This window comes from Mugil cephalus, chromosome 13, assembly GCF_022458985.1.
Source record: "Mugil cephalus isolate CIBA_MC_2020 chromosome 13, CIBA_Mcephalus_1.1, whole genome shotgun sequence".
In the NCBI taxonomy this organism is placed as follows: domain Eukaryota; kingdom Metazoa; phylum Chordata; class Actinopteri; order Mugiliformes; family Mugilidae; genus Mugil; species Mugil cephalus.
In genome coordinates, this window is record NC_061782.1 from 8,797,170 (window position 1) to 9,082,391 (window position 285,222).

Genomic DNA, 285,222 nt, shown 5'->3' on the forward strand with positions numbered 1-285,222 from the left:
ATAAGCTGGGAGAAATTAAGTTCTGATTTCATCTGGCTACGCCGCTGAAGTTACTCTCTGAGAAAGAAAACAAATCTTTCTTTGTTTCATTCCTCGCAGTCTCATTTGGAATCTGGGCGAGCTGTTCTGCGTTGCCTGCTACAAAGGCCGTCCCTAAAGAAGACCTCCATGTGAACCAGATGGACTCTTTGTGGGTCGATTATCTTCCTGGCCATGAAATAAGGTGCAAATAGGAGCCATCTTTGGCCCTGACCTTGGAGGAAGCTTAGATTTAATATCTGATCTGAAACCCCTCAAGAGAGGTCGTCTCCTACTGCTCGCCGCTTTTTCATCTAGATCTGCGCCACAAATGAGAAAAAGAGGCTGTTGAACATCCAACATCTTGTCTGAATTAGACTCTAACCCTTGGGCAGGAACAGGAGGTGGTGGTGGTCGTGGTGATGGGGGGTGAGGGGGGTTCTCCATGTTTCTCTTTAGTTTCTCACAGAGGGAGCAAAGGGTGTGGGGTCCCACTTCCAGCTGATTCTCATGCTGCAAATATTCTGCTGGGCTGGCACTTCTGATCTAGTCATGGTGAACTCACAGGCCTGATGAAATCATTCAGAGTGTTTCTCCCCACGTGGCCAACCAGTCATCGTGCATCACCGTGTAATGACCAGGTTTGTAAAGTGACATTATTACTGTCTGACTGTGGGAAGTTGAGTTAATCAACATCTGAGCCTGATTCAGACAAACGTATGACTAGTTCGTCCACAGGAGGCATGTGGTTCCAATCTTATTAATTTCTCTTGAAAAAAAGATGATCTTTGAACAGTTTTCTCGTGCTAGTCCTCCAGGCAGTAGCTCTGGAGGGAACTCGATTTCCTTTTTCTGAGTAAGATGACAAGACTGTTGCTGTTCTCCTGCCTGTGCACGAAATAGAGAGTTAGCTAGCATGACTCAGAGGTCAGGAACCAGACTGGGGATTAACCTAGCTTAGCTTGAAGATAGCAAACAAAGGGATTCTCCTCCAAAACATCCCTACCCTGCACGTCTTTTGTTCAGTCTGTATATAAACAGAATTGGTAATTATGTGCTGGAGTAATTTCCTCACAAACACCTTTACTGGTTTACAGCATTAGCATCTCTTGCAGGAGATACGTCGTCTTACAGTAAGTCCCTCTGAAATCACAGTCTTTATTTACACATTTTCTAAGAATACAAAACACTGAGTATTTATTGAATACTAGCTAAAATAAATGAATAAAAACAAATAAAAGAAACTTCAACTTGCATGGGCTAAGCTAAGATAAAAGTGGCAAAAATCCTCCAAATTCCAAAAGCCTTTTTTTCCTGCCTGCATCAGCTCAACTAACACTCCTCCTCTTTGCCCATTTGTACATCAACAAATGCATGGGATCCGATACTAAGCATTTGTTGTTGCTACGCAGTGACAGACCCCCGAGGAATGTTGGATGGCCACGTCTGGCCCCATGTACCTGTAACATAAGAAATCACAAACATGCACCTCCCCAGACATATAACTCATTTATAGTACTGCGAGACATAGGTGGCCGGTGGGAGCCATTTATAGCTGCGTCCTCATCAATCTGGCTCGCTCTGTACAAACACCACGGGTTAATTTTTGTTGCTTGCTTCACTTTCAACAATGGCGACTAAAACGTTCTCCGAAATTTCACCAAGGACGAGTCATGTAGATGTTTGTATCTCTGAACCTCCTCAGTTAACCTTTCCTCGATGTGTTCTACCTTTATTGATCTAAAACAATCTATTCAGGAATTGATGGAGAAATGGCGAAGCAGCTGTAAATACTAAAGCGGAAACACGCTACTAGCAAGCGGACCAATCCACGGCAACTACGGTACTAGGGTTTGCGTATGCTGTAAGATATTAGTGTAGCTATGGTATCAAATTGAAGCCTTAATAATGAATGAAAAGCATTTCCTGGTTCGCTTGTTAAACACAGAAATGTCTCCCTTGGCGTCAGGCATTACCAAAATGGCGACCGCTAGAGCCTCGACACTGAGCTTCACTTTCTGGCGTTTTGCACATGAAACAGCTACCAACCTTACAATACTGTAGTGGTTTGCCATTAACAGTTCTCCCCAGTATTCATGTTCACATGTCTCTCCGTGATTCGAGTCATTGGAAACTTCATACAGACAACCAGGGGACCATGTCAGTTAATTAGACGGGGGCGGTGACGGCTCCATCCATCACGTTATGTTTTCACCGAGCCCAGTCGGAACGTTTCCCTCGTCTGTCAAACCGGGGGTAACATTTCCAACCTGAAAGACCGCAAACAAGCGGAGGGCTGGAATTAAAATCTTTCGAGCGGCACGCTGACATGAGCTCGACCTCCCTGAAAAGGTCACGCGGCGTTACCATGGCAACGGGGAACACCACCGGTATGTTAAAAAGGTAGACGAGGAGCGGGGGGTGGGTGGGTGGATGGTGGTGTCAAAGCCGAATCCGCGGCTGAGGAATGTCGGTGGGTGAGTGCGGACGCATGTTGAATATTAAAAATGTTCTCTCTAAATGGAGTCGCTGCGCCTCTATTCATTACAACACTCTGATGTTCCATAACCATTAACATCTGTTAAAGCCCAATGCGCACCACGACACATCCAGCTCTCTGGACAAGGAGGGTATTTTTAGACGTGTACTCATTAGTGCTGAGAGATCATTTGTAACGAAGGACGGGAGGGGATAAGGAGGCCAATAACACTGTGAAAGATGGTATCCATATTCAAATACCTGAGGAGCAACTGGATTTAACTCGTGGTGAAAAGAGTGGAGGTGAGATGTGAGGGGAGGGCCAATCAAATATTCTGTGGAGGGCAATGCTATAAAATAGTCAGGGAAAGGTCAAGAAAATTATGCAGCATTTGAATGCTTCTAGCTCTGCCTCTAAAATATAGACAGCACATGTAACCTCTAACTAATTACATATGCTACGTTCCCTGGACCGAATCTATTGTTCTCGTCTCGATCAACAGTCCTCCAGAGAGTTTCTCTCTCCAATTTCGTTGTATGCTGATGTACAATGACAATAAAGCCCATTCTATTCTGTTCAGTAATTCAGCCATAATTCAGATGAGCTCGTCAGTTCTATTAGCAGAGCGGCTATCATTCAGAATCAGACGTGGTATCGATTAGCGGACTCTCCCCATTGAGAGCCGTTACATTATTTCTCTCTGAAATGATATATATCCTGCAGCCAACATGCACCATATTTCCTGTTTTGGTCAAACAATGGTGGTATTGAATTGCAGATGGGTTATCTGTTTTTCTGTAATGGCGCTCTGATTTAATTTGCAGCACGAGGGAAAGTGCAGTGCAATCAGTCTCTCTCAGGTAGAGGTTAGATTGGATAAGAATATAGCGCCATTGTCTCACAAAGTGAGGACACAAACACAGATATGTTGGTAGACGGCCCTGCCACTTCCCTCCAGCTCCAGCTCTTTTAGCGGGATGTAGCCTGGTGCAACAGTGCCCCCTGGTGGAAAAGCTCATTACTTCAAATTAATTTGAAGCATTGGGGGGGCAAATCCAGGTGTTTTTACTTTACAGGCTGAGAATATTCTTTACTTAATATGATTAGCAGGACACCCTTAACTGAGCATGTGACTAAATGTCAGATGCTCCACTCATCGCTCATTGTTAAATGTGTCTCAGACACATAAATTAAAGGGTGTTTGCATACGCTAGCCTTGCCCTGCCACGTTGGCGCTGTCACTGGCAAACACAATGAAGTGATGGAAGGATTCATTTGCCAGAATGGCCTTTTGCTACCGCACAATTAGCAGCAGAACAATGAGCACACTGAATATCCGAGTGCCACTTCACAGGAAGGCCAAGTTGGTCTGCCACTCCGAAAGGAGTCGGCCAGTTTGGCCGGCGACTTCACTGGCACTCCAGGCGAGTCATTGTCCTTCACAAGCAGCCGACAGATGGGAGAGCAAAGCAGCCAGGTGATGAGAAGCCACTGATGTGATGAGTAATATACAGTATATATATTATAATAACATTTATTCGTAATGGGAGATGACAGCATCTGACTAAATCCATAGATCTATCTATTGTATCCACTTAGCTTAGCATCAAACAGTTTCTTGCTAGCACCTTTAAATAAAAACCCACTTCCCAAAATGTTGACTGGGGTTTAATATGTATGCCTGCTTTCACAAATTTGTACCTTCTTTGGCACTGACATTTGAACAGATGTAAAACCGTGAAAGGACTCAAGCTGTGCAACTATCTACAGAAGTGAAGCAGCTGCTTTCCACAGCCAGAGCCAACTGATCGTTCATAATCCACCTACATCTTGAGAGCCTTGAGGTTTTTTTTTTCCCACACACAGAGCTGTCATGAAAAGGACTCCTGGCTTACGTGTTATAAAAAGGTACAGATGCACCGGTCCTTGAAATATTAACAAGAAATGGGTGTGATGTCAGTAATCAATAGGCCGCCATTGATTTCAACATCCCCCGACCATGAAACAAGGTACCACTCATGTTGCTGTATGTCATTTACTGGAGATAATGTACAGCACAAAGAAGGCTCTTAGGGACGGCATTATCTGTAATGCTCTTTACAGAATGACGCGCACGTAATGATCGAGCACAGCATGCACTCATAGAAAAAAAAAAAGCATTTGACAGTGCTCACAGACCTTGATGGGGAAAAAAAGAGAAATAAATGCAGACGACAGGATGGCGAGTGTGATTCAGACCACAGGGTGTTGATTTCTGGGAAAGTGGCTCTGGAGGCTGGAAGTACGAAGACAGATGGCAACACGGTGCACCGATTCCCCTATGAGGCTTCACACACAACAAGAAATCCATTTATGAGATGGCTCTCTGAGTGTAATGCCACTAATTTGGGTCTGATGAAGAACACAGGAGCCGAGCGCCAGCGATGGCGACTTTCAACCGTCTCTAAAAGGATTTTTGAGAGGCCAGATGTGCCGCTGATGAATTTGATTGCAGGGGGGCTTTAAAGGGACATCTTATCAGGTTACACAGTGTATAGACAGTTTTATAGGGAGTGATTGCACTGTGACAAATGCTGAGATGTTCATTACATCAGCCACAAAATTAAAAAATTGTAAATAAGAACAGTGTTGAGTACATTTTAAAGAGGTGACCAATGAGCACCCACCAGTGTACAGTATGAAATATTAAAAGGAACGAATTAATAATTTTTAGCTAATAATACAAAGTACTTTTAAATAGCCCATTCTGCATTGTGAGTATTTTGATGCTATGGAGAAATTTATTTATTTATTTGTTTTTTGGGAAATCACACAGATCAGGCTTCTTTCCAATAAAGATGACTGTTTGTGAATGGACCCAGTCCTTTAAGGTAATTAATTAATTATTATGCATTTTTAGTCATGCAGAAAAGTATCTCAACCACCGTCAAATCAACTTCCATGAAGTTTTCTACAACATTTTCAGATCCTCATGGGAGGAGTCCTAGTGACTTTGACGATCCTCTGACTTTCTTTCTTACACCGACATCTATTTATAAGAACTGCAATCTGGTTCATAGTGTCACAGTCCCTCTGGATGCATTGTGACAACCGCATTTCATCTTGCACCACACCTGCAACTATCATCACCGTGTTTAGCCCTGAAAAAATGTTATAAAATACTAAAATGCTAAAATGCGATGGTTAAAGATTCAATGCAGACAGTTTGTCTCCTCCTTCTGGCAGGGAAAGGAACTACACAAACACTGTCGTCGCTTACATTTTACGTAGGCTAGGCCTTAGACTATTTTTCCCAGAAATATAAATAAATATAAAACTTTTGCTAGACACTTCCTAGATCTTATTTTATTCAACCTAACTTAGGGCGATGGTGAACTCCCTCTACTGTACTCCTAGTTCATAAAGGCTAATCTGTCTCTTTCACGTCAAATCAAATAAGATAAGAAAAAAAAAATAAAGTAAAACTGTGAGAGGTATAAACAACAAGGTAGCTATGATAAGGGAATGAAAAATACATACTGTAGTGTATAAGGTGCAATATTATTACCAGATAATTAAATAAGATAAAAAATAAATAGTTGCACGTGGGTAATTCTGATAAAGAATTCAATAGATAAATAAAATAATAAAGTGTGGTTCTCAGCTCGCAGGTACAGCTACTGTGAAATACACAGAGATTTACCTGGTGGTGATGTGGTTAATCAGCCTTATGTTTTGTAAGTATAATTTTAATGTATTATTAAATATATTTAGCATCTGCATGCATGCAGATTCAAGTGCAATCAAATGACTTTTGCAACTTCCGATTCTTATTAAAGGATTAAAAAAAGGGCTTCATGTTTGAAAAAGAAAAGAAAAAGGTGTTTGAGTATGTGAGTGAGTAACAGAGATGTCTGGTGTGGAGGATGTGCAAGTATGAGCGCATTTATTTTGATGTAAGACCATTGTTAAAAAGAGAAGATGAAAATGAAAAAAAAAATATTTATATAAATTAAATTCATCTTTAAAACGTACAACCTGGAGGAACCTTTCGCTTAAGTGTGAACAAGCCCACTCAGGCAGAAAAGAGGTTTAACAGCTCTCAAACACAAGACAAGGCGAGCTGATTGCGGAGACGGAGGCAGAGTGTGTCTGCTTTTAGAGGCTGTGTTGGCTCAAGAGAAGCCAAACTGGACACAAATCATGTGGAGCACCATCCAGAGGGGTGGGCGTGTGGGTGGGTGGGAAGGCAGAGCAGATAAAACGAATCCTAAAAAGCTCCTGGCAGCTGAATAAAACAGCCCCAAAGGCTGTCTGTCATGGCACGGCGTTCAAGCGCTGGCCCCCTCTTTCTGTCGCTGGCTTTGTTCGTGTCCTGGTTTCACACCGCTTTCATCTCCCTGCCTGCCTCTCCTGTAGGTGCCTGCGTAATTACTACCGACACAAAGAGAAGGAAGCAAACATGAATCCGCAAACATTACAGAAGTAATTAATTCCTGTCCATTCGGCGTATCTTTCAACTCATCTGCCAGTTTGATGAGCTTGCCTTTTTTTTTTTTTTTTTGCATCTTATTTCCTTGCGACCTTGTGAAAGGAGAGGAAAAAGTGTTTTGGACTCAGTTAATCACCACTGCCATTCCTCTACCTGAATTTACTGTCACTTGTCGTTTAAATTGCGCAGGGAAGTCACTTTGTTTGATCCTTCCAGCTCGGAATATCCTCCTTTGTACCATAAACACCTCACTTTAGATTCTTTAATAGCATGTGGGGCATGAATCCTATCTCAGAGCTTCAGTGCGCTGGTGCAGAAGTAGACACTTCCCTCAAAAAAAGCAAATGAAATAGTAACTTCACAGCAGTTTTAGAGAAGTGCCTGTTGGCGAGTATTCACCACAGTTGTGATGTATTTACCACAGCGATAGGGAGGATGTTCAGATGTCCTTGGTTTGGATGCATCCATCTAGCGGTAAACAACATTAGCGTTGGTGGTTTCGCTTCATCTCAGACACAGTCACAGATGAAGACACAAACTCTGCAGTTTATATACCTCACATCTTTAAATAAAAGCTTTTCTCTGTCTCCCTTCTTTGTATTCCCCTCTTGAGAGATTCACAGTAACATCATGATTGCATCATCTCACACACGTCTTTCCTGCAGGCTTCAAATCGGCTCAACAGCTGGTCTGTCAGAAGGTGTCGTTTTTCCGAAAGAAAGCAGGGGAATAGCTGGCTGCACATGCTTTCAAGGATCCTCCTGACACGCTGCAGCCTCCCCTGCTGCTCTGAAAATGAACTGCTGAACTCCAGATGGGGCTGACTCTTTCATTTTTTTTGTTTTTTTTTAAGGCTTTAACAGGTAAGTCTGCTCATCGCGTCCCCGACCTTCAAAGCTGCGAGGTGAGGCCGCGCCTCCGCCGAGTATTTGGGGATTGGAGGGGGACGGGAAGTTGACAAATGACTTTGCCGGGCTTTGCCAGTTGACAACGTTGGCAGGCTGTCAGCGGAGAGAAGGCAATATCATTTGTAGCAAATTATCAGCCCACACAAAGTGACACGAGGCGAGTCTTGGTTGCTCTGACAGCTCCTTCAGCTGCCACGGAGCACACACCTGCCAAGAAAAGAAAGAGCACACACGCCCACAAGTACCTCGCTTCCACTCACACGTGCCAGCAAAACTAACAACAAAAACCAACAGGGCGAGATCAATTTTACATAACCTTCCCAAGCCAGAAAATAAATCTACTATTGTCTTTGGAGAAAACAGAGGGTTTCTGGAGTAACAGTTAAAATAAATTGAGAGTTATTTTACAGGCAAGTTTACCTCCTCGGATGTGAAGTTTTAGGTTTTTGGTTTAAACCCATTGTCCTCATAAGTAGATGATATACTCTGCCATCTAGTGGTAGCAAAGGTTAAAACGTATTTAGTTTTATCGCAACGAGCCACAACGTCGCTTATTAGCAAGTACTTGTTTGAGGACGTTGGGACTTCATTGTTCTGTCTTTGCTCAGTCACGTTCAACTTTTAAAAAATAAATAAATAATGGAAATAATACCAGAGTCCACAACTACTAATACTACAACTACTTCCTGTTCAAAGATGATGCTTAGTTTTTTTTTTTTTTTTACATCCTACTAATCCCAAATACTGTGGGGAAATTACAAATGCATACCAAATAAAAGCTCGGGCCTGAGGAGGTTAAGATACTGTGTATTAGAGTAAACTGTACAGAACTACTTTTTTTATTATGTTGACAAGATGAAGCAGGAAACCAGAATACAAGACACAGAAACTGCTGTGGTCACACTAGAAATGAATAGCAAACTATAAAATAAATAAATATAAAAAAAAAAATCCTGGGATGTGTGATATTACTTCTGACAGCTCTGCTCTCGGGAGACAACGGGTCGGGATATTAGAGGGGTGCATATAATATAAAAAGTGAGAACGGATGAATATGGAGCTGACGTGGAGCAAAGTTAGTCGAGTCATATGTCCCCGAGTTAAAGTGCATTTAATATAGATCTGTTGGGTGTTCTCATGTGAAATGAGTTTTATGTAACAGGTGCAGAAGAGGAGCTCGGGGGATGGATGAGCTGGAGGCTGGCGGTGTCCGCCTCTGCTGAGCCGGAGCCGCGTGAACAAGGTGTTCTCCATTAAATGAGAGCTGAGACATACAATCTTAACAGCCTGAACAGAAAAGCGACCTATTAAGCTTTTTTTTTTGTTTTGCCATTTATGTAGAAAAAAAAAATACTTTCACACGGCAACAACATCCAGTGATAATGATTCAAACAGGGTGCTTCGCGAGCTCTAATGAGGGCGACCTCAAAAGCGGGAAAATATCTAGGGTAAATGTAAATCTGGCAACAACGAGGATTTTAGAAATCTGGCAACAGATTGATCATTAAAATATGTTGATCATCAGACACTGCCATATTTTAATACTTAATCTTATAATATGTTTTAGGAATCAGATTTTGAGTCTAAAACTGCAATTACCCTAAAAGAGGCTTCCTGTGTGTTGGAAAAGTCCAAGAAGTTGCGTAGACAACAAGACGTACAGTAGCTGAACGGGTTATACTGTAGGTTTGGAGTTTGGCCTTTTACTGCAATTAATTCATTTATAACCATGAGTGTTAAGTTTGGTGGAGTAAAGTTCAGACGGGGCCCTTTTCATATGTGATCCTGAGACAAAGTCTTGACCTCATTGGACTTTCATTGCCGTAGCCATTTTCATCCTCTGAAATACTCACTATATATATATTTACACATTGCAATTATACCAATAAAATATTTTTGGATGCATCCTCATTTGTCATGTTTTCATAGTTTGGTGGCGTTGAATAGCGAGTTTGGAACCAAATGCAGAAAACAAAATAACTCTAACAAAAACCCTAACCTAAACATCAGTGAGAAAAAATTCAGCAGTTGTGAAGTAGGTAAAAAATCCAAAAACACAGTGAACAAAGGAAGAGGTGAAACCAGAAACAGGTGAAACCAATGAGGGCGGAGCACAAAGGAGAAACCAATCCAACAATTAGGAAGGGCAGAAACACAGGAAGTAAAGCAAGTAAAGAAAGCAAAATAGAAGGTTACAGGGAAAATATATTTTAAAACTGAAAACCAGCAGACATCAGTGCCGTTAAAAGAAATCTTGCCCACATACAGGTAAGAAGCAACACTCATGAACAGATCCTCTAGCTAGCTGTGAATTCTCCAGATAATTACCTTCTCCACTCACACACTGGTTCAGCTGGACATTGCAAAGATTTTGCACTGCAGAGCTGGCAGGATAGAGTCCGTTAAGATGTCCGGTCCAGCTGGTTTGTGTTCTCAAATCTCATCTCATCCAGTTAATATCCAAGAAAATACTGGGGTTGCCATGTACGATGAAAGGGGCTTGTATCTTGTTGGAAAACAGACTGAAGTAAGCAATAAACCTGATCTCTGTTATCTGTGAAAGAAGATTGTAGATTCAAACTGTATTTCAACATGATCATGTTGAAGCTACGCAGTTCCAACGAGTCTCCTAAATCATTTTAAAGCTGTGCAGAAATAAATGGAAAACTCTCACTATGGCCCTTTAACCCACACTGGCAGTGTTCCTCGTGCGGAGTGGACAGTGGCAGGATGTGGTTCTGGAGAGGTGGAAAGTCCAGAGCAAAAGCCAAGTGGGGCCTCCGGCGAGGCAAAGCATGTGGTCATGCTCCAGTTAGCTGCAGTTCACCAGAGGTTAAGAGGGCTAACTTAACAGAAACTTCTGAAATACATGCACATTCACTGGAGATCTATGCTACCCGGAAGCTCGAATGCATCCTAAACCGTCATTTTGATTTTTTTGACGTCCGCTGGTGGCGAAATAGTTTTGTCTTTGCAGCACGGCTGACTCCAAAAAGCACGCAGGGCAAAACAAACTCCAGTTGCCGCTTTTGAAACGAGGATACGCACAGAGTAATCATTTTCCCCGACCCCTGGGACCGCGGGAAGGCACTCTGACTTGCGAGTCCATTTTACCCCTGGCTACATGGTTCAGGCCACCGACCGGGCGCCGCTTCAGTGCCCACATTGCTCTCAGAGGAAGCGACCTCAATACATCCAATAACCCTGCTTGCAGAAGCACGACAGCTGCGGAAGATTGGAAAGTCACCAGGTTTCTTATCTTAGATGCTGCTAAAATGAGGGAGCACATTGTTTTGGTGGAGTAAATGTCAGGAGAGGGCTGGCTTCGGGTTCTCTCGTGCAGCTGATATCTAAATAACATCTTCAGCTAGAAAAGAAACATTCAGCTGGTAACCTGTTGATGGAAAACGATTGGAAAAATATATTTTGAATAATAATGAATTGAATATGGACAGTTTTTATCTATATACCCAAATTGTTAGTCAAATATCTCCTATACAGTCATCAAATTGACCAAACCATAAGATGTTTCTCCATAAAGATCTATCTGTTGTGCTGTCAGTTGGCTCTGGTGCCTCAAAGTGGCTAAAGAAATCTATTAATGTCGACTGTAAAGTTATTCCCAGTCAACAAGGGAATCAGGGTGTTTATTTCAGCATCTTTCCCTTTCTTTCCCACAGCAGCCGATGAGATAGAAACCAGCCAGGTCAGTCAGGCTACATGTAGCCAGTCTTTGCACCTATGGCCTCTCTGCACTTGCACCGAGCACCGCGGTGATTGTTGAGGTAACACACCGAGCCGCAGGAGCCAATTTGTGCTGATTACCGTGGCCTCTGTGACTGTGTGCGCCGCGTCCAGGTGATTGTGTGGGATCCTGCGTTTGGCACTTGTTACTGTTGTTTTCCACAGAGATGCTAATCATCCAGCATGCGCCGGAGGCATGATTAAATGTCACACAGCTCCCTCAGCTTTGGCCCTCTCACTGTGAATAAACCTTTCTCACCCACAGGCTGAGGAGGCCTGGCGTCTGCAGCCTTGCTCTGAACAGGCTGGGCTACAAAGAGCCACAGCTCCCCCTACAGGTCAAACGACGACAGGCAATCAGGTCAAACAAGAATATTACAAAGTTGATCATTTCTTGTTTAATTAATCCCTAAGTAAACAAGTACTTTCTTTTAAATATGATAATTTCCTCAATATATATATATATAATATATATATATATATATATATATATATATATATATATATATATATATATATTTGATTAAAAAACATCATTACATGTAATTAGCATAATCAATGCTAATATATTATTAATCATAATATTTACTTCTTAAAGAAATAAACATAAATAACTAGTATATTGTAAATTTTAATTTCAAAATCCTATATGCAATACATAATAGAATGAAACCATCTATGAATTTATAATTATATTTATATATGTAAAAAATTCACTGTATTACATAATCAATGAACGATTTTGATCCTAGCAGGACACATGTAAGAAGCTAACCTTTGTACCTAGCATTAATTGTAACTTTTAATTTAAATATATATAAAGAAATATAAATATATATAAATTATATATTATTATTATAAAATTATGTCGCTTTATAGGACATGATGGCAGGAAATGGTGAAAGCAGGTGAAATGACATAAAAGGGCTATGTATTCAACCAATAATGATATTGGCATAGCTAAACACAAATACATAAATTTAATATAAAATACATTTTATTTTGTAATTCAGTAAGTTCTGGAATTTCTTAAGTGTTGAGTCTGCTAGCGCATTCATCCAGGTTGGTCTTGATCTCAGTCGCTTCGGGTCGGTCGTCTGGCTCTGCACTCAGCATCGAGTTGATAATGGCGTACTGTAACATAAAAATATAATTAGTCAACAGTTAAAAAAATCTAATACAAAGGATTTTCTCAAGGATTAAACCATTCAAATTGAACCGTTTACTCACAAAGGTAAATTATTAAAATTTTTGATTAATGGTTAAGACGGACAAACATATGTCTCCTACCTCCCCTGCTGATAAAACTAACCATTAAACCACTCATATTTGCCAACACGTTGACAACATATTGACGTACCTCTTCAGTAAAATAGTTTGCAAACCCTTTAGGAAGTATTTGTCTTCTGATGTCATCCCACATCTGAAAATTCATGCAAGTGATAAAAGGAGAACACATAATTCCATTGAAAAGTTGCTCTGTTGAATGACTGATGTGGAAATAAAAGCATTATTAGGAGTTGTTCATAAAGCACTTTAGAGCAACTTACTAAAGCTCTTTCATGATTGGTGGGGATTTTCCAAAGAAGCTCAAAGTAGATCAGCCCCAAAGGAAATATATCAACCTTTCTGTTGTAAGTCCTCTTGCTCTTCTGTTATAAAATACAAACACAGCATATAAAAACCAACATAAACACACAACATTTCTGTTTCACTTGTTTTATTGGGTTGTCTTTTGGGTTGTCGCTCAGTCTGTGGACTCACCTGCTCAGGTGCCATGTAATATGGAGTTCCTCTGTACGCTGTTCTCTCAATCTCTTTCTCATCCTCATCATTCTCGGAAGTCACCAGACCAAAGTCTCCGATCTTCACTTTAACACCCCCAATAAACATGATGTTGGTTGGCTAACCAGTTGAAACAAACATACATGAACTGGAGTTAATGCAGCCACCAACCAGTTAGGATTTAGTTCACATCCATATCCCATAGACTGAAATATGTATAGTTTTCTTGGAATGAGGAATTTAATTAGATTGCTTTTTCAGAAGATTATGTGCTTGCAACGACCCTTTTGGATATCAAATGGCATTACTCAATAATTGTTTTATTCTAGTTGTGTGACATTTTGTCAAAATTAGCATAGAATATTTGTTTTGTTAGGGCCACCAGATTTTTTTAATGTGCACTTGAATGGGTCTGGGCCTAATTAATCCCTTTTAAACTGTCATGTTCGCTAGAATGGGTCTGACGGACAACCCTAAAATGTCAGAACTGATAACATGCATATAGAAGACACTAGCAAATTAGGCCACATCCCCATTTGGGTGACAGCAACCAGTGGTTATTTTGTGTTGCAAGCACTTTTAACTTGTTGGAAAGCAAGTGAAATGGCCAACGTTAGTCAGGTAGGCACACGTACAATGTTGCTGCCTAGCAACGATCGGTGACGTTACATAGAAAAACGTGAAAAAATAGTATGTCATAGCCTACCGACCGAGAAATGAGTCAACGACCACACTCAGTGGCCGGAGGTGTCATACATTTACATTTACCCTTACCTCATCGAATCACCCGGTAATGTGTGACATCCGTCATCAACTCATAATCATTCATATTGCAACAATCAGTGCGTTTACATGCAGAGCTTAATTGAGCTATGCTCAAAATTCGACTATCTGACTACAGTCCTTGTCCCAGTTTACATGCAGCGCAAGAAAATGAATAACTGTTCTCCTCCTCCACACTAGGTGGCGATATGTGTCTTTTCAGCGGGTTAATACCACGTCAATATGGCCCGATTTACGGTTGACCTATTACGCGATATAATGAACAAGAGTCGTTTATGCGGCAGACCGGCATTTCAAACAACAACCAGACGGATAATAGTACATTTTTTAATCATGTACGTAATGTTTGCACTACTGCTGGTGCAGGTAAGACAAAAATAGAATATTCCATGTGGCCTAAAACCAACTCGAATGCCCAAATCTTGTCACTGAGTCAAAGTGAAGGTTTGTGCCTAATTTGAAAACAATTCTTCAAGTCTTCAAGTCTACAAGTGTTTGAGCATTAGCTGCTAACAGATTTGGAGTGATGAAAAATACCAATGCATTCTCATTATTCTTATCAGTGAATGGTCCACATAGTTGGTTACTCTGTTTCTGTTATCCAGAGGGTCACATCCACATGTGACTCTAATAATATAACTTTACAGTGATTCTAACAGACAACATTTGTCCTACTATCTATCTCACCTTCAGGTCCCTGTGGATGAACTTCTTGGAGTGAATGTATTCAACTCCGCTGACAACTTGCTGGATAATGTTCAGGCTTCCTTCTCTTCTCTTGGAGTCTTTCAGAGTTTCTTCCTCATTCTTCTCTTCTATCCACTCTCTAAGAGTTTTGCTGTCACATAACTCCATCTGAATATAGAGGAACTGTCCAGATGCACCACTGGAGGACCTAGAAGATGGACAAACGGAAGAATGTGAACCACCACTAACTAAGGTGTTTAAGAAGTGGATGAGACTTACTGGGAAGAGCCAGAGCTGTCATCTGTACTGTCCGACTGGACCCCTGAATCCCCTATCCACCACCAGTAGTATCGAACGATGCTGCTGTGGTTAAGGTCTGACAAGGCCTTCACCTCTCGTAGAGCTTTTCTGGGCAAGAAAATAGATCAGTGGAAACTTTCAGCTTGTTGTTTTTGTATGTAACTAAGAAACTAAATTATGACATGCTTGTTGAGAATATATGAACAACCTACTCTTTGAAAGGGACGACCTTGATAGCGTAACACATCTTCAGCCTTTTATCTATCGCCTTGAAAACTCGACCAAAAGCTCCTTTGCCGAGGGATTCTTTCCAGTCAAATCGTGATTTGTTACTGATGAAAAAAATGTATTTTTCTTTTTTTTTGAAAACTGAATTTTAATATTCAAATTCCAAATAATAAAAAAAAAACATAAGAAATACTGTAACATCATTAAATTGCAGATATTTTTTATTTCAATACCTTTCTGAAGTGGCCTCCTCGCAGGGACCATTTCCTGGTTCAATTTCTTTAGGACGCTTTATATCCTTAGTGGAAAAAATGACTTAAATTAATTAAAATATGTTTTTCAAGAATCACATAACATGTATAGTTTAGATTTTGAGAGAATTTCATGAAAGGTGAATGTGCAGAACATTAAGACGTTAATGCTTTTTGTTCATAAAATGACTTGACTTCATGACTTAATTTTTTTTTTAAGGTCCCAGTGACTTTGACCATCACTTCTTGAGCCAAATCTACAGAGATTCCTTTGGATTGTTGACAAAAATGGGTGGAATGGCTGCATTGATGACCCGCTAACACAATACCTCCAGCCTACACCTGAAGCCTATAGAACATAAAATATAAAAATGCATACAATGTCTTTTCAGTCTGAATATTTGTGAATATCTCCTGAATACATCATACCGTCTTTTGGTCTTCTCATGAGGATTTTGTTAGTTTTTAATCAGAATTAATATATAATATAAAAGAATAAAGACATATATTAAATTGTCTGAATCTTGTGGAGGTAAATAAAAGGTGAATAGATCGTAGATGGTCAAATGTATTATTTTCCATTGTTCTAAAGAATTGCTTACAATATTTCTGTAACATATGACGCTAACATATGAGTCTTTTCATACAGAGGTGAATACTTTGAATCATACAAATGTGACATGCTCTTGTTGCAGACCCTCACACTTAAAGATTAAGGGGCTTTCCCTCAGGTTCCCAGTAGTTACTTCACTCATATCTCAAGTTCACAGTTTTTGAAGGGTTAAATTCTATGTTGTGACTTGGATTTGACCTGATCACAACACGCAATTCAACCTCATTTGAGGCCTGATTTCATTTAATTATCCAGAGTCTTTAAAGCCAGAACAGTTTCATTTGTATAACACATGTATAACACAGCACCTCTAAGTGCTTGACACAAAATAGGTTTTAGAAAGCACAGAGCAAATAAAATCGTAATAACTGACCTGAAATTTGGGTTTTCTCTGTGAATCAGAAGTCACTACCGTGTGGTTAAATTTGTCATTACAGGTGGCCCTGAGAAAATACAAAGAAAGAAATGAGTTAAACTATTTTACAACTCAAACTCTACTAAATGTCACTTTTGTTTTCTTACAATGCGGTTCGTGGTTTGGAAGGCCTGGCTGATTCACCATGGTCAGAAGGCACCATAACCTGTAACACACATGAAGATGTTAGGTGATATTCTTAAAAACATGAATAACAATTCATGAATGAATTTATGGCCACAGTTACACCACAAAGGAGACAAGTCTTACCGCTTGTCTCGGATTTTCCTTGCCATCCAAACAACTCAAGGCAAGTTTAGCTGCATTCTGCTTTGCTTCCTGCATGTTCTCACCCGCACCATCAGAATATTCCTGACCATTGATCACGGCCCTCACCATTACTCTGATGAAGAAATGTAAAACTTTAAGTAACATATGATTTTTTTTGACAGCCTCTCGGCTAGTGATAGCTGGGATAGGCTCCAGGTCCATACCACCCTCTAGAGCATGGTTGTCAGACATACCTGAAAACCGGCCCGCCAGAAGGTCTAATGCAACCACTGCATGAATTTGCAAAGTATGTAAAATAGAAGGATCATTAAAAAGAACTACTGTTCTGAAACTGGCAAAAAGACACGATGCTGAAGTTAGTTTTGGATTCAGCATTTAACATGCAGTGTGACGTGAAAACATTTTTGACATTTTAGGAAAGAAATAACTTTGTCTGACATCCACTATTGTATTTGTGAAACTTTTATTTCATTTGTGAAAATGCGGGGGATTTCACCGACTTTGTTTGATATATCCAGACTTCATTAGACCAGGTCAAGATTAAAAACCACTGTACCTAGACTTCTCAAATCTGGACTGGATTATCCTACAGAGGCTTAACATTCATTATAACACAAGTCTCTGATTTGTGAAACCTTTATTCTATTTATGAAAATGTAATACAGGCACATCTCACAGTTATTTCAGCATCTAGACTTCATTAGACCAGGTCCAGATTAAAAACCACTGTACCTAGACTTCTCAAATCTGGACTGAATTATCCTACAGAGGTTTAACATTCATTATAACACAAGTCTCTGATTTGTGAAAACCCTCGAACAGAATAAATAGCAGCCTAATCTGCTTCCGATTTCCAGACACGAAACATGTTTGCTGCGGCGACACAGACTTCGTGTGGAATACACTTTTCTACATGCGATAACTTGTTTGTTTAGATTTTGCACATGCAAAGGACCGATCAAAAGCAAGCGACCATATATGGTGGATTAAACTCACCTTTGGCCGTCGGGTCCCTGCGGGACAACCTCAAATGTCAGCTTCGAGCCGGTTCTCCGTGCATACTCATTTAGTCTTGCTATATACTTTTTCCTTCCCATCTCTGATTGCTCTTGTTGCCTCTATAGTGCGCAGATATTTTTGAGTGTAGCAGTGCGGAGTTTGTACAGTCAAAGATTTAAAATTCCCCCACGCTGAACAGACCAATCGCGCACTACAAGGAAGGAAGCTGTTTACTTTCCGGAAACTCAGGCTCAACACGACTCCTGTTGGAATAAAACTGCGATAATCTCGCAGATCTTCTTTTCTTTTCTTTGAACTTTTTTGTTTTCAAAGTAAAAAAGACAAAACATAACAGTCAGTGCGAGTTGAATCGAGCTATGCTCAATATTGGACTTTCGGACGACAGTCCTCGTCCTAATTTACATGCAATGGAGGAAATGGAATAACTTACGTCAACATGTCCTCCTCCTCTACACTAGGTGGCAATGTGTGTCTTTTCAGCGAGTTAATACCACATTAATACAGTCCGTTTACGGTTGACCTATTACATCATATAATAAACAACAGTGGTTCCTGCAGCAGACCGGTTTTTAAAACAACAACCATAGGGACAATAGCGTGTTTTTAATCTCATACGTAATGTTTGCGCTACTTCTGGTGCAGATAAGATGCGAGCTATCCCTCAGGTGGTTCTTCTACCGGCTTTGTTTACCTTCTTCTTCTTCTGCGACCACGTTCTTGGATGTTTTTGTTTCTGGGGTCACACACCAGTGCAGTGGTTGTGGAGCATGCGCACACACATTATCCGATTGAAAACTGTGTTCACCATATACATGCTGTCTGGGTGTCTTAATCGGATAATGAACTACGGAGTAACGTGTTTACATGCACTTAAGTTCTCCTGTTATAGTTCGATTAAGGTTCTTTTGGTCATCTACTTATACTCTTATTTTATGTTTTAAAAATTATATAACAACAAATATTTAACTAGAAATTAGTCACTGAGGGTCCTCTCCATACTGTGATTAAACTGGTTGGCTTTCCCTGTCATTTTAAATTGGATTTTCTCCTTATATAAAGTGCTTGAGAGTCTCCTCATCCCAAACCGTAAGAATAGTTTTCTCGATCCAGTATGTAATGGCCTTTGCGAAGAGTTTGTAACTGCCATGGCCAGCCTAGAATGGACGTTTCTCGATTAAGGGAGAGGCCACGTCCATAAACATCTGAGTAGTAGACAAAAACATCTGACCAGAACTTGTTGAGTCTGGTGCAGATCCAGGACATATGAGCCAATGTGCAGAATGTTTGCATTTACCACAGAATGGTGAAGAAGATGGGTAAAAAGAGCGTAACTTGACAGGTGATTAATGGAATCTATGTATGACTTTAATCACAGAATTAACTAATGAGCAAGAGTGTATGCTTTTTAGACGTTTAGCCCATGGCTCTTCTGATATTTCTACACTCAGTTCTCTTTCTCAGGATGTCCTCAAGTGTTGCGTGGATGGAGCAGTCTAACCTGTGAACACATGGAGACCAGCTTTTTGTTAGCTTATCAGGAGAATTACAAGTTTCAAAATTTGAAAGATTTTCTCTGGCATAGCTCCTGACTTGCAGGTACATGAAAAAATAAAATGGCTGCAGTGAAAATTTTGCTCTAAGTTCATAGATGTTATTCTAACGAGATTGGAAACAAACTTCACTGGACACAAGATGCGGTTTACGAATATCCTGCCCAATAGCTAATGCAAAAGACTGATTATTTCTCCATGGTTGAACCATTCTCTCTTTGCATGTTTTCCCACTGTGGCATGGACATCCATATGAAACTGCCAAATACAATGCGTCATAGCTTCAAGAACCACAAGAGCCTTGCACATGTTAAAAGTTTCAGGGCCTGTAAACATACTGATAATTTGTTGTGGCATCTATGTCAACCACAGGTGTCAAACATGCCACAGGATCTTATTTGCAAGTTGCAATCTTTTTAAACTTTGCTTATAATTTCCTTTGCTAGTGTTTTGCTAAATGACGTTTCCACATCATCTTCCTGATTGAGTGCAAGTGTTTCATTGCCATTAATTTCCCTTTGAGCCGGAACTCTTATGACTCACATGGTTGTGAGACATTTTGCATTCATTCCTGTTTGCTCTGAATGAACATAGTCACAGTAATTCTGATGATTTTTAATCTACAGGACAGTTATTATTTAAGATATCACAATAAACATGTGCAAATGTCTTTCAAACCAGTTTTTACAAGGTTCAAAATACATTTATCCACTCTTTGTTAAACATTCAAATACATTGCAGGGACAGCAGCATAGTCTGACTACTGTGTCAATAAGCCTCTTCCATTATTGTGTATGATTTATACTGTAGTTCATAGGATGAAAAGGGTTAAACAGCATGGGAAAAAGTTAAAACCATTAGGAAAGTGTCTTTCCTTTGCCAAATCTGTCTCATGACCCAAATGTATGCACCACAGAAATACAGATATTTGACATCAGGACACCAACAGACTGACAATAGTTAGAGATACACAGCATAATCTAGGAAACCGATATAACAGTTAATAGTGAAAATCATGATTTTCCGATTGGTTTCCATTTCTGGACCAGTGGGAATGTACCTTAATTACAGGGTTCCATAAGCGCAGTTCACTGACAATTTTCATACAAGCCATCTTTGATGTCAACTCTTATTGTCATAGATTTACTGTGACACTGTGACATTTCACAAGCTCTCTCTTGTAATACTCAGACTGTTGCACGTTCTTGGCGCATGTCTTCTTGCACGTTGAATTTCAGAGTTAACCTCTCCAGCTTCTGTTTCACTTTGCTTGCTTCAGGCCGGTCTTCTGGCTTCTCACACAGCAGAGATGTGATTATTTTGGTCTGCAAAAAAAAAAGGATCAAGATGCATACGAAAGTCTGGAGAATAGTTTTGTATGTGCACTTCATCAATCACTGATAATGTGGTTAATATATTATTATACCTCTTTGGGAAAGGCCAGTGAAAACTCCTCAGGGAACTTCTGCTTTCTGACGTCATTCCAAATCTAGTATTTAATGAGACACATAAGAGAAGAAAAGCATGTTATCTTCATTGTAATAAACTAGGATTTCTAGCTATGTTTTAATGAATACAGGCAAGATCAAATATGGCCATAGTTCATATGTAGTTAGTTTACTCCTAATTGTATATAATAAGTTTAAGCTTATGTAAGACTGATTTTATCATTTGTTCACAAGACTCTCACCTTCTTTCTTTCATGGTAAGTGGACATTTTCCAAAGGAGTTCAAAGTAGATCAACCCCAAAGCAAACATGTCCACTTTGTGACCGTAGTTGCCACTCTCCTGCAAAAACGTGAGGTAAATTAAGTTTATTGTGTGTCTCTACACACACACACACACACACACACACACACACACACACACACACACACACACACACACACACACACACATATATACCCACGGGCCACTTTATTAGGTTCACCTGTTCAATTGCTTGTTAACACAAATAGCCAATCAGCCAGTCACATGGCTGCAGTTCAGTGCATTTAGTCATGTAGCGGTGATCAAGACAACGGGGAAGAAAGGGACTTTAAGTGACTATAAGCATGGTATGGTTGCTGGTGCCAGACAGGCTGGTGTGAGTATTTCATAAACTGCTGATCCACTGGGATTTCTATGCACAACCATTTCTACGGTTTACAGAGAATGGTCCGAAAAAGAGAAAATATCAGACTGGTTGGAGATGATTTGCATCATAGATGTGCAGCCGACAAATCTGCAGCAACTACATGGTGCTATCATGTCAATATGGACCAACATGCATGTTAGCAAGTTGTACCTAATAAAGCGGCCGGTGAGTGTATATGTAGCTTTAAAAAATGCCCCACTGCTCTAAAAGCTGTAAACAAAGCAGCTGCCACTGAAACAATCAGGGAATCAGGACGTATGGTGGACATACACCGAGCAGGCATAACATTATGACCGACTGACAGAATAAGTAAATAACATAGGCCTTTATGTGAAAACACAACGGAATGCTGAGAAACCTTTGGACATGGAATTCGCCTGGATATTGCTTAGACGTGTACTCATTCTCTGATGAGTCACAACTGTTTTGGAGGCACACGGGAGACCTACACAATATTAAGAAGGAGGTCATAATGTTATGCTTGATCAGTGTATAGTAAATAGTGGCAAACCGATCCATTTTAGAGCAATAATGTCATAGATAAAACTGAAGCGCCACCATAAATAATATCACCTGTTCAGGAGCCATGTAGGGTTTGGTTCCTGTTTTCGTTCTCTCATTCGCTCCATCTTCGTCGTCAGTCTCAGTAGTGACCAGACCGAAGTCCCCAATCTTCACTTCTTCATCCTGTCCAAACATGATGTTGGCCGGCTAACCGCGGAGAAACAAGAACAGCAATTAAGGCTTATTAACACCAGTCTACCTGAATGACGTACAAGAAGGTATAGTACATCAGTATCACACTGATTTTCTATGATCATACTGACATCTGAATACATAGAGCTTCAGTGTAAATATATTATTTTGAAATCCAAACATTAACATGTAGGCAATATTCTAGCTATGCACACTATGATGTTGTCAAAGAACTGTTTAGGTACATTAGCCCACATAAATCAGTTAACACCAAAGACAGACAACTGAAGTTAATCTATAAAAAAGGCAGCTGACAATTCCACTTAAACATCACCAGCAAATTGTAATTACCTTTGGCCTGTCTTCCCTTGGTGTTTCTCAGCAAGGAATTTTGCAAGCTCCCCCTTTTATGCTGTGATTTTCCCACATTAACAGTACGTAGTGGAGCAATAATTAAAGAGTTAATAATCCCTAAAAGCCCCAGACTCACCTTAAGGTCCCTGTGGATTAACTTTTTGGAGTGAATGTACTCAACTCCATTCACTATTTGCTGAGCGATGGGCAGACTTTCCTCTCTTCTCTTGGAGATTTGAACAGCATTGTCGTTCTTCTTGTTTATCCAGTCTCGAAGTGTATCCTTACATAATTCCATCTTGATAAAGAGGTACTGTGAAGAGGAGCTACTGGTGGATCTAAGAAAGAAAAATAACAGCGAAATGACACAGCCGCATTGTAAATAAATGAAAAAATACAGTAATATCTTAATGGGGATGTTCACTCACAGCGAAAACTCGTCATAGTCCTCCATCCAACAGTTGTAGTATCTAACAATGTTTCTGTGATGCAGTTCTGATAACGTCCTCACCTCTCGCAGAGCTTTCCTGATCAAAGAATGAAACTATCAGACTATCAGACTGTCCTGAAATGTTACTGTGCTACATTGACATTGACATTGACAGCACACTTGACTTACGGTTTACCGCGGACAACCTTCACGGCATAAAACGTGTCCACCAGTTTTTCTCTTGCACGGAAAACGCGACCAAAGCCTCCTTCACCAAGAAGTGTTAGGGAATCGAAGTCGGCTTTAAATCTGCAATTAATAAAATGACTTAGGCATGAATGTTAGATGGGGCGCATGCTAGCATTGTAACTGAATAACTTATCATACCTTGACGGCATCGATGCATCACTTGTTGAGTTATTGCTTGTTGCGTTCTGAGAAAATAAATACAAAATGAGGATTTGATAAATGTCAAATGAACAGGAGGCTTAAATCCTGATCTAACTATAAAATCCGATACAAATCCAGTGTTTCACAGCAATATCTCTGCACGGATGGGATGGTATTTACAGCAATTACATTATTAGACACAGAAAAAACAGGAATGAATCCTCAATATTTGTACAATTTGGAGTGGAATACCTCACCTGATCTCTGGGAGAGTCACTTGTATCCGATGTTCTTGAAAAAAAAAAAAGGAAATATTAGTTGTCCACTTGGTTTTTACTAAAGTTCTGTGATCTATTTTGAACATTTATTTAATGAAAGAGACTTACGCTGAAGATGATGTGTTATTTTCAGACTCTGCTGATTTGACCTAAACAAGTGTAAAAAAAAAAAAAAAAAAAAAGAAGCACCAATTATGTTGATTTCAGACATTAATCAGAATGTGTGTTTAACTTCTTGTATATTTTTTTCAGGTGCTCCAGCTTCAGGTGGTTTTACATTGGCCATAGCTGTGTACTGTCTCATTAGTTATTTATCTCCTGGTGCTGGTGGTCTGTGTTAGCCTTGTGTGTGCCCTGGGTGTACCCTGCCTGTGTGCCCTACCATTTCAATTTTGATCAAGTATCGTAAACCACAACACAGAAGACTTAAAGATAGCTTCGCAAGATGATGCAATGACAATCACCTGTAACACAATATCAGAAAATAAAATGTTGAACTTGTGGCGGACTTCTAGAGTAACAGGAAGTGTCACGGTTTCATCGGTGTGAAAACGGTGGACTCCTATTTAACGTTAATGTGATAAGTTGGTGTATTAATTTATGAGTTATCACTTATAATATATCATCATTGAGTCCAAGTGGACGTTATTCCATTTTTAATTGCTGTGGATGTATAATATAATAAAAGGAGTTGCATTTTGTGGTGACTCCGCTCAGACACTACCAGCCCAGAACATCTGCTCTGGGCAGCACAGACCCAAACACGACTCTTTCGGTCTTAGAACCTGAATAATGTGTAGAAAACCATTGCTTTGCCTACTACAGACCTGGGCCTTGGAAGCGTTTGATGAATAAGCGAATATTACTGATTCACTTTCGCTCTCTGGCCTGTTTTGTGACGATGCCTCCTTGGAATCCCTAGAAAAAGTCAACAAAAGATATAAGTAAAGCTTCTCCAATATGCAGTAGATCTTATATAGTTTCCCAGCAATAATATTGAACTCTTCTCTAATGCCAAGTGCCTTACCGTGCAGATGATGATGATGCTGACACTGACGACGATTCGTCATCCTCAGATGCTGTTGACCCAAACGACACCTAATGTGCACAAAAAAGGAGTTTAAGATGAAGTAATTTCATCTCAGCAAAAGCGTCTAATTAGAAAGTGTGCATTTAAGATGTGGTACCAGCAAGAGATAAACCAGAGATTAACTAACTAATTACAACTTGGTGTTTAGAATTAATCCTTTATTCTTCTAACTCTTCTAGTCTATGTTTGACAATGGAAAGTGTTAGAACATATTATAATACCTCACTGTCCAAGCTGGACTGTTTCTGAAGAGCAGACCAGGCCAGCTCAGCTGCATGTTGTTCGGCTTCCTTCACAGTCTTACCTTGACCCATGGGGTAATCTTCGTTGTTGATTACTAATTTGCGGAAAAATCTGCATGAGAGAAGGAGGAACTCAGTGGGAAGTGGTGTTTTTTTTAGAATCTGTTCAGATTACAGACATTCAGTCAGACTCACTGAGGATTATGAGCCGGGCCACATCTCTTCGCTTCCAAATACGTATGAGAGAGGGCTTTTTTCTGACAGTAGTGGTTGATGATTCCTTTGAAATCTGTCTGTGTGAAGCTGTTCTCTTTGAAGTTCACACTCAGTCTTTTGTTCTTGTCACTGTAATAAACAACCAAGGTTTCACGACAAAGACTCTAAAATGAAATAAATTGTGATTGTGATTCACTCACCAGAGATTAGAAACATTGAGATTTACTTCCTCATTTTGCTGACCCGATGCATGGGTGTTTTTTTCATCTTCAGTCTTGAAAGTGGAGAAAGTGCAACTCTGAGATGATGACAGAAGGGCATCTGGCCTGCTGAGTACATTGTAAGCCTATGGCAGAGTTGATTATGTGCTTCACAACTTACCTCCGCCGTATTATTGCCATGTATCTCATCATACACCAGCTTGGCTGCTTTCTCCTTAGCTTCTCTCTTCGTCGCTCCTGTGGCCTCGGGATAGTTTTTGTCGCCAACAATAAAGCTGCAGCTTCTAGTATCATAGAAACACTTATTAAGTGCCTGTTTTGAAAATGGCAAAGAATAAGGATGTGGTCAAGCCTCTTACGGGATGGCATTGTATAGTCCAGGTCTTGTTGAATCCACCGGCTTTATTGTCAAACTGTTCCTCTGACCATATTCATTGAGCCAGCATATGTAGTTGATACTCAGTTGAACTGCAGCCGGAGCTTCTGCAACAGTTCCTGGCTGTTAAGACATTAGATAAATACACAACAATTAGACATATGCCACTGGTTTGGGATTATTTTTTTCTTTAACATGCATTGAGTTGAGTTAAGCAGATAGGGACAGTTATCTTACTAAGGCATCTGAGGCTTGAAGTTCATTCTCAGACAAGCCTTTCAGGGCATTTTTGGCTGCATTGGTCTTGGCATCCTTCTTGGTCTTCCCATAACCTATGGGATAGGCTTTACCATCTAGGACAGCCCTTTGTTTGAATCTGTAGAGTAATTGTCATAAGTTTGTTAAACACATGATGCAGTTCACCTGAAATGAGGAAATAAAGTTGTAGGTGTTGCCTTACAAAAAAAACAAAAAATCAAAACCATAAATGTGTAGCTACAGTACCATTTTCAACCTGGGTGTGGCAGGACTGAACTCATCCTCCATTGTGTTGTGGCCACTTTTAGAAAGAATGATTTTCCATGCATGTTGTTTTTAAAGCCTCATTCAGCTGTGCTTACATTCACTAGATTAAACTGTCCAGCTTGGCTCAAACGATGTGTTTTATGGTCATTCTTACTTCATTTGGGAGTTTAATCCTCACTGTGCAGGACAATGCGTTTAACCTTATTGAAATGACTCTGATGAAAGTGAAAGGTTTCAGTCTGAGCTCGGGTGTAGGCCTTAAATTTAAAACCATCAACATGTAACAGATTTGTGACATCAAAACTAAAGCCAATCCATCCTAGTCCATCAGGATACAGTATTTACATATATGAAAACTCTTTGTACATTCACTGAAAATTGACTTTCATATAGATTTTAGGAGATAATTTGTTTCCAGTAATTGATCTGTACAACAAAGCAGCTATATGTTCAATATATACATTTTTGTTCATTTAGTGCAAATATTTTCTATTATAGGCTATTCTTAAAATAACTGCATCACAATCAAGAAATCCTATCTCTTACATAACTAGCTGAGAGTTTCAGCAGGTTATTCCAGTGATGCCATCTAGCCTACTGCTGTTGAAAGACATGCCTAGAGTGATTTACACCAGGACATATCATTTAATTATGTACACATTTCATCAAAAGTCCACAATAACCACAGGTAAAAGATACCGACTCACAGTTTGTTATGATCAAGGCCCTCAGACCCCAGGTCCTTGTACTCCAGCTCAAGTCGGCGTTTCTGTTTATATTCATTTAATCTTGCGACGTAGTTTCCAGCTTCCATCGCCAGTGGCTCAGTGACAGTGCAAATATCGCAGCAGTTCTCTCTTTATGCTTTCACCTTATTCATACGCTGCACGGTCCGTGAGTGCTCGCGATCTCATTCGCTTCAGCTGTCTTCAAGTACCCATAAGTTTCGATTCCTTCGCGTCATAGATCGAGGTTTTCTGGGACCGGATAAACGAAACTGGAAGTGCGCCGACAAATAAATAAATAAATAAATAATGCAGATACCGGGAAACTAAACGTGCTATAACTCGTGGTGTGTGTTTTTGTCAAAAGGGACCATGTTGTGCGTACTGAACCTCGCTTTAAAAGCAGTAACTTTCCCCAGGGACTAGGAACTTTAGGAGGTACACAGCGTGTTTCCATCTCAGTGCATAGTTAGAGACATCTCTGTGTAAGTGTGCACATGGCAGAATGCTTTGATCGGAATTCAAGGGGCATCGACGTCACTGCCGCCCGAGGCCACGCCCACTGAGTGGCAAAAACATGGTAACAGTGAATACAGCGAGACAGGGATATTTAAAATATGGATTATCAGACAACTGGACTCGAAAATGATCCATACGAACTGGTACAGATTTGAAAACGTGGATTAGCCTCAGTATTTGTTAGTTTTAGTTCATTTCAGTTATGATAAGTGTAGCTAAATAAAAGATGCTAATGCTAAGTGCTTTAAGAAGTAACTTAGGGTATGTCTACATACATAATTCAATTAATATTACCTGACACAGACATTACCTGTAAGCTAGTGTTAGGACCCCGGAACAAAAACATCCAAGAAAGCTGGTGGCAGAAGAAGGTAAACAGACCGGTAGAAGAACCCATGGACATACACTGTACTATTATCCATCAAATTTTGAATTTCCCCAATAGGGATCATTAAAGCATTATCTTCTTTATATATAACACACTTTACATTTGAAGGACAAAACAACACCTGAACCTATGCTTGGTTCTTCTTATGTAGCTACGACTTAGACCCATAACTTACTTTAGCAGTTAATGTTATATATATGTTTGACAGTGATAAATAATTTAGGAATAACATGGCCTACTTAGTACAATTACATACAGTGGCTGATATCTAAATGTCACTTTCATCATCTTACTGATGTCTTACTAACAAAAACATATTTTGGTAATACTAAGCTAGTTTAATAGCTTTACATCAACATCATACATCAAATTCGACACATTCATAACAGTTAAATAACATAAAACATATTCTTCTCACTTGTGAAAAGGTCTGTATATGTTGTTGTTGTTGTTTATTATATGATACAATACGTCAACCAGAAAGGGGGCCGTATTGTCCACTGACAAGACACATAGCTCTGCCTAGTGTGTAGGAGGACATAACATGTAAACTGTTAAAAGGACCGCGGTCAGAAGGTCTATAAAAACTTTACAGATTCATTATTTTGTTAATACTTGTTTCTGCATAAAACCCTTAAATAACTTCAGCCTCTTCAAAACTATCAAACATTCAATCATGATGAGGATTTTTACCGGCATTTTGAAATGCCAGCTTGATTACTTGATGTCTCGTTGTTATTTATGAACAAAAAGTTACAGTAAAAGGTTTTTTGGAGGTCGATATTTTTATCCATAGCTCGTCACACACTGAATGTGCTCACAAACTTTCTGCTCTTGCATCACATGGTTTCTCATTTTGATATTGTCTAGTCTTAGCAGGTTGCTGCATGTCACAACCAACACTCTTCAGGAAACTTTTATTAACAGAGTGGAATAGTTTCAGTTGAAAGTCCTCACACAGATGTTGCTACCACACCGAAGTTTTGATTTTAACCTCTTCCTGGCTCCTGACATTCATTAGATCTGCATTTGACCTTTTCTGTGAATTTTGACCTGGCAGGTATATAGATTCACTCAAAGGTGTATGTGCATGCATTAATCAGACGTTCAAAGGTCGTGTAACCTGTAGCTAAATATGAATTCCCGAATAACTACCTTGTGAATCAATACCAATATCATCCAGAACAAACATTTGGTAAGTTTCTTGAACTAGGACAGAAGTTGTTTATTTATTACCAACTTCCGTTCATCTTTACTTAAACACGGTTGGCATACAATAAATTATTTAACCCAGTAATAAACAAGACCATGATTATTTATTATAGTGAATAATGTCATGATGTATTCACCGATTCAAAAATTAAATAAGTTTTTTTTTCCATCCCAGCACATACTAAATAATCCAGATACAGGATGTCAGTTCATGAAAGCAGCCATTAAAAAAGTAACTTCAAGGTATTATGGTGGTTAAGACAGAATTAATGCTAACCATTTTTGCATTTCCTTGTAGCAATCACACAGTACTCCTATTTTTAAGCACTGTAAGTATATGTTTGCACTCTTCCAGGTCCGCCTTTAGTTTGCTTGCTTCCGGTCGGTCCTCTGGTTTCACATGCAGCATTGACCTTATCATTTGGTTCTGCAACAAGACAAAGAACAGCTAGCATGATCTCAATAATCTCCTGAAGTCCAAGCAGCACAAGAACTGTATTTCCCACAAAATTACCTTTTTTCCCAAAAGGTCACATGTCCTGCTTAATACTTGATATTTTCTTTCAGACATCCATGTCTAATACTCTTTTTGTGACCATTACTAGTGGTTGTCAGCCAGTGAAATAATAAATTAAATAAATACTAATTTACCTCTTCATGGAAATGTTGTGAAAATGCTTTAGGAAGTGTCTGCTTTCTGGCATCCTCCCAAATCTGATAAAAGAAAAGAGAAAAGAGCCTTTAACACAACCAATAGACTCTCCAGTATTCATGCTTTGTTTTGTTCTCACAGCATAGTATTACAAAGTTAAACCAAGTTCTAGGTGTTTTGGGGGGTCTAACAGGCTGATGGCAAACCAGCCAACAGATGCATTTGTACAACCTGACATGTGCGTTTAATACCCCCTCATCTGGCACGATACTGTAAGTAATGTCCTGTAACATGTGTTGGGCTATGATTTTTAAAGCCAGTAGTTTGTGCAAGTTTCTCCTTAAATGTGTGACGCACTTGTCAAGAATGAAGACATTAACCATGGCTCAATGAGGCCATTTGAGAAACTACAGCTGTTGCCATTTGCCTGTTGGCTTGATTTTTCAGACCTGGGGATTGGTTGCCACATGGTATTCAGTCATCAGTCATCATGACTGAACCAACCTGGGGTGTGTTTATACTTGAATGACACTGTAAAGAGCTACAAACCTGAATGGCTCATTCAGACACGTTTTAAAAGCAATGAAAAAGCAGGTTTTGCATGATATGATTTGCTGTCTGCCAAGTAAAAATCATAGCCGGAGCGACCCAAAAGATATTAAAACCGTATGGACGTTAGAGCTGCATGAAAAAATCTTGACCTCGATTCACACATACACGTGACCTCATTTCGAGACACAATGATTCTTACGCATTTTATTTCACGAGCGGCATCACAAACAAATGCCCCCATTTCTTCACGGATTTTTTCAAAGTAGCACTGACGCTGACTCCTCCCTCAACCTATGGGAAAGCGTCTTATTCCGTCAGTTCAGTCTGCAGTTCAATGTGTGGAAACAGTGAGGAGAAGAGAGAAGTCAGTGGTAAAGAGAGTTAAATGGATGGAGAAGAAACCCAGGTGGTAGTGGAGGGAGTCCCCCACAGAGTTAAAGTTCATCAGTGCAATAAACATTTTGTAAAAAAGAATCGTGTCAAATAATCGTGATCTCAATTCTAAACAAAAAAATCGTGATTCACATTTTTTCGTGCAGCCCTAATGGACGTGATCTTAAATGAGTTCCAAAATGGAGGCTGAGATAGTCATAAAGTCAGTCAGTGGACTAATAAACTTGCCACAACTTTACTGTGCAGGTACATGAGTCATAGGTATGCTTAGTGTTAAAACTAACAGAACTCCACCCTTGCTGACTGTGACGCATCATGTTTTGAGGAAATGCAAACCTATTGGCATATGATATATTTTTCTGCTACTTAAACAAATACTTGTAACACCAAGGATGATTTTGGAACGTGTTTTTGAACCACTCACTACTTCACTCTCAGGGCCTACGAGATTCCAAAGGAGTTCAAAATAAATCAGCCCCATAGCGTAGATGTCCACTTTTTGGTCGTAAGTCTTCTTGCTCTTCTGTCATAAAAGAACACAATACAGCGACACTAGTGACTAAAATGTCCACAGATACCTTTCATTTAATATTTAGTTAATAGGTAATGTCTGCATCGCTGCTCTCACCTGCTCAGGAGCCATGTAAGACGGGGTTCCTTTGTACGCAGTCCTCTCAATCAAGTTCTCGGCATCGTCATCATTTTCTGCAGTGACCAGCCCAAAGTCTCCGATCTTCACTTTTCCATCTTGACCAAATAATATGTTGGCCGGCTAAACATGGAAAAACAATAAATAAACACTTCATGGCTTATTAACAATAGTGTATTTAAAAAATATATTTTTAACATAATTTGTCTCACTTTCAGGTCTCTGTGGATGAACTTCTTAGAATGAATGTACTCTACGCCACTTAACAATTGCTGGGCAATGTCCAAGCTTTCCTCTCTCCTCTTGAAGTTTCGCAGGGATTTCTTTTCATTCTGAGTATTCTTCTCGTCTATCCACACTCTTAGAGTTTTGGTGTCACACAGCTCCATCTGAATGTAAAGGTACTTTACAGATGCATCACTGTAAGAACAGCAAGAGAAAGGCAAATGGTGATATAACTCTTGTCTTTATAAAATAAGTAGCTCAATAGAAAGGATGAGGCTTACTTGAAGTACTCCAACTGTTCATTGAAATGTCGCACTGGTACCCTTTATCATCCATCCAACAGGTGTGGTATCGAACAATGTTGCAGTGGGTGAGGTCTGACAAGGCCAACACCTCTCGAACAGCTTTTCTAATCCACAAGAGTAACAGAAAATGACGAGTTAATAAAACCTTAGTTTTATTTCATAAAAACACTGTGAAGTAATGGGAAGAAATTAAATGTTTTTTAATACTTGGCTTACTTTTTGTCGAGGACAATCTTTACAGCATAAAACCTCTGCGCGAGATTATGTCGTGCCTTGAAAACTTTACCGAAGGTTCCTTTTCCGAGGAGCTCTATGCAGTCAAAGTCTAATTCAAACCTATAGAAGTATATTTTTGGCAAAAAAATCAAAATATGACAAAGCTTTTTAATTCAAATATTATATACACAGGCATAAGATTATGACCGCCTTCCTAATATTGTGTAGATCTCTCTTGTGCCTCCAAAACTGTTGTGACTCATCAGAGAATGGACATGGACACTCAGGGTGTCCTGTGGTGTCCTATGGGTTGAGGGGAGATCCTTTGTGAATCAGACTTGTTCCAGCGCATCCCACAGATACTTGATCAGTTTGGTATCTAGTGAATTTAGAGGTTTGTGTGGGTTTTTGTGGCTGCTGCCATGAGTGTCATTGCTATGTGGTGGGGGTGTCTGGGATATGTCAGGTCCAAACGTTTCCTAGCAGAACACTACATTGTCACAAGATGGTGACAAAGTCAATAAATTGACCTGTCAGTGGATTTAATGTTATGGCTGATTCTGATCGGTGTATATATACAGCATACGTAAATAAATTACCAATGACTGAACTAATGATTTAATTTAATTTTCTTACCTTGTGAGGACTGGTTGGGTTGTCGTTTTCTTGCTTTGACTAACTGCTGGACTCTTGGTACTGAAATTGACTGTATCCTTAATGAAAGTGATAATATAGAAGTTAATATGCAGTATTAGGCATGACCCATCAAAATGAACTTGCATGGTCTGGTCTTAATTTACCTCTTTGCTTTGGTGAGCATTTTTGAAATTTGCTGCAAGTCTAACAAACAAAACAAAGAAAAGTATAATTGATAATAACATCTACTAAAATATTATGTAGTGGGTGTGAAAAGACGGCTTACTTTATTTTGGGCTTTCCGTCAGGACTTTGAACCTTTATAATGGAAAGTAGAGAAAAAAATTCATTACAAGCCGAAAAAGTTCTATTTTACTTCCTGGTCATCGAAAGAATCTCGGGACAATCTCCGGTCAACAAGTGCAGCTGCCACTAAGTCTCAGTGCTAGTGATGATCCAGTGACCAATTTCCTATGCTCTTATCTCTTGTTAAGAAACTCAAAAAAAATTGCTGTTGTTCACATGAAACCAGGAACTCCTACGTTTTCTAGACCAAGATTTCACAGGAGGAATTGATAAGCAGAATCAGTAATGGCATCAGCATCAGTAAAATCTTATCAGTGCCCATCCCCATCTATGACGGTGTTAAAGGTGCTTATGTTTTACAGTGTTTTCTAGTTAGGAAGTTGGATCTTGTGAGTTTATGTAAATTAAAACCAATTGGTATCATTTCTACAATAATGTGGACATTACAACCTGAAGAGTTGTGGCAGCGTTAGGTGCATACATTACAAATAACACACCTGATTCTGTAGAGGTCTTTGGGTGAATTGGTTAAAACAACAGAGTCGCTTGTAGATACTGGAATGCTTGATCCTCGACCGGAGTCCCTTGGAGAATATGATAATGCACATTAGGAGAATACTCTCAACATTAAACCATCTGTCATATGGCTCAGTCAGCGCCTTACGGTGTGCTTGACAGTGCTGACTTCTTGGGTGTTGCACCATTATCAGCTGACCGGACACTAACCTGAAAACACAAAGGATAGGCTTGGTCACTACCATAGTTTGTAGTGACTGATGCTGTTTGGTAACGGGGTGCAACATTAGCCTAACAAGCATTTATTTTCATTTTTGCAGTTTGATGTTTAAAATGACCTCTCCTGTTTCCAATAAGTGGCTCTTTAATAAGGTCACGGTAACATCAAATTCAAATGTATAAGGCAGTTGTTACAAGATGTTTTAAAGCTGCGGCACCTTATTTTTTCCCTCAGAGTCAAATTTAAATTGTTTCATTTCTGAGAGTTATATCAGCAAATGACAACAATGGGGTATTTACTTCCTGATTCCATTTGGAAGAAGTATGAAAACTAGACGTACCAAAATACAGGTTTTGAGGCTATAAGACCAACATGCTGAACATTATGCATGCAGGTCTCAATATTCACACCTTCGAATGACTAAAGCAACACCTATGAAGCTGGCCCATAATTGCTGTAGGAACTCTAAAAGTTTGTGTGGATGATTAAGTAGTAGTTTTCAGGCACTGTGCATTTATGTGATAAGAATGTCGGTTCGGTCAGTGCTGCTTCACACAAGAGGAGCCAATGTGGGAGTCACTCTAATTTTTGATATCAGAAGAATAGAAATTCTTAAATACCTTGCTGTCCCAGTCAGACTGTTCCTGAAGCGCAGACCAGGCCAGCTGAGCTGCATTTTGCTTGGCTTCCTTCACAGTCTTACCTTCACCTACGGGGTATTCTTTGTCGTCAATTACTAATTTGTAGAAAAATCTGCAAGACGCAAGAATGAATTGTGTAAAGATTACACTCTCGTAACAGGTAAGTATTTATTTTTTTTAGGTTTTTTAGTTCAGTCAAACTCACTGAGGATTATGCGGCGGGCCACATCTCCTGTCTTCAAGAAATTTAGGCAAGCGACTTGTTTTCTGACAGTAGTGGTTGACAAGTCCTATGAAATTTGCGTCTGTACAACCACTGTCCTTCACAGCCAAGCTGCTTATCTGATCACTGCAGCAAGAAAGACATAAACTTATTAAAACTTTTAATAATCAATCAGAGCTAAAGTTAAACAGTAGTTTACATACAGTGTCATAGTGAAGAAGAATATTGCTCGGCCTGTATTTTTGCTCACCAGAGATTGGACACATTCAAGTCTTGTTTTTGTTGTTCTGATGTGTCCTTGCATGTCTCGTCTCCAGTCTGAGAACACAACAATATGGGAGTAGAATCAGTGACAGTAGAGATGTCTTTGTGTGCTGAGCTGGTGCAGTAGTAGAAGCTTCATGTGCATTTTCTGTCTCTCAATAAAACAACAAATGGTGCATCAACACAAATTTTCACACATATAGAGAGTAAAATTTGAAACAAAATCATCTTACAGATTCAGATGGTTCCTCCAACAAGCTTGTCAAAGCATTTTTAGCCGCATTCTGCCTGGCTTCCTTCTTGTTCTTCCCCACACCAACTTTATAGACCTTATCATTCAGAACGACTCTTATGGAGAATCTGTAAGTGAAATGCGCTTTGTTATACAGACGAGACAATTAATCTGTTTCATTTTGTTTTGGGACCGTACAAAAATTTTAATGACAGTCTGGAAAAGTCAAAAAGATAAGATTATACTTTGATGATCCTCTCTCGGTACAATTGACAGCACTGGGACTAAGAAGAGTAAATTAAAACACATCAGTAACTTAGCGTACTGAAAAAGAAGAAGACTTGAATAGCAGAAACTAAAATAATTAGTTTTAATTTGTATAGTTGGGATACAGTTTGTTCACTGAGTTGTGAAAACAACATGCTACAAAAAGAACTGCATGCAGCCTGGGGACACCGGATAGCAAAAGTGCAAGTAATATTAATAATACTTTTTTGTTTTTACTTTTTTTTCTGCATTTATATGACAGCAGCAGGTACTTCTTATATACTAGAGAGTGGGACTTAAAAAAACCTATCATGATATGATAGGATACAACATGTATGCATGTTTGCATACCGGTATTAATTCATCAGTAATAATAATTCAGAAGTATAGCATGGACACTAACCGAGCCTATTTTGGTGTGTAACTGATATTTTTTCATTATTGCTACTTTTACTTTAACTAAAATACCTGGGCACTTCTTACACCTTTGACTGGTGTCTCCAAACGTATGTGACATAGTAGATAATCACGTTTAACTCCTACAGGCTATTTTCCAAGTCAAAACAAGACCCCACACGTCTCCATTTCCTAAGTTTTGGAGCATGACTTTGCAAAAATTAGTCCAACTTACGTTTTAATGTGATCGGGGCCAACAGATCCAACCTCCTCAAATTTCAAATCTAGTCGTTCTTTCTGTGCATGCTCGTTCAGTTTAGCAACGAAGTTTTCCGATTCCATCCTATACCCCAAAGTCTCAATACATAGTTAAGTTATATTAAATATTACAGAGCAAAGTGCAAATCTGAAATTTATACACATTTTTCTCGAATGGTTCCACATCCGCCTAAGTTTCGTTTTCGCTGTGTTTGCGTGAAGGTCAGACGTCATGACGCTCACGACACCTCGTGATGTTCAATAAAGTTTATTGAAAAAATGTCTGAAGAATTAAAACCGGTTCAAGTGTGTGTGTTTTTTTTGTTTTTTTTTAAAAAGCTCATATGTGGTTTAATATTTTTGGGGGGCTTCAGAAGAACAGTACCTGTTCTTCACCTTGACAAACCGTTAAACAACTATAGTTCCCGAGAGGTTTCAGTACCGTAGTCGTAGCTAAGACTCATGGGAAATGTAGTTGATAATAAAACAAAAATAGTTTGTTAAGGAACTAGCCACAGGGTTTCTGCAGATTTGAACAAGTAAAATTTAAGACTTTTTAAAGACCTTTTTGAGACCGTTATAGGTTAAATTTAAGACCAACACTAAGTATTAAAAATAAGGAAACCCAGGAGCCCCAGAATTACTTTCAAAATAACAAAATTTATTGTCATTCAACTATGAACTCAGGACATCCCTGGGGTGGGCTCCACTAATGAGTAACAGAAACATAATAGGCTATGGACAAGAGCAGGCCAGACTGCAAATGAAGCGGTATCAAACGGACATAAGGATTTAAGACCTACAATTCAAAATATGCTTGCATTAAAAAAATTTGAAGGTCTTAAATTAGGATTATTGTTGAATTTTAGACTTTTTTCGTCGATATTGATACAGAATCCTTCATCTAATATTTATGAGCCTACCATTGTTCAGCATTAAGAATATATATATATATTTTTTCTGGTGCACTGTATGACCGATATTAATGCACAGCTAAGCACATATACTATTGCTATAAAAATAGCAATAGTAAGTGTAATGACTGTTAACAAATAACTCAAAGAAAGTCATTCTCTCTGACGTTACTAAATTTAAAATAAAACAAAGTAAGTGTAATGTTTTCTAAAAAAAATCTTTAATGAAAATGCTAGGATGCAGTTTTTCTTGAAACAGCAAGATGGTTGTAAATATTTTCAAAATATAAGCATCAAAATGTATCACATTTCAATTTGTTAAGAACGATATCAGATTTTACTTGTTATCCCCTCACAAATATAAACAGCAACATCCTTCTGAAAATGGACAGCAGAGTCCGACAGAACGATAAATAATGATGAACTGTTTTTTTTTTTTTTTACAAAGTCTGTTTATAGGATTATAAGTTAAATGAAATACATAAATGCCTTGTTTTTATGTTTCACTCACACATGCAATACCCCCACTATCTAACAATTGTATCTGCTTTTTCACTGGGAACTACAGCACATTATTATTTTATTTTTTTTATTAGGTTCAGTCATGGTCTGCTGCTGTATCTCCGGGACAGTTTGAGCACAAGTCCTCTTCATCTGTAAAAACAGAAAAAATATATACAGTATATCAGAAAATGCAACCATAAATAACCTGAACCATGTTGTTAAGTCTTACCGTTATAAGTCGTCCCACACCATATGCAGTAAAAATGGACTCCTCTCAAATAGGACGTGAGAATTTGCAGTTTATCAAAAGACTGCAACACAGAAAAATAACAATAATATTAGCCTGGATTACTCACCACAGACATCTTTTATATGCATTTATTGCACCATATGCCAATACATTAACTTTGTCATTAAAGTCTTCCCACCAACATGAAAGCATACACCATGTATAAACATACATATGTCTATACATGATACTGTAAAATAAACTGAAACCTAACAGTTAGTTCAACAATCTCCTCTTCTTTGTCCTCTTCCTCCTCTTCCTCCTCCTCCTCCTCTTTGAGATCATCTTCCTCGTTATCACCGTCTGCTTTGGGCCAGTACCAGTCTTCTCTAGGGATAGTTATGCCCTGAATTTGGGACAATAGATACCACAGTTGAAAGACTCACCAACAAATAAACTCTTATTACCATTTTTTTTTTTTACTGATGCAAAATTCTTAATTTGATTTTATATTCATAATTCTTCCAACCTTCTGACTGTCAAGCTGTTCACAAGATCGCTGACTCCTCCTGAGGTCTCCCTCAATCTTTCTCTCCTCTCGTTCTGTCCTTACTCTTGACCTGAAATGAAAAACATCACATCCAAGGGCAATGAAACTGTGTATCTTCTGAAGAGGCAATACTTGGAGGCATCGTGCATCTTGAAGGCAGCGCCGAACTTCACCTAAAATCTTCCAGAGATTTGGTCTCATTCTGTTGTTTGGCTCGTACTTTCCGTCGATAGTGTTCAAGTTCCTCCTCAGCTTTTCTTTTCTTCGCCTCTTCCATACCAATGCCCCCTCTGTCTTGATTGATTAAAGACAGAAAAGTGGATAAACACTGCAACCAATCAGTTGAACTGCGCAACATATTACTGGAAATACTTTAGATAAAAGTAAATGTATTGCATACCAGTTTTGATATTAAGTGGAATTGGATCAACCCTCCCCACACCTGAAAAGGTGACAGAGAGTAAAATAAGTACTAAAAACAACACAACTTAAAAATAGTCTCATTTAATAAAGAAGAAACTTGCCTGCCTTCCCAAGGCCTTGACCGGCTTTATAACCCATTTTCTGTAGAAGTGCAAATCCCCTGTTCTCGTTAGTAATGGAGCTCTGCAAAGCTGTTTCTCTGCTTTCCCTCTCCTGCTCCTTGTAGGTCTTCTGACGGTTCTTAATGTTCTTCTCCTTTTGCTTTAACTCCTTTTTCATTGCTTCCTTTTCCCGCCTCACCATGCTGACACCTGGTTTCACATCTTGACTGTCAGAAGGAAGAAAATAAAGAAAACGGTTTTATTATTTTAAATGTGAAATTTGTTCTAACTACATTTAACATTTTTACAGACTGCACTTCAGTGAACATCTACTACACGACAGTAAACGACATCGTAGTTAAATGTGACGTCTTCGGATATGAATACAAAAAGAAAATCCACAAAAAGCTTACATTTTGCTTAAAAATGCATCAGACATATAGTCCTCTTCTTCATCAGACATAATGGTAGGTGTAGGTGAAAATAAATATGGAAAAGAAAAGCTACACTGCTCTTATATTTATCCGGTTATGGGTCGTATTTACTTCTCCGGTGTTTGGTTCGTTCAATCATGTATTCCGATGAGCATCAAGGTACTCATTGAATCTAACGTTCCGGGGAGTTTGACAGATAATATATTTTGTATTTATGTTGAGTTAATTAATCAAACAACATACATATAAAATCAATTATGAGCCTTTAACGTATTATATTAATTCTAGTAATTATGTTACGTTGTTTGTTTAGTTTCGACCCGGACAAGCTTTGAAGCGGCACCGCCGAGAGTCGTCGTCATTCATCCTGGGTCATCGAAACAGGTAGGATGAACAATTTGCCTATGTATGTTCGCTATATCAGGAAGATATTGTTGCAGTCTTGTTTTTTGAAGAGCTTACTCATTTAAAAAAAGGACCGAAGTCATGTTTGGACGTGAATGGTTAGCGATAGTATAGCTTTTTCCTCGTAGGAAGTAGCTAGCTTAGGTTGCTAACCAGCTCGCCTATCAACAGCTGGAGACTGGCACCTGTCAACACAGAAAACCATAATGTCAATGTAATACAGCTGTGCCATTTCAGTCTGCAACACGTTATACAGCATACACATCTGTGACTTTATGTTTATAGCACATATATGCCTATTTAAAGTCTATAAATGCATTGTAAGGTCAGTAAATGACAATAGTAATATAGGAGCTGTCTAGATGTTAGCCAGTCTAGCTGGAGGAAAAGGGAAATGTGACAGAAGCGACATTTAATGTCATGGTTCTTCCTTTTAATGTAACAGAGACAAGGGTGTACAGCTCTGTGTTCAAAGGTCCTCACCATGGAGCTGGCTCACAGTCTGCTGCTCAATGAAGATGCTTTGGCACAGATCACTGAAGCAAAGAGGCCCGTCTTCATCTTCGAATGGCTTCGCTTCTTGGATAAAGTTCTCGTGGCAGCGAATAGGGTGACTGTTCAGATTCTGGCATAACTTATCTGATAGGATGTCTTCAGAAGCAGCCCCTGTGACTTATATTTTGTGTTCAAATGTTAGGTGGATGTGAAGGAGAAGCAGAAGAAGCTGGTGGAACAGCTGACAGGACTGATCAGCAGCGCCCCTGGACCGCCAACAAGGAAGCTCCTGGCTAAAAATCTCGCTACCCTCTACAGCATTGGCGACACCTTCACTGTTTTCCAGACTCTGGATAAATGCAATGACATAATCAAAAGCAAGGATGACACACCTGCATACCTGCCAACGAAACTGTAAGCCCCCGTTTAGTTATTTAAAGATGTATACAGTAACGCTGCATATTATTGAACATTTGTATACAAGCGCTTCAGCTTTGCTGAAAATTCAAATTTTCATACACATACAATAGGTCCAGTTTCTAGGGTATTAGCAGTTAAGCCAGACATTAATCTGCAGAATGACATTTCATGGTTAAAAGGGTGGATTAAGTGTTCACGAGCAGATCTAATGCTCTGATTCTTGCCGACATTAATGTGTCCTAATAGTGGATGAAGCTGCATCAGAGGTGCATGTCATCATTCATTCATACCTGCTTGTTGATTTAGAGGGGATGTTTGGATATGTAAGGAGGGCAAGACCTCACTGCTACCCACTAGTCACCGTTCTAACCTTGTGATGTTTCTGAGTAGATGATGATGCAGTGGGAGATGGTTAAATGTAACTCACGATGCAGATTATTATGGTAGTATCAGCAGCTGTCAGTAAAGTATAAGCCAGTCTTAAAGTTCTCAAGAGGAGACTAATGAATGTCAGAATAAAAAAAAGCATGGTATAGTTAATTCTATATTTTTTATATAATTTCCAAGTTTATTTTGTTTGCCACATAATTTTAGATGATTTTCAGTTCAAATCTTTTGCTCTCACTTTTCTTGCAGTGCTGCAGTGGCATGTGTTGGAGCTTTTTATGAGAAGATGGGCAGGATGTTGGGAAGCTCCTTTCCAGACACCATTAATAATCTTTTGAAGGCATTAAAGAGTGCAGAGGTATGGCTTTTAAGAGGGTTATTATTATTATTATTGTTCAGAATCTGGTGCAAAATATATTTTAATTCCGTTATTCCCACCTTCACTTTGTTGGTCTAGTCCCAGGGGAGAGGAGAGATCCTTCTCAGCTTGCAGAAGGTGCTCTGTGGACTGGGTGGAGCTGCAGCTTCGTGTCACAGAGACATCTACAAGAATGCCCGCTCTCTGCTCACAGACAGGTCCATGGCTGTACGCTGTGCGGTGGCAAAGGTTGGTCTCAGAAAAACAATTAACGCAGCCACAAGAAATTAACCAAAGCTCATTTACAGTAGAAACTGAAGTCAGAATTTTTATTGTGTCTTCTTCTTTGTCAGGATTCCTTTTCAGGTGGAGGAATTTTACAAATGATCGAATTAGCCCCAGATATGAAAAGTACCTGTACTTGATTCACTAAGGCATATGTGGAGATTCTGAGTGCCTATTATAAAAATAAAATCACCAGCTGATTTCTTGTGATCTCTATTGAGGCTGCAATCTATTTTTTGCCTTTAGAAGATGACACGAAGGCATATTTTGACTACACTGAACTAGTGTTGCTGTGTCATCTTGATCAAGCGGATATGTTGCGCAAATCTCTTACCTTTCGTCATTTTGAAAGATGATTTCCTGTTCATAAAGCAGTCATCACTTATACTATCTATGGTGCATGTTCTTTTCATTGTATGTTGCAACATTGTGTGTCTTATTGTCATCTGTCTGTCACCTTAGAATCCATAAAATTATTAGTTACCAATATGTCTGTGATAAATAATGACAGTGCTTCCTCTTTGTTCTCCTTATCAGTGTCTCTTAGAGCTTCAGAATGAGGCAGTATTCATGTGGACCACAGAACTGGAGAACGTGGCCACTCTGTGTTTCAAAGCCTTGGAAGGGTCTAACTATGGTGTTCGGGTAGCGGTGGCCAAACTACTGGGGACTGTCATGGCCACCGCCCTGATGCCTAAACAAGCAGCTGGTAGGCTAAAAAATTAATTTGTGCACTTTTTTTGTTAAAAAAAAAGCCGGGCTCGCATATTTTGTTGTTTATGATTGCAAAACAGTTTTCTTCTCCCCAACAGTGATGCGTCAGAATGTGAAGCGCGCCACTCTGGAGGAGGTGCTGGAGCTGATGGCCACAGGCTTTCTGCGTGGTGGATCTGGCTTCCTGAAGAGTGGTGGAGAGATGTTGAAGGGTGGAGGCTCTGTCAGCAGGGAGGTCCGGGTGGGCGTCACACAGGTGAAGTGACTTCCCAGACGCACAGTAACAAGAATCCTGGCCTGCTTTGCCTAAATTCATCGACTTCACGCATAACTCTCCTTCATTCTCCTCAGGCTTACGTTGTGTTTGTGACAACACTTGGTGGTCAGTGGCTGGAGCGCAACTTTGCCACGTTCCTGTCCCACGTCCTGGACCTAGTGTCGCACCCCCGCGCCACCCAGACGCACGTTGAGGCTGTGTACTCACGGCGCTGTGTCTCCTTCATGCTCCGTGCCACTCTGGGGGGCTTACTGGGGGAGAAAGCGCAAATCGCAGCCGGCAAAGAAATCTGCCAAGCCATCAGCAAGCAAATGAGGGCTGTGGGTAAGGAGGATGGGGGGGAAATATCACGGTTCAGAGCATTACAGAGTAAGTACTCATCCATTATTATCACCTTTAATTCACACTCCATTCAGCTTCATAAACGTTTGCATGTGCTTGTGTCGTGTAACGGGGATGGCTTTTCTTTTCTTTCTTGTGTTGCATGTTTTTTTTTTATGCTTTTGCTTTCTGCCTTTTGAATCACTCTCCTCTTTGGCTTATCATTTACTTATGCCTGTATTATTGCGTAGCCTTTAGGGCTTCTTGCCTGTGAATTCACCTTCTGTTAATCCCTAAGGAGCCGATAACAAAACATTTTCTGACTGCTGACATCTGGCTTACACCAGCAGAAAAACTGCATGTGCCACTCAATTCAAACAAATAGGTTGAAGCGATCTCACCCCACACGTCAAGGCATAATATTTGCATGTGCGCTACACCACATTTCCATTTTTTTTTCTGCTTTACGTCATCACATCAATCATTTTTAAGAAAAAAAAAATCACCTTTATCCCATCAAAAAAGGATGATTCTTACTCTGATTTGCTTTGCAACCCTTAAACTGATGTAAACCGTGTCAAAACGACACTCTGTGGCAGAATTTGAAAATGATGTTGAATGTTGGTGTCTCCTAAAACGTGATCCAGGGCTCCTCATTGTCCGCTGTAGCCATGTTGCTGTAGATTTTCCGACCAGTTTGGTGAGACCGTGACAAACGCTAAACGTAAAAATGACACCCGTTGCCGTGATGAAAGCGGGGCCCTCCGTAGAGTACGTCCCCTGCAGTCGATTCTGTGTGTATGCAACGAAACATCAAGAAGCAGCTTTAAATCTCTTCCTTAAGTCATATTGACTTTTTTCCTAATGTGGGATCTGTGTCGATTGCTGCTTGTTTAGAGCTCAGAGGATTTCCATTCTTGATAAATGACCAGGAAATGCATCTATCAGTTTGTAACAGTTTATTATTATTTGATACCACACTTCCAACAATTCTTTCTTGCTTAGAATTGACTGTGTGAAAGAAATCCTCAGAACTCTCGAGTTGTTGGTCGAATAGAAGTGTGCTCCTTTATTGTTGCAGAACTTTACAGATTAACGTGTGACAGCAGTGCATGGCATAAAGTGGACAATTATGTTGTTATGCCACATTATTTTTAATTATTAGTGCCACAAAATTAAAATGAACTTAATTTTTATTTTAAAAATTGCTATTGATTTTGAGCCACTTTATCCGTGAGTGCTGCACACGTTCTGAACTTGTAACTTCTACGTTTTAAATGTGTGAGATTTTAATTAGTAAGTGCTAAATATTGCCATATGTTTAATGTGTGCACAGAAAATGTGTTTTTTTTTTTTTTTTTAAATCCTTCTCTCTTGTTTTTCTTTCTTTCTATTATGTTTTTCCAGAGGCGGTAGTGAACGATATCAGTGGCGAGAACAAGGGAGGGGCAGCTGATGTCTCTGCCAGTCAACATGTCATGGTGTGCGCCCTGAAAGAGCTGGGCAGTTTAGTTCAGAGCTTGAGTGCCACAGCCTCACCGCTCATCCAGGAGCCTTCTGTAGGTAAGACTAGAAATTACACAGAAAGAGGAGATTCATATTGTCGCCTTTAGGCTTCTATAAACACATGCTGCTTGGTCAGTATATTCTGCAACTTCATTTGAACATTCAATGAAAATCTTGCTGCTTTTAAATTTATCCTGTGCCTTCGTGTGCAGGACTCCTCGAAACCGTGTCCTCTGTGCTGCTGCACCCGAGCATGGCAGCACGCTTGGCGGCTGCATGGTGCCTGCGCTGTGTTGCCGTGGCGCTGCCCTATCAGTTGACCCCGCTGCTGGACCGCTGTGCAGAGAGAATCAACAACCTGAAGAGTTCACCCGAGGCTGTGAGCGGCTACAGCTTCGCCATGGCTGCCCTGCTGGGAGGAGTGCACCAGTGTCCTCTGGGTATCCCCCACTCCAAGGGCAAGGTGTGTAGGCTCGGAAAGTGACGTCTTTCATTCAGGTTTTTCTATCCACTGTATGTTTGTCTCGACTGATCTTCTGCACCAGCCTCGCTGAGTGCCTGATTTAAAGTATTGTCTGTTCCCTGTAGTTGGTCGTGAGTATAGCGGAAGACCTCCTTCGAACAGCTGCTCAGAATAGTCGGCTGTCCCTTCAGCGTACGCAGGCTGGATGGCTGCTGCTGGGGGCCCTCATGACTTTGGGTGAGTCTCCCAGATATTCCTTGTTGCTTGGTACTTGGTCTGTGATATTGCTCACCGCCAGCACACTTAGTACATTTACATGCACGTGAAAAAAACGTATTATTGCTTTAATCCGACTTTAAATGGGTAACTTAAGTGCATGTAAACACATTACTCCAACCAAAATCGGAGTTCTCATTATCCGACTAATACTCCCAGATAATGAAAATCGTTTTTCACCAGCATGTATATGCTTAATGGGACTTTGAACTGGACCGTGCATGTGGATAAGGAGGTAAACAGAGCTGGTAAAAAAACCACCTGAGGCATAGCGCACATCTTATCTGCACCAGAAGTAGCATGCACATTACGTATGAGATTAAAAAAGCTAAACTATTATCCATCTTATCGTTGTTTGAAATGCCGGTCTGCCACATAAACGACTCTTGTTTACTTCATGACGTTATGGGTGAACCAGAAGGGGGCTGTATTAACATGGTATTAACCCGGTGAAAAGACACATATCACCACCTATACTGTGGAGGAGGAGGACATGTTCCCGGCAGTTGTTCAATTTTCTCCACTGCATGTAAATGTATGTGAGACAAGGGCTGCATTAAGCTGTGCATGTAACCGCACTGATTGTCCCGATGTGTGCTCCCAGGTCCGTCCCTTGTGCGCTATCACCTCCCCAAAATGCTGCTGCTGTGGAGGAACGTGTTTCCTCGCTCCCAGAAGGAGCTGGAGGCCGAGAAGGCCAGAGGAGACTCTTTCACCTGGCAGGTCACCCTGGAAGGCCGAGCTGGAGCACTGTGTGGTAAAGAGTCACAACTGTCCCGTGTACCTGCACATCCTCTGTAATGTCAGCAGATACAGTTCTGACCAACACTGTTCCTTCTTTGTCTGTAGCCATGCGCAGCTTTGTGGCCCACTGCCCCGAGCTCCTTACAGAAGACGTCATCCGTAGACTGATGACTCCCATTGAATGCGCCATGACCATGATGTCTCAGTGAGTGGGATTCATTGAAATACAGGCACAGATGCATTTTTTTATGTACTGTATCTAATGATTGAAATATTTCTACCTTTTCTCAGAGTCCCTGCCATCATTAAGGTCCATGGTGCTCACCTGAAAGCAAGTGCAGCGATGGTGAGACTCCGGTTATACGATATCCTGGCTCTCTTGCCTCCTAAAACCTACGAAGGTAACACAACTCAATCTTTGCAAAATTAAAAAAACAATTATATAAGGCATTTATTAAAATCAGTAATCTTCTATTATAGGCAGCTTCAACGCCCTCCTGAGGGAGCTGGTGGCAGAGTTTACTTTGACTGACAACTCGGCCAACACCACCACGTCTTTGCTGCGCTCTCTGTGTCACTACGATGACAGCGTCCTCATGGGATCCTGGCTACAGGAGACGGACCACAAGTCCATTGAGGATCAGGTTCGTTAAAATCATGTATGATACGAAGAATCCCCAAACATCAGGAATAAATAACGTGTGTAGTCCTGTTTCTGTAACAGATATTTGGACAGAAATCTGCTTTGTCTTAAAAGCTGTAACAGCAACCCTCTGCTGTGTTATTACACGATTTCTAGAGCATTGTGTTAGGTTCGAACCAGGCTACTTGCGTTAATGGTATTGTATGATATTTACGAAACAGTTGCAGCCCAACAGCGCATCTGGCAGCGGAGCTCTGGAGCACGACCCCTCCTCGATCTACCTGCGTGTCCCCGTAGGCGAGGCCATCCCAGGACCTCTTCCTTTGGGCGTGTCGGTCATCGACGCATCGGTGGCTCTGTTCGGTGTGGTTTTCCCCCACGTCTCCTTCAAACACAGGTTAGTAGTTTAGTCGTCAGCATAGAAGTTTGGAAAAATGGTTTGAATTCTTGAACCGTGTCAACTTTTTGCATCATTTTACATTTTTTTTATAGACATAAGGATGACTTATAGATCTCTGGTGCTTTTTTTTTTTTACGTGTTTTTATTTCTCAATGTCTCTGTGGTTTCTACTTATACATTCTACCCAACTCTGTGTGTGATTCAGGCTGCAGATGTTAGACCACTTTGCAGAGTGTATAAAGCAGGCTAAAGGAGTTCGACAGCAGGCGGTCCAGCTGAACATCTTTACTGCAGTGCTTAGTGCTCTCAAGGTGAGAAAACATTGTATTTTATATATTTTCTTAAGACAGGAAGTATCGTGTTTAATTGTTCAGATAAGACATGCGATGAAAACTCATGCATCTCTGAATTGATGAAGGGTTTGGCTGAGAACAAGAGTACTCTGGGTCCTGAGGAGGTGCGTAAGTCGGCCCTGGCCCTGGTGATGGGAGCCCTGGACAATCCCAACCCCATCCTGCGCTGTGCCGCCGGAGAGGCTCTGGGCAGGATGGCTCAGGTGGTAGGAGAGGCTACCTTCATCGCCAGAATGGCACAGACCAGCTTTGACAAGTACGCATCATACTGTTTATTTCATCTTTGAAAATGAAGTGAGACTGGCCATATATACATATATGTGTTTTAAAGTCTTGTATTTCTATCTCAAACTAAATGTTGAGATCCCTACACTTCCTCTTGTTAAACTCAATATCAGGCTGACTTTGTGTATTTAATGTGGTTTCCATTAGAGATTGAACAATATGGATTTTTAGGGCCGATACCAGTACCGAATTGTTTTACATCAGCCTTGGCCGTTGGCCGATACATGCTGCAGATATTTGGAGCTGATACTGCTTTTTTTCTCTCCTCCATTTACATAATAAAAATGACACGACTTTCCATGATTTATGCAGGATTGGTTGTATAAAACTTGTTGTTTTTAAATCTCTTTTAAATCAAATGGACGTGACTTTAATCATGTGATCCACATCTCTATTTTTCCTCTTTGTACAGACTGAAGTCTGCCCGTGATGTGGTTTCAAGGACGGGCCACTCACTGGCTCTTGGCTGTCTGCATCGTTACGTTGGAGGAATTGGTTCTGGCCAGCACTTAAAGACCAGCGTCAGCATCCTGTTGGCGCTGGCTCAGGATGGGTCATCGCATGAGGTCCAGGTACAGTAAATTACTTAGAAGGAATGGATTTTTTCATTTACTTTCAGTGTGTAATTCTGTATATAATTTAAATAGAAAAATAACTTTCATAACTATTTTTATTTTAAATCTAATTTTATCGTCTTGTTTTTAGACCTGGGCTCTGCACTCTCTGGCTCTGATTGTGGACTCTAGTGGTCCCATGTACAGAGGCTATGTTGAGCCTACACTCTCCCTGGTACTCACTCTGCTGCTCACCGTGCCCCCGTCGCACACGGAGGTACATCAGTGTTTGGGCCGCTGTCTGGGAGCTCTCATCACCACTGTGGGACCAGAATTACAGGGTAATTGTGGAAGAAACCAAATCTTTTTATTTGAGTCTCATATCCCTAAATGCATTACCTAACCAGCAGGTGGCAGTGCAATCTATTTTTAAGCCTCCGAAGGCCACTGAAACACACTGGAAGGGCATACAGCGTGTCCTCTGACTGCTGACTGTCTGTCTTTCTAATTAGTGTCATTGGGTTTTGCTAGGAAATGGAGCCACGATTTCCACCATCCGCTCGTCCTGCCTGGTTGGTTGTGCCATAATGCAGGACCACTCTGACTCCCTTGTGCAGGCAGCTGCCATCTCATGTCTGCAGCAGCTGCACATGTTCGCTCCGCGACACGTCAACCTGTCCAGCCTGGTGCCCTGTCTCTGTGTAAGATATGAGCGTGTCAGACTGCAGGTATGACAGCCACTGTTTGTGTTCGGCACAATCATGATTTTCCGCTGTGCTATGGGATTCCCGCAGGTGCACCTTTGCAGCTCTCACCTGTTGCTGCGTCGAGCTGCCGTGGCCTGCCTGAGGCAGCTCGCGCAGAGAGAAGCTGCGGAGGTCTGTGAGTACGCCATGAGCCTGGCGAAGAGAGCGGGAGACAACACGACAATCAGTGAGTGCAAACTGTGAACTTGATGAGAGCGCTCTGTTGGATTAATACGACCCAGTGAGACACTGCATTGTCTGTGTTCAGATTTAAACATCACAGAGACGGGCCTGGAGGGCGTTCTGTTTGGCATGCTGGACCGAGAGACGGACAGGAAGCTGTGTTCTGACATACATGATACACTGGGGCACATGCTGTCATCTCTCGCTGTGGAAAAGCTTTCTCATTGGCTGAAACTCTGCAAGGATGTCCTTGCAGCAACTACAGGTAAATCTTCAAAACAACAACAACAAAAAAAAAGCAAAAAGTGTCTTTTAAAACATTCTGTCATGAACGTGTCCACCTCTCAGATGTAGGTGGAGCCGTTGTATTCGAGGTGGAAAAGGACGAGGACTCTGAGAAGAAAGACGAGATGGACGATGACACCATGTTCACGGGCCTGGGCGAAGACGACAAGTCCAAGCCCTCCGTGGCTCCGCGATGGGTGACGCGGGTGTTTGCAGCAGACTGCTTGTGCCGTATTATCCTGCTATGTGAGAACGTAGATAAAACGCACTTTGACCTGGCAGCTGCCCGCTCGACCAAGGCCAAGAATCCTAAAGGTACCATTCATCATCTCCGAGTTCATGTATTTTGTTTGTCTTCAAACTCTATATGTTCTTTACCAGCTCCAGGTAGTGCTTGTATCAGCTCTTGGAAAAAAAATTATCTGATTCACATGGTTTTTATGTGAAGATGGAGCAAAGCTAGAGACGATTAACAAAGTGTAGGAGACCTTTTTTCCTCTGCGACAGATAGAGGAGCAACTATTCATACGTAATCTTTCTCCAGGCTATATCACAACTGCGCAGTCTATAGTGGCTTTTTGCAGCAGCTGGGATTGAGTTGATGACTGGTCTGCTTGTCGGTGTGTCCAGCTAATCCATTAAAAGATGCTCATCGGCTCAAACTCAATTTCAGCCTCCATATCTGGTTTCTGATGCAGCCGCAGCAAGTGCACGCTGGAACTGCAAAAACGGAGCTGTTGTGTCCATTTGTATTTAATCTTCGTGAGGAAGGCATTAAAAAAGGAGAAAATGTGCAGATATGTGTGCCAACACATCAACAGAGGATTAGTAAATCAGATAACAGTCACTGGAAATGTCGAAATTGTGTTTTCTCATTGATTATTGCAGCTTATACCGTATATAAAAAAAAGAAAACGTATTTCTCACTAAATCCTTGTTGTCTGCCCCGTCCTCCGATCTCGGCCCATTCAGGAGATCTCCTCGTGCTCCATTTGTCTGACCTCATCCGCATGGCTTTCATGGCGGCCACAGACCACAGTAATCAGCTGAGGATGGCTGGCCTGCAGGCCCTGGAGGACATCATTAAAAAGTTTGCATCCGTACCAGAGCCCGAGTTCCCAGGGCACGTCATCCTAGAACAGTACCAGGCCAATGTGAGTTAAAACCGCATTACAGGTTTTTTTTATGTCGCTGACATCCAACATTAATGACGACCTCTGCGTCCCTTGTGTGCATTTAGGTCGGAGCTGCCCTCAGACCGGCCTTTTCGCCCGATACACCCTCCGACATAACCGCTAAGGCGTGCCAGGTGAGACGCCTGCTTTGTTAATGAATGTTTAGTGCGGACGTTTTACTAGCTCAGCTGGTTACCATTTTCTTTTTTTTCTGTGTTTGAGTTGTGCACTGCAAACATACATGCTGCAGCCTTTCCCTTCACTGTCACAATATTGTCATGACATTATGACCCTTTATTGCGGTGTGACCATAATAAGGGTTAATTATAACTGAAGTGAGTCATTTTCCCCTTTGCGGACAGCAGTGTCACATTTTCTGGCTTCGTGCTCTTTGACTTATATTCAGCTGATGTGGAGAATGAGTGACAGGGGTGAATAACAAACGTGCCCGTCAGCAGAATTATCGAAAAAATGTTCTCTCTTTGACATTCCTCTTTGTGTCTGTGGTTGGGAGTTTTTCCACAAACAAGTAATGGTGAAGTTTTATTACATTAATATGTAATATTTTACCTGTGGAACTACAGGTCACAAGTCATGACGTAAAGAGACTCTAACTTGACTTAAGTTTAAATAAGAAAACAGGTAACACAATCAAGTACTTTTGCATCATAACACCTATTTAGCTCCCTTTAAACACTTTGACTTCCACTCTAGGAAACACGATTAATCACGATTTGTGTTAATAGCGTGCACTGCAAACTGAGCATTTTGACAAATCATTAATTAAAATGTTCACACGATTGTACAGATTCATACAATATAAATGATGTATATTTTCAAGCTGTGTTCATATCTCAATAATAGTAAAAGCCACATCTTATGCCCATGTGTTCACACATGGGCAAATTTGTTTACCTTACTAATTGAATGACTAGCGATGGTTAGAAAGCGGGTACAAAATGAGAAATTAAGTATTTTATTGTCTCCTGCTACTACTACAAAAAAGGCCATGCAGTTACAATGCCAGTCAAAGGGTTAAAGAAACACTCTCACACTTGGCCACATGACACTATAATAGCTGTTCCCCTAAGAGAAATGTAATCTTAAAAATGTGTGCTCCACTTTTACAGCCCTAACACGTCATTCCTATTTATTAATAACTGTTCTTTGACTTGCCCACCCCCTCCCCTTTAATGGCATGGCTAATCAACCCTGACCGTTCTGTTATGTCGTGCACATTTTTGAATTGTTCACATAATGGAGGAGAAGTGTGAGATTAAAAAGACCTTAACCCCTCTGTGCGTCCGCAGGTGTGCAGCACGTGGATCGGTAGTGGCGTAGTGAGTGACCTCAACGACCTGCGGCGAGTCCACAACCTTCTCGTGTCCTCGCTCGACAAGGTGCAGGCCGGGAAAGGCTCATCCAGTCAGCTGTACAGCGAGAGCGCCACCACCATGGAGAAGCTGGCTGTGTTAAAGGCGTGGGCTGAGGTGGGACTGTGTTTCTTGTGTTGCTGCTGTTGTTGACAAATGATGTACGCAACAAATCTGAGCATGCACGCTGGCTCTCTCGATCAGGTGTATGTGGTGGCGATGAAGATCAAGAAGGAGGCCGAGTCTAAGCCTGCCAAACCGGTCAGGATCGGAGACGACGATGAAGATGAGGAGGATCTGGGGTCCGACGTGCTTCCGCCGGACAGCCTCATCACTTTGGTGCAGCCGGAGCTGCCGTCGCTGAGCCGGCTGTGGCTCGCCATGCTGCGAGACTACGCCCTGCTCACTCTGCCTGCAGAGTTCTCCAGTCAGCTGCCCCCTGACGGTACAAGGCCGATTCCCGCCAATTAATATAACGTAGAAATGGGTCTTTTGTCTCAAATGTGTCTCAAATTATGAATATAATAATAAAGTAATATAGCATGATATATACACTAATATAAAGCTACAATTAATAATTAATAAATGAAGAAATAACAAAACAGACATATGCAGAACAATTAATAATTGTGGTGATAATAATCAGAAGGACAATGGGGAAGGAGGAAAATCTCTTATGAGACTGAAACCTTTTTTTGGGGATGTCTCCAGCCCCTGCGAACCCATTTTAATTTCATTTAAATTTCAACCTTTTCAACTTGTCTCTGTTCTTACTGATATGGGGATTTAATCTGTTTTATAAATATATGAATAACATGTTTCAAATAGAGCATGTTGATTCACTTCACTTCAAACACTAATGTCTGGGTGCTTTGTTCTACTTTTAGTCCCATGAAGATGAACATTTATTGTAGAGACAACAACTCCAGACGTTTTTACTCTATTAGATAAAACGTCAAACAAAAACATTTTCTTGGAACTTTCTTGGAAAGATTTAAATTAGATGTTCCAGCGATGGCACATCGGATCTGTCTCGGAAGATTTGTGTTGTTTTCCAGCTGGTGGTGCAATGAAATGTGATTAAAATGTCAGATAACAAGAATAATCTTATGCAGGAAAAATGCATTTCTACAAAATGCAAATGAAACTGTAAAAAAAAAGCAATTTGTTTGTGTATGTTCAGGTGGAGCGTTTTATACACCGGAGACTATAGACACAGCGAGGCTCCACTACCGCAGCTCTTGGGCCCCTGTCCTGCATGCGGTGGCCCTGTGGCTGAACAGCACCGGGTTTGGAGCAGATGAGGATAAAGAGGAGGCCCCGTCAGCCCCCTCCAAGGTTCCTGGCCTCCCTCAGGGAGGCTCCTCCTCCACAACAAAGACCTTTGAAGAGTCGGTCAAAGACAGGATGCATCTGATGCTGGGTAAAGGAACACATTACTCTTATCTGTGCTGTAAAAATTTACTGACTTAAAGAACTGCTTTTTGTTTACTTTACGGCCATTGGTCGACATGCATCACATGTACCAGCTGTGAAAGAGTGGTAGTGGATGAAAAACAGAATAGATGAACACATCCTAAGTGCTTTTTGTGTTGTGTCTCTCAGGTGTCAGTATAGAGTTTCTTTGCTTCCCTCGGCCCGAGGAGCCCATTGAACACGTGATGTCCTGCCTGCGGGCTCTGTGCACTCTGCTAGAATCTCCATGCGCTAAGACCCACATCGCAGAGGACCAGGTAAAGACAGAGAGAAAGTTGTATCAGTCTACACCATATATGAAATATGCACTTTGAAATTAAATATTTATGAGATAAATATTTGTAGTATGCTGCAATTCATATTTTGTTTTGACCCACTTTTAAACATCAGCTTCAATTTTCAGTTTTCTCATGCAAAAACAGCATAGGAATTAAAGCTAAAAAGCCAATCTGCAGTGGGTGGCATTGTTGATTGCAGACATACCTTTTTTTTTATTTACACCTCTCAGAAGTTATTTCATTGGTCTAGTTCAAGTGACATATGTAAATATGTCAAATATCTGGTGTAGTACCTATAATAGTGCTTTGTGATATTTAATGACTAGTAGGTGATAACAATCCCTCAGGAAACCATGTGACTGCCACACAGTTGATGATGGGAAAGCTTCTACAGACAAATTATTTTTAATCGTACGTATTCATCAAAAGGAAGGTTGAATTTCTCGGCTGTGTTTGGTGAAATAGGTCAGGTCTCTGCCGGCCCGTATCAAAGACCCTGAATTGGGACACAGCATAAAGTGAACTCATTCTCACTTTAAGCATGTCTCATAATTTGAGACACCAGTTAAAATGAAGATGTAAGTCAGTGCGTTTGTTCTTCTGTTGCAGTTGCTGGCTGTGGAGCTCCTGAATGTTCTCCACAGGCTGCTGTTGACCCGGGATCCCCCCGCTGTGCAGCTCCAGGTCACTGCTGTGGTGCAGGAGACCATCAGGGCTGCACAGGACCATCTACAGCGACAGAGGACCAGCAAGGGTCAGAAACATTACATAACATCCAAGCAATGTTTTGGTTATATTACTGGTTTAATCGGAATAGTAGTAACTGAACAAGAGTGATATTATTCATATTATGTCAGTAAAGTCATCCGTATTATACGGTGGTTTGATTTAGGTCACTGTGTTGTTTTCGTTTAGGCAAAGAGGAGGATGGCGAGAAAGACTCCGGGCTCAGCCTAGGGGAAGGGGGAGACACAGGGGAGCTCGTCCCCGGCAAGTCGCTCGTGTTCGCAGCCATGGAGCTGCTCGTGTTCATCGTGGTCCGCCACTTACCGCAGCTCAACACACGTGTGAAGGAGTCGCCCAGCCATGTGCCGCTCAGGCCTCAGCGACTGCCCGAAGAAAGCGCACGCCTGGTGGCAAACACAGTTTCCATCCTGGCAGAACTTCCATCGCTCTGCTCGCCTGCTGGTGAGGCCCGAGGCAAACCGCGACAACACACACTGTGCAAATCACGAAAGGAAAAGTAAATCAGTACGATGACAGTACACTCTGATACCAAGGCTCTAAAGGGTGTAAAATTTAATCCTCGACAGGGTTGTGTACAGACTTTTTACTGAAGTGATGTGCTGAGGAAAAGAGAGTGTGTTGATGTTAAAGTGCTACTACTCAAACTAATGTAAAAACTAAACATTTCCAAAGAAAAAGTGAAACAAGTCTGCAAATCTGCTCTGTGAAACTAACCTAAACAAACTCAAAACAGAAACTAAAGGAAAATCCAAACCGTAATAACTCACCTTGAACATGAGGACCTTCTTTTGTCTTCACAGGAAGTATGACCATCCTGCCCACAGTGCTCTTCCTAATCACCGGGGTTCTGAGGGAAACTGCAGTCAAGACTGCTGACAACTCTGTGCCTCTCCTGGTGTCGGCCGCCCTGCAGGGCATCAAGACCATCATCACCTGCCCACTGGCCCGGATAGAGAGCATGCAGACGCAGTGGACCGGCCTGGTGAGGAGCAGCCTGGCATCTGTAATCGAGTACTCGCAGCCAGGTCAGCTGGTGCACCAACACACACCTCTGAGTGGTTTGGATCTAGAAATGACTGTTCGTTAAATGCATGCTTCTTCTTTGTTTGTGTGTGTCTTTCTTTAGATGAGTCCAGACCTGACATGGATGAGGTCAGCATGTTGACAGCCATCACGCTCTTCCTGCTGTCGGCCAGTAACGAACTTGTAGGAGTGACCGTCTTGCAGAACGGCTGCATGGACCGTTTCAGAAATGCCCTCAACTCTAGTGATCCCTGGGTAAGCATCTGTTCAAACAGTCACTCTCTTAACCTCCAGAGACCCTGCGTCCTCTCATGGGGACATTAAGTTTTAGGTTTGTGGCAACTTATTCTGCATCATTTAGACCTGTTGTCCTCACAAGTGGACGCTTTTGTCTTTAATCTAGTGGTAGCACATTAATGTTCAGGTATTGAAATAGTTTTATACAGTTGTTGCACATTGGTGACTTTATTGTATGACACAATTAAATGTAAATTCCTGTGTCCACATATGAGGACTTTTTTTCCTAAAAAAAAAAAAAAACTTCCCGTTCAAAGATGATGCTGAGTTTTTATACTTCTTTTGTTCTACTAATCCTATATATCTTGGGCAAATTAAAAATGGGTCTCAGGAGGTTAATGAATGCCTGGCATTTATATAATTAAATATCCCAGATGTGTGTGGCTCTACTGAGTAATTCTTGTTGTTACAGGTTCAGGCCCGATGTTACCAGCTGCTGTTGTCAGTGTTTCAACACTCCAGCCGGGCTCTTTCCACTCCATACATCCACGCTCTGGCTCCACCCCTGGTGGAGAGGCTGAAGGCGGTGGAGCGCAGTCGGCCAGGGACTGCCGCTGAGCTGCAGGCTGTGCAGGAAGGCATCAGGGTCCTGGAGAATCTGGTCGGCATGGGTGAAGAGCAAAACCGTAAGTGTGCCTCCGCCTAATGGACCGCTAATGTAGCATATTTGTTCCATTAAAGTATTTAACTCTGTGGAAGAAACCCATTTAAAGTATTTATCCCTGTGCTTTTGAATGTGCACTGTCAGAGATCAGAACAATAATGCATTAAATGCTAAATTTAGAATCTCTGCACTTGGTTTACTGTCAATAATAGTATCGATTTCAGTATTATGCTGTGTTAAGCAGTGTATTATCTGTTATTATTGTTGTATAAATGATGTGCATATATACACTACAGGCCTTTCTTAAAAAAACAGCATGAGTTATCTGTATTTTGGGACGTATTTACTGCATGATCAGACTTTGCTTTTACTGATATGCACCATTTTCCTCCGTTTACCTTTATGTCTACCTTAATGTTACCAGAACATTGCTGAATAAATATCAGCAAAAGAAAAAAGGGCTTAGTTTTGAAAGGTTGAAAAGATTTGCAAAAGTCACAACTTCAGCACAAATGTAAAAAAACAAAAAACAAAAAACAAATCACAGTTTGCATTATTCACTTTAACTCTTGGGCTTTTGAGAGTCTGCATACAAATATCTCTTGTGGAACAAATGCCTCGTGTATGCCATGCTGATGTTAAAGCAAGGTCTAAGCAAGAAAAACTCAAGTACCTGATAATTACAGTAAAAATGTCTTCTGATGAGTTACTCTTTATATAATAATCATCTTTATTTTGAAATAATGATGCAAAATATACCAATGAAACTATGATCTTTTGTGTACAAATTTGCTCTTGCTTCCAAACTTTTTGCTATACATGCTATAAAAAGTTTGGATGTTTTTGTATTTATATTACGTTTGTAATATTTACGTCTGTGGTGAATTGTAGCTCAATCCATTTTTGGTGTTTAAGAACTTTTGTAGTGTTTCAGTTTGTGTTATGCATCACATATGGGCGATATTAATTTATTTAAGACTCCAAATAATCATTAGGTTAATTAGAATAAGATCATTTTCTCGATACATCTATTAATTGCTTGGTCTAAAAGAAAGAATCTGTAACAGTTTTTTTAGTTGTTTAGGCAGTCTTCACTTTTATAATGGTGAAGAACTGTAGCGAACTGAAACCAAAAAGGTTGTTTTGCTTGCTTGAAAAATGTGTTAAATGTTTGTTTAACCATCAGAATAGGAGCCAGTTAATTTTCTGCCAAACAGATAATTTAGTCATTAAGTGCAATTTTATATTTTTTTATATATGACTGATGATTTAGCTCTCTTCTGCTTTGGAGACCCGCCATCCATTTTATAATCTGTGACTCATTATTATTATTATTTCTAATCTAACCACATCAACATTTCCCTGAAATGCATATGTGTCTATGTAATTATCAAAGCTGGCACATTTCTCGACCTATTTCTGGACACATTTATTCAAATATTCTTAGTGGCTTTATCTTTTCTTAACGCATTGTTGTTTGATGTGTTCAACAGGCGTGCAGTTGCTGGCTCTTCTTGTGCCAACGCTCGTCTCTTACCTTTTGGATGAAAACGCCATCTCCTCCGCACCGCAAGTCTCCAAAAGCCTCCACGACTTTGCCCTCCAGAACTTAATGCGGATTGGCCCCCTCTATCCAGCTGCCTTCAAGGTTGTAATTGGCGCCGCACCTGAGCTTAAAACCCGTCTGGAATCTGCCATACGGGCCAACCAGGCCAGCAGCAAAGCCAAAGCTGCAGCCAGACAAGCTCAGCCGACTGTGCAAGCCGCCCCGACCATCAAACTCAAGACGAGCTTCTTCTGAATCCACCGCACACGCCTCGCCGCCTCGGTTAATGTTTGTTCCGTCGACACTATACCACATGCCATGTCCGTATCGCAGTTTGTTAAATGTATTTATTTATTGTACACCTCATCTTTTCCTTGATGGATGAGGATTCTTCTTGAGAAAGCGACGATGTAAATACCATTAAAAAGCCTTTGAATGTTCACTTTTAAAAGCTTGCTGTAAAATCTGTATCAGCTTTGATCATCGTGTGAATGTATCATTTGCGGACCAGATGCACAACTTACAACTTTTTTTTCCCCCCCAGGTCGTCAAACAATTTTAGAGAAATTGATGTTTGCCATTCGCTCTGTGATTTTTGCAGCGCATTAGCATGGCTGTTATTTTGTTCCTTTACATTCCAATCATGTGTGTTTGTTTAATGAAAAGCTTTTACTTTGAAGGTTTCAGTTCTGTCCTTTGTTACTTGTGGATTTTTTCTATGCTTTTCTCTGTATTTTTTCCTTAAATTTTGCTGTTAACACTTCTGTTACATGCTTCGGTGCAAACTGGGAAATTAGCTTTGGTCACTTTTTAGCCAAGAATGAGATTTTATTAGAATCAATGGATTAAAAGAAAATGCACAATATTTTTTGGAAGGCTGTCAATTAGTTTTCTGATAAATGGAACAAAAATGTGCTTCATATCATGTTGATTGTTTTTCCATTAACTGTCTGTGTGTACATGAACACGTGAGCATCAGCTGTCATCGTAAATAGGCACATTTGTTGAAGTGTAATATTTTCCCTCTCATATTTTCAAAATGTGAATAAAGTTACTTTCACCTCGCTGTATTTTGATTGCACATGAATGTTAATGTTTCAACACGATTTAAAAAAGAAAAAGAAAAATGCTGTTGACAGATTACAAATACTGATGTGTTGCTGATACACACCGATCAGGCATAACATTATGACCACTCTCATATGTTGTGTAGGTCTCCCTTGTGCCTCCCAAACAGTTGTGCCTCCATCAGCGAGTGGACATGGGCCTTCTGATGGTGTCCTGTGGCTTCTGGAAACAGGATGTTGTCAGGGTCCTATGGGTTGGGGGAAGGGACCTCTGTGGATCAGGCCTGTTCCAGTGCATCCTACAGACACATGATCAGCTTAGGATGTTGTGAAGTTGGAGACCAGGTCAACGCCCTGTGCTGTTTTTCTGTTTTTTGTTGTTGTTGTTCCTAAACTATCTTTGTATGTGTACCTGTGTCAGGTTACATCCTGCTGGGCATGGCTGCTGCCATCAAGGAGTATAATTGGTTTTGGTGTGGTGGTGTCTAGTCTGGTCTGGTCCAGGTGGGTGCTACATGTCTAAGTAACATCCACATGAATGTCAAACGTTTCCCAGCACAACATTTAATTGTCACACATTTGTCAGTGATAATTACCGTACTTCTCCTGTCAGTGGTTATAATGTTGTGTCTGGTCAGTGTTAGACACAGATGTCAAACATACGGCCCATGGACTAAAAGTGGCCCACAGCATGAATTTGCAAAGTGTGAAAATTACATAGACAACTGCAATTTTTCAAAGACAATAACTGCTGTCCTTAATCCGTGCACTGTTTTAGAAAGAGAAGTGGACAGAACGGGAGACCCAGGACTAAACAGCAGACAGCAATGAGCCTAAATTACACTTATTTTTGAAGGATAGTTCTCCTTATTTACTTGTTCCTCTTTGCACTAAAACACATGAAAAATGTATGTGTGTTTGACCCCCAAACAAAAATGAGTTTGACCCCCCCTGGCGTAAGGGGTCAAATAAAGGAGGCCGATATTCCGGGAAGTCCGGGTGAACTAATCGAGCGCAGCCAAGATTTGTGTTGTGGGCGTGTCCGAGTCGCTGACGTCATCGGGTGACAGCTAGCTGTCAGAAAGTGAGTTCATTCCCCGAGAGGTGCCGAGGAGACGGAGCGCCGTCGATTAGGTTTAGCGCTTCCCCTGGTATCTAGCACATCGAGACTGCGAGACAACGGACCGACCTTTCCACCGAGCCCGGCCATGGACGAACAGGCGGGGCCCGGCGTGTTCTTTAACAACAATAACAACTCTGTTTTACCCGGCGGTGGGAAAGGACCGCTGCCCGATGGCGACGCTGGGGAGGCGGCTAGGGCGCAGTACAGTATCCCGGGGATCTTGCACTTCCTGCAGCACGAATGGGCCCGTTTCGAAGTAGAAAGAGCACAATGGGAGGTGGAGCGGGCCGAATTGCAGGTGAAAAAAAACACTACACTTTAATTGTACACGTCCACATATTAGTGGTAGTAGCCGGGCGCAAAGGGTGAGTAAGGCGTGTGTAGTTTGTGTGTTTGATTGTTCTGTACCGAGGCTGAAGCTTGTTAGCTTTAGCCAAGGAGCTAAGTGAGCTGCAGCGCCTCCTCTGACCCAACGGTACGACGAGTATTAGTGGCCAATTTAACGTGAGGGAAGCCAATAAACTCGTCTCTAACCGCTAAGAGCTCGGAGACTTTCTTTTGGTGATGGTTATATGAATATGTGTCAGATTTAAGCGTAAAATTATAGCCGTGTACCGCATATACGTTAAGTAGCAACACAGAACGGCTATCTGACTACTTTAGCTGAGTATGTAGCACCCCGCCTTGGTTTGTAGTGTTTCTTTTTCTTTTTTTTGTTTCTTCTTTCCTTTATCTCTGAACCCCAAAATTAAAAAAATTAAAAATAAAAAATATGGAGAGAAAAATGTGTTAAATCTGTAGTGCTTTGCATTGGCAGATAGCAAACAGCAGTCTGGTGTACCGTAAGTCTTGTTTATGAATCTCACGGCTAGCTAGCTGCCATGTCACTACCAACCCCTGAAGTAAAATACTCTAAATAAAGTCTCACTGCTTTTACTTATTAGTAATTGGGCCACTGCGTTGGCAATTCATGTAACAATGCTATTTATAAAATACAAAGAAATAAGTTAGGCTTTCATTGCATTAGCCAAAAATGTTCCTGATACAACCTGTTACAAGCCTGGATGTTCAGTGTTTAGTTTGCTTTAATTTGTGGTAAGTACATATGTAAAGTTCACTCTTAAATCTTTTTGTATGATTCCAGTCCTGCTAAATTTTTAACTTGATCATTTGTCTTTAAAGCCTCATATCTGGTATATTTGTATGTCTATGGACATTGTACACTATCTGCCAGACCATTTTTTTTTTTTTTTTTATCCAAGAGATGAGTAGATGGTATATTATAGTTTAACTTATGTTGCTATGTCAAATGTTAGGGGAAAAGAAAATCTTTCCATCATTTTGACCTAGTTGTTGAGCTGTGGCTGCTGGATCACATACAAGAGCCAAAACTGACTTTTGTGGTTTGGCGTCAGACGACTCCACGGATAAACTGACCTCGGCCAACAAAGGGACAGGAGAGAGACAATGCATTGTTTCTAGATTGGTGACGTATACCCCGATCGGTGTAGTACAGGTTTGACTCACTAGCCTCATGCAGCCTGTTCAGTGTGGCTGCTGTATAATGCTTCCTGTCTGCTGTCATGAAGCAAGCTTATCAGCGAAGAAGCTGCAGCAACTGTGGCGAGGCACAGCGAGGTTGCTACATGGTTTACTGGGTGGTTTGTTTGTGGCGGCAAAATGGTGCGCGCTCAATTTGAGTTCTGGTTTTTGTCGCATCTAACCCTTAGTGAAGCGAAGCTTGTTTTTGAGTTGAACATCACTTGACCCACGGCAGACGATTTCTGAGCTGCTGTGGATATGACTGTTGCCCTTCTTTTAATATTCATCCGTCCCAGTGTTGCATTGTAGGGAAGTAATACAACTTAAAAGCTTCCACATTGGATGTAACCTTGTTTTGTCCTTGGGTGATGCATCCATATTGTGATCTCATGATGTGTTTTTCTCCATAAATGGTGTTGATGGACTAACTTTCAGTGAAGGCACCAGGCAGTGAAGAAGAGAACAAGACATTAAAATGCCCTTAAATAGACATATGAATAATGAATAATGACTCTATTGGGCATAGAGCCTTAATGGAAGATGCCATGCAGCATCTGAAGTATGTAGTTGCACATTCACTTATTTCCTCTCCAACATACAACAAATATCTTTCATTTCAATGTCCACACACTCCGAGCAGCACAGTCACAACTGATACGTTATCTTCTTTTAAGAATATTATATGTCAGATAAAAGACTTTTGAAAACGCCATTTCCACACACAGTGACTGCACTCCTCCCCGTTTTTTTAATTTTTTATTACTGGTTGTATAACCATTGAGTGTCACACAGTTGAAGCTGTGTCTTATGCTGCTGGCTGATAGGGAGGCAAACCCCAGATCTTGTAGGAATGTTGTCCAGCCAGCCTGTTAGGTCATGCTCAGTGCCGCTCCTCTTTGCTCGAGCAGCACAGAAACTGTACATGCCCAACTCGTCCTGCTACTGTGCCATTTTCTCCGCGATGTATATAGGCTGCTGTCGTTCGCGATTAGGCTCCGGCTGAGTGGTCATTGATGATGAGTTGATTGACTCAATCAAGCGGAGCTGCTCGACTAGTCACAGGTTTCAGCTCCGCTTGGTCCTCGCGCTAATGAAAGTAATTCGGCCTTCATCATCAGCTGCTCAGTGAATTCTTTATGCTTTATAAATTTTAAACAGACATTAAAGTGAAAATTACCCTCACGTGTTTTCATGTGGCTCATTGTGTCTGACCGACAGTCAATAAATCCACTTCCACAATCAATCCAACTATTGTGCCCTAAAATAAAACTACTGTTTTAAAAAATAGTTAGATTGTAGTGATGTTAATGAACTATAGAGAATTAGTTTACTTTTGTTGTACCATATGATCAATCCGCTTGCTGTTTTATCTTCCATGTATTGATGGCTGTTGATTATTTTCTGGTGGACGCATCATCATTTTATTCTGGCATTGAAACTAGATGATGTATCTGCCAGTTTCTTTTGTGTTTATTTTGTATATGTTGAATTCTACTAATTTCGTTCTTAGTCTTACGTTTATTCCACTAAAACACCACGACAAACTCCTTCCATATGTGAACATATGTGGTAATAATTCTGATTTAGTGGCACACGCCAGTTAAGCGCTCCCGTTATTTGGTTTTAAACATGCAGAGACGAGGGGGCATCTCATTGCTCTGAAGCGAAGTTTGATTACAGGCGTTTTCTTTCACCCTGCTTCCCACATTATATTGTGTAGCCCTCCGAAATACATTTCTCATATCTCCGTGCTGCACTGATTAGAGCAGATCTTTTCCAGGCGTGGTGATTGAGGTTGAATCAAATTACACCCTCTGTAGGCCAGGCAGCGTGCTCCAGTGTGCTTCATCAGCTCCTCCAGTTATGGGGAAATCCCTGCTCCATAGGGGTATCTCCTTGCCAGAAGTATCTCTCGGCAGCCATAATTTGACACCGGGAGAAGGTTGAAGGTGACTCAGGGTGTAAGGTGGCTTTATGTGGGTACGCACCGAAACGTGGTCTCGCTTCACTAGACAGAATTGTCCCTTGTATTTCTAAAAGAAGGCATTTTTTTTGTTATGTGTGCCGCGCAATTTGATTACCTCTCTCTCTCCGAGTCGAATGCAGCTAAATGCGGAGCCACCAAGTATTCCCCAACCCCTGTTATTTGAGTTATTGCTGTGATCCCGTGTTTACTTTTTTTTCGAATGGCTAAGCCCAAGGCATATTCAGTTCAATGGTCTGGCAATAAGACGGGCTGAACCGTGCACAAACATACACATGCACATACCTTGGCATTCAGAAATGGGAGTCACCGTCATTCCTCAGTCTTTAGTATGTCCACCCCCAAGCTGCAGTTATTTTTGCCCTCTCAGCGTGCGCCCCAGAGTGGGAAAGTACTAAAAGCTCACGCTTCCTTACCAAGAATACGTTTATCCTTGCACTCGGATAATTTAGACTTTTATAAATGTTGCAACATGCCGCACAGGCATCCTCTCTCGTGTTCCTGTAAAATGTACAGCGTGTACAGATAATTTAAGGGTTTGTTTTTTTTTTTACTGTGAGAGAGCCTAAAGGGACCTGTGTTTATTAACTAAAAAGCCTGGTCCTCTGAGCTTTGCTCCACTGTCCCCGTTGGATCCACACACCACAGCCTTTTTCTCCGTGCCGTAGAGCCGCCTTGTCGGCCCGTTAATTCCCTTCTCCTTCCTCCATTCACACTTAACAGCCTTCATCTGTCTACGTGGGTGTGCGGGACAGCTGCCTTGTTGTGCCTCAAAGTCGCCTGCCTCCTCCAGTTTTACAGTAAATCTGAGGTCACCAGTCTGTCAGAGTTGTAAATTGATGTACTCACCAGATCAAATTGCTGTTGTCTCAGTGTGATGCGGTAACGTGTGTGTGTGATGTAATCCTGTCCACAAAAATCCTTTTATAATTTATATACAAATACAGTTACACTTTGCCGTGCAACAACTTAATTTTCAACCGGATGCACACCTTTTCACGGTTACATCGGTTTTCGGTTTGAAATACTGATATAACAAAGCAAACCTAAAGTGAAAACGCTAAGTCAGTGTTGTGTGTGTGTGTCAGGCCTTAAATGCGGGAGAGGTACTGAAAGTTGAGATGGCACAGAATGAGAACACACACAGCCAAAGGGCTTCAGCTGCCTCCTTGTTTCCTGTCTCACTTAGAAATGGAGCACTTCACCAGCCCCGTCTTAGATTGACCACTTGCAGATTCGTCATCTCTGCTAAATCATTCTTTTCACATGTCACATCTTCTTCTGTGTACTTTTACTCTCTTCCCTGTCGAGCTGCTGTTTCACCGCGGTCTCGTCAGGACCGCTCCTCACCGTCACACAACCTATTTGTCAGGGAAAGTGCTGATGTTGAAAAATTTAGCTCTTCGGCCGCACGCGTGCATGTGCGCCATGAGGCTTATGTAATATTAATGCAGCAACATGGGATGCAGCGCCCTCGTCGTCAAGAAGCCCAGCATAGCGCCTATGTGTGCGCCCGCTGTGCTGCAGTGCCGCGGTGTCAAGTGGATGTGAGCTTTTTGACAGTAGAGTGTAAAATGGAGCTCAAGAGGAAACTCGTGATGGGATGAAAAACAACAAATCTGTGTCTGGGAAAAGAGAGGAGATGTGTTTCTGACTGTGAGCGGTCTCGAGCAGTATCTCACTGTTTGATCAGCTCACTGTGTCAGCCTGTCCCTCAGAGCAATCCTGAATCTGTTCCTGTGGCTATGAGCATCGTGGATCCATATGAAGCGTCTGCATCTGACAGAATAATTCAAAGTCCTCTTTGTTTCTCAGTGTTACTAACAGTTTTTTATAATACTAACATCTGTTTCCAAAGAGGCGCTGACATGCTAGCCATTAGCAGCGCGATTGGTATCTGCTACCTTTCCATTACAGTTTTTTGCAAAATAAAAGCGATATTTCTGAAATTTTGATAAAATACAATCACTCTTTGTACGTGTTTCCGTTGAAAGGTGTTTTACAAATGAGCTGTAACTCTTGTATAGTCTCGTCTCACGATACTTTCCCCATAATTCTCCTAAATTCCTGTCACGCGAGACTTCACCCTTGAGGAAGATGGACTTCAGATGAACTGGTCACATGACGCCCTGTGTTTCCAATGCGCTTTCACAATAAGCTTTTATATCGATATTTTTGAAAAACCACCTCATGAGAGCGTAAAGATGTTTTGAGTTTTTTTTCTAAATGTAGCCGTTTCCATTTTTTTTTTGGGATATTTAGTTTTTGTGCGTTTGGAGTGGTAATGGAAATGCAGAAAATGGTGAGTTATGGCGTTTTTTAAAAAACAATTGATAAAGACACAACAACAACTCCCAGGATCTGACCAAAAAACAACCATCAGACTAAATGGTCCAAACATTCACCGCCTCATCTCCGTATCATTTTTCGCATATCTCGAGGAAACTTTTCTACTTTTAAAGTCATTATTTGTTTGTTGATGTGGTGGGCTTTGCTGGGGGTACTCATCAGATTCAACCATTTTAAAAAGTTTTGGAAACATCCCTGGATTTTGCCCTCCAAAAGTGCTTGAACTCAACATTAATTTCACAAATCATACCAGGGAATTGCACCAATGGTGTTTGAACTGGGACCCGGTATGACTTCATCAGAAACATTGCTTTACCCCTTGTAATGGGGTTGCCGTCCCCTTAATGTCTCAGGAGGAATGAGGCCATTGCGGCCAGTGTTGCAAGTCAGTGAGTCTTCTTTATGGCAGCATTACTTTTTATGGTCTTTACATCATTGCGCCAGTGAACTTTGGGTTCTCTGATGTTGTATATGCTGTATTTTCCCAGAAGCAAACGATAAAAACAGGTCTTGAAAAATATCTAATTAAGATTGGCCAAAATGTTTGAATTTATATAATTTACAAACGTTTTAGGACTTTCTGTTTGATCTATTACCAGACAACTAAACTACTGGCGAATGAAACTAACTAATGACTAGGTATTGGAGATACGGCCTAAAAAGTTTATATATATAAATACATTTTGCCATTCTGGTGATAACGATAAAAATCACAACAACAAAAAATATTGTAATTCCAATCCATGTTTTTGACTCAGTCTATAACTACATTCTGTCTTGAGAGCTCTAAGATGATGATTACCAGTTTGCACAGTCAAATAAGCTGCTTAACTACAGGTTTAAGTCGTAAGGTGTGGAGAAAACTGTAGTGACAAGTCAGACAAGTCTGATATGTGAAAACGGCAATCCCTTCGATTCTTTTCGGCTTTTTGTTTTTTTTGTTTTTCAAATTTACAATAAGGTGACCAGATTTTTTAGATTTCTGAAATGAAATCCAGGGACATTCACAGGTTGGAGATAAATAATTAAATGTCAAATCAAGATGAAATGAAGAAACAAGGGGGACAATTGCAGTTTAATTTATTTTGACATATTTAAACTGCTATATCTGTAATGTCAATAGCGTAACAACTGTTGTTGTGGTTGGGGACATTTTCAGGGACAGCTTTAGCCGTGGGACAGGTCATCCAAATCGGGGACTGTCCCCGGAAATCGGGCACGTCTGGTCACCCTAAATTACCGGAGGATGTGGCTGCTTTCTCCAGATTTGCTGGCTCACGTCGTGCTCCAGATTGTGGTTGTGTGATTGTGGTATGGATTTGTTGTGTTGCCATGTTTAGCCATTATCTTTTTTTTTTTGCAAACCTTGCACATGGGACAAGTTTGTCTACATAATCTATCTCATGATATCTGAACCAGTTCCATATTATTGATGGGGAGATGATTATTTTTGACGGTAAATCGCGTACAGTAAGTTGTCGCCCATTCCTACTCGAGACAAATGAAGCTGCCATCTACAATAGACAGGAAGCTAATTTTCCCAAAATTAGAATCTGTTTTAGTAGATTTTCATTTCCATATAATGGTAAACGGCCATAGGGTTATGGTTATTTATCACATCTACCAAATTAAATTGGACATGCGCAATTTGTCATTTTAGGGGCGTAAACTATGTGACAAGCAAAACCCAATGTTTATATTCAGATACTCGCTGCGAGATCAGGAGAATGACCAGAAAGTTGCTATCTCAGATAAAAGATGTCAGAGTAAATACATTCTTTATTTGCGGTTGGGGTTTGTGGACACAAATTCTCAAGATCTAACCTATCTGAGGCATCTTGTCTTAAGCATACAATGTTTGTGTTGATATGAAGGACTGTTTTCCGAGGACAAATAGGAAAGAAGCGGCGCAGCTACATTACTGAATTCCCCAACACCTTCTCACTTACTTCTGTTGTTTTGCTACTTTTTCTGCTGCTGCTCCTAGTGTAATGGCATGCAAGGAATGTACTTGGCTAGTTATCAGATCTGCCATCATGGTGCTCATTGGTTTGCAGTAACAGAGAGTAAACGCGGTGTTCGCTGACAAAAAAGCTTGTTTGCGTTGTAAACGTGGGATTTACACCAGCCTCTTCCCCCTTCTTGAAACTCGGACCGTGGCCGACAGGCCAGAATGTGTGACCATTTTGTTTGTGCGTGAGCTCCGAGCTGCGCGAGCATCCGCTGAGTTTCTTTCGTCTGCAAACGCAATGAGCTCAGTCGTGCCGCATGGATTTTTCAGTGTTGACTCCGTCTAGATTAAATGGACTCATTGTGGTGGGGATGTCTTTGGCAAATGACGCAGAACAAGTCTGGAAGAAAACATGTCTGGCATTCGCAAATCTCAGACTTTAAGGTCTTTTCTTGTTATAAATGGGGAGGATGTGGTTTACAGTCACTGTGTATTCATTGTCAGAAAGAAAAGTTTGAAAGGAGACATAACATTTGGCAGAATAGATTTCATCTCGCTTCGGTTGTCTGTAATTCACTGTAAACAATGGGTGGTTGAATTACCTACTTGTTTGTAAGAAGCGGAAGGAAACAAACTAGTTGAACAACCAAATTTGACTCACTGACATCAGAATAAATGTCTGTTTTTGAAGCAGCAGGATTACATGTTTCGAAATGTAGGATTTACTCTCTGCGCCAAAGCAGGAGATATTGTGTCCAGCTTTCTCACCAAGTTCGCTTACCAGATTTTAGTAGTTAGCGGCTGTTTATTGTCCTCCGCAGCCATTAGTCTATCTCTTCTGCCTCCTTTTCCTGTCTCTGAAAAGCCCAGCGCTCGAGATGGATGCCCCGTTCTACATGTCTCTCACTCAGACAGACTAAGGAGCCCTTATCCAGCAGCGCAATAATGCAGTCAGTGTGAGGCCGGGAATTAAATGCTTCCTGTGTCTCTTTATGGCCTGAGTTGACTCATTGCATTCCTCCCAAGGTTAATGTTTGATGGAAGAGAGATGGCGAGCCAGAGATTCACAGAGCCGCACTCTTCTCCGTCTCTGGCACGGCAGGACGCCCGGGTTCCCTGGGCCAGCGCTTCATGTGTATAAGGAAGCGAACGGTGACTCGTTATCTCAGCCGGCGCAGATGTACAGTTTCGTCTACAGTGAATCGCGGGTCGGTGGACGTAACGCAGACCTCGACTTTACGGGACTGTCTTCAGCTGCGCGCCGAGAGACGTTTATTGGGAAATAAATCTGCGGGCAGCTTAATGAGCTTGTAGATGCACCCCCGTTATTTGTGATACTGCCTCAGTCTACGGAGGCAGTTGTCCCCACTGATACCTGGATTAGAGCCACTTTAGCCTGAGTTGGTTATTTAGAGAGCTGCGCAATTGGGCCCAATCCAAACAGCAATAACTTTCCGTATGTAATATTTTCCTCATTCTTTATTTGTGCCCCTCTTTGTGCCTCCCATCCAAACAATGTCTGCTTTACTGAATATCAGCAGGTTATTCATTACTTGTCACCAGTGCTGCTTTTTCTTCCTCCCCTCTTCTCATATCGGGGAAAACCCTTTTTTCCACAAATCACTATTTTTTATTTGGTAAATGAATGATTGACTCATTCTTCTGTGACCGCTCAGACTTTGCTTCTATGATACTAACTGATACTGGGTCAAGCATTATTAACTGTTATCCAACTACATTAGTCCAGATCCGGCTGATGCATAAGGAACTGCGCAAATGCTTTTTGGCGGAGGAGTGTTTGAAACGATGTGCCCGCTAACCTTTCAAAACCATCAATTACTGGCATCGGTGCGGACTGTGAACATGCGACTGTTTACACTGTCAGACCGAAGACCTGTACTCTAAATCCTAATTGCACTGGAGCTTTGGTTTGTTATGAGTTCCTCTGCGGAGTAATGTGACGACGGCAAGAAAATGCCTCATATTAATACGGGGCAGATTGAAGCGCTTGTCATGACTCATTGTTGCAGGCAGCAGCAGCGGCGGCGGCGGCAGCAGCAGCGTTACTTGCTATCCGTGTTAAATTGTCATCCAGCCCACTCAAACTCGCACCATCCACTGTGTGCTGAGGGAAAAGCTGCGAATCAAGTCAGTATTTAATCCTTAAAAAAAAAAAAAAAATGCAGTTTAAGGGGGGGAAAAATAGGAATTGTATGATCTGTTCTTTTTGTCTCTAGAATGGCATAAAGGTTGATTCAAAATCTAATTTAAACGTGCCTATTCTGTCGTCTTCCCACATTCAGAGTGGCTCTCAAATCCGCCTCTTGTTCTCATTGTTTACTGGGGATATTCTCAGATGGGTTCAAAAGGACGGTGTAATTTGACGTGCTGCAGTGGAACCAACAGCACACTTAAATCCTCCACTCTGTAAACAAAATAGGTCTTTGGAGACTTTAGCTGCTTCTACAGTCATTTGGCAGGCTTTCGGTAAGCCACATAATACCCCATGGACCGTGTCTGCTTTTTTTTTTTTGTTTGTTTTTTATTTATTTTTTTTGTTCTTCTTCCTCGATTATATCTTTAGTAATTTAAAAACAACTGCACCTCTCATCCAAAAGGCTTCTTCAGTTCTTCTCAAATTATATGCGGTTAAAAGTGTAATTTTAAAAAATCATGCCGAGTTTGTAAGGAAAGAAGAAGTCACAGCCTCGCCACAGATACAGCACTCGGGCTAGCTGTAGCTAATAGAAAGTGAACTGGAGCTACAGCTACCTGTAATTAAAACAAATGTATTGACTTTCCCTACCATTTGATGCTACACCCTCGTAGTACTTGTTTTTTTTTTTTTTAAAACCACATAAACAAGAAAGTGACTAAACAAAGTCCTCCATAAACCCAGTTATCTCTTGTAGTTTCTCTTTCGTTGTAAATCATTTTTACATCATTTGCATTTATATCTTGTCTATTTTGCACTTTTTGCAAGGGAGTATATTTTATATTGCATTATAATATGGTGATTGCAGCCACACAGGGTCTATTCGTGTTGTTAAATAACTTTGTTTAGTGTGGTGGCTTCTGTGATTGATTCATCTGCTGCAGCTTGTGTGCTACACTGTCAGCGTGTGTGTGCGCGCGCTCGCTACCCAGCAGTGTAATATAATGTAATGCTGACTCAGACTGAGTGCGTCAGCAGCTGCTGCCTGTTACTGGAGAGAGACAGTGGTGTGCAGAGGAAGGGGGATGGTTTGTATGCGTGCGTGTGGGAGTGAGTGAGGAGGTTAGATTAAAATAGAATAATACAGATTGTCTTTTTAATTTTTCCGTCATGCCGCTCGTATTGATTTGACATCCTATTTTCAGTCTTGACCAAAGAAGTCGCTTTCAGATGTTTCCTCGTGGACGTTATCTTTTAAGTCTCGTATCTAAGATGCCAGAGCGACGGCGGAAACTCTATTTATAAAAGCAACTACTTGCACATGTCCTGGTGCTTTAAATAAGATGTGACAATAACTGTTTTTTTATGTTTTCAGGCCCAAATCGCCTTCCTACAAGGGGAGAGGAAAGGCCAGGAAAATCTAAAGAACGACCTTGTCAGGAGGATCAAAATGCTGGAGTTTGCCCTGAAGCAAGAGAGGTGAGCCCCCTATCGCCCACTGCTGCTCAAGACCTCCCACAACACACGAAAACCTCAGCCAGACTGCAACAACTTCAGCGTGTCCGCGTTCCTGAAATAAATTCCTGCGCAAAAGAGAAAATGATATTATGGCTGTATGAGATTTTCAGTGGTGGGGAACAAATTTGAACCGGAACCGAGTTAAAACACCTTAATATGTTTACAACAAGACTGTATTGATGATATGCAGTATTTTTAAAAAGAGGTTCCAGTTTCCTCTTGTGCTCTGCGTTCCAGTCTGGTGTCTCAGCTGGTGTCAGCAGAAGCAGAGTGCCAGAGAGATTCCCTCGAGTCCAGCTGGTGTTATGTCTCGAGCCGAGAGCATGCGTTGGCATGAAGGCTTTGTTTTACTGTCGGATGCTGACGACTCTGTGCCGTCCTTCAGTGGGAGAACAGGACGGGAAAGAGGAAACCCCTCTCCGCCCAAGAAGTCGTCTCAATGTCCCTTCGGTAGAATTAGATTGTCATAGTTCTCATTTGCACCGTCGCGATCAAACAAAAGACCCCCTGTGGCAGCGTAGGTGACAACACTTTGCATTCAACTTCCTCTTTGACACATGACTGCTCCCTGTAACAGACGTGTATTGGAGATTTAGAGGCATGTCTGTCTTAACTCCAGTCTGTCAAGCGTGTCATTCAAACAGAGTCTAAAGCACTCGCCCTAAACAAACAGTGCTCGTTGCTTCTTGTGTGTGATTTAATACTGGTTTTGTGTGGCCATGCGAGCGGCTCATTGTCTCTGCAGCGAAACAGGATGTACATAACTGCTCTGTGGTGAACAATAAAAGACTCTGATTCTGTCTGACAACTATGAGCCGAGACCATGTGGAATTCTGTGAATGAAAAGCGTTGCAGAAGTGAGAGTAAGCCAATTTCATTCTGCTCAAGTAAATGAAAACTGCCATAGGTAACAACTGAAACTGCCGACTCTTGTTAATTACATCAGGGAGTGTCTAGGTTAATGAGTACCTTTACACAACTAGAGCTAGACGAGGTATCAGACTGGGTTTAGCGCCCTGTCGTTCCTCCAGTCAGCCCAGGGGTTGGTTAAATCTCGCCAACCTGCGCTCCGAGAGGAGCGTCATCCGAGACTGGTTAAGCGTCGAGTCGTCCTTCAGCTGTTTGTAGTGTATATTTATCTACTTTGCTCCAGTGAGATCACCGCAGACCCTGCCTCTGGAGCAACACTTAGCCCAGAATTACTACCACTTTCCCCGGTTGCTAGGCAACAGGTCACGTCTCCGAGGGTATCTGAAAGCAATATCAGAAGTGGCTTTCCGAATGTGGGATGCACCCACATTTAAGGCGAATTTGATTTTGACGGGGGGGTGGTTGCTCGCTCCATGCGGGGGCCGTGGAGAAGTAAAAGGTGGGAGAGCTCAGCTCGTATGAATAGAGCGACTCTTTATCCTCTGTTGTGGATGAGTGTAAAGTCAGTGCAAGAAACATTATCTCAGTATTACGAGCGGACAGTGAGAACGGCCCCATTTGTATATTTACATTTTGTTTCCATGAAACCATGTTGTGATTGTAATCAAATAAATAAACATACCCAAACTGTCATGTGCTGAATAAAAATGCAGAAAAAAATGAGATAAAATGCATAATGAGGTTGTTAAAAATAACTGCTGCTCACACCCTTTTTCATCAAACCTGTTTTCCTCTGTCTTTTTACTTCCTCCAGAGCAAAATACCATAAGTTAAAGTATGGGACGGAGCTGAATCAAGGCGACATGAAGCCTCCGAGCTACGACTCCGGTAGGTGCATGGAGCCTCAGACAGGCAGCTCCACCTCTTCATAAGAAATGACTGTGATTGTTTCCTTCACATACTTCGAGTGACAGCGCATGTGAAAGCTGCAGTCGTGTTGTGTCTTGTTTGTCTTGATGGATTTCTTCACAGTAACCTGAATAGTGAAAGAGCACTCTTTGTTGCACATATCTGGTTGATTTATTTTTTTTTTTAAAGGGAAAGTTTAAAACATTTTCACTTTTGACATTATTTATAGTTTTCATTAGGCTTTTTTTTTTTTTGTCGAAAAACACTGGAGTGAATTTAGCTTGAAATGTTTGATTTAAGATTTTACAAAAGCATTAACACAAAAGGGAAAAAGGGATAAACAGAAAAGGGACTATTTCTTTGTACTACCACTGTGTTTTACGAATTGTTCTGAGTATAGTAAGGATAAATATTATTGATTCTTTTTCATGTAATTGGCGCTTAAACAAGTAAAAACAATGAATTTGTTCATCAACGGATAATGTTCACAACAGTATTCTCTAGTCTCAAACTCTCAGTTGTGACAATCTGCCCCCTTTTGTCAATTTAAGAAATTCATTTCTAATAGTTCATTGGTTTAATAAGAATAATAATAATAAATTCAGCCACATTTTCTGTCTTGTGAACCCTATGAAACAGGGCAAAGCAAAGCGTATAATATCTTCTAATGACTCTTTTAAAGCAACACAGTTTTTAAGAGCTTAGAAATATGGTGAAATGTAGCAGTTAACATAACGAGGCCAGGGAAAATCTGACAATGATCCATACGAATTATCAAATAACACATGTGGCCAGAAATCTGATATTTTTATGGACCTGATTTCACCGCCAGGAAATACTATACTTATAGTAAAGTATGAACTTTTGGTACTTTTTACAACATAACTACCTTTAAGTTGACGTTCATTTCAGTTATGATAAATGTAGCTAAATAAAAAAATGCTAATACTAAGAGCTTTACTGAGCAGTAACGTTAATACTGTAGCGTCTGGATGGACGTTAAAAGGACGACGAGGAGTGCTCACAAATGTTCCATTTATTGTTGGAACTGAAATAATTACTCGCTGCCGTAACTACGCCCAAAACAACAGCATCCACAAACTTGTCCGACAGCCCTCCAGACTGTAAAGTTAAGAAGTAGCTTAAGGTGTGACTTCATCAAAAAAAAAAAAAAAAAAAATACAGCATAAATGAATATTACCAGACACTAATTGTGAATCACAACACCAGGTTTCGGTGCCTGGATTCCGGTTGTTTCTTCATAATGCAACAATCCAATTTTACAGACGCTATTAAAGCCTATGATTCAAACTAATGCTGCTAATCTCCGTGCTCAACTGTCACGTTTTGCCACTCGGTGGCCGTAACCACGGAGACTTCCGCTTGCTGTGACATCATGAGCAAACCGTCTATACAGTGACAACTCCAGCTGATAAAAACTCATCTAAAAGACATGTTGTTATCTAGATATGTATAAACTCAGCCACATCACTCTGGATGATTAAACATCGCATGAGATAAATAGGGGAGAAAATACATAATTATTTTAACATAAACAGAGCTCGAACTACCTAATTCACATAAAAGATGTCTCTCTTCACAGTGTGACATGAATATCACTCTCATATCGGCCCACTGCCGGTTTCTTTGTATATCATTGTAGTTTAATTGGCCTCTCATGTTCAAGTCCTCTGCCATCATTAAGTCAGATTGCAATATTTCCTCTCCTCTCTCCTCATCTCTATTCATGAGGGCTGTTCAAAGCACCCGAGCCCCTTGAAGTGTTGATGAATGAGGGGAGGTGAAGGGGAGAGGTGTCGCGTGAAGGGGGTGGAAAAGAGAGGGGGGGAGGGGGCGGACGGGACGGGACGAGAACTGGGACGTGTTGCTGGTATGGTGGCGCACCTGCCCACTCATCACCCTCCTGAATTAGACATGACCCACTTTTTTTTTAGGCAGCCTCACCTCTCTGCTCCACCGAATCAATCCCTCCCTCCATCCCTCCCTCCCTCCACACGCACACACACACTCTCACTCCATCACAATCCTATTAACACGTCTCTTTCTCTGCTCCATGCAAAGTTCCCAGCTGACTCTTGAGTCGAGTGCTGACACCGTTAAATATCAAAGTGAGCTTCCTTATCAGAGCAGTAGGCTGCACATAAAGAGCGTGTGTTGTTCTGGATGCTGCAGGCACCGGCACACATCACTGCTCTTTTCTATCACGAGTTGAAGATTATAAAGGTGTCAGAATGCATCATTAAATTAAGTATTATATTAAAAAGCTTACTACACAGTATGTAAGATATTAATATTTGGATTTAGGCTCGTTATTCAATTTAAATGGGTGTTTCTTTTTAGCGTTGAGTGTTGAAGTGCTCACTACCACAATTTAAAGAGAAGCTATAGCGTCTCCTCTTTAACTCTATCTGCCTGTTTGCTTACTTGAAAGTGATTTTGTGTGTGTGTGTGTGTGTGTGTGTAATTGTCAGGGTGCTGTGATACAGGAATGTTCTGGTTGTGTTTACAGAGTGTAAATAATTCCAGAGTGCGGGTTATTTGTGAAGCCCTGATTTGTCTTCTCCTCTCCTCCTCCAGATGAGGCCAATGAGAACGAGACTTCTGGCTCACTCAACAATCAGCTGTCCTGGAAACAAGGCCGTCAGCTCCTCAGACAGTGAGTCCTTTTATCCGCTAACCCAGAAACCTACTAAATCCACTCACGTTACCTGCATTTAAAAAAAAAAAAAAAAAAAAAAAAAAAAAAACACAAGGGATTCCACAGGACTCTAGTTACAGTTTTCTGAAATATTCACTTGTGAGAGAACCGCGTGTTTATGAGGTGTGCTTATTTGACAGTGGTTTATTGGAGGGGGGGCAAATAATTGTGGAGAATAGCTCCCTCACATGGGCGACAGTGGTCATTACCTGCTGTGTGTGTGTGTGTGTTTTTTTTTAATGTTTTTTTGTACCCAGTGGCTCAGTACTATTTTTTTATCTTATCTGTCTCTCTAGTCACACTGTGTAAATAAACTGCCCCCCCCCCCCCCCCACACACACACACACACCTCCCGGGGCACTCTCACACATCATCTGTCCCAACATGCTGCCTGATGAAGCACCCAATTTATTCACGAGCCTGTGTCAAGGGACAGATCAATAATGTGCTATAACACCCCCTCCCTCTTACTGAGTTGCCCACTCGTATCGCTAGAGCGTCTGCATCCCCACTGGGTAGGTGCAATATTTGATGGGTATCACATCTCAGCGCTGACACTGTTAGCTGCCCGAGGACATGACACTTGCAGCAACAGTAACAACGAGTACTCTTTCGCATCACTGGCCGTAATAAGGTTGAGAAAATAAATTTAATACAGTAATTGAATTCTTTTTGTGACATTGTTGAACCTTTGGAGCTTTTAAACAGCACCACACAAATAACACTTTACGTTTTTATGTTTGAGATGAGATCAAACGCAACCATGTTTTAAGTTGATTTATCTCGATCCAGGTACCTGCAAGAGGTGGGCTACACAGACACCATCTTAGATGTGAAGTCCCAGCGAGTCCGGGCGCTGCTGGGACTAGCCGGGGACGGAAGTGGGAGGACAGCCGAGCGGATGAGCACTGAGCCTTTGGTCAACGGGACGGACACAACAAAAGTCACCAGAGGGTGAGTATGTCCCTGTAATAGTACCAGTAGACTGTGTGGTAACTGGGGTTGGAGCCAAACCAGAATACTAATACTCATTTCAAACTATTTTAAAATGATTTCTAACCTAGAACAAGACAAACATCCTACCAAAAAGTCATAATGCTGTCATAAATCATAATGCTAATTTTGTGCTATCTTTTGATTGCACTTATTTTTATTTTTATTTAATTTAATCTCATTTTATTTTAGTGTTTGAGTGTTTACTCTTACGTGCAACAAAGCTACGGTGACAAAGTAATTTCCCTAGTGCATCATTAAAGTCTAAGTCTAAAAACGGCCTTTCCTCATGTGACCACGGTGAATATTTTTGCGTCTGCCTGTGTGACGCTCAGGAGTCAGGGTTAAAAGTTTTTAACTCAATTGTGGAGGCAGCAAATAACTTTTGGGAAGCGAAGTTTGACCGTGAGATTATTAGCATTCCTCATAGTTAGCATTCGTTAGCTCGGTAATTCAGACTACTGTCTATTGGTAATGGTAAATGGTCTTGCTTTTATATGGCGCTTTTTAAACCTACTGATACTCAATAGTGCCGTATTACGGGAGTGACTGGAGGTTCAGTATCTTGCTCAAGGACACCGCACACTGCTGTGATTGAACTGAAAACCACTCTACGTACTGAGCCACAGTCGCCTAATGTCTCCCACAAGCACCAAATCATCCTCACAGTCATGTTCTGCTCCTTAAAGTCAGACTAAATCACCTCTATTAGCTGCATTTAACACAAAACATCAGCAAGTACTGCATATACATCCATAATTATTATAATAGCTAATTAAAGAACAATTATTTTTACACTTGAATATCCTAAATTAGAAGTGTAACTCAAAAAATTGGGTTTATTCCACTACAAATACTTTTTTCCCCCCTCAACGAATATGCATCAGCATCAAATTCCTGGTACTTTCTGCTGGGACTTTTAAGGGAAACACTTACACCCAACATGTGTCAGGTGTTTCACATTGATAGCGAAAACCGTGTTTTAATGCATTCTTCATTTTCCCCTCACCAGGAAAGCTGAGCTCTCTGACACCAGTGCCGTCCTGGAGGCTTTCAAGTTCATTGAGAACGTACCCGCCTTCATCAGCGATGAAGACGATGAAGACGATAGCGAGGGCAAGGACAGGACCAACGTGGAGTCCAGAACGGTAAGAGACCGGTCTGCTCTCGCCCTCGGGGATTCGCCCAAAGTTAAGTAGAAGTTGCTGCTGCTCTATAAATAACGGCCCCTTTAAAAAAAAAAAAAAAAAAATTTCCACCCAGATCCTGAGGAAGAAGCCTCCGTCGTCAACGTTGCCGGCCAGCATGGACACCAGCGAGGACCCCGACACAGAGGAGGCGCTGAAGGGCTTTGACTTCCTGTCCAGCCCAGACGAGATGGACACCACGCCGGAGTCCCGAGGCACTGGTGATGGCACAGACTGGGGTGAGTCATGAATCAGTCACGAACAGATCATGAAGTGCAGAGTTGGAACTGAATGAAAGTAGTAGTAGTAGAACCACCTACAGTATCAAATCAGTCATGAGGTTATTTCATTTTAAAGTATTTATCAGGAAAGATGTAACGTTCAGTTTTCTGCTTTTGTAATTTTCACATTTGTTCATAGATCGGTGACTGTTCATGGAGTAGCCGTCATTCATAATATCATCATGCTGTGGTCATAAGTCATGATGTTGGGAGTTTCTATGTTTAACCCATAGTTTGTGATCTCTTCCACTGTGTGTTCCCATAGCCAGCCCGTGACCACAATGTGTCTCCCACTCCCGTGTGTCGTCAAATCAACCCGATCCCCCTTTGAGTCTCGCTGATCTTTAGGCCAAACGGTGGTCCTGCTGAGGGGTTATCTTTGTCATAATAACTTAATTCTTCCAAAAATGTGTGTTGATTTTTATGATGTGTCTCCACAAGAGGAAAATTTACTCCCCCTACCACCAAAAGTAATGAGCTGCTTCCAATTATCTAATGTCACTGAGGCGTCGGTGACCTGCTTAAATTTTCGAGGATGCTTGTCTCAGATTTGAAAGACGTACGACTCTCCTCGAGGTTTTTCATACTTCCTGAGAGAGGTCTCTTCCTGCTAGGCCGCTCAGGCCTCGACCAGGGCAGTTCCTCAAAAGCCTCTCGGTCTGGTTTTATTCCCCTCCTGTGTAGACAAGGACGAGCAAGGTCCCATTTCTGAGTCCTGGGATGTGGACCCGAGCCTGATAACCAAACTCAAGGAGCAGTACAGAAAGGAGCGCAAGGGGAAAAAGGGGGTGAAGAGTAAGTCCTGTCAGGCGTTGCTGCCTCCGTCCCTCTCCTCTCTCTGTAGAGCCTGACTTTTCTGAGTTCAGCCTAAAAGCCTCGAATCAAAAAAAAAAAACAAAAAAAAAAAAACTACATCTTCCTTGTTTGTTTTTTTTCTCCCCTCCTCTCCCTTTCTGGCTGTTCCTTATTACGCCTCTTGTCTTTTCTGTCTTCTGGTGAATGGCTGCGCATACAAAGTCTGTCATTGTTATTTCCCCGTGATGCTTGATGCATGTTTGTCTCTCTCCCATTTAAGTGTTTTTTCCATCTTCGTATTCGTATTCACATCTTCATCCCGTCCACGCTGTTACATATCAGAGATTAATGTGTCCGTTGGACCATGAAGACGAGTCCATCTGTGTCCCATCTGGGTTAGCAGTAGTCTCCACAGTCAGTCTGTTTCTGTATTGTCTCCACTTATAATAACATAATCATCACCATCTTTATCCTCATCTGTCAGCCATGTTTAAACTACAGTAACTAGTAATTGTCTGTAAATTGATAGCAATTAAAAGCTTTTTCAGTGAAGCGGCTCGGCTGAACGCTACCGCTCTCGAGCTAACAGCCCACTTCAGACTCATTTAGCGACTGAGAGCCATTAGAGTTTTACATTTATAAGACCCGAGCTCTGCTTTCCTGCTGTTGTGATTGAATCATGAGATCAACCGCTCACTCTCTTCTTCACTCGACTGCACGTTTTACACTTCCCCCTCTGGTTTTAGCAGAAATCTATTTTTGTTCTTCGCACTGTGTTGATGCTTTTATCACTTCGCTGGGCGTGTGGAGGAGATAATCTGGAGGGATTTTAAAGGAATAGTTTGACATTCGGCAGAAATATATTTATTGTCTCGCACAGAGCGTCGGACTGAAAGACCAGTCCTCCTTACAGTGTGCTGTAGATAATAAACCCCACATACCTGCATCTCTTCAGATAAGCTATTAGCTTATTATTTTCGTGTTCCTTTAATCCATCCAAACCCACTGTTTTAAGTCTTTGTGATAACTTGCTTTCTTTTCTCCCATCATTCTAGCCTGTATATTATTCTATAACTTTAAACTAAATTTAGGCTATTAAAGTTACACAAATTTCTAAATCGAAGAAATAACTTGAACCAACACATGAGTTTTTTTACTAGAACTATTTACAGTGATGAAATTTACAAGATGACACCAGGCAGAAATTTATAAAAATATTTTTTAATTGTTAAATGTAAATGTAGAGAAAAATACACTATGAATCACAGTTTTTTTTGCCACAATGGTGTTTCACACCATTTCATTTTTACCAGGCTATTTTTAGCCGTTGTTAGCGCAACATGGACTTGTAGTTCCCATTGAACACGTTGAAAAACTTAAATTACACTGTAACAGCATGTCAACATATGTATGTGGGAAAATAGTGTCTGTACGAACAATTTAATGCAACAAGAACTAATTAGACCTGCTAATATACCGAATATTCTAGTTAGTGTTTATACTGGGGGCGGCCATCTTGGCAACTCAACTCAAGGGTAGTGAGGATTCTACGAATTCCTGTTGAAAATGGATCGTACCATTAGTCTGAGGTCGGCACTGCCAAGATGGTTAGGGCCTTAGCCACCAGTGTCAAACTATTTGTTAAATCATTATTCTTTTTTTTTTTTTTTCCCCAGACAAAAATACACACCTTTAATGGATTCAATTAACACTTTGTGAGACTTCAGCTCTGCCTTAAATTATTCTCTCCACGCGACCCACAGTTTCAGATAAATGTGCCTCAACACCTTTTCTACATCTTCTTTTAACAAGGACTCTGCTGGTGGCTTCTCTCCATTTCCTCTTCTTTTTCATTCTACAACTTATTAATTTATTTTCCTCCCTTTCAGTGTTTCCTTCCATAATCATCTTGTGTTCTCTCTTTGAGCTTACGCTCAGTTCTTTGCTATTTTATGTTTTTCTCCTCTTTTCTCCGTCGCCGTTTGTCGGTTTCGCTAACATTTGACCTGACTTGTTAAACAGGGCCCAACCGGTCCAAGCTGCAGGACATGCTGGCTAACCTGAGAGACGCCGAGGACCTGTCCCACATGCAGCCTCCATCCACGCCCCAGTCCCGACCCAGCGTCGGCCGGTTCAACGAGCACGAGGAGAACCGGACGGATGAAGGTGCCCTATTAAAAAGACAGCCATGATAAAATACAAACACTTTTCTCAGAGTAGACGAAACTCTCTTTTCTACTCTTTGTTGTTGTGTGTTTACTTAATTGTTTCTTCTCCCTCCAGTTGAGGCGATGACTTTCCCGCCCACCTCAGTTAAGTCGTTCATCATGAACACAGACGAGGCCATGGAGAGCGAGCTCGGCCTGGGGGAGCTGGCTGGATTAACCGTGGCCAACGAGGCCGACAGTCTGGCATATGACGTGAGTCTTGAATAAATTTTGGACAATTTCTCTGTTCATGTTATCAATGTGACATTATAAAAAAGGAAAAACACCCTCCCGCCTTACCACTCTAGTGCGCAACTCATTTTATTAGATAATTTAGCCAAATCTAATTTGAAAAATCAATGTCATTTTCATGTCACGTGCATGTTTTACTCTTTTATTACCTCTGCTCATAAACAGTAAATACTAAAGAAAACAAATAAGCATTATATTTTATGAACCAGCTAACGTGTTACGTCCATATTCTCTCCTCAGATTGGCAACAACAAGGATGCCATGAGAAAAACGTGGAACCCCAAGTTCACTCTGCGGAGTCATTTCGACGGGATCCGTGCTCTGACCTTCCACCCGGTGGAGCCCGTCCTCGTCACCGCTTCAGAGGACCACACTCTCAAAATGTGGAACCTGCAAAAGACTGCTCCTGCCAAAAAGTACGACCGCCTTCACACGACAGCACGGCCCGCTTAATCAAAAGGGACCGTTTTTAAAAATGAGTCTCCCTGTATCTGAAGCAGCAACGTGAGCGTCATTAAAGTAAATTAAAGTGTGTTATTAATTATTATTATTATTATTAAAGCCCCACGAGGAGTTTAACTTGTCTTTGTTGCTGCGCCGTCACATGATTCATAGACAGGAAACCGTTCCCATGTGACAAAGAACTGACAACACTCTGCTCCACAAGACTCCTGTACTAATGCTGTGCGCTTATTTTTAGACACTGACGTCATTATAAAATTAAGAGTTTTGTAAAGCAGACATTAAAACATCCTGGTGCCATTGATACTTATTAAGTACGGCAGCAGATTGTACGTCCATTTACTTCTTTTGTGCAGCTGAACAACAATAATTTCATTACGCTTCACCTGATCCGTCTGTGTCATGTTAATGCTAATGTTTTTCTCCAGGAGTACGTCCTTAGATGTGGAACCGATCTACACTTTCAGGGCTCACAGGTAAAAAAAAATATAAAAATTAAAAATAAAACCTCTGCAGTTGCTTTGGTTTGATAGTTTCTATAATTGACGGTTCTTTAAATCATAGGGGTGCGGTACTGAGTGTGGTGATGAGCACTACGGGGGAGCAGTGTTTCAGTGGAGGCGTTGATGGGACCATACAATGCTGGAACACCCCCAACCCCAACATCGACCCCTACGACTCCTACGGTAACACTGCTGTGTGCTTCGTTTGAATCTGAGGATTTTTTTTATTAATTAAATCACAGAAACTGATTTGAAGTTTTTTTTTTTTTTTACTGACAGACCCTTCGGTGCTGCGCGGGGCTTTGAGTGGACACACTGACTCGGTTTGGGGTTTGGTGTACAGCAGCGCACATCAGCGCCTCCTCTCTTGCTCTGCAGACGGGACCGTGAGACTGTGGGACGCCAACACCACCTCCCCAGCCCTCGCAGTATTCAATGAAAACAAAAGTACTGACTTTTGATTTATTATTTATTGTGAATTTAAAGTTTCAGACAACCGGATAGCTAAACCGCGTGTTTTTTGTATTTTCCTCGGGCCACAGAGATGGGCGTTCCCTCTTCAGTGGACCTGGTGTGCAGTGAACCAGCTCATCTGGTCACATCCTTCACAAACGGCCAGATTGGCCTCTTCAACATGGAGACCCGTCAGCTGGTCCTCAGTCTGGAGTCCAATTTGGAGCCAGGTGGGTTTGGAGGTCTGGACTGAACCGAACCTGAACTCAAGCAGACAGTGATAGAGATGAAAACAAAACGCCAATATTTTAATAGTAAGGTTTAACTAAAGTGTTCATTGGCAACTATAGCAGTACTAAAACCACAGAAGATTCTTCATTGACGTCCCTGCTTAGAACAGCATGTGTCTTAAGTCGACGTCCTGTTGGATTCAAATACAGCGTTGGAGGAAACATGGCTCTTTGCTGACCTCTACTGGAGCTAAAGGAATGAAAGACATTGGGATTTTCCTCCCTCTGTGCCTGTTAGACCTACATTAAATATCATGCGTGTGTAATTAATACAATATATCTAATATCATTGAATATTATACTGTTAAGTGCCAATATATGTATCAAGAGTAACTCGTGGGAGTAAAAACAGATCTTAACCTCTTATCATTCCAGCCTTTTTGCAGAAAAACACAGGTTTAGGACGTATGTATCCAAAGTAAACTGAATGCTGTTCGTGAACGTTTTGGAGCTCATACATGGTCTTGGTCTCTTTTGAAAGTCAAGACTCTGAAGTTTCCATCACAAAAGTCAGAATCACTTTAAGTGGTCTTGTTCTTGAGGAATCAAAGTTGGCACACGGTTAAAAAAATAAGAATTGTAGTTCGCCTGATTTTTTTTCATTTTGAAACAATGGGTTGGTTGAATCCTATAATAACTTTTATCAATGAAATCAGAAGAAAATGACACATTGCATCATGTAGCATTTTCTCAAACATAACTGGAGTACAAAGCTGTGATTAAACTTCCTGTTTAGTTAAATAATAGACTGATAACGCTGTTAAACCTGGTGGTTCGGACTTTTTCCCACTAACGATTCTAATGTGCTCATTTGTTTTTAACCAGGCACTCCCTGCCAGATCAATAAGGTCCTCAGCCACCCCACCCTGCCCATCACCATCACCGCACAGGAGGACAGACACATCAAGTTCTTTGACAACAACAGCGGGAAGCTGATCCACTCCATGGTGGCTCACCTGGACGCTGTCACCAGCTTAGCTGTGGACCCTAATGGACTTTATCTCATGTCGGGCAGTAAGTACCATCGTCTAAACTAACACAACTTTTATTCTGTGCACGTGAGCTCAGCGACGGCATCGATGTGGCAGTGGTGTAATATTCATTTGTTTAATATATAAAATCTTTGCCCATCAGTGAGTGTGTCTCCACATACTGTATCTTCTGCTATCGGAAAACTTTATGTTATAGTAAAATATTTCTGTAACATTAACATTGATACCGGACTCATCTGTAGCCAAAGTGAAGCTTTTACAGTTCAGCCTCTTCACCTGTTACTAAATATAATTTACAACTCTTTACATGAAAGCACCATCGTACTTCCCTTTTTAGATTCAAGTGTCAATAAGCTTCTACTTCCCTCCACAGTGAGTTCCGTACCTTCCGTAACTCTTCCGTCTTTGTCCTCAGGTCACGACTGCTCCATCCGCCTGTGGAACCTGGAGAGTAAAACCTGCATCCAGGAGTTCACGGCTCACAGAAAGAAGTTCGAGGAATCGATCCACGATGTGGCATTTCATCCGTCTAAGTGCTACATCGCCAGCGCCGGTGCAGACGCCCTCGCGAAGGTGTTTGTATGACGCGGAGCCGGGTCTCTCCCCACAGCCCCGCTCTCTGACTCAGCCTCCCATGATCAGGGACCAATAGAGTCACAGCAGGGGAAGGACCTTCAGACAGGGGTCCAGTCCCACCTCACACAGCCCACTGGTATCCTTTCAGACTGGCAGACTATGTAGCCGCTAGCCTCAAACCGGGGCTGTGACTCACCATAGAAAGGGCCGGCAGGGAGGCCAGTCAGGAGGAGAACTGCTCTCTGGTCCCCCCCCATCCACCATCCAGGCAGGCCTGGGTGTGACCGGCCGCAGCGCCCCTGCAGACAGACTAAAACTTAACCTCCGTAGCTAGGAGGCTCAGGACAAGTGTTAGTGTGGCGTGGAGAAATAAGGTCTCAAGCCCCTTCTTCTTCTGCCCCTGTGGCTTCACGCTCACCCCAGATCCCTCAGGCCCTCAACCTCCCCCCCCTCAGACGAACCAGGTCCAGGCCCTTTACTCCAAGTCAGGTTTCGCGTCGTGCTGTACCACAAAAACGCGGAGGTACTCATGGCTCGCCGGAGCCGTCGTGGAAGCCTCTCGCCTCCTCCTCTCTGCTTTCCAGACTGACTCTGCTTGCTGGCCTGTCTTTATTTTTCCTTTTTAAAAAAACATGTATTGACAAATGTGCCTTTGCTTTGAAAAGGTCTTGAAAATGTTATTTTAACAAGCTTGTTTTTGGGGAACAGGGAGGGAGGGGACTGCGGAGAATCGGAGCTGGTTGTCACAATGTTGTCGATTTTAACATTGGATGTAAAATTACAAATGCTTATAATAAACAAAATATATATTCAGTCTTAAACTTTACTGTGCAGCCTGGGTTTGAGTGCTCCTTTTTGATAAGTGTGGTTGGGGAATCAGTTTTGTGCATTTCAAGGCAAAGCTGGTAGAGTAATACAAACCATTAAGTATACTGCCTGTTTGTTAGATTCAAGTAATTGTACACTTCAGAAGTAAGATTGCAAACATATGTGTCCAAAGTAAACCATCTTGGTTATATAATTACAATTCAAACTTGGTTCTAGATGTCAATTTTAGGAATAACTAACAGATTTTGGCCAGTTTGCTCTTGTTTGAATTGAATGGCTTGTTCTGTATGTAGTTTTCCCCACTTGTGTGGACATGCTTGACTACAATGTGATGTATCATGTCCGGATATTTACAGTAGTCCGATGTTTAGCAGGAGATTAGTGCAGTGCTTTAGGACTATTTGGAATAATGCGTTTACCATCCAACACTGAGGGGAGAGAAAATGTCCTGCGAGTCCAGTTTACTGTAAACTGAAGAGGGCGGAAAGAAGAAGCAGAAGAAGAAAAAAAAAAGGAAAAATCAATCAAAGATGTTGTACGTGTTAAGAGTACAGCTTCAAAAATGAGCCATTTTCTCAGTCACTGGTTTGTATATGAAAGTATGTTCAAAATAAAAAAAAAAACCTGCTGTAATATGTTCAACTGGCTCTGATGTTGGTCATTTTTTAACAGAAAAACAAACTATGTAGCCATGCAACTGATCAGAAATATCACACATAGACATTTTATTATAAAATATATATAATGTGATGCATCTCCAAAAATTCTGGGCGTTTTTACCTACAGCTGTTTATTTGTGTAGATGGTCTGGAATCAAATCTGTGCTTTTTGACTTCAGATTTAACTAAATGTATATTTAAAAATTATGAATGAATTTATCTGAGTTTGGGCTTATTTATATGAGCTACATTACCTAGCTTAAATCTTCTGGAAATTATTTGGTAATATAACAGCATATATACTCAGAATAGTGAAAACTAATGATTAATTCCATAATTTATTTACATGAAACAACTATCACTTGAAATTAGGTTCTGGAATAAGTATCGAATTTTGAAATGCTAAATGTGTAGAAACCCTGTAAAACTCCTTCAGAAATCACCCACTTTAAGTTCTCTTCATTTTCTTTATTTTATTAAAAATTGGAAAAAAAAAATATTGATCAATTATCTGAACATTATTAGCAAAAGGCTTTTTAATATGCATATGTACAAACAGGTCATAAGAGGGATAAAATCATAAATACTCTGTCAACAAAACAAGAGAAAAATGCCTGCAGTGTTAGAAGCAACCGCTGTTAGGAAACAGAGAGCGATGCTTTCATTGAACTGCGTCCCACGTTCTGGTTGCGCTTCAGAAACACATCGACCCCATCGGCGATGTCAGCACCATAGTCTCTGAGAGGAACTCAAACAATGTCCCTACTATCGAAATCTCTCCTATTAGGAAGATCAAAACTCTTTAAGAAAAATATATCCTCTTCATCGTATGAAAGCACCTTGTTATTAAGTTTACCAAGTATGTTAAAGCCATAAGAGGAAGTGCTAGGCGTGTTTTTTTTGTTTTTTTTTTCAAATCTACGTCTCTCAGCAAGCACCATATCCCAGTAAGACTGTTTGTTGTACCCTTTTTTGGCACCACTCCTAAGGTATCTTAAGTGCCTTAATAAATGTGAATAAATCATTTACTAACACCTTATTGAAGAAACTCTTTGAGGTTCGTAAATGTGATAGAAATCCCTACGATTTCGTGCTTTTACTTGTAGTTAGACATAAAATGTTTCCAGTCTCTACAGATCAGTTTTACATAATAAGCAAACTGTTGTGTCGCCAGGTTGTGACATGCAAAGCATTAGTAAATTATTTGTTAACATTAATAAAGCAGAGGTTTTAAAAAGGGTGACTTATCAGCCCCACTAGTTTGAAACAGAGGGGCTCTTCACAACTGGTACCTCAGTCTGTGTGTGTAAATCCTTTACTGCTACCACTGTCTGTTTATTTGGGATTCAATGCTGATAGATTTTTTTTTCTTCCAAACCCCCAATCCTCACCTAAATTCAAACCCCTCCCTCCTCAAATATGGGGACCCACCATCTGTGTAAATTTACAGTCACTGTTCTGTAAGGACGGCCCAAGATTCAGGATGTTCGCCTATCTCCCCCCCTCCCTCAACCTCGTCCTCCGTCTTCAGTTTCTGGGCTGCGAGTTGAACTCCTGGCAGATGTTGTTGATGATCTTGGGCACAAACTTGTAGAGGTTGTCGAACTCGTCCACGAAGAACGAGTGCTCCTTGTCGGGGTCCGTGGCGATGTACTCCAGCTCGTCCTGGGCTGCCCAGGCGATGCCAATGGAGTAGGCGATCACACCTGGATCAGGGGAGAGGACACCGTGAAGAATGACATAGGCATGTTTGTCACATCAAACACATTCCCAGTGTCCGTTCACTCACTCCCTGACTCCTACTCCCTGTGTAAGGGTTGCACTATATAGTGAGCTCAATCCCAGCAGCTTTTGGACACTATACATCGTCACTACAAATCATCGTTTCACGCACAGTTAATGACGTCACTGCTGTCGCATCATTACGTGACAGACTGTTGCGGCTCCCCTGGTTATCCCATTATAATTTACACATTATGATGATGTGACGTGATGATTTTGTAAATAAATATGTGTGATGTTCATATAAAAAAATTATGTTTTGAGAAAAAGTTTCATATTTTCGTGACGGAACTTCAAAATGTGTCTCACTAACAGCCATTAACGGCTGTGCCGTTAGAGACGCAATGCATGATGGGATATCCACCACCCGTTGAGTGACCATCGCCACTACTTTTCGCAAGTAGTGGCTTCGGAAACCACTACAAAATGGCGTAACCCCCTATATAGGGCCCTATATGCAAACTTGTCACCTGCTTTTAGCTTCCTCCTTTAAAAAGCCAACATAAATTAGATTTCTTCATGCAATTTGCATTTTTCTTTCCATTTCATTAAACTTACACTTTTTTTTTAAAAAACTTCAACATTATTTTTCTCTCCATGCTTTTGTGTTGGTTGACTTCTGAACGCCCTGTATAAAGGTTAGCGGCGATTTCGGACACATTGTTATCGATGACCTCTGACCTTGGCTGTGGACAGCCAGCGCAGGCACCCTGACGTCATCGTAAGAGCGCCCGTCCGTGATGACGATCATGATCTTGCGTTTGTTGGGTTTGGATTTGCTGAAGAGCTGATCGGCGGCGTAGGTGATGGCAGCGCCGGTGCTGGTCCCGCCGCTCCAGTAGTTGATGCGCTTGATGGCGTTCAGAAGCTCGGCCTTGTTGTTGTACTGCCCGAAAGCGAACTCCAGCCTCTGCTCGTAGGTGTACTGCACGGCCCCGACCCGCGTGTCCGTGTCAGAGATCTCAAACTCCCGCGTGACGTTGGCCACAAACTGCAGCACCGTGCGGAAGTTGCCGGTACCCACGCTGCTGGAGCCGTCGATGACGAAGGCGATGTCGTTGGCGTTGAGGCAGGTTTTGCTGCACACCAGGCGGTCTGTGTCGCACACCCTCTTCACCAGGGGCTGCACGGCCTTCCTCAGGGCAAACCAGCTGTTCACAGGGAGGGAGAAGAACCCATTTGTCCGACACACGGCCTGTGGGAAAAAATCAGAACACCACGTGGTTCAATCTGTTTGAACACCTGTCACACATCTTTGTGATAACCACACTCCACCTTGTCAACAAAGTTGGCCTCTACTAGGTTTTGCTTCTCGCTGTCGTCGGGACCTTCAATGGTGACAAAGAATATGTTGATGCCCGACTCTCGGGCGAGACGAGACGCCTCTTCCACCTTGTCTGTGGGCCAGCCGTCCACCAGCACCACTGCCACGTTGGGGGCTCCTCCTCGGTTTCCATTGGCGTCACTGAAATACTGCTTGTTGATGTAGGAGAGGGCCTTTCCTGTCCGGGCACCAGGGGGCGACAGGGAGACAGTTACACTATGTCCACCTTGCACATAGCCATGTGGCTGAAAATGCACCAATGAGCAGAAGGTTGATGAAGAAAAAATAGGTGGTTATGATGCACAGCAGTGTACACCGATGACTTAATGTTGTGTAGTTTTCCCCTGTGCTTCCAGAACAGTTGCGACTGGACATGGACCCCATCCCACAGATACTTGATCAGTTTGGGATCTAGTGAATTTGGAGGCTCAGTTCAGTTTTTCAAGTTTTTTGAGTTGTTCCTAAACAGTTTTTGTGTGTGTGTGTCTGTGCATCCTCCATTATTATGGGATGGGGGGTGTCTGGTCTGGCTTAGAAAACCCAAAGGTCCAAAGATTTCCTGCAGAACATTGTATTGTAACAAGGTGGTTCATGAAGTTATGCCTGTTTAGTGGAGGCCTTTGCGTCATCAATACATTCAATAGCAAACTTAAAAACGTACGGTATGCCATATAAAAGCTTGACTGTGTATTTTCTCCCTGTATATTTAACTGCATATCACCCCCAAAAATAGTGACATCGTGTCATTTAGTCTGCCGCAGTGTTGTTGGTGGTCTTAACAATGCAGGAGAGGCTCTGTTGGGGACTTCAGACGCTTTTATGACCAATCACCCTGTTGTATGATTAGAGAGAAGTTCTGGGCAAACACAAACAGCACTATTTGTATCGGCCTGCAAAATTTAGCAAGTCATAAAGACGCATGTGGCACTGGATGCACGCTGAAGCGCCAACCAAAGCGGAAAAACACCACTCGCACTCTGAAAGCTGACCCCTGACGAGCTGGTAAAACCTAGAGCTTTCTGGTCAGAGCAAGAAGAAAAACAGGGCTTTCAGAAGCAGGACTGTAATTTAGCTAACAGTGTCTCGCTGCAAATTTAGATTTAATTCTATCCTTCCATGTGAAAATGTGCCTGGGTAGTAAACCATGCGATAATTGCACCCCTTTCCCTTTCACACTTGTGTTTGTAGGCATCTGCAGCAGCTGGCAGCTCGCGGAGGGTCACTCACCCACATTGGAGAGGCCTCCCTTCTGCACGATCTTATCTATGCCGGACTTCACGTCTCTGGAGCTGGAGTAAGACTTCAGGCTGATCTCTGTCACAGGGTCGTCTCTTCGGAGAAATCAACAAACAGCCGCATTATTATTATTATTTTTTCTCATTTAAAACTAATACACCATGCCGCAGCAGGAGAAACAGGGGTTACCCATATTGAATGATGCCCATCATGGGTCCAGCCACACCCACGTTGATGGTCTGAGCCACCTCAGTGAGGAAGTCCTTCTGGATCTTAAAGCGCCGCTTGCCAATGCTCCAGCTCCCATCCATGAGGAACACAAGGTCCACCTTACAATCTGCAAATGCAGCCAAACATTCACTAACCCAGACACTTTAATCTTGGGCTATGGTTTTTTTTTTTGCAAATCTCTACACAAAACGAGGGTGAAGAACCCTGAACTCTATGAGTAAGAGATGATTTGGAGAGATTTAGCATGCATTAGTGTTTAATGACGCTAATAAGATATGATGCAAGAGAAATAACGCACAATAATGCATGATTTATAAGGATCTGTCTAACCTGTGTAACTTTGTTAATGGGAATGACTTTAATGCACACCACAGATACTGATAGAAGCATAACGTGATCCTAACACAAGTTCAACTTCAGTTGAAGAATAGCTCTAAAGATGCTATAGACAGTGGTTTTAAAAGGAGTATGAGGTCAATACTTGGGTCTCCTTGTGACACGGGCTCAGGTACTCTGGGAACAGGGACCTCTTCTCTGGGGTTGAAACCTGAAAATCAAGAAAAATCCCATCAACTTATTCTAAAATATATAAACTACATTTATGTCCTTGGATAATCGGACATAAGCACCTTTTGTAAGAGGACGGTGGGAATGAATACAGTCATTAACTTTTCCCCTTTCAGCAAGTAATGAAAGTATAAGTTCTACCCTCTAACTACAGAACGAGAGAAAACATCAGCCTGCTTTATAAAAATCTGCGTCTCTCCACTTTCTAAAGAGCACAAACGTTAACCGGTATCTGTTGCGGCAAAACAATAAGCCAGACGGGAACTGATTTCATCCTCCAGCAACCCCTGCCATCTGACTCCAAATCCCTTCAATTACAGGCTGAGCAGAAACCCACATGCTTTTCCTCGGATGGCCTCGGTTTTCTTTGTACTTACAGTCAGAGCTGAGGGGTTTACTGGCAAAGGGACTCACAGCGTGAGGAGCAGCGGAAGCTATCTCACCTGATTCATAAACGTTTGGTTCTGGCTTCCAGGCATCCACTGGCTCCACTGCACAGACGATATTAGACAAGCTCGGCGTTAGCGCATTTCTACCACAAAGCAGCAAGTAACTACTTCACAATAAAAAATTAGCTTAGATTAGCTCAGCTATGAACGCCACACATCTAAATAAATTGCACAGCAAAGGCTCAAGCTGATGGCTTCCTGGATACGGACAGGTGTTAGTCACCATGGTAACCACTCCTCACCTTTAGTGTGGGTTGTATCCAGTGGCATCCTTTGGTTTCCGTTTGAGTCAGCGGATCGGGGGGCTAAAGGTAAAATGCATTATCAGTGACGATCGTAAACCCAGCATGGCACTACAGCGCGCTCCCGCTGGCTCCATGTCTCATCCGGCTGGATGCTTGGTGGTATTTTTGTGGCTGCAAATGGCTCGGGTTTACTTAGATGTGGAGGCTTGCCTGTGCCTTTAAAAGTGGCCTGTAATCTAAAAGTGAAAGATTTTCTCTTGATTTTGGAAAGAGTTTCTGCGTGACATGCTGTAAAGCGGTCGACGCGTTGTAGTGTAAACAGAAAACAAATCAAACGCGTTTTTGCTTCTGTGAATTTGAAGGAGCAGTTTGGGGAAAATGGCCTTTTTGCTTTATTGCTGAGAGATGATCAGATTGATGCCTGTGGGTTCAAGGGACTGTTTGGTTTCGGGGTTGTGTGAGGTACTTATCCACAGTGTATTACCTACGATAAATGGTGGTTAGAACGATTACCAACTGCTGTGAATGTGCAGCAAAATGCTTTCTAGACGCATAATCAGTTTGGGTTTAGGCTATATTTAGAATATTATCATCAGTTTACCTTTACTTTTTCAAACAACGGGGAAGGGGTAAATTAACCGTGATTGTTTCAATTACAGAATGCACTGATGAAAGAAAAAGTTTTACCTCACCCTATACAATACAGGAGTAGCAGGTCTGTTATTTTGTTTGTGTCATTACTTGACTCCTGAGGCCCTGTGTCCTCATATGGGGACACTATGCTTTAGGTTTTTGCAGCGTATTCTGCTTCATTTAGATCTGTTGTCCTCATAAGGAGGCACTTTTGGTCTTGGTAGTGAAGGGTCAATATGCCAGTCAGTGTAAAAACATGAAAGCAGGAATTTCAGCAGATTCATTCTACGTCCAGTTGTGGGACAAAAGTGGACAAGGTCCAAAACCTCATCAAATTTTGTTCTTAAGCCTACTAACATTTGAGGACATTCTGCTTTTGCATTAAAATAAAATAAACTACTTTAAGTTCAAAGATGATGCTTATTCTTTTTTTATATTTCTTGGGTCCTACTAATCACAAATACCTTTAATGTTAATGCTCGTGTTCCCGGACATGTCCTCTTTTTGAGACCTAAAAATGTGTCAGACTTTGAAACAAACTTCAAACTTGTCCAGGATTTCGTTCTTTTGAGCCTCAAACATGTTTACGTCAAATTTACAACTTTTTCTCAAACTCAAATGTGGTCACCCTGAATAATGTGACACTACAGCAGAGAAGCAACACCCACGTTGGGAGCTGGGTACAGGTCTCCAAACTGTGTCGACCACCACTTATTGTTGGTGAAAGTCTGGCTGTGGATAAGTGTAAGTACCTCAAATAACCCCACTTAAAAAAAAAGATGTAGGTATTCATTTAAGTGGAAGCTAGAGGTTATGATTAACCTAGCTTAGCATAAAGACTTGATGCAGGGGGGAGCATCTCGTAAGACTCGACATGAGAACACAAAAGAGCAGTCACGTCTGCAACGAAAAGCTTTTTGCATCCACAGAATCCCGACCCATACACATGACCGTCTAAAAACCAGAGGAAACTGGTTAGTTCCCATTAAATAGAAACAGAAGAAGAACAAAAACAACACTTACGGTATGGTCCAAAGTTATAAAACCAGCGCTCAAAGTCTGAGATATCAGGCCTGCGCTCCCGGGCTAGAGGAGGATGTTTTGAAACCCGTTAGTATGGAGAGAGATTCAGAGAGAAAAGCACACATTTCCATGGTTGGCGATTGGTCATATATGCTTCCTAACCAATCCCAGACCAGTGAAAACAATGGCAGAATTATCACCTTAAGTATCTCACTCTCACATGCGCAGTGAACCTGCCCTGTTCTCTCTCCTCCTTCACACTTCAAACATCCTCTCATATGGCAGGCAGATGGCATGTAAACACAATGTCCTGAGACGCGCATTGCATGTACTCGCACACGGAGCCAATTCGACATGTACGTGGTGAGCAGATACCAAACTGTATCTGTCACACGGCCATGCGGTGTTCTCACATGCAACACGAATGGATACGAGGTGCAGTAACCTGAAGTGCACACCAAAAATCCGTCATGTTGTCTTATAGAGGGAGGCTGACTTACCTGGAACGTCAGATGTGTCCGTCTCGGTCCACGTGTATCCTGAGTCTGGGACTGCATAACTAATATCTGAATGTACAGCAGAGAAGGCGGAGGCATCAGCAAAGGGTTACATTTATTAAGAACATTGACAGCATTTTGTGACTCATGGATATATTGAAAAAGGACGAGGCACTCCCAATACATCCATGTTGTCAGCATTAGTTCTTACTTCAAAGCACCACTATGGAGTCTTCACTTGTTTGACAGGTATTAAAGATCAGAACACGTAAACAGAGTCAAAGTGGTGAGAAGTCTTATTCTGATGAATTGACTGTCAACAAAGCTCCGGTTCACATTTATCACTGAAGATAAATGCTACTAAAAATGATTCCTGAGCTTAACTGAGAATGAAAATATATTATTTTTCCAAAGTTACCGTGTTTCACAATGGATTCGTATAGTAAAACGTACAGTTAGGTATATACACCGATCAGGCATAACATTATGACCACTTGTGTAATATTGTGTAGGTCCTTGAGGGGAGGTTGGGTTGAGGGGAGGGGCCTTTGTGTATCAGGCTTGTTTGTTCCACAGATACTTGAACAGTTTTCGATCTAGTGAATTTGGAGGCCAGGTCAACATCTTGTACTGTTTTTCATGTTTTTTTGAGTTGTTCCTAAATAGTTTTTGTGTGTGTCATACATCTGCATCTTGCTATGGTGGGGGCGCCAGGTCTGGTCTGGTTGGGTGGTACATCCACATGAACGCCAGGTCATGCCAAGTGTTTTCCAGCAGAACATTGTATTGTCACAAGATGATCAGTGTTATTCACTTGTCCTGTCAGAGGTCATAATGTTGTGACTGATCGGTGTATTTTGGACATATTTTTGGAAGGTGGCACAATTTTGGTTGTTTTATCTGTTTACCTGGAAACTAGATTTACAGTTACAAAATAAATATATGTGCTTAAAGTGCTCGGCTTTAATCCAAGGACCAACTCAAGTTTATACAGACTATCAAATAACAATTGTGTCACAGTTCAAAAATATGAAATGCATGGAACCATGGAGAACCATCGGTCCATACGTAGGCTCATCTGAGACAAACTTCTCTTACCTAACTTAGTTTTAACCTTAATCAAAACAAATGGCTTTTTGATTAGCTACTGAAGCGTGATCCATTCTGTGTTTCGGTACCTGCTGGTCGTCGAGCCGCAGGGAACCAGTCAGGGCGCGGAAAAGGTGGTGGAGGCCAATCCCTTCTGGGAAAAGCTGTGCAGGGAAAGATTAGAAAGCTGCGTTCAGGACAAGCATCAAGGTGGAGCATGCTTGTGACCTCCACTATACCTCACCGCGTTATTAGCGGAGAATGCACAAGATGTTCAGCCTTGAGTTGGACGCTAAACATACAGTAGTCACTCAGACAGACAGAGACTGAGCGTTTTAGTGGCGTTTAGCTTTTCTCTTTCTACCTGGAGGGTAGAAGGGAGACAGAGGATTGCTGAGAAAAAAAGTGTTTCCCATCTGTTGCTTCTGGCCTCGCAATGTCTTTACACTCGTAAACCACTCAAACAAAAAAAAAGGTTATTCAGCCATAATCTTGCATCGCCCAAGGTTAACTGACACGTGATTGAACATCAGAAGCCCAAACAGCTGAGAAAAACCATAACAGTGCGTCTCGTCCGTCTAAACTGACAGGCGTGACAACACACTTCAGTTAACCCCTCTCTGTGGTGGATGGTTAGCTTACACAAACACGCAGCCTGGGCTTTGAGGTTCCCATCCAGTGGCAGCTAATGAGCAGGGCCTTTGTTGACTGCGGGGGCCAGTCAGTCTTCCACTGAAGCGTGGGAGTATTATTCTAAAGTAGGTGTCAAACCAGGGACAGTGTAGATAGCGGGACGAAGAGATTAGGCTAATCTGCTGCTGGGTGAAGTCCCAGTGCTATACGGCAGACAGTACTGTTATTTCTTTCTAATGAAACAAGTGCTTTAACGGGATTGAATTCAACTCTCTCGATATTTGTCACTTCAGTGGTCACCGCGGCCAGAAGGTCAGAGCAGGATCAGACGTAGATTGGCGCTCATTCTGCAGTATAGGCCTTCAGCACTACTGCTTGACATCTCAAGTCATAAAGCAAAGTTGATTTAAGACCAGCACGGAGACCCAACGTACGCCACTTAAGCACCTATTAAGGATGATTTTTCATGAATCTTTCTGGCTGACATGTGGGCTTGTCTCATTACAAATGTGAGCCTAAACTGGATAATAACATTTCTAGTAATCGGAGCTATAAATTCAAACATCTGTTTGGGGTGCAGGCAGGTGGCAAAGCGACTTGGGAGAGAAAACCGTTGAGCTCATAAATCAGAGTTTAAAACGGCAACGTCGGCAAGCACCCGCCCCCGCTAATGCGTCCTTGAGAAAGACAGTGATGGCTCCGGGGGTGCTCCTGCGTGATCCTTACCTCTGACCTCTGACTTCCAGCTTAAAGAATTTCCCTAAGGGGGGAGGATCAATAAATTTAAAAAAATTACATTGTTATTACCGAGCCACCGATCCCGATAAATGACTTCTGCACTGACCTACATCTCGCCTGCAAGAGGTTAGTCAAACAGAGGAGGCACTGGTTTCAAAAAGCTCTCCCTGCAGTGCAGGAATCAAATCATACGATCAGGCACCGTTTAAACAGATATAGGCCTGTCTAATTTTAGGGATCCATGGTTTTGCATTCCACAGAAGTAAAAAAACATCCTTCGGTGAGCCAAACCTCGACTGGTTAGAACGGCGAGCTTTCTATTCCTGACAAGCCAGAGAGTGGACCCAGATCCTGCAACGCCGTGGACTGGGTCACACGTCTCTGTGGGAGCAGCACCGGGCCACTCGGTGCCGCTGCTTTCATCTCCCTCTCCCACGCCACAAGCATTTACAAGGGTGGGGAAGAAGCCTGACCAGATGGGATCTGTCAGAAGATGTTATTACAGTACTGACAGAGCGCGTTTCTCATCGTGGTCTTATCTTAAAGACGTCTCAGAGATAATGACGTGAATCCGGGAGAGTGATACGACGTCGCCTCACTTTCTCCTCGAGGCGCATCGTCATGTTTTTCTCTGCCGGGTGCAGTGAAAGTTGAGTTTCCGCTTGTATTTCTGCACGCCGTTTATAGAGGACTGGCCGTGCGCTGAACCACAGCATCCCACAGAGGATAAACGTTAGTGCTGCTTTATAAAACATTTCAACCAGGGTTTTATTGCCCTATTTATTCCCCCGTTTGATCAGACCTGTCTGCAATCTACGTCAGTGAGTGTGTCTGCAGGTTGCGGACTCCCGCTCGGGGTCTGGAGACACTTACCGGGGTTGGACTGGCTCATGGTTGGAGTCCGCTCGGGTGAAATAGGCTGAACCCTGTTATAAGCTGTTTGTAGCAATAAGAAACAGACAGATGGAATAAAAAGGGGAAAAGAAGGGAGAAAAAAGAGGGAGGGGGGAGAGAAGAGAGCTTCAGTACTGGGACTCCATCCGCAAATGCAGCCCAGCTGTTCCTGAGCAAAGTCATAGGCGTTTTTCTCCGCAGCATGATATCAAAAACAAAGGGATATATGCTGGGCTTATTTACAGGCTCTTTTCATCTCCGAAAATGAAAATACGAACGGGAGGATGTGCCTGACGACAGAAAAACAGCAGTTATCGTGAAAGGAATGTTAGCCGAGACGCTTGATGGAGCGGCTTAGCGGTGACCCCGGGGTGAAGATCACAAGAGGCTTATGGGCGCGAACAACAGGGTCAGACTTACAGCAGCCGACGCCTCCTGGATTCTTGTTGCGTGCCCTTGACCCTCATTCCCCTCCTGTCCGCCCCACCGGTGCCTGCCTACCTGTTTGTAGCTCTGTTTGTGTGTCTGTGCATGTGTGCGTTAACGAAGGGGGCTGACCTGGGCCGACTGGAGAAGACGGCTGCCTCCTGATCGCCGAGCCACCCTCTGGTCTGCGCAGGCCTGCGACCAAGATTGATATATGAACACGTTACAAGACAACCGATCGTTCAGTGAACTTTCAATCAGATCTGTGCAGCAAACGAACATTAGGCAGGACTAAAAAGCTCCATGAAGAACGACTGCTGATAGATTGGTGACTCTGCAGTTGGGTGGTTGCAGTTCAGTGAAGAAAAAATGCAATAAATCCTAAAACTTGCTGCCATCGCTGGTTTTAAACCGTTACTTATCCACGGATGTTTTGCTGAGAGCTGTGTTTTTTTTATTTTTTATTTCAGGAACAAACTATAATTATAGAGGCATTATGTGAAAATCATTATACACTCAGTTCATTAGGTAGACTGCTGAAAACAATTGCTAAATCTTAGCTTCATGAAAGTTATGATTTTCAGATTTTGTTTGGGATCATTCAGAAATCTTCAGTTTGGAGGTTTGTCACCTCATCTCATCTTCTTCTTCTACCAGTTATCCTCACTAGGGTCACGGGGAGTTGCTATGTTGGAGCCTATCCCAGCTATCTATCATAAGGCAAGAGGTGGGGTACACCCTGGCAACCACGCTCCAACAACCATTTGCACTCACGCTTGCACCGAGGGTCAATTTAGAATCACCAATTAGCCTAACGAGCCTGTCTTTGGACGGTGGGAGGAAACCCGAGTACCCCGGAGAGAACCCCCCCCTCGCTGGGAGGCGTCAGTGCTAACCACAGAGCCGCTGTGTCACGCCGTGGTTTGTAGTACTGTTAAATTCTATTGTGTTACACCAACACACGTTTCTATTGTTTTGAAAACCCCATTTTAGTCAGTGGGCCAGGCTAAAAAAAAAACAGACACACTTTAGTTTAACAGCACCACAAACTGCGCCCTCTAAAAATGATGGCTCGACATAAACTGAACATTTTTTACAGCCATTAAGCAGGATTTAGCTCAGGATTGGTCTATTAGGATGCATTCATTTTCACTAGCGTGCCTCATGGTTTGACAAGTGTGTGTATGTGCCAGTTTTATTAGCCGTAATCGTGTGGCTCTAGACATGTAGCTCAGTCAGAAGATAGATCCCCTGATTTTAACTTTAAGATTGATTGTCAGTACGTTTGCCTCAGAAGTTCCAGGTGTCCTGAAACTGTAGAAATAATTTGATCTTTGTGTTTTATACAAACCTAATCGAGATTGCCATTGGTCTCAGTGGATTAAGAATTGGCCCATCACAGGTCAATAAGGAAATAATGTGCTACTCCATATTCAATGGGTTGTTTTAACCCAGAACATTTGGGTGTTTTCCAATGAGTAAAATTAACCACCCACTGCTTTGTGTACTTGTGTAACAATACCTGCTAAACATCCATTCTCTTTAAAAAAAAATAAAAAAAAATAAATCATGCATGCAATTTAATACACTAAAGAATATAATTCAATCCTTAAGCGCTGTTTATACAACTGCAACTATGCAGGTCTATGCAGAGCCAGTGCTGTTGTAAGCATTTAAACTTATGCCCTCATGTGTTGGCATCGTTATGTAATTATTCATTTTAAACGCTAATCTGTGACTAATCAGCTGTGCTGCATTCCTCTGTGCTCTCCAAACAATGCTGACGTTGAGGTTATTAAATACCGAACAAGTTACAAGTGAACACGCCGCGAAAGAGAGAGGACGTCTGAGCAGGTGATGTGTAGGTTATGTCCACTGAGAGACGTGAATTGGTTTCACAGCTGTGTTGCAGAGCGTGTCGCCGTGACTTTTTCCTGAAGGTGCACGCCGGCTTAAGACGTAGGGCACGACGCAGAGAACGCAGAACCATAAGTCTGGCTTTGGTTTAAATACTTCAGAGCTTCAGTTTTTTTACTTGAAAGACAACAGAACAGAATCTGGTGCAGCTGTATGTTAGAAACTAGTTAAAGTCATTTAAAGCAGCTGTGTTCATACTGAAGGGAGATGCCATGCAGGGTCTATACGTATTAATATAGGGAAAAAGAAAGAACCAAACAAAGGAAGTCAGAAAAATGTGCAGACGGTTTATGACAATCCGTAAGGAAAACGAGAAAAGACACATCGAGATGAAAGCTTGGTTTACCTGCACTGGCACGTTGAGGGAATCTATTCGGATAGGAACTTCCTCTGAATACTTTGAAGAAATGCCAGGGTTCAGTTAAACTTGAATTGTGCCATAAAGGACTTTCCAAGAGCTGCAGAATGAGTTAGAGTATTGACATACCTTGGCTGGGACTCTTTCCATTCTGTGTCTGTCCTATACCAATAACACAACGTGGGCAAATTTAGACAAAAATCTTTGTTTACATGAAAACGATCTGGAAGAATATAGAGTTTGATTTTGTAACAGATCAATATTCCCGATCATGGCTCCATTGTTTTAAGTTTTTAGCTTAAAACTGAATAGATTTTCTTCTCATTAAAATACACAAGTTGTGCCACTGCCAGTGACAAACTTGCCCTGGAAACCAGCTGATACCTTTATCGTAGGATACAAGAGGAACCCAGATGTGCACCCAGCTCAGAGGCTTGACGTGAAGCAGATACCCCATGCTCGATGCAAACACCACCACCATGAGCCACTCACACCACCAAAAAAGGAAAGAAAATGCACGTTTCAACCCCTCTTTGCTTCGCTTCACTTACTTGAACTTGAGCCTGCCACATGGGCAAGGTACGGGTGACCGCTGCCTAGACGGAAGAAAGACAAACGGGGGTGCAGAAGAGGAGAGAAGAGAGATAACGTTACAGAAAATGAAGGGTGAGGAGAAAATGGTTGGGAGGCTGCCTGACATACCTTAAGCTACTGTAGCACTGTCTGCTCACTGTAGCGTCATTTCAGTCCAAAAACAACGGGGCAGATGACTCACGCTGATTACCCGCCTGATAACGCTTTCATTTAATGGGAGTGGTGAAAGGTCGGCTGATCAAATACACCAGCGCATTACCTTCATCACAGAGCAGCTGGTAATTGGTCGTAATCGCAGTCGTGACTTGCAATTACCAGCTGCAAACATCCATTACTCAAGTATCACACAAATGAAAGCTTGTTCGGGCAGACAGCAGGTCTAGTCAACAAGCTTCTACTGTTAGTTAGACGACAACTGGGTAGGAAGATGATTTAACTCTGAGCGTTCGAGTGTGCGTTTCTTTCGTTCACCTGCATCCCTGATTTTGTGGACAGCGGCTCTGGGCTTGGCAGTAGAGGGAGCTGGGGGAGGCGTTGTGGTTGTGGTGGTGGTTGTGGTTGGAGGCAGTGTGGTGGTGGCGGTGGTGGTGGTGGGTTCGGGAGTCGTCGTGGTGGGCTCAGGTGTGGTTGTTGTTGTCGCGGGCAGCGCCGTGGTGGCCGCAGGTTTGCCGTCCTTTTGACCTGAGAGGAGGAGACAACAGAGAGAGAGAGGAGGTCCCGGTGTGATGGACGGGGAGGAAGAGCGTCTACAGTAATCGCCGTGCCGTAATGCATTCTTGGCATTCTTCGCTAGACTGTAGCTCTCCGACTCCTCGTTCAACCTGAGCGAAGTTCAACATGCCAGAGTTGAGCAAAGGAACGTCTAGCAAACAACCTTTTGTCCCCAGAAGGCACTGATTACTGGTTATTTGTGGGTCAAACGTTGTCTCGATGTCAAGGTTAAATATGAGCTACACAGACAGAGGATACATTATACTTCTTATCAGCACCGATCAGTAACCATATTTAACTGTAAAGTCCTGTATGTACTCAGATCTAGTCAATTAAAACCTCAACTCATACACCAGCCAACACATTAAACTAATATATATATATCTGTTCTATATTAAACTGGGCCTAGTGCTGTTTATAAATATACATTATTATAAATTTGCATTCAACATTAAGCTATTAAAATAATACACAGGTTCGAACATGTGCAACAGTAAAAGACAGATAAAGAACATGTAACGTGCCGCCTCATGATTGGCTCAGCAGCGATAGGGGTGGGGCCTACAGTTTACAGGAGGCTTAGATTGACAGGTCCTAGCTAGTGTGGCGCTCTGTTGCTGAGACAGCTCCCGTTATCGCTGAATGAGCGAAGTGCTGACTGAAAGATGACGTCTTCTGCCTCCATTTATCCCTTTACTGAAATATGCTGGATTCATGTTAATGTGCATTTAAAGAAATTTAAATTTGTGACGTAAAATTAAAAATATATATGAAAAATGTCTAATCAACCAAAGATTTTGCAACACCCGCTGTTGAAGACCTATGATATAAGGGATGAATTATGCCACAGCAGCCGCGCTCTCACTTGTTTTCACATAGGTTGGTCTTGAAGGGACATAATCCAGCGTAGAAGGGTAGATGACTCCTTTCTTGGGCTTCCCCACTGAAACACAACAGAGTTTTGGTCTGAGGGCTAATTCTTGCAGAACTGACTTTAACAATGTTCACTCCACGACCAGCACCTGAGACGACGAACGATTCCCTCCACTTAGGAAGAGAAAGGGATCGCACCCCGTAGGAATTGCTGCCCTTGTAGGAATTCTGCCCGGCCATCTTGTTCACTATCACCTTCCCCCCTGAGTTTGTGATGATGCCACTGTGGACGCACAATTTATTATTATTATTGTTGAAAATTTATAAAAGACATGTATAATGAGGTCATTCTGCTGTCTCTTATGCTAACCTGTGGATGGCTGCATTGCAGATGCTGGAGATGGAGGCGAACACGCCCGTTCCGTAGACCTGTTGCTTGGTTTCCTTACAGTGCGCCGGACATTTCACTATGAACTCTGGGAGGTTGATCTTTCCTGCTCTGACGTCGCACTCTATTTCCGGAACAACTGTGGAGGGAAGGAGAGAGGAAATTATAGACTGATCAAGATATTTTTTTTATTATTGATAAGTTGTTATATTATGTTGTTATTATTATTATATTACTTATCGATAGTCAACTGTTGATTAATAGAAATAAAACTATGCTGATGAAGTGTTGATTTGCCAAATAGTGTGTTTGAAAATGCTTTTTTTTTTAGGAATTCATTTTGCTAATTTGCCAATTGATTAATACTGATTAAACAAGAAAAAAAATCATCTTGATTGTCTGGATTTGAACATTTGAATACGTTTGGGACCCAATTTAACACCAAGAAAAAATGGTTCTTTGGAACAATAATAAAAGAAAAAACTACAGCTCAGTTTCACCATTTTGGCCGGCTTATCCAAGCTAACCCGGGATCAATTTAGAAAGTGACTTTTCCAACACCTTCATGCTGTTATATCATGCGATTATTTTGGTTTTCAAGGCATCGCGGAGTGTTTTCTTTTTTTTTACGAATGAGTGAACTGGAAGACAGTGGGTGTAGACAATAACACGGAGATTACAGGCTTGCTTGTTGTTGATGTCTACCTTGCTTTGGTTTCTTGTTCTTTGATCCGTTGGGCTTGGCCCGGCAGGCACAGGACAGGAGGAGCGCTGTGGGTGGGGCAGAGGGAGTTTCACATCATGGCAGACAAACTAACATAATCATCAGTGTGTTTAATCTAAACGCGAGGTCTCTGTGGAGGAGGGTGCTGCTGTTTGAAGGTGTGAAAACACAGGAAACTCACGATGGATCTGAAACAAAGATGATATATTTATAGCGGAGAGACGGTATCTCACCGAGGCAGATGGCAGTGAGTGATGCTCTGATCATGGTGCTTCGGGTCAGCCAGGCGTCCTTGTTTAACCTCGCAGCCTTGCATGGACGAGAGAAGAAGAAGCAGATATTTGCCGTTATGCTCTGAAACTCATTTCCTACATCCTGTTTGTATTTTTAATACAAACAGGATGCACTGTGGCTGAGTGGCACGCAGCTGTATTAATGTCTTGTTTTTGAAAGTTACTGGCCAGTTGAACATCTTGAAAACATTTATTATAAGGTGCAACGTCAGACTTTAAAGACTGGTCAGGGGAGATAAGGACTTCAATTTAATGATTGTTTTTTGGCTCCGGTTACTTGGGTTTCGAGGGGGCTCGGGGTATTCGCCAATCGGAGGGTCTGCAGCAAACATCTGGAGACAAAACTGTCAGTAAAAGTCTTCCCACTGATACATGTGGAGTCAGACTCTATTAGAGAGCAACCACAGACATAGTCTAATGCTTAAAGATTAAGGACTTGCGCTTATTATTTGACAGCAATGACCACATCAAGCTTGAAATACTGTATGTTGTCATGGTTTTGAGTTCTGAAGGTTTTGTGCAACTTTGTTTTTTTTTTTTTTTCTTCTGTTTCCTGCGTTATTCAGTTTTCTTGTTGGATTTTATTTCCTCCCGTCTTTTATCTGTTTATCTGTTTATCTGCTTCTGCGATTGTGCCCACCTGCCTCGTCTTGTCCCTTTTGTCTCCCTCACTGGTTTCACCTGTCTCTCATTATTCCATCAACCCTTGTGCGTGAGTGTATACAGAGCTCTGCCTCTCCTTTTGTGAGGTTGTCTTTCAGGTTACCTCCGTTTGTCCCACACTCGTGCATCCTTGTGCATTCGTAGATACTTGCTTTTGGTCCATACATGTTTTTTTTTTAAAGTTGTGCTTTTGGATACCTTTTGTTCCCTAGCTTGTAAATACTTGTTAAAGTCAGCCCTTGTGTACCGCATTTGGGTCCTACCTCATCTGAAACCCAACATCATTTTTTTTTTCTTTCATTGTCTGTCATTCAGATTCAAAAATTATACCCATGTGTAAAAACACAAGTCCAACATTAAATTTAACAAGATCAGAAGCAGGTCATCAGGTCGTCCTTCCATTGATTGCAGGTTTGTTGTAAAGTAATGACTGTTGATAACCACAACAGCAAAGTTTGAATCCAGGTACGTGGCCAGAGAACGACTTATAATCTGGCCTGAAGGACAGACTGCGTACAGTTTTGAAAGCTACATCAGCCTCTGTAATGTGCCAGAGCTGTGACACAACGCTGCTCCCTGGGTAGGTGACGTCTGAGGCCTCCCTGTTAACAGAGGAATGCTGTACCTCCCACGTCTGTCACTGCCACCACGCACCAGCAGGTTCAGTCTGATCAAGTGGGTACATGGCATCATACAGTGACCTCAGATGTGCTGCAATTCAGTCCGACGCAGAGTTGATTAGCAATAACAGACATGCACAATTACGAGAAAACGCCATTAAAAAAAAAAAAATAGACCTAAATCTGTGTGGTGATGCCTCAGTGGAGGCAACATTTAGGGGCCCTTGAGCCAGGCCCATAGCCTCTGATTGCTCCAGCTGGCAACACGTCAGACTGTGGCTGCACTGAGCGGTTTGTCAGGTTTATAGAGCATTCCTGGATAAGAGGACGTTGCTCTCAGCAGAACTTCCAGGGATAGACGTTTAAAAGCAGAAAGGGTGGCGACTCGTCACTACGAAGTTTTATCCTCACTGACTGGAAGTGCTGGAGGTGAACATGTTGTACCCACATTTTAGTCATGACCGGAGGAACAGTTTGAGGTTAGTTCGAATAATTCATTTGACAAAACAGTAGCACTGGAACTGCAACACACAGCTGTACACCAGACCCAGTGCGTCATTTAATTTTGCTTGCACAATACAAATTTGCACAAACCAACCCACGAAGAGCTTAAGTGGACCAAGCATCATTTGTCGTCTGTGCAAAATCCAGAGCGTAAAAATAATCGCTGGACCAGTAACGTGCTGGATTCACTTCTGGTAACCTGGCAACCACAAGATGATAACAAAACTTTTTTTTCTACCAGTTTTAGGCGGATGTATTCATTTATAAATGATTTATTTAACTTGTGCACACAACCACGCTAGCCGTCTCCCCCTTATTTCAACTGTTTATGCAAAGCTACACCACCCTCTCCTTCCTCTGATTTCATATTTAGCCCACGGACACGGTGAGTCTTCACATTAATCTTTCAGCAAGTAAAATATTTTCCAGGAATGTCAAACTATTCCTGAAAAAACTCAACAGTGGATCACCAGCTGCCTCAGTGGCCGTCGTTCCAGGCTGGGAAACACGAGCGTGATGTGTTATTATACGTAACAGCAGAGATGGAGTTCAAAATGTTCACGTGCTTTCATGAGAATGCACACCATCAACATGTCATGTTAAGGTTAAAAAAAAAAAAAAATAAACAGCTGCAGTTGGCAGTGCCAGGACTTTCCCTAGTGCGGCATTCATGAGCACTGACATGGTTTTTCCACAGTGCCGTGCTTTGACAGGCAGGTAGATCGCTGCTGCTCAGTCAGAACTACAATTTGTCCTCGCGGGGGAAGAGAGTTCAAGCTGGGAACAAGCTGGAACAGATATATATACCTACAGTACGGGAAGCAGACAGGCAGCAGAGGAAAGGTGAGTCAGCTGCCTTCAGTGGATAAAACAACTGCTCAAGACACAGACGGATCAGGTGTACGGCAGGAAACCATAGCACTTCTCAAACGCAGAGCCACTTTCAGTAGGCAAACACTCCCAGAGAGGCTCCCATCTAGTGACTCTGGGCACAGACACGTCACAGTAGCAAAATGAAATGAAAATGGGAGATGACAATAATTTTAGGGCTCTTTATTTGTGTTGTCAAGTGTGAGCCTCCAAACGTCTACTTTTCAAAGCCATGAAATGCAGGGCAAATGATATCCTTTGACAAACAGTGTGGGGAGTTTCCTGTACAGCAACATAATAGATCCCGTGGGGGACTTGCAGAGACACAATCTCGCACACATACCTACAGACAAACACACACACACACACACAAACACCCATGTTCAGCTGAAGGATGAAAAAATAAACAGAGATCCGGGATAACTTATCGCGTGCTCAGATGGCTTTGGAGAATGCCAAGGTATTTGAGGGCTTTCAGACTTACCACTGCGATCAATCACAAACACACTGGGTTACTTGCTGTTTCCAAAGGTGTCATATGTCTCATACACACTTATGTCAAACTTTCGATAAGGCACTGCCTGTGACAGGAGGGCAACTTTAGCTTGAAAAAGTCCCCCCCATATCTCTAATTTCAGATGGGTGGGGATATAAATCAAACAAACCATCATAATTCTAACAACTATGCAGATTCTAACAACTATACACACACACACACACACACACACACAAAATAATAATCAAAGTGATTTTCCCAGCCACTACAAAAGATGAAAGATTTTGTGCATGGACCTTGGTGGAAAGTAGAGCAGCTCAGACAGATCACATAGTCACATGAGGAATTAAAGTACAGTTCAGCTTAGGAAAACGTCACCACAATGTGGATTATGTGCGTGAAACGGCCTTCACTGAAATTACACAAGCCCCAGAGTTTTTTTTTTTTTTTTTTTCTGCGAGGCCAAGAGACTGATCTGCTAGTTGCTGGAGAAATTAACATTTTCAGCTCCTGCGGGCAAATTTCCGGCGACTTGTGATGCATAAAGAGCGATAAATCTGATAAACCATAGATAAATATCTCACCTGGTGTGAGCATTACAGTTACACAATGGCTATAATACAAACAGGATGCACGGAGGCTGAGCGGCACACAAAGCATGTGCAGACCACACACACCTGTGACTGATGCAGCCAGAGCCTTGGTCTATTCATAACCACTAAAACACAATGAAAAGTTGTTTTTAATCCCAATCTATCTCGAAATAATGTGGTGTCGCCACCATCAAGTGTGAACTTTCCAGCCGTGCAGTTTCATGGCAAACACAAGGACTGTATTTCTGGCTTTCTTCATTCCAGCAGCAGCCACATTCCTGGAGTGGGGTGACCGGTGTAAATGCAACAAGGGTAAGCACCAAAGAGGACTGAGGCTTATTTGAGTATCATGGCCAGCTGAGAACTTGGTTTCACCCTGTTCCTGAGTGATGGCATGTCTAAAAGTGAGACAGTATTTACACACACCCATTGCCAGGCAGTGTTAAATCCCACTATTCACAGGTGTCAGAACTGTACTGTAAGCATGTTGGATGTGCCAAGTGTTGTAGCAACAAGCCAACCAGGGAACCATGGGAGAGAGATCAGACACTCGGGGAAGCCAACATGTCTCTACAAGGTCATTTCTGTAGCCTTTCGCTGCCTCTGCTGAGACACTTATTTGTTTATCAAGCCCGGCACAGCCTGAATTACTTTAATTCTTGGCACTGGCTTCAGTGCAAGCCAGAGCCTGTAGTCTGCTGCTGGACATATTGTGTGGAGACCACCTGTGCTTAATCAGCCTCTTTCATACCATGAAGAATTGTCAGAAAGAACAAAGAGGAAATGTCAAACACAATGAAAAAGAAATTAAGAAAGAAGCAGGAGAAAATCACCTAGAGACCCGCTGCTTGTTTTACTGACAGAATGAGTAATTTCAAAATAAAAGCTTAGGTAACCGCATTGAAAAATGATATTTTCCCACTGATTGTAATCAGTAACAAATGTTAACCTATATTGCATTTCATTGCACGGCTGAAGTAATTCTAATATAAACCTCATTTTAGGTACGAGGAGGAGTGTTTATTTAAAAAAAGAAAAAAAGGTCGTTGAATTTGCGCAGCTAGAACAAGGGACCTGTCAAATCTTAAACTCGTATGAAGTTAACCAGACTGAGTCTGCAGAGCGTAAAGAAAAAAAAAAACATACAAAAGCAAATAAACAAAAAAGCACTAACCTCGCGAACAGCTAATTGGACATTACAGCTAAAGCGCTTTGGATATTCCCCGTGCGCAATTACGCATCAATTGAAACGTGGATACTTCATTCATGCCACGCACAAGGCAAACACAAAGCTGCCACTTCAAACGTGGAGCTGCTTTTTAAACGTGTTTCGTTTTACCATCCTTGCAGGGCAGTGTGAATGTGAACTTACCTGAGATGATAGAAAATAATCCTGAAAACGTTGGGGGGCAAAAAAGAAAGAAATGTAATTCCCTGCGCGGTCGTCACTCTTTCATTGACTATCACTTCGGAGCGTGTGTGCAGGCGCTGTTTTCAACCTGGAGTTTTAGTCTTGCATGATCGCAGCGCTCATTAAAAGTGGAGAACAGGACGGGGCCAGAGTTTCCCCTATTTGCCCGTCCCACTTCAGGCTCTCAGCTCTGCACCCAGGCAGAAGAAGATCATAGATCATGAGGAGAGGATGCAACGGAGATGACACGCTGCAGCACAGCAGAGCCAGCATCTTTTTGTTTTTTGTTTTTTTGTATGTTTGAAAAATGTTTTTGTCTTCGGACCGAAACAGGCAACACGTTTTTTTGCTCCCTTTTTAAAATAACCAGCAGGAAGATGTCCTTTACACTTTAAGCTTTGAAGCAAACTATTATGTTCTGAAACTCATTTAACACAAACTTCTAACCAAATAAAACAACCAAGTAGTGTGGGAGCTCTCACCACAACAATCACTCCTCCTCCACCAAATAAACCAATCAACACCTGTTTGTGAAACAGACACTTTAAGTCACATCCACTGCCACCTTTAGGTTTCTGGCTTTTGTTCCTCCCTATCCCTACACAGTCCTATGTTAGCCTTCATTACTTAGACACTGAGAACCTTGGATCTGGCTGGTCCATGCAGATTGGCACACAAGCTGATGCTATTAAGCCCTACATGGATGATTATGCTGTGGCTGCCTGCCATTTAGATTTAAAGATCTCAAGGGCTTCTGTAAAAGAGTTCATTGTGTGTGTTAATACGTTCTTTGCAGAAACCACCTCAGGAACGTTTTTAAGATTTTGTGGCTCAAGCAGATAATTGCCCATTGATGTAAATGCTAGCAAAAAAAAAAAAAAAAAAGGGGGGATCAGAGGCTATATCTGGGTCCCTCATTTCTCCTTCAACGGTGCCATTAGTCTGACAGCTTGTCAACAGAGAAAAGTTTGGCCCAATTCACAGCCCCCATGGATTTTCCTCCTACCTGCGTTTGGCTGACACCGTGGCACTTAAAGGGAGATGGAAATTGACACGTTTGTACAGTGAAATGCTGTCGAACGCTGAGTGCAGTCTGCGGGATGTATGGAAGATCTGATGGCATGGGGGAGCCCCTTAGAGGGAGCGGGGGGAAAACGGCAGGATACTGTGCCATCGCATGCCTCGGCTGAGTTAAGGACAGTTCAGTGCTTCCAGATGTTGTTGTGCATCTCTTGTCTCTGCACTTTACTGACTGCAGCTGGAGACATTCTGAGACGATTCTGGCAAATCAGCTATGCAGTGCCCCACTGTCTATCTTTGGACTGAAGGGTCATGTTAAAAAAAAAAAAGAAAATGAAAAAGAAAAAGAAAAAGCTTTGTTGGATGTGGAAATAAAAACTCGTAGTCGGCAGGTGTGAAATCCTAGCTAGAGATTCTGAAAATGATTTATTAACATTGGGTACACATATTTTTTTAACATGGGCAAGACCAAAAAATACAAAAATACTCTTAATCTCCCCTTTTAATTCAAGTGTCGGTTCCAGTGAACTGGAAACAGTCTTCAGAGTCTGTCACACCAGTACTCTGATGTTTCAATGTGCGAGGGCACGTCGATGTGGAAGACCTCCTGGGTGTCCAGCGGAGGAGTCTGAGGAGGGCTGTTGACTCCCGAGTCGCTCTCATGGTTGGATTGCTTCAGCTCTCCCGCGGCGTACTTCATCTCCAGGTTCTGGACGGGAACGTACGCAGGTGGAGGCGCGGCCTCAGCTTTGGGTTTGAGGTTCTGAAAGTGCTGCAGACGCACCACCTCCTTGTGTTCCCGCGTGCACGGCAGCAGCACGGCGACATCCTGGCGAAACTTGGAGCTCATGCCGAAGTAGATGAGAGGGTTGTAGAAGCTGGCAGACTTGGCAAAGAGACGGGTGACGATGCTGGTCGTGCTTGGCACATGAAAGCCCCAGGCTGACCACATAGACACCACTGCATATGGTGACCAGGCCATGATGAAAGCAGTGCAGATTACAATGGAAATCTAGAAAAGGACACGAGGAAACAATTGTCACGACTGGAATAACGTGAGAGGAGGTTTATTACTGAGAGGGCACTTTCAAGCAGAGCTTTAACGAGCCGCATTTTACTTTTTCCAATCAAGTCTCTCCAATAAAAGAACAAAATAAACTGTTATTTTCACGTTGGCGTACCCTCGTGACGTCTCTCTCCACCTTCCTTTGGCGTGTCGTGAGAAAGCCGTCGGCCGACATGGCGTTGGTGCTTTTCACCGTGTTGATAATGGAGACGTAAGAGAAGAGCATGATCATCACCGGGATGAAAAAGCAGAAGATGAGAATGGAGACGATGTAGGATTTGTGAATGGTGGAGTAATTGGCTTTGGACCAGTCCACCTCGCACGTGCCATACCCTCGATCTAAGAGACACGAGACACAGAGGTCAGATCAAAGCTCCACGTTCACGCCGCTTCGGGCGTTGAGATTTAAATGTGGGACAGACCTGTGTAGCTTCCCCAGCCCAGCAGCGGAGCACCGGACCAAAACGTTGCTCCAGTCCAAATGCAGATAAGTGACACAGCAATTGTGTTGATGCTGATGCAGTTTGCTGGAAAAAGATGGAAAGATAACATGAGCACAGCGATTGTGGGGCGGTTTTAAAAAGGTTAAATGTTGTGACTGTGGCAAACACGGGACAGGAAAAATACATGACAGCCTCTGAAAGACGCAGAATTCTTGACATGTTATGAATGTGCGAATTGTGACATTTTGTCGAACAATGAGGTCTTTTATTTTATTTACAGCCTTTGCAAACATCTGCGGCTGAAAGGGACCTCTGTTAACAAAAGTACACACAGTTTTGTGTTCAGTGTGTCTGACTTCTAAGCGGCGCTGAAATATCTTGTGTCAATATTCCATAAGGTGCCGTACAGTTTCCAGGGGTCGGCAGCAGACAATGGCTTCGTTGCTACGGGTTACACTGCTTATCCGCAAAGGTACACACGTTTTATAAGTGTCTAGTGATTTCTGTATTTAGCGTTTGCAGTTGTACTCTGGCACACATGCATTAAAATGTCTGTGGTTCCGCACATTCACCACTAATGCTCATACCTAAACCACTAACGTACAACATACACACGTTTATATAGCTTGTGTTTTATGTACAACAACCACAAACACAATAAAATCTTGTGCCACACTGACAACAGAGGTATTTTCTCAACTTAATTTCCATATAATTAAAACATTCTTTTGCGTCAGTTATGCTCCAGAATAGAAAAAAATGTCACCTCGATTTAACTTAATAACATGTTGGAGAAATGTAATGAAAAGTGCTGGAGACGAGTGGTATTTTTTTTTTTCCACAGGAGAAGACGGTAATGAGGTTTCATTAGCTCCCAAACACACTTTTCTGTCAGATAAGAAGCGCTGGAATGGTTTGTAGCTTTATCCTCACTTTTATTCAGGAGGGTTAGACCTGACCTTTGTTCGGGTGGCATCCCTTGATGTAGCGGGTGACGCTGATAACGGTCAAGGTGTTGATGCTTGCGAGGCCGAAGAGCAACGTGAAGAAGCCGTCTACCTGAGGGAGGAGACGCACAGAGGTGAGTCGTGGCAGCTCGAAGTATCTCCGAGTGGCCACCGAAGCCTCGGGGCGCAGAGTCAGTGCCAGTCTATCCGTCTCAGCCATTTGTTGAGGTTGTTTTGCTTTGGATTTTATCAGACGGAGACGCTACAGCTGAGGACCTCTTCCTGCCTTTTGGCCAGTGAGTTCCACACCTGGAGGTTTTCCTCTTATCTGCAGACCTTTAAATGTGAATCAGCAATGGGAAATTAAATGTTTACTGCAGCTCTCACTAGACTATACATTGGTGTACTGCAGAAATGTTGAATCATTCAATTCAATTTTATTTAAATAGCGTCAATAACATAGGTTCTGAGTCATCCAGGTCATGGTAAACCAAAGGACTTGTAGAATTTCTTGGGGACGTTTCGACACTCATCCAAGTAGCTTCTTCAGTTCCGAGAAACTGGTGGGAAGTTTAAATATTAAACCCATCAGAAACTTGTTTGACTTATTTCTGAAACGTCTTCAAGAAATTCTGCAAGTCCAGTTGCCTTTCTTCAAACGCTCATATGGAGGGACCCCATCTGTCTAAGATCAACCAGGTAAAACAGAGAAGAGAAACAAACGAAGAGCAGGAGAAACAAGATAAACAAACGTCTATCATAGAAACATACATCGAACTGAAGGAAACACGTAGAATCTAATAATACAAGATACAGCTGATGATGTTGACAGTTTGAGAGTATAAGAGGAATTACTACTGCTAACTCATTTAGCAGACAGTCGATTGTTTTGAAAGACCATCTTCTAATCACAGTTCTTCTTAGAGGGAATTATGCTAGTGTGTTTCAGTCTGCCTCCAACTGTGTGACACCCAACTCCCCGCTGTGCCATTTCCCGTTGACATGGATCTCTTAAGGTCTCTCACTGATTACTTTCTTGAGCTTCCTTAGTCCTAATCCTATTACTGTCAGTCATCACGTTTTTGTCACCCTCAGGTTTTCTTTTTTCAGATTGCTGGACTACATTTAGACGAGGATGACTTTGTTTTTTTTTATTTATGTCTGATGTACAATTTTAGAATTCAAGACCAGGTGCGCAGGAGATCGGGGGCTTCTTAAAACCATCTTGTTTGATCCTCCCAGCTCGTTTTGCAGTTTGATGTTTCACCTCCTTCTAAAAAAAAAGATATATTTTGGATCATAGAACAAAACTTTTAAAAAAGGAACTCCTACCTCATGAGGCTTTATCATATTCAGTAATGTCCTGTCCCATAGGGAGCAAAAGACAGAGATCTGGCCCTGCTTCAAACCGTTCATGTCCCATCATGCTCCATGCAGTAATCTGCTAATGCTTCTCACATGCCTTCGTCCTTCATCTTTTCTGCGCCTTCCCTCCTCTATTTCTGTCATTCACTTATTTCCTTATTTCGATCCCTCTCTCTCCGCCCACCCCTCTCAAGGAACGGTGAAATGAGAGAGACATTTTGTCCTTCACCTGAGATTGGATGTCTGAGAGGTGAGATCATCTCAGACAGTGGACGTACTGAAGCCTAAGAGCAGCAGAGATTCGTTTTAATCTCTTCCACTCACATTTTGGGGTTTCTGAGACTGAAAACGTTCCGGTTTCGCCGGCTTGTTGTTGTAAGATTCCCAGGAGAGTTCACTTGCTGCAGCATGGATAACACAATTTCTACCACAACTAGCCTTGAGCAAGAAAAAACACCCTGGATGAATTCCAAGCTGAAGTATGACAGCTATTTAATTTCAGGCTAAGGGGGTTGAAGAAGGAAAACATAGAAGTGATTGCTTCACCCCAGAAATGTCACAAAACAGCTCTTAATTTAACGCAAATTACCCGTCATAATTAAGAGCATGTGACTGAATTACTTCATCATTCATAAAGTTATAAACGTAATGTTATAAATATCCTCCCAGCAGGTCTTATTAGTTCTCTGTTTGGTTGTTGACAGGTGCCACGCTGCGAGAAGAGTTTCCCCCCATTTAAAGGCCTCCATAATGGTAATCTCATTACAGATTTAACCTTCAGCACACATGGCTGCTAGAATTATCCCTTGCACATAGACACACATGCACACGCATACTCGCCTCACTGTAAGGCATCTACAGATTCCTTTAATGTACTTCATTAACTGGGACTGGCCAAAGGGAGTTGATGCATACAAGATCTCAAGATTTCTGACTCTTGTTGATGCTACTAATTGCAAGTTAAGGTTTTGTGGTGAATGGTGATAGAATGATTAGAAAGTTATTCACAAGTTGACAAGTGTTGTCTTGGTGTTGCATTTACCTGGCAGGTCCAAATCCAGGTGATCAAAAACCTGTCATCCTTGAAGATATTGAATATTTCTAGGATTCCTCTAGAATAGCCAAACACTGAGATGCTGGCATCAGAGATGGCAAGATTTAGAGTGAGGACATCTGTTGGTTGAAGTGAGGCCCGCTGCCTGTACAGGACAAACATCACTAAACTGTTTCCAAACCAGGACAGCCATCCTGCAGGGACAAAAACACAGCATGTTCAGCCCATATTTAAATATTTATATATAGTATAGTATAGTATAGCATAGTATAGTATAGTATAGTATAGTATAGTTCCACAAAATCCACAGTACAGTATATTACAGCATAGCATAGCATAGCATAGCATAGCATAGCATAGCAAAGCATAGCAATGTAGTATGGTGCAGTGTACTGTAGTATAGTATAGTATAGTATAGTATAGTTTAATTTGGTGTCCAGTAGCTTCATAGCATAGCATAGCATAGCATGATACAGCATTGTAGTGTAGTATAGTACTATATTGTAAAGTAAATAGTTCTATAGCAGCACATTGTTATTTAATTTGGGAGTCAGATCTGAAGTGGTGAAGCCAGGAGTCATCCTCGTCTTCTTATACCTCACTCTGTGTGTTCCACAAAATCCCTTGACTGCATTAGTCACGGACCAACAGACACAACTGTGCCAGCAACACAAACCAAACTGTCTGCCTCAGCGGCGGTCTGGCTTTGGAGACATGTCAAACAACTAGTTATGTTGTTGACACTTAAATAACATAACGTCTCTGTCTTGCTAATGTTGAGGGATCAGTGGGGATTTAAAACGCAAAACAATAAATTCAGAGTGAATTTTTGTGCACTACAGACTTATGAAAAGAATCCATCTTCAGTAGTATAATGTAAAACTGAGTTTAAAAAAAAAAAAACTCTGAATGGAAAGTAAACTGACTTACCCAACACTAACAGGTAGACTCCAATGATGGTCTCTCCTTGTTCGGACAGAGGAGGGTCTGTATTCAGATTACTGAGATTATTATTCCTCCATGGAATATTCACCACCTTCAGAGGGATACCCTTCAGCGTTATTTCCATGGTCTGAATGTTGATGCCTCGGCATGAATTCTTTGTGTCCTCCACTAAAGCTATGCTCTCCTCTGCTCTCTCTCAGTAGGTAGACAGTGCAGTGTTACACCAGTAGCGGCAAGCGGTCAGTTAATTTTAAATCCAGCTTAAACACAGTCACTAATACGTGACCACTCACTGTCCAAATGATTGCAGGTGTAATCCTATCTATTTCTTAACAAGTAAGCAGATAGATGGAGATTTTGGGTGGAAATCCTAGCTAATAGGGTCATTTTTGGCCCCCCACAGCGCTGATTACAGTAATTTCCATTTAATTTGTCTTAAATTAGGTAAAATAACCTCACAAAAGAAGACACCTACAGCAAAATTTATCAGTGTATGTTCTGAGGTTTACTTTGTCTAAATTCCTACTGCACCTTGTTATGAGCTAATGAAGTATTATGTTACTAAAATTATTTTAACATGAGGCTACGCTCTGCAGCCTGTTAGCTGACAGCCCTGGTGAACGACTTGTACTGTTTGTGGTCTGGCAACAATTTACATCATCCTGACCATTCAAAAGAAAAATCCCTTTGTACTTTTAGCATAAGTCCTGCGCCTCCTCTCCAGAGACATGTTCTAGTTGCACTAATCACTTCCATTTACAAAGAGTCATGCATGGGATGACTTTAGTCATAGCACCGCCGCTCGCTAAAACGTCGAGAACATTCATGTCGATCTACTTCGGGGCCACAAGCATCATGCGAAGTGTAATTGAGTTAATGTGTGCACAGACAAACTCATCGTGCTCTGATGTCAGCTTGAGAGCATCTGGCACTTCAAGAGTGTGTGGAGCATTTCCATATGACTTACAGTATCAACGTCAGAGGCCAGACATTTATCTGGGCAGAGCTTGGGGACTTCACATACAGATGTTGGTGCAGTGTTATTGATCGAAATCCTTTTGTTCTGCGCCAACGTACGAGTGCACCACGTCTCCCCTCCTCCAGCGCTCTCCCCTCCTCTTCACAGTGAGGTTCTCTGTGGCAACACATCCACCCAAAGGGTAACCTGAACCGCGCCCCTCTCAGTCTGTGTTTAGATCACAGTGTGCACCTTGTTTTGCTCCTCTGGCTGCCTCAGAGCAGCTATGCTGGCCCTCAGGATGTGGAGGGAAGGGCCGCTGCAGCCACTGCTGCTGTTGCTGCTGCTGCCAGATGCCTTAGTGCTTCTGCATCTTCCTCATCAACCCCCTTTTTTTTTCCAGTTTCTGAAAGCCCATCGAAAGGGGAAAGCAAACCCCTGACCCCAACTGTCACCCGTCCAGCAGCGAACACTGAGTCCAGTCTTCGTTCAAGACGCCACAAGACACAGTCCTGCAGTGATTCCTGAGCTCAGCCTGCAGCGACACTGAAGTTTTCTTCTGGTTAAAGCGGATGATGAGATAGTGGTTGTGGGACACATCAAACAGGAGCCATTAGTTCTATGCGTTAAGGTCTTTGCAAAGCCTTTGTTACTGCATGTGTACATAATTGTTAATGTATGAATGATCTTCTCCCAGTTGTCCAGGAATGCCGTCCTCTTAGCGTGAAAGTGAGGAGATTAGACTGTCTGGCAGCAAGAGAGCAGCTCATGTCATGCAGTCAGTGTTGAGGACAGCTGCTAGGGAGATTATGCTGCTGCTAAGCTAAGAGGTCAAAGGCCAAGGAAGACCCCGCATTCAGAAGGTGCTCAAGACAACAAAACATCAACGGCCGACACGAGACAAGTGTGCAGACATCTGTTCTCTATTGTGACGAAAATGTACACTGGTCCCAGTTTTTACATGTGAGCCTTGCAAAGCTAAGCACAAAGCACTGACATCCACTGTACACTGCACAAAGCTCGAGTGTTAGCGTGTTACAGGAAGACATCAAGATTAGCTTAACTCTCGCCTGTGTGCTTTGGCGCGTGTGTGTTTGTGTGTGTGTGAAGTTTGGCGATGGCAGCGCAGCCACAGTAGGGCACTGTATCATTACGCTTACGATGATTACTCTCGCTCCCGCTCTGTCCCGGGCAAAGCCTGGGATGTGAGGTTAAAAGCTCACAATTTTCCAAATGGAAAATCACAGACACAGATACTATTATGAAGGCGTGTGTTAAAGGCTGCGAGCTGTCTGAGGGCAACAAAGCCCCTCTTCACAGGGGACATACACCAGGTCAGGAGACCAATACAGGATCTGCTTCCAAAAAAAAAAAAAAAAGAGGTCCACACACTTTCTTCCTCCCCCTGTCACTACGTGAGAGACACAGGGACTGCTTGTATGAAGGGTCCACATATTATGGAGGAGGTAAATGGTTTGCCTGTCATTTTTTGAGTCAGTCTGCGCATGATATTGGGTTTGCAGGGCCCTTGCAGCGATACATTTTTCTATATTTCCTCGTAAAGCTGGCCCCTCCCCAAAAGAGCCGTGTCAGTGCTTCTAAACATTAGCAAATCAAATCAGCTCTACGTGGGATAGATACTGAAGCCACATGCAGCTGGTTTACAGGTGAATATGGGTGAGGTCCAGTAACAAAACCATATAAACCACAACTGCCTGCCCACAACTTGTTCACACCTACTTTTTAAAGTGTTGGAATATTTTAGGGTGGAAATCAGTAAACTAAAGTGGAGAATTCCTTGGTAATCACCAGAGCTTTAGTCATAAATCAATGCTTAACACACGCACATGCGACGCTACACATCAGTCTACAGGAGCCATGAATCCATGGGTCCACTGATACAATTTGGATCGTGAGGTAAGACAGAGATTCTTGGAGAGTTAAAGGCAGGCCGCAATTTATGCAGCGACTTTACCACAAGCACAAAGACCGGACTGTTTTACCCTTTTCCCCCCTGCACCAAAACAGTTCCACTGGCTCAACACTGCAAGCCTGCTGCAGCTGAGCTTGCTGCTTAAAATACAAATGCTTAAAAATAAATGCATGCTGTTACAATAGTTTTAGTCCTTTTAGTTCTGCTGTCCAGTTCAACTTTATGAAATTGCACAATAACACTCCATATTACTGGTCTTATCTGCAGCTTTTACATTCATTAGGAAAGAGCTGCACTTTAGAAGTTTCAAATACTCTTTGGATAATACCTTTTAATAAACCCCAGAGGAAAAGAAGAGAATGCTTCAGTATGCATTTAAACACAAGTGAACACAAGCTCTGTGTGTTGAGGCCAACGAGGGATGTGGATTGGTTTTGTGGCTCAGAATCTTTGGCTCTGAACCACATGCAAACATTTATTTGGGCAAGGAGTCCAGTTTGCAATTTCTCCTCGTGGGTCTGTTTGTTTAAGCAGGTAACTTATGTAAGCAGGTCTCCTTGAGGGTTGAATACATGCCTTTCCCAAAGGGGTCTGCACATCAGTTTTGACATATGGGGATATTTTGCTAAAATATGGATGCGGAAATGTAGATCCACAAATAAATCTCTACATCCTGTTGGGATATGGACACAACTGGATATAGATTCCAAAGTGGGACTAAAGTACGCGCTCATGCCTTCAGATTTCTAATTATCTTAACCTGACTGCTTCTGCTTCAGTTCCCATTGGATGTCTGACAAAATGTGGCTCCTGCTTCTATTGAGGCTTACCTGGACTAGCTGGCAGCCCTTTCCACTAGCCTACTTGGCTGGATTGTAAGGGTTGTGCTCTGACACTGGAGCTCTCCTCAGGCCTTCTGGGGATTGAGGAGATTAGTGACCTTGCTCCTCTGAAGAGCTGCAGCTGCAGATCTCTGTGGGCATCTTGAAGGGAATCCATCCTGCTGTCTTGTGCCACTTGGGCGCCTCTGTCAATGGTGGAAAAGCTTGAAACTGTCATTCAGGATCAAAGTCACTTCAAACAGGGATTTCAAATCTGCTTTAAAAGCCACAACCCCATCAGCGACGTATAGATTTTCACAGCTTTCTAACGACCTGCCAGGGTCGGTGAGTTGACCCGTGTGTGACAGGCAGTTAGTTGGGTGCACCATTATCCTCTCCCTCAGCAAAAACATGTTGTCTTTAAAGCCTCGCTATACCTGATGACCCATGACTCATGCCCATTTGGGCTTAATTATTAAGGAACAAGGCCACGTCCACACTGACCTGTTGACCAATGGGTGTATGTGGCCCCTAAAAAGGCCTCATTTAAGCTCCCATCTTAAATCCTACTGGATTTAAAAGTCCTACTGGATTTAAGATGTGCTGCAGGTTTAGATGTTTGGTTGTTGTTTTTACCCTATAGATGGCATAAATTAAACATAATTTGTTAATTACTGAACTCATGCTGATAGGGGGATATTATAAATTGCTTCAGAAAATGTCCATTTTTTATGCTAAGGTAAGCTAAGTGCATCCTCCCATCACCTTTGATTGCACCGTGTAATCACCACTGGTGTCAGTCTTCCAATCTAATGCTCAACATGAAGCAAATGAGGAAATTTCTCCAAACTATTCCCCACTTGCATGTTTCAGGAAACAAACTGAAACTAGAAGATTATTAGTGGTTGTAAACTGCAAGATCAATGTGGGGCATCATGGAAAGCCAATACACTGTGCAGACTGTTCATCGATTGATGCACTGATCCCTGTGAATAAATGAGGTCATTGCAGTAACGAGGGTAGATAAAAGCAGAGTAGATAGCAGTGTCAAATAATTCACCTATTATTTAAACAAATTTCTTATTATTTTAAGTGCACCAAATAAACAAGACCAAAAAGACAGATTCCTTGTATGTATACATAGTTTACAATGCAGTAAGTGGATTCCTACCTGATTCAGCAACTGCGAATTCAGACTGTGTAACTGGCAGTACAAAGACTATTTTGGTGCATTGTAAACTGGCTCATAGGGATACGGCACGCTCGTGCAGGTCAGGTGCATAGATATGGATCATAAACCTGAGACATACAGCACAGAGATGGACACATGCACAAAAGTGGATGCTGAACTCCTATTAGCTACAAATCCATGTGTGAAGGTGCAGCTTCTGAGGCCTGGTCTCACTTAAAAGGAAGCGCTTCCCTGGCCACCTGGACAACATACCAGACAGTCCCTATTGTGACTCACTTAAGTGCTCAGCACCCAGCTGTGGAACACCTGGCAAGATCTGGGCTTCCACTTAAAATAACAGGCAAGTGGTATTGTATGTTAACAGCTTGTATGTGTGTGTGTGTTTGATAGAACAGCTGAGTCAATAGATCAAGTAGAAACTGCTCTGATCTTTACTGTTACAATTACATCCACTCTATAAATGTTTCCTCGTTATAAACACACTTTTTTTTTTATTAATAAAGCAACACCATCCAAAAAAATCTGAACAGTCGTAAATCTGTGGCGCACGTCTCATAAATAATGGCTCCTGGCGTCACATCAGCCGAGTTATTATTCAGTTTGTAACCTAATCTCTTCCCAGAGTATTACACATGTGGGAATGGGCTAGAAAATAACTCTTTATTAGATTTGCAATAGTTGCTTTCTTGTAAAAAAAATAAAAATAAAATCATCAATCATCATATGTAGTAACTTTATGATTTATCTGGAGCTACGTTACAGACTACTTGGTTAATGCACTATATGTCCCCCATCGTTTAGCTCCATTTTTGGTCTCTACCAACTCTTTCCTGCTTATTATTGCTCTTATTGATCTAGATTTTTAGGTTTTACTGTAGCAGCGAACTTGTGTGACTTCTGGGCCAGGGTAAGCAGCCAGGATGCCAGTTATCAGGAGTGCCACTGGGCACACGCTGCAGAGCTTGATTCACAACTTACTCTTATTTTAATTATACAGTGACTTGCACAGGATGCCGCAGTGGTGCGCATTAAAGTTTATAACCTTCGTTGCCGCGCTACCCTGTCATACATCAAAATCTCAAACATCTAATAATTACTGCAGCCATTTATCCTCTCAGGTTTTTCTTCCGGTTCCATTCTCAAACACCAGCTTTGTAGGTGCAGATTACGTGACTCAGCTACCAGTTTTATTCGCACTATTTCCTTTCAGAAATTATCAGCAAACGCTGATGTTTCCAGATTTCCAAAATAGCATTCTCAGTGTGACCCCATTCCCTCTGGGTTTACCTCAGAGCAGATCCTGGGATTTGAACGATAGACCTCAGTTTTGCAGGTCAAGCGGCAGAGGTCAAAGTCCGCCTCTGGACGTAAGGCTCCTATACAACAAGTTCAGGCTCAGTGACAGAAATCTGGCTGCGTTGTTTGCTATCACTGCAGGAAGTCCTGGTAAAACTAAACTACAGAGGTCCTCAAACCAGAGAGCCAAACCTATAAATATGTTTGCATGAAAACAAATCTTTTTAAACACTTGTTCCAGAAGGCCACAGAGAGACACAACGCACCACAAAATAAAGATCTACGAAATACCACAAAATGTGTGATGTGCTGTGAGACACTGCAATGACACGAAGGGATGGAAGAGCTCCAGCCCTCTTCCTGCATGCATGGCCAAAACATTCTGGTTTGAAACTGATGAAATTAAATGTCACCAGAGGTTTTTAATGCCCTGCGTAAATGGATGCCAGTGTACGATCAAAATTTTAATACAGATGCCCCTATATTTTGTGTACATTAATTGAATTGGACTAAAAGTGGGTTGCGTGGCACATTTTACACCTGCAAACAACTTCCATTTGTGCTGTGGCTTTTAGTCAGAATGTTGATGGGGGTTCACAGCGTTAATGCCAGCGTGTTCAGATCTGCAAACACGTGGCCCAGAGTCAGTTCTTGTGGGTGCACTCCCAATGCCAAGGCAGGAATGTGCATTTTTTACCGCGTGCTCAACTCCCTCAATACCTGTCAAAGAAAATCACATCCTAAAAGCCCACATTTGATTGCTTTCCGCATCGCTTACAAAAGAACGTCTGGAACAGCTGTGTGTGTTTTGTGATCCTGATTTAATGGGCTTAGAAAACCATTAGCGAGTTGCTTTAGGTATTATTCATCAAGCAGAAGAGCAGATTTGCTGATTACTCCGTTTACGTGCATCAACTTGATCGTTTGGTCGGGCCACTTCTTCACTCCAGACTGAAATATTTCAAATGTCGTAGCTAGACGATCATGCTCCCCAGAGGACAAATCCTGCGGATTTAAATGATGCACATGCTTTTCTTCTTGCGCCATCATGTGGTTGACCTTTTTAATGAAATAGATTGATATATCTGAAGACAAAAATCTCTATGTCCAGTTGCCTTTCTTTCAAATTTTGGAGAAAATTCACAGACAACATAATTTGCTGTCCAGTGAATGGACAACCATAAGATTTTGTCAATGATAATAACTTTTGTGATGTTGAACTTGAGCATCATCACCAAGACAAAATTGCAACTTTTAATTTGTGAGTCTGTAAAAAGTATGATTTCTGTTTAGTGCTAATTAGCTCGTTGCTCGCCTGCAACTGTTTCCAAATGAATTATCAACATTCCCTTCTCCTGTACATGATAAACATAGTTATGTTAGCATGCCGATCTTAGCAATCGATTTACCACTGTATCACAGATTCTTGATTCTTGTTTATGACACAGCAGCTTCGCAATATAATTCAGATAATTTCGTCACCCAATCTGTCCCACAGCTGTTTGTAGAGAACTGTCCTCTCCCTTGAGTTCGTTTAAAGTGCAGCTGAAGTTCACCATGTCTGAGGCCTTTGTGTAGTGACTGTAACATGTCACTAAATTTGCAGTATGACAAAAAATTTGACCCTGATCGGACGTCTGGTGGTGCAGACGACCAGTTCAAACTAACCAGGTAGTGTGAGCTGGTTGTCTAACTGCTGCACAACAGTGAACCTGACCAAGGTCAGAGGTGGAGACAAACCACCACTCTTGTCCTCACACGAATGTCCTGAAGGAAGGGCAACGGAGAGATAAAACGGGGAGGACAAGGTCAGTGGGAGAGTCAGAGTGACAGGCAGAGCAATATTCTTGTGAAAATACTCAGTCCTCGGTGCACTTTCACTTTTCATCAACTGTTTTGGCTGCGCATGAGCTGAAGGAATGCACCGCGGGGCAGCGTGGAGCTCAGCCTGAAAGCTCACCGTCCCACCACTTCCCCTCCCCGCATCGAGCCCACGTCTTAACATGTCCACTTCAGTCCAACGCCGTATGAAACCAGGACACCCGAAGGAAGCACGTCGCTGTTCTCCGTCAGACGTGTGTAAGGGTCCCGTGTGATGTTTAGTCAAGATTTCCACCCGGATGTGAGACTGAAAACAGGACGTTTTAGGAACGTGTTGACAGCACAATGTCAAGTCCAATGCATGTGAACCATTTCTGTGAAGTCAAAAAGAAATGGGTTTGGCTCCTGAGTTAACTGAGATTAATGGCTTTTCGGGTCATGTGTGGGCACGACGGAGAGTTTGCTCTTCTCCGTCCACCGTGGTCTTTGTCAACTTTGTGGCTGCAGGCTGGAGTGGGAGAGAAAATATATGAGCTTAACCTTGGTTGCTTTAAGACCCGCAGACATGCATACATTCACCCTAAGTGTATATAAAAAAACCCACTGTTGTTTCCTTTCTACACTTGGCTTCCCAAATTAGATAGTGAGGTTATACGTCCAGGATAGTTAACCTCACAGCAGAAAAAGGTCATGGATCTGAACTTGCAGCAGTCCTGGTTCGAAGCTGGAGTTCACACACACACAGTTTGGCTTAATCGGCCATGTGAGAAGGTGTGAATGTGAGCATGAATAGTCGTCTGTCTCTGCGTGTCAGCGCTGTGACTGCCTGTTGACTGCCTCTGCACGATGTGAGCTGGAATGGATAACAGCCCCCCCGCTCCTCCGTCACACTAACGGATAAGCTAGCACAGTTACAGTAATGGATGGATGGGTCGCGAGGCTAGCCATTACCGGCCTCACCGCAGCTCTATCAGTCTACATGCTACAGTCATGTGGTTACTGTAAACTCTTTCCACAAATACAAATCGGGCAGCAAAAACACCAATGTCCTCCGGCCTCCCGATGAGTCAAAAGCGCCACTCTCTTTTTTGGTTTTTGCCACAACGACTTACTGAACTGAGAGTGCATGCCGTGCTTACACATTTTTGAATGATGATTTCCCACTGAAGTTTCCACTTCTTATGCTTAGATAAATCTACCCATCCATCTCTGTGCAACAATTTTTTATGTTCGTAAAGCGTGAAATTCACATCATCTAGATTCAGTTTTCCTCGCTGGCATAAATAGGCCCGCGTCTGTACATAAATATAAATGCGAACACCCCATTTTTTTTTTTTTTACACACCCACTGATACACGCACCGTAAATAAACAGTGAGCAAGGAAAATAAATTTGCTCATAAAAGACAGATGCTGCTATTGGATGGGAGATTAGTCTTGGCTTGGAGCCTCCCGTGAGAGAGAAGGATAACACTGCTGTGGTAAATGAAGTTATGTATTGGGTGTGTGGGGACCGGTGGAACAGTGGCAGCCAGTGCTGGAAAGTGGACACAGCTCAGCTCTTGAAGGCTTTGCACTGTGTTAGCCCTGAGCTATAGCTTTAGAGCGAGGGCGGCAGAAGGGACAAATCTCAAAATTTGCTGGACTTTCCCACCACTTTTCAAATATCCACAGCTGGTTCCCAGTAACGCATCTAATCTAATTATTGGCACAACTGCCAGTTTATGTATTAAAGTGGGACACGACACGCAATCGCTACAACAAAACTCTCCCATCCACATGCAGCTTTTTTTCATAATGGGCCACTTGAAGAAACACTCACCAACTGTTTGCTCAGTGGCTAAGAGGTTCCCACTGTGTTGACTATTATTCTACTCTCTACAGGGTGGGCCGTCTCACTGGAGGTATCAAATGATCACCTATTCTGTTTTCCCTCGAGTGGACGTATCGGCCGAAGCATCAATGAGCCACTGTGGAGGTGACGGCTCGTGACACGCAAACCGAGAGAAAAAGGGAAGCTGTCAATCACGCCCGAGGCTTAGGCCGCCTCAATAATGCTCTGTCTCCCGTAGGTTAGAAAATGTAGAGCACATGTGACAATTGCTTAAAAAATTTGTTTGTATAGATGCGGCAGTGGGGATTTTTTTCCTTCACCACCCGCAGGTTTTTATTTTCTTTTAAGTGGAAAGGTGGGAATATGACGTGACTAAGGAGTCTTGCAACTTGTCCGTCCATAAAGACCATTTGTTTAATGTGCAGGATGCTCTCAGGGAAATGTAAACAGCAAGAAAGGTGATGACTAAACCCTCACCCCTGAAAACTCTTCATTCCTGTCTGGCGTCATGAAAGAAGCTCTTCAGTCATGACATGTTAAAAAAAAAAAAAAAACACTCCATCCAACATCTCTCCCCTGAGGGAAAGAGAGTAGTCCTAGGTGTGGCTTCAGCTCTGGAGGCAAGAGTTTTTCATGTCTAGCTCCGTTTTAAAAAAAATAAATAAATTATTCTAATAACTTGAAGGCGTGCGGAAATAAAACTAAAAAAAAAAAAACATGATTAACTGCAGAAAATGTTTGCATTAGTAAACAGAGCTGTAGGAGCATGTGATGCAGCCTCTGGGCCACATAAACCACAAGCAGCACCTCTGGCTCACCATAGACGGGGCCTTTGGGAGAGAGGTGGAATTTGAATAAAATTTTCACTGCGCTGAAATAAAGATCTGTAACAAACGACAGGTTTCACTCAGGTTGAATAAGCACGGTCCCGACAGCTGGAGACCTCCCTCTGAGTCGAGTCTGCAGCCGTGTTATTAGATGGCGGCTGGTTATGAGGTCTTGACCACCGACTTTCACTACATTTAGAGATCTTTTCTCCAAAGCATGTATGTGCACGAACAGTGTAGCTGTCAGGGCAAAAACAAACTCGAGCGATTTATCACTCGGCCCGACAGTCGAACACAGCAGAACACGGCCTTTATTTTCATTAATAGCGTTTCGCTGCATTCCTCACATCTGTGGTTGCAGGCGAAATATCTGCCGGTCCTGACAGATGCAAAAGGAAACTGGAGAAATTAGTCTTGAAACGGGCAAAAACAGAACTGTAGCACCATCTACCTACAAGAGTGAACCGTGGAGAAGCTTTGCTCCTCAGTCTGTTCACCTGAAGAAAACTCAGGTCTATCAGAGATGGACAGCCAACAGTAAAAATGACTTGGAAGATAATTTAAGGTGGTATGTATCTCTTTATTGTTGCAATGTATTAATCTTTTCATCATTGTTACTCAGACATGGTTGAAACTAAAGCGACATGCCTTTGGGGAAAATGACTTTGAGAAGAGGAATTTGTCAAATAATAACAATAATAATAATAATAATAATAATAATAATAATAAAAGCAAAAGCAAATGAATACTTCATGAATAGATTTATTGATGACTGAGGAGAGTGCTATGTAGCTATGTACAGGTTTCATTAATGAAATACTTTTCATCTAAATTGTCAATCAAGGCTTTGTATCTATAACTACTCGTGCAAATGAAAAATCTTCTGTTAACCAGTCTAACAACGCAAAAACACACACTTTGGCTGAATTCTTTTCCCAATTATTATCACTCTTGCACGTGTGTGTAAGAACAGAGAGCACTTGGTGATTGGTACCATCACATGTCACTATAGATCTAAATAAACGGCAGAAGTTACAGAAACTTGCTTTTGTCTTCAAGCAATGATCACATGTCATTGCGCAGAACATTCTTGAGAATAAATAGAACAACAGTTTCAGGAGTGTAGAAATACAGATTTCCAGAAGCACCGTTTCACCAAATTCTTTCCGTACCACACAGAATTATTCCAGAATGCTTCAGATATCAAAATATTCACACATCTGAGCTTTACCTGCCTGTAGAAAGTGTGTCACAGGTTTTTATTCACATTATTAATTATATTTCCTTTTTTTTTTTTTTTTACAAGAGAAAACGAACAATCAAGTTCAAAAAGCGGTTGTATCACCAAAGTCTTTGTTCCATTTGGTATACATGTCAAGAGTCGACGTGCTAACGCTGTGCTTAATGCGCTTTAGGGAGTCCTCAAAGTCTTTTATCTTGATGTTTCGCATCTGTGAAGAACACACACAACAGTAAACATGTACGGTGCAGATGAGTACAGTTATAGTCAATTACTAGAAAGCAGACATGTGTAATAAATGCCTAAAGTAGTAGTCAGCACGGCTCCTATTTTAATAAGCAGACAGGAGTATCAGCAATGAGACCAAGTAACCAAGTATCACCTTTTCCAATAGAATACTGAAGCCGTTATATTTATATTTTCCAACCAAAACTGTCAACCTCTCAGATCCCAGGGGGTGTAATTGTAGTTCAGCACTAAATTGGTTTTTAAATCAGAGGTTACATCACAGTTTAATCAATGGAGTTTGATAAGTTTGAAGAGAGCATAGATAAGGGATTTAGAAAGAGAAGAGAAAGTGCTGATAATATTCTAAACGTGGTGTAGAATTAAACTGATTTTTATTTATTTATTTTTTAGGTGGGCTTTGTTTTAGGTTGCCAAAATACTGTCCACAGAATTTCATCGCTTGGTTTTTGTGGTGATACTCCTGTCTGGTTCTTTAAGGCGTGCCAACACCCATTTAAAGGAGGTAATGAATACACTGATAAGCACAAGAAGTGTATCGCCTCACCTCAGAAGCAGCCATACTCCGAACCTGGTCTGGTCCCAACTCTGTGTAAGACAAATTTCACCTTCAAATCACCCAGGACGTCACAAAGATTTAAGTAAGTGATCAGTGTGAGACAGGAGTCATACCTCTGATCGGCCCGAGCGCAGCATCTTTGGCTAATGACGTCAGGTCGCTTCCTGAATACCCTGCAGTCGATCTGTCAAGTAAATTAAACCCAAGAATTGAGGCAAAGTCCCAAAAAATGGCTCTGTGAGGGGTGTAGAAGCAAAACTCACTTCGCAAGCCAGGATAGCTCTTTCTGGCTCAGTGGACTCCCATGCTTTTCCAAGAGGTTTTTCAGTAGTGTCAATCTTGTCTGAGGAAACAAGAGTTACATGATATGACTTAATTAAGCTAAAAACTGCACCATTAACATGTAACAAAAGTCATACATTCACGTTTTCATTGTAAATACCTTCTCATCTGGCAATGTAACATAAATCCTTTTTGCAAAGCGCCTGCAAGATAAATTAAAAAAAAGAAAAAACAGTGTTGACCTGGTTCAAAAACGATATATGTGCAGCTATGGACCTGCATGTAATGTACCTTAATACTGCTTCATCGAGCTCCTGAGGCCTGTTAGTTGCTCCCATTACAAGAACCTTATCATCTCCCCCCGACTGCACCTGAAACCCAGTGAAATTGACACCAGTGCTCCGTGAGGTGACGGCAGCTAAAACCCTCTGAAGACGGTTCAAATTTCCGGTGCTGCTCTTACCCCGTCAAACTCAACGAGGAACTCGGTTTTTAACCGTCGCGAGGCATCGTGTTCCCCCTCCCTCCTTTCACATAGCAAACTGTCCACTTCATCTGTGGGGAAAATAGAAGACAATCAGAGGTTTATCCCTTCTCTTAAAAATTTGGAGGGCAAAACTAAAGAGTTACACGAACCAATAAAGATGACAGATGGCTGCAATTCTCTGGCAACAGCAAACAGCGCTCGTACGAGCTTCTCGCCTTCTCCCACCTGCGATGGTGATGACGGGCAAAGGTTTTAAAAAATTTGGCGCAGCCTGCAGGCTTAATGTGGGGAAAGTTAATTAAAAGTGTTTCTTACATATTTTGAGGTCAAACTGGCAGCAGAGATGTTGAAGAATGTGGCATTAGACTCAGCAGCAACTGCTTTGGCCTGGCAAGAGGAAGTGAAGGCAGTGATTCTGCTGATAATAGCAGCAAGACTATCAGCAGCTACACGCAAAGTACAAGTTCTAGTTCGACTTGGTTGAGTTGCTTTGTAAAGAAAATTTAACTTACCAGCATGGTTTTTCCATTACCAGGCGGGCCAAATAAAAGCAAACCGCGTGCAGGAGCTCTCAGGCCAGTAAAGAGCTGAATCACAAAACAATGCATTACATTTCAATCTGAAAAAGCACAGATACAGTAAACTGAGACAAAAACAAAGTTTAAATGAGATCACCTCGGGTCTTAAGGCAGGAAGGATGACGATTTCTTGGAGAGCTTGCTTGGCAATATCCTGTCCAGCAATATCATCAAAGGACACAGATGCTCCACTGCATACAACAGAGGAAATCACTTAAAATGTCTTTAATTTACTGATTTATTTATTTGCACGTCACCAACATAAAAAGGGTTGACATCTGTTTAAATTACCTGTCGACAATTTCGTTCAGAATCAAGCTGGCCAGTTTGCTGTCCACATTCTTGAAGTTTCTCATGTCCCTCTTTGAGGGCTGCTTCAGAGCTAATGGTTTTCCGTTTTGAACTTTTCCATAACGTGGAGTCACCTTCCAAGGAATTGAATAATCCAGTAAGTGTTACACGCTTCAGGCCCCGTGAAACTGCATACAAGCGGACTATTAACCAACCAAAGGAAAAAAAAAGAAGCACCTTAGCGTCAGTGGGTTTTGAAGGGGGTCTGACAGCAGTATATGGCCGTCCTCCAGCTACGCCAGGGTTGCTCTTGGGGACAGGTTTTGGTTGTGGAAGAGTGTGACTCGAGATGCTTTTGGAATCACTTTGCCTTCGTGATGCCAACGTTGTTTCTGTGAGGAAAGAAAAGAATTGATACTCAGCATCCCTCTGCACTTAACATTACAAGAAAGTGAAGATTTATACTTTAGGATTTAAATCTAAAAGCATGCTGCTTACCTAAAAGGGCAAGTCTGTCTCTTGCCATGGTGAGGTTTGTGACCATTTTATCCTGGAGTCTCTTAGCTCGGTCATATTGATCGCCTGCTACGAAAACAATGAGGGAGAAGCTAAAGTATGCCAAGAACACAGCATAGCATATGCAGGATTCAGGATTCAGGATATGCAGGTTTGTTAGTTTTACCTTGTCCCGTGATCTCCACCGCAATACCCTTTTCGAGAACAGCAATCCCTTTCTTGTACCACTGTACAGCCTCTCCCTTTTCAGCTATCATCACAGAGAGGAACGCGTGTTTACTACGAGCTGTCAAATACCACAATTCATCATTAAATAACTAGCAAACACACAAAAAACTAACCTTTATCGTCTTCGTCGATCCTCAACGCCTTCGATATGTACTCAAACGCCTGCTTGTGGTAGTTCTTAATAACTTCCCCGCTGTCTTTGCTTTTACTTGCCTCTAATTTGGCCGACATGACCCTCGCGTTACTGTCTCCCTGTTGTCCGTTATAACGCAGAGTTAGCCCCTTCAGGAAGGAAACGGTGAAAATTAGCTTTTAAGTCGCATTCAAATGTGGTTCAGTCCGCAGCCCGTGGCTTACTATTAAACTTTTGTTTGCCTCTGTAGATATATATCACATTAATTCAGCAGGGTATCATAACAACCAAAACATCCACAGACAACTTCCGCTTTCGCGTGTATACGAGCGATAGGCCCCGCCCCATTCCGCTTCGTTTTCTTCTTCTTCTGCTCATTTGAAGCCAGCATTCCAAAGTGCGTTACCGCCACCTACAGGATTATATCTCATTTGAACCATGAAACCATGTATACTAAGCTCAAAAACATTAATTTTGTCTTCTTTAAACTCTCTTTAAACAAGTAGGATAGGTAAGATTTTTCAATACCTGATATTCTTACTGTCATCTGCAGTCTTCTTCAGAGGCTTCATCTCTATACTAAGATTATCTATATTCACTCACTTAACAGACCATTTTAACCAGAAATTGAACTTGTGAAATTAATGTTTTTAATTTCTTCACTAAATCCTCGCTCATGACTGTTATAACAAATTAATTGGTAACTCGACTCACTGAAAAAAAGATAGAAACACGTGTCAGTACATGACTATATGTACTACTATACTAGAAGAAGAATGGTTTATTGTCAGTGCACACAAGTTAAAACGAAATTATCTTTGGTAGTAATCTCTGGTAGCAGCTTGAGGTCAGGATTTTATAAAGGTTTGCAAAGCGAGTTTGCATATTTTTGTCTTGGCAAAAGATGAACGACAAATTAAGCTGCATTAAGTTGCTGCACTATGGGCCTCTGAAGTAGAAAATTCCAATCCTGTGTAAATATAAATACAAGGAACAAACACTGCTTGTACCATTAACTATATATACTATATTCCTTAAATATATAATAAATAAATGTGTAAATATATGTGTAAAGACGTCTTGTACCCGCTCACCTGACGGGCAGTGCAATTTCATAATCAAACAATCACGTCAATTTAGGACACGCCCCTTGTGTTTCTTTAGCGAATCACGTCAAGCTGGCCAACCGAGGAACCAATCAAAACCCTCTGACGTCACTCTAATAACAGTTTCAGAAACGCCCGTTACCTGGCTCAGCAGACAAACCAGTAAAATCCTCAGATCCCGGCAGTGACAGCGCTTGGTTTTTATTATTTTTCTCCCCGCATTCGTTCGTGGCACATCGCAAAGACTTTGAAATTTGTGCCTTCGTAAATTTACACGATAACATCGCCAAAACTGCCCGACAAACTGACGTTAGCTGCCCTCCCCCAGCTTACTTATTAACCGGTAACAACACAAGGGCCAGCTGAGGATAGGCTGAGCTCGTTAGCAAGCTAGCCTGCTGTCTCTCCAGTACAACTAGTACAACTGCCCTTTGTCTTTTCAAGCAAGGTAGCTAGCAGTCGCTAACACCGGGGCTTTTTTGCGATTTTCTTTTACTTTTTTTCGCCTGACAAGAATTAAGTAAACCAAGATAGGCGGCTTGGGAACCAAGATGTCGAACCGAGTGGTGTGCAGAGAAGCAAGTCACGCCGGGAGCTGGTACTCTGCCTCGGGTAACTGTCAACACACCACCGCCTGCCTTAGCATGCTCTATGCTACTTTGTCATTTAGCTTTCTATCTTATTTATTTGGTGACTTTATTATCGTGTGGCATTTCTGTTGTCGTGGCATTATAGCCGATGTCTTCGTGGTTTGCCAACACAGACAGACGAAGGTAATAGCCAGTGGTAGGTAGGGTTGTAGTTGTTATCCCTCTGATTAAAAAGTCGACTAGCTTTTTTTTTTTTTTTTTTTTAACTGGTATTGACTACCTCGCCCGTTATCCCATACGGCGCATGGATAGTTTGAGCTTATTCAGCACTTCATTTTCGGACGGTGTTTCAAAACACACAGGCGTCTTTCTGCTCAGCATTTTTATTTTATTTTTTATTTTTTTTTTGACGATCTATCAACTCAACCGGAGCTAACTTGGCTAATATTGCAGAACTTCCTGGCCTACGTGCTACCTGGCCAGCTACACTATACATATCCCGTAACATATCTGCCTATTTAAACATAAGCTGCTGTTCTTGTCATTGGTCTTGTTATTCTCCGTGACAGTGATTCGCCTAAGTTATGTGCAGAAACACTCCCTGCCATGAAACAAAGGACTGGGTAGGGGAGGGCAGAAAGCTGAAGGTTCATATTGCACCCCTTCCCCCATTTGCAGCTATACGGTTGTTTTCATGAAACCCCGCAAGGCTGTCTGTTTATCCTTCACAAGCCTGCTTCACTGCATTGTTGGGTTACAGCCTTTTTCGACAGCACATGTACCTATTAATAAACAACACCGATATTTTTTATTGCATGTCAACCACAAAGGACGGTGCAAAGGCTAATATAAATCTATATCATTGTCGATGTCCTCCTTTTTTCTTTTCTATTTTTTTTTTTTTTTTTTTAAAACAAAAACGGATACTTGTTTTGCCAGGAGGTTTAATTATAATCCAGTCAGCTTAGTGTGGTTGATGCTGACATAAAGATAACTCCTCTGGACACTGTATTGTATCGTAACATAAGCAGTAGATTCCATAGTTAGCAAGATTAAAACATGGATTATTTAATTCTTTATTGTAGAGTTAAAGGTTTAATGTTACACTTACACGGTCCTGCTAATAAATGTTTAGGAAGAGCTGCGTTATGCATCACTGGAGATGGGTGATTATCTGTACTGAATGTGGTTTGGATTATTCAAGTTTATTTCCATTTCAAATGCAAAATACCGTTACTTAAGTGACGAGGCTGAATTAATCGCTGTCACATTGAGATTCCACATCTCGAGCATTATTATTAAGCGCACATGCTGCCATCAAGAAATGCCAGGATCTTATTATATTGATTAGACAAATTTATCTGCTGTGTCATTCTCTCGATTTACCACAAATATATATACACACTGAGTAGTGAAACTATTTAAACTACTGTCAGGAGAAGTAAATAACATCTTGTGACAATTGAACGTTCTGCTGGGAAACATTTGGACTTGTCATTTGTGTGGATGTTACTTAGACATGAATCACCCACCTAGACCAGATCAGGCACCCCCACCTCATAGCAATGACACTCCTTAATGACAGTAGCCATCCCCAGCAGGATGCACACTGACACAAGCACACACACAAAAATGTTTTAAGAACAACTCAAAAAGCATGGTCCAAATTCATTAGATCCCAAACTGATCAAGTGTTTTTGGGATGCACTAGAACAAGCCTGATCCACAGAGGCCCCACCCCTCAACCTCAAAATGACACAAAGGCCCCCCACTAACATTTTCTTGCCGGACACCCTCCCTCACAAGACCCATGTCCATTCTCTGATGAGTGTTTTGGAGGCATAAGGGAAACCTACACAATATTAGGAAGGTGGTCATAATGTTATGCCTTTATAATGCTGGTATTTATATATATATATATATATATATATATATATATTTTTTTTTTTATTTCTATCTTTTCAGGATCCCAGCTGAATGCACAGCTAGAAGGCTGGCTGTCCCAAGCACAGTCCACCATCAGACCTGCTAGAGCTATCATAGCACCGTGAGCACACATTGACAAATAGAAGATAATTAAAAAAGGAAAAATCTTACGAACACGCTGAAATGCCGCCTGATCCTGATTTGTCATGTGCTTATTTGCAGCCATGCCGGGTACACCTACTGTGGTGCTTGTGCAGCGCATGCCTACAAGCAGGTTGATCCCTCTGTCACGTAAGTTGTTCAGGTTTCTTTTTTATTAAGAAAAGCGTCAGTGGGACAGTTTCTTAATTTCACTGCACTTGCAGAACGAACAGATGTTGGTGTCTGGATTAGGACATCGAGCTGGTGGAGTTTTTATGAACAGAGTCATTGAGATAAATATCCTGTTGCCCTTCAGTCGTAGGGTGTTCATCCTGGGACCTTCACACCATGTGCCCCTCTCCCGCTGTGCCCTGTCACCTGCAGACATCTATAGAACGCCCCTCTATGACCTGAGAATCGACCAGAAGGGTATTTCCCACATGTCGTACAAATTTCTACATTTGTGTGTGTGTGTTTGTCCTTCAGTCTCATTTGTTAACTTGTGCTGACTGATACATTATGTATGAAGGCATTTTAAGGGTTAGTCATGCCGTTTTGGATCATTGCACCTCAAAATGTTGTAAAAAAAAAACAAACAAACAAGCATGTGTTTGACCCCATCTGACCATTATAGCCTAATCTGACCACAACTCCAACATGCATACTAGCAGTTTTGCGTGGCAATGCTGTTTTAATTGTCCCTTAGAAATCAGACAGTTCCCTGGCTCCTTGGATACAGAATTTCTCAATGTTTAGGTTTTGCTCATCTAGCCACTTATCTCAGTTCCACCTCTGAATACGTGCGCAGCTCCCAAAATAACTTAATCACTTGACATGGGTATGATAACACACTCAAATTAAATGAAACCTCTCTTTCACAGTTTATGCTGACCTCTGGAAAACTGGGTTGTTTGAGAGGATGAGTATGCAGACAGATGAAGATGAGCACAGTATTGAAATGCACTTGCCTTACACTGCTAAAGCCATGGAGAGGTAACGCACACAGAAGTTACATAATTTAACCAAACTAACAGTGTACAGCTCAATTTTAAGTGTTACCGACAAGTAAGAAGACGGTACAGATATGTGTCATTCTGTTTTGTCTTGTCATTACCTTTCTCTACATATTGTAAAGCAGAGCCACACTGGTGTAGGGAAACTTGGAAAGTGTGGTAGATGCATAATTGATAAAGCCTTCTGTTGGCTGGCTTGTGTCAAAAGCATTTTCTTGGTTCTGAAAAGCAAGGAGTTCATCCTATGAATGGAACAGAGTCCTTTAGCTGTTATAGTAAGTTGTACTAAAAACATGTTGGTATTAGTCATGAAGGTGTTGTGTGTACGGTGTCTTTAACCCACTGATCTTGCGTTTCAGTCACAAAGACGAGTTTAGCATCGTCCCCGTGCTCGTGGGCGCCCTGAGTGAGTCTAAGGAGCAGGAATATGGGAAAGTGCTCAGCAAGTACCTGGCAGACCCATCCAACCTTTTCATCATCTCTTCGGACTTCTGCCACTGGGGTAAGTGCAGAGCTTTTACGCTTTCATCTCGGCTTTTAAAAGTGTTGTTTGTGATGACAGGATAACTCCATGCTGAACCTTTGACAAGACTCAACCCAGCTGTGCACCGTTGTCTGTTTTGTGTTTTGAAGGCCAACGGTTTCGCTACACATACTACGACGAATCTCAAGGAGAGATCTACAGGTCTATCGAGCATCTTGATAAAATGGTAACCACTGAGATATTTTAGTAATTCATTTTGTTGTAAAATGCCCTTTTCCACTCTTGGGGAAGCAGGAAGGTTCATTGTCACACTTTACCGTGACACTTAATGGAAGCGAGCTACCATTAATTCTACATGTTTTGTTTTTTTTACCAATGTGCTGGCTGTAAATGAACTATGTTTTTAGGACATTAAGAACACGCTAACCTTTTATCACTTCTGCTTATTCAGGGGATGGGCATTATAGAACAGCTGGATCCAATGTCTTTCACTAACTACTTGAAGAAGTACCGCAACACCATCTGTGGGCGTCACCCTATCGGAGTGCTGCTAAATGTAAGTACCACAGAAGAAGAGGCTCTGGGCATATCCATATTTCACTTTAGTTGACTGTTGATTGCAGCTGAACGACAGTCAGTAAATATATATATATATATGGATGTATGGATATGGCTACGTCTGGCCAATAAACGATGAATAACGTGGTGCTACAGTGATGCTGAGTGGATGTTACTGTTTTGCAGGCTGTGGCTGAACTGAGAAAGTCTGGTTTAGAAATGAACTTCTCTTTCCTGAACTACGCCCAGTCAAGTCAGTGCAGGAACTGGCAGGACAGCTCCGTGAGTTACGCTGCTGGGGCGCTCATCGTTCATTGAGGTCAACCTTCGCAGGGGCCACCGCAACGCCGCCACCCTGCCCTTACTTATCTATCGCCATAACCCGACCCAGACACCCTTCCTCTCTCTCCCCCCTCCCCTCCCCCGCCTCCCCCGAGTTACACCCACTATTTGCAGGAAGGACCTTGATACTCGAAGCCAATATAGTCTCCTTTCTCTGTCTCTCCTTCAACTCTCCTCCGCCTTTTCTCTACCCTCCTCTCAGTTTGAAGTGTGTCTCAGAGCTTTCGGTTGAAACATTTTTGCTTGAAGTGCAGTTTTATAGGAGCGAATCCTTAGAGGAGATAGGAAGAGTAGAAATTGTTTCTGCTTGGAGTAAGCATAGGGAGGGGGAATTCTTATTAGGATATTTTGTGAGGACTAATGCCGTCCTCTTGGTCCCTTTTTTGTGTTCTGACAAAAAAAAAAATTTTAGTTGTAGTAACATTATCTTTATATTTGGGCTCAATCACTTTTTCTTGTATTTTGCCTCAGAAAAACAATTAAAATAAAACTGCAGATACTAACAGAGAATATTGAAATGTTGCCGGATGAAAATGAGTGTTTTGACTGACTGCCCTAAGATGCGTTCTACTTAAACTCTGAAATCAGTGTCATAGGTAATTAATACCAATACTTTACATATGTTGTAGTTGCTAACAAAGGGCTGCATCCAACGGAGTTCACTAACCCCATACTGTACAAAACCAAAAACATTATTATCTTATTAGTTTATAAAATATACTATTTTATTCATATTCCTTTTAATTAGGTAGATTTATTGTATGTGTTTTATTATTATACGTGTGTTTCTGTTTTGGCCTGGGTGCCCCGAGACGATGTGCTTACTGTTACTACACGGTATCTGCACTCTAGGAGGGATTTACAACTTTTTCTTTTTTTGTTAATATTTTGATTGACTTATGAAAAATATTATTGGGATGTTTTCATCCTTATGTTTAGTTTTTACTTCTTTGCTCTCGAGTCAGCGGCTACGTTTACATGGACTCTAGTGTTATAATCAGAGTAAAATCAGAGCATAAAAGCCTCGTGTGACCACCTCAGTCTGAGCAGACTGGTCCAACTGGAAGGGATTTTCAGTCTAGTCGATAGGGGTGGTGCAAACCTTTAAAAAGGTGTTCAGAGCAAACATGTTAGAGCTTTATGTCCAATTAAAAGCTTGATTTGATTATTATTTAATACTTTTATTCAGCCTCACAGCCGTGGCAAAACAATAAGTTAGTAAAATGAGACGTAGACTTAGCGACATGAAAACGTGGGTCTGTCTCACTCCATCATTTTCTTCTGTTAAACATCCAGAACCAGAAGTTATTTTTGTGTTTTCAGCCTGGATCATTTTATTCAGCATCCGTCTCTTAACAGAATGATTTTGATCGTACCTCATTAGTGTCCGTGTACACGTAGCCCTGTAGAGTATCAGTTACACAAGTTTACTGCAGACGAAGAGCACAACTGCATAATGTTTTCTAACATAAAAACTGGCAGATGTGGGTTCATGGCTTTTCTCAGACGAATCAGAAAAAACACTTGACTATTTATGTGGCGAAACGTCGAGTCTGAGCGGAGGCAACGTTTCTGAATGTTTTCACAGATGAGCGAACGTCCGGACACACGGAAGCTGACTTCAAAACTGCACTTGTTATCAGCAGCAGCGTAGCGACAACATGATCCGCTGTCCTTTCATCTCCCGATTTGATGTCACTGACTTTTTGCTGCTGAAGTCGGTTATTCCCATTTAAATAATGCGGTCCTCCAACTTAGGTCCCTCCCTCTTGGCACCGTAAGAAGTGTCACGCTTTGCATTGAGCTACAATATCTGCTTGAACCAAGCGGGCACAGGCTGAAAGATAAATCCCCAGACCTACTTTGACCTCTACAGCTAATTTAAGGGAAACTAGTAGAGCATGACACACTGTGCTATTGTGCCTTTTTAATCACTGTTGCACATATACATATAAAGCGTATTCTCACTTTTAGTCTTATATTAGGATGTGTACTTCCATTTTTCTTTTGTTTTCCCACGTGTTTCTTCCCCTTTGCCTATTGCCCAACATCGTCTCCAGCATCGCCCGAACGCACCAGGCGTATATGACCTGCCCTCCCCTCCCCTCTCCCCACCCTCCTCTCTCTCCCATCTGTTGGTCTAAAATGGCACCAACTGTTATCTTCTTTCTCCAGCAGGGAGTGGTGTTCTGTTTTTTTCTCCAAAATCACCTCATTCCTGTAGAGAGCGAGAGAGGGACGAAGGCTAAAACCTCAGCACTGTTCATGTTCCGTTTATGGATATATGTTTGTCTTAGAAAATGGTTTTTGTATTATAACTTTTCTTTTCTTCGTTAGAGGATTGGAACTTACACGTCACAGACCTAAAAAAAAAATATACTACTTAACTACTCCCCTTAAAGGAGTTTTTTTGATCTCAGGTTCCACTGACAAAGCATCCCAAAAGGCTCTTCAGATAAGGCCGAGGATTCATGTTACAAAATAAGTAAAATATACTGAAAAGCCCGTGTGCTCTGGTGTCTTCATTTCTAGTATTTACACTCTCACAGGCAACATGATATGTCGTTTGTCTTCCCGCAATGGAACAAATAACATTTTTATATTTTTAGAAGTGCTTAAAAAGTGTCTAAAAAAATTAAATCGAGGTTTGACTAATGTAAAACATGTATGGGTTTGGGTTAACTTGAGTGCGCTGGATACACTCATCCAGATATCCTTAATATATAGCAACTGTGTTTATCCTCCTGTTACCCAGGAGATGTTAACGTTGACCTCACCAGCAGAGGGAGCTAGTAGCGTAGAGGAAGATGATGTAAACGTATTTTTTAAATTTTATTTCAGGAAGTGATAAAACCGTTAACACAAAAGCCCGACATTTAATTCCGCCTTCGTGAAGATTTCAATGGCCAGTCTTTATCGAAACACAACATGACCACCATCCTAATATTGTGTAGGTCCCTCCTGTGCGTCCCACACAGTTGTGTCTCAGCAGAGAATGGATATTAGGGCGTCCTGTGGTGTTTACCTTTGGGTCTTATGGGTTAAGGGGAGGGGCCTCTGTCAATTTTCAGTTTGTATCTTGTGAATTTGGAGGCCAGGTCAACACCTTGTAGTTTTTCATGTTTTTTTTTTAAAGTTGTTCCTGATACATTTTTATGTGTGTGTCCATGTCAGTCTGTGTCCTCCTGAGTGTCATTGCCATGAGTAGGTGGGTGGTTCATGTCTAAATAACATACAGACGAATGCAAGGCCCCAAAGTTTCCCAGCAGAACATTGTATTGTCACAAGATGGTCAATGTTAGTTACTTCTCCTGTCAGTGGTCATAATGTTATGCCTGATTGGTGTATATCGATACCTAAATCTACAGGAATAATATATATAACAGAAACATGTTTTAGCCACATGTCTTTCCAAAGTTTTTACCTAATAGCATCTAATAAAAATGCAACTCGGACAAGACCCCAAATTGTGTTACTTTTTCAATTTGACCTGCTTCATTCGAGCAGCATTTAAATGTCTGACCTCAACCTCAAGTTAACTCAATTTCCCAGAAAACATGCAGTACAGTGACAATTATTGAATTTGGATGGAAGAAAATCATCTACAAGGTTATACAAGTCTGTCCAACTGCTATTAAGTCACCAATCTCCTCATCTGCTTTCTATTTCCAGAGATGGAGTCAGGAGGTTTGTAGAGTACAAGAGTAATGTCCTCGCGCAGAAGGACGTGCAGTGAACGGAAATATCACTGACATACCACTCACATTCTCAAGTCTGACAATGAAGAATCTTTTTTGAAATATGTGTAAAATAAACATGATGTAGAGTAGACCTAATATTTAAACATCACATTCATTTCACAGTTGTAACCAACCCGGGGTTGAACATTTGTAACCACAAACCAGGGAGTCCAAAAAGGGCGCGCTCCAATGTCTTCTACTTATTATGTAGTACGTACTTATCCTGTTATCATCCCTCAAACTGTGGTCGACGTTTGTGTCTGCATCTGGATTTCATTGTGAAGTTATGGTGAGTTTAGTTAGTCTTCCTGTTCAAGTTTCTTCCACCCACTCATTATTAATAAGAAAAGACAGGAAAAGCTTAATTTAAAGTCAATAGGTCGCCCTTCCCTCTGCAAATTTATTCACACACTCGAGGGATTTTTACAGGCCCGAACTGATTCCCTTCAGCTGACTTTATGGTGAATAAACTACTCCACGGTCACTGCTATTGTATTGAAGCGCTGGGAAACGTGGGCATCTAACAAAAGTGTTTTTCCAGGTTAGTATTACAATCACAACCTCACGTACTGTACCTGTTCCTTTATTCTGGGGGTGAGGCTGTTTATGTCTATTTAGTTTCACACAGATGCACAAGAGGAAACATTTACTGCACAGCCAGGCAAGCGTGAGGTTCATGTTTTAAAGATACGAGGATCTGGTCAGCTGTTTCTGCGGTGTGATCATCTCGACAGGACGAGGATTCTGGTCCATCACGAGAAGACACAGAATTCATATGAACGCCAAATGGGAGTCTCTCCTTGAGCTAGGTGTGTTTTACGTTTACGAAAAACATACAAGACAGAAGGGAAGTGTGATAATATACCGCAAGACAGTAATCGGTGTCTTTGGATTTAAACTTTAAAATATGAGCAGAATTCAAAATTAAAATGATCCATAGCAGATTGAGCACAGATTACAACCTCCATATTGATTTATGACAGGACTGAACCAGCCGACAAACAAACCAAATACTCTGAGAGAAAAAGTCAAAGCTCCTCTTTCCAGCTACTGTATCTACTACTTCCACACAAAACTATTCATCACTCTACAGATGAAGGTCTTCCCCGCTGAGCGTGACGATGGCAGCAAGTTTGTTTTGTTCTGGTTTCCTTCAGGGACACGGTCCGCCGCACTGTGCCCGGTTTTAAAATGAATGCAGAGTGTCATTATCGGACTGAAAAGCACAGTATTTATTCTTTTCTTTAAACACTGTTTGAATAAGAACGCACAACTGGATCTTTTTATATGCAGCATCAAATTATTTACTTGCGTATCTTTCATCTTTACTGCTGTTCTACATTAGAACGGCCATCAGTGCACACAACGTTCAACATGCGCCGGCCCGTCTTAATCTTCTGCAGGAGTTCTGTCTGAATACGTTTCTGGTGCCAGCTACTTAGGAGAGATCACGGAGAGCTTTTAGCTCTGCTGTAGCCACCTGGCCCCTTCCAACACTCGGTTGCTATGTTTAGCCTGCGTGTTATTGGACGAAGGGCATATTGGCATCGCAGGTGTCTAAGATATAAATGGAGATCTGAGGAATCCGGAGACTGTGCATGACATTTCTGAGTGACAGCTCCTCTCTTCTGCTACGGGTTTCACACAGAGAAAATCAAAGGCTGTCACAGTTTTCAACAGGCCTTTTATATTTTGAGAGAAAAAGCACCAACCTGTTGTCTTTGTCAGGGCAGAGCGAACAGCAGAAGATGAACGCCTGTGTTTTTAAACAGAAATGACTCTAATTTAACTCCACATGACTTTCCTGTCGATAATGCATGGCTTATGAATTCATGAGAGGGTGACAGTTCGATGAGTTTAGTCAGTATTCTTGATAATATTATAGACAAAGTCATACATCCACATTCATAAGACAGAAGCTTAGGCAGTCGTGAGTGAGATACATAAAATAAACAGCTTTCCATCCTCATTCTGATCACGAACCAGGAGGTTGCTAGTTCACATCTTGAATGATATATTTCACATCAAGTGCAAGATTAGCAGTTTCAACAGCAACTTGCAACGCGCCAAGTTTGGCTGTGAAGGAGTCCAGCACGCGGGCCTGCGCTGGTGTATCTCCAAAAATGGATTTGGGAGAGAAGTCTGTGTAATTAGTGTTCAGATACGTCCACCGCTCACTTGGGCTACTTCCCACCAGTCCGCAGCCACAGAAGCCCAGACTCCCCTCCATGTGTTCCTTCATGGCGTCCGCGGGCAGAGTCCAGTGGTGAGCGCGGGTCAGGTCGATTAATGAATCCCCACCGTCGTGCTCCAGCGCGCCGGCAACGGACTCCAGAGAGCGGCAGAACGCGTCCACGCCACAAAGATACTCGACCTGCGAGCATCCTAACACTGATGCTTCTTCGGTTTTGCTCTAAGAGGAAAGTGTGGCACACTCATGCTCTTTAAGGACATAAAATCAATAAAACTGAACTTTTTTTTTAAGACTAAGTACTCACCTTGTGTCTGACATATGCAGCTAAGTGGGTCTCGGTACAACCACCTCCGAGTAAGGCAAATGGTTCTCTTAGAGTAAGCCGCAAGATGTGTTCTGTCTTCTGGCACACCACCTTAAGCACATGAGGGAATTAACACATCAGTTAATTTTTTTTACACTGACCTCAGATAAGTGGATGGTTCAACTACTTCAGAACAGGGTTAAAATATATGTGATCCCAGTTAATGGATGCTTTTGTGCTCTCTTTTCCCTGTTAGTGAAAAGCAAGCAAGCCTTATGGGGCTGTATATTATCACTGACTTACTGAATAGTAGTGTAGTGGAGACTGTAAATCCGAGCGGAAGGTTGTGAGGTTCATCTAATGTAATGAGGGTTTGTCCTTTTCAGTGCATGGGGTGACCGAAACACTTTCACCTTTGTACATATGTCCTAGTCGACAGCTCTGACAGCCACTTTATCTCACCTTAAGCTCGTTCAGCATCGTCTCGTTCCTGTGGCAGAGAACCATTGTGCAGATCGCTGATTCCCCAACAGGCTGCAAGTGCAACATTGTCTTGGATCCCACCTGCCTGATGCTTAGATCCTTCACCTTCCCGTAGGCCTTGGATGGGATTGTGGTGTGGAAGGTGGCCACAGGTTGAGCACCTATTTGTTATGGTACACATAAAACAAGATTCTATGTGTGTGTGCTTATTCCATTGTTTCTTTGACTAAAGTTCTTGCATGAATTTGCAATTTTGCCTCTGCAAATGGATTTGCGCTTACATTAATGCCTACCTGTTAGCTGAATGAGTGGCTCCATGAGGGTGATCCCGACTCTCTCCACCACTACGACACCGTGACTCCTCAGGTATTGCTGTAAAACTGGGTGGATGACCCTCTGGCATACAAAGAACTTCACCTCATCTTTAACCACCTGTTTGCCAGCCTCCAGAAGTTGATCCAGGATCTGCGAGTCTGTGTCTACACCTGGGTGCACCTCAATCCTCCCGTCTCCTAATTCACAAAGATCCCCAGCAAGAGAGACGCTGAACAGCACCATACGCAGTGGGTTTGAAACATTGTCTAAGTTACTGAGTCCGTCGGGCATGTCCATGAGTAAACCTGGAAACACTGCAGAGTTTAACACAGAATGGCCTTCAACAGGGACAGTCACTGTTTTACCCAGGCTGACTGTACCTGGGCTGTTACAGGGAATAGTCAGCAAAAAAGCTTGCACAGCCAGCTTGCTGATGTGAAGTGTCTCTGGATCGGTTAGCACACATGCTGGTTTGCTGGAGATGATACTGCGAGCCAGTGTGATCAAGTTCTGGCTGCTGCAGAAGTCCAGCTTCACTTTGCAGCCACAGTCTTCTCGTTGTAAGTAGCTTATGCACAGAGCCAGCAAGTGCTTGTTCACTCTGATAGCCACGTTTGCTCTGAGACCTGACTGCTTTGCCTGATCGATAACAGCCAAACAGAAGATGCCTGCAAACAGTCCACAGTCACTGAAGCGAGAGACGTGATTGAGAATGGAGGTTTTTATCAGGTTGATGAATGGTTGCGAGGAGGAAATGGCCGGAAGGAGAACAGAGGAGGATGAGGTGGTTACAACCTGCCCTCCGATGTTGTTATGAACATGCTTTAGTCTAGCTGTCGGGCCAAAACACGATCTTAGAAGCTGTTTGAGCAAATTAAGTTTGTTGCAAATATCGGCGTTTTCGAGCGGTAAATCCGTACATAGAGACGGGGACTTCTTGACGAGGCGAGACATCACTGAGTGGGCAAATTCTTGAAAAAGCTGGCAAAACAGGATCACATTTGGACAGGTCTGAATAACGATATTTGATGGATAACATTACCTTCCCTGTTTCCCTGTTAACACTTGCATGCTTGCAACGACTCAAATAGACACTCATTGCATTGCCTGAAGACAATGATACAGATTCTAGGGATAGTCTATATCGTTGTGTGTTAAAAACAATTTTAGGGGTGTTATTTTATCATAAAACAATATACAATACGGTCATAACAATTAACATTCACAGTTCAACAATTTGGTATTTTGACATTTTTACAGGCTTTGCACAGACACCGTTGTTTCCATGGTAGCAGTCACAGCGTTGCTCCCATTCTGGGTCCTATTTGACAAGGAGTCGCATTCTCTCGCTGTTCTTTAATAATTGTTGTTTTGAAGGCGTAAAACTACGCCAATTCAACTTTATAACAGTGATGGATTCTACTGTGGATTACCGAGTTTGTTTGTTTATTTTGCCAAATTCTGAAAGCTCTGACTCACTCTAGCTTTGCCGTTGTTGGACTACAGACTGCATACAGAGTGAATGTGACGTCATCTCCGGCAGCCGAGGTTTTCGGTTCAAACTGTTCAAATCTGTTGGCGGTAGGAAATTGACAGCTTTCTACGTATGTACACAGCGTTATGACATTAGTTTATGATACTGTTGTTTATAATATGTTTACTACTGTCAGTTTCTCGTTGCAGCCGTAAGCAGTTCGTCTCGTGAGCTCAGCTGTCAAATAAACTGAGCATAAGGTACTACAGCAGCTGGTTAACGTTACACTTGAATAATTCTGCAGCTAAAGCGATTTAACTTGAGTATACTGTGATATCCTGAACAGTTGGAGAAACCTATGAAATAAAATACATACTTTGTATCATATTGTAAACCTCTTATTATGATTCCATACACATACAGATGGGTAGAGTTAGATTTATCATCTTAGGTGACATGCCATGTTGTTTTTAATAAACCATTTGAACCCTTTGTAAAATACTATAATATGTAATCCTAGGTTCATGTATTTATTTCAGGTTAAAGTCACTGACTGACTGCTGTGATCATATCAATGGCTCCACGTAAACTTGTCATTAAGGTATGTGAAAACAAAACCCTGCATCTTTTAAAAATGATCATACAGTTGAATGAAACTACTTTTCTCATGCTGTTTCAACATAAACTGAACGTTAAAATATCTGTTTTCCTAATGTCTAATGTCTTGGCAAGTGTTTGTATTTATTAAGCAGAATAGTTCTAATGCTCGATATTTACATGCAATGTCTTGAATACATTTGTTCCGTCAGTGCCGTTCCCATGTGACATTGAAGTTTAAGTGTATAATTTTTATAAGTGTTCAATTTCACAGAAATATACTCTAATAAATAAATTGGTGACCAAAAGTAATGCTAACAATATAATAGCAGCATCTTAACATGTACTTTTGTGTTGGAAAATATTTGTTCTTGTGCTTTTGTGCTGACCATGGAGGCTTGTATTTACTTTAAGCAAAAATGTTTTCCACTTAAAATGCGCATACTAAAGAATAAGAGGAATCTGCATTTCATTAAAGTGTTTCTGCTGACATTATAAACAATGCTCTATTCATCTGTAACTGCCAAACAGTAGAACAGCTACAGCCGCTGCTTCCAGCAAGCGGCTTGAGTCATTATGGTCTGTGTTAAACCACTAAAAAACTGCTGTGCAGTTGTGGAAAATATGCAACATGGGACAAAAGTGTATTCTTGCGTTTTTTTTTTCTTTTAATATCATGCTGCAGTATCTTTCATTTTGCCTGCATTAATTGTTGCCTTCTCAGTAGTTGCCTATATGTCCACTAGAGGGAAGTACAGATACATGTTTTAGCCGTCTTGATGTTGTTATTCCTTCTGTCGAAAAAGTTTCTGGTCACCTTTTTCAAATCTTAACTGAATGCCTCCCTGAGAGCTTTTTGTTAATGGTCCCAACCAGTGTAGAGGAAACTCATTCTATTAAAAGTCAAGCTGTTCATCCCCAGTCTGTTACTCTATCACGAATAATGCACATCAGATGTTTTTGTTAAGTACAGGGAAAGCTGCTGGTCTCCCGTTTGTTGATGTTTCATTTACTGAGAGTTTTGGATGAGGGCTGCAGACATTTGCACTGATCTCTCACATCCTCCGTAAGGCCATGTGTGCCTAGTTGACCAGATATTGCATTCATTCGCTTTTATTTGTTTCATATGCATGCCTGCGTACGGGCTGCCCCACCACCCCCTTCGGTTGGTTGTGGGAGAGTAAAACCCTGGAGGTTCACGGAAGGTTCCTTCCCACTGGGCACATAATGATACTGTTGTGCCTGAGAAAATGCACACAGCCTCTACCCTGCTTAACCAACTAACCACAAACAAGTATGTTAGAAGGGATTAGTCTAAACAATAGCATTCAAGGCGCTGCCCTGGCCGTCTCTTTCATAACTCTACCACCATGTTTTTCAATGAATAAATTACCTTCTTAAAATATTAAAGAAGAAAATCCACACAGAGAAATAGTTTTCACTAAGACATAGTGCCAACGCTGTTTGCTGGCTTGCACAGAGAGTGAGGATTATCGAAGTAATTATGAGTTATGTTCATGGATTCGCTGTGCCACATTTTGTAGGCTGTTCAGCAGTGTGTTTTATGGTCTTTTCTTCTGAAATGTTTTCAAAGCAGCTCCCTCCGTGGTCTGTGGAACTGCAGGAGGTGCTGGTATGCTCTTTCGTAAATAGGCTTAGACTATATAGTGACCTGCCACTTCTCAGATCTCCCAAAAGGGCCTGCAGGCTAAATCGCTGATCCACTGAAGCGCTTGCTGTCTGCCAGGACATTACTGCTGCAGAGCCCTGCAATCTGCCTTCTATTAGCAATATGCACTGCTGACTGTCTAACCATCTAATGTAGTAGGATAAAACAGAGACCAAAGGGTTTTAAGAATAAAACATTTGAGTTTTCACAGACCAGTTTATTGTCAGAGGTTTACGTACTGTTTAGTGTTGTCACTCCGTAGATGAGCTCATAACAGACCACACATCGCGCCTCTGCACAGAATCACGGCATTTTCTTATTGAAAACACTGTGACACTTTCCAACTTCTCAAGGGAAAGTGACAGGGTTAAAAAAGAAAAGTTCTCTTTCATCTCAGCTCGGCTCCACTTTGCTGTGCAGATTTGACATTTCCTAATGAGGCAAAACACTTCTCAGCTTGCTATTTCTGTAAATCTACCAATTTCTCAGTGATGTGTCAGCCCGAGCTTTGTTTCCTGAGTGTTACCTGGAGATATTCCTGTCTGTTCTTGCTGCTGAAATTCCTCTCTTGGGTTGTGTCTCTTTTTATCATCAAATAAAGAGGACTCAGGTGTGCTAACATTCCCCTGAATGAAGGGAGGTTTCAACAGAATGCAACCCTTCCATACACTTCCAAAAAAATATCTGGAGAAAAAAAAAATCGAATGGAAAAAAGGTTGGAAAAAAGAAATGCCCTTTTTTTTTTTTTAAGGGGAAACCCAGGTGACTCACACAGGCACAGAGAGAGCTGGGAATGAGGCAAATAAAGCCTGAGAGCAAGGTTGTCACACCCACAGATCTAAAGAGCTCCCCTGGGTTCTTTGCAGACTTGCAAGAGAGACAAAGGGAGAGAGGGAGAGATGCAAGTTTTATTGAGTGAGACCGCATCTGCTGCCCCTTCTCTCCCAATGTAAACATCTGTGGCTGGTTAGTGTTAGCTTCTGAGCTAAGTGCAGTCCGAGAAGGTCTGGTTCTTATACGGCGCGATAGCAATGGCAAAGGGCAGCGAGGTGGGGAGGCGGGTGAAGCCGCTCATAGAGGTTTGGGCCCCGCGCCCGACTTGGAGCAGCAAATGCGGGAGGATGGAGAGTCGGGTCTGGAAGAGAGATAAGGGAAGGTAGAGAGTGTTTTGGGAACTGAGAGTGATATAGACCAGAGCACTGAAGACTAGAAAAGCCCAAGGGGCTGTCAGACGGCCTGAGTCAGGATTTGTTTATTTACAGACAGAAAATATAAAGGATTTTCCTCATGTTGTTCTGCGCGCTGTGGTCAGCTTTAGTATCTGTTTCTAACGTTTTTCCTCTTAAAACGTTTTTTTTTTTCCCCCCCTCACAGGTAATATTTATCAATTTGGCAGTGGGGAGATTTAGGATAGAGAAGTTGAGCTTAGCCTGCAGGAGGACTCAGTTCTATTCATTCACTGTGTGACAGCACACAAAAGATGGCACAATAAAGGATTAGGTATTAAGTAGCGCTTCTTGCAGCCCCTCATTCAGCCTCTGTTCCTAACTCCAAAAAGCCCGTGCAAGGCAGAGAACAAAGTAGAGCTGGCCCACTTTAGTATGTATGAAAAGAGTAACTTCCTCCAGAATTTGGCCCTTTATCAAACCTTTCAGTGACAGTTGCTCAGAGTACTGCCTCGAATGTGTCAAATCAAACTACACAAAGAGGACTAGCTCATGAATTTTGATAACTAAATATGTCAGGTTTAATGAAATCCTTTGGGGTCCCGAGTATGGAACCAAAAAGATTGTGTTACAGAAGAAAATGATAAATGGGTAGATTTTCTGATAAGTCTGCTTTGAAGATGTTTATTTCTGTTTTTGGTTTTCAGCCTTGGACTTTTGTTCCACTTTCAGATTATTGCGCCAAATTAAGACAAGACACTTGCGGTGTCCGTGAGGCACTGGACTGCGCGCGGAGATCACTCTTAAAGAGGGGCCATAGCTGGTCTTTAAGTGGGATATATGAAGGTCAAAGTTCATGGCAGAGTTCAGCCAAGAGATCTGCTGGTCCCTCTTTGTGCTGGGGAGCTGACAAATTTAGACCACATGATGTGATTGTAGTCAGAGCCTTTGTGTAAACTTAGATTCTCCTTCTTTTAGTCTTATCTTGAACACTGGACACAAACATGCTCCGCAGAAGCTCTCGTGGCTGCATCTTCACAGCTCGGCCTCGGATGAGAGGCTGACACGTTTGCGAAGAAATCCGTCCCTTCACTCAACGGCACTTTTGCTCGGCAAATTAATTGGCTTCTCATTAGGGTGATTGCATTAGTTCGCATTCCTGAAAAAAAATCCCCCCATTCCCGAAAAGCCCACGGAATCACATGCTGTTTTTGTGTAAGGGCAGACCACTGTTTATCATTAACGTCCAGTTCCCAGTCGAGTCCTGTCTGCTGGTCTAATGTGATAAAAGGAAGTTAGTCTAAGGCTTGCTCGATGTCTGGCGCTCAGCCCAAAACACAGACTCAATCAGAAGCATTAGAAACCATGTTAGGGAAGTCACAATGCAGGGCCTCTCCGTGAGCATCCCACTCTGAACCCCACACTGCTCTCTTCATTTTAGGATATTTACCAAGTTAACCTTGCACCGCTCTTTAAAGTTTCCATTAACTAATTTTGTACCATGTACCCTGGAAGATGGGTCATGTGGTCGCTGTTCCAATGTGCAAGCATGAGGCGAGCAGAATACTGTAATAAACAGATTAGTACCATTCCACGGCAGTATCACCTGTGACCTCAAGTATTTCACTGATGATTAACCGACACATTGTCACCATTGTAAGTCTGGGTTTATTTATTTAGACCTAGTGGTAAGTCATGCGTAGTGTTGGGGCTCCTTTAACCATCTGACAGGTCTCAGAACTCCAAAGAAACCCATTCTGCATGTGTCAAATCCACTAGCCGGCCTCTGTGTTTTGACTGACAGGGTCCGACCCTCTGTTGCTAGGCTTCCCCACGCATGGGTAATTGTAAGAGGCCACCAGTCATCGATGGACCGCTGCGAGACAAAGGTCAAAAGAATGCTGATCTGTAGGGAATAGCTGATACTGGCAGACAACATGCACACACTTTGTAGATGGGAAGCCTGCACATTACTTCTTGTCTTTTGAGAAAGCATGTTTTTCGTCTGTTTAGTTTTGCAACTATTGCGCGGACTCCGTTGGATTTTTATCTCCGGGTCTTTTCCCATTTGTCTCGGTAGCACTGACGCAGAGAGATAAGTTTAAGTATAAAATGACGTGTCGTAGGGCCTTGAGGGCTAGATAAATTCTATGCAACAGTGCAATCATTGACTGAGGTACTAGAGACGTTCAAACATCAGTCATATGGGGGCGCCCTCTCCTCTGGTTGAGCTGCAAGCAGAAAGAAAGGCAGCAGCTCCACTTCATTTATTATTTACAGAAAGACAACAAGAGAGGAAAATGCTCTCATGGGGAAAGTGCAATGCAAAGTATTTGGCAGCTTGATTTGCTCCGAGCCAGTAAGCAGCCTTTTAACATATTGACGAATGTTCACAGCCCAACGTTAGTTTTATAACAATAAATGAAATCAGTCTCCCTCTTTGATGAACGAGCTAATCTAAGTCCTTTCTAAACAAGAGGATGAGACAGCTGGACAAAGTTTGGAGTTGGGAAGTGTAGACTTGTGTCCAGAATAAGAACCTAAGTAGCGAGGGCCTTCCCCTACACACCCTGCTAATTCATTCTCTCACGTCATCCTGAGAGCAAGGCCATAGGAACATCCCCTCTCGTCTGGGTTGTAGAGTTTAGTCATCCTGTCTGTGATACTTTAGCCCAGAGGATGAGGCTGGCCCAAAACAAAGCTTCGAGTGTTCATAAATATCCCCTGTTACTAACTGAATAAATTCTTCTGTCGAAACACACGCCTAAATTTCTACAGTGTCAGCCTAAAAATCTGTGTCTCTGGCTTTGCATGACTTTGCAGCCCCATTCAGTTCAATGCTTTTTGCTCCATTATCACTCAGGGCTGGGGTTTCGCTCTTCTGTGTCGTGTCGTGGGTGGTCTCGGTCCATCCATTACTTTGCTTGTCCAGGGAGAGGCGAAGTTCACACGAGACCCACATCCATTTGCTTTCTGCAGCGAGCAGCTTTTGCACTCATGTGTAAACCATAATCAGGCCGACTCGAGAAAGATGTAACAGTAACTTAACCAGCAGCAGCATTTCAGGCCTCCATGTCCCATGTAGTTTATTGTCACCGGCACAAGGACGTGGGACTTTGGGAATCCACTCTGCAGTGTTTTTCTTCTCTTTCTACACCACTCAAAGAAGTAAAAAAAAAAAAAAAAAGTTAGATATGGGGATGTTTATTACCACTCTGATACATAGCAGGATAATCCTCATTTGTGCGGTACATCTTGAGACCGTTTTTTTTTTTTTTTTCTGCAGCCTGTTGTGACCTGAGGCTCTGACAGCACTGCAACGTTTATAGAAGCGGGAAATACTGAGAGAGGGGAAATATGAGGAGGCAGACAGGGCCATACTTTTTTTGTAAAGAGATTGGTAGTGAGATGGCTAGACAGAGAAATAGGAGGGAGGGGACTGCTGTGAGAGGCCTGGGGTGATGTTTGAGGACACAGGGGGTCGTTGTGGTTTGTCTCGCTGTCAATCACCCACACTCTGATTTCCTTTGTTGCCTCTGAGCTCAATGCCCCTCAGCAACCTGTGGCTGTCCTTCCTCTTTGTGTTACAGTGTGGGAACTTTGCTGTGCTGGTGGATCTCCACGTTCTGCCCCTGGGCGGCCAAGAGGACGCCAGCTGGTTTACTGCGGACCACGTCGAGGTACAGACACAGGGAGAAGGGCGTGCCTGTGAATAAGTGTGTGACTGAATATATGGCTTCTGTTCTGCTGGGGGCCTTTTCAGAGGACAGCAGCAGCGTAGAATCTAAAATGACTTTGAGCCTTCTTTCCTTTCATCGTCGCTGAACTGTTCCCATCTCTCCGCTTGTGGCCGCTTGGGGTGTTGCCGTGCTCACCTGTCACTTGAGACTTCCGCTGTCTCTGTGTATTTAATCTTGTCAAAACTTTTGTTCTCTTAACAGTTCTCCAACGTCTTTCTGTATTTTCAGGAGGTCACAGCCCTGGTTAGAGATGCCGTGGACCAGAGGGTTAAGCAGTACACAGAGTTCCTCCACAATAGAAGACAAGCGAAAGTGAAGAAGGACCTGGCACCTGCTGCGGCCTTCTATGTGAAAGGTTCTTTAGACGCAAATATTCCAGTATTTATCATGGTTTATTCATTCATAATACTTTCTCAATACAGTCACTTGTGCATTAGTTTATATGGCAGCTGAAGTTACATTTATGTTTTGAATTCACTGTCGCTCATTCCTTTGGAATGAAGTCATCTTTGTCTTCCCTTGTCTTAGGCGTGCAGGTGTGTCTGTCATCAACTCTTCAATAAGTGAAGTTGCTTACTTTGGCTATGAGCTCACACCATTATTTATCCACTTGCGCAGATGTACTGCCGTGTGCATGTTGCTGGACCATTGAAATGTGTGAGCAGGATGGGAATGGAGTTACAAAACAGTCACACAAGTATTTCGTGGCTACCTTTCTAGGAGAGTGTGGGTGGAGAGACAACAGAACTAGTTGGGACACGGTGGCTCCCTACGCCCAGGGTGTGACCAGTGGAGGCAAGAGCTGATAGGATTTTTTATATTGTGTTGCAGTGTTTTAGTTGGCACATCTCCAGTGCATTTGTACATGCAAAATGTAAGTGCATTAAAATGGTTTATGTTGGTTACACGTTTAATGTGTCACTGGCACACCTGTGTTTATCTGCGACTTGTAGTTAAGGTAATAACATCGAAAACATCTGCTGTGACATATACAACCGTGCACACGGAGAAATAAATTGACGACTAATGCACCAATCGGAATGAGCAATTCAGTTCACCCCACTCTTTATCCATCGAGGATAACATTCCCCAGCCACCCACGCACATTTCTTTGAAGCATTGTAAACCTGGCACCAGAGGAACCTCCAGCTGCGTGCTGTAAGACAGGCAGGTTTGTCACAGGTAGCAGTTAAGGGCAGTTAAACTGGGCTCACTCAGCAGGGCAGGACTGACTGTGAGAGTGGGATTACAGGGCAGTCGGCCCCATAAAGTTTCTCCTGCGGCTGCAGCTCTGCGTCTCACGCTACCCCCTCCCCATCCACTCACACTTTAGTCCCGCCATCCACTCACTCTTATACATGTGTTCTTCCCCCAAATTTCGTAGTTTAATTTCTATACGTGTAGAATTATAGTCCGTGGTTGCATGCGCACAGGTGCCCACGGTTCCAGTGAGAATCAGGGAGGCAGCAGGGTGTTTCAGAGATATATCCTCCCCCTGGGCAAGGTGTGAACAGGCCGACAGTGTAAGGTTACTGAAAAGCCTGACTCATATTCCCCATGACAGACTGAGGAGAGACAGACATCTCTAATGATGGAGATCACAGACTGAGCCCCCCCCCCATCACACACACACTTATGTGCTCCAATCCACTGCACTATTTGAACAGGGAGACTATCAGTATTTCACCAGAGAAGTATGCATGTAAAAATGATTAAGCTCCTTACAGCTTTGCCAAAAAGAATGTAACCAGTGGAACATGACTCCATACCATATCAGATTTTTTTTTTTCCTCCTCGGAACATGAAAAGGTATAGCGCCTTAAACAAGCTCACATAGTTCATGCGCTCTAGTACTATTAAAGGTCTTAAGTGAGTGTAATGACATTCTTGGTCTTTTCATTGTCCCGTGTGAGGGAGGCCACAGAGCAGTAAAGGTGGAGACTGTGACTGTGAGAAGTGAGCAGGCAGGCAGGAGCCATAAAAAGGGGAGGGCAGACTGTAGGCTTAGGGAGGCAAGCCCAGCAAACCTCAGGGTGGGTATTAAGTATTGGGGTCGCGTATTCTGCAAGCAGGTCAAACGCTAACCAGCTAATCCTCACAGGACTTCCAGACTGTCCGTAGCTGGGAGTGGAAGCTGGTTTTCTGTTTCAGCAGAAGACCCGTTTGCACCAGTTTGTACGTGTGCAGAGTGTTGTCGTTTGACGGCAGAATGAAGCTGAATATCCTGGAGTGAGACGTGTGCATGTGCTGGAACACGTGCACATGCATGTTGTCACGTGCCACATAGAGAAAGGTGTCAGGCGGGCCAGTACTGATGTCTTGGCCAGGAATAGGCAGATGGACTGTGGTGCTATGGGTGGGATGGTGTGGGAGGGAGATAGTGGGTCTTGCATGAGGCGGCGTTTGAGCTGGTGCCAGTGTGAAATCGCAGGGGCTTCCGCTAACAGACAGCAGTAAGAACAGTGTAACAGCCTCAGCTGTTGGCACTTCAAATGAGCCATCAACAGCTTTTAGTGTTCCAAGGCCCTTCAGTGCAAGTGTTTGTATCTGAGTTATCTCTATGGGTTATTGTGTTTCTCTATATAGGCTTTGTTGGGCGCACATGTGTGTGTAGAGCACCCAGTGAACACGTCAGGGACGGGCTTATCCCATGTCTTCTGCCAACATAAATCTAAACCATTTTTTTTTTTTTCAAATCTCAGTTCCAGAAGCCAATTTACAACCCCCACCCCCCTCATTTTTTACCCAGGCTACTTGAGACTTCGTGATTAGCTCATAGTGATGTGATTTATTTATGTTTTTAGAGAGATGAACAGAGGGAACTTTTCCCACCAAACATTTTGGCTCTGGACATGCGGAATGGACATGCTAGACTTTAGAAGTCCGGGGAACGGGAGCTTGGGAGAGGCCTCATGCATTCTCACTGGTAGACCGTGTTGAACACACCCACATTTCTCAGAGTAATTACAGATTGAAAATGAGTGGATAATAGGTTCTCTGTGCTTTGAGGAATTCATTTTTGTCATTCAAGATGATATTTGAGTAAGGGAGCTGGTGGTTGTGCTCTATGACAAAAACGGTGTCACAGTTATCTTCATGAGAATTGTTTTGTGCAGAGTCCTGTTCAAGTCGGTGGCAACGCAACGTGCTGTATATGCTGTCCAAGAGACTATCGTGTTACAATTCCTCATTGGATGCGATGTTGGTTACTTCCAGCACTGATCATGCGCAACCCTGGTCTCGTTGTAACTTAAGGGTATATTGATTTTGCAGTCCACAACAGTGCATATTTTGTGTATATGGGTTGAGTGTAAACTGAGAAGTCCCATTTAACACGGATATAGTTAACATGCCATTTCAAATTGCCAAAGCACATTACCAGATGTCTTGCATCTACTATTAGTAGTAGATATACCCCAAACAGATCACTGTGTGAGGCGGCGCACAGGTATAGTGTAGCCTGGCATTTGAGAGTCTCCCTATCAGACAGAGCGGTTAGAGGAGCCCTGGCAAAGTGGTACCTGGAATCTGTTTGAGCCCATGGCAGCGCTGGTTCCTTCTTCCTCTCCCTGCACAGGTGCCAGGGCTTAGGGGGAGGGAACACCTGCCAGCCTGTTTCCCCATGGCCACGGCAGGCTGGAGAGGCATTTTCCCAGGCTCCCCAGATGAATGGTCACTAATAGCCGTGGGAGAGGGCTTTGCGAGCGCTGCACAGTGTACCACTGACTCCTCTTGGCAGGCCTATGAAGGGGGCTTAAGGCAGCCTGGCCGTGGCCATTGCGGGAAAAGCACAAGTGTTGCTGGATAGCTTTACTGTTGGAGAATGTGTTTACGAATGACCATCTCCCTCCCAGTGAAGAATGCGGAGGATGTCTAGGAACTACGAGCAAGATGGTTCCTTTTTGCCCCCGTTTGGTCATAGATTTGGCTTCACTTGATTCCTTTGTCCATTTAAAGGCCTTCGACCCCAAACTAGAATTTTATCCAATCAGAAGTGGTGATTTGGTCAAAATGTGACATTATATTTTACATTGCATGTTTGCTTTGATGGCTAACCCTTTAGCCTTCTACTGGGACGGCTCACGGGGCCTCTCTTAAGGCACAAGTGTAATTTTGTAGTGACAGCCTCCATTAACCGCCCTTGTTTCTTGTCACTGCTACCTCAGCTATTACTATTTTTGCGGGTGGATGTAATGTGGGGACGGATCTGTAAATAGAGAGGCATGCCTGTGGCAGAGTTACCTGCCCTGCTCTGTGTTACTGGGCGTGAGGCAGCCTGGGATTAAGGCGAGAGGGAAATGGAGACCTGTGACAGGAACAAAGGAATTCCAAGGCCCAGGCTGGAAATGGATCCTGATCAGAGTCGCCGCTCCAGCCAGCCTGCCCCTCATCCCCGTTTGCTCCCCCTCCTCTGGCCCCTGCTGGGCAACCCCCTTTCTCCCGGTGCTTTGTGGTGTTGCTGTGGCTCTTTAAATCCTTCCTGTAAGCTCCTGGCCTTACTCAGCAGCAACACATAGGACAGTCTGACTCCACTGCTAACCCTTCTCGCTATTACTGCACTTACACACACACACACTTGTTGCTTTTTCCTTTTAGTGTCCTTACCATCATACCTCTCCTCTCCTCTCCTCTCCTCTCCTCTCCTCTCCTCTCCTCTCCTCTCCTCTCCTCTCCTCTCCTCTCCTCTCCTCTCCTCGCTGTTTTTTCCTCTCCTCATGTCATGTCTTCATGTTTTCTCACTTTCTCCCCTTCTCCTTCTCCACAGGGTCAGCTGCAGTCTCTTAGGACACAACCGCAATCCCCGCCATAGCTGTCACACCACACTCTTTTCCCATATAATTAGGGCCTGAGCCTGAGCTTGAGCACGGATCACATTCATGTGACTGTTCCCTTTTACCACAATATGGTCTGGGAGACGGCACACACTCTCTTGAACTCATGCTAAGTGTTCAGCCTGACCAGAGTGCCTTGTTTCAGGAATTACTGAAACATTTGAGAGGGCCCTGTCGTTTTTCTGCTCTTTTCTCCACGTCGGAAATTAGGGGCTTGTTTTTGTTAAAATTCCATATAAATGAAGGGGTAAAGCACTGGTATGGCAACTGTGTGGCAACTGATTCTGTACCAAATTACTTGGGCATATTTCACAGAGTACAGGGGTATCTTATTGTACTTGAACCGCAATAAGAAAATTCACCAAATTCCCATAGCTGCTCTACAATTCACTTAGAGTTTGTGGGAGACAAATTCTTTTGCTTTAATCGTTCTCCAGAATGTTTTTTGATTCAAGGTGACTTAAAGCTTGCTTGTACTGTCACCCGTTGCAACCACTGCGGTTTGACATAAATTGCTAATTACTGTTTTGTGCTGTTTGCTTAAACCTGAGCCACGTCCGTCCGTGTAGACGCTGCGCTGCTCTTTTTTATCAACTCCTCCTCATCTTTGTTCTGCGCAGCACGTTTAGCCATTTCTTCATTTCCAAACAAAGCCACAAGGGCTTTGGCGTTTTCCAAAACATTCACTGCTGCGGACTGCGGAGCTAATCTTCTTCTTTCCTGCAGGCAGGGCATGGTTTAGTGCATTGCCGCCGGAGACTAGTTTAGTTATGTCATTGAACAATTGTACAGCCAAAATCCCCAAATCCTCAGCAGTGCTCTGTCTATACTTTTAATACCATCCACTCCTAGTGCCATGCGTTGCTGTGATGTTTTTTGTGTCGACAGCTGTCACTGTGATGTGCCGTGCCAAGTTCATAATAGACACTGATGCTTTCCAGGCATTGTTTTTGCATAAGGTGCACAAAATTCAGTCGGTAGAATGCTTTTTTAGCTTGACCTTGTGCTTCTGTTATTTTTAGACCCTTGGGGTAGAACATGGGTATAATCTGCACGTGTACCATGTTTTCTTCTGCTTGAATTTATGAATACAGGCTATCAGATACACAGGACCAGGCATGCAGGGAAAGCTTCCAGTAAGACATTGGTTTATGTTTTAAAGTGCCAGCATGGTGCATAATTCAAGTTCCCAAAGTGCTTTGTCCAACACTAAACCAAAGGAGAGAGAGCAGATTGTATCCTTCTCATTCTGAACGCTCTTTAAATTAAACAGTGGTTGCACTTGAGGAGACTTGTGGCCTTTTGGGCTAATTAGGATATAATGATGATTGAATGTGACATTTTGCATTGTGACTGCATTTCTCTAATCAGATTATGCGTCTGAAAAATACATTTCTTTTCCCTTGATAATTGTTCCGCGCTCCAAAATGCTCCCCACCACTTTAGTCACATGCTGCATTATGGGTTGGCCTGAGCTACCATGCTGCGGCGTATTTTGTAACTGTGATGAAGGGGTCACCCAAATGTTAAATTGAACACTCATGTGCAAATATTGTTTCAGGTGGACCTTGTGCAGGATGATAAGGCACAGTGCTCGGCTACGGCCGTAGTTACAGTTGCACACAGAGAGTGATGTCCTTCCAGGAAAGCCCCCACTTACATATGGGTAACTTCCTCAGGCTCTCTCATCCTTCACCACTCCACCCCGCTCTCTCGCTCTAAGCCCCAACTCTCCTCCCACACTTCAGGACAGAGGGGGGGGGTTCACATCAAAGCGGAGATGTCAAAAGAGCAGGATTCTCAGGCACTGATGTCTGACTGTCCTGCTGATTCAACTCCTGTTCATAAAGGGGTTGCGTGGGAATTGTATCTCTCCTGACATGCAGCCACTACCTTTACATGCGCACTAGCGACATGGGTAATGAGAGAAATCAGGTTACAGGAGAAAATTGGACAATGCCTTTACATGCACTGTGATAATCAGATTTTTATGTACCCTGCCTTTGCACGCAGCTGGTGGTTAATCAGATTTCTGCGTGTTTTTTTTTTAAGGTTTGGGAGCAATGCAGGCAGAATTTAAATGTATTAATGGTGTACAAAGCTGCATCCTTCTTTTGACTTTTGGTGGGAACGTTTGGACTCACTGCCTGCGACGCCGCTCTGTTTTTTTTTCTTTATTATTTTGCAAACATCCCTGAATTTTAAAAATAACCTTTATCTTTCCTCCCAACCTAGGCCGTGATGAAACTTTATCTCCCAGTCAGATTCTTCGCCTGACACACCTGTTTCTGTAAAACCCAGTTAAACAAGTGCACAGCCAAGAAATTGATTCCTCAAGTTGAAATTTGGCTGTGAATCAGCCAAACTAGTGGTGGTAGTTGCTTGTCCTGATTATGAAAACCTGGTTTTCCTGTTCTTTCTTTTTTTTTACATTAATTGGGTCAGGGTGTGTGATCAGGTAACTCAAGGCCTGGTAGATACACAGAGATAAGCAAACATTCTCTGTGTTAAAGGGCATTACAGACAAGCTAATTCATGGCCAGCACACTCTTGGAAAGTTGTGCATATCAGAGCAGACATTGGTATGGATTTCTGCATGAGTCACAAAAGCATGTGCTGCCAAGAATGCAGATGGTGAGAAGAAGTAGGTTATGTTTTCTGTAGCTGTTTTAATGATCTCCTCAGGATATGGCTGAAGTTAATGAAGTCTGTTCCATAGGGGCTTACCTTTGACCCTGGTCTGAATGCCTCTCACCCCTGTCTGTTCCCTCATGCAGACCCAGTCACTCTGGATGTCTTTTGGTTTGTTGACTTTTCTTTCCTTTCATTGTTTTCCCAGGAAGTGGTGAAAGCAGTCTGTGTGTGTGTGTGTGTGTGTGTGTGTGTGTGTGTGTGTGTGTGTGTGTGTGTGTGTGCGAGCGTGTGCTTTGAAAGTACAGTATTCTAGCCGTGGTGCCAGCCCTGTTTAGTCTTTTTTTTCCGCAGTTGTTGTGTGGTATATTACAAGATGGCAGAAGTATCTCCAAACAAGTGGTTAGAATATTATCTACCGCATTGCTGAAAGCACGGCATGCTAGCCTTTTTGCTGTTTGATTTAACCTGTCATAATATTGTTGTGCATCGAATTTCAAAACAATTAAGCAAGACCATCTTCTTTTTAAAGAAGTACAAATGAAACCCTTTAAAGTTCCTGCTCCACAGATTTGGGTATTGCACCACTGTGGGCCACAGATGCCACAAGAAGGGGCCACTCATTCCCCAGAGGAGGCACCAGCAAACTGTTTGTGAGAGGGAAACATGAATGTAAGCTTAGCACGAGAGAACCTGGGCAGAGGGCCAAGAGCAACTTCGCGCTGTGCAGGACGTTATAAAGTTGGAGCAACAGCTGATGTCTCGGGCCACGGCATTGCATTGGTTCCCAATGTCTGTGTCCAGACATCCCTGTCAAAGTTGTCCTGGGAATTGGCAAGCTCAACCCACCAAGGGAAAGCAGTGAGAACAGTTGTAGAGCTCGACGTGAGGCTAAAGAGTAATGGACTAAATCAAAGCCTCTAAAAGCATGAATGTGCAATGAAAGATGCTTGCTTCCCGGTCCTTTCTGGACCCGTAATGGAGAGAGAAAACAAAACAGAGATACGGATCTGCATTCCTCTCTGGGTAGATATCCCGAATGGATGATAGATGACTACTGCTCAGCTATTTAAGGAAGAACGAAATACCAAAATCTTTCCCCATAAAGGAATGCTGCTATTAACTACAAACATGCTCAACATACCCTTACAGTGTCCGAATGCAACTTCCCCTTGGGATTAATTGTAGTCTATTTAAAGAGTGCTTATCCATTATTATTATTGCATACTTTATGTACACAAGCTCTAAAGGGACAGACTCTCAAGGGCGGCAGCTCATTGAGGCGCATATTCCAACAATGTGAACACATAAAATAACATCGGTGTGTGTCTGGGTCCCACAAGAAAGGCAGTGTGACATTTTTTTTTTGTGATTTTAGCTGCATTCTCTTACACTAGAAAAACACGGGGACGCACGTTTTGAAGTATCGAATTAGAAATTGTTTACGGAAAAAGGCAAAACTTGAAAAAGACTTGCAGAAATGATTTTATTCTTGCTGCGATATTAGCTGACATTAAAGAGTGATCGAGTTCCCTCTCTTTCTATTTATTCTTCTTCCTGTTGTTTACAAAACCTAGACCACAAGTTTCTGACAAGACTACGCAGGAATAGTTTATTTGTCCCAAACAAGCTGATGTAAACACACAAACATTTTGGGACTACCGACTATGAGGTTAAAGTACAAACATGCTTTATATGAGTGTTTACATCCGACTTAAATAACTACACACCACTTTTAAACATGGCGTCCCACATGTTTATGCATCCATGCAAATTTTATAATTTGCTTTCCATGCCGAGACCAGCTGCAGTGCACTGATCTGGTACTTACCAAACATGGCATTTTCTTGTATTTACCAGTGACCTGTTTGTGAGTGGTTGTGCCAGTCACCTCAGTACAATATGTGCCAAACTTGCTACGGATCAAAAAAGGCCTGGAAGAACACCAACAGAGACATCACCAGGGTGATTTCAGTGACTGATACCCTTCAGGCTTCATTACATGTAATGGATTTTCTACAGTCTCCACTAAATATCTGACTGACGTGGTGCTTTTAACCGAGAGGGTTTTGCTTTTGTACGCTGGTTGGGCTCATTGTTGTCTTCAGCAGGATACATAGAGGATAAATAGAAACTGTCCACATCTGCACTTTCAATTTCTACAAAATCCCTATTTTCTATAATTATCCACTAAAACTGTATTGCACAACCTTCTTGCTGCAAGGCAGATGATGTTATTCCCAGACTGCGAATCCTGGAGCCTTCCTAATTTTCTGCCCTTACAAATATGAAAATGCTTTCAGTTGGTCTCCCACGCTCTAGTCAATCCCTGAATAGATGGCTACTAAAAAAATACTACAGGGACAGTCGCAGTTTTAAGAAAAGCTTAATTCTTTATCTCGCCCTTAATAGGACGTACGTTATGTGCTTTTAAAAACAATTAATGTGACACTATCTGTAACATGTAAACAATAACTGACGTTTTATGACACACCAAGTAGGCAGACAACCGTAGTCTCCAAGAAGTCTAGTTTTAACAGAGCCGATAAGCTGGTTGGTTTTGTTAGGTTTTGAAGAGATTATAATTTATGTACACAAATCAAACCAACTGTCAGACATTGTCTCATATAAATTTTGCTGCTGGCTTAAAATTGAGGATCAAAAGCATTTCCAAAGGTTGATTGTTATCGCCTTAATATGAATTTAACTGAATAAGCTTTGAAAAATATTGATCATAATTGCTTAGTATCATGGTTACAGACATTTCACAATATCGTATAATATATATTTACATTGTCAAACTTACTTGATTCATGATTCAGCAATTCACTTGCTCTTTTATTAATCTATGTTAGTGTTGTGTTGCTATTGTGAATTTGGTTCTTGAAAGTAGGTACTTCTGCCACACGCCAGAAGAAAAAGAAAGCAGAGGCGGTGCCATTAATCACTGGACGGTCGTCGTAAGCATATACCTGTGGCAGTTTTGTGGCGAACTGTCTCGGTAATTGCATGTCATTGTCCAAAGGCAAGCGTCTTTTTGGAGACGATAATTAAACGCTTGGAGTTGTTCTGAGATTACATCAGTGCAGAGAAATGCTCACAGAGGCACCCTCACTAATGTGTGTGTGGCCTGTTCTTTGTGCTATATGTTCCAGTTGAATGTAAGCTTTTAGACAAGATTTTTTTTTGTAAAGATTTATTTCCTTAATGATGCTTGAGGTACAATCAAATAGCAATTTCCCATTAAAATAGGAGGATCGAATGATTTCCATCGAAACCCACCCTCCTCTCATACATGGTTCTCCCTCTCTTTACATTTAACTTATATACAAGTGCATACACAAATAAATGAGACTCAGTGTTTTCCATATTTGTCCCGAGTGACTGCTGACAGGCATAAACATAGCCATTACACAAATTGTCAGCTTTTCAAAAATAAAGACGCCCTCGTTTTTTTTTTTTTTGCTTGAAGACACCGCATATTTGACATCCTTCATGATTTCCGAAAGAGCCTTGAGCACAAGGGGTCAGGAGTTTCCAAGGAATGAAGGAAAACATATAAGCCTTTAATTGAAATGAGTTATTGAGTTAAAGCACTAAAATACCCGCAGATTACAGGTAATGGGGTTTTCACATGGCAGCTACAACATGTGAGAGGATGCTAACTAAGAAATAATAGAAAGGAGGAGGTGAGCTGGTCCGAAAACGTTGGCAGGCTCTGTCAGCCTCCCAGCGCTTTGTGTCTGTTTGCAAAGAACAACTGGTTTGCGTGTTAGTCAGACCCTTGCTTTTAGTCAACAAATTCCTGCCAGATTAGGCAACAGGCCACTGCTTCTGACCGGCGCATCTTACATACCATGACAAACATTCCTTGACAAATAGAGCAGGGACATGGTTTCATTGCTTGTGCCAAACTGGGAGGGTAGTTAAATTAAAATAGAAAAAAAAAAAAATGTTTCACAGTCAATAAATAATTTGGCTTTGGTGAGCAGGAAATGTGTGGGCTGTGCCTATGCATATGGAGCCATATGTGGGAAATGTTTTCTACATTAATGACCTTAAATGAGTTTTAATCCCTGGTCCTATAATCACTTGAAGTATATCCGAGACTCCTAGCTCTTCCACAGATGGATAACTTATATTGGATATGATATATTTTCATAGTGTGTCCGTTCATTAACCACATTTTCTCTCTGTCTGAGTCAAATTTCCGTGACCAAGAAAGCAGCTGGTCCTGGTGGTAAATTGAATACACAGTATGTAATCAGTGTATCAAGGGCGGACAGCAGTGCAAACACACACCATCTAGAGTTCCACCTAATATTACCCAGTAATACCCGGTCTCAGTAGTAGTAGCAGTTTTAATGCTTTGTTTTGTTTTATAGGGGAAAACTTCAACCTGGTCGCCAATTTTCTGAAGCGGCACTCCAGTCTCAGATGTGTTGTCAAGCAAGGTACGTGACCTGCATGTTTTCAATAAACCGGCCCCAGTTAAATGAATCAGAAATAGACCTCTCAGTGGTTCATGCTCGGCCAAATTTCCCACAGAAAGAGCATGTCATCTGTGGCCTGCGTGTTGATTTTTCTCCCCCTCACTTGTTTTTATGTCCTGTCCCTACCTGCTTAGGGTGTTGTTGAAAACAGGCGGCCATTAAGTGGCTCCCTTGAGAGGCTACTGAGAGTGGGAGAGAGGGAAAGATCGCAGTGCCGTCTGTGGAAGCCAGTGAGAATCTATCTCCACGGCTCATCTATTGCTTATGACCCTTGGCCACCTTTTCATGGGACCAACATGGTTCTCTTCCTGTCAGTAAAGTTAATATCTTCTCCCTGGGGGCCAGGGCCTGGACGTCAGCGCAGCAGCGACCCACAGCAGATTGAGATGACAGTTTGTCTCTGCAGGTCCGCTGCACATCAAATTAGACCTCTCCTGAGGTCAGAGGTTGTTGAATTCTGTGCACAGGATTAGCTGTACATATGTGGTAAGATCATGTAAAAATTAGCTATAAAATGGATCATTTATTATGACTGGGCAATTGCTACCAACTGATTACTATAATTATTCAGTTAGAACCCTTTGATATTTTCAGATTTATGTTGATAGGGTTATAAAAAACTGACCATTTTTATTTATCTGTGGGCCAAAACTGAAATTATATCATAGGGTTTTTATTATGTGAATAGCCAGGTCACTGTGAAGAAATGTTTTCTTCTTCTTTTTTTTTTTCTTTTCTTTTCTGTCCAGTGGGCAAATGTGCTCTGCAAATTTCACAACAGACGTTCCAGTTTAATTATGGGTTGTGTAAACTTTACAGAGTTTATGCTCTGCAAGGCATTTATTCTCCCAGTAAATTCAAATGCATTGCAATGTTATTATTATTTTTCGCCTTTAAATTTGCACCCAAGAACCCATCTTTGACAAATTTGTCCAACTGCATTTTCACAAATGTTGCAAAAAAACCTTGAACAGAAGGTGTCACGGCAAATGAAATCACAGATATCCGCTCCTCTTCGTTTGTTAAAATAGGAAGCTTGCAATCATGAAGGCTTTAAAATGTGTGCAACAGGCTACAGGTTGGGCTTTCCCCAGCTTGGTTGCAAGGTGATATCTTGAGGTCAGTTCATCTGGAGCGCTTACAGACTGTTAAATATATTTTAACGACATAATCCATGTTATAATATTGTTGTTGTACTGAAAATAATCTTTCCTTTTGAAGTCAACGGAACCGTCGTATTACTCCCAAAGCCATTGTTAATGTAAAATTTTCTAATATTTCATGCTGTTTACGCAGCTCATAAAGTCGAGCAGTTATATCTAAACTACAATTTTCTCCCTGGTCTGAGGAATTGTAAATACTTGGTGTTTGTAGACGTAAATTTCAAACATCCACCACAATTCCCTCTGTCTGACTTGGGCTAATAATTAGAGGTGAGGCCACGGTATTAACCGGCAGGGTCTGTGTTGTTGCTTTCAGATTTGCGTGTGTTTCCCGAACGGTATGTTGTGTGTGTGAGCTGTCCAGAAGATGCCTCAGCGCACCATAGAAACCCGAGCCTGGCCGCGGTGAGTGCTGTTTATACTCCTCTATTTCCTCTTCCAGTCGCCTGGCAAAAAGTCCTGCATGGGTCTGTGCGTTATTATAGGGATGTGTTGCCAAATTGTGCTCTCACTTATAAATGCTGATCCTCTTTACAAGGGGGTGGGCTCTGAACCCACTGGGGCTTTTTAGAGAAACAGAGAGAGGAGAACAAGAGGTTGGGTCGCCTTTTCTTTAGCAGCCTCCCGTTCACCTGCACAGTTTTATTCTATTCAAGTGTAGCTAAAGATACGTTTGTACATCTTAGAAAATCCAGATAATAGACACTGAGCACCTGATGGCACTTGTTTTTTGTTGTTTTCTCATTTCTGGTCTTGCAGTCAGTGTTGGTATTGTTAGAACTTTTCCGTGTAAAATTACATTTGACTACCTCAATACATATTCTCCATTAAAAAGAACATTGTTCAAGAGAGCTGCCACAACACGCTTCATCCTTTTGTTAAATTGTTTTGGGGTTTTAAAGGGGAACTCCGTCCACTTGATTTGCCTTGATTTAGTATTCTCTTCTTGTCAGCGTACACAGCGCCTTGCCCATGTCACGAGGCCGACTACTGCAGTTTTGTTCACTTATATTATAATCAACTATCCTTTGGTCAGTGTTCATTTGATCCCAAACTCCCCAGAGCATTCTGGGAAATGTCGGTGGAGCCTCTCACCTTGGCACTCACATCAAGGACAGACATTTCTCCCATCACATCCCATGATCAGTGGCCTGCTGTTTTTCTATGGGGATTTTGCTATTGTTTCCCTTTGAAACCTCTCTGCACTCTCCACAGTTTGGCTTCCAATGAAAGCAGGGATTGTAATATTTTTAGTGGAGCAACACAGTCGTCAGTGAAAAGTTCAGATTGTGTAACCAATTTTCCAGTTCAAGGAGGCATTGCTGTCGATTGCGTTCCTCTCCTCAGGATGTGGTTCTCTGGGCTCATACAGTACAAGCAGAGGGAATTGGAGGGTGGGAGTCTTGTGGTGGAGCTCTCACTAGCTCAACCTCGAGACTGGTTTGTAAGGGGAAAGATACGAGACAGAGAGGCTGAAGTTTCTCACATGACTGAAATGATCATTTGTTTACATCCCTCTCTCTGTTCTTATTTGTCAGAGAGGGAGTTGTTTTACTCTAAAAGTTGCCAGAGTAGTCAAAAAATCTTAATGAAAAAAAGTTAGTGCCATGAGTCACAACTGAGGTAAGGTATAATAATGTTCCTGTCTAAAAGTAATGGAGTCTTTGGAGTTTCGTGTCAGAGTTAATCTCGTGTTTGAGAAGGGGTCTTTCATCCCACAGCTTTTGACAGCACAGGCTTGCTCGTCCCAAAAAATGCCACATATCCCTGTGTTCGGGGTGGTTTTGGGTTTGTTGTTAGGATTCTGTTTGTGTGAGTTGTTGAACAAAAATCTTTAACCGCAGTGGAAATGTAGACTCATCAAATGTGCAGTTTTCATAAGGTCAGGGGGTTAGTTGTGAGGGAATTAAGGTGACATCATGGTTTGGCCTTTTTGTCCTGTGAAAGCCAGCCTCTCACTCCCACACTTGAGTATACTGGATGTGAGCTGTATGGTGAGCAGCGAGCTGTTATTAGTCATATTTTCAGACAGAAAATATGAAGAAAAAGTCAGAAGAGAAGAAAACAGGATTTAGTAATTTCCAATAGTGTAGAAGGAACCATGATACCTTTCGATTTTGAAATCTGAAACGTCTTCTGTTCAGTTTTAGTACGACGCAACCGCAACTTTTTCTGTTTCGTTACACTGCAATTTCGAGCAGGTAGAAGCATATATTGCACTTTTAAGGTGGTAACTTACGGAAACTATCCAGTTGGCACAACATCACATCCAACCTCCTCGGAAAAGCGAAAGTTGTCATAATTGTTCCAAACAAAAACACCTGAAATGCCCGAGAAAATAGCGCTGATTGACAGAGAGGCGTGGCTGGTTAATCTTTACATCAGACAGTTTTTCCAGAAAGGTGTTGATAGTGTTACAGTCCATTGAAAACACGAAAACTTAACAAAATAACACTGTAAACAATGATAAAAGATGGTGTAAGTAAGAACGGACACGCCCAAATGGTTCAACTGCTGTGTTCACTTTCTCACAGTCACACCTGATTCAAGTGTTTTTTTAAACTAAAAAGAGGAGTTTCAGGCCCTGCTGAACCCTCCAGCGAGTCTTTTGATTTGAGCCCACTTATTCCTGTAAAGGCATGACTGTCATGTCTGGAGTGTGAAACCAGTCATGCACATACACATAGTCTGTACCTCCAGGAACCAACTGTTTTGCATGAGACAGAGGGAAGCACACAAAAATCCATTGTCTCTTGACAGCTCTGTTTTCTTCTTGACATTTATTTCCCTCATTAATCGTTGCTTTTACTGCACGTCAGCGCCGAGATTAAGGAGGGCAGCATGGGAATCAAACGCTAGTGTTTGGGACCGTGGCTGTTGTTTTCTAGTCAGGCACAGAGTGGGCAGCTGAGGTGAGTGGCGTGCTGGGCTGCAGAAGTTTGGATCAAAGGCAGTGCAGATGTGTTTCCAGCCCCCCCCCCTCTCCCCTCTCCCCTCTTTCCTCTCTTCTGAGCTCTGGACGAGCCTGTGTGTTTACTCATGACCTCAGCACGCCTCTGTTCTTCACAGCTCTCAACAGCGAGCAGCAGTCCTTTCCCAAGCGTCCAGTGTCTTCTGTCCTCCCCTCTCATTCTGGGCCAAATGCGTGGCTGCGATTTCTTACAGTATCACGATTCTGTCCCGTCTCAAGCTGCTTTCACTGAAATGCACGCAGTTCACAGAGTTAACAGCTTGTCTTAATCCTTTCACATGGGTGGATCCAGAGAACTTTTGTCATTGTTTGGGCATAAGAACTGTCTTCTATTTTAGAAAAGTATGTGCCCATGCATGTTTTGTTGACTTTGTCGCAGAGAAGATGTGGTAAGCTTAGACAAACAGGGCACGCTCCATCTGTGGGAGCAGGGTGGGTAGATGATGAGGGGTGGAATTTATACACTACATTCACGAACATCTCTGCAGGAGGTATTTCTGCCCCGGCAGTTTAAATGCTGTTGTTGTTTCTTGGTCCCAGTTCAAGGATTTTGTATATTTAGCAGTGCTATGCTAGAGCTGTTCAAAGGCTTCTGAGAGGAAAGAAGAGTTCTGCTTTTATAACTTCTATGGTTTGAGGGATTCAAACATTTCAAGGCGTGACGGATGAGTTAATGCTTGGTCTTACAAGACGGCAACTCACTGGCTCACGGGTTTGGTTTGTTCCAGGTGACATACGGAAACATTAGTAATGCAAGAATAAACAATTTGGCTTCCTCTGTCAAATCAGAGTTGATGGTTGATTGGAGCTTCCTGCACCGAAAGGTTTTCTGAGTTGTCATCGTGGATTTTTTGCTCCTAGTTATTTTCATATTTCAAATTCCGCTCCGCAGTACGTTTGGTTTAGACGCCCGAAAAGACAACCTGTTGTTTGTCATATATATATGAACGGGTCATGAGAGTGAATTATTTGAGGCAAAACTTTAGTATATAGCAATATAGCTTGGTATAATCATTAAGAATTGTTTTAATATGCCAAGAGGGGTAATCTCATCCCTCTCCATTCCCAGCAGTGGAGTATTTTAGACTACTCAGAGACTCTCTGGCCTTATCAGTGCAGCTGCACTAAAAGATAACCAGCATAATCTTCCTATCTGTGTTCCTACCTTATCTAAGATGGCCAAGGAGAAACTGTTCATTCCATGTATTTTATGGAGCCCGTTGTTGGTTATCTTTTTGAAGTTGTTTCCAGGAGGCATTCAGAGTCGGGACGAGCTATGCGAATCTGCATTGGTATCCTTTTAAAGCAAGTGATTCATTCTCCCTGCTCTCCTTGCCCCTTGTGCCAGGTTTATCTCTATAATCTGACATCCAGATGTGCTGCCTTGCTGCAACTCCTGCGGTGGAGCCGTGTTGTTTTGGAGGCTCCGGGGCCGGGGAGGGCACTGTCGGTCTGCTCTACGTGTTGGATCACGAGGAGCGTTTCGCAGCTTTGTGTGGGGGCGAGCAGACTGGCTGACGGTCGGGAGAAGGAGGAGGAGGAGGAGGAGGAGGGGGGGCGGTTGTTGAATCCTTTCTGCTTTGGGAGAGGTGGCAGCGGCGGCGGGTAGACGTTCCTTTTTTACCACATCCCTCCCTCATTTTTTGTGAGACTCTCTCTCGAGTTATTTGGAGTTTTGCATCATTTCATACACGATTAGACCACCTCAGTTCCCACACAATAACGTTTTATACACATAGTGACGATTATTATGTTGTTCATGTTTCATCTCACTCTCTCTTTCACTCTCCCTCTCTGTTTAATCCCTCTTCTTTCTGCTTTAGTTGCTATATACAGAATATCCAGCCGCTGAACTCCTGGTGATAATTCATGCACCATCACTCTCTGTCTGTCTTTTCATCTATTTTTCTTTTACTCGCTATGTATATCCAACCTCTTCCTCTCTTCATGATCCTTCCTCTCTGTGACTCTTTTCTTTCACTGTCTTGCTCTTTTGAAGTCGTGCCGACAGGAACAGAAAGGCACTAAACTTTCCCAGAGAACCTCCCTTTGGCTTCTTGTTGATTTTTCTTTCAAGTTCATTTTCAAACAGCATTTATTCATATTAAACAGATGAGAATACATATCAAGGCATTACAATGCAAATGATAGCACCCACATTTTTCTCAGAATTGTTGTTGTTGGGGTGGGCGTGCGAGCGTGTAGGCAAATGCAAGTTTGTGTGTGTGTGTGTGTGTGTGTATCATTGTCCCATAATCCAAGTCTCAGGCCGGCTGTAGTTGTGGACATGAGAGAGCGTAAAGACTGAGACTCTGCCCACACTGTAGCATGACTCCATCTCCGCACAAAGAGCAGCCTGTGGAGAACTTCCTGTGTGAGGATTCTTGCGTTTGTGGGCATGCTGGACAGACTGTTGGGGTCAGGCAGTGTGCCTCTGGGGGGTTGCTTCTGCTTTTGTTGTGCTCCCCTCTAAACACTCTCCTTCTTTTATTCATTCTGTAGTATTTTGTCCCTTGTTTCTTGTCAACTCCGCCTACTGCCCTGTTGCCCGGCCTCCTTATTCACTCCCTTTCCCTCTGTCTGGCCTCTTTATTCCATCTACCCCACCACAGAACAGAGTGCACTTGCTAGGTTTCAACACCCAAGGCAAAGCCACAATGCCCCAGCTCGCCCTTACAGCTTGGGACAATCACTCTTTACCCCCTGTCAGTTGTTCATATGTTGTCACTGGTTTTTCGTGACACGTGGGAGAAGACCTTAATGATTTTATTTTATTTTTTTATTTTATTTTATTTTTTTGGAATTCAGAACAGCTAGTGGATGCCAGAGCTTACCGCATTGGCTTCCCCTCTTTAAAGTGCACATTGATCATTTTACCAACCAGTTTATGGAATTGTAATGATCTGGAAATGACAGCTATTAAACAGAGATGCCACAACCTTGAATCTTCCAAGATTTAACCACTATCTGGTTCTGTTTCCCCCGTTCAGCAGGCAGTCAGTTTTCAGTCATGTCAGAGGCACTGGTCTGCGGATAGTAATGAGAGCTAGTCCACCGTAGTGAAATAACTTATGTGCTGTTGGGTAGTGTCGTGATATTTGGCTCAGACATTCATGGTGGCTGTAGAATGACAGTCTGACTTCTCATCTCGGGCCACCAGCACGTCAGATTGTTTCATTTATCAGAGAAATATCTTAAATCTGTACTTGATGGATTGACACAAACCTTTATATGTTCACAGTGTCTACAGGATGGATGTTACTGAATCCAATGATGATCCCATGACTTTTTACTGAGATTTTTGTGATCATATTGGATGATCTCAACATTTGCTAGATAGCCATTATATCAAAAGACATCAAATGCTGGTGGATCTTTGTTCTCAGTGAGGAAAAATTTAAAAAAATCCAATTCTTTACTTTATTACACAATGTTTGTGCTCTGATATGCTAATGAAAAGCACAGGTGTACTATGGGCTTAGTATAGCCTAACATCTGCAGCCCTTGGTATGGCTGTAGTTCCTGCTTTTCCCAAAGGAACAAACGGACACCGACTTTCTAAACCAGTCCTACTGTGATGTTATCCAGCTTTTTTTTTTTTTTTTTTTGATGCAATTAATCTATGCTGAACTGACGGGCTCTCAACCTGTAAGTTCCGCTCAATTTGCCTCCAGCGTCTCTCGTTCCCTCGTAAATGCAGAGCCTGTTCTCGGTCAGCCAAGGTAAAGATGTGTGATTAACCTTCATTAATGGCCTGTTGAGGGTCTGCGTTGGTGAGATCCAATATTCAGCTTGTTCCTTGTTCCGCCTCAGAGGTTCCTCGTGGTATGGTGGATATACTGAACGAAACTCAGGTTTGCAGTTGCATGTGGAGTAAAGATTTTATGCAAATAAAGGCACACAAGTCTCTGTATACACTTTGTCCTGGGAGAGTTTCATAAATTGTGGTTTTTGAAAGTGAAGAGGGGGATTCGCCTTGTTTTTTTCAGTCTCTGGATTTGAACATCGCTGCTACTTCCAGCGACTTGTTTATATTTTTTTGATCCGTCTTCTAAGATGCTTTTTTTTTATTCCACCTCCTTTTTTTTTTTTTTTTGCATTTTTCCATTCCCATGTCCCACATGTAATTTCCTCTTCTTTGCTCATCTTATGAAGAGTCTTCTTTATTCACTGTTTTAACTTGTCAGCATGGTCACCGTTTAGTAATTCTGCCTCTGGCTGCAAGCTTCACGCTAAGCCTCAGACAGTGGAGACTAGAACATTCATCATACTGAGATGAAGCAGTGATCATTTTCTGAAGCCTTTGAGGTGGCTGCTTTGGACAATTCTAAGTAGAGGACAAATTATTTGTGCCAGCTGGGCTGTCGCTACGTGTCTCCGAAGGCATCATAGGAAACATTCCTCTCGTGCTGAATCATAGTTCAAATAGTGAGGTGATAACACTGAATCTATATACAGGTTTCTAGCATTTTTACATTAGTGAAGTGAGTCTGGTCCAACAATGCCAGAAGATGACGGCACCATGGAGCCAAACCTTTCCAGGAGATGCCAGAAATAATATTTTTTTGTTTACACCAATTCTGTTTGTCTTCTCTAGAGTGAGCTGAGTGAACAAAGCAGATCGGAATATTTTTCCAATGTGGGAGAAACCCAAGAGCTTTTAAACTGCTCCACAAAAACAAAGAAGACAGTGCTTCAAAAGATGTGAGTATGAGCTAATGTAGAACTTTCCAACCCCAGTAGTCAAAGGACACTCAAGTATCTGCTCACATCCTCCTGTCCTTTTAAATGTTTCAGAGCCAAACAAGCTAGTGTCCAGGAAGAACTACATGGTTCCACTACGGGGGAGCAGCAAATGGATCTGAGAGCCGATCTTGAGGAGAATCAGCAGCGAGTTGAGAATAGTCCTCCAGGCAACATTATCCTAAACGGGGCCTCAGCAGGTTTTTGCCAACACGAAATCAGTCAGGAGAGTGGCAAGAGATGCAAGTCGAGTGATGCTGGGGAAGACCCTCACCCCCGGAGGGCCAAAAGGACTTGTGTTGGAAGACCTCCAGCCACAATTCAAAGTCACTCCACCGAGTGCACCACACAAACATCCAAGCATGACCTTCTTCCTCTGCCGCCCCTTCCTCCAGTCGAAGCCAAGGCAGAGTCCAAGGCTTTCCCTGTCTCAGAGTGCAAGAAAACCACAGTGGAAGTAGAGCTGCTTACTCCAGGGAAACGGGCCCAGAGGCTCCCCCTCACAAGCAATAACACGGCACAGACAAACCAAAACAGGCTGGCCGCAAGTCTGAGGGGCCTATCTGTCAAGCCTGCATCCTCTGGCTCCTCTATTGGTTCCAGATCCACGCTGGGAGAGGAGGGGGGTGTAAATGTGCCCAGAACCTCGAGATTACGACGACTGAAGAGGTCCTGAGGTGGTGGGGTGGCTACAGCAAAGATGCCTGACGCCACGGAGATAGAGATGATATTCTGTCGTGCTACATGCTTACCCTAGGTAGACCATGCTTTCTTCTCACATGACCAGCTGACTAGCATTATTTGTGCTTGTGCAGCTTTTTACTACGTTATCTTTTTCTTTTTTTTTTGTGCTGCCCTCACTGTGAACACACATGCAGATCAAATACTGAATGCATTACAGCAATTGATACATGAGCCTTTGACTTGGGCTTTGTCAGATACTTGAAACAGAATTAGCCTCCACCCATAAGTAGTGGTGGTCAAGAGAGGCTCGCAAATGAAAGTCAAAAACCTTTAATTGGAGTTTAGATTTGGTTTTGTGTTAAAGATCGAGGATTTCAGACAGGCAGGAGCCATGCAGTACGTCATGGCTCTCGGTCTGAAATACTGGCTCCTATGTGTCTGAAAACTGTCCAGTTTCCCCGCTGAAGCTCTGGTGTGATTGATTGCTGTTTCCAGATTTATTTCAGCACCCCATTCTCAAAAATGTATTTGTGTAGCTCGATCTCATTCATATACAATTTGCTCAGTGCTCAGTTGCTTAGCACCTGATATCTATTTTTAAATGTGAACATTTTATTCAACTTTTAAAACTGAACTTCAGCCAAACATGTCCTCAAAACGTTTGTGTTTTTTTGCAGTAGCAAGATAATCCACGTCGTTTCAGGTTAAACACAAGCGGCTGTCGTCATCCCCACACTCGGCAGGACTGTTCATATCACTGTACTGGCCCAGGCCCAAACTGAGCATGTGGCAACTAGGAGCCAACACTCGTTTGAAAATCAAGATGTTCCATTTCATGACATAATTTTGCCTGAATGCATTACTTGTGAAATAAACTTGTGTTTCCCCATGAGAACGAAAAAAAATCTTCTCTGAGTGTTTGTGGAAATATGCAAATAGGCTGAGAATTCTTTGGAAAGGAGCCTGCACGAACTACATGTACAGTAAATCTCACTGCATTGTATTGTTTTCCTCTCACGCGGTCTAGACTGGCTTATGGCAGCTCGTCAGGGAAGGTTTGTCATTATTAGTGGTTGTAACCCAAGTCACTACCGGAAACCAGTTCTGTTCAAGACCGAGACAATATGGAAGATTTGTGGATATGGACCTAATGTTTTTAAAATCCCAATGTGTTTGAGGTGCTGCTAATCTCTTGCCTCGGCTCCATTCCTGTCAAACTGATTCTGCAGGAGAGGTTGTCTTGAAATCAACTCCACAGCTTCTCAGACTGGCCAATTTGTGAGGTTTGAAGGAAAGGTTGCTGCTTATATGCGCACCAACAAGGGAAACATTGTCCCAGCATCATGAGAGCGTCGGTATTTTTGTCTCCAGGACGGACTTAATACGCGGATAGCAAGCTACAACGTAATTAGCCGTAAACATATTTGGACGGAGACCTTGCTCAAGTCCGTGATGTCTCTCCAGCTCTAGTTCCCACGCCAGCCCCATGAGAAACCTTTCATATGCTGTGACATGTTTGGCTTGATGCATCACAGACAGACGCTTCACTCGCTCTCCAGAACAAAGACAACTTTAATTCTCTTTTCATACAAAATATTTAATAAATATGACTTTCAAAAATATATTGCCAGATCAACACAATTCTCAAGTTCGTAACACAAAAGTCAAAAAAAAAAAAAAAAAAGGACAAAATGTTGCCATGATCTCAAAGGGTTAACAAATGAGATAAAACATGTTTGTCTTTAAGAGCCTCATTTTTAAAAAGAAACAAATGTGCACAGACACGAAGCAGACTCTTGCAGAGCAAGGCAGTGTGTTTAATCTGAATCTACTATGTTCCCATTGCCCCCCTGCTGTTCAAGTACTCATGGTCTAGCTTATGATATTATGCTGACTAAAGGAGATGGGAATTTTGGCATGCCATGTTGTATTGATGTGACTTGCCTTGCAAGTTGGTGGATTTTGACAGCCTGTGAAAAATGTCAGTGGGTTTAAACTGGAGCTGCTGAAGAATTTTTGTTCCCTTAAGTATTTATCCATTAGTGGCAAGCAATATGTCTGCCACCATGTCCAACCCTTGCAGCAGCCAGGATCTTTTGTTGTCCTAACCTCACTTGCCTTCAATTAAGGTCCTGGCAACAAATAATGAAATGTGTGGAAAAACAAAAAAATGTCTCTTAGGCCCAGAGTGCCTGTCTTTTGTCTTAAATTCTTTGAAATCTGGCTTTTTTTTAATTTTTTTTTTTTTTTTGAATGCGTTGAAAAAAGAATTTGTCACTGAAAGAAATGGTAGGCTTCCACAGCTATCAAAACCTTCAAACTAGACAGAACATATAAATAAAAAGGAATGATATCTTAAGGCTCTTGATTATTAAGTTAATAAATCAAATATACACAATGATTAATAAAAAAAAAATGTACATATCTACACGTTCTAAATTGTCACATAAATTCTTCATATTGGCAGCAACTGCTGACATTGAGCCCCCCTCCCCCCACCCACAAAAATAAAAATAAATAATAAAGTTGATCTTTTTTTTTTTTCTCTCTCATTTGACAGTTGCTGAAGTCTAAAGCTGAAAAAAGGCACTTTCTCCAAATAGAACTAGAAAGAATTCAAACACGTACTAAAAATAATTAGCTCTAGTGTTGAACGAGTCGGGTAGTTTTTTTTAGTCATTGTACAACAATTACACCAGGACAATTACCCCCTTCCATTTGTCCACTAAATCTTAAAGAAAGGGAAGTGAAATGCATAGGTGGACACTTTTGCAAGTCGTTCTACAGTGAAATGTATACCAGTGCCTTGTGTTTCCAGCCAACCAAAGCAACTGTCACTGCCAGTGTAAGCCAGCTTGTCAAAACTTAAATTAACACGGGGAATATCTGAAAATACTGTGGGGTCACAAATGACATGACCGTTTACTAACTACACATGCCAAAGCTCCCCTGTTTCACCCACCACCTGGGTGTGAAGGCATAGGGCTTGGTTGCACGGCAACACAGCTGTCTGCTATACAATGTAGTCCATCCTGTTTATGCTGTTTGCTGTCTCCAAGTCTCTGTTGTCCTGTTTGTTAGTCCAATTAGGATGCTTGGATGTGGAGTTGGGATTGGAGAGGGGCGCCTTCTCGTCCCTCTCCACCAGTGTGTATGCTGGCTGTTTGGCAAAGCGGCCCTTCTGTAAGTGCCTCTCCTTGTCGTCCTCGTCCCCCTCGGGGTGATTTGTCCTTATTTTGGCAATGATGGAGTTCTTGTTTTCGTAGTCTTTAATGGCCACCGTGAGGCCCACGTGCTTCTCTATAGGGTTCTTGATCTGGTTAAGCTGCTCCCGTACGTTATTGGTCGTGTTGTCCTCCGAGCCGGTTGCCGACGTCCCGTTGTGGTTGCTCTGTTTCCGCCGGCGGCGCATGCACCACAGCAAAATGGAGACCAGTACGAGGACCCAGATGACGATGAAGATGGAGATGAGGAGGGGCACCAGATAGTCTGTCGGAAGGAGGAGACAAGCACGGGGTCAAAGAGCTGCCACAAGTTCAAAGAGCCGATTCCCAGTTAAACAACGCACAGCGGGTTTTATTATATTAAATCGTTAGCGTGCCAGTATAACCTGACCTCTGAGCCCCCGACAGGGGGAGAGGAGGCTGCTTCTATTTGGCCATGGCGGCAGTCTGCTGTCACTGCGTTGATGAATGGTGGACACATGCGGGAGTCTTACTACTAAGTCCAGCCAGTTGCAGCGCGAGCCAACCTAAAGCCATGTAGCCAAGCACTTCTGCTCTTTCCATAGAAATCCTGGCTAGATTGTTTTTCAGCTCCATTACAACTGCTATGAGATGGCAGACCTGGGCGGTCTGAGATGTGTGGGAGGCTAAGGAATTACTTTTCAGACGCATTGCTGTCATATTCAAGACTTGGCTCCATCTCATCTGATTTAAAGAAAAGGAAAAAAAAACAACAAAAAAAAAAAATCCTCCCACCCTTTTCTCCGCATGCAAGTGTGTGCAAGCCTGGAAAACTTTATAAGCAACAAGCGGAGATTGGATTGAGTTCATACCAGTTTTGCTGGGGCTTGGCACACGAACTTCTGCGATGGCGGAGATGATGGTGTTGTTCCCGTGGCGTTTGCTAACCAAGTCGATTATCCTGTCTGTGATCTCTTTAATGGGGCTCTGGTCCAAGCGATGGTCCTCAGTCGACTAAATGGAAAGGAAGAAAAAAAAATAAGTTAAGGTTTGAAATGGTCTTGTTTAGGTTTAACGTTCCATTACGTCTGGCAGTGATTATGTTCATTATGTTTTCGAGCACCTGATGACACTAAATAACCGAAACCTAAATTCCATCACATATCGCATCAGACCGCGTCTATATGCTGCCTGGAATGCTCATGCTCGCAGGCTATAAATCAAAGAGGATTTTTTCGGAGTTTGCATAAATGGAGGCAGACAAACATATGGCAGACTATGAGAGGGTACTCACAATGCAGACGTGGATCTCGTTGCTGGCTGAGAATGAGGGGTCACAGGTTATGGACACTGAATGCTCCAAGGAGAAATTCTTCACTACGTACAAGAGCCTCAGCTGCTTGCATACTCCCTCCACGGTCAAGCCCTGGACATGACAAAAAAAAAAAAGAAAGAAAATGTTAACACACACATAAAAAAATAAGAAGCAATCCAGTCTCGAACTAGGTCTGCATTTGGGCATCTGGCAGAAATCCACCAAATTTAGATTAAAGACCGCAGGCTCATGTTACCGTCACTATCTGCTGTCACGCTTGTTAGGCAACTGGCAAGTGTTCATCCTGTGTGGTGACACAGTTGCCAGTGGTCCCGTTTAGCTCGAAACCATATTATCCTTAAATTCATCTCAGAGCGCGGTTTGGTTTCACAAAGTCGCAAATGCCTCAAAAAGAGACATATTCCCACGTTTTTCTTAAAAAAAAAAAAACACAACGTGACGGAGTATCTTTTTTTTGCCCTCCAGAAAAAACCTGATCGTTTACAGTTCGCCGCTCCGATCCATTTCAGAGCGCCGGCGGAGGAGAGGCATGAAAAATTACAGCGCAAACACGTTAATTCAATCCCTTCCTCTTTAGCCAAGTCACCTGAGACAAGCTATCCATGGTCTCCATGGTCTCCTTGTGGAAGGTGAAGGTGATGTTGGCGCAGCTGTCGTCCTGGTAAGTGGAGCTGGGGTGGCACTTGGTGGGAGGCTGGGGAGGGTTGGAGCGCCAGCACTCTCCGTCCTCAACGCAAGGCTTCACGAAGCAGTGGCCCTCCCTGAGGGGGTAGCAGCTCTGGCCCGCGGGACACCCGCTTCTGCCTTTGACCCCCAGGTGGCATGGCTTGGGGCCGCACCACATCTGCAAAGAAAAACACGCACAGTGTTGATTAATCTTCGAACACGTACACAGACGGAGATCTCAACACTTGAATGGATCTCTGTGAGATTTTGCGCGAACATTCCCAGCTGCCAGAGGATGAATCATGAGAGCCGGTATCTAAAATAAAATCTAATAATATGAATGTCTGCACTTACGAAGCCAGATTTTGACAGTATATCCTGTTACTAAGTGAAACGTCTGTATTACTGACTAGCGCAGACTCAACACCCAGTCCAACACAGAGCTGTAAGCAGTTTAGAAAAATCGAATCAGTGGCACCAGATTTTCCCAGTCAAGGTTATTAGTAGCTCTGCAAAGATTCATTTGTCTCCGCGAAGCGCCCACGGATATGCTTCTGTAATGTGGACGGAACACACGGCCCTTCTGTTCGCAGCAGCGTGTTACGGTAACATCAGGCTGTGTTTAAGACGATAACCTGCAGACCATTTTCGCCCCATGATGCGTCTTCGTCCCGAGGGGGGAAGCCGCATCAGTGAGGCGCCATTGTTCGCGCGGCGGTTAGACGAGCGTGATAATGATAGCACCACTTCGGGGCGGGGGACGGGGGTGGCGGCTGCTGTAAATCACCCAGTCCTCACCCGGTGTGACTGTGGGAGATTCTGAAATGGCACCCGACACCAACTTCTAACAGTGCCATTGTGTTTTCTTTTCGAAAGCCAACTGTATCGTCTCTGTATTGAATTTGACACTCCCAAATCAACTCCACCCTGTGGCACGGAGTGTTGTTGTGGCCTTACGTGGCCCTACCTAACCTAACCTAACTTGGTCTTTGAGTCAACAACCGCTTTCTTACAGTTCTCAGCCCTTTTTTCCCATGAGCGAGCAACGAGGTGGACTTACGGAGTCACCTCGACACTTTCCCATCAACTCTCAACCCGCTTTGTTTAAACATACCTTGGTGCACACGACTTTCCCGTTTGAACAGTGGCAAGTGTTGCAGTCCTCGTCCCACTTGACGCCGTCGGCGGTGACGTGTCCATTAACGGAGCAAGATTTTCTCGTCACTGCATTCAAAGGACACCAGCTTTAGTGAAACACAAACACGGCTTGTACCGTGGACTTTCCGTCTTGTGTTGTTTTTCGTACATACCCTCTTGACAGTGTGGTCCGGTTCTGTCGGGCGGACAGAGGCAGCGGTATGCGTTGATCTCATCCACGCAGGTAGAGCCGCCGGCACACGGAGACGACTGGCACTCATTAATATCTGTCACAAAGGGTTGGGGGTGGAGGGTGGAGGGGAGAGAGAAGAGCAGGTGGTGAGAAATGGTTCCCTCATGGCATAAAGAGGCTAATCAGACGGCGGTTCAAATATTGGGTTAAAGCAGTCGGCAAATCTAATTCCTTGGCTAAATTCACTGAGGTCATGTGTCATTTCAACGGTGCGTACAAATACGCAGCAGTTAATAAAAACAAGCAAACATGCTCTAAATCAGCCCTTTTTCTTTTTTCTTTTTGCCCCTCGCAGCTTTTCTTTAAAGGCAGCATCATTACCAGGTATGCAGGAGCTAAAGGCTGGACTTAGCAGAACAAAGGGTTTGCAATGGGAAAGAATGTGGCCATCTGAAAGCCTTTAAGAGGGAAAACAATCTGTGTAATCAGTGTCAGAGAGCATGGCTGATTAGCTGTTGGCCTCCTAAGCTGGCTTCTCCCGGGGGACGGCAGCACGGCCCGGCGGAGTGACACCGAAATGGCTCGGCCTGGCCCGCGGCCCGACGTGCAGATAATTGGCCGACTAGACCTTCCATTTGGAGCGCCCGTGTGATGGTCCCGCGGCCCGGGCATGCTCTAACCGATGCCTCAAATAGGGACCGGGGAGGGGGACTGGTGGCGGGGGTTAATACTCACTGATCCGGCAGTCTGGACCCGCGAAGCCTGGGGCGCACTCGCAGCGGTACCAGTTATCCCCATCCACACAGGTTCCACTGTTGTAGCTGCACAGACGAAAAAGAGAATTTGTTCATTTCATACCAGACATAGCTACACTCCTTTAAACCTAAACAATCTAAGTCCCCATTTTTTTTTTCCCACCAGTCAACTATTTCTCAAAGAGAATTAAAAGCAATTAATTTTGTGAGACAGGTACATTTGGTTTTGGGAGTGAGCTCCAGAAGGTGCATGAGAGTCACACGAAACAAAGCTGACTGCGTCCCAGGAATGACAGACAGGGCAGGGTGTATGCTCGGTTCTCAGCCGAGAGAAAGCCTGCAGGTGGTAAACTACGGCGCAGGAGGAGCAGCAGCTTGTTTTCATGTGTCTAAATCTACAGGAAATGTTTGGCTTCCACTTACCATGGGTGGGGACTGCAGTCGTTGGTATCTGCGAGAGAGAGAGAGAGAGCGAGAGAGAGAGAGAGAGAAAAAAAGAAACAAAGAAAGGAGGGAGAGACAGAAAGTAGTGAGTGTGCTGTGTTTTTTTTTTGCATTCGTGCATGAGCGTTTAGCGCACATGACAGCAAAGAGCACGTCTGAGCTTGCGTGTGCAGGGGCGGACCCGCGCTGATTGCTCTGCCTTATTAACAGCGCAGAGTTGACTCTCTCACCCTCAAAAATAAGTTCCAGTCCCCCCCCTCCTTCCCCGCGTCCCCCCGCCTTCCGACTTGGCCGCCACCGACCTAAACACCTCCACACCCAAATTCCCACCCCGGCTGTTTCTACCCTCCCCGACAAAAGTTACAAGAGGAATTCATGTTTTGGAGGACATGCGAACAAGGGCAGGGATCCCGGCAAAGCAAGGGAAATGGAGGAGGGCTGTAGAACAAGCAGACATGTCACTGTTTGGACAGGAATGCAACGACCAGAGAGGGAGAGAGGGATGTGTGCTGGGCTAGGAGAAAGGGGGGAGAAACATCTGTCTCCACTTTCCTGAGCCCTTTTCTCCCTCCTCCTCCTCCTCCTTTTCCTCCTCCTCCTCCTCCTCCTTCGCTTTCTCCTCTCATGGCCGGCAGCAGCCAGTAAGAGAGAGGAAAGGGTTTTTTCTTTTTAAGAAAAAAAAAAAAAACAAAAAGCTACAGATCAAAAGGCGATGGGAGAGTCGGTTTTAATCAGATGCAGGACTTCACCTCTGCACTCGGTAGCACAGGCTTTATCATCATTTAATAGCAATAACTGTCCACTTTTATCCATTCCACCGCTCCCCCCCCAGCCCTCTTACTTTGAGTGCACGTGGGACCCTCCCAGCCTTCCTTGCAGACGCAGGTGAACGAGTCCCCCTTCACCACGCAGGTGCCGCCGTTCTCGCACGGGTTTGGAAGGCAGCTTGAGTTTTTGGCTGAGAAAGAAAGAAAATTGAAAAAAAAAAAAAAAAAAAAAAGTTTAATATCCCCAACAATAAACAGTATTATCAGAGCAATCCTACACCTTAAAAAGTCACTCTGCTTTTTTTTTTTTTTTTTTTTTTTTTTTGGCGTGTGTTTTCAGTTGGGTTTCCGCTTCTTTCTTCCTCCTCTTCTTTTTTTTTTGTCTCTACATTCCACAACTTTGAAGTGTACTGTCAGTGCAATCAGGGATTTTAAGCGGATGTCTGTCAGCGCTCACGGGAGCGAGAGAAATGGGCGAGGAGGGAGATGAGAGCGGAGTCAGCGCTGACAAAGTGAAGGGATAAAAACTGTTTGTGGATCTTGCGCACCTGACAGATCTGATTAATATCTGGGACACGACAAGGCTCCCCCCCAAAGCAATCTCCTGTGTGTGTGTGTGTGTATATATGAGTGTGTATATATGTGTGTGAGAATCAGACTCACCTATGTTACACGTGGTACCCTCCCACCCAGGGGAACACTTGCACTGGAATGTGTCGCCCTCATCGTGGCAGGTGCCTCCATTGTTGCATGTGGCTTCATCGCACTGACTTTCACCTGGGGGCGAGAATTGAAATCTTAAAGATGCTCACGTAACTGTTAGTTAACTACTGCACAGCGTATTGTATCGAGGTAATTATAAGCACATACCGTGAGGTATGTGGGGGGGGGGGTGATTTTAAAGAAAGAGCTTAAAGCTTACGGGAGTGGCAAGTCTTTCCCTTCCAGCCGTTTTTACACTCGCAGAAGAAGTCAGTCACCAGGTCTCGACACGTCCCACCGTTATGACAGGGGCTGGTGCTGCAGTCATCTATGTCTGGTGGGAGACATTAGAGTGTGACGCGTGTGCAGCAAATCGAGCAAATCAATTTGTGTTTGAACGTGAACCCGTTCCCACTCACTGATCTCGCAGTGGTCGCCCTCCCAGCCGTCGCCGCAGATGCACTGGTACACGCTGACCTTGTCGATGCAGGTGCCTCCGTTGCGGCACGGGTTGCTCTCACAGTCGTTGATGTCTGAGGCAACGAAAAAAAGAGTAATAACGATGAAAACCAAAAACAGCAAACACGCTGACAAACTGTTAAACTTTATTATCGTCATTTTATTGTGCGAGCAGAGCCTGGTCTTACTCTCGTGGCAGTAGGTGCCTCTGAAGCCTTCCTGGCACTCGCAGCTGAACTGGCCCCCGGCCTGGCTCCGACAGCGGCCGTGAGGTCCGCACACGTTCGACGAAATGTAGCGCTCCCCTCCTGGCGTGCTGTTGGACGCGACGGCGACTGTGCAGCTGTCAATCACTGCGGGAAGAGGGAGATGGGGAGAGTTGAACAGAGATGAAAGTCTGCCCGGTCCAAACCCACATGTGGTTTGCGTCTCCCTCCGTGATAAAGGAGGATGGGCACTTATTTTATCAGAGGTGCTCTAATGCTGCCAGACGGCTAACATGCGATGTACAAGAAAGAGTGGGCAAGAGATTAAAAATAGATCTACGAGGCTTCTGGAGATAATAATTCTAACAAAAAAAAAAAAATATATATATATATATATAAAAAAAATCCCCTGAGAAAATTGGTATCAGTGTACAAATGGGCCGAAAGTGTGAACGATAGGAGAAACAGCGATAAGCTGTTATGCTTTCATAAGCAATTCAGAGCGATCTTTTTCACTCTGTGCTGAAATCCCTTCCTTTCCCCCTGTCTGATCAGGTTAGGCGCGCCGGGTGAGCCCGCTCCCCTGTAATCACTTAATTCTTGCCAAGAGCAGAGAGAATCTCACCGTCTGGTATCTGGCTCCGTGGTTGGTCCACTCACTCAATTACACACGCAGAAAAATGTGCACATTCATCGAGGGGGAAAAGAAGAGGTAGCCCACCAAGTCATTATTAAGAACACACACGGTGCTATCAGCCTTTTGCCAGATTTTTTGGGCCGGGTGGGGGTGGGGGGGGGGACTCGGGAGAGAGGGGAGAAACACTGGAAAAGCTTAGCCGATTGAGAGGAGGGCGGGAGCTCTGCTTTAAAAAGAAACAACTGCTCACCTTGGCCAAGAAACTTCGCTGCATGGAACTAAAATATAGGTATTGCCCTCGTGGGAACGTGTGGGCAAGGCGTTCAGGCGAATTGTGAATAATACCTGGCCTTATTCAGCGTTTTACTACAGCGCGTTATGCAGATCACCTTTCAGAAACGCTGTGGAAAAAGAGAAAACGGCAAAAAGCTTGGCGGTCACGGCAGGCAGACGGTGGGGCGTACCTTTACATGTGGTTGTGCGACAGTGGTCTTTGAGGTGGGAGCAGTTTTTGCCCTCGTAGTCCTCCGGGCAAGCGCAGTAGTAGTCGGTGGCCAGGTTGAAGCAGGGCGCCCCGTTCTGACACGGGTTGGGCGAGCAGTAATCGATATCCAGCTGGGGAAGAAAGGTATTGAATAGGGAGCCGTGAACCTGATAGCTGACATAGTTTCTGCTACAGAAAACAGAGCAAAACCCACAGCATCCTCCCTACAGGCTGTGCCAGGAAACAACACACACACACAGCGTTCGGAGGAAGGGGAAAAACAAGGCAGAGACATAGGAGCCGTCCTCTGAGTCTGGGCTTCAGCGCTGAGGAATGTATCCCACTGTAGCCAGGAGCAGCTTCAACAAAGCACTCCCTTTTAAAAAAGGAGGACTATGGAACAACAGCCATTTAAGAGGGTGGTGCAGGAAAACTTTACAACAAACCCGAAGATACAGCAATGCTAGCGGAAAGGCTAAGGCTGCTGCGTGACAGTGGGGAGCGCGGCTGGGGCCGCGTGTCTCACCTGGCAGAGGTTTCCTGAGAAGCCAGTCAGACACAGACACTGGAAGCCGTTCACTTCGTCCTGACAGCGGCCGCCGTTCAGACACGGCGAGCTCGCGCACTCGTCGACGTCCCTCTCGCAGTGCTCGCCAGCGAAGCCGGGAGGGCACGTGCAGCGGTAGCCGTTCACCAAGTCCTGGGAGCGAGAAACAGGGGGGGTTAACGTCGCACGGCTATATATTTGATTAACTGCCTTTGAAAGGGTGGGGTCCAAACAATAACTGTCAAACCAGGGAACAGAACGAAGAGGGCAATAGCAGCAGGAGGAGGAGGAGGAGGAGGAGAAAGAGGGGGTATTATCACAGCTCCACAATTATTTCAACACATTTTCCTGGCACGGGCTCAACACAATAATGTTTATGGTAATTCAATCTAGTGTGGTCAAGAAACTTGTGTGTCCCTCCCTTAGAAACCCCTCTGAACTCACTCCTCTCAAGATTTGATTTCAGAGGAATTCCACAACAATTCCACTGCTGGTTTGAAGAGAACAGTTTACAGCAGCTATTTATATAACCACTGTAAATGACTTTGACCAAAAAAAAAAAGAAGAAGAAGAAGAAAGAAAGACAGAAAAGAAAAAAAGCAATAAAACAAACAGGCTGGCAGACAAAGCACTGATATCAGATAAAGGTGGATGACATTTGAACCCACACCTACCTTGCATGTTCCCCCATTCTGGCACTGGTCCTTGCAGTCGTTTATATCTGCATGGGAAAACAAATCTGACGATTAATTCTGAACAGCTTGACTAAATCGGCTGTCTTTGAAAACAAGTCTGTGCTTTGTGTTTCCCATGGTACGGGCTTTTGAAAACACTGGTGGAGCTGCAGAGCGCCTTGCGAGGGCTGGATATTGTGGCTGCAAAATCGGTGCAAAACAAGACTATTGAGCAATCCCGACGGCTGCCAAGTGAAACTAGTTCTGGGATTGTTTTGAGCCACCTCTAATCACCGCAGACTTGGCCACACGCAGGCCTAGAAATGATACAGCACTACGCAGCAGGAAAAAAGACTGCACTTGCTCAACTGCTTTGCCGAGCTTTAAATTCGGCATGTGCTGAATGAAGGGAAGCAGATATATAAAAAGGGGGGGAAGGGGCTGGACAGGTGTCCCGCTCAACTCACTGATGTCGCAGTTCTGCCCCGTCCAACCAGGGAGGCACTCGCAGAAGTATCCGCCAATCAGGTTGCGGCATGAGTTGGCATTGACGCACGGTTTGCTATCGCATTCGTTGGCATCTAGGAGAGAAGAGAAGCAGTTGTTGGCGCGGGCGGGCGGGCATTTGACGGGCACAGAGCGGCGGAAAGAGGCCGAGTGACTCACCGATCAGACACGTCTTCCCCGTCCACTGTGAAGGACAGTGACACTTGAAGCCATTGACCAGATCCTGGCAGGTCCCTCCGTGGCTGCACGGGTTCGGAGAGCAGTCGTCGACGTCTGCGCGGAGAGAGACGTCAATGCGGGTTAATCAGAGTGACAGAGAGCGGACGTTCAGCGGAGGGGAGGGAGGGAGGCTGAGTGAAATCTTACTGATAGTGCAGGAGGGGCCGCTCCAGCCGGGCGCACACTGGCACTCGTAGCCTTGACTGGTTTCCGAGCAGCTCCCTCCGTTAGAGCATGGGTTGGACAGGCAGGCGTGTTCCGCTACGAAAACACAAAGAGGAGAAGAGGTCACAAAAGGGAAATCACGTCGTCGACATTTGCACCATGGCTGAGAAAAAAGAAAAAGAAAAAAAAACACGTGAATATGCACTTCAGCCTCTGATGATCTTTGATTCTTTAATCTTTGGCAAACCTCACTCCTCTGCCCACTCATGACCCTTTTTCTTACCCATTAACTAGACCCCATCCTCCACTGCCCCCAAAAGCCCGCTCAAAATCTCCCTCCCAATCTCGCTCTCATTACCCGCCCCCAGCAGACCCCACCACCAGGAAATCATCTTTCATGCTAAGTTGACCCGACCAACGCGCCGTGACTTCCCTCTGACTCCCTGCCATTTTTCTTCTGAGAGGCGGCAGAAGATGAGAGGGTGGCGGGAGGGAGAGAGGGAGAGCGGGAGAGGGGCCGGAGTTTCTCCGCTGGGGCCGAGTTAAGGATGAGTGGGTCCCAGATGAATCAAAAGTGAATGATTCACCCGAGGAACAACGAGGCAGTTGGGAGGTGATCGGCAGACACCTCTTGGTATGCCATGGGGAGGGAGGGAGAGGGGGGAAAGGATGCAGCGCTGTGTTACAATAGCCCCACGTATCCCCTGGTCTGCGGACCTCCTGTTACGAAGGGCACGGTTTCCTGACATCTCCGCAGTTAAGCTGTCAGCGCCCCGCAAGGCTCAGATTTAATGAGGAAAAAACCATCATCTCCATGGTAAGTGTTTGCAGCAGCTGGACCTTCGCACCACACCCATCTGTCTTGAGGAGCAAAGGGATGACCGGCCACTGAGGATCAAACCCGCTGGATTACCTGACTCGGGGGCCACTTACACAGGAGTGGAAACAGATTACTGTTTAGTTACCATCTCCTCTGATTACAGACTCAAGGCACCTCCGACCTTTTGTCCGCAAGCTCAAAAATTCCCTCTTATTCAGTTGTGAAAGCCCTCGCGATCAGATGTTTTACTGCAATTGTGTTAGGTTTCTGACGAAGAGGGAAGTCCCGGAGCTGCTTGGCTGGCCACAACAAATGAAAACAAACTCCAGTTTTTCACGGGGCAGAGCAGCACACCTCCCGTTATCAGCTATAATTGTGCAAAACAGAGAGTTAAATCTTATCTGACTGAACATCGGCAACACTCACCTCTCTCACAGTTGGCGCCGGAGTAACCCTCGGCACAAGTACACTGGTATTTGTCAGGTCCTGTGTTGATACACGTCCCACCATTCAGGCATGGCTGGTGAGTGCCGCAGTAGTTCAGATCTGGGAACAGAACGTTTCATACAGCTTTAGCTTTGGACAAAACAAAGCCCGCTCCCACGGCAATGACATAAGGGAAGAAAATTAACCTTTGTCACAAAGGTGGCCTCCCCAGTTGGTGTCACACAGGCACTGCCACGGCTCTACACAGGTGCCATGAACGCAGCCAGGATGGGGGATGCACTTGTCGCAGTACTGGCCCTGCCAGCCATACAGACACCTGCAAGACACACACACACACACACACACACAGAGAGCCATGCCATCAGCCAAAAATGGGGACAAATTTTTTTGTTAAAAAAAGCCAAAATAAACACACACGTGCCATGGCGACACATGCAGACAATTCAGGCAAACAGATAATCCTCGTGGCATCTGAAAATGTTAATATCTTAATCTTCCCTTTATTCCAGGTTCTTTGAAAAGCGACGCGGCGATAATCTGAATTTAATTAGCATATGCGGCGCGGAGCTGCACAAATGAAACAAACAAAGAGGCAGTATTCTTGCCCTCACAACTGGGCTGCATTTTGAAAGACCACAAATGAATTTTAAGTAGCAGGCTGTTTATGCAACAGCTTTTAAACAATACTTGGGGACAAGGAAACGGAGGCGTATTTAGCATTTTACCAAACAGAAAAAAACAAAACACTAAATTACAGTTCCAATGGGACCTTTAGCACAGCTAACATTAGCATGCGGCCAGACGCTCCCTTTAACGACACTGTGCCTGTGGCTTGGCAGTGGCGACATTCTTGCAGAGAGGAGTGTTGAGCCCTCCTCTCGGCTCTTACACTGCTGCTCATCCTGGTTCCCATGACTCAGTAGCCAGGCTCGCGCCCCAAGGCCGAGGATGAGAGCACAGCCTGCTGACCACTCAAATGTCCAGGTCCATAATTACACTGATAATGTCGACCTTTTTTGTCCCCCGGCTCCGTAATTAAGACGGCAATCCAGTCCGACTGATAAGTCGGCTCTTTATAGGTGGCAAAGTGGCGATGCAGTTTGCTGCTGTGGAGCCTAGCGACAGGAAACACGGTGTCCCTCCGGGGGAGCAGCGCACTGATTAGCCCCAAGAAACGGACGGACTGTAAAAATAAACGTGGTGGTTAAGTAAACCTCAGTCTGTGATTAAAGAGGCTATTCTTAAAAGTGTGCTAATCCTCTCCATGAGAAGTGGAGCAGGAATCCCCAGCAGGATCCCAAATCATTTACAGTTATTACACACACCCAAATTACTGGGGAATGTGACATTACATTGCGCAACACTGCCGATGCACAAAAAGATCTGAACCCACGAACTCGTACGAGTCCATATGTTGTGCAGTCAATGCAAAACTATTTTCCAACCCACAGGTGCACTGTTATTACGCCATTAGTAAAGAAGTTTTACGAGCAGAAAGACATTAGTCGTGGCTCCACTGACATAAAGCTAGTGACAAGGAGGCCGTCCTGTCACGCAGCTGCATAATGGTGGGAAACTGCTCACTGGCTCCAATAGTCGCGGAGCTTGCTTGGAGAGTTTTGTTGTAAGAGTGCATAAAAACAGAGATAAAACCCGGAGCTTTAAATATGGCCACACCTGTGCCTGGGACGAAAGCAGTTCAGCCTCTTGTTCTGCCAGTGGCCACACAGGCACTTACAAGAAACCCGATGATGTCAAAAGCTTGGGAAGAACAACAACGCCGCTGCACAAAACGAACAAACATGATCGTCCCTGTGCTTGATTTATGGCCAAATCAGACAACTAAGAAAGCAAGCGATGCCTGAACTGTGGGAAGCGGCGGGCAGTGCAGGGCCTCCTCCAGGATGAGGAGGAGATAGAACCGCTGCTGCAACACAATGCCCCAGCTCTGATATCCATCTGTGCCTGGCTTTTCCTCTGGCTGTGTGCATAAACAGCATTAGGAAGCCATTAGCTACATAAACAATACACTCCGAGGCTCATCCGAATGTTACACGCGATTTGGCCGATAGCGCTCGCCTCGTCGGAGGCGTCGCACTTCCAACGTGGAATCGTGGCAGCTGAGCCTCCGCTTTCCTCACTTTGGAAGCTTCGGCCCAAAGCTCCACAAGAGATTTACAAGCGGCTCAGTCTGCATCTCCGTTAAAGCCCTGGTACTGATTGTCTCTTGGCCAGAAAAACCCAAGCATGTACAGAGAAAGATCCGTGCCATGACGGATCCGGCGCTTGGACGCAGTCCCTACATATCTGGGCGATCCACACCACAGGCTTCTGGCACTGCCCCGCATGGTAAGTAAAGACACTCGAACAGGCCATGTTCGACAGTTCACACAGTAATAATGCCATAAAATCACCGATAGCAGACTAATAAATCAAAACGGAAAAAGGCCGGGGCACTTACTTGCATCCACCTGGCTCCTTGCATGATCCATGTTCGGTGCTGCAGCCTTGTCGGCATATAGCTAGAAGAGGAGGAAGAAGAATTATTTCGCTGCACGGCGACTACACTCAAACTTTTCAGCACATTTTAATTATAGCACTAAATAATATAATTACAACCCTCTCTGACATTTCTGTCTGCAAGAATAAACACTGCCGCCGACACACAACCATGCTTTCCCTGCCACATAATACAGCAAAATATGCAATGGGAAATCGACTTGGGAGATTGCTCCTGGTCCTAGAGGAGAGTAAAAGTTTTAAACTACAGTTAGGCAAAGTGTCTCAGCAGCAGACAGCGTGTCAGTGTGAATCACAGATTAGAGCCCGGCTGCCGGTTTTGGAAGACTCATTCACCGTCCCCAAATATTAATCCGACCGTCTCAAGTTGCTGTCTACAGCAGGGAGACGTCTTCTATTACTTGACGCTGCCATCTCACTAGGGCTTACCTGTGTTGCAGTCAGGCCCAGACCAGCCTTCCAGACAGGTTTTGTTTCCATTGTAGTCGCAGGTGTAATGCCCGAAGAACTCGTCCCTGGGTCGACAGAACTTGTTGCAGCCAAAGCCGTAGTAGTGCTCATCACAGCTGACACGGATTTGGTACTCGAACTGTGCTACGGGGCCGTTGTGAGTCAGCTTCTGCCAGAGCGGGCTGGGGTTGATCATGCCGGAATGAGAGGCTTTCTCTATCAACTTCCCATCTGCACCTAAAAAAAAAAAAAAGAAAGAAAAAAAGATGGATCAGATGGATTCTTCTAAAAATATATATTCAGCCCTCATCTGACTCAGTGCTCATCAGATGTTTGAGCCTGGGAGAGAATAGTGGAATGCAGCATCGTACATTACATTACGCTGTTGGGTGTTGCAGCGCTCTCCATGATCACACAGCGCGAACCCAAAAATGCCCGAAAAATTCTGACACAAATTGCAGAAGATCTCTTAGATAGCAGATTACATGTAATTAAGGCAAATGTGTGTTGGAAAGGAAGAAAAGTACAAGGAGGAAATGCAAAAAAAAAAAGGAAAAGGATGCCTGTAATAAGCACGTTTAACTGCTTTTTTTCTCACGCTCTCCGTCCAACTCTCCCTGGTTGCTTACTGACTCTCAGGTTTACAGCTTGAGGATATTGCTGGCCTCCTCCGACGCTGCCCTCTGCATCTGCTCAGGCGAGGACAGAACCGCAGCCACCATAAATTACAGTGTGAGGACACCGATGCCACATTCATTGCTGGGAAGCCTGCCAGCGTGCCATCAGCACTTTTTTTTTATTTTTTTATTTTTTTTTACCCCTCCAGGCTGCTTTTCTTATATGCATTTTTCATACCAAAAGCAACTCACAAAAGCACTGAAATCAACACTATCGCAGACTATTTCCACATTTCAATGTAGAGCAAAGGCACGGCCCGATGTTGTGATTGTAAAATACACACAGACTTAGACCCAGAAACAGACCTATTTTCTTGTCAAACATGAAGAGGTCAGAGCTCTGTCAAACAGGCGAGGACCGAGCTGGGAGCCGAGGGCTCTAATGAGCCTCTCACACACAGAGCAAACAGACTCCGGACTGAGCAAACACGCTCAGCCCAATCTCCAGACACCGCACTGTCTGGTGCGCCGTCTGCGCATTAACACACACTCATCCACCCGTACGCTCGGCGCGCGCTACCTCGAGGACCGTCTAAATCTTCCACCTGGGGGAGAATGAAAAAAATGTGTCACCGCCATTATTTACCGCGCTCGCACGAGCGGGGGGTGGCTGACCGCTGGGTGAGTCGCTCCTCTGTGCGGTGTGACGCAATAGCGGTGGGGGATGGACTGCTGTCACTTATTTACCGCGCCGCCGTGGTGCGCGTGGTAGGGGTTGGAGGCGGCGCACCGATGTCGCAGCGCCCGGTAACATTTCACAGCGGCCTGGAATCCAGAGCTCGGGAGTGTGGCATTTCTCTACCGACCGCCGGCCTCCAGTGTGAGGAGTAGCACAGCCCTGCTACCTGCTGCCTGGCTTGCAGTTTACACATAAATCAGACGAGCTGAAAAGTTTAGAAAGGTCATGGCTCCACAGATAATTTGCCAAAGGAAAAATTCTAAGCTTTTAAAAGATATTAAAGAAAATTAACTTCACAAATGCTGTGTGAGCTCTGTAAAAAGGACTTTAAACTAAAAGAAATATATATTTAGGTTTAAAATAAAGCAAAGCTTTTTACTTTGTTCGAAACAGAGCTGGGAGTTAATCCGGAGGAGTTCAGTGTGGTTTTCGAACCAGCTGAATGTGTGTGTATGTTCAGGGGGCTTTTCACACCAACGCCCTAATGGCTCTCCGGGGAGCGGCAAATACAGCAGAAAAGGCCGAAACCTCGTTGAGTCCAAACACACATAAACAAGCACGGGATGAGGCCCTGCCCTTCATCTGGAACCACCACGCCGTCGCCAACCCGACCACCAACCAGCAGCAACCAGAATTCACACGCTTGGCGTCTTCGAGTAAAAACGTCTCCCCCCCACCCACGCACGCCTCGACCCCGGCCTGCAGTCCACCTGCGCCAGAGGTAACTTTAACCTATGAGTGTAGCATAGCTCAGGGGGGCCCCCCGCATTGTGGGCGCAGGCCGGGCGCAACGCCGGGCGGATCGTTTGGATGAACTCTGTGTTTCACACCTCAGTGACAGTGAGACAGTGCGACCCCGACCCCGGCCGGCAGCCCCTGCCATCAGTCATCGGCCAAATAAAAACATTTTCATACGGAGGGGGAAGGGGTGGAAGGGGGGGGGGGAGCGGTCGCCACTCCACCTCTTCTTCTTCTTCCTCCTCCTCCTCCTCCCCCTCTGCTTCCGTGAGCCGCTCTCCTCCCTCACAAGGCACCTGTCAACACACTTTAACACGGACACACACCCAGTGGACCATGTGGAAGAGGGCATGGGGTTCAGTAAGAATAAACTTCCTTCCCCTGACCTTCAACACAACTCCTCACATGGCGGTGCTGAGAGGAAGGGGGACAGACAGAAGATTGAAGAAGAAGTAGAAGAAGAAAAAAAAAACAAAAAACGGCAAGATGAGGATGCCAGACAAGGACGAATACTCACCGCTGGTTTCGTTGTTGTGGTCCAAGGCTTCCACTATCAAAGTGTAGGACCTCTGAGGACGAGAGGAGAGACACATGGAGGGGCGTTAGTGAAGAGCAGCATCGTCAGTAAAACACATTACTCAGTGATTGATGATGTTTTGACTACCACCGAACGGTTAACAGCCTTTTGTTTGTTGGAGACCCAAACGGTTACCCTATAGGAAGCAATCACTCAGACCTAATGTTAAATAACCGAAGGGATGACGAGATCTTTCTTAATAAAAGAAGCCTCAGAAAAAAAAAAAAAGAAAACGTTGAATCCACAACTCTCCCCATTTCCCATGACCTCAGCCGCCTTTGCCAATGACGTTTCATCTCCCTCTCATTGAGTTAGCTTCCCACAAGGCCTCGTACAGAAACTGCTGTGAACTTATAACAATGGCCCCGTTGATCTGATTAAGAGAGGATAAGCTTGAGGTGGTGCAGCGGTCTCACAACGATTAGAGTGGGCAGTGGTCTGGCCTCTCGCTGGACACCCACCCAGCGGGAGAGCGTCTGATGCCCCCGAAACTACGGCCAAAACAACAAGATACCTCACCCCTGAAAGTCAAAAATATGTGTTTACATAAGCAGCAACGCCCCCCAAGAGACTTTCTCCACATGGTTATAAAATACGGCACAAAGTCAGTTCTGTTTTATTGCGTACGTTGGGTTTTCATGCTCATTTTTAAATCTCTGCAAACAGTCTGGGCAGAAAGGCTTAAAGGATGCTGCTTTTCAGGCAAAATTCAAAATGGAGAGGGGAATAAAAAGAAAAGAAAAAAAAAAGGTGTGTGTGATGGATGGTGAGGCAGGAAAAAATATGCAGGAAAGAGGAGAGCAGAATGAGGCCGAATGAGCGCTACACTCCGGAGGGCCTGTCTAGATTTCAGCAACTCCCGAAATCGCTTTGTCCGATTCGGGGTCGGTAGCGCTCACACCGATATCAGCTTACGCGTTCGGCCTGCACTGAGCTGGAGTCATGAGGGAAGGCGGACAATGCGCCCTGCGAGTGCACACGACGGAGTCAGGGAGAAAGTATGCGATTGTGAGAACGCGTAATCCACTTACAGTGCCCGGGCAGGAACACCAGAGAGCACCTACTTGTTATATTCGCACACATGCTTGCCACTAGCGGCGTCGCTCGGAGGCATTTCACAAATTCTGTATTGCCGCTATGGTCCTCCGCTCCGCCGCAGTGACTTCATGGTAAACAAACCTGCATGAAGGAAAACCCCTTTTCACTCCTCACAAAAGAAAGATGAGTCACCGCTGAAGCCGCTTCTCCTTTTTTTTTTTTTTTCTTTCCAGGGCTTTACCTTGTTTTCTCAGGCACTCAACTTTCTATCTTCCCAGGAGACTTTCGTCTCATCCCGTGCCAGTATTTCACTGCAATGAGGGCACACGATTGGCTGCAATCGCTTGACGCACAACTTCAGTGCGTGAGTGAGCGGTAACGCGATAGCTAATCATCTACAACTAGTTGGTTTCAACAGCAACAACACGGGTCCTGCGGCTCCTCCTCAGGAATCAAGTGGTGTCATGTTGATGCCTCCCGAGCCAAAAAAACACTCGATAAAGTGGCAGAAGAGCTTCAAACAGTGACGCTGCATCGTTACAATACAGTTGGACTGCAAGTACTTGAGTCTCAAGAATATTTTTAGAGAGTCCCACGCATGTGACACGGCACGGCACACGTGGTGAGCTCCTCATAAGAAAAAGGGGAACTTGGACGCAATCGCCGAACCCACACAGAGTGTTTCATACTTTCTGAATATGACACCCGTCCATCATTGCAACATCGCACTGACGTGTTGTGTGATTAATGATCTGGGAATAAATGCGCTTTCTGCTCAAGTCGAGTCACCTTTCATTGACCCACGGTCTGAACACTGCGAGCACATTATCATCTTACTGTCAGTTACATCAGGGCAACAATGGATCCCTGCCTGCTACTGAAAACAACAACAACAAGCCCGGCTCACCTGCCACGCAACTTAACTACACACCTTGTTTAAGACCGGTGGGAAAGAAATTCCACTTAGAGGTGTTGCACTGTTAGTCAAGAGTAATGAATAGGTTATTTTCCTTCCTACAACATTAAAAAAAAACACACCCATATCCTGCACGATTTGGACTTGCCTCAACATGGAAGCTATTGCAGCACTGTAATCACCACCGCCGCCACCACCACAACCACCACCACCACAGACTGATCATATGTTAATCCTACATTAACTTGATTAAGGGCCACGCCGTAAAAACTAATACAAAACAGAGCCGCGCGAGATGACAATGTTTTCTGTTCTGCTACACGTCTGAAACTTATTGGCACGCACGTGAAGCGGCTGCAACCCCCGGAGTCCCTCAACCCTAACGACGATGTCAGAAACGGCGAGATCTAACCGAGCGGCCTCGCTGTTGTTGGGATGTTTAGTTTCAGACTAAATAACTGCTTCCAGAGAGCGAGATACAGCCCGAGACCTCATTCGCCAACACTCCATAACTCCTTGGCGGTTATCAGCTTGGAACCGTCTGCCACTGCCAGGTTCACTTTTCCCAGGCTCCCAGCTGACTCACAGCTTCTCTTTGAACGACCAAGCTCACTCTCCCTCTCTCTACTGCGCACACGCGCACACGTGCACGCACGCACACACGAGTAAGTCCAATAAGTGTGGCCATATGTCTCCTTATCTTTTCTGGCCAAGCAGACACCGTCCAACGGACAAGCACCACAGAGCGATAAAGATCATTCCAGTTCGAATCACGCCGTCTTGCCAAAGAACACTACTGATTCCTCTCAGAAGGGGAATTTTCCTAATACACACAGACACACACACCCTGTCATCCTGACCTCTGGTGAAAATGGAGCCATCTTATGCAGCCTTACTGGGAAATTTAACAAAATAAAAAGAAAAAGGTATGCCTCGTGGAATAACAGGCAAGAGCCAAAGGTCTAAATAAAGGCAAGGCAGGACAGATTAGACCGGTCTTACTCTCAGCACAGAGGAAATGTAAACAACCTAGTCAAAGGATGTTGACCTTCTGTATCAGTTTTCCTGAGTCAATCACTTCAATAGTATCAACCTGAGATCTAACCAATAATTGGGAGTGCTCAGCAACACGCCCTGTTTGCCACAGAGTCCCAGGCTCGGTCACGAAAAGTCAACTCTCACGATCTCTTCCAAAGCCACTGGCTGCACTGGCGGACTTGGAAGGAGGGAACACATTGTTTCCCCCAAGAGATTTGCAGCACAACAAGCTGTGGAGAAAGACCGCCGCACAATCAGACGCTTATTAAATATCCCGCAGCCCGGGATACGACAGATCCTCGCCCCGGCGAAAGAATCTCACCTTTTGCCAACGCAAACAAAAAGCATGGCAAACAGATTTTTTTTTTTTTTTTTTCCTCAAGGCAAACAAGATGAAAACATGAACCCGAGAACGGGAATGAAAGTCCTAACTAAACAAGCACGCAGCCAGTCTTCTGTCTTTTACAAGGGTCACTGACCATTAAAGGGAAACAAAAACACGGCGCAGGTTACCCTAATTAACTGTATATTGAATGCACGTCCTGCCTCCATGCAGCTTGAAACAACTCCGATAAGCTCCGATAACACAACACTGACAAAACACTACAAAAAAAAGAAAAAGTTCTTGTTCAGGCTGAGGACAGGGTGAGGTAGAGAGAGAGAAAAAAAAGAAAGAACACATTTCTTTTCCCTCTTTCACTTGAGTAATTTGCACTTAACTGCCACATCAGAGCCGACTATATAAAACAAACATGTCATTACTCCCACAGCAGCCGGCAGCGTTTACCCTCATGGCTGAGCCGGCTATTGTTCTGTGACTCACCTGATCCCAGTTCTCTCAGACTGCTCTGACTTGTCAGCCAATCAATCACGCTGATGTCTTAGGTCTCAGACACGCCAAGGGACAGACTGAGGAAAATGGTGCTGCTGAATTTGGGACATAATTAGATTAGACGCGGGGGTGAAAGGGGAGCAATTGCCCCGAGAAGGAAAAGTATCTGGCGAGTGATCAGGTGAGTGCTTGGTGAAGATGGATCTAATCTGAGGAGCGTATCGGGCTCATCTTTGAAAGGAAACAAAAAATACAGCTATTTTCTTTTACAGGTGGGCAAATATGCTGAGGTAGCCACAGAGGCAAGGTCACAGTGTGCCTGAGAGCCAACTTCATCAGTGCTGAGTCTACTACTACTGCTTCCTGTTGCTTGCCCTGCACAGGCATTACAGCTGTACTGCCTCTATTATGCTCTATAATCCTCACTGTAGTCAGTGAGTGCACTCTTTTGTCCCCGCTTGATACGCGGCGAGGGCCAGCGGAGCCGGGGACTCGCTCCTCTGTGGGCATAAAAGCACGAAGCAGACATGAGCGAACGCCTGCTTTAAAACGCCGGCGCGCACTCGCGTTAAAGATGCGCGGCCCGACATCATTCGGGCCGGTTGCCTGGCATTTGCCCTACCTGCCCGATCTAAACACATGTGCGTAGCCTCATTAAGTGCAGCAGTTACTGTGGGTGGCAAGGTTAAAGCGATGAAATGCCTGGGGTCCAACCGAGCGTGACTTAAACAAAGCCCTTGGCCTGGACAAGAGGCCAACTTCATGGAGCTCACAAGAGAGAGGATGAAGAGAGGGAGGGGAGGGAGGAGGGGGCGAGGGGGGGGGAGGGGGGTGCGGCACGGCTTCATGAACTCAGAGTACCCAACAACCCAATTGCACCACACTGCCATCTGTCCACAACAGCCAATCAACTGATGAAAAGGACAAAGAGTGATATCATACCTAACCTGACAATTGTAAATGTGCACTGAAGTAAAGCACTTGAAGTGAAGGATGAGAGAATCCACGGATCAGCTCCGTTCTTTCTAAAAAAACTCAAGTCGCAGTGCTCCAGGCTCCTGTTTTCCTCAACAGAGCAGCGTTAAAATCGACAAATCTGACTGTGACTGGATGTCTCCAACGTGACAACACCCTTCATTAGCATGAGAAAAGATTAAAGGAGGCTTCAAACTTGACATAGGTTCCATTTTCAATGTCAACACATAATGCTTTCAAGTAGGACTGATTTTCAACCAGTAAGATGAAACTACTCTGCCTGTGAGGGTTCATGCCAACTCAGTGTTGCCATAGTGTGAACATAAACAGAAACCTTTGTCTTAAAAAAAAAAAAAAAAAAAAGTGTGAGGCGCCAGTGTCTAAGTGGAGAGCAAATAAAAATTACAGACGATATCATATTGCGAGATACCCCGCTGAGAACCATGTTTTACTGGCCGATCGCAGGGAAAGTTTAAATTCAAGTTATCTGCCCTGGCTCACAGGTAGCCCCTTGTAAAAAAAAAAAATCAACAACATGAAAAGAAACCACACAGGCTGGTCCGGTTCTTTCACTTATCCGGGCCGTTTCAGACCAACAACGTGTACAATGCTTGAAATTACAGCAAGAACTTTCATCAAGATCGAGGTAAAAATAGCCTTGATGTAATTGGACACACACATACCAGAGGACTGTGCCTTTCACCCGTCAGGCACAGTGGAGGAGTTTGCGGGCCAAGCTGTGGGGCCAGTCAGTCTGTGCACAGTCCTCTCTTTTCTTTTTTTTTTTCCCCTCTCTCTCTCCCTCTCTCTCTTCACTACATCGAAATGCGGTTCAGCATGGCAAATCATATCTTTCACAGAGCTACAACTCTCCCACAGGCCCGTCAAGCCCATTTATTTACTCCGTGAAGACGAGGTGACACTCAAGCAAACCAGTTTTTCACCCCGGAGCTGATGTACTGTGCAACATGTGCAGAGGAGAAACGTGAGAATTAACTTTTTATCTCAAGCGTTCGTCTGTTGAACCGTGCCAGACAATGGAAAAACATCAAAATGCACCGTCATGAAATAACATCCAGCCTATTTATACAAGTTCACACAAAAGCACAGGAAGATACATTTAAAAATAAAAATGGGGCCCTCTTTATTAATACCGATATGTCTGATGGTTCAAATTAACAGCGAGTCATCTACCCATCTACTTTGGTTTCTCACGCATGACTTTGGGACAAAATCCTGGAAACATTTTTTTGTTTTGATGATCTAATAAGTTAAGAAGTTTAACACTTCTTAGACAAACGGGTCTAAGAAGGAGAAAAATACCTGCACCTGGTTAATTGAGGCACATAATAAGGAGACAAAGTGGGGGTTCTCAAAAGGATAAACTCTTTCTTTGTTTCTTGTACTTTCTAACCAGCTTTTTGGGGGGTACGAATGATTGACGGGCAGTAATTGCGCAGAATTGGTCTGCAAACCGACATTTTTTTCTTTTTTTGGTCGCTCTTTGGAGATGCGTGTCAGGAGGAAACAGAAAAGTTTTTTTTTTTTTTTTTCTTAAAGACTCCACTCACCGGCCAGGCAAAACTGAAGGGCAAAACTATCCTGGATCTGTCATTCCTGACAGAGCTCTTGAAAGAAAATGTATTCCCTCCGAGGATAGGCGTAGATCCCATTCCGAAGCTGCAGGGCCCCGCAGCAGAAACCCTCGACTGGTATTCCTTCAGGCAAACTTTAAAAAACGTATCGCACTCGTCCCGTGTGCACTTTCTATCCGCGCTGTTCCGTGTGCCATCACAACACATGCCGCTCAGCAGCTCCCCGTTCGCATTGTGCATCGACAAGATTTGCAACTCGAATTGTCCAGATCCCTCCGACACCTGTTGAAGACAGAACAGTGAGTGCAATGGAAAACTTTAACCACAACAAAGAAAAAGTCGCAATACTGTGCGTAAAGCTGTGCGTAACGCTCAACTGCTTTAAAACAAAAAAAGAAAGAAAAAAAAAAAGCGATCGCTACCCGACATTACTTTACACTTGCAGCGGGCTAAATGTGGACGCAATTGTTGCGTGCGGCATGGGTACATGTAATGTTAGCATAGCCGTGCACGTTTAAGGCGACACACACATGCAATCAAAGTACATCCAAGCGGCAGAGCTGGGTGACCTTTCCCGCTGTTTTCGCGCAAGTAATCCACATACCTTCGCGAGAAAGCAGAGTAAAAAGGCAGCAACGACTGAGCCCCGTCTCAAAATCATGCCTCCGGACTGCTGTTGCCACTCGTTTGTACTAGTCGTCTGGCCGACACACGGCACCAGAGCTCTCCTCTGGTTTAAACATGCACGAGTGGGAAACAACAGTTTAATCAGCGGAGCACAGGTTCCCGATTCATAGAAGACCTCTTCCTAGTATGTCCCTCAAGTTCTCCGAGCGTCTGCTCTGCTTCGTTATCCGACAGTCTCCACTTGTTATTGAGGAAAGTTTACACAGTAGCCATGCGGCGGCTGAGCCCACTGACTGACTGAGTGACTGCTGGTCCGAGCTGGAGCTGCTACACAAGCCAGCGTTGAGGGAGTGTCGGTCGGAGCCCTGGGCCTCCATATTCATGAGCAGGGCGCAGAGAGCCCGCCCCTCTCACATTATGAGGATAATCATACACTCGAGCATGCTTTAAGGACTCCCTGGCAGTGCTGCGGAGGAAAATAAAAGTGGAAATAATCCATGACCTGAAGTCATATTGATACTCGTAAGTCATCGCAACGGCAGACCCAAACGCACGTGAATTATACATCCAGACATGCATCAGCTCAGACTCACCCCTCCTTCAGGAGATCTCATCTTTCTGCACCCTGCATCAGCTCCATACCACACTCCGCACAATTTATTCTGTTGTTTTACCTCATAAAGATTTACGTCCACTTAGAAGGTGGATACACTGAGTTTAGCTGGCTTTCATTCTCCTACATTTGTGCCATTAGGTAGCGTACTAAATCACGACAGGAGCCTGCATGAAGGCCGTCGATGAGTCAAGGGCATTTTGTTAAACGCATGGTATGTTAGGCAAAACCTTGGATGAACGGCCCCACATTCCTCTGAAGGAAAAAATCCTCAGAATCCGTTCGTTTTCTACAATTTTTTTTGCTCAAAAGTACCATTATTATTATTTTTTTAATAAATAAACTTTGAATGTGAAGGCTATCAACGTGCGCATGCAACAGTGCCCCAGAGTGGCCGACCTGCAGGGTTAATGGCTACCGGAGAATGCCACACGTTTTAAATCACTTGCGATTTTAATGCAATTTCCTGCAATCAAGCTCTGGTTTATGGCGACTCATAATACCCACAATGGGTTTTTGGTGAACACTCTTATCGATCAGATTTATAGTTTTACTATTCTATTTATCGGTGCGGATGTAGAAATACTCTTGACAGACTGCTGAAAGATATTATTACCCCGGTATCCTCTCGGTGTCAAAGGGCAATTGTGGCCAGGTGTACATCTGCAAGAAGGTAATCTGTGAACTGGATCAGTGGGTAGGACTACACTCCACACACATGCACAGGTTCATGTGAGAGGATGGGAACTCCCTCAGCCCCTGTGGTTAGTGATTTGTGTGGGCCAATTACCCAGGTCAGTCAATGGAGGGGACACAGTTGGAAATCGGCACTGCGGTGTGAGGAGCGTATCAATCAGTAACTACGTGTTTCACCATCACACTTTACAGCTGTTTATGAGGGTGTCACACGTCTCAGATGTATGCGGTCGCACCTGATAAGCAGAACCGTTGTCTTTTTTTGCAATATTTCTGTCTGAAACTGTGCAAATAACCAAAGTCTAGCTCACTATTTTCACTGAAGCAGCAACGCAAACCGCTTATCTTTATTTTAGTAGCCAGAGATGGCAAACGGTAGCGTCTGAAAGTACTGCGCTTAATGTAAGTCGTGAAAACCCTTCTCTATAGGTGCTAGTAGTGTTGGAATAATTGTATTCATATTCAAAGAGGGAAGCAGCGAAGTGTTATTTCCCCTGTCTGAAATCACTGCTGTCAATATTCAGATCTCACATTTCCTGTGGTTGAACTTCAAGATGAAAGGTGCGACTTCCTCCCCGCCCGGCTCAGTCTCTGAACTGACGACATCTCAGGTTACAGGCCTCGGTGAAATGCTCTCTGGGTAATTAGGGTTAATTGGAGAAGGTTTTAACCCTATGAAGCGTTTTTTTTTTTTTAAATGTCTAGAGATTGTAGACGGTTTGTAGGGGAATGGGGGTGCGGGGGGATTGAATCCCGTCTACCGTGCCCTCTTGACCTGCCCAGAGGTGTGTTTAGCATGATGACATGGTTGAAGAGAAATGAATGCAAAAAAAAAAGAACAGAATCTTTTTTGCATTTGCAAATTAACACAATTTTTTCTGTGCATTTTTACATTTTTCTGAGAGTACAGGCAAACAAAGGAGGTCCTCTCGGTGTATCCGGGTCTTCCACTTGACTGCTGCTTTTCCCGTCTATCATACAGCTAATAGGTAACTAAGCCGCATGTTCACTGTTCCCTGTAAGCATGCTCTGTAGTCGTCATGGAGCACAGACAGGGTTTCTCCTCTGAGGCCACGGTGCTAATCTCTTGCAGCCTTAATGTGATTATGGTAATGATCACACAAATGACCCCTGGGCTTTGGGGGTTCATACATCCTCGCACATCGGCTGCACAGGCACTGTGACTCCACTGGCCCGCACAAGAGACCACCAGACTGAGCCAGTCCTGGTGGCCCGCTCCTGCTCCTCTGTCCTCGCTGAGCTTGGAAGAGTAGAGTGAATGACCAAATAAATTCCAGCCCCGATACAAAAGAGCCGAACGGCCATGAGGGAGAGATGGATATCTTTTGTTGTCTGACACTCAATGCCGTATTCCAATCCAATTACCTCAGCCTTTTGCTACCCCTCCTATCATAGTGCATGGCATTGAAACAAGCCTGAATTCAGACCCCTAACAAGAATGTGGTGGATTAGATTTTCGCCCTCCCTTCCCCCCCAACTTCTCTCCTAAAGAGATTTACAGCTACTACCATCTTTTCAAAAATGTATCCCATTTATTTTAATGACACTATTGCCTGGCCACCAAAGTCTGGGAACAAAATCATTTCCCACTGCATTCTTTTATGGACAAAAGTGGCGGGGCTGTGTTGCTTCAACAAGGACTTCTATTGTGGACAGTCAACAATGACAGACAAGGAAGCACCGTGTAAGAGGGTTGCCGGATTGGCTTTTCTGCATCAGGGCAAGGTGTAAAGTTTATGTCGGCCGTCACACCCTCTCAACAATGCACCTCTGCATCGGGGCCATAGAGGTTACCTGACCACGGGAGCGATGATCTGTCACAAGGGATTACTCGTGATTTCAGCTTTTCTGATTGCGCTAGAGGTTGTTGATACAAAAAACAATGTGGGACAAGATTAAAGGAAATCCTCCAAACAAACGGAGGCTTTCTTATAAATGCATGTTCACTGCGCTAAATGAACTGTATACGCAGAGTCTGTCACCAGAAGCCTGTTTTTTCATGTTCGTGTGCTGAAAGCTGAGAGTTTCTCTGCGATCGGATTGGTAAAACTTTAAAGAGACGCATTAAGGTTTAGACAGGTTTGAAAATCTCAAAACACTGAACAATAATTTGCGTCTGAAATATATACTTAAAAAAAAAACACCAGGTGAGAAATTCTTACAATGTCCTTTCTTATTAAAAACTTGTGCAAAGATGACGGCTAATGCGCTTGCATTAAGGATATAAGTCTATACCTACAGGTGGCAGTAGGTTTGTAGTCATCATTCAGAAGGGAAAACAGGAAAAGCTACTAGAGACTGGGAGGCATCATGCTGATGTGCTGGTACAGTTTATTCAATCTAGATGAATAGATCTCGGATAAGACCGAGATGCAAAGGGAAAGAAGCCTTCTTTGTGAGCTGTTTGAACTCGAGCTGTTTACTTTCATCCCCTCTGTTTGTCTGCTCATTCAGATCTTCTCTAAGCTGATCAGCCAATCAGAGCGATCTCGATCCAGCATGCTGAATCGGCTAAAAGGCAGCTTCAAAACAAGGTCCGACGCTGGCAAATGTGCATCTAAGAATTTTGAATCTAAGAAAGATTTTAGATGTAACATTTGGGGTAGCTGTGATGTGCTGTGATGTAGTGGGTAGAAGCAGCCTTAGGACCAAAAGGTTGCAGATTTTTACAATCTAATATTTGTAATTCAACCAAAGTAATGGATCTGGGTACTGTCATGCTACATTCATCACTGAAATCATATAAAAGCGATGAGTTACAGTGAATACAGCCACTAAATTGTTCTGTGCTGGGAAACTTTTGGGCCTGACACTAGACATGTACCAACCACCTAGACCAGACCAGACCAGACACACCCACACCTTGATGGCAGTAGCAGCCATCCCCAGCAGGATGCAGCCTGACACAGACACAAAACCTGTTTAGCCCAAGGTGTTGACCTGGCCTTAAAGTCCACTAGATCCCAAACTGATCAAGTGTCTGTGGGATGATCCACAGAGGCCCCTCCCCTCAACCCATAGGACCCAAAAGCCCTCACTAACATGGTGGCCATAATGTTATGCCTGATCTGTGTATGTGTCCACCCTATGGAACTGCAGCGAAACGGGGAATTTACATAGTAAGGTCAGTCCCTCCGTGTCTGAGCGAAGGCCGTGCGAGTTGAAGGAGCACATCTGAGGGTTGGAGACGAGTGCTCGGTCCAGAGAAACGGGAGGCTCTCTGTCTCTGTAGTTTAGGGTTCGCGGCGTTTAAAAATATCACAGTGTTTACACGGCGTGTTTATGGGAGCCGCTTTTACAGTACGTGTCACAGATGGAATCAGGAATCGGCACTCGGATAAATATTATTTTCCAACGTTAAAGATGGCCACTTTGTTATTTTCAACATTTATTCGAAAGCCCGTCCTGGGAGGAGGTGATGGTGTTTTGATGTCTGAGTGTATACGTGGTTAAGTACCTCAGTGTGGTTAGTGCACGGGGAGTCCAGCTGCTATGTGGAGCTTAAGTAAAAATTGGATTATAGAGGGTTTGGTGGAGAGCACGGGTTTTGATTTTCATTGGTTCGAACTGAGCTTAATTGCTGCGGTGATGCTGTGGGTGACTCGTTTATGTCGTGTTTACCCTAGTTGCGTTTCTTTCCTCCATGGCGCAGTGTGTGCGTATCAGTGACACCGGGGGACCTGCAGGGATTTAGACGCTTGCTTTTACTGTGCACGTCAGCAGCATCACACGAGATGACTGGATCAGCACTCTGCACGGGCACATGTGTCAGGTTAAGACGCTGCGGATGGATCATCAGTCCGTGGGCGTCCTCTCACATCCTTAATGACCAGAGGTGTTTGATCCTCGGAGGGGAGGGGAGCCCTTAGCGCTTCAGTCAGTGAAATAAATCAGATTATCCCGTCTTAGGCCAGTCGCCTGCTACTCACCAGCAGTAGTATTTCCACCTGGCTAACAATACCAGGTCTCACACTGCTGAGCTGACCCTTGTGATCATGTGATTAAACGATTTGTGTGCAATGTCGCAGCGCGGTTGTTTAACTGTGTGGAGTCAGTTTGATTAGATTTGTCCCTGTAGCGGAGAGGGAAGTTTGAGAATAAACTAGAGCGGCGAGGAATGTTTAGATCATTGATCAACGTGACAATTTCTCAGGTGGGAGGATGCAAACTATTCAGGCAGGAAGATTAGATCCCTTGCCCACAACACCATCCAAGGTGGTCTCTCCTAATGTGAGCATTGCCCTCGGGATCAGTGAGTCAGAACAGTGCTCTCTTCAAACAGGATATTGGCCCTTCGCTTGAGGTGAGTGCAGCTAATTACCTGAACTTCCTATCTGTAGGAGGTGACACTGATAAAACTCTTCCTCTCTTTTGTCCCCGTTTGTCGATCGCGTTACACTTTGAATCGCGAAGCTGTGTGTCTGTGTGTGTGTGTCACTGGCCGAGACACTTCTCCCTGCAAAACTCTCCCTCGGAATAATAACCTGCAGACTGGCCGAGAGGAACTTCAAAACGACACCCATTGCGAGCCTCGAAAGAAAATATTGACGCTGGCTGAGCCTTGACGTCCCCTTGCAACATGACGTAGCGGTTTTTCCATGACACATTTGATGATTGCTTCCAAATGGACCTGTCAGTTTTAATATAGACGACCCCGGCATTTCACTTTCCCCTAAAGTAAACAAAATCCACCGGCTCTCCCACATGCACGTACAGAATGTGTGATCACACACCAGGAACGAGCCTTGAGACAGAGCAGGCACTCACGGCCTGATATATGTTTTCATGTTCAATCTTCTCGCTCGCGAATGAAGGGGTTTGAATTGATGTTGTTTTTTGAATGTTTGCGAATCGAAAGCCACAGTGTTATTTCAGGAAACTGGAAGCGAGCCCATGACATGGCATTAAACACTAGTATGTGGTGTGGATGTAAAAAAAGAAAAGAAAAAAAAAGAAGAAAGAAAAAAGGCCAACATGAGATTTTTACTTAAACAGAAGAAGCCGGGCAGACTGTTTACTTTACACTTGTCCTCACTATAATAAATTAAGATACAGCTCAAGTGTGCTCTGTTAATTTTATATGACAATAAACTAATGTCTTGTCATATTTATTCTTGGGCTTAGACCCAATGCCAACATTTAGTGAGTCAATATACCGACAATTAGATTATACAGTGTCAGCTAACAGGGGAAGAACAATATTGAGTCTGTTTACAGACCTGTGAGGGACTGGGCCGTAGGAGAAGTGGAGCAGTCACGGAGAACATGGAAATATGTGGGGACAGGTCAGTCAAGAGACGCGAAGCAAAGCTGAACACTGGACGGGTCCACTTCACTGGAGCATGTCAACTACGTGTTAATGTTAAACTAATGAGCCTATTTTCAGCCCCATTGTGAATGTGCTGCTAATGTAAAAGGTTCGACATACTGTGTAGATCACCATGGACGAATGGAGCTGACTGTTGCTGCTTGTGTGTGTTTCTGTGCTACTTTGTTAGAACCCACACAGTTTCTTTTTTGCAGCTAATAAACAGTTACCTCTGGATAGCTTCACATTTAACGAACAGCTCTAAAAGAAAGTGCATTTGGCAAAATGTCGACCTATTCCCTTAAAAATGTCAAAAGAGACAAGTTAGACTTGTCTCTGGGTTTGTTTTCGTCCCTTTCTCTAAACAAATTGTCATCTTCATCCACCGAGCAGCAACAACAGCGACCACTGTGGCCATTAGTGGTAACTGCAGGGTTCCTGTTCGAAACTGTACACAGTCTGTTACTCATTAAACAAACACAAAAATCATAATCCATTCACTGTCAACAGCCATTGACGCTGACATGGTACGCTCTGCTGCCTATGGATTTAACTCAGCTCATCTTTCCTCACACATATGATTTATTCAAGCACCTGGTGTGCAAAGTCCACCCATCCATTTTCATTTACATGGCAACAGCGATATTGTGTTTTGGTTTTTTTTGCAGCATTATGGGCAAAGCTTGGATCAGCAAAATGGAATTAGCTGCGGTGGCCAGTCGGTTTCCAGCATTCAGAGAGGACTAACCCAATAATCCTCGGAGATCGTACCCGTGATCAACCCAAGCTATAAGAAGAAATGATCGTAGATTGAAGTGTGGTTATTAAAGAGACTTCGGACTTGTGTGTTTGTTTTTCTCTAGTCAATCGGAAATACAAATGTAAGTTGCTAAATCTGTTCATTCAGTTCTTATCTGGATTAAATATACTTTTTTTTTTTTTCAATCTGCCAGTCAAACGCAATCAACAGGTCAATGAGGAAACATGTTATTTTCATTTTAAAGTGTGTCTGCAGATGGGAGTAAACGATCAAACAAAATCAACCTTATTTCAAGCTACATGATATACATCTGTTTCTTAACTGAGCCCTAAAACTGTTTATGGTTTTTTTAGTATCTCTTGTAGATGAATTCCATATTTTTTTTTTGAATGTTTGTGAGGACAAAGAAACTGTCACGCTTCTGTTAAGCCTGTACAATAGGAGCAGTGACACACAATCAATGGTAAACCTCAGTATGGTTAAATTTCACTGTGGCTTAATAGGCAACAGGAGGGTTTTACTGCCATGTCTTTTTTTTCCTTGGCCATGACTCTGAAAATGCTGTGTGAAGTAGTCATAAAGCTGTCAGTGGGAGCAATATTTTCCACACAGCCTAATGACAAATAGCATGTAGCCGATACATGTGTGGGTGTCATACAGACAAAACACTGTAATGCGTGATATTTTTTTAGATTATCTGTCTGACGCGCTGCGTTGTTGTCTGAATGCCGTCTGTTTCGCTGGAATGTGGGAAAAATAATATGGTTTGACATGCCGCTGCCTTGCTCCACTAACCTGTGAATGAGTTCAGCGTTTGGTGTTGAAGTTTTTCTAGGATTTAAAACGGATTTGTACTTTTTATCCTCAACAAGATCCTCCATGTGGCTGCATCTCAACACGTTGGCTTCGGCAGTTTGTTTCCTACAGCACGTGAAGACGGGGAAATTCTGTCAACAACAGCACCGAATCCAAGGCTTCATGAAAAGTGAGAAATGGGAATGTCTGGGCTCATAATTTCCTTTCCCCTGTACCTCGGAGCATTCCAGAGGCTGAAGAAGAACTAAAATAGACGCGAAAGCACACGTTAAAAAGTGTCTAAAAGCTTGAATCAAGTTGTTATTTTATCATTTATAGCGCTGTCGAGCTAAGCATCCAAGCGGCTTTAAGTGTGACTCTCGGAAAGAGGATACCTATGCATGGTTGGCAGACTAGCAGCCCTTTGAAGAGGTGTCAGTTTTCAACAGGCTGGCATCTCTTCCCGGTTCTGTCCTCTTGTGGTTACCCCACACTTAATGGCCCAAAACACCAAAGCAAAGCGGCCTCATTAGCAGCAAATGGGACAGTGATAAAAAAAAAAAAAAAAGATTAAAATATTGATATCCAAAGTCAAAAGTCAGCAAAAGCAAAACATGATGCAGCTCCAGAATTTGCAAAAAAAAAAGTAGTTTTGGAAAGAGGAATTGAAAGATGAGGGCTGCAGATCAGAGGGAGTAGAGCGTATGGAGGCACTTCACAAACCGTTTAGCTGTAAAATGGATGACTGTTGATTGGCTTGGCTGTATAAAGAGACCTATCGCTCCTCTAATATACAGCATATGTTGTCATATGTACAAGAATGTACTGCGTACATAAATATGCGAGTAGTGATGGTGGCAATAAGTGCACCGTGCTGCATGCAGTCTGCAGGCTGGCAGGCGCAGACAGTGTTTTGACATGAAGGTGCCTGTCTGTCACTGGCCAAGTCGACTCGTGCTGAAAGAGAGCTAAGCGCTGGCAAGTCTCACAGGATCTGTGAATCAAGGTCGGTACAGCAGAAGGGGCCCTGTGTTTTCTTAATTCACTGACAGACACAGCTAACTCTGTTTACGACAGCTAAACAAAAGCAGTCTGGAAACCATCGACTCAGAACCTTGTTTTAATTATTTTTATTTGATAATGTTTTTCACTGTGACCTAATCAGAATCCCTGAAAGCATTTTAATGTGGTGCGCAAATGCTTGAATGTCTCATCTCCCTCGGTGCTTCGCGCTTTATATAAATCAAGGAGAAAAAGGGGAGATCTTTTGTGTCAGCACATCTGACATTCCTTTGTGTGAAGTTAAAGGCTTGTCTTGTGAAATCATGCTTCACTGCTATTGTGGACGTGTGGTTTGTGCACATTCATTAAGAGGAGCCTGTGAGTGACATTACGTTAGCTCTCAAGGTTGAAAGTGAGAGGTTGGGGCTCATTAACGAGCTCGGAAAGAGTCCTGGCAGTGTGGGAGTCTATCCAGTCCTGACTATCATCTACCACAACAACGTCTGCTGAGCAAGAAATTAATTAATCAAAGGCCAACGTGAACTTTTAGCCATGGTTACTGGATGCTTCTTATGAGTTTCCTTGTCAACTTATGAAGAAAAAACTTCATATTAATTCTGGCTCAATTAATACGGAGCGCATTCACGTTAACCAGCAATCATTACGCTTCAGTGATCTAAAGGCTATTGTCGCACAGGCACTTGAAGAAGTCTTTTGTGCAACAGAAGAATGGCAGAGTGACCCCCGGCAGTGCCGAGCAAGGCCAGGGAGACGTTTCCTTCGGCGCAACCGCCCACTCCTCTCAGAAGCCTGGAGTAAGATTTCAGGGTCCGAGTGGCCATGAGTGTTGCTGAGTGATAGGCACAGAGTAGGGACCCTAAACCCAATAGCTTTGATGACTGAAACAAAACACAGAGCCCCTCACCCACCCAGGTCTGTGACGCACGCTGTCATGCTTATAACGGTTGCGACTCAAATAGTCCGAGTATGTGCGCCCCCTTTTTTTAGCTGCATGTGCTTAGTCTGGATGTGTACACATTAACAACTCACTCCAAAATCTACAAACAAGACAGGCGCGAACACGGGGGCCGCTGCTGTCAATCAGCACCAGCAGTTTCCCCATTGATGGGGAGGAGACGAGCAGACAGTCTTGACAATGACAGTGATTTCACAAGGTCAAAGGTGGAGCTGCGGGGGTCACACTTCTTTGACCTTCTATGAAGTAAAACGCTATTTTCATGAACCTTCTTGGTCTCATGCAAAGCACGTTTGCATGCTACTAATTTGCTTGGCCAAATACTTTTGGGAGGAAACAAAACTGCTGCGTGGACTACATTAACAACCAAAGTATGTTCTCTCAAATTCAGGGAGTGTGCTGCTCTTACGTAGACAGAATAGTCTGTGGTCCACTGATAAAAATATTGGATCTTTTAAATGTTAGCATTACTTGACCCAAGTGTTTCCAGTGACATTACTGTTCATATCACATTCGTGAACAGATAAAATATATGGATATGAATGCATAACGCTAATGCAAATCAAACATTTTCTGTAGCTTTCTGCTTAGGATTTAGTTTTAGATATGCAGAGATGAGCCAGTGGAGGTGGGTTGCTGTGGACTTGTGGCAAAATCCACCATTGCTCTCCTGTGGCATTCGCGGAAGAGAATGGAGGGTTGCAGTAAACAACATGCCACTGGCAGCAGAGCAAGCGAGTGGCTGTGGCTAAGGAGGAAACATGCTAGCTGCAGAGCATGCTAATCTCTCGGTTGAAAGGCACACAGTGACTCCAGGACGCTTGAACTTACTATTAAGCCTTCTTGAGGTGTCGTGGGCCTAACTTAACTAAACATTGGTGAATGGACCTGCCCACTTGAAAACCCAAATGATGTGCTTCTCTGTTCGCTAGGCTAGTTAGCTGATGTCTTCTTGTTGGTTGCGAGTTGGTAGCTTCTAAATGTGTTTTGCCTCAGATCTTGGCACAAGGGATTGTAACATCTTACCCTGTGTAATGATGAAAGGATAACCTTTACAATTAAGTTGTCTCAGCATAATGAGTGTGTCTTGGTTCCAAGTGCTAGCAGTCAGAAGTTGGGACACACCTTGTCATTCAGTTCAGTGAGAAGATGTATTGAAAACTTTTGACTGGTAGTGTGTTAAAACTAAAGCAACAGCTATTTCAGACATTTTTTGAAAGCAGATCACTTATTATTTCAGGGAGCAATGAAACAAAACGGAGCAGCCACAGTGAGCTCTTAGATGAAGGGCTGCGGGCGACAGGCTGCACATGTTCAGCATTTTAATTAGTATTTACTGCAACCCGCTTTTCCCACTCGTGTTCTGCATAATGTCAGAAAATTGCTCACAGAATGATGGGAAAAAATGCCTCCTGTCCTTATTAATAATGCCAACAGCTTTTCCCGCCCACAGAATTCAGTGACGCACAGTATCATCAATAAATCTTTGAGACTGCCACTTCAGAAACAAAACAGGCACAATGGCATAACTGATCAGCGTGATAAAGGCAAGAAAAACAAATGGGAAACAGCAGCAGATATGTCGTGCTGTACCAGAGAAAAGCTAGTAATGCCTTCTCAGTTTTATTGCAACTCCCTCTGAATATTTAACATTACTGTATAGTTGATGCATTTTTTTGGCCAGAGAAGTATTTGTTTACCCAACACAAGGACGTGGATAATACTTCCAAGATTTTGTGGCATAAACCATGTCCTGTGGGTGTGTTTCCTATAGGTGTGGTGACCAGCAGTCAGCTGGTTGTGGCTACCGAGTGGCCGCAGCGATGGGAAACCGTAAAACAATAACACATGCAGGAAGCAGCACCAAGAAAAAGCAGAAGGATTTAACCTCTGTTTCTAATGCCGGGTGACTGAAAGTTGACAAGATCAGTAGAGAACTGGGTTGGGAGGCGGGAGACGTATTACAGATAGGGATCTTGCTGACTCATTGTGAAACATTAGATATTCTTTGTGCTGAGTGGTGCTGGAAAAGTCATTGTGTTTTCGGCTGAAATAAATAAATACGAACTTTTGCAACCAACTGTTTTTGCTCTTTTAAGGAACATATTTATGTGGACTGACTTTGCAGATACCGCTTGTAAAACTTGCCACTGACTAGCCATTAGCTCGTTACCATACCCATTTTAAGTTAATAAACATTCCTGAGAGGCATTATGCTCATACCTAAATGTGCAACAACGGGTATTAATACATTTTTTAAGCTCCTTTCTCAATTTTGAGTTTTCGCCCTTTTTGACCGAAGCTCTTTGACCGACCGCGTTCACTGTTATTAAATGACACACGCTCAACGTCAGACGCACAACAAATCTGAATGCCTCTAAAGGTTGAAAAGAAAAAAATAATTATCCGATCCTTTCAACTCTGCTGTTTGCGCCACGTCTTCAGGATGTAGGGGAAAGAGAAAAACACTGGACGGTAAAAATGTTCCAGGTTCACGGGATGTGTTTAAAACTGCTGTTGCTCAATCAAAGAGCCGATAGCGGCTCCTTCTCGTTTTATGACCCTTTGGAAACACACTCAAGAGTATTATGTTATCAAACTGGGAAAAGGGAGGGAGTGCACAGACAGCTGAACAAAGGCGACGCAAACAGCTGTGCCAGTGCAAACAGCAGACAGATTATTTGTGAGAGAAAAGTTAGGCAGGCTTCGCTATCATAATAACTGCCATCACATCATAGCGACCCGAATGCACCCTTAAGCTGTGTCTGTGCGGAGATTTGGTGTTTTTATTTTTGTCTGAACATTTTTCTGGAATTGACGGTCGTATTGAACTGAGATCAGCCTCCGATGTGAAACTCTGACACGTTGTTCAACAGTCCACTCAGCTGAATGACACCGCTTGGATCTCGTCTGCTCAAGCGCACTCAGAGGACGCTCTCAGGCTCACTGCTTTCTCACTTGAGGTGGCTGGCTGCAGTAGGAGGACCAGTGTTGATACAGCTGATCGCTGTTATTCCAAGTGAAATATATGGCCGTGTTTGTTTTCAGAGATAGGCCCAACGCTTTGCTTCAAGTTCATATTTATCTATCGAGGGAAATATGTCAAGGGCACAGATCCAGTTTGTACTCATTACATGGTTATCTTGTTCTCATTATGCTACTGATGAGGAATCACCCGGCAACTTTACTACGGCTCTCGTCTTAGATTCCTTAGTTTACACCGCTCACCTTTGAAGAAAAAAAGTACATCAATTACAACAAGTTATGTCCCCCGTGAACTGCATGATGCATGATGATGAGAGGTGGTAGGGTTTATGAGCTACACTCCTGCAGATATGATGAACACAGTTACCTGCAGTATATGTTTTTTCTTAAATAAATGACACCCTTTAACACCCCGAAGGTGTTGAGTGGGTGCCAGTAACAGTGGATTGCAGTAATTTTAGAATTGCGTGCAAGAAACACTACCTTGGGAAGCTGTCGCACACCCATGTGATGGATTTTCCCTCAAGAAAGTTTGAGTGATATGTATCAGAGGGAAAAACGCGAAAATGACTGAAATCACCGACACTCTTCCATACTCTTGGCAAGAGTTGGGGTAATGCTACAGAAGTCTCAGACACTCATGTTACAACCAGAAGAAAACTAAAGAGTATTTTGAAGCGGCAAAAATCCCAGATTTATTATAAGGTTATTGCTTTAATATTTCTGAGGACAAATTGGTCTTTCACACAATGCGGTTTGGACACTTTTAGACAATATTCAGGTTAGACTTTGCAGCGTTCGGTTGAAGTAATGATATTACCTCAGTGGTGCATGAGGCAATAGCGTATTCCTCTACGTCTTTGGAGGGAAGGGGAAGTCCCCGCGTTTGTGTGTGCTGTTTGACTACGCTGGTTGAGTAATGCAGCCTGGGATTAGGTGGAGCAGCCTCGCAGCAGCAAACCCTCCCTCACGCTGATCTGTCTGGACCCACACATGTGAACGGCTGGATCAGAACCACAGCTGGCCTCCGTCCTTCCAAGGTGTCAAACCCTTCCAGTCTAAAAGCTGGAACACTCACATGTTTTGTTTTCGGTCACAGGCGAAAAAAATAAACAGCATCTGCCTCTGCCAAAATGTGTGAGAAAGTTTGCTATCTCATTTCACTTCGACTTTTGTTTTTAGACGTGACAATAAAGCACGGATTGGGTTTTCCCTGCAAAGGCCAATGCAGAGAAGCGGATTATGAATGGTTTTGTGGAAAGAGTTGGCAACGGCCTGTTCCTCTTTCTTTAACTCCTTTGTCAGCCTCGGTTTTTGAATGAGCGGGTTTTATAAACCTTTTAAAAGTATTTCAAGAAGAGAACCGAAGAGAATTAGTTAAGAGTAAGTGTGCAACAGTCGCTATTTACATTCACACAGAGGGAAAAAAAAAATTGCTGGGAGCAAAAAGGAAACTTGCAAAAACACACATTCACCACAGCTGCAAAGTTTAGTGACACTCTTTGTCCGTTTGGTTGCAAACAACTCTGAATGTTTAACATAAGTTGATGAATTTTTTTGGCCAGTGAAATATTTGTTTACCCAATACATGGACGTGGATAATATTTCCAATACTTTGAGGCATAAACAATGTCCTGTGGGTGTGTTTCCTATAGGTGTGGTGACCAGCAGTCAGCTGGGTTGTGGTTACTGAGGCTACTGGCCACAATGGTGGGAAATCGCAGCAAACTCACAAAGCAGGAGGATGTGATGGTGGGGATAGGAAACGGAGGATTAATGAAAGCAACGATGGGAACCGAATAAATAAATGCTTACTAACAGTCTGACTTAGATGAGATGTGCTTTCACAATTGATGACTTTACACATGAACTTGCACAGAAAGACATATTGTTGCAAAGGGGCCGGCACATATTTGTGGACCGACTTTCCAAACATGCCGCTTAGAGAATGTGCCCGAGCGTCACCGTACCTAATCCAATAAGACGCAGAGCACTAAATGGGTTAAAATGAATTACAACGCTTAATTGCATTAAAGCATCAGAATATATCGGTGGCGGAAAAACAACTCACTGTGTAATATGTCAACATTAAATCATTAGGCAGATGTTGAGGATGGCAGTTTAAAGGCACAGTTAAAAAATGATTAATGCTGGGACATGACAGAATGAGAATTAATGAACAATCCAATCATATAAGTGGTTAAACAAACTGCCAAAGACAGAGAACACCCCTCATTTAGTGTTGAAAGACAGCAGCAAATATGTAACAGCCCCCTCCCTGCTTAGCTATCGCTGCTATCTCGCAACATCTCTATGGGAAACTAATCAAACTCTAATTTACAGATGTACACTCGTGTATACAGAGAACAGAGCTTACTTAATTCAAAAGGAAACAATGCCTGTAAGACAAAGTTGCGGGGAGCAGAAACCCATGCCAGAATCTTGATGAAAAGCTTCATTTCCTGATTGTTTATACAGCAACACTGGGACTCGTCACGTATTTTTCATGAGGTAGTGTGATACCAGGGGAAGGTGTGGACTGCTCTGCCGACTCTGCACCAATCAGATATATGTAGTTTGTGTGGAAATTGGCTGTATATTATGAAAAGATTACAATCTAAGCAGTGCGGTGTGTGCAAGTAATTCATGCCATATCCTGTGAGGGCCTGGGGTTAAACAGGCAGACTTAAGCGACATGTACAAGACTTCAATCACTGTGGGGCCCCAGCAGGATAAAGAGGAAAATTCGCTGCTGCCAGTCTATTGTGAATGACTTTAGTAAGGACGGAAACAGAATTATTGAGAAAATGTGCTCTACTCTGTATGCTTTTAAGTTTAAAAGCGAGACGTGTTTCGAGTTGTAAATTATAGGATTTCAGTACAGTAATGTCACTGTGAAGGAAAGAGGAAAACGGAGTGTAAATACCGAGGGGATGGGGTGTATGCGGTTCACAGCTGGTTTGTGTGTTTCTTCTGCAGCGGCAGCCTCTCGGGGGTGTCTCCGTTTAACGTCCTTGGAGAGGCTCAGATGGACTCCCACATTCAGGTCCAGTGTTTAGTCCCAGCATGCGGCGGTGTGGAGAGACAGATTGAAACGCTGAGGGAAGTGTTTAACCCCTGCCACCCCTCCAATTAGCCGACTTGTGTCCCATTTCCTAAAAGAGCTTGAGAACATATTTATTGGAGATCGGAGAGGGGCTTTATGTGAGCATGAAACGGAGCCAGTCCACAGAAAGGCTCGAGTGACAGTGTTTAGATGGATGCTACTTTACATTCAACACAAGCTCAGTCATTAGTGGTTACTGGGCAATTTAATGTTGCAGATGGGAGTTAGCCAAGATGGCGATGGTCGAAGCCGCCACACTGAGCCTCAAAACGTCTCTATTTCACACCAGAGAGTTAAGACATATTGCTGGCAAACTGCACTTCTATCCTCCCTTAACCTGAGAGATTCGTATCACAAACAGGTCTCAGCTTGACATGCACAACATCAAGTGGCACACACCCTCTCTGCCCAATTTAAATATAAAATTAGTACCGCCACTGACAACTGTGAGGAGGAAATGAACTCTTAATGGCTCCCAAGCTGCCAATCAGCACCTGATTAACACCAAAGGCCTTCCCCTTCTCCACTCTCTGCTTTCATCTCTGCAGAGATCTACCCTTGGAGTGAAATGGAGACTTGTCAAAAATCAGTCTGTGGACAGTCTGTGACTTGTTATTCGCACCTCAACAGCTCTTGCCAAAGTCAAAAATTGTGTGGGTTTTTTTTGTCTTTTTCTTTTCTCCTCAAAGCTTGTGGTGGCTAAGAAATTATCATTATGCTGCATCATGGCCCCACCATGGTTCCTTTTGAAAAATGTTCAAACCAGCTTTTAAATTAGGTTATTTTCTTGGACCTATCTGCTTACTCAACATGACTGCTTTGAACTTGAATGTCAGGACAGGAGAAATTCAATCTGACCAACCCGAGAGCTTTTCACCAAGAACTGAAGAAAATCCTCAGAGGTTAACGATAGGCCAGTGATGAATGGAGAACTATGCATTTCTCGGATCCCGAGAGAGGTGCTATCTCATGGTTCATCTGTTTAGCAGGTATAATTGGACTGGGTCACAGGTGAGCCACAGATGGTAGATGTATGCGCTTTAGTATGTATGGATCTTAATGGCTCATGTGATTCATGAAATACCGCTGGAGGGCTGTAGTCTTATATTTCAACGGAACAGGCGGCTTACTGTGCTTTTTCATTTTCAGATATCCTATTCATTTTTTCAAATTTGTACCAGAGTTTCAGATAACTTTTATTACCCACACAAAATCTGATTTAAGCCTTCCAAATTTAATAAACTGTGACAACCACACAGCGAGGGAGAAGCTGTACTAACATTTGTCCTAGGAACCAAAGCTCTGGATAATTCTTCCACAAAAACTGCATTTTAATGATCCTTAAAAGTCGTGTGGCATTAAGTTCTATTGGCATAAATGGAATATAAGTCATAATTATGTTATGTTATGTTGTGCAATTATGCATTCATGTATAATCACTTGAAAATATGAATAATTGTGTTGTTGTTATCTTAAAATTATCCATTCATATCTAGATGGGGAATGAGCCTGCTTCCAGTGAGCCAGCCATTATCCCGCCATGCCTGTTTAGCAGCCCAGGACAGACATACCACACACCGGCTCCAGAGATATTTAGTTGGTCACTATCCACAACCTCACCACCAGATGCCACTAACTGTCACACACAGGTCCTTTAAAGCGAGAATTATTTTTTATGTAAGAATCAGTGCATTTACTCACACGTGAAAAAAAAACAATTATTGCCTTAATCGGACTATAACAGGAGAACTTAAGTGCATGTAAACACGTTACTCCGATTAAAGTTCTCATTATCTGACTGAGACACCCAGATAATGCGATTGGAATCAGAGTTTTCAAGCAGATAATGCGTGTGCACATGCTCCACAACCACTGCGCTGGCGTGTGACCCCGGAACAAAAACGTCCAAGAAAGCCAGTCGTAGAAGAAGAAGAGGAATCTAGCCGCTAGAAGAGCCATCTGAGGGATAGCGCAGATCTTACCTGCACCAGAAGTAGCGCGAACATTACGTACGAGATTAAAACATTTACTATTATCCGTCTGGTTGTTGTTTGAAATGCCGGTCTGCTGCATGAACAACTCTTGTTTATTATATCCCGTAATAGTTCACCCTGAAATTGGGCCGTATTAACGTGCTATTATCCTGCAGAAAAGACACACATCGCCACCTAGTGTGGAGGAGGAGAACAGTTATTCGATGTAGTCAGAAAGTCGAATTTTTAGCATAGCTCGATGAAGCTCTGCATGTAAATGCACTGAGTGATACACAAGTGACAATTACAGGAGTATGTCAAAACCATTCTTAACATTTCTGTAAAGTTCAGCCAACATGATCTAGAGATCAGACCGTAGCAAATAAGTCAGAAGAAGCTGCTACAAAACATGGTGTCTCTCTACTACAGGTACTGACAATTATATTAGTTTTTAGAACACAAAAGAAACCTTATGCAACGCAACTGTACGATGATTGGCCAAGGTTTAGGTGTACTTTCATGAACGCATTAAGGAAACGCTGGAAACCTCTGTTGTTGTTTTTAAAACTTTGTAAACATTGGTAAAGCCATATGGATACAAGTTCATAAGATTACCTTTAAAAAAAAATTAACAAAACCAAGCAATAGATCTACAGCAAAATATGCTGTGACACTGTTCTATATTCTGTGTGCTGTAGTATATGCAATATTGGGTGATACCAGCTTCCAGATGACTATTACTTCTGTGTTCTTATTGACAGTGCAGTAAAAAACTCATGAGTTGGTTCAAGTTATCTGTTTGATTGACAATTCACCTTAAATAGCCTAAATTTAGTTTAACTTTACAGTAATACTATTAGTTAATATCAACTTTAATTTCACTTTGCACTCAAAAAATGTAAGTGTTGAACACATCAAGTTTCCACCAAGTTATATTCGGAAAAAGGCAAGCACTTTTGTAGACGTGACCATCTTGTTTTCCTACTTCTGTAACTGGAACTCAGGTGTGATGTCATTCCCAGCTCCGACTTCCAACCTCAGAAGTAAATGGAACACGGCAGTAGATCTTGGAGGAGTACCCACATCGGTTTTGCTCAGTTTGGTCCACGACTCCTAAAGAAAATTTTGGTTTTATCTTTACGCTGTCTGTGTTGCACAATTCCCATATGTGACATCTAATTCATAATAACCTCAACCTTCACTACACCCCTGTGTGCAAGGATACACAAAAAAGTGAGAGAAGTTTCTGATGACACGGCACTTTCTGTAGGTTTACCACAGTTAGGCCCATTAGGAGCATGTTTATTTGAGTCCAGCCCAACAACACATACATATAGTATTTTATTACTAAAGCATCGCCATAGGACTTTAAGCATAGATTTGGGTTGTGCTGTCAGGAAAACACAACCACTTATTAAAGTCTAGACGCAACATAAAACCATCAGAAGTCCTGAAGTAAGCAGTCACAGCCTCTCGTGGACAGAGCTGTCAGTGTGTGTTGCTAGACCACGGTAGACTTGTGCTGCTATCTGCGCTGTGCAAGGAGAGATTCAGTGAAAACGTCAATTGTAATGGATGCAGACAGAGCAAAGGATGCATTTTACAGCAGTAGTAAAAGAAGAACACAAGCAAATTCTCAGTCTTTGTCTTGTCCACATGTTTATGAAATGTGGTGATAAACATATCAAGAACAGAAAAGATTAAATCACAGGACAAAATAGGGTAATGAAAGTCTTCCCCATGTTGACACAAAAGTATTATTCCGTTTATGTTTTACTTTAAGATTCCCTCAATTTTGTTGTCTTTCTTTTTACTACTGGTTTCCTTGGCGGCAGTGCCAAGGCATTCCACAATATCCAGAGGACTCCCACCTGCAGCACTCTAAAGATATCCACTCTAGATTTACAAGCTCTAAAACTAGCTCTACAGCAATTTTAAGGAAAACAAGCCTGCAGGCAGCGCTGAGGGGAGTGAGAAATATTCGTTCTTAAATCACTTTTGCGTCACTTGTTTCCACCATGCAAGGACACGGACAGCTATGGCCTCTCATAATGTTTTTTTAAGCACACCATTAGAATTAATCATGAAAGCAGGATCTTATCTTGGAGTGCAGTCATTCACTTGTGGGCTGTTGATGTAATCAAAACACTTCAAGTGTCTTTTTAAGTGATGCTTGCAGAGCACGCCGTTAGATTCCCCCTCACAAAGACGTTTGTCCGCATGTAAAGTGCATTTCATGGGTCCATTAGTGTGAGTCATGTTATTTTTTTGCATCAGACTTTTCATTTTGCATGACTCTTTATCAGTGTGACTTGGAGACCTTTAATAAAAAAAGAAGAAGAAGAAGAAGGAGAAACCCTTGAGTGTCGTTTGCCTCGGCCTCTGTCACTATCTTGACATTCAAAGAGAAACTGTAAGCACTTTTGGAATGAAAGCATTTCTCTAATCTTTTAGCGAGACATTGAGATAGAGAACATAGCAAGGTGAAAGGAATGGTCCTGCCTGTGAACAGGAGCGGGTCTCAGGAGTCCGGAGGTCTGGCCCACTCTTCAAATGGCACTGTGTTTGTTGGGGAATGTGCAATTATGGAGGCCAGGCCTTTGATCCAGGTTTTCCATCAGGGCTAAATTGTCCTCACATTGAGCGCTGCAGTGTATCCTTGGGCACTCCTTTATATTCTGCTGCTCTTTCATGTGCACCCCTCTGGAACTCAAAGCATCCCCTCTTGAAAAGTGAGCTTTGGCCTGTCCATGCTCCAGTGCGGTAGGGAAAAAACTGCCCAGTACGTCTTTATGTGTGCGTGTGTGTGCAAGCCTTTAGTAACAATTCATATTACAGAAAGAGTTAAGAGAGTCTGTTTGCACAAGCGGCGTGTCGCGCAGTAAAACAGGATATAAAAATACTGGTGTAAATGGTTATGTTTAGATGGGTTGAATTTCATATCGCATGTGTGTGGAAGAAGTGTTTGTGACAGGAAGTTTGTGTTCCTGTGCTTGCGTGTGTTTGAGCCGGTGTTTGTGATTCTTTCCACATGCGCCCATGTGTTATCTGTCTTCCTCGTAATAACTACCACCTCTGTTAGATTGACCAGAGGGACTCTCCTTCTTTCTTTCTTTCTTTTTTTTTCCACATAGTGACCTCAGTTACTCATTTTTCCTCCAACATCAAGGTCAAATGTTTATATGCTTTCTCTCTAAAGCATTTCTTTTTAATGTGCTGTGAGTTCTTGTGACCAAAGGCGCAGGCCATTAATGGTCCCTTCAGATCATTAGCTTGGTTCCCCGGCAAGGTGGAGATTATACTGTATGCGGCCTGTGTGTTCTCATGTGTCATCTGACATGACAATATAAGTAAACTCTGTCATCAACCTCAAACCGAGGCCACATGTTTTATAAAGGAGAAAATAACAGTGCAGAGGTGTTTTGCTGGAATGTTGTACTTGAAGCGTTCACACGAGTTTGCAGAGTGCTGAGCGTTGCATGCTTTCATTTACAGTTACAATCATTTGCAGTCTAAACTTGCTGTAACCATGTGTATGTTGGAATACTTCTGCCCTGAGGTCTACATGAATCTGTGGAAGAATAAAAACATTTCTTGAGCCCATCGAGCCGTGAATATTTCAGAGTTTTACTCAAAGCGTCCCTGAGAGAAATGGAGCGTTGGTGTGTTAAGTTTTTTTTTTTTTTTTTTTAATCTCCCCAAAAAACATTGAAAGTAACGATTTTTCCTCTGAGGAAGCTATCTGGCCAAAAGTAATATCTCTTTAGACCTTAAAGTTATGTCTTTTGCTGACATGATCCTCAACACATCTAATAAAAAACTAACACACAGATTTGCTCAGTATGGCACATTTATACCTGCACGTCTAAGCTGTCAAAGTCCTGTTCATGTTTTTCTCTAGGTGTGAATGTACTTGGCTGCGAGGTGGGAACACATGGATCCACAAGATCAAACATGTCAGTATAACATAAAACTTTTTATGCCACACTTCAAGTTGCTTAACACAGCAGTTTCAAGCATGATGACATCATGTCCCAGAGGGACAGCTTCTTGGTTTGTGATCATAGCATCAACTGATTATAAGTCACAGTTTGTCCCGTTGCTGCCAGACAGGTTTCTTCATCTGATGAATCTCTGGTAATGGCTTGGTGGAGTCAAATGAACATGTTTAGAAACATGCATCTGATGTAAAGACAGCTACGCGGGAACATACGGCTCAACGGGAGGTTCTGGGAGATTATTGGGTTTCATGTTTCATCTACTTCCTGTGGTTAAGGTAATAGCTTAATCCCACGGCCCCCGCACTGTATCAGCCATCTGCAGCTGACCCCGACCAGTTCAACTGCTCTCAGAGTTTGTAAGACCTCAGCTGTTGAGCTGCGTTGAGCTGCTGTGTTAAATAGCTGCAGGAATGTGTTTTAAGTGGTCACTGGGATTTGAATGAGGCAAGAGCCGGCTCCGCACTTGAAACCCCCTCTTCCCTCTTCCACTGGTGAGGTGCCAGGCTCCTGCTGCAGGGTGGTGGGTCCCCTCTGAAGGTGATGGTGTGAGAGCGCGTGTGCATGTCAGGCATGCTGGCGGAGGCAGACTTTCGTTACTTGCTCCCACTGTGGTAAGGAGGGTTGTGACGTGATGTCTCCTGTCTCTGAAGTCTGCGCCATGCGCTGGGTTCACTGTCCCTCAAGTCCAAAATAAATATGTATCTTCTACACACCCAGAGACCAAGGGTAACCTGCACCATGCCTCAGAATATCCACTTGGCCTTTTAATAGAGTCTTACTGTGCTTTATGCACTGCCAGCCACTCATTACACTCTACAGACGGCGCTCCGAAACAGAGGAGACAAAAACGGAGAACGTTTTACATCTCAGGGTAATTTACTTGTTCTTAAATAAAAGAATTAATGAAATAAATATCCCTCGCCTCACGCGAACTTCAGATGACTGCGAAACGGCCTCATCTTGTTTGGATTTATCAGCAAAACCACACAGACCAAAGAGATCCTTGATGCCTTGATGCTGTTGTACTGAAGGTTTCAGGAAGCGCGAGTTGAAAGAGATATTTCAATACTGTGAGACACACATTCTCTTCTGATAAAAATGCATTGCCACAGACAAAGAGAGTCGCTTGGTAGAATTAGATCAGACTGGGACTGGTGCCGATGAGCGCTTGGCCGTCTGCCTTGAAAAGCCACACATGAGCGTATTTAATTGCCAGACAGACCAGAATAATTCTTCCATAATCTCAATTTATACAGTCACTTGAGTGGGGCCATAACACGCTGACAGTGTGTGTTGCATATCAAGACAGAGTGCCTGGTGCACATCAGAAGAGGCATAGACAGAGAGGGGCAGATAATGTGGCTATTGTCGAGTCAAAGGGCCCCCTCACTGTACCAGTAACTGTAATACTCGTGAACAAGCACTCCCTCAGACTCGACCTTCTACGTATCTGTCAGACAGCGGCGGGGAGACATAAAAACGTCCCTCAGCCCTTGACAGAGCACACTTGTCTGGGGACAGCGTTTCAATCTGGTTATCTTGTGAAATACAGACATTTGAGGGCCTCTGTGTGCCCTGCAGAGTCAGTAGTCAGTCAGAGTTGGCCTTGCTTCCTCTCAAGGGTCCCCCGAGTGCCAGAATCATTAGAGACGTCCTGTCACGAAAAGAGGAAAGGCAAGCGCACGCACGTGTGTGCGTCCGTGTGTGTGTGTGTGAGGGTTATTTCATTGTGCATGTTGCATCTTCAGTGAATGATAGACAACGCCCAGGTCCCACCCCCAAGCGTCCCTGTGTTTATCCTTGACCCTTCCGAGAGGTCGCCTCGCCTTGTTGCATCTGTCCCGCTCTGGAGACACTCAAGGAGAGCGAGTGCTTTTTAAAAAGGCAGGGTGCAAGGCTGGGCTTCCCTTCCAGTTGTAGATCTTTCACGCATGCATGGCTCTGGCCTTGAAGAGCCATGAAGGATTATTGTGTGTGGTCCCGGCTTTCTCTGATGACACACCTGTCAACACAACGTTTTCTTCTAAGATCCTTGAAGTGCACGGAAACACGATTCTCGGGGCAATTTTTTAAAACAATTGTAAAGCGAAGTGTCGGCTAAAGGCATGTGTTCCACATTAAGATTAGATGATATTCGCTGATAAACAGGATCCCACCTGCTGGCACTTCCGAAAATGCTAAAGAGCTCGGGAGGCCACGGAAATGTTCTATTTTCCTTCTTAACTTCAATTGTTCGCATAAAGAGCTGCAGGAAGATATTTATTATATTCCCTAGGAAACACGGTTATTTAAGCATTCCGGGTTTTAGTTCATTTTGAATTTCATGTTCTTCGAGCAAGCTTAACAGAAAGTACAAGCCTTGAATACTGCCTTCCTGTTTTTCTGTTCAGATCTGTCCACAGATTCCTGTTACCCTTGACTGAAATTCATTCATCATTGTACCTGCCATCTTCTACATGTAATGTCACCAAAGACGGGCTGCTTTATAGTGCAGCAGGGAGTTTAAAATTTGCAGGTAAATCTTCTCATCTGGAAAGTGCATAATAGAGGTCCATCTGCTATCTACATCCAGCTCAGGCACGACATCTGATATTATCTTCCGGATGAGGTGGAAGTGTTTTCGGTTCGAAGGCAATCTGATGATTTTTTGACTTAGCGAACGCACTCTCTGCTTGACCAGGGGGGCTATGTTTTCATCCATCCCTGCTTTCCACGTGATGAATGGTTCAGCCCCGAGTGGGCAATAAATAGTTTTCATAGCTGAAGTTGGTGCACGGTGCCTGCAGCCTGACATAGCTGTTATTGCTCAACGCAAGCTTTTCCTGCAGCTTCCGTGTTCAATTGAAGGTGATGGATAAACAAACGTGCATGAGTCCTCCTGAGTTTTCTGTACTAATCTCTCCCTGGAGTGTGAGTCCTAATTAGAGCTACCTCAGCTGGCCCATCAGTAACATAATCCCATCCTGAATCGGGACTAATTGTAGGTAGGTGACTCTAAGGCTAAGCTTTTTCAATAGAAATGAATTTAGCAAACCATCAAGCAATTGCCTAATAGGAAACACCCCCTTGCCAGCTCAATAACTAATTGAATTGCAAGCCCTCCATCTACGAAAGACAGCGACATAACTCAAACACTCCCTTATTATTCTATTATTGTGGTTAGTTAAGAAATTGCAAAGTGCAATACAGAATTTTCCGGTGTTGTACAACCACATGATGAATGGGGCTGACGCATACAATAGCCTGTCCCCCTGGAAACTTTACATGCAACACGGAGCAGAAACTTGAGGCCTCTGTCGTGAGGCGATGGGCTGGACGCGGCAGAGCAACCCCCCACTTGGAAGCAATTTCAACTGACGGGATGCGCTCTAAATCATCTGCTCGTGGCCCGCAACAAAAGAAAAATGGGAGTTTAGTGTTAGCAAACAAGCCACTAGCAGAAATCTCAGCCGACTCCATCTCCCAAGCTAAAATAACACAATTTCTCTTTGTTTCGGTCAAAAACCGTTTGTGTATTCTAGAGAAAATGAATCAGCAAGAGCAGAGACTAATAGCCTTTATTTGATTGTTGAAAAAAAAGAGAAAGAGCTGAGACAAGAAATAACATATAAAGGATTGTGGAATGTTTTAATTACAGTAATTTGGATGAGGAATTGCATGTGGCTACTGCACTCTGGTTGAAATGTATTGTATGTGCTCCATGGCTAGGCTATCATTAGTGAATGTGTGGGAGGATCTTCACAGCATGAAGCTGACCTCACACTGTAATCAAATGGATCCATAGGTTAATAAATATCCACTGCCTGGGAGCAAAACAAAGGCGGTTTGGAAACTTCTGAAGCCGCTTCTAAATCCCCACTTTATCATTATGGAATCTGTTTGGCTTTGTCTGCCGTAACAGTTTTGCCACAGTGTTTTACAGCCCCGATGTGTTGTATGTGACAGTGTCAAAGTTTAAAAACGGACGCGGGATGCCGGGCCGCGTGAGAAAGCTGCGGATGGGAGAATACATGAAAAGTGAAGCAGGGCACTGCGGTTCACGAACCTACAAATTGTGATAGAGATTGAGAGAATGAGGACACGAGCGAGGAAACGGGAGAAAGAGGAGGGGAGAGTTCAACAGCGAGGGAGTCAGTGGGGAGGGCAGAGGGAGGGATAAAAGCAGGAGGCCCAGACAGGCTAGAACAAGAAAGCAAAGAAAAATATCTAATTGGAATCAAGTGTCCTGACTGAGTGCGTGGGCGACCGAATTCCGCAAAGCGTGCTGCTTTTCCACTTGCAAAAAAGAAACGCAAGAGTGTAAGCGAAAGAAAGTAGGGGGAAAAAAAATAATTGAAAATCCCCTTGCATTTGAGTAATTTTATTTCTGGGCGGGTTTGGTAAAGACAAACGATAGAAGGGTGTGGAGGCCGACCACAACAGCATTTCCATTTCAAATTTTTTTTCGCTAACAGGCGTTAGACACCGCGCTGCCTGTGTGGCTGGCTGTCAGACAGAGGAAATGCAACCCAAACTGAAAACCCACTATTAAATTTCCAGTTTCTAATTCATCCTAATTGCTAATGAGGGCAAGCAGTGTGCATTTCTATGTGTGTCTTGAAATGTCTTCCTGTGCGGAGGAACGTAAGAGGTCAAAGGGCACCTCTGCCTTTTAAAGGTCAGTTTCTGGGACTGATTCCTCTGATTCAATACTCTCCACTGCCCATCAGACGAAGAATGCTTGAATTGTTGAGCTGTTCCTGAACACATCTTTAGGTTTATAACTGCTTCACAAGTGACCACTTAGCTGAAGGTAAATACACACTTTCTTTAGCATCGAATAGTAACTTTTATAAAGCGGCCCTGTCTGTTAGCTGCACAGGTCGCTGGTTACCTATGCATCATAAAAATGAGAACCGGAGGGAAACTGCTACGCCATGGCTCCGTGTGAAAGTAATAAAATCCATTCACAGGTGTATTTAAAGCTTAATAATTAACATGTTACGTCTTGTTCGCTGGATATTTGGGAAAAACAAAAGACTAAACTTGATGGCATCTCACGCCTTGTCTTTACCGTGTAGTGGGTTTCTTGGAAAGTACTCAGGCATGTAATTCGGTTGCGTTGGAGCCAAAAAACGATTCACACTGGCATACAGACCTACCTACAACCACATTAACCTAACAGTCTTGTTAGTAAAGTCATGTAACCACAGGCCCTTCTGGCTGTGTGAGGTGTCAGCGCTAAGTCATTTTGTTTTAAAAAAATAAATTCATTTGCTTATCAAAGAGCAACAGCAACCGCAACCCCGATCGTCATTCATGTCACTCAGGCCATTAAAAGCGGATCAAGGCTTTCATGCTGCAATGTGGAAGTGATATCTCATCCAAGGGGACGCTCTCTTCTCTTCCTGTTGACCTTTTTTTTTTTTTTGTCCAAGGTAAATCTTGCTGTTTGCTTCCAAGTCCCGGTGAGGGATCTTGAGGCCCTCGCAGACACACAACCGCAGGCTATAGCCTTACACATGACATATCGCGAAGGAAGTCAGCCATATGTAAGCAAAATGTGCATGTCAGTGTTTTCTTTTTTATCCGGGTTTGTGATGTAGCTGCTGAAAGTCAATCCTAGGAGGTTTTCCCGTCACACTGTACTGGACCGTTGTTCCTGCTGTGTGGGCTTCCCCCCTCAGATGGAGCACCTCTGGATCAGGATTACACACACAATGTTCATTCTCCTTCTGTCTCTTATTCCTTTCTTCTTCATCTTTTTTTTGATTAAAAAAGAGGGAAGTTTATGTTCTACATTGGTGGCTTTTTGCACCCCCTTCCAAATAACACATGTAATGCAGATGAGTGTGCAAGTGAGTGAGTGAGGCAAAGAAAGGTGGGTGGGAATTTATAATATAATAAATATAGCCCAGGACCCCCCAAAAGCAAAACAGGGCCACCCGGGAAAACGTGCAAGGTGACAAAAAACTTGGAACGCATTGACTGCGTCAGCACTCATTGAGAACGGTTTTACTTTTGTGAAGCTTTTAAACATGAAAATTAGTGCTTAGCATGAAAGTCTATATTTACAAGATATTGTGTGAAGTACAGTATAATGACAGCCAACTGCACTCTTTGGTTATGCTACGTGTTAATTTGTTCGACTTCTAACGACTCGGCCGCTGTAATTAGTGAGTAGAGGAGCAGAGACATTATTAGCATGGAGCAACGCTGGCGCAGTAGGAGACACATCTGTCCCCATAAAACATTCCAAACAAATAAGGCTCAGATTCAGTTTTTCCAACCTATTTCTTAAATGGAACAACCAGGTTTTGCCCCTCCACATACCTCCCACCACCTGTGACAGGGGGAGGGGAGGAGGGGGAAGAGGGTGGGTGGGGGCGGCGTTTGGGGACCACTTTCGGGAGTGTAATTGAAAACCTGAGGCTCTGTCTGCGGTGGACACGGTGTTTGAGACTCAGAGGGCAGAGAGGGAAACGTAACTCCAGTTATTGTTCGCCGTGCAACAATCATCAAGGGAACACCCTTTCTCACTATAAAGTCAAAAATAGTGGCATGAAGTGAGAGTCCTCTGCTGAAAACGCATTACGTGCGATGCAGGGTTATTTGTGAGACTTGCGGTTAGTCTGGAAAAAGGCAGAATGGAAACCTTATGCATTCGAGAGGAGCTCTGTGGGGCCACTCGTGCTCCAGCTGCAGGCAGGAGGACATTTCTCATTAGAGACGGTGTTTTTGCTGCATTGTTCTGCGGCGTATCTACACTTGACATTCAACTCTGGTGGTGAATGCTGGGTGAGCCTCCCTTTCTCTCAAAGAATCTCAGCCCAACACTCTCATCCTGACACACCCCTTAAAGCATAAACATTAGCAGATTCCTGGCTGATAGCTAGACAGTCCTTCTCTTGAAAGGCCATCCTTCACAGGTCGTTCATCCTGTTCAGTCAAAGGTCAATGCAAAGCCTTTTGGAGGCCATTTCTAGGTCATTTAATTTTAGAAATCTGCCCGTGAGTTTGATGGGAGAGCAAAAAATGTTTGATGTGTAATTTTTTTTTCTTTTTTTTTTTTTGCCGTATCTCTCCCATCTGATGATTTATTCTCTTCACGTCTTGATAACTTGAAATCTTGTTGCAGATTCCTTTTCTGAACATCAAAAACTGACCTCATATTTTCTTGATATCTGGATTTTAGTAGTGACTTACTGTACACGTAACGCTGCGGGCTCTTTATGGAAATCAGAGATGTGAGGAAGCACAGTTGTTGTGGAAATGAGCCAGGTCTTTACTCAAACGGTAGATTACAAATGGCACTAAACTATTTAATATGACATTTTTGATTTCATTTAAATACAGCCATTAGCATAACTGATTTATTTCATGTATAAACTGAAGTGTCAAATTCCACCCAGGCCACAGCCGAACGCCACAGCTCCATATGGTGCAGCAAATGTCACTGAGATGACACGTCACATCCTGCCCCATGCCTTCCCTCTACTACATGTCAATTATTTTGTCAACACGTGAAGTAATCATGAGATGTGTTACTGTTAAACAGAGTAACGTGCAAGCTGTATCCTGCGACTATCCTTAACCCTTATAGAAAACGGTTATCTCTGACTTTCAGTTTACGTAGGCTCGATTTTGACAATGGTGGAAGAAAACCTGTACATAATACGATGGATGATCTAGCAGGATTAACAACTGTGCAATGAGCTAACTGACACTAGTATGACTGGCTAAGTAAGTAACCTCAACTATGAACCCGTGTGATTGTTGCATAGGCTAACTGAGACTGTTATACGGGCTAATGGCTAAAGAGGAGAAACCAAACTTACACTAGACAATCATTTTATTTAAATTTACCTTATATGAACTGCACACTAGCATTTTTTGATGACAGCCTTGGTTCAGACATTTAATTTTATTACATTTAACCACAGGTCTCTCTGAATCTGTTGACTTGAAGCCGCAGCTCGTATATAATAAAATTTTAATGTCGAGCTATTAACCTTAATCCTATTACCCTTAATCCTCCAATTCTGGCACCTGACAACACAACAAGATGACATTTTGATAACGTTAACAGTAGCCGCCTTTCGCTCTGTGGTGATTCATATTTTTTTCCCCAGCCCTTGGTTGTTTTGCCTCCAGCCATCTGACGTGGTCGTGACGTAGGAGATAAAAGTGCCGGTTGGTTTATAATATCTCTCTGAAATTTCAAGATATGTCTTATATTAGTCTCCACCGTTCTGATGACAAATCCTTCATCAGTTCACTTGCATTTTAAACTAACTGAAATACGACCTTATAGTCTTTATGTTGGACGCTGATTTGCAGTTACGTTACAAGATTTTTTATTTAACCACTGACTACTATGTTGTGAAGGCATTGCTGTTTTTCCGATCATAAACACTATATTATATGTTCTAACAGACAACCCACTTTTGTAGAAGCTTTACTACATTTTTATAGACTTTTAAACCATTTAATTCTTTTTTTTTGTCTAAACTTACTAAACAGTCATGCATCACCTCTTGAAACCGAGCTCTACTCGTCGTGCCACGGCACAAAAACAAGTACAATCCTCGTTTTGCCACCTCCGAGGAGAGCCTTTGGTGTCTGTTACAGTAACGAAACGGCGAAGAAGTTGCACTGCACTGCCCTTAACCCTGTCCAGATGGGATGTCTGAACGCTGGTTTGGAAAAGTTTAAAATAGTCCGCAAAGTAACACTTCATCGATCATTCTCAGCCCCGTGGCGACCAGCTGAAAGAGAACAAACCGCGTCACTTTTTCTCAACACTGAAGGAGACGCTGGAAGAGCTCTGACATTTACAGAGACGTTGTTTTCTTTTTTGAGGGGCTAAAAAAAAAAGGAATTATTGAAACACTTAATTCAGGCCATCCCTCGTATAAAATGTCAGATTTTATAAGGGGGTAAAGCAGTGCTGAACAAGCTGATTATACTCCCCATTAAATGATTTTAAAAATAAATAGATCTAGACCATTTGTGCCTTCCTCTTCCCCTGCAAGATGACTCAGGGTTTCACAGAGGCTCTGTTTTAGCTCAGGTGTTGTGGTGATAGGCGCCCCCGGGGGCCCACAAGTATGCCGTTCCTAACGATGTGCATGTTGTGACATATTTTTGTTACACAGATGCTTCGCGGTACATGCAAAACGGCTGTCGCAGGTGCGTGTGTGCATGTGTGGGTGTGTTTTAACATGTTGGGGAGGAGACGTGAGGAAGAGAAAAAGGAAGTGCGGGAGGAAAAGCGAGAGTCGGACCGAGCTCAACATGGTTCACCACAGATGGTTATTGTTTAGAATTCCAGGGTCATGATCTCATGCTGCGCTCTCCTTGTATCTCACAGACCCTGTAGGCCATGAATTAATCAAACGAAACACAGGCCTTGATATTGTAAGTGCTCTCCTATCAGATTACCTACTGTCAACAGAAATCGGATTACTTCAGCAACAGGCAGAGACACTTGTGATTATAGTCGTAGCCAGCAGCGTTTGGGAGAAGAGCGGCCGCCCCGACAAAGTTCAGGAACTAATCTTTTATACATCGAAGGACATCTGCAAGCATCTCACCTCGAGTCTGTGTGACAGAGGTAGACTTCCTTTCTCTTTTCTTTCTGCTGTGTTTACTTTTCCGTTAACCAGAGGGGATATCCTGTCAGTGCTTGCGCTCTTTCTTCTTTCTCCGTCTCCTCTGCCAGTCACACTCTCGGCTGCGGCGAGGATGTCAGCAGGAGAAGCTTCATATAGATAACGCTCCGGAAAAAAAAAAAAAATAGCCTCTTTGTTTGCACAAGACAACCGGGAAAAAAAAAAAGCCTTTGATGGGGTGAAGTGTCCCGCCTGTCACACACACACCGCCTCACACCTCCCATTATCCCCGTCTCCTCCTCCCTGTGTGTGTGATCCCCAGCGACGCGGGACTGAAGCGTTTAGCTGCTGTCAGTCAGTCAGTCAGCGAGAACAGGACTACGGAAGAGGACATAGAGGAGCTGTCTTGGCTGACTGCTGGCGAACGAGCCACAGAGGCCCCATTACTTTCTCTGCTTGTCAGGAAAGAGTTAACCCCAGGGGTGGAGGGGGTAAACATTAGGCTCAATGGTAACTGAGTGTGTAATTAATGCCGCAATGTGTCCAGTCCCCAGGACCTCCTCAACCTCAGGACCCTTTCTCAGAGTCTGGAAGAGAGAGCGGGGTCAGCATGAGGAGAAGGGGGGGCATCCGGGGCCCCCTTATGCCACTGCATCTGTCCAGAGAGGGGATATAGTCTCCAACTGGGCCTCAGGCGAATGACCCTTGTCAGCCATGAAGTTATGGGAGACAACAGATTGGTCTCTGATGACGGATGTGTGGAAGGAGCCTGATGATTTACACTCACTTGTTCCTTCAAACTACTGATGTTTGGCCAAAAAAAACAAAAAAACAAACAAAAAATAATTAGAATAATTAACCTAATTTGATAACTTTAGTAATTTCTTTTTTTTTCTTTTTGCTTGTGAACAAGTTTTAGATTCCAGGTGGAGTATCGAATGTGTTATGAAATATTTACAGACTAAACGTCATGCTGACAATGTCCGATTACACGTATGAAAAATAGAACCGCATGAATATTTTGGCATAACTTCCGAGGGTAACAAATTACCTCGGCTTCATCGCTCCACACTATTGATATTAAAATAACAATCGACCTAATCCCAGCAACATCAATCAGGGTGAATGTTTTTACTTTTGGTGTTGGGAGGCTGCTAAAACAGTTTCTGCTGTACATCAATTTAAAGATACACTTAGTCCCGTTTGATTATATCGAAGCGCAGGAGGACAACAACCTACTGGAGCGTCCACAGAGACCTGGTGGTTGTTATCTGTCTATGAGGGGTCTTGTGAGTTCTGGATGTGAAGTCTTGCTTGATTAATGCTCTCGCAGCTAAGACTGATCTTATCAGATTTACTTTGGCATCTTGCAGAGATTCCTTAAAATTTCTAACTTGCTCACTTTTGGCCAAATACCACATTTAAGGCCGGCCAGCTCCTCTGGAGAAGTTGGACATCTTCAGACTAGCTGAGGCCGAGAGAGCAATTCACAGACATACACTTGATCTGGGAAATGTTGCCGTCGGCCGTGCCATTCCATGTTTGTTTCCGATGCTGGTAACTGGTGATTAAGTGCATTTTTGGCCCTAGCCGAGATCAGTCAGCCAGTAAACAATAGTGTGATTGGCCCCGTCGTCACAATACGGCGTAAACAAATAACACGCTTTACTAGGAGACTTGAGCCAGAAAGGAAACTGGCAACCACGACTTCGAGTCTTGAAGTCAAATGGCCTCCTATGTAGCTATCCCCACCAGGAATCTTGATGACCAAAAGCCATCTAACTCTCTTGTCAATGGTGGTGAGAGCGGCTCCACCACATGTGAGCATTCCTGGGGCACCACGGCTTCACCACAAGCTCATATTTATCGTGTGTGGTTGAAGCGCCACAGAGGAGCCCACAGCCGACACATAGCTCAAGGAACACACACACATGCACGCTGTATACTGTCTGGGCTTTCTCCGCTATGTCTGTCCGGCTCCTCTCCTCTGTAATATAGACAGAATCAGCGATATTGTCAATGTCAGCAGTCCAACTCCCGTAAAACAAGTTTGCAGAGACGTCTGGCAGCCATGAAGTCACGATACGAGCCGCCTCCCATCAAGATCAGTGTACTGTACTTGCTTGAAGGGTGACCTACCAGGCTGGTGCAGGGAAATTACTACTTCCCTAAGTCTTTTGTATTTTAATTAACCCATACTTAATGGAGTTTAATCACTAACACCGAAATAGTTCCTTCACTTTATAATGCATGTGTGTGTTATAAGACCATCAGACAGGTTGTGTGTAATACACACACGCCATTAGCAGCCAGTAAGAAGTGCGGGGAGTCTTTCCTTTGGGCCCTTTGATTGTGGACTGTCTTAGTAGTTTTAGTGGCACTCGGCTATTATCATCCTCCAAGGTAACATGCAACAGTGCTTTTATGTCTTCCCTGAACTTTGGACCCAGCTGGATGTGTTTAGAACTGTTATAATGTAACAGAGGTTCAAAAGATTTCACTACCTTCCATTTAGCTCTCCTGCTGACACTGTTGGGCCACTTTAATATGCTTCCACACAGGGTCTGGATCTCATCACGGCCATATGAGGCAAGGGGAAAAGGTGGGTGGGTTGACAAGGGGGCTGGATTTACAGGGAGAATCGATGTGATAAAGTACTGATCCATTAGCCGCAGTGGTGGTGAAGCCTGACAGACACAAGTGGCTTACTGGCTGATTAGCACAAGACGAGAAGGCGACAAGAGAGATGTTGCGCTGCGGTGATTTCGATCAAACGCGGAGCAGTGCTTTGTTTCGGCTGCATGCTAGCAGCTTACTACTGCTTTTAAGGTGTGAGATTTGACTGTAGTAACATTTGGAGTCGATTGAAAGGAGGGCAATATCAAAAACCACACTTTCACAGTTTTAAGATACCTCACAGCCCCCAACTCGACTGCACCAGAGTGTCAGCCCAGGCATGACTACAGAGTATTTTCCTAGGCTATGGCGTCACTTTCCCCTGGCCTCTCTGGAGAGTGTGGTGGGACGCTGTAAAACTTTACTGAGGGGAGTAGTGCGACATGGGAGTGTCTCACCTCCATTAAAGTCCTTGCCAGGGTGCTGTGGCATTTAAACACTCATAAATAAGTAATGGTGAGATCTACAAACCCCTAACATGGAGTCACCCACTCCGAGGGGGAACGGCAAAGGGGACCAAGACGGGGTACGACGGAAAGTGAAGGGTCACCGGAGGCACACTGGTCAGATACCAAACTAAATGGCTCTCAAAAAAACTTTACAGCAACCACTAATACCCACTGGCCCTCTGTAGTCGCACAGAACCCCAGCCAAGCCTCTACTCCCTGGGAGAACGAGGCCACCAATATAGTAATCATAGCCAGGGTGTTTTTCTTACTCTTGTTTTACAGGCGAGGGGTTAAGTCACCAGCATCTGGAAACCCGTGCTGGAATTGAGGGAAGGTCAGCGGCGGAGCAGGCTTTTTCAATACTGTGAAATAATGTTGGAGTAGTGGGTAAGGGCAGCTTGCACAATGTAAATTTCATTCAGGTGTGACATTAACAGGCTATATCCTTGTCTTGGCAGTTTGTGCATGTCGTTGAGAAAATGCCGAGCGCGCGGTGGAGGGCCACGGATTAATCCGCCGACAGGACTGGCATTCAGAGTGAAAGAGGGAATTGGAAAAGAGTGGCACAAAGCTGTTAGCGGCGGAGCGGGCTGACATCACCAGAACTGATACAATCAAAGTTCTGGTTGTAAACGAGCCCTCCCGTCCAGAGCGGAGGGGCTGGGCTATGTCAGGCTCCTGAGGTAATTCACACTGCTGTGCGTCCTGCTTGCTCTGCATGAGGAGGATTTGGGGGGATTTTGGGTGGGCCTTTTGTCATGGCATCCCCCTCGTGTCCTCGCGGACAGTGCTGGCGAAGTGAGATTGATCAGCGGTTGAGGCCGAGCCCCACGAGTCTGACAGCGAGCAGAAGGAAGAATGAAGACAAATGAAAGGCCCCGCGCAGCAGCAGCCAGTGATCTTCATCGGTTACACAGAGAGGCAGAGAGGGAACAGGACAAGAGCTAGAGCTGAGCGTGTTTACCCAGGTGTGTGTTGCAGCTCGCCAGCTGCTGTGGAACAATATTGAAAGCAGACTGAAAGTTTCGCTGTATGTCCAAACCTGAGAAAGAAGAGTGTGTCCTTTACAGAAATTGGGTTGGTTTATTATTTTTTGAACACCGAAGTGCATCATCAGACGGCTGCTTTCCCTCGTTACCTTTGCTCCAAATTTCCAGACTCCTAAGCCTCCTTATCTCAGTAAGGGAAATATTCGGCAGTCGTGATGACTTAGCTATCAGCATTACAAATGGAATTAGAAGTTTGGCCTGAATGCACAAACCCGAGCAGAGCCTGCTTTCAAAGTATTCACAGGAGAGACATAACTGAAAAATAATTTCAATTAATCCAAGAAGTTTGGCAGCTTATTATAAAAATGCCTCAACTGTGTTATGTTTTTCCACAGAACATGAATTAACACTTAATGCACTTCAGAGATTTTAACGGAGAGCTGGTTTTGGAGAAAAGTTTCTGGCTTGCCTAAGTAGTGTATATCTTTAACACTGTGGATTCATATTCCCGACCCCAAATTTTCACTCTGCATGAGAGAAGTATTGCAACAGCGTTTGGCAACGGAGTCTGGCTACAAGCTCTTTTTTTCACTTCAGTGTATAAAAGTATTAGTATGGTAGGCATGCCAGGAAAAGTAAATCCTCCAGAGCTGTGTGCATGCACATACACGCCTGCGTATGTACAGTATACTGCACACGCACGGCTGTGTGTACTTGTAGATGTGTGTGCGCAGACGGAGACAAAATCAATCTCATCAATTGAGAGGGGTATTTCCAGCAAGCTCGCTGCTTATAATTACAGCAGACCTTGCAGTCATTGTCTATTTTCTCTTTCTTTCATTTTTCTGCCATCGGTTTCATATGGTTGCAGTTTGCATTAATTCATATGTGGTCCACATTTGCAGTTGTAGCCTCAGCAGATTAATCTCAACCCTATCACAACAGAAAGGTATGTTCCGGATACTTGTAACAGCGATACCACCCCTGCCCTCTGGATACAGAAGACCTATACCATAAGCGTAGCATAAGCACAGCATTGTAGATGTATGTGCACACACATTGTGTTTGCACTAGCAAAATGGAGCATTGCAGAGTAAAATTGTGCAAAACTAAGATTGTAACCTGAAATGAGAGCAGTTTTATGGTTTACACAGCAAAGTGTATCCATATGGCATAAGAATAGCTTCTTCGTTATAGAAAACGATGTGCAGGGCTTTTGAATTCTGCACACATGGAAGGAAGTTGTGCCATGTGCATTCAAAGGAAACTACAAATTAAAAGCAAACTTTAGTCCAAACAGTTACACTTCAAAATATCTTCAGTTTTAGGCCATTTAGATGTTTAGATTCTCATCCTTTTTGCGGTACCATCAGAGAGGCGTCTGTCGCTCTGCAAAATTAGTCTGCAGCACGACAGTGACGCTACACACACGATCTCAGTCATAACGATCGTCAGCCCCAAAAAGAACATGTCCCACAACAGAGGTGAAGGCCCCGATCTCAACATCACTGGGTCAGACAGGGATCAAATGAAGAGAAAAGAACTCCTGAAAAGAACTGTGACAAGTTCACAGGGAAGCAGAAAAATCGATCTGCCAGGCACGTTGAAAATGTGTCCAACCGTGGGCAGACGGGTGAAAGAGAAATTGGAGTACAAAGTAGAGAAAGATTATTCACTGCAATGTGGGCTGTCCGTGTTCGACATTATGTCTGCCAGTATGCTCTGTTAGACAAATTCCTGTACATTTATTTGTCTTGGCACGGAAAGCATCTTTACTCAGAAAGCGGAAGTCATCCCAGTGCATGCCAGATATAGAATTAATCTTCTGGCCAACAGCTAAATTTGACAATGAAAAGAACATTCAATATCTTTATGATTAGCGGGATTGCAGACAGTCTTTTTATTTCTCTCTTAATGAGGCCAATCAGCACAATAATGAATGTTGCTGGAGCTGGTGTGGTGCCACATGCTGAAAATGTGACAAATTGGCTCTCGTTGTCAGTGCGGTTTTCCACAGCGCTGATCTGACTTGACATTTGAGAGGGTATTCCTCCTTTGGCAGGGACTGTGGAAGATAATGACTGCCATATTACATCAACACAGTGCCATGCCAACCCCTCGACTGATGACACATCCCATGATGCAAAACTATAATGCGCTTCCCGTCAATGGTTGTCATACGGCTCTCAATACTGGTTATTTCTCAAGCTGCGTTATGTTGCAACAGACAATTACACAGCGATTCTGTTTTAAAGTGCACAGAGCATGCTCCAAAGGGATTATATCCACATTATTATATATTTTATGTCCAGTTAATTTGTCACTATCGATTTTCATATGTCAGTCTGACGAACCTCCCTTGACACTGTCTTTGCATCACGTCACCTCATGTGTGGTCCAGAATGAAAAAGCAGCAATCATTAATCTGGTTTAAAGGAGATCTTATTATTTTGAGAAGAATTTTGCAGTTTGATGTGAGTTTTGATTCATGACAGACAGAGTGAAGCAGGAATATCATTTAGGATATGGCGGCGGCCGCGCTTTCAAATGGGAATGTGCCAGCCCTTATCTTCAAAAGTTCCTTTTTCATAGTTCAAATGAAATTAGTAACAGCAATTTAACAAATTGTGAATCAGCGCCACATGGCAGTCTATCTATCTGCTCATGTGCTGCTTTCTCCAAACTCAAGACCTTCCCCTAAATTGACTCAATTTTGCAATATATAGTCTGTCTCCAGTATTTTCTAGACAAAAAATAAGCAGTGAAAAGTCCCGTGCTTGGGTTCCCTATCTGCAGCAATGCTGGTTAACAGAATCAGCCTAGAGGAGAGTTTATTCAAGGACTTGTTCCACCCTAGAAGAACTATGCAAAAAGAACATTATTTTATTTACTTGACCACATTAATCATCTCTTAGACCTTATTGGATTTGTCTTCCTGGAAACTATCTGTAGATCAGCATTTTGCTTCCCTCATAAGCCAAACCACCGTATATTGTTTACTATTGTTAAAAGATTGCCCTCCTTCTCTGCACTAAATACTTACCCTGATGTTTTCAGGAGTGTGTAAAAATCCAAAACAGCAAATCCTTGTTAGCCTAATGCTTGCTTTTTTGTATTTTTTTTTTTTTATTGGATATTACCCTGGATTGTCAGGTGTGGGTGGGCTTGGCTCTTCTTCAGCCTATTAGCGTCAAGCCACAGACTCCCATCTTGCCAGTTTCTCGGTCACAGCCAGCCAAGACAAGGTGGTGGTCTAGATTTCCAGAAATCAAAGCAGATTGTTGTAAATCGTGATCATCACTTCCTTTCCGCATCCAAGGAAAGCATTTTGGAGGTGGTAGGAGATTATTCTACCAGATGCTGGTGAAATGTAGAATGTTTGGCTTTACCTATCCATCTGGAACGCATTACACAACACGATGTACACACAGTCATGGCAACATACACAACACGGACCCAGGGCTGCAGCGCGCTCGTCGAGGCTGACGCTCAAAGAAAACAGCTGATGTCAAAGTGTCGAGCAGAAACCCCAGGTACAATTTAGGTTAGTGGAGATCAACACTTATGTTGTCCAGCGTGCCTGTAAAACAGATGCAGGAAAGTGCTGCACAGTCGGGTATATTGGCGACCGCTGCGTCTTTTAGCTCGATGGCTGCGGCGCGCGGACTCCCTGCTGGGTGCTGTTGGGAAGGGGCCACTCTGCGGTTAATTAGCGGGCAGTGATTTGGCCCCAAGAGGGCAAGGTCGGCCCACCAGTGAGCTCACTTCCCCTCGTCTTCACACTCACATGCACGGCCGCTCCCCAGCTATGAGTCAGCCGGCGGAGAGCGAGAGCGCGAGAGGGAGAGCGAGAGACAGGAAGTCATTTTACCCGCATCGGGCCCATCTCCAATCTCGTCGCCTGCCAAATCTGAGTAGTGTGATTACAGGCGAAACTGATTAAAACAAAACAACTCAGCCTAGTGCGCCTCAGCCCCTCCTCCCTCCTCCTCCAAATATACAGTACACATGAACAGCCCCCCACCACACACACAGTCAGGAGAAACAGGATGCTAACAGATCCTGCACGTGATCTCCTGAGACTCTAATGGCATCCTGATGGAACACAGGTGCCTCCTGGGAGTTGCAGCACTTACGCTGAATACACATGAGGTGACTCAGTGCCCGTTTCCCTGGTTTAATCATTTAATGATTATTATGTCTTTACGTATTTCCTCGTGCTCATGCTTTGGGAGCTTTGGTCTGTTTTCTTACAGACACAGTTGATGATAAAGTGATGAGAAAGCAGGTCTCTGTGGCAGCCACATAAACATGCCTCTGACTTTTAAAGGATTTTCCCTGAGACATCCGATGCAGGTGCTCTGCTGAGATCAAAGAGGCCAAGTAAAACCTACTTAGTTTGAGAACTCCAAGAGAGCTGATTTATTCAGCCGTCCCACTGTAAAAATTGCCCTGTAGTTTGGTTGAGAACCTCCCACTAATGATGTCGTATTCCATCAGCGCAGTAAAGTAAGATGATGCATTTTTCTTTCAGTGTAATGAAAAGTCCCACGAATCTGCTCGTCACCTGTGTTCTCTTTCTGATTTACTGGCTGAGTGTAGGATGCGCCACATTTTTTGTCATCCGATCCAATACCTTGTCTCACATTTTCTTTTTAAAAATACAGTGCGTCATGGCACACATGGCTTTAATTATGGGTTATGTGGTACTTAAAGAATGCAGCAATATGCTACAGTACCTATCATTGTCGTGTGCTCAAGGCTAGGAAATTTTGCATTTTCATGAGAGGAATGCTGTAAATGAACGCAAAAATGCCACATTTTCATTTTCAGTATGTCTCCGTTGACCCTGCCACACCAGCGACAGTTGTTTTTAATATAACATTTTAGCTTACACTGTAGAGCAGAGGACTGGGTCGGATATGGAGCAGCTCCAAAAACGCAGCGAACATTTGCTGTTCGCTCATCAAATCCCACCAAACACGTTGAGTCCAGCCCAGGGCACTGAACCAGTGAGGGCGAGGAAACCATCCGGCAAACAAATAAAGCTTTCACTGTGGAGCCTCTCCATCGCCATGGGAACTGTGTGTTTTACAGTGTAAATCAAACATAACAAGGTATAATAATGTGGGTTAATACAAGCGTAGTAGAGCAAACCAGAGAGCATCAGAGGAAAAGCCGAAAAGGTTCGTGTTTTAACGCAAAGACTTAGCGAGTTCTTCCAAATTGGGGACGTTAATGACAGAGACTGAAAAAAATAAATAAAAAATCATCGAGGATATGCCTGCAAAGTAAAAATTCACTTGTGTGGGTGTTGCTTTTACTTTACAAACGCTCACATCAATCTTACAATGCTGCTGAATTTATGTTCAGTGTTGTGAAAGCAACTGGCCGTTCTTAAAAACCTCCAACTAATGTTGCATGAGACGTTTAATACTGAAAACATGACGTCAAGAGTATAACCAAAAGGAGCCTAAAGGAAATGAATCACATAATGTGACAATCACATGTTAGTGAGTTCCACGCTTGGGGTGTTACTGCTATGCCAATAGTGACTCTTTTCTTTGGCAAATGCTGATGTACAATTATTTTTGGCCTGTCAATACATGCGTGATTTTTCCAGTAAATTGGTTTACTGGCTTAATGCACCATAAGCAACGGGGTGGAAGGCGTCGGGCTGCTGATTTTATTTTCAACCAATACAGTCTAACCCTTAAAGCTATGAGGACGATCATTGCCGCCAATATTTCTGCGTTGTGCACATAGGGTTTTTCTTCATTTTTCCATTATTGCATACTGTCAACAAACCGCTCATTCACAAACTCGAAGCGTACATTCTTTCCAAACCATGTTTCGTATTTTCTGCGAGAGATAAGATGACACGCAGCTTTCTGAACTTGTATTTATCTCTTGGTATGTTTTTGCCAAGTGCTTGAAGTTGGCTTCTCCGGCAAAGTGGTCATAAATAACATCTATTCCACTTTTTCTCCTTGAACGTTCCAAAAGGAGATAAATGCCTTACATAAACTCACCAGTCCGAAGCAGTGACATGTACAAACACAACTATGAACAAACGTGTATGGTATGCGCACACACACACCTTGACTTCGTGATTTCCGCCTAACGCAATGCGGGCAGCGATCATAGCCCTTCTTCTCATATCTATATTATAGTGTTAATGAAAGTGGACAGATTCCAGACACTCCTTCAACAATGCTTGATATTGTACTCCACTCTGCTATAGAGTGCAGTTTAGAGCATGAGGATCACAGGCCCCGGCACTGCAAACATAAATGAGATCAGACCCTATGGATGACAAGCACCCACTCATTATGGAGCTTAAGGATCAGAGCTCTGGCTTTGTTCCCTTGTCATGGCATTTTAAGGCTGAGATCCTCAAGACTATGAGCTGTGTCTTCTGACGGGGCCTCATCACCTCAAACACCATCCAGTCCCATATCATGTCAACATACCACATCTAATGGTCACCCCAGAGATGAGTGGATTTTCTGCATGGTTTGTCCCCAATGCAGCCTCCTGTAACTGCCTGTAAGCCCGCTGAGTGAATGTTTCACAGACATCATCGCGGGGAATTGACAGAGGATGAAACAGAGCTCGAACAACAGCAAAACTATTTTACGGGAAGAGGCGAACCAGAGGTGAAACCGAGAGAAATGTGGGCAAATAGGGGACAACGGGCAGAGCAAACACTGCCTGCAAGGATTGAACTTCTTGTTTTGACATGTACAATACATACCCGAGAAAGAAATACAGGAATAGTGAAAGCTGGATTGATTGAGCGCCTCCACCCTGAGCATAATCACCTGAGCACACACACACAAAAGCTCTGCAGGGAGCGCAGTAGCCTATTTATGGCCCGTGAATGTTTTGTGCTTACAATGCAAAAAGAGACCAGGATTAGAAGCCATGCTTCTAATGATGATCACGAGATACAGCAGAAACCTAAACAGACAGATATAAAAACAGTCTTTTGGATGAGATTTATATGTGGATTGTTATTTACACGACACCATCGCTTTGAAACACACAAATAAAAAAAATCACAAAAAATGTGGTTCAGTTCATCTGCAATCTGTTGACAACCCGAGGAACTCCTGCTGATGGGGATCATATAAAATCACAAGGTCATAATAATTTCCAAATGGAACTAAAGGTTAGGAAGTTTGTTTCAATATTGATGAGCTCGATGAGCGGGACTGACTTTTATGCTTGAGACCGAGAAGTGAGTTATGCGTCGCGAATTTAAAAAAACAACAAGAACAGTGAATGTTTCGACGAGAATTATGTTCATCCCTCCACATGTCAAAGGGCCTGTCATGTGGAATAATTTATAAAACTGTGCGTCAGATTCCGAAATTTTAAAATGCACGCTTACACAGGAATTTCTCTTTGTGAACCGCGAGCAACTCAAAAATGCGCGCACTTCCCAGAGGGACCACAAATGATCAGTGTAAATCCCTCATGAATACTGACGCACATATTGTTCCTGTAGAGAATGAAGGTTTTAAGTGTTGCAGACAAAACACAACTCCTTCATTCAAACAGAATCACGCACTTAAAATGTACATTATGCTAAGACATAAAGAAAAAGTGTATTCACTCAAGCATAGAAGTGTCTCTCGCAGGTTCGCTGCAGCTGATGAGTGTGCAGTGTGGTGGTGTGTTCCTGGTCACTGTTGCATCACAGACATCCCTGAAGTGCATTTTCTTTTGAAGCTCTTTCTCAGTTTTATAAAGAAATGAAATTGAAATTAACGTGACCGAGACGAGATGTGGCTGTTAAGGTTACTGGCAGGTATGCAGGAGGGAGATTCTGAGGAATCTGGGAGTGCGAGCGTCATACGTAAGTTCACACATTAGCAATGAGTCACAGATGTTGATTTTTAAGATTCGTGCAGTGTAAAATTATTTGCTTGAGGATTATTACAAAGCCTTGTAACAATTTACCACTACCCCACACGTGTGTTGCAACTGTCTCAATGAGCGCATTGTCTGACTTGCTTTTATTAATCTCACCCTTTTCATGGGAAGTGGTGTTCACGTGGGTCAAGCCCTGTTTTGTGCTGAAACGGTTTATGAGGCCTTAGGAGGCTGCATGCCACAGTGAACTGAAGCTGCTCATTTGTCACCTAAATACGCATGGAAAATATTTATACATGTATATAATATGTTACTGTTGTAATGCTAGTGCTATATATTGTTTACTGTAACATATAACATGCATTGAATACCTTTCAAATAACCACACAAACAACAGCACCTTATTGTGGTGGCAACAATACACCAATCAGGCATCAACTGTCTCACCTAATGAGATCTGGGACAGGTTTCAGCCTCTCCCTAGAGTTTGCTCATTTTAAATTCACCCTAGGTGTGATTGTAAGCGCAAATGGTTGTTTGTTTCTGTGTTAGCCCTACAATAGACTGCCGACCAGTCCAGGGTGTACCCCGCCTAGTGAGGATAAGTGGTCGTAGAAGACTGTATTACACACCAACTAAACACATCTGATGTGTTTACTATCATATATACACTTTGTGTGTGTGTGTGTGTGTGTGTGTGCGTGCGTCTCAGCCAATATCTGCCGTAAATGTGCACTGGAAAAATAAATGTGATTCTGATGAATTGCACTCGTTATGTTTTGTAACCAGATTACTGTAATCCAGTTAGGTTAACTTCACAACTCTGAGAATATGAATAAAGAGGACGTTATTGCCTGAATGGCCAGTGGCCTCAAATGAGATGTAATGACAAACACTCAAGCTTGTTCCTCAGTTGTGAAACACAGACCCAGAGGATACGGCGTCCAGGCCTAATAGCCGTAGAGACTGGGCTTGGCTATAGCCACTAATTTGTAGTATAGTGGTCATTACTGAGAGACGACAGCCAGCTGTGGTGTACTGCTGCTTATCTGGAGGTAATGAGAGGTAACATGGGTGTAATGCGGTTCCATGTGCACATATTTGTCTCCACATCCAGAATGTCTCTCGACTCTCCCTCTCTCTCCTTTCTCCCTCTGTCAAATAAATCCTCTGTGGCTGTTTTGAAAAATCCCTCCACGTTTTTTTTTTTTTTTTTTTTTCCCTGCCAAACATTCTTTCTCCCTCTCTTTCTCCGATTCCTCATTAAACCCGTGAAGAAGAAAGTGTGTTTAGTGCGAGCTCGGGGGGCCCCCCTCAGCTCAGTTGTGGGAAGGGAACTGTAACGGTTAATGGCGGGAGGTCTCACCCAGGGAGAGGGAAGAAGACACCCACATTCAACACGCACACATAGATCAGAGAGGAACAGCGTTTGGAGGTGATGTTCGGGGTGGCGGATGATAAGGACTCGTCTCGGGGGAAAGGGGGGCGGGCGGCGGGGCTCCCGGTGGGACTCAGGTGATGCAGGAGGTGGTGGTGGTGGTGGGAGGGGAGAAGGAGAGAGGAATAGCCCAAGGAGACATGGCGCTTGTCTGGCCTGTTTCCCGGCCTCCCGTGTTGGAGCATGAAAAGAAGCAGGTCGTTTACACCCCAGTGAAAAAAGCCACCATAGCCACAGCAGCACCTGGATGTTATTTGGGCTAATGGACTCGGGGCTTACTCAATAGTAATCAACTCGGGGGGGATGCTTGTCGCTTTGTTTCATGCGCCACCTTTTTCCAGCACTCCCATTCTTGCAAAACGTTTCTTACACTCCTACCTGCCCTCCCTGCTTGTCCTTATCTCTCTCCACCCCTCTGCTCATGTGTTTATTTTATTTTGCAGAGAGCTGTGTTATGACAAAGCCTTCACTCCCCGGATATATGCAGTCAGTGCTTGTGTCATGCCCTTATGAGGTATGGGGGCCCTCACAACTCTGCCAGCCCCACCCGGACTGCCCTTCCCGTGCAGGGAGAGGGACGGGGGAGGAGGGGCTGGAGGAGGAGGAGGAGGAGGAGGAGGAGGAGGAGGAGGAGGGTTGGAGGAGGTGACTCCTGCTCACACCCTGTCCTGTCCTGCCTGGTGTTGATGGAAACCTCACACACACACACACACACACACACACAACCAAAAAACTGTTAGATTCACCCATTTTTTTTTTCATTCTCTTTTGTTCTCATGGACAGTTGAAAATGCTGACAGGAGATTTCCTGGGTCAGTCCATTTTCCTGTCCCGCTGCTATTACCTCATTCATATAAGGTTCAGAATGTTTCAGGATTGTTTACCATCCATCACAAAATCCCAGAGGGCTAAAACCCTTAGCCGGAGTCACATAAGGCTCTATAGCGCCATAAAATAGTTAATCATGCCGAAGACTCATTTATCCAGCGCAGGGAAACCACCAGAGGGTTATTTTATTTTCTTTTAAATGGGAATGTATACCTAAGCTGTGGAGTGTTTTCTATTACAGAGTCTCACCCTCGGAGTCTCTTTCATCCTCCTTGACAAACACAGGTCGTTGTTCGCCATGAAATTCATTTCATTTATCATATCAGGTGAGACTTTCAGGCCAAGGCACAGAGAGCAGACGCAAAGTGGGGATTTTTTTTATTTTTTATTTTTTTCCCGCACAAAGCATCTTGTGAATGAATTGAAATGGAAAGTTGAGGTGAAATGCTGGTACACTCACTCCCCCGGAGATTTAGCTGAAAACACATTTCGTCTTCTTCACTTTACAAGCGAGACGAGCGGTTGATCTCGGGACCAAGCACGCCACCCAAGAAACACCACTTAGCCCGGACCCTGCAACGAGCTGCTGAAGAGGAAATAAAGTGGGACTGTAATGATAAAACTTGTCAAATGTGTTTCCATCCGTCTCATCTTTTCTCCATTTTTTTTTCAACGGCTTGAAAGTGAAAAACAAAAAAAAAAGTCTCAAGCAAAAAAAAAAAAAAAAACACATTACATTTCATCATTTTTCCATTCTTTAATTTTCACCACAAAGCCTGACATGTTTTAAGAGGTGCAACCTAATATTGCCTGAACTCCAGGACCTACCACAAAGATCTCTGGGTAAATGGGAGGGAAGGAAGTGCACAGACAGGAGGACGGGTGTGGATGGAAAAGTGCGCAGTAACTTGGCTGCAGCACACCCTTAAGTAACAACACATGGCAGAGGAGGAATTCCACACTCACGGACACTCTGCATGAGCGAGGATGGGAACGGCTGTCCGGGGCTGCTTGAACCAAGCGGCCGGCCGGTTCCGAATGGGAAGCTGATAAGACTCTGCCATACCTAATTCCTTTCCATGTTCTCATCCTGGGTAGGCATCACAATGGGCATGATTCATGGGGGTAATTCCGCCAGCTACTGACTTGGCTCCTGTCTGCATTTGGGAAGAATGTGACCTCACAATATGCCTCTTTCAGGCCCATCCCTGTCTGACTGCGACCAGCCTCTCCTTGAAGCCCTCTTCTGTTAGAGGCTGCAGAGTGAGGACAAGGGAATGCAACAGAAAGGCAAAGGAAGAGGGGCTAAGCTGAGGGGGGAAAATCTTGCAAACACACTCCTCCTTCCCCATCTTCCGACATCACTCTCTCCCTCCCAGTCTAATAACTAAATGATGTGCCGCGAGGAGGGGAATTTAAAACAATGAACTTGAACGTCAACCACCGTGACAACCGCAGAGACGAGCCCTGATTGCGCAGGGGGAAGTTGTAGGTGTGATGGCTGTTTTATGTTTCCATGCATCGGCCGCAGGAACCACCACAAGTCTAGCCTAAGCGATGATCTGAACGAGAACATGTGATGCAACAGTGTTTTGTAACACGAGACCTCTGGAGCACTCTCTATCTGGTGCTTAAACAAACTGCAATCATCGGGGGTAATTATTTAGCTGAATTAGGTCATTTGAAGCTCGGTTAATTCCTGGTTACATTCCATCTGTCACAGACACAAAGGCCCGCGTCTTTATCTGCAGTCGGTGCTGAAATGTAAATTGCACTGCAGAACAGACAAAAGTAGCCCGACGTCGGACAGAACGAAAAAACTTCCAAAATCACAATTGTTTTGTTGCCAGCTTTGGGTTAAGAAATCCTGCGGTTTACAAACGTCTTTAAAAAATTATAGGGATATAATAGCGCTCTTTAATGGCCCAGACAAGCGTGTTGTTAATTTCTCACAAGATTAATTGATTGCGTGTGCAATAAAGGACAGTATTTCTTTTTTAGTCGTGTGAAAGCTTTAATCTGAATGTGAAGCAATTCCAAGCAAACAATTTTTTTTTTCTCCTCTGATGCAGAATGTACGCTGATCCTGCATCACGTTATTTAATTCCTATGCCTTGTGCCTCCAAAACAGTTGTGACTCATCAGAGCATGGACATGGGTCTTCTGAGGGTGTCCTGTCATGTCTGGCAACAGAATCTTGTCAGTTTAGGCCTTTGAGTCCTATAGGTTGAGGGGAGGGGCGTCTATGGATCAATCCATGGATACTTGATCAGTTTGGGATCTAGTGAATTATGGGGCCAGGTCAACGCCTTGTGCTGTTTTTCATGTTGTTTTGAAACTGTTTTTGTGTGTGCCTGGTCTGGTCTAGGTGGGTGGTTCACGTCTAAGTAACATCCACATGAAGAATGTCAGGTCCAAAGGTTTACCAGCATGTTATTTACTTCACCTGTCAGTGGTCATAATGTTACGCCTGCTTGGCGTATGTAATTTCCAGGCACATCAGACACGACCCTAATCATCAACGTCTCCCTGAGGATGTAAACCTCGGCAATAGGAGTTATTCTAACTCTTTAAAAAAGTTCAGAGAAAACAGAATGACGCCTCAGAGGTGCAATAAATCTCTTTTTTATTCAAGCGCTTCACCCTTAACCCATTTAACTCCGCTACAGGGGAAAGTGACTTTATAGACCTGCACAGCCATCAAACGCTGACACACACATGATCCGAAATCTCGCACAGGTCGCAACACGCACACACGGCGGCACACGCCCTTTAAACGGGCGTCGACACCTACCTACGCGCTCGCAAGCAGAGGTGGTTTTGTCATGTCACTCTCCTTCAACATCCTGCGGCGGTCTGCCTCATAGGAGGAGAAAATGTGGTGTGATGTCACCTCTGGCATGGCCCTGGTGTCTGAAAGCTTTTCATGCGCCGCCCCAGTGAAGGAGAGGCAGACATTACTCAGAGTAAGAGTGGAGACTATCTGTTCTCCAGAGCTAAAGCTGGTATTTGTTAGCGTGGACCGGTGCCAGCGTCGGGCCACTGTCTGTTGACTGCTCATCAACACAATGCGGATCGGATCAGTCAGACTCCACAAAACATCCCCAGTATGCGGCTGTGACACTCACAAGCCTGCCCTGTCACTCTGACTGGCAGGGTCACGCTGCTCTACCACTGCAACTCTCGGAGCAGCCCGGCAGGCACCGTCTCGAAACCACCGGGCGAGGTTAGTCATAATAGAGCTTCATCTGGCCATCAATCTTCTAGCTCTCCCCCTGCGAGGAGCATGGACCACGTCTTGTGTTGCAGTTAAAAGCCTTGGCACTGCCGCACCGGGCCTGTGATAAATTGATTGCTCTGTGAAGCCCGTGGAGAGTGTTTGGAGATCCTGATCCATCTTCGCTGTTTGTCACTGTGCATTAGCAGCGAACGAGGGGGGATTCCTGAACCCTGACTCACGAGCCCCTTCGGCAAGCACCTTTCAAATAAAATTTAGAAAGAAACCGTCAACTGGAAATGTAAATTGCAAGACCATTTAGAACGTCTGATTCCCGACGACCCCCCTCCCCCCATTCCCTCCCCAAAATTCGAGAGAAAACAAAAGCCAGAAGCATTTCGGGCGAACATTCTGTCTGCAGTTATATGAAATTGACTGCCGAAGAACCAATAAAATAATAGATTTTGGGAAATCTATCAAATGCTTGTACTCGCGGGTTTTCATTGCCCGAAGAAGAATAGGAGAGGGCCGGCGCAAGCCTGTCTCCGTTTACACGCTTTATCCAGCTATTGTTCTCCATTGTAGTGGTTTTTATTTGGCAAAAATACACAAAATCTGACCCTGAGCTTGGGTGGCGATATAACACGTGGCTCAGTCCACCGTGACACGGCACGACCTTATTACAGAAAAACTACGTATTCGTTCAACAGCGAGAGACCAATAATCTTTTGATCCGGTTCGACCATGTATGATCTTTGGCCAATAATATGGCTGTGGCCCAATAATGTCATACAATCCTTTGTCATGCAGTCTTTCCAGTTATGTTTTATGTATCATGTAAGTTGTTATGCTGTATGTGCCAACTGTGACTTTATTGACTTGCATTGACAAAAAACTTGATGATTCAGAAGATTTTGCATGTATTTTTGACTTTTTGACGTTTTTAATACAGTGCCAGCCACACCATTATGACCACTGACAGGAGAATTTAATAACATTGATCATCTTGTGACAATACAACACTCTGCTGTTAGACATTTGGACCTGGCATTCATGTGGATGTTACTTAGACATGTGTCACCCACCTAGACCAGACCAAACCAGACCAGACACCCCCACCCCATAGCAGTGACACTCCCAGCAGGGAGCAGCCCTGTGTGACACAGTCACACACACAAAAACTGTTTGGCAACAACTCAAAAAAACATGAAGAACAGCACAAGGTGTTGACCTGGCCTCCAAGTTCACTAGATCCCAAACTGATCGAGTATCTGTGGGATGACCCAAGGAGGCCCCTCCCCTCAACCCATAGGACCCAAAGACCCCCACTAACAACTTCCTGGCACCTCAGTCATAACTGTTTTGGAGGCACAAGGGAGACCTACACAGTATTAGAAAGTTGGTCATAATGTTATGCATGGTTGGTGTTTTATTATATGTGTATGTATATATATATACTGCTACTACTTCTTTCCTTAAATATTACTGCATCAGCACAACTCTATTGTCCTTGTTAAATAACTCAGTCCAGCGCTCCTTGCTTTTAAATCCAGATCAGATATCGTTATCTTCCACATCCTCAACACCAACTGGTCTTTTCCTGCTGACAGGTCTATTGAACCGACTGCTTTATTTTCACTCATGAGAAAGTACACTCATTCTGTGGGAAGCACAGAGTTGACACTCAGCTAAATCCATTCACTGTTTCTATTTTAGTGAGACGTCTAGACATAAAAACATTTTACTAGGAACCAAAAGCCACAGCCGGGTTCTGCAGAGTCGGACTGTGACTCCGACCCTCCAGAAAACACTGCGCTGCATGTGGGGCTAAAAGCAAGCGCCTGCTACTGCCAAAGCACCTTGCAGGGTGTATGTTTTAACTCCAGATATAGAATATAGATGGTGAAGTCATGTGTTTACTTCCTATAATGTCTTTGTACTGGAGAAAAGATTGTCTGCAGTAATAAAACGTTTATATTAGTGTCTTTTATGGGATGTTCCTTGTATACATAATTGTTCGCAGCGTCATAAAAAACAAGGCCAACAAAGTGCAAATTACAGGGTTTGTGGGGGTACTGACCACCTATTTTCCACACTCCAAGTCACAACATCTGTAAACAAAGTAAATGTGTTCAACCATCAACACACACCCAAAAGTGTGACCACAAATGATGTCATTCCAGGGTAATGGACATTTGGAGCCGAGGTCTAACGCTGTGCATTCAATTAAAAAAATTTAGTAGCTTATTATTATTCTCAGTTCAAACTTTGCAGGATAAACAAGATATGCAGAGATTTTAAACTACCAACTTGTATTGTTGTATGCTGAGATTCATGCTTAGTCATTGTGAGTAGCAGACATTATTAAAGAGAAATCTGATTCTGTGATGATGAAATAGCATGGGGGTTTCTTTAAACAGATATGGTTGCGCAGTCCAGTGTATGTATTACTTCCCCTTTGAGGCTTCCTCAATTCTCGTTCATTATGACCGTCAGCTTTATGCTTCGCTTTGCTTGCATTCTTAAAGTGTCTCCATTCATGTCAGATGGGGCCATAGGAGAGCATGGGATATATCGGTGCCTCCGTATTCTTCAAACGAAACGTCTGTCGTTTGTCTGAAACTCTCATTCCCACAACTTTCAAACCTCACAATTGAGAACGCTGCAACTTTCCAAAACCAACAGTCCTCAGACTTTACATAGAGATTGACAGGATGTGCCTTCACAGTTTCCATCACTTTTTAATTGCGGAACGTCTCAAATGTTTTTGAGGACTGTGTTCCAGTTGCAGTAATGTTTAGTACATCAACTATACTCTGTCATTAAGCATGGTCGCTTGTAAGCAAAATACTTTTGCACTTAGATGTTAGTTAAAGTTGCAATAACAGTGTATTGTGACACAAGTATTGTGTTTTTATTGTGGACGCTGGGACTCGAGTTCCCATATGATCTGTATCACTGGAGTTTAGACACATGCTAACTGGATCTAATCATTTAATATAACAGAAGTTGATCATCTGCTTCCATCTTGCCCTATCCTTGCCCTGTATCTTCTTCTCTCATACCAGCTACCTTCATGTTCATGTAAACCTCCTCCTTAGACTTCCTCTAGAACTCCTGCTTGGCAGCTCTAACCTCGGCATCCTTCGCACGTCCAACACGTCCAACACGTCCAAACCATATCAACTTGGCCTCTCCAACTTATTGTAAAAACTTACAATAATTTAAATTTCATGGCAATCCATCAGACTGTTGTCAAGATAGTTCAGTCTGGACCAAAGTTAGGGCCACAAACATCGCTAGCAGCTGCTTTCAGGCGCTAAAAATGACTTGAATTTCCAAATTTGTTTAAAAGTTCTCCTAAACAGTTGTTTAAGTCTTGAGCAGGGGTCAACCATTGTTACTGGCTGAGCACAGGAACTGCAAATTAATCAACCTATTTGCAGGTCTTCTGTGGTGTTTAACATCAAACACGTTCTGCACTTTGATGGATTTCTTTCCTCCAGCACAACAAATTCTATTTTGCTCTAATCTCCAGGAAACATATTGGTGTGGGCAACCTGGTTTAGCACAACAAAGATGACTGAAAGTCCAGGATTGATTTAAAAAGGTCTAAATTTAAATAACTCTGATACTGCAAAGGGGAACAGAACACACAAAGAGTAAGCAGGAAGAAAGGGCCTCCATTAGGCTTCACTGTAGCAGCTGATGACTGATATGATAGCAAGCCCATTCAAACTGCAAATTTTACACATGATTGAGGCTCTATTGGATGTAATGAAATGGCCTTCCTGAATATTGCACTTGAGTGACTGTGTGACCACCAGCACAATGGCGGCTATTATAGTTTTGGGCCTTCAACCCATTTTTCATTGTACCGGGTCTACCTTGTTATTACTGCAGAACTCAGGGTGAACCCGCGGCTTTGGTTTCTTGCTGTTACGGATGTGACCGTTCTCTCCACCGGGAGCAATTCATAGAGTGTTAATTGACCACCGCAATCACTCAGCAGATTTATGGAAAAGTCTGAGGGGTCACAGGAGACTTCCAGGGGAGGCCGTCCAGGGAGCAAGGCTGGCCTCAGAGCTGCAGCTGGGGAATTTCTGGCCTTTGTAAATACACTGCAGGTTCATAAACTCCCTGCCTTCCTGCGGTGACCTCAGACCTACATTATGTAGAAAAATGATATTTAAATAAGCCATAGAGAAAAAAAAAATGGGCGTCCTTCTGTAGGGTTTTGTGCTATAATGACACTTTAATGAGTTCACGACAACGGTTATGGTAAAGAGATCGGAAAAACAAACACAATATTCAGAAACCCTATTATCTTCAAATACCGCCATGACCCAGTTTGTCATCCACTCATACAGATGTGTAACGTGCACTGGGGGAGGAGCTGGAGCGCAGGCAGACTGGGTGTGGGTACTGGGGCCCATCTGGTCGACTATAATCAGCTTTAAACAACGATACGGACAAATGAATGATAGAAGGCGCATGTGGTAAAAACAGGGGTTCAGCTGTTACCTGCAGCAGCTAACAACCGTTTGCCTCGTTAAAGATCCAACGCACAAATATCACAGAGGAAGGGCAGGTATTGGTTCTGAATGCTGGGACAATAAAAAGGTTTATTTTTCATTGTTTATCTTTCGCCGCAGTGTGTTAGGATGTCAGAGTATTAGTTTGAATGAATGTGCGTGTGGCCCTGCATCTGGACACTGTTAATACTGTTTAATCCCTTTCTGTCAGCCAACCAGACTTGTCCCCCTGCCAATGCACTGTCTACAGTGTGTCACTTATCTTCAAACTGAGAAAGAGAGCATCTAATAATAACATCTTCCTCCAGCTCTCCAGTCCAACGGCACACTCCCGGACTAATGCCGACGCTTTATTATTAAGGTAAGAACGAGCCCATTACTGTTAGATTCACATTTTAATCCAGCCTGGTATTTGTTAAGAAAAGACACGTATATAACGGTGTGCTATGCGAACACAACACAGCCAGCACTCTAAAGACTGCTGGAGGCAGTGCACTTGTAATAACTTACAAACACTGGGATAATTTGGTATTTAATAGATTTTGTGGACTGAACAGTCAGGAAATTGCTCCTACAGTTTAACATGATGCAGTTGAGAATCATTGCCTTGGGTACGCCAATAATTTAACAGTGTGATAAGCTGTATCATTTCTGTCTTCTTGTGAGCGTTGCCCAGGCACGATGATTTACGAGCGCTATAAGTCTGTGTTTTGCTGCATGGAGCCTGCATGGTGCATGGAGTCTAAATGCCATGTTTGCTTACACTGAAACGCAGCTCTAATGGGTTTGTGTTACATTGCTAAATCAACTCGGGCTGGGAAGCGGCTCCCAGCAAACCTTTATGATCCATTAACCACCAGGCATGGTTTTGCCAGGGCGTCTGTGCCAGCTGGCACCAACTGACAACCCTGTATCACAAGCAGCCACTGCCAGACATCGCTTTACTGAGGTTTGCTGAAATCCCTCCGTTCCCTCGAGCTGATTACATACATGTTGTTTTGTCATTAGCCGAGGCTCCTCGTGGTCCTGTCTTGTAGACATGCTTGACGGAATGAAGGTAAACGCAGCATGTACAGTATGTTAGACTTGATGTCTGCAGACAGCTCGGGAAGAGAGACAAGTCTGTGGAGTGGTTTGAGTTTGGGTGGAGACAGCAGCATTTACTGTAGAACTGCAGACAAATATGCATGGACCCCACCCTAGGCTAGTGATCAACTCCTCTGTCATCAGTGCCTTTATCATGCAGACAGAGATTGATATCCAAGGATCAGATTGCTTGGAATTCCTCGTGCAAATGAAAGTCCCATTTTTCAAACATTTGGAAAATGGAAAGATTTCTGTAGCGCTGCTTGACTGTTTTATTGTGTTACTCATGAAAGCTGGCAAGCCTCTGCACACAAATAAGCTCCCGATTTTCCAAGTTGCCTTTCGACAGTTGTCAGTGCACGGCTTATTTCTGAAAAAGCATCATGAAATTTTTATGACTTTTTGCGACCATGCTGTTACGAGCCAGTTATTGTTAAATGCTGAAATCCTTTTCTCCTGAGTAAACTTGTATCTGAGCTATTTTTCGCATGACTAATTGTCTCATGTTTCATGGCTCGTGTTTAAAGAGTTTGTAAAGAGCGAGGACCGAAGACGGCAGAGATACAAAAGGCAAGAAAGAGCAAAGAATGGAAGAATGTGTAGGATTTTCTTTACATTTTAACTGAAAGTCGTTTGGATTACATTTAATCCTGCTACATGTTATATGTCGTTCTTAAATCCTGCTTTTTTCTCTCTCAAGTGAATGTGATATACCTACACACCCATTGTTTCCAATCTGCATTTGTTTTATGACTCCGTAGTCAGATGGATGTAGGGGAATTCCAAGCAGACTTTTATCAGACCTTTAAAAACACTAGTAAGCCAGCATGAAAGCTGCTGAATCTGTGTGTATTCACTGAATAGACACTGTTATCTAGGTCACCGGGTAGATGAGATAGGCCAATCAGAAATTTCCTCCACCTCCAGAATGGGGCACTTTCACTGGGTCGGATATCAAGCGAGATATCAGGGGCAGAGGAGGAGCAGAGGGTCGTGGTGGGCGTGAGCGATAGAGGTAAAGAGACTACAATAGTTCAAAGCCTCTTTGTATTTTACTTCGTATTTGATCCATTGTCCTCGCTGGTCTTTAGAGGCCACCACCAACAAGGAATCATCTTACTCAGGTTGACAGGGCTTTGTATGGCTAAGATGCTCCGAGAGATCAGGTGAAACCCAGGGTTGGGAGAGAGTGGGAGGAACGGGGATGTCATCATTGTTTTTTTGGCTGTTCCTATGAGAACATTTGACAAGAATGCGCTTGCTTAAATGATAGATTTGCAGTTTAATCTGCATTAGAAGTTGTAATTACATGTACAACATTTTGTAAGGGGATGAGAAAAGGCGTAATGAGAAGAAAACACTAGATGAGCAAATGACTGTTTATCTGGTAGGGATTTAAAATCCCTCCGGTAGGATTATCACAATGGCCCATTTTACTCCCCTCCAGATTTCCCTCCTGCTTAATTGCCATTTGCCTCCATCGCTCTCAGTAGCAAAATTGATGGGTGGAATATCTTGGGAAATATGTGACGAAAAGCCAAAGAGGGAAGCATCTCAGAGGCACACCACAATGAATGAGAATTTGGAGGATGCTAATTAAACAATGTCATGATTTATTGTCAGTAACAAAACATTTACTGTTTCAATCCCAAAGGCTTGGTTTCCTGGAAAATGTAGCATTTGGTCACAGCTCTGTTAGCTTATTTGCTTTGGTTTGGGAAGCACTGAGGGTTTTAGAAAAAAATGCCATGATGTCCAATATTATGTGGCTTGTGTGAGGGGATCTGTGTATATTTATTTAAACAAAAAGTATAAAATCATTTAATAGCCTCTGTGTAGGCTTTTACTATTTCTTTATTAATGGCTGTGTTTGGGCGTTTAAAACGGATTCTAGGTTGGTGAGCAATCAGCAGCCTCAGAAAGCCATAAAACTTTAAACATCCAGTCATTATCTTGACAACAACTCTAAACATTTTACTACTGGTAAAACCTTCATCTAGTCTCACACATTTAAAATGAAAAGGCTTCCTAGAAAGCCTCCCTACATCAACATGTGCATCACCCCGGGTTCAGAACACGGCTTTTGGCCGGCTCATGAATGGTCGGGACAGAGATGTTATCTGGCCTTAGGGAGGATGTTTGCGGAGTGGGAGTGGAAGGGCTGTGGGGCTTCAGTGTGCTAATGCAGCTAACAGCCAGGAAGGCAGAGTGTTGACTCTGCAGATTTAAGCCAGCTACCGATGGCTACGGGGCTAAATACTGACCCCAGGGGTCAGAGGTAACGGCATGGCTGGGAAAAACACAGGCCGCAGCTTTCGATCACTCCTCTGCCTAATTGAAATGACAGTTGAAGACCAGTGGGGGTAACAGTGTTTATTTACGTCTTTGTTGCGCAGTGAGCAAGCACAAAGATATGCCTGGCCCGACCAGGGATGACATCGCTCCTGTATGCTGTCTGGCTCCGGGATCTCTGCCCTAGTACAATAAGGACTTCCTGTCTGCCATCTGATTCCCCTGCATTCCACCCAGGCCCGGGATGAGGCGAGGGGGCTGCTGGGGGCATGGTTTTGTGAAAGAGTAGGAGTCCTAATCGGGCTGACAACATGGACCAGCTCCCTTCTTTTGACCCCCAGCAGAGGCGGAACGGGCTGAAGCTGCAGTGAGGCTGGTGACATTGCCTTAGGGAGACACTGAGCCTGATTGTCAAGACCATGTTTCACTTCTATAGGAGCTAGTTTTCTTTCAAGGTAATAGCTGTTCGGTTAATAACTGTGTTCGTTTTTCCCTCCCAAAAAATATGCTGGCGGCAATGAATGCATGTCCCTAGTAGCTCCTAATGACTCAAAAGTATGTTGCTGACACAACACAAACAGTGGACTATAAGAGGTTTATCCCCATATTCCTCTTAATGACAACCAGACTGGCTATAAAGAGAAAGCATAGCATAAAACAAATTGTGGAAAACCATCCATGCAAAGTTCTAATGAATACACAGAAACAATTGCTTTCCAATTACTTGAGTTATACGGGTGTAGAAATCCCTTATGTTGCTATGTGAAGAAATGGGGGAAGACAGTACTCAAGCTCTCATGTTTCACCGGGGTCAAGGTGAGGGAGCAACCTTCAGCAACCTGAGTACTAAAACAGCCTGCTGCTGTCTAGCGTGACTCAATGTTCAGCCATAATGGCCTCCTGAGAGGACCGTCAGCACAGGAGGAAAAGAACACAAATACTCCAGCAGCGCAGGGGACGGAGAAGATTACATGTGTGACAGCACACTACAGGCATGTGGTTTAAGGAATTAGACTAAGTTCTTATGTCTACCGTTGATTCTTTAAATTAACGCACAGACCCCAAGGTCTCCAAAGACCTGGTTGCTCCGCCTTAACTCTAACACAATCTCTGCACAATGCAGAGATAAATCTGCATGTGATGATTTTTTTTTAACAATAAACCGCCAGACAATGCCTTTCTAGGAATAGTAATTTCATATGTAATATGACAAAAAAGGAATTTCTAGTTATACGACACTGCCGGTAACAAAGAGCAACCGTACCCATGTGTCACGCAAATTGTGACAATAGCAACAGTATGAATAATTTTGTGGTCATGCCGTGTCCATTCAGAGCAGGAAATGAGCAACTATTGTGTTGCCTTTTTCTCATCTAGCTTCCGAGAAGGTTCGGATTTCTGTCCTCACTTCAGTCTGTGAAATTAAAGGATCGCTGCCCTGGTTTGTGTAATGTTGACAATGTGCACAAACGCCGATGCTTGTCACAGGTGATTAATAAGTTTATTGTACATTTGATCCCATTGTGTTCCTGGGCCTTTGTTAAAGCCCATTGTAGGCGTTGATTTCCTGTGATATTATGCACTCAAAGATGGTTTTGTGTCATCCTGTATCTGCACTCCAGGATCTTCACTGGCAGTTTTTTTTTTTTTTTTTTTTTGTATTGAGAGAAATATTTGAAGGCCACACTCTTGCATTATACCAACATTGTGAGGTCATGATGTACTTGAGGTGCCAGGGTTATGACCTGTTAAGACTTGGTTTTTGGGTAACTGTTACAATTAAGTTAGGGATTGGGTTAGAGTGGACTCTTAGCTGAGATGGTAAGAGTCTAAGGAATGCATCATATGAGTGGAAAGTCCTTTCAAAGATAGAAACACCAGATTTTTGAGTGTTTGAGTGTCTGTGTGTGGTATGTCTGACAACATCTCTCTCCAGCACCCCCCTTGTTCCCCCTCTGAGATGTACGCTGATAAATATGCAAAACACGCACATGCGCACACATGTCGACTCCGGCTAATGTGTCCGAGTGAGAAAGGGCCTATTATCAAGCTCACAGAGTATAACATATTGCACTAATCAGTCAGGTTGGTGCAGTCAAGTGGATAAACAGGCTCAAATGTCTTCCACGACGGACTGCATTTATTTTTAGATCTGGTCTGAACAAAACAGTGGCACAGAAAAATCTGCCTATAGTTTACTCTGAACTTTAACTGCAATCACTCAGAGGGTAGACATACAATGACCTCAGTGACACACATTCAAATAATCATATTTTCAATACATGCCAATAAGTACAGACACAGACAAAGACCTCGCAGGTAATTTTGCCTTCAGGCGTTGTTGAGTTTTGCAAAGCCCGTTACGCCAATCTATGGACATATGGCGGCGCCGACATCAATTGCGGACAATGAGTGATAATCCACGGTAAGCATGAGACTGAAAACAGGGGCTGCTGTTTATATTTCAGCCACATGTTAAAGACATGCCAAAAAGAGCTATAGTCGGACCAAACAAAACATAATAGCTGCTTTTTAAACAGCTATAACTCACTTTACAGGCTTCTAGATAACTTGTCTGCAGGAATTCTATATTTTAAGTCACAAGAACTTTTTTAGGATTTGTTTTATTCACGGCTATTTCCAAAAAAGTAAACACATTCCCCTTCTCATTCAGCCATGGCATGAATCTAATCAGAAATTCAGCCCGTGCTTCCTCAGAAGGGTCACCGCCGTTTCCAAAAGATCCTATTTTCTGCGAACCCTTAAATGGAGGCCATTTATTTGCGCCAGAGAACTCGATCATCATTCACACACTCGTTCTCAATCTGCTCAGATGGTGGCAGCCAAGCAGACACATTCAGACTTGCCTCCCAAGCCTTTGTAAGTTTCTCCCATGAACTGTATAAAGATTAGTCATCTTGATCAAAAACAAAAAACAAAAAAACAATCACAAACCCGTTGTAACGTAACTGACTTACTGGTATTCTTATTATTTGGGATTCCTATTCATGGCGTGACAGCGGAGTCTTTCCTCACTGACCCATAAATGTTGATTATGTCAATACTCGTTCAACGTGACCTGCAAAATATGTAAAATAAGCACATTTCCAGTAGACAAAAAGCAGGAAAACCTAATCTTTTCTTGAAAAGGCCTCGTGTCCTTAGGAGTTACATATAATATTCCAGTGGTCTGGACATCTGTCATTCCGTTAACCTGTTGGCAAGCCTCACCTCCTAGTGCTAGCACTTAAATCACAACCTCATGAGGCCATGGTAAATTCGTCACAAAGAAAAGACGTCCGTGGACGTTGCTGACGGCGGTGAGGCGTGTGACTGTTGTTGCCATCTGCTCACTATTTCCTCCTGCAAAGAGGATAATTGAATCTGAAATCACTTTTCTCCCCTGGTTTCAGCGTGAGGGTCCTGTCCGTTCCTTAAAGACTGCACCATAAAAGCTTTAGCCCTTGTTTGCATTCTTCATGGACCTACCACCCCCCGCCCAGGTTGTCTCTTGCAACATCTGCCCTTTCTCCTCCAAATAAACACGGACCCTCTAATCACCTGCCACACTTAATTAAAGCCTCCATCGCTGCCTTTATAAGAGCCATCAAAGAGCACCGTGCCCAAAGGGGGTCATGCAGATAAGACGTCAATAGCTGGATGCTAAACATCTCTAAGCTGGTTTGGTGAAAATAGGTCAGTGTTGGCAGCTGTGGGTGACGTGTGCTGGGCCTAGCCTGTGGTCCGGCATGCTGCTCGCCATATTTAACACCCTTTGTGCCACCGTCTCGGCACTAATCTGTCTTTTCACCGAGTGTTGAAATGAATTTGCAGTGATTTCTATGAGGGCACAGACATCGTTAGGAACCTCAAAGGGGCTACAAATGGACATGTTGCCAATAGCAGGCCTTTGTCTTTGCTCTGCCCCTCTCTAAATGCCCATGACAGCGGCTTTGAAATGGCTCAGATGCTCTGGCAGTGGACGTCACAGTGACCGCAGTTGGCTGTGAAAAACATCTCATGTCAAAGACGAATTCAGGAGAGAAAACAAGACAACAGGCTCCAAACCTGCCAGTGACGCATCATGAGAATCCTCGTTGGTTCTGAAATTACAGATAAACCGTCAAATTAGATTTTTTTATTTTTTTGCTTTATTTCCTCAAAGCTATCTCAACAGCCCAAATCCCAGAGGAGACCATCAGTGAAAAGAGATAAACATATCACTTCAGAGCGCTTGGCATCAACACAAAATGGTGTTCCCATGGGAAAATCACTCACACAACTGTTAAGCCGAGCTTTCCAGCGGTGCTCATAATGCCATTAATTGTGTGCGGGGAGAGTTGGAGAAAGGGCTGGCCACGGAGAGCTCCGGAGAAAGCCACATCTTGTAAAGCAGGTTTGTGTGTGTGTGTGTGTGTGTGTGTGTGTGTGTGAGCCTGAATCAGAGTTGTTGATTCTCTGCTTCGTACCTTCTGCCTTTTATGCAGTTTCCGCTTTTATCTATATTTAATCTTTCCCTGTGTATATCTCCTGGCTTCCCTTATAACCGCCTCTCACGGTCGCGCCGCACACACAAAACAAGAGAGGAGAATTAAGGACACACACATTTCTGTAAAAGTGTGAACCCACTTTCACTCTACAAAAAAAAATAAAATAAACTAAATTAGACTTAAGAGAGGCGCGGGAAAAGAGAGCAAATAAGTAAAAGTGTGAGGAGAGGGCTGCTGTGGGTGGGTGTGGTGGGAGAGTTCCTCTCATCAAATTAAACTTCCATCACCGTCAAAGACATTCACTCAGATTCCAGAAAGCCAATCAGCCAATCTAAGACAAATGATTTCGTTGAGCTTTCCTGCCACACTGGGCGTGGGAACAGCACAGACTCGTATAAAAAAAAAAAAAGGGAGCCTGTAAATTATTTCCCTTCTGCTTCAAAGACCTGAACAACAAAAAAGGTTTGTGTTTATGTGTGGTGTTGCTGTGTTGTTCTCTCTGAGCCTCTCTGTCTGCTTCTGCTGCGAGTGTGTGAGAGTGAACCGTAACAGTCTGAGAGACAAAATGCAGAAACGATGCTATCTTTCATCCCCGCAGATAAAATAAAACTCTTCAAGGATCAGTTGAATCGGGAGGTGGGGAGGGGAGGTGAGGGGAGGGAGGGGGGAGGGAGGGGGGAGGTGTGCATTATCCTTTTCTCGCAGCAGCATTTTGATCAAAGACATTTAGAAGGTCTCTTTCCTCTCCTTTCCTCCCCCACGTGCCACCCTCCCAACCTCCCACACTCCAACCCCCCGAAACCACGTCTGCCTTGCTGTTGCTAATCATTGGTGGTCTCCTGACTGCCAACAGTAATTGATTAGGGAGAGGAGGACTGGCTGCTGGTGGTGCTGCTGCTGGTGGTGGTGGTAGTGGTGGGGTGGGGGGGTTCATCCCAGAAGTTCTCAAGGTCACTGCCCTCTCTACCCCCCCTCTCTTCTGAACTCCTTTTCTCATGCTATTAGGTATCAGCCACAAGGGAAACTGCAAATATTTGGCACACTCGGTTCGACTTCCAAGCGGTTCGGTGGCGGGCGAGCGCAAACAGGAAGGCCTGTGTAAGCAATGCAGACGCATCTGCTTGAGAGATGGTGAAAAGCCACGATTCGTGACGCGTTTTGACTCAGGAACTCGACGTCCCCGGTCGACTGTGCTTATTTACGCAGACCCCCACTCCGGCGCTGAGTGCTGCCACGTTGTTTAGCCCCTCGCGGCCGCTCGAAGTCCTTGACCACACAAAGAGGTCACTGCATGTTATGCTGAAGCAGTTCCTCCGTAATTCACAGGAAGAGGTGGCATTCCTTGCCCCTGGAAAGTGACTCATGCCGCTGTCTTGTTTGGTAAATGCAATTATAGACCGTTTTACGCATTCTCCTCTTCTGTGAACTAGAGTGAAGAAAAAGCCTCTATTTCTCCTCTTTTTTTTTTTCCTCCTTCTTCTTTTGAGGGTGTGCGTGTTTGCCTGTGTGAGTTCTCCGTATGACCAAACAGGGTCATGTTCACCGCAGAACCCACTACGGACGCAGAGCCTTGATGCCTATGGAAACATGACTGTCACAGGAAATGTTCAACATGTTTCACAGAGCTGCAGCTGAGCGGCGAGAGGTGAGGGTGTTTTAGAGAGGAGCCCTCCCAGCTCCGAGGGCCACTGTTGATGTTGGCCGCGCAGCCTCCTCGGGGCAGTCCAGAGTTTACCACTCTCTGGTTGGGAGACCAGCAAAAACACACTCAGAGCATGCTCAGATCCTTGCCGGCCTGTGTCTGGACATGCAGACTCTCACACAGAGTGCCGTGGAGTCCGGTGATGTAACTGAAAGCATGGAGAACAGTCAAACAGACCGAAGGGTGCACGTTAAAGACGAGCAATTAGAATAGCTGAAAACGCACATCGTCACTCAGTCGAGAGCGGTGCCGACTGCTGGGTTTCCATGTTTGTCTCAGTCACAGCTCCCACAAACTGCCCCGGGGCTACAGCAGCTGCGGAGCATTCATCTTTGTCTGCTGTGTCACTTACACTGTCTCTCAACACTGATCATAAGGAACCCATTTTTCATAAATCTGCCAGTAAGGTCGCAGATTTGCAGCTAATTTCAAACACAACCCGTATAAAGGGGATGGAACATTAATCCTACATATATCTTTTCGTTCCCCTACCGCTTTTGTATACTCAAACAACATGTAAAACGGATTATGACAAAACTTGATAGTCTTGCAAATACCAGATCAAGATATCATGAAAGCCAGCCTCACTAGCCTGAGAATGAAAAGCACTTGTGTGGTTTAACTTTATCCAGACTTGCAAATACCAGCGGAGGTCCTTCTAAGAAGTGGTGGGTTCTGTTTTATGTCCTGTCAGTGCTGTGCGTCTGCTCTCTACTGCCCCCCTTTGTTGGATTTGAGGTACCGACATTATGTCACAGACCCCTTCTTCTTTCAAATTCCTCTCTTACAGTGTTGCACAATGTTTTGACAAAGCACACTTGTTCTGAATGTTGCAGAATCATATGATTTACATTCAGTAAATAGTTCTTCTCTTGTATGGTTAGTTGTTTTTAAGTCGAGGGCCAGTTTCCTTTATCTTGAGTCTTAAGCTCTCAGCTTTTGCTATCATGCTAAAATCTGAAGAAACACATATAGTCTCTTGTCTGCTACTACTACTGCTGGGGTTAGGTCGCTCATTTCAGATCAGCTTTTCTCCAGGGGGGAAACCATCATGCGGGTCTCTGAGTGACATGGGTATAAAAGCACTTTTCACCCCACTACAAAGAGTCTTCGGGCTTGCACTAAGTCCGTCAATAGTCAGCCGGCCTCCCACTGAGGAGGCCAACCTCGCGGTGCTGCAATTTGTGCCTAGCAACAAAGTCGCTCTGGAACTTTACTACCTGAAAAGCTCAGGGTGTTAAGAAAAAAAAAAGAAAAAAGAAAAAAAAAGGGGGGGAATGAACCGCACTTTAGTTCTATCTACCACCAGTAAGCAAAGCTACTGCACGCCAACAAATTGTGTAGCCTAATTTGAGAATAGTAATTGTGTGTGAGGTTAGCTTTTATTTGGGAAAAAAATAGTCACTGTTGTTAAAAGCCTAATTAAGGCAAACCTTTCTGGCAGATTTTAATTTACACATAGAGCTCAGTTTGCCATATGAATGTGGGCAATATAATCCACTGGCTCTTAGTTTTATGAGAGATAAAAGATGTGCAGAATAAGTTGAAAAAAAAAGAAAGAAAGTAAGATGTTAATTTGAATTTCATGCTCTGTAGGCAGAGCAGGCATTTTTGTAAATTTCTTAAAAGTGAGAAGCAGACACTGATAGGGGTAGAAATGGAGACAGGAGTAGCTTCCTTTCACGCCAAAGAGAGACTGCAAGGTGAGAGGTGGATGTTTGCGGAGAGGTAATTATTCCCATCATTCTACTGTCACATTATGGGTGTGAGAAAACAAGCCCTTCATTGTGGGTGGTTTAGTGAAATGGTTTAAAGATGATGCTGGATGATTTATCAAGTAACCGGGAACAGGACTGGGCCTGTGGAATGAGGGAAATGTCATCCGATGCCATACGGGCTGTGTGAACCAAGCATCCGCCAGCCCATATTCTCACACGTTTCCAAACATGCTGTAAGTTTCCGGCAGATGACCCCCGCATAGAAACCGAAGACGGGCTTGTATTAATATAACAACATGCACAGTCATGTTGGCACATACACAGCAACGTCACACACATGCACCGCTTCTTGTATTTTCAGCAATTTACTATGTCTTGTTTGTATCTATACGTTTCGCAGGGTGCTGCTGTCTTCTCAGGGCCCTTTGAAACCACGGGCGTATCTACAATGATGCTGTTTATCATATCAAAGCATGCTGATTAAGGCTAGCATTCATTTCAAGTGTTCACCTGACCAAAAGTGCATGAATTAGTCCCCTCTCCTAAGCAACACATGCTGCAGCTGACTGTTTGTATTGTGTGCTAAGGTTTCTACTATCACAGTATTTTATCCCAGAGGAAGTGGACGGTTGCTCTTCTTCTCTGCCTGCAGAGCTTTATTTGATCAGTGTGTTTAGCAGTAAAGTCAGCATACAGTCAGACGGTCACTGCTATGGCAAACGCAGAGAAACAGCGACCTCACAGACGCACATGGAGAAAGGGCCTTCAGCGTTTTTCACGCTGGCTGATCTGCTGCTTGTGTTGGTGCAGCGAGAAGGATCCACTGCAGGAGCAGGAAAAGAAGATTAATGGGGCCCCGGGGCATCTACGCCCGGATCAACCGGGATCAGGTGAGAAGGAGGCTATCCAGATTACAGTGGAGGATCTGGGGATAGTTAACGCCAGCTTCAGCCTGCTTGACGAGGACCTCCCGACCCCGGGGAGCAGCGCGGGCCGCTCAGCCAGCTCCGCGTCCTCTTGCCCAAAGGCTCTGAAAAAGAAACGCCTGAAGCCTCTTTCTTCGCTCCCCACACAGTCCCAAGCTGGACCGGCAAACGCTCTTAGCGCTGGAGAAGATGACGAACAAGAGGACGACGGGCTGCTGCTCGGGAGCGTCACTGACAGCCTCCTGGCATCACCTGTAATCAACCTGATTCCACCCACACCATCCGACGTGATTGATGACGATCAGTTCTTTGACATTAGCTCAGAGGGAAGTGTGGCAAATACGAGGGACGAAAGATCTGCTGGAGCGGACCAGGAAAGTTGGGAGGGGAAAATCGAGAGTGCGGAGGAGTCGAAGGAAGGGTGCACGCTGGCCGAGAGTAAGGCCAACGCCGACTGCGAAGCAGAGCCCAAAGGAGTCTGGGGAGATGAGCCTGGAAAACAAAGAGAGGCTGTGCTAATAAAAAACGAAGAGAAAGAGAAAACAAAATCTTACGAGTTCTTACGTAGCGCCTACCATGTGGCTCCTCTCCCTGAGTGCCCTCAGAGAAGTGAGTCCCACAGTTTTATTAGCTCTTATTAGCTCTGTAATGTTTAGACTAACATGGCAAAAAAGAAAACATGGAAGCAGATGGCTTAGCTTTGTCATGTGAACCTGCAAATAAAGCTGTGTGTGCAACCGGGGTCAAAACAGAAAACGGTTAGCAGAGGCTCGGCCTAGTGGCTGCAGGTAGAAACTCCAAAGTCTAACTTGAACTATTCAAAACCACAGCACCATCAAAAGTTTGTTTGGTCAGCTTTTATTATTTCACATGTAATTTCGTATGTGAACAAAGAACACACATATTCTCGTGTTAATTAATAATGTCTGCACCTTATCAGCCTAATACGCTGTGTTAAAACCATTTAAATAACGAGCCGCGTGCCAAAACGACAAATGTGGAGCGCAGCTAAACATGCTGCAAATTTAACCAAACGATCGGTTGAAAAGAATCTCACACGGTAGGAGTGTTTCTTTAATAATCTCCCTAAAAGATTTGTTTATTTCTCTGTCGTAGGAAACTTCAACAGCGGAATAAATCTTTTACCGTTTACGGAGCACAACTTGGGTGAGTTTTGTTGTGGAATATTTATTTATTTGCACCTTTCTGTTTAAAAAAAGAGTACAAGGTGAGGTCCTAAATGGTGCCAGATGATGATTCGCTTCGTCCAGCTGTGGAGCTAATGTGTTTTCCTCTTCGTTTTGATCTTAGTTCCTCATCAGGATGAAATTGCAGTCATTATGTGACACAGCTACAGTACCTCGAACGCCTCTTTTGGGACTTGCAGAAGTCCCCCTTTGTTGGCATCCCTTTTTAGCCATTGTGTGTGTATTCCCCATGTGTGGCTGGTCAGGCGGTTCCCAGGTTTTGGGTTCCTGTGACTCAGCACGCTCTCCTCCCTCAGTCGTCTCTCAAAGAGCTCACTCTCTTTTCAAACCGGAGCGGGACAATAATACTGGAAGCGATAAGCATCGTTTTTGCCTATCCATTACATAAACGCGCTGAAAAGTTGTCATTAACCTTGTGCGTGCGTATGTGAATAGCTGTCAAACTCTGTCACACACCAAATCTAGAATGCACTGTGATTTGTATGTGTGCGTGCAAGGATTGTTTTTGATTGTGTTTGTTTGTGCCAACCAGCCAAGGGTGAGAGAACTCACTCATGTTGTGACGTGTCCTGGCTCCAGTTAGGAATGATGTCCATCTCTCCATTATTGGTGATTTCACCCTTTAAGGCAAAATCAGGCTGGGTCCCTCAGCCTGCCACCAAAAGAAAAAAAAAATTTAAAAAAATCCCGTCCTTTGTTTTGCTTGGGTTTTTTTGCTTGGGTTTTTTTGGGGGAGGGTTGTGGTGAGGAGGTGTGCTGCTACCCTCCATTACCATTCTCAGACAGCTCTCCGTCTTCTCTCATGCTCAAAAGAAGCCATGGAGTGAGACGGGGAGTGACTTTCTCAGAATTTCAAAGACACGCTGTTATGTCTGAGGTCTCTCCTACATGTTCTCAAATTTAGACTCATCGCATTTCTTTGGTTGACTCTTCCACTCAGGGCAGTTGTTGTATCTTGCGTGGCGCGTTGGCTGGAGGCCAGACTTTATGATCCTCCGCAGAATGATTCACAGACCAGCCAGGTGATGGAGAGAGTGCCAACTCGCTTAAACCCTCCCCACCCCCCTGCACTCCACTGTCTCAATAAGACCCAGACAAGATTCCATTGCTGACACGCATAAACCAATTACACTGTCTTATCTGATTCTGACTCCATCTAAACCCCCACCCATGTCAAACTGGCCTTTCAGAAACAGGCCCCTTGAAATGAAAAACATGCGTTTCGGAAATTAGGTGAAATTTTTGTTGGGTAAACTATTTGAAAAGGCTTCTGTTTTTTAAACGAAAAGAAATATATTGACAGAGAAATGTAAATAATGTAATAATGCACATAAAGTCTATGAAATGTCGTGCGTGTGATTGTCTTCCAGCCTCTAAAGGTGTAATAGTTCGTCACAGTCACATCGCTGCCTTTCATTGCCTAAAAAAGCCAGGGCCTAGCTTGGATGTCATATCCTCAACCCCATTCGTCTTGCTTGTTATGATAGCAGAAAATAAAGATATCTGCTTGCCGACCGAGTGACATTTGGAAAATGTAAGAATATGTGCTTTCTGTGGGAAAGAACTCGGGCTCTCAGAGAGGCATGTCATCAACTAGACAGACTTTACTGTGTCTGAACGGTTGCCGAGCAACTCCATCTTGCCGCGTCCAGTATCAGCACCGGCTAATGCACTGCAAATAGACCTGGTGACCCGAACACCAGAAAAAGCCACAGACTGGCTAAAGAGGGTGAAAACAAGGACGTTATTTCCCATACTGAGCAATTACACGTTTTGCATTTACTTTCTTCGTGGATTACGTTGCAGACGACCTGAGCAGCAGAGACTGTAGCTGTTCCCACATGCTGATGTCTGAACTTTGCCTGAGTCCCAAAACTACCACGATGGACACATTTACTCACCAAAGGGTACGTGCATCACCAACCACAAGCCTTTTCCCATGATCTCTTCATACTTTACATCACATGCTCTACAGTATCCATAGTCAACAAGGCCCACACATGCAACCTTAACGTACTTAAAGGTAATCTACAGAGAGAGACCACACATTCCTGTAAGAAATGTGCTTTATCTGATTTAGACTGCGGCTATTACGACTCATGAATACGTACCGACTGTAAATTGATTAGACAGGGCTTCTTTTGGTCTAATGTTTACGTGACAGCGGCCGATAACTCGATCCTGCAGTCTTGGGGGCACGCTGACTAGGAGTACCACTTTCCATGCCTTGTTCCTTCCACGAAACCAGGAACAGGAGGCGTCGCCACGGCAACGGCGCAAAACCGTCGGTGAGTCCGGTATTATGATATAGAGAAGCGAGAGTGTCATAATACGACCGTTTCAGCTGATGGACTATTCAAACAGTGCCTTACACGTGTCTGTTTTTCTTTATGCAGCGTCATATATGCCTCATTCTAAGGATCAGAATGGAAACTTCCCCGAAAAGGTATTGTAAACCATCAAAGCGGGGCCTTCAGGGTGGCATCAGCACACAGCCCAGAGCTGCTGCAATTACAGAATATGCTCTGTTTATATTTCCCAGCTCCCTTGATCTGTCAAAGCAATGACTCTGCAAATAGTCCCAGGATTTTAGTCTTTGTGTCCAGGATTTGCAAAGCAACATTGCTTGTATCCTTAGCGATCCACATGTTAGCTGGAACACAGAACGCAAAGGGAGGAAAAAATAAAAAAAAAATCTTAGTCCTGCCTGCCCTCTGCTTCTTATTATCTCCAAGAATTATCAAGGGTTTTATTTTCCTGGTACCCCCTTCATTTACTGATGAGTCATTTGGATAATTGAGCAACAGGTACTGTATCTTAAGCAGCCACACCCCACTCCACAAAATGGCCCAAACCATTGGATTATTTATGCGGTTTTGGTTTATTATGATTTAAAATACTTTTTAAAAAGGTCTCTTTGTCTTAGGGGAAATTTTTAAGACAAGTCCGACTTCTCCCATCCCTCACTGTCACCTTGTAATGCCTCTACAGGCTGAGGGGAACCCTGTCGTCTTCTTCCCAGGAACACCATAAACACACAATCTGTGACTAAGGCAACAATTACACAGAAACCCATGTTTAGGTTCCCAACTAAAGCAAACATGTCTTTGCCTTTCATAAACATTAGTTTACAGTTAAACACACAAATGTGCTTATTTGCTTTAATATATCCAGCGTAGTCATACTTACTCCGAATAAGCCAGTGACACACACAATGACAAGTCAGGAATTTGACCATGTTTTGTCTCGAACCCTACCGCCTACTGAATGCCCTGCGTGTAGGAGTTTGGGTAACAAACAGTTTTGTGCGTCATGTCCATCTTTCTCTGTAGTTCCCAAGCTTTGGATTGAGAATAAGAAAAAAAAAACGCAAATGTCCTGGTCTACAAGAGCTGTATTACAAATAACAGAAGATGTGGAAGCTGTCTTTGAAAAATGTGAGTCTTTATGTAACCAAAAATAATAAATCCTGATGAGCTCATTGCCATACAAATGATGGCTCAGTTAAATTGATTAAATATTCCAGTATCCATAACAGCGATGCACACAGCCAGCGCTAATGCACCTGTCTTCTCCCAACTGTGAGAGGTCAAAATGTGTAAGGGGTCTATTAGCAGTTCAGATGAGTATAATTATTGTGCAGGACCAGGACCACCACAGCGACAGGCACAGTGTCAGTTAATCATGGCGATGGTTATTCGCAGATACGGCGAAAGTCAAAACATTTCATACTAAATTAAAAGCTGACACCTCGTTTCAAGAAACAAAGCAGGAACTGTCCGAGACACATCCAGGACGGATACATTTTTAACAATGGCTGACTTTGCCCTGGACAAGTCAGCAAAGTGACTTTAATCCAACATTTTTTGAGTGATTTGAAGCGCGGAAGGTAGACCAACAAAAGCCCTTCCAGCTAAGAGCAACTGCAAAAAATCATGTGTGAATAATCTCTCCACAGATTACCCCAAGAGGATCTCATCTGGACCAAGACAGGCAAGCGGCCAAATGTCTCAAGGATCTGAACACGGAAGAAGTCTGCCAGTGGTTTGCAAGTATTGGGCTGAAAAAATGTCTCCCTTTCATCAGAGGTACATCATATCCTCCTGTCTGTCTCCTCTCCCAACCCCCGTGGCTGCATTGCCAATTGGATTTGTCTTTACTGCCAATCAAATAAACCAGTTTTTAATGAATGTGAAGATGAAAAGTAGATGAGGAGAAGAGAAGATTCATCCTGACACCATGACTGCATAAATCACATTAAAGTTTCAGCAAATTAGAGTCGGATGCAAAAAAAAAAGAAAAAAATAACTATGCTGGGTTAGATTATTAGGTGTTTGGCTCATTGGGATATGTGGTTTTATTATTTATTCTTACACATTTTCTCAGTAGATTCTGACACAAGCAAAGCGACATTTTAAGGTTCAAATTTAACGTTGAAGTTTCTTAAGTGCATCATTTGTTTGTCATGAATTACATTACACATTATTTGTGGCGGTGCACCTATTTCTTGTACATTTCTTGACTGAATGCTTCTCTTTCAGAATCACGACTGTGTGGTGCAAACATGGCCTCAGTAGACGAGAACACTCTGGACATCCTCCATATCAGCACGCTGGAGGACAGGGAGCAGTTGCTGTCGGCCATTTATAACGAGCTTCACCCTCCCAGCATTGTGACGCAGAGGCTGAACCCTCTGCTAGGTATTCTTCTGCTATTACAGCAAGACACACCATATAATCACTAGATAAACTGCCAACTGGAAGGTAAAGTTTACTGTTTTTTTATTAGGGCCTAAGAATGTGGAGACATTCACAGCAAAAACGGGGTCAATGACAAAGTCCAAGTCCTCTCCTCATGTGAGCTGTTTGAGCATGAATCAGCGTTCCCTTAAGCTCAGGTAAAGCTGCTCATATACTAGGAAATAAATTTAATATCGTTTTAATCCTAAGGCATTTTTTTCCACTATAGAAGCATCAGCCAAAACGCCACGCCGCAGAAGAATGCTCAGCTGATAGAGATTACCATTAATGGTGAGTAACTGAATTGGTTCAAAGGCTAAATACATGAAATAACTGACATACTTGAAAGACAGCGTTTCTTTTTATGCCGAGCATAAATCAGGCGACGGGTGTCTCAATGTCGTGTTACAGCATCAGAGCGCATAGTTCATCTCAGAACCCCAAAAGAAACCACAGTGGGAAAAATCATGGACTCGTGCATTAAAATGCTGGGAATGGCAGAAGATAAGCACCTGCTGGTAATGAAAGAAAAGGAAGGTGGGCCCACTAGGGACGCGTCAACATTTAGTCTCTGCAGAAACATGACAACATGCTGTACAGTGTATGCTTTTGATTAAAAGGTTCACCAGAGGAGCTCTCACCAGATCAACAGATTGGGACTTTACTGACATCATCATCATCATCAGAGTACAGGCAGCTGGAGCTGCATTTGTGCAAAATGGTACTTTTTCAGACACATTAAGTGCACAGAGCTGTATGCCAAATAGTCACACACACAATAAGATGCTTTCCATATAAATGTGCATTACAGGACAAGCCAACAGCTTCTACATCCCAGAATGGTCCAGAAGACAACAAGTCCAGTGGGAATGCCAAGAGTAACAGCCAGGAGAACCAGGCAGCTAAAGAAGAGAGGATCAGGGAACTAAACCAACAGGTGGAATCACTACAGAACGTCATCCTACAGGTCTGTATCTCTGTTTAGCTATAGACTAACATCTGCACTTCGACTAGAACAAATTCATTTGATTCATTTGACCAAGCAGACCTCTTTGACACCCTCCCCCCGAAAAAAAGGTTCAGGAGCTTCACCATGGCCTGGTAGCATTTTGCTCAGAGTTAAAGAACATGTACGGAGATGTGAATGTAGACAGGCTTAGCTCCGCTGAGCTGAAGCAGAGGTTGGACCTGGTCATCGGTCGGCTGCAGGGCCAGAGGCAGAACCTGGAGAGCCTCAGAGAAGACATGAACAACTCGGCTGCTCACAAGAAGAAGTAGGTGTCTGTTACTTAGTAGCTTGTTCAAGAACACATAAAAAAAAACTTTTTTCCACCTTCAAAAGACACTCAAATTAGGGACTCCACTCCATGTGCTGGTACTGTAGCTCTAGAAACTAATGAGGGAAACTGGTATCAGATAAAAGGATACATCTTTGGAGTTGAAATGTTTTTCATTGCAGAGATGTGGTGACTTAGACATAAAAGTCAAACATGCTAAAGAAATGCTCCTGAGATGTACATAAAATCTTAACAATTGAAATGTAACTACATTGCCTGATCTTTTCTGAATCACGGCCTCTTCCCGTCCAGGCAGTTGGAGGTTCGTCTCTTGGAAAAGATGAAGCTGAACTGCCAAATCTTTAAGGAGGAAATTTCCATCGTGCATCTCAACCGTCACGTGGCTCACCTCCAAAGTGCCCTCCAGGAAAGCTGCATTAAGGTACAACCGATAAGATTAAGATCAACACGTTTCACTGATTATTTGCAAAATGCTCGGCCAGCGGAGTGCAATCAGCACGGCCTGTGAAACGCAGTTACACCAAGATGTGGGAAAGCTGTATGGTCTGAGTCAGAGAATGTTTTGACTGCTAAAAATAAACAATGAGAAACTCATATTTGCACCAACCCAACTCTAGATACGGAGAGAGTTATGTGTGGTATGGGCTAATAAAATCAGACTTCTACTCAAGAGAGAACACAGTCAAATTTGGTGTTTTTGAAAAATAATACCATGGCCAACGCTGTTCCTCATCTGTCTTTGGCTGTATCAGAATAACCATGAAATGGTGATGAAATTGAACTGATTGATTCATGGCTATGGCCGAAAATAGTACATTAATGCGTGAGACAGAACGCGACTTTGAAAAAAACAATGTATTTCCATTGGCAGTGTCCTTTGTGTCTGCAACACAGACCAGTCCCACGGTAGTTTGTGGAAGACAGACGGCGTTTCATCAACTGTACAAGGACAAAAATTGAATCCGCCGTGCAATTGTTTTGCTTTGCGCTCTCTGATTTCTTTCCTTCTGTGTCACTCTTGAAAACGAACGAACTAAAAACACTTGAAAAAGGTTAAAGTTAGGTTCACCTTCAGTTATCTCAGTTACCTTCTGTGGTGATTTTTCAAAGTCCCATGAAACACAACTGGAATAACGGATGCTAGTGTGATAATCACAAACCTAAAGATCAAGTTAATCTGCAAATAGTGTGAAGTTCATTTATTTGTGTCCATTAGCCCACACTAGGAAAGAGTGGCTTCCTGAGGTGCTAGGCCAGTACTTGACACCATTATGATCTTCTGACTTTGATCCTGTGAGTGACAACACAATACTCCATTCAGTCCACTCTGTTTCGTTAAGCTGTGCAGTTATTCCCCGTTGTGAGCGTACAAGTCACGGTGAAGTCCTCTGGACGAACACTCACTCTGCTTTTCACTCTTTCTGGGAGAAAATGATGTTTAGCGCTGACATCCGAGAGCCTGTGACCATACCAACAATGGAATGTGTGTGACAAAAGCCACTGGGAGAGTGCAATGGAGAAATAGGCCAGCATGTGTAAAACTATCTCCATCCATCCCCAGAGGAGCTCACTTCTTTTTTAATGTGGCTCTTTTATCCCACTGGAGAAGCCCTAACGAGGTGCCATGAAAGGACACACGCGGCTTTCGGCTTTGAAAGGTGCCCCGTGTCACGTTGCCACCCCGGGGCAACGCTTTTTTAGGTGCTGAGTTTGTGGGAAAAGCTGCAGCGCTAATGTTTATCATATGACCTAATCAGAGTTAACACACAGGTCAGAGCTGAGGAGCAGCCTGGGAACTGATAGAGCTGCTGTTCAAATAAGGAACAGACCGCCCTGTGTTTGGTCTCGAAGGCTGCCCCGCATTACAGACAATAAGGAAATATTTCATCATCGGCAGTCTAATCTCCAGGATCTATTGCGACTGGAGAGCATCAATAACGCAGCCGAGAGGGAAGGAGAAGGAGAAACAGAGGCAGGGAGGAGGGGAAGGACAACAAATGGCGGAAATGACTTTAAATAAGCAGTTTAACTTGGACAATTCTAAAAACTTCAGAAGGACCATTAAAGAGGGGAAATTGGGAGAATTACTCTTTCACCCGCTCTTTAGTCACATATGTTCTTTGGGTGGATTGAGAAAAAAAAAATCCGCCACCTCTTCGCCATGACATCCTCCCAGAATTTAAGAAAGTGTCTCAAGTTTTGATACGAGTTGTGGTTTTCTTACAATTCTGCATCTTCCTTCATGATGTTGGGGAACAAGCGCTGTTTTTAATTGCCAGCTATTGGGTAATTTATTGTGTCTGGTGTGTGGATGGGGTATTCACCCTGTGTCTGGGCCAGCTAGGCTAGGATTTGATCAGATCTTGTGGATAAACAAGAAGAATATGAAGAGAGAATTCCTTGGGTTTCTTGGCGTGCGTCCAACATTGAGCAAGCTGAAGCTGAAGCTGAAGCTGAAGCTGAAGGGGGGAGGAGGCGGGGCGGAGGGGTTGATGTGATGTGCATTAGCGTCTGCTCCTCAAGGGGCTTCGGCTGTGTTTCCGTGGCTATATCCTGTCTGGCCCGCTAGTCTGAAGAGAGAGCAGCCTTAGCTTTGACCCCTGACCCTGGCAAGGCGGCATCTATTGCTGCAAGGCATTCACACGCCATGCAGGGGGAGAGAGGAGTATGCCAAGAGGCTGGATAAGGGAGCATTGGAATTCAGTGGTCGGACTCACAAGTTATTTCTGATCCCTGCAAGCTACTTGTGGCGTGATCTCTTCCAAGGCTAATCATTACATCTTGGTGGTCTCTGGCTTTGACGCAGCCTCCATCTTCATCTCCTGGGGACTTCCATTTGACTTTCTTCTAAGAAACAAAGATAATAAAGTTAAAATTCTATCTAATTAGTTTCAGGGTTCAGTGGCAATAGTTTGGAAGTCAGTCCTGGTCCAGTAGGCAACTAATGCTAAGTGAGGAGGAAACTTGAAACGTGCGTTGCACACATATTACAAATGGTCCTTTGTGAAGTCTGATGCATCTTTAATATAATCTGGCTTGTTTTAATGAGGGAGGAGTAGTGGTCATTTTAAACATTTTACCCAAGTGATTATTCAGAGCGGACTATTTATTTATGTCTTTCAGCAAGTCTGGATTTATAGAAATGGTTTCACTCTGTGAATTTAATGATACAGGAGGTTCCTTAAGTCTCTTCAATTACCATGAAAGAGTAACTTCAGCTTTTTGCTCTTTTCCCTTGTTTTAAAAGCACCCTTATAAAAATCATACGAGTGGCATTTTTTTATTTAATTCTAGCTAAGACTAACAATTTCCTCATAAAAAAAGCAGACATAAGAGTAGCATTCATCTTTTCATTTAACTCTAATCAAGAAAACCACTCAAACACTGAACTGCACTTATCTATTTAAGGCAGAAAATTCAATTTGACACAGTATATTGTGCATAAAATGTACATCAGTCCACTACAAATGGGTTATGTCTTCAAATTTGAACCATTTGCACCGAAGCCGTGCTGTGAGAGTTGCATTTTTGCTTTATTTCTGTGTTTAGGAGAAAGCCAGAAGAAAGACTTTGCCCATCGGTAGCCTGAGCCAGCTTGTGTCACCGCAGTCTCCAGCCATGCTCCTGGTTGTGCAGGAGAACCGGAGCCTCGACGGCCATTATGGATTCACGTGCGGCTGCAGAGAAGGCGGTGGACTAGTCGTGGTGAAGGCGGACAACTCTGAACTCTGTGTGGACGACAGGTAACACAAGAGCCAAAGAGTTTAAAAGCAAGTCATCAACCGTGGACTTTATCACAAATATTTGCTTTGGGTTCACAGACGTCCCCTAGTCAGCGAGAGTGGTATTCAGTATCAATCTCATCTCACCCATTTCTTTCATCGCTCTATTTTTCTATGCCTGGTAGCTATGGAGACCCATCAGAGATTGGCCCCAAAACAAGCGCTGTTGTAATGTAATACTTGGATACAGAAGAGAGTGAAAGGGAGCAGATAAAAGAACTTCGTGTAATTAAGCAATTATGGAATTACAGCAAGTTCATACTTAGACACACAGCGCACTGCAGAGACGGAACCACAGAAGCTGAAACATTGTTTCAGGCTGACTGTGTGTGTTCACGTATCGCAGCATCTGTGCCAGTGCTCTTTACACAGCTAATAAAAACAATACAAAAGGTTGCTATTTCACTGTCAGTGTGATCTGGTTCCCCATAAATAAGAGGTCTGTTTAAAGGTTTTTCCATATTTTACGTTTCATGATCCTTTGTTAAATACTTAATGCTAAGCCTGCCGTTTTACTTGCAGCGAGTACGCTGCCATATAACCCTTTAATATTTTAAAGGGTTGAAAGAAAACTTCCTTTGAATCCAAATTCAGTGCTTAAGTGTTTTTAAAGGATAAGTCTTGCACTATACATCATCCTGATGCCAGCATCCACTATTGACAAAATGCTATTTTGCAGGTTTCTTGGAGAATGATTGTATAAATGCTGATGACTCATCCTGCCCTCATGGGTGTACCCAACTCTGATGCACTAATTGCAGAATTGTGCCTTCGTTGTCTGTCTGCCTCATAGACTGATGGAGGTAAATGGTGTCCCGGTGGTCAACTCTACACACGAAGAGCTCTCTGAACTCCTGCTGCAGGGACCCAGCGCTCAAATTGTTGTCCTTCGCCAGCCCCCGACCACCCCGACCACCCCGAACTCTCCTCTGTTCCTGCAGCATGCTCCTCCACTGCGTAAAGTAACAGCCACCTGAAGATGAGCGAAACAAAAAGGTCCGCTACTGACTTTTGCCTCTCAGTTAGGAATTTCCATTAGCGATATGGTTGCGTAGCATCATATGTACATATGTAGCATTTGTTTTTGGTAGCTAGTGAAGTAAATACAACTATACAACGATCCCTATTCTGTATTCAGACCTGTATCAACGTTCTGCCGTGGAGGCAAAATGAAAAGGAAAAAGAAGAAAGTCAAAGCCTGACAGAACATTGCGCCACCAGATGCGTGATAAGCGTTTTTTTCTTCTTCTTTTTTTAGCATCCGACAGACTAATTCCTGAGGGTACAACAATGTATGCCTGATTAGAACTCTGAAAGCTTCACCTTTGTTCAAAATAGACATAGAACTGAATAGAGTCTGAAAATATGTGACATAATGTAAAAACACATCCAAAACCTTTGTGTCCTGTCTGTTTGCTTTCTCCCTGCTGATTTGACACTAAGATGTTTTGGAACAAGGTTCAAAATATTTCTTAAAAAAAAAAAAAAAAAAAATGAGTCATGTCTCCCCTTTGTAAGCTGTAATATAATCCACTGTGCTGTAGGAATAAACCCCTGGGCCCGGAAATGCCTCATTTCTCAGCCTTGTTCTCTCTTTCTCGTTAAGTGGCAGTGGATCATGCGAGTCTGACGAAAAGACAGCACAAACACTACCAAACCCTGACCCAGACCCCTGGGTCCAAAGAGCCTGAGAGGAAAAGTGATGAGACCCGCCTCGCCTGTCAGTAGATGAGAAAGGTCACGAAGCAGTCGCCGATACATTTCTGCCCTAATGATTTTGCAATCAAAGCCAAATGAGTTCCATATAATCCAGATGATGAGAGAAATGGCATTTTCAGGTTGCCAAACTGACTGAGAGGGAGGGCGGAGTGTGAGACTGGCAAGCTTGGGAGATTTAAAGACTTAGTCACAAGCTTGAGAAACTGAAGTCAACCACGCCACAACATGTTCATCTACCCACTGACACGGATAACATAATGACGTATCTCAGGAAACGTGACAATACAGTGAGAAGTTATCCAAAACCGCACGGCAACGCAATAGCAGGGTGTAGACAAATAGGGTTTTAGGAGAGAAGCTGGGGGAGATAAAGAGTGGCAGAGAGGGAGACCCGGGAGAGAAACTGACAATGATCATCACGCTCATTGTGAAAATAAGCATGTAGCAGCGACTGAGGTTACTCCGGCCTGTTCTTCCATTCAGCGCAGAGAGACATGGAGAGAAATTCATGGCTCAGTAAAGCGAAGCCGCACAGAGGCACAAGTCAGAGGAGAGAATGTGTCATGGCTGCTTTCATGGAAATAAATTAACACTGGAGAAAATGAGACAAAATCCTATAAACACTACTGCTGGCAAGACTAGAAAGACACCATGGGTTTCCCAGTGACCAATACACCCCAGAACACACACTCGCAGGCTTTGATATACTCCAGCCATAAACCACTGCAAGCTGTCAATCTAAAACACAGAAGAAATCCATCTGGGTGAGTAATTGAAGAGACATCATGAAAACCTTCTCAACTTTTCAAAAGTGATGATGTTAAGGCGAGGGGATGAACCACAGGACCCGACACTCCACTGTACGGAACATCTGCAGCGAGTTTGGACAAGTGTGGCCTCTCCTCATACCACCAAGGCCCCTCAGGTTGACCCAAGCTGTACCTGACACGAAGTGGCACAGAGCAACCCGCGCTGCATCTGGTTCGCCTTAGCGGCCTCGCTAAAGCTACATCCAGCACACACTGATAAGCTCTGAGGAGAGTGCGGCGTGGCTGGATTTCTGTCTCTCACCCGCCGAGCCCCAGCTCCTCGCCACCACCACCACCACCACCACCACCACCTCCTCCCTCCCACCTCCTTCAACTTTCTAACCACCCCATGACATTTAAGGGTGCCTGGCATCCGTTTGAAGTGGGAGAGGGGGCATTAGCTCTGGTTTCCTGCCCAAATCCCACACAAGCCAATAAAATGCATGCAGGTCTGAAGCAAACCAAAGGAATTCCTGTTCACTAAACGTTAAACAAACAAAGATTGGCATCTGGCTTGATATTATACGGTACAGTAAGTATTGTTGCTCAATGAAGAAATAGTTGGTTTATAATAATCTCTCCAGGGGTTCCCATCTCTCTGCCCTCCAAAATATAAATTATAGCTGATGAGGTGGATGATGCCAGTTAGGGAATAATTATGGATATATGCAAAACATTTCACATTCGTATGTTCAAGCATCTTTGTGCGGTAAAGCATTAACACAGCCCTGCACCTTCTAGCCTCGTATATATTTCAGTAATCACTCAGGAGTGAGGGTGAGGAAGGTCAGAGTCAAATCCCTGAGGCTCCCGATCTCATTTTGCTGAGGTGGAAATGGGACTTCTGCCTTTTCCTCTGGTAAATCTCAGACTAAGTAGCTGCACTAGGCACTTGAAAAAGTCCCCAGAGATATTTATGTATTGACTCTCTCCTGGTCAACACCGCGGTGTTGTTTGACCTTTGTCCCGCGTATATACTCTTGCCACATTCACCTCTTAGTCAAGGCAGGGCGAGGAAGCACTGCCATCTACTGGCGTCTACGCTCACAAACACGGCCGCTGTTTACACAAATCTTGAAGACATTTGGGAAGAGAAGCCCTGTTGGGGTTGATTGTGAAGGGATTCTGATTAGATCCTATTATTCATACAAAGCAGGCGATGCATGACAATTGAAAACCCAAGGTTAGGAAAAACACATTTATATACTGTGATCAGTGATGTAATCTTCTGGTAGATTTATCTGATTGAACTTTCTCGTCCAGGTGCCAAGACCAAAACAAAACAAATTGACTTCCAATACCATTAAACATCATTTAAATTGGCTCTATTTAGACTATTACTGCTGGTTAAGCACATTTTTACATAATGCTTCTAAATGAAGAGGTTTTAAAAAAAGAATAATACTGGTAGTTATATATTTGCTGTAATTTGTGTGTTATCATTGTGTATAAAAAAAAAACAACTTTAGCACTTTTTTATGAATAAATCTGTACTTACGACCCCATCAACAGTCAGCGGTTTGAGATTCTACAGAAATCCTGAAATGACATTTTCCCTGCCGTTTCATACAAGCATGGAAGATTTCTAATCTATTATTAAATGTGAGTCAGGCTCTTTTTTTTTTTTTTTTTTTATCCGTCAGGTTATTTACAACAGTACATAGCAGTCCAGTGAAGGATAACGTAAGGAGAATGTGAGTGACTGATGACCACACTCGGACTCTAATGTGGGTTTAACTACCTCAAATTAATGTGCATAGGCGCGGTGTGACATCAGGCTACTTTTCAAAAGCTGCTGAGAGACATTTTAACACTCCCTGTGCAGCTCAATTAAAAAGTTAATGAAAAGGCCATTAAGATTAGGTCTAAGGTCGCGCCGTGGATGAGATAAATATGTTGGTGAAATCGCTCTGCGCAGCCTTGCCAGCAGGCAGCGATCGAGAAAGGTCAGCGCACGGCATAAGCCATTTTCCAGTCTATTCTCTGAAATATAGAGAGCATAATGGCCCACGTCTCTGTCCAATAAAAGGTTTAATTAAAGCAAGATGAAAATGGTGATTAGAATTGTGGAATACAATCAGCAATGAGTGGCCTGGATTTTGAATTGCGTGGCAGGAGCGTAGCTCAGACTACAAAGGAAGGAAAATTTATAACGAGAGGAAGAAATCAAGTGACAAAGAAGAATGAGGTGGATAATACATCAAACGGATTTTAAGCCTCTGGTGATCTGTGGTCCTCTCTTTTCTTTTGCTTGCTGGTGTTAGATTTACTTGTATAATAAAAAGAAATATCTTCCCACACTCTGAACAACAAATAGTTCATTTATAAACCTCTGGGCAATTTCTGGCATTGGGAGCTGTGCTGGCATCACTTCTGTGAGGAGGCTCATCGTGGAAAGAAAAGGAGAGGCTGCGAAAGAGAAAAGTCAAATATTGAACGGTCTCTTGGCTTACAATAAAATAATCCCACAATTTAAGACTTAAGTATTGAGCGCTGAACAAATGGAAATCACTCGGAAACAATGCACAGCTTAGTTGTGACCTTTAGTATGTGCACAGATGAAAAGCTGCTGTATTTCATTCGATGCATTACGCGCACATTCATTTGTAAACAGCATTAGAAATCCCTCCAAGCCACACAGCTCTCTCCGGCTCTGACAAACACGCCGCAATTGTACTCTAGATGGCAGTAGAAGTCTCAAAATTCAACTAGAGGAAAAACCACACACACACACTCTCTCTCTCTCTCTTAGAAAGTCTCAGTTGAAACATTTGCAGAGAAGGGTGTTTCACAAGCATCCGCTGCCAAGCAAATCCTTAGCCGGGACTGATTATTTGCTCCTCGATGGTTTGGAAAGTAGGCCAAGGCACCAGTGACTCCCCTTTGCAATAAAGGTCCGACGCGAGCGACAGAAATTACATCAAGTCGATGAGAAGACAATATGCGAATGAAGCATGGTGCATCTGATGCCACGTTTTTAACGAGAGAGGAAGGACAACTAGAGGATGACTAGGCTCTTCATCCACTAGATAAATTAATTTTACAGCTAGTCAATGGAGCAACTACACTAAATCCAGTTTGCAGTATTGCGTAGGTCACCTTTGTGCCTCCAAAACAGCTCTGACTCATCAGAGAATGGTCCTGGGCCTTCTGGGGATCCCCTGTGATTTCTGGCAGCACAGTATTGCCTATGGGTGGGAGGGGAGGGGCCTCTGTGGGTCAGGCTTGTTCCAGCGCATCCCACAGGTTTCAATTGCAATTCAGTTTCAATTTTATTTATGTAGCGTCAATGACAATATAAATTGTCTCAAGATCAAACCGGCCTGAAGCCTCCTGAGCACGCCTGAAGGCGACGGTGGCAAAGAAAAGCCTTTTAACAGGAAGACAGTGCGGAGCCGTGCTTCCAGTCCAGCGCTCTAAACAAACTACATTTACAAGTACCATTATCACTAAAGGAGGCAGAGGAACAACTGAACATGTGACCAGATGAGCAGGAGAGACAAGGAGAAGCAGAGGAACACAGATTAGCCATAGCTAACCGCTAAAGCTAACTAACCAAAGTTGATTTTAGTGGAGTTGAGACGTAAGATTCACAAGGAGTTATAGAAGACAAGTGGTTGAGTAGACTGAAAACAAGAGTTCAC

General features: G+C 43.3%; 13 protein-coding genes across 24 annotated transcripts; 5 read left to right on the plus strand and 8 right to left on the minus strand.

The window, feature by feature from the left end:
* Positions 1–12,601: 12,601 nt before the first annotated feature.
* Positions 12,602–27,475, minus strand: LOC125019065. Its single transcript, XM_047603570.1, is given in 31 exon segments — positions 12,602–12,754; positions 12,981–13,043; positions 13,171–13,272; positions 13,385–13,525; positions 14,876–15,083; positions 15,155–15,283; positions 15,388–15,507; positions 15,637–15,701; positions 16,641–16,710; positions 16,790–16,848; positions 16,953–17,085; positions 17,207–17,242; positions 17,970–18,091; positions 20,734–20,868; positions 20,970–21,032; positions 21,234–21,332; positions 22,255–22,392; positions 22,868–23,258; positions 23,351–23,470; positions 23,549–23,595; positions 23,809–23,842; positions 23,938–23,978; positions 24,657–24,747; positions 24,857–24,927; positions 25,141–25,273; positions 25,357–25,506; positions 25,578–25,675; positions 25,759–25,882; positions 25,958–26,097; positions 26,212–26,350; positions 27,207–27,475. Coding segments are annotated over 31 exon segments (3,474 nt in total). The 5' UTR covers positions 27,314–27,475; the 3' UTR covers positions 12,602–12,649.
* A 1,860-nt stretch (positions 27,476–29,335) lies between these two features.
* LOC125018942 (interferon-induced, double-stranded RNA-activated protein kinase-like) lies at positions 29,336–36,513 on the minus strand. The gene is given in 18 exon segments (XM_047603404.1): positions 29,336–29,770; positions 29,995–30,057; positions 31,365–31,463; positions 31,569–31,712; positions 31,802–32,009; positions 32,092–32,223; positions 32,336–32,455; positions 32,972–33,048; positions 33,136–33,175; positions 33,258–33,289; positions 33,775–33,789; positions 33,792–33,861; positions 33,942–34,003; positions 34,634–34,766; positions 34,860–35,003; positions 35,128–35,195; positions 35,375–35,501; positions 36,272–36,513. Coding segments are annotated over 18 exon segments (1,767 nt in total). The 5' UTR covers positions 36,379–36,513; the 3' UTR covers positions 29,336–29,644.
* Positions 36,514–37,410: 897 nt separating this feature from the next.
* gpatch11 (G patch domain containing 11) lies at positions 37,411–39,574 on the minus strand. The gene is made up of 8 exons (XM_047603400.1): positions 39,429–39,574; positions 39,016–39,242; positions 38,892–38,933; positions 38,665–38,785; positions 38,471–38,561; positions 38,216–38,347; positions 37,942–38,023; positions 37,411–37,862 (listed from the first exon to the last, which is right to left on the minus strand). Exons 1-8 carry the CDS (start codon positions 39,476–39,478, stop codon positions 37,807–37,809), a joined length of 801 nt encoding a protein of 266 aa, XP_047459356.1. The 5' UTR covers positions 39,479–39,574; the 3' UTR covers positions 37,411–37,806.
* A 127-nt stretch (positions 39,575–39,701) lies between these two features.
* Positions 39,702–59,138, plus strand: heatr5b (HEAT repeat containing 5B). 2 transcript variants are annotated; one of them, XM_047603370.1, is made up of 36 exons: positions 39,702–39,833; positions 40,300–40,464; positions 40,552–40,763; positions 41,406–41,514; positions 41,614–41,763; positions 42,337–42,508; positions 42,612–42,769; positions 42,865–43,159; positions 44,519–44,674; positions 44,830–45,080; positions 45,206–45,317; positions 45,961–46,113; positions 46,206–46,305; positions 46,392–46,501; positions 46,581–46,744; positions 46,965–47,140; positions 47,349–47,454; positions 47,562–47,752; positions 48,194–48,353; positions 48,487–48,676; positions 48,867–49,036; positions 49,130–49,268; positions 49,350–49,529; positions 49,613–49,864; positions 50,522–50,703; positions 50,790–50,858; positions 52,035–52,214; positions 52,302–52,542; positions 53,281–53,520; positions 53,703–53,830; positions 54,461–54,605; positions 54,767–55,039; positions 55,399–55,623; positions 55,725–55,876; positions 56,331–56,544; positions 58,016–59,138. In XM_047603370.1, the coding sequence occupies exons 2-36, from the start codon at positions 40,339–40,341 to the stop codon at positions 58,321–58,323; spliced, it is 6,189 nt and encodes a 2,062-aa protein (XP_047459326.1). In that variant the 5' UTR covers positions 39,702–39,833; positions 40,300–40,338; the 3' UTR covers positions 58,324–59,138. The 2 variants fall into 2 exon arrangements, with proteins under 2 accessions (XP_047459326.1, XP_047459328.1); XM_047603372.1 differs by having other exon boundaries at positions 42,865–43,114.
* Positions 59,139–60,211: 1,073 nt separating this feature from the next.
* On the plus strand, positions 60,212–86,716 carry strn (striatin, calmodulin binding protein). Of its 2 annotated transcripts, XM_047603382.1 has the most exons (17): positions 60,212–60,556; positions 71,615–71,718; positions 73,442–73,515; positions 76,135–76,213; positions 77,048–77,209; positions 78,261–78,396; positions 78,512–78,674; positions 79,401–79,511; positions 81,534–81,677; positions 81,795–81,931; positions 82,211–82,386; positions 82,861–82,908; positions 82,997–83,118; positions 83,215–83,382; positions 83,478–83,618; positions 84,504–84,692; positions 85,086–86,716. In XM_047603382.1, exons 1-17 carry the CDS (start codon positions 60,344–60,346, stop codon positions 85,253–85,255), a joined length of 2,337 nt encoding a protein of 778 aa, XP_047459338.1. In that variant the 5' UTR covers positions 60,212–60,343; the 3' UTR covers positions 85,256–86,716. The 2 variants fall into 2 exon arrangements, with proteins under 2 accessions (XP_047459338.1, XP_047459339.1); XM_047603383.1 differs by lacking the exon at positions 79,401–79,511.
* Positions 86,717–87,180: 464 nt separating this feature from the next.
* Positions 87,181–109,649, minus strand: vit (vitrin). 7 transcript variants are annotated; one of them, XM_047603374.1, is made up of 23 exons: positions 109,477–109,649; positions 104,299–104,374; positions 104,047–104,112; positions 103,324–103,480; positions 103,103–103,236; positions 102,946–103,023; positions 101,841–102,050; positions 101,327–101,371; positions 100,905–100,937; positions 100,764–100,814; positions 98,633–98,695; positions 98,054–98,116; positions 95,899–95,973; positions 94,724–94,789; positions 94,224–94,286; positions 92,565–92,627; positions 92,317–92,364; positions 91,788–91,853; positions 91,265–91,412; positions 91,067–91,170; positions 89,791–90,017; positions 89,197–89,710; positions 87,181–88,439 (listed from the first exon to the last, which is right to left on the minus strand). In XM_047603374.1, exons 2-23 carry the CDS (start codon positions 104,330–104,332, stop codon positions 88,261–88,263), a joined length of 2,487 nt encoding a protein of 828 aa, XP_047459330.1. In that variant the 5' UTR covers positions 104,333–104,374; positions 109,477–109,649; the 3' UTR covers positions 87,181–88,260. The 7 variants fall into 7 exon arrangements, with proteins under 7 accessions (XP_047459330.1, XP_047459332.1, XP_047459331.1 ...); XM_047603376.1 differs by lacking the exon at positions 98,054–98,116; XM_047603375.1 differs by lacking the exon at positions 94,224–94,286.
* A 1,281-nt stretch (positions 109,650–110,930) lies between these two features.
* LOC125018934 (opsin-5-like) lies at positions 110,931–116,563 on the minus strand. Of its 2 annotated transcripts, XM_047603393.1 has the most exons (7): positions 116,341–116,563; positions 115,399–115,604; positions 113,004–113,103; positions 112,153–112,199; positions 112,024–112,100; positions 111,717–111,940; positions 111,135–111,547 (listed from the first exon to the last, which is right to left on the minus strand). In XM_047603393.1, the coding sequence occupies exons 1-7, from the start codon at positions 116,477–116,479 to the stop codon at positions 111,279–111,281; spliced, it is 1,062 nt and encodes a 353-aa protein (XP_047459349.1). In that variant the 5' UTR covers positions 116,480–116,563; the 3' UTR covers positions 111,135–111,278. The 2 variants fall into 2 exon arrangements, with proteins under 2 accessions (XP_047459348.1, XP_047459349.1); XM_047603392.1 differs by lacking the exon at positions 112,153–112,199 and having other exon boundaries at positions 110,931–111,547; positions 112,024–112,128.
* Positions 116,564–127,595: 11,032 nt separating this feature from the next.
* Positions 127,596–131,956, minus strand: spast (spastin). Of its 2 annotated transcripts, none has more exons than XM_047603391.1 (16): positions 131,577–131,956; positions 131,402–131,485; positions 131,218–131,301; positions 130,957–131,111; positions 130,720–130,853; positions 130,526–130,619; positions 130,363–130,437; positions 130,166–130,237; positions 130,000–130,075; positions 129,827–129,918; positions 129,655–129,734; positions 129,524–129,566; positions 129,345–129,424; positions 129,195–129,265; positions 129,070–129,110; positions 127,596–128,487 (listed from the first exon to the last, which is right to left on the minus strand). In XM_047603391.1, the coding sequence occupies exons 1-16, from the start codon at positions 131,692–131,694 to the stop codon at positions 128,362–128,364; spliced, it is 1,425 nt and encodes a 474-aa protein (XP_047459347.1). In that variant the 5' UTR covers positions 131,695–131,956; the 3' UTR covers positions 127,596–128,361. The 2 variants fall into 2 exon arrangements, with proteins under 2 accessions (XP_047459347.1, XP_047459346.1); XM_047603390.1 differs by having other exon boundaries at positions 131,218–131,304; positions 131,577–131,955.
* An 864-nt stretch (positions 131,957–132,820) lies between these two features.
* On the plus strand, positions 132,821–140,261 carry memo1 (mediator of cell motility 1). The gene is made up of 9 exons (XM_047603399.1): positions 132,821–133,314; positions 135,258–135,339; positions 135,441–135,509; positions 135,676–135,788; positions 136,241–136,352; positions 136,732–136,874; positions 137,006–137,082; positions 137,308–137,412; positions 137,601–140,261. Exons 1-9 carry the CDS (start codon positions 133,254–133,256, stop codon positions 137,730–137,732), a joined length of 894 nt encoding a protein of 297 aa, XP_047459355.1. The 5' UTR covers positions 132,821–133,253; the 3' UTR covers positions 137,733–140,261.
* Positions 140,262–143,132: 2,871 nt separating this feature from the next.
* mkks (MKKS centrosomal shuttling protein) lies at positions 143,133–145,898 on the minus strand. Its single transcript, XM_047603386.1, has 4 exons — positions 144,771–145,898; positions 144,457–144,638; positions 143,995–144,105; positions 143,133–143,909 (listed from the first exon to the last, which is right to left on the minus strand). The coding sequence occupies exons 1-4, from the start codon at positions 145,744–145,746 to the stop codon at positions 143,490–143,492; spliced, it is 1,689 nt and encodes a 562-aa protein (XP_047459342.1). The 5' UTR covers positions 145,747–145,898; the 3' UTR covers positions 143,133–143,489.
* A 384-nt stretch (positions 145,899–146,282) lies between these two features.
* Positions 146,283–176,107, plus strand: LOC125018935 (SLX4 interacting protein). Its single transcript, XM_047603394.1, has 8 exons — positions 146,283–146,396; positions 146,806–146,867; positions 153,289–153,378; positions 153,667–153,793; positions 165,287–165,355; positions 166,874–166,962; positions 174,126–174,232; positions 174,326–176,107. The coding sequence occupies exons 2-8, from the start codon at positions 146,841–146,843 to the stop codon at positions 174,945–174,947; spliced, it is 1,131 nt and encodes a 376-aa protein (XP_047459350.1). The 5' UTR covers positions 146,283–146,396; positions 146,806–146,840; the 3' UTR covers positions 174,948–176,107.
* Positions 176,108–176,509: 402 nt separating this feature from the next.
* On the minus strand, positions 176,510–202,306 carry jag1b (jagged canonical Notch ligand 1b). The gene is made up of 26 exons (XM_047603373.1): positions 201,945–202,306; positions 201,317–201,622; positions 194,887–194,938; positions 192,255–192,512; positions 191,767–191,827; positions 189,491–189,621; positions 189,285–189,404; positions 188,021–188,134; positions 187,814–187,927; positions 187,615–187,728; positions 187,148–187,194; positions 186,453–186,626; positions 185,907–186,057; positions 184,788–184,952; positions 184,560–184,673; positions 184,361–184,474; positions 184,102–184,215; positions 183,513–183,629; positions 182,651–182,678; positions 182,208–182,293; positions 181,453–181,566; positions 181,257–181,366; positions 180,063–180,320; positions 179,435–179,566; positions 179,013–179,154; positions 176,510–178,444 (listed from the first exon to the last, which is right to left on the minus strand). Exons 1-26 carry the CDS (start codon positions 201,999–202,001, stop codon positions 177,969–177,971), a joined length of 3,669 nt encoding a protein of 1,222 aa, XP_047459329.1. The 5' UTR covers positions 202,002–202,306; the 3' UTR covers positions 176,510–177,968.
* A 53,676-nt stretch (positions 202,307–255,982) lies between these two features.
* On the plus strand, positions 255,983–280,810 carry LOC125018929. Of its 2 annotated transcripts, XM_047603384.1 has the most exons (16): positions 255,983–256,170; positions 269,140–269,190; positions 271,038–271,138; positions 271,396–271,519; positions 271,628–271,677; positions 273,190–273,319; positions 273,773–273,931; positions 274,020–274,128; positions 274,200–274,261; positions 274,382–274,507; positions 274,591–274,691; positions 274,782–274,937; positions 275,048–275,244; positions 275,560–275,689; positions 278,818–279,011; positions 279,844–280,810. In XM_047603384.1, the coding sequence occupies exons 3-16, from the start codon at positions 271,073–271,075 to the stop codon at positions 280,025–280,027; spliced, it is 1,788 nt and encodes a 595-aa protein (XP_047459340.1). In that variant the 5' UTR covers positions 255,983–256,170; positions 269,140–269,190; positions 271,038–271,072; the 3' UTR covers positions 280,028–280,810. The 2 variants fall into 2 exon arrangements, with proteins under 2 accessions (XP_047459340.1, XP_047459341.1); XM_047603385.1 differs by lacking the exon at positions 269,140–269,190.
* Positions 280,811–285,222: the final 4,412 nt, after the last annotated feature.

Coding starts and splice junctions, on each gene's coding strand:
- gpatch11 (XM_047603400.1), bottom strand. CDS start 39,478: ATGTCTGATGAAGAAGAGGACTATATGTCTGATGCATTTTTAAGCAAA. Junction 38,934..39,015: donor TCAAGGCCTTGGGAAGGCAG/GCAAGTTTCTTC, acceptor TCACCTTTTCAG/GTGTGGGGAGGGTTGATCCA. Junction 37,863..37,941: donor GTGTGGGACGACTTATAACG/GTAAGACTTAAC, acceptor CTGTTTTTACAG/ATGAAGAGGACTTGTGCTCA.
- heatr5b (XM_047603370.1), top strand. CDS start 40,339: ATGGAGCTGGCTCACAGTCTGCTGCTCAATGAAGATGCTTTGGCACAG. Junction 49,530..49,612: donor TGTCCTTGCAGCAACTACAG/GTAAATCTTCAA, acceptor TCCACCTCTCAG/ATGTAGGTGGAGCCGTTGTA. Junction 53,521..53,702: donor CAGGATGCATCTGATGCTGG/GTAAAGGAACAC, acceptor TGTGTCTCTCAG/GTGTCAGTATAGAGTTTCTT.
- strn (XM_047603382.1), top strand. CDS start 60,344: ATGGACGAACAGGCGGGGCCCGGCGTGTTCTTTAACAACAATAACAAC. Junction 60,557..71,614: donor TGGAGCGGGCCGAATTGCAG/GTGAAAAAAAAC, acceptor TTATGTTTTCAG/GCCCAAATCGCCTTCCTACA. Junction 76,214..77,047: donor GGCCGTCAGCTCCTCAGACA/GTGAGTCCTTTT, acceptor ATCTCGATCCAG/GTACCTGCAAGAGGTGGGCT.
- vit (XM_047603374.1), bottom strand. CDS start 104,332: ATGATCAGAGCATCACTCACTGCCATCTGCCTCG. Junction 100,938..101,326: donor TGTGGCAGGCTCAAGTTCAA/GTAAGTGAAGCG, acceptor TTATTGGTATAG/GACAGACACAGAATGGAAAG. Junction 88,440..89,196: donor GCTGGCTGTCCACAGCCAAG/GTCAGAGGTCAT, acceptor CCCCTGATCCAG/GTGTGATCGCCTACTCCATT.
- LOC125018934 (XM_047603392.1), bottom strand. CDS start 116,479: ATGGAAATAACGCTGAAGGGTATCCCTCTGAAGGTGGTGAATATTCCA. Junction 115,605..116,340: donor AGTCTACCTGTTAGTGTTGG/GTAAGTCAGTTT, acceptor TTGTCCCTGCAG/GATGGCTGTCCTGGTTTGGA. Junction 112,129..113,003: donor GGGATGCCACCCGAACAAAG/GTCAGGTCTAAC, acceptor ATCTTTTTCCAG/CAAACTGCATCAGCATCAAC.
- spast (XM_047603390.1), bottom strand. CDS start 131,694: ATGTCGGCCAAATTAGAGGCAAGTAAAAGCAAAGACAGCGGGGAAGTT. Junction 131,305..131,401: donor GGTGGAGATCACGGGACAAG/GTAAAACTAACA, acceptor TTGTTTTCGTAG/CAGGCGATCAATATGACCGA. Junction 129,567..129,654: donor CTCGATGAAGCAGTATTAAG/GTACATTACATG, acceptor TTTATCTTGCAG/GCGCTTTGCAAAAAGGATTT.
- memo1 (XM_047603399.1), top strand. CDS start 133,254: ATGTCGAACCGAGTGGTGTGCAGAGAAGCAAGTCACGCCGGGAGCTGG. Junction 135,340..135,440: donor GCTAGAGCTATCATAGCACC/GTGAGCACACAT, acceptor GCTTATTTGCAG/CCATGCCGGGTACACCTACT. Junction 137,083..137,307: donor TCGAGCATCTTGATAAAATG/GTAACCACTGAG, acceptor CTGCTTATTCAG/GGGATGGGCATTATAGAACA.
- mkks (XM_047603386.1), bottom strand. CDS start 145,746: ATGTCTCGCCTCGTCAAGAAGTCCCCGTCTCTATGTACGGATTTACCG. Junction 144,639..144,770: donor GCCACTCATTCAGCTAACAG/GTAGGCATTAAT, acceptor CATAACAAATAG/GTGCTCAACCTGTGGCCACC. Junction 143,910..143,994: donor CTGCATATGTCAGACACAAG/GTGAGTACTTAG, acceptor CTTTCCTCTTAG/AGCAAAACCGAAGAAGCATC.
- LOC125018935 (XM_047603394.1), top strand. CDS start 146,841: ATGGCTCCACGTAAACTTGTCATTAAG. Junction 153,794..165,286: donor TGCGGCCTTCTATGTGAAAG/GTTCTTTAGACG, acceptor TTTGTTTTATAG/GGGAAAACTTCAACCTGGTC. Junction 166,963..174,125: donor GAAACCCGAGCCTGGCCGCG/GTGAGTGCTGTT, acceptor TGTCTTCTCTAG/AGTGAGCTGAGTGAACAAAG.
- jag1b (XM_047603373.1), bottom strand. CDS start 202,001: ATGATTTTGAGACGGGGCTCAGTCGTTGCTGCCTTTTTACTCTGCTTT. Junction 181,367..181,452: donor CGGACCACACTGTCAAGAGG/GTATGTACGAAA, acceptor CTTTGAATGCAG/TGACGAGAAAATCTTGCTCC. Junction 179,567..180,062: donor CCATGGATAGCTTGTCTCAG/GTGACTTGGCTA, acceptor TGTCATGTCCAG/GGCTTGACCGTGGAGGGAGT.
- LOC125018929 (XM_047603384.1), top strand. CDS start 271,073: ATGCTGATGTCTGAACTTTGCCTGAGTCCCAAAACTACCACGATGGAC. Junction 271,520..271,627: donor GCAACGGCGCAAAACCGTCG/GTGAGTCCGGTA, acceptor TTCTTTATGCAG/CGTCATATATGCCTCATTCT. Junction 274,129..274,199: donor CAGCGTTCCCTTAAGCTCAG/GTAAAGCTGCTC, acceptor TTTCCACTATAG/AAGCATCAGCCAAAACGCCA.